Source organism: Panulirus ornatus, chromosome 11, assembly GCF_036320965.1.
Source record: "Panulirus ornatus isolate Po-2019 chromosome 11, ASM3632096v1, whole genome shotgun sequence".
Classification (NCBI taxonomy): domain Eukaryota; kingdom Metazoa; phylum Arthropoda; class Malacostraca; order Decapoda; family Palinuridae; genus Panulirus; species Panulirus ornatus.
The window spans coordinates 51,065,453-51,353,810 of NC_092234.1; the positions used below are offsets into that span (position 1 = coordinate 51,065,453).

The following is a 288,358-nucleotide window of genomic DNA, read 5'->3' on the forward strand; positions in this document are numbered from 1 at the left end:
AGTCAAGCACAGCGTCACATTAGCCACAATACGCTAACGCCATGAACGTGGATGTTGAGGGTAGTGAGACAGTGTGTATGGCGCGGGGGGAATGAGAGAGAGAAAAAAGAATAGGAGATTGTTAGACCCTACGGGTGTTCAAAAAAAAAAAAAAAAAGTGTTCTCTGAACGTATGTACAAACAGATATCACACACACACACACACACACACACACACACACACCTTACCTTACCTTCCTGCACCAGGACGAACCCCCCCCCCTCCCCTCTCCCCGGCTTCCTATGGGCGCTTCCGCGGCGCTCAGAAAGCCGGTCACGTCCACCAGATGGGTCCATAGGTCATGAGGTGACGTCAGAGAGAGAGAGAGAGAGAGAGAGAGAGAGAGAGAGAGAGAGAGAGAGAGAGAGAGAGAGAGAAATAGCGTTGCGCTGGGGGGTCACGCCTGTGTCTGCCGTCTGTAAGGAACTTGCAAGAAAAAAAAAAAAAAAAAGTGGCGGTGGCGGGGATACGTACACTTCAACATCCATGAAACATCTGTGGTGAAGATGCCGACTTGACTGGTGCGTGAGGGCAGGAGTGAGGAGAAGGAGAGGAATGGGGAGGAAGGGAGGAGGGGAGCAGCAGTTACGAGAACACGACCTGATGGATGAGGAAGGGAAGTAACTGTGGTCAGAAATCATCACCTGAAGCTAACTCAAACTTAATGTAGGTTTGGAAGGAAGGACGACAGGGAGAGGCGAGAGTGTAGCCAGGACACACACACACACACACACACACACACACACACACACACACACACACACACACACACACATACACACACACACACACACACACACACACACACACACACACACACACCTGACACTCATTATCACATTAAGGGAACAAACATGCCAGGAATCGACCTCCGCAGGGGCAACGGAAGGTCAGGCGACGCCATAATCATCGCCAGAAAATTGCGAGGAGGGAGGGGAATCGAGCGCATGCGCGCCCACTAGAAATGGGCAAGATGGAGGGGGGGTCATCCACCCCTTCCCCCCCCACCCTTCCCCTTACATTCCATTGATAACTGCTGATATGGCATATTCACGGTCATAGTTAACTTACATAGAACCAAAGTAATTATTTCTAGCGATCACTGAACAAAACTGTAAAAAAAATCATATGTTTCAGCGCGCGTGACGTCATCTTTTATAAATTCCGTTAACTTGACGGGGTGAAAGGTGATCCCCTGCATACATATTCCACCACCCACCCACCCTCCCTCCTCTTGAAACTACCTCAACCCGCGCGCGGGCAACAATGGCTGAGCGTCTGAGCCTCGATTCCAGACTCCTTGCCTGCCCCAGCCTCCTAGATGTCATGGCGGACGGGTAGACTCGCCTTAATTCACTTTCAGGAAAGGTCAGAGCATCGGGACGGCCTGCCCCCCTGATATATTCTGGTGGTGTTCATCCTGTCTCGTATTGCTTCGGTCTCGTGGCCTTTGCCCGTTTTCGTCGTCAGGAGAGAGATTACACGTCAGGCGAACACGAACTGCCGCACGTACATATATCTTCGTCACTATACTCGAAATTTCAATAGGGTTAAGACACCAATCGTGTCATCATCATTGGTCCGTCTTTCACTCAGACCCCAGCCAATGGGATCGGTATGGGTCACTATCACGACATTAATCGATAATCGCTGCCGGCATGATAAGGATGACAAAAAAAAAAAACGTCCTGAATACTCACTACGACCGACTTTCCTTCATGATGCCTCATTTCCGCCATCTTGCTCCTGGAGCCTGTGAAAAACCAGGGCGTGTTCTCATTGGCTAACGGTATGTGACGTCACGCAACTAGAGCTATATAAACCGCCGAGACTCGTATGTTGCATCGACTTCTCAACCAACCTTTATACATTCAACATGAAGATTCTGGTGAGTTGCAGGAATACCTTATCTCTGTTAAACGTTTGATTCTTTTTCTTTTTTTTTTTTTTCCTTTCGTTATATACTAATGGAAAACATATACTTCAATCCAAAGGGTTTGCGCATACTTCTTCCGAGTCGATAGGTAGGATTACCAAACAAACCTTTAAGACCCTCTTTAACGGTCATATTCATTCATAACCCATGACAACAATATCTCCATCTTGGATAACTGGGTCACTGGCAACATCCGAGACTGAAGCCAACCCATTAGTAACCCCAACCTTCGTTGCAGCGATCTCACAGTACGGTAGTTTCGGCGCCTTCTAGGTGTGCTCAGAAAAAATAAACTTTGTCTCCGAAATAATGCAAAACTCTGTAAAATATTTTACGGTATCTCTAAACTGAATGTTCCATCAACGGCGAAAATATCGAACACAGTGTCTCAGATCTGTTTCCCAAATTCCTCAAATTCGTCTCAACTAAAAAAAAAATTGGCATGAAATTATTTATATGGGATATATCTGGGTTCCTAACAAGACAAGCCTCCACTTTTACAGCTATAATTGTATGTCTGAATTATTTTCATGATCCCATTCCAGTGTCTGATAGCAGAGCTTTGATTCTATATATATATAAGTAAAGTAAAGGTTATCTCTTGATCACAATCAAAATATTTCTAATACTAATGGAGAATATCAAATATAGTCGTTGCGAGCTAGAATGCTTGTATCTTTATATATATATATATATATATATATATATATATATATATATATATATATATATATATATATATATATATATATATATCAGCGAACAACAACTGACTCACTTCCCAAGCTCTCTCATCCACAAGAGACTTAATACTTGCCCCTCTTTCCAAAACTCTTGCATTCACCTCCCTAACAACCCCATCCATAAACAAATTAAACAACCATGTAGACATCACACACCCCTGCCGCAAACCTACATTCACTGAGAACCAATCACTTTCCTCTCTTCCTACCCGCCCCACATGAAATGACCACCCCCTCCCCGCGCATGTGCGCGAGGTAGCGCAACGAAAAGACAACAAAGGCCACATTCGTTCACACTCAGTCTCTAGCTGCCACGTATAATGCACCGAAAGCACAGCTATATATATATATATATATATATATATATATATATATATATATATATATATATATATATATATATATATATACACTGACAAATGTGATGAGACCAGGTGATGTTATGTAGTGGAGGTAAGAATGTTGTTAGTGGATGTGATTTCTCGGGGTTAATACTGGCAGTAGTAATATGGCGAGTATGTGGCTTTACGAAGTAGTAATGGTACCTCACCTCTCCTCCTACCCGTAGGTGTTGTTTTGCCTAGCGGCAACCTGCGCTGCCTTCCCTTTCGTTGGTCTCGTCGGTCCATCGGGCTCCATCGGGCCATCCGGCATCGTTGGACCGTCGGGTCCCGTCCAGTTCAACCAGCCGGCCTGGGCGTTCCTCGGTAACGCGGCCCACGAACACCTTGCAGCCATCAACCGTGTCAAACTCGCAAGCACAGCTACCGCCCCACTTCCCGTCACCTACCAGGTTAGTCAAATGAACATCTTTCCTCCTCTGAGTTATCATAATTATTATTATTATTATTATTATTATTATTATTATTATTATTATTATTATTATCATTATTATTATCATTATTATTATTACCATAGGACGAATTCATACGCGTCCTGATGTTGCCCAGGAACTCCTTGTAAAAGCCTACAACCCAAGGCTCGCTTCTTCAAGGAGAAGGGAGATGTAGATTCCCTTGGAGTGAGTTCTTTTACGAGACTGTATTCTCAGGTGATACAGAGTGTGTCTGTATTCTCAGTGATACAGTGTGTGTGTGTGTGTGTGTGTGTGTGTGTGTGTGTGTGTGAAAGGAGAAAGTTGTGAGCAGATGTGATTAAAAACATGTGTTTAGAACAGCAGAGGGACAGATCAGCTGGGGTGTGAGCCTGAATGGGAAAAATTGAAGTAGTTTTAGGTACCTTGGAGTAATAACGGCGGCGAATGGGAACATGGAAGAAGTGAGTCATTAGATAAGTGAAGTGGCAAGGTTCTGGAAGCATTGAGGAATGTGTAGTACGGGAGATCGTTGCCTGGGAGGGCGAAAATGGGTATGTTTGAATATAGAGTAGTCCCAACTATGTGGTAAGGATGTGATGCACTGGCTATAGATGGGGAGGGGGGGGGACGGAGGAGGGTGGATGTGGTGGGAATGAAATGTTTGAGGACGATATATGTTGAGGAGGTTTGATCGAGTAAGGTAATAACAGGGGAAGTGAGAGGTGTGGTAATAAGAAGAGTGTGGTTGAAAGACATGAAAATGGTTTACTGAAAGGATCTAGACATATGGAAAGTATAAGAGATTGACAGGATGTATATGTCAGAAGTGTTTGGAACAAGGAGATAGGGGAGGTCAAATTGTAGATGGGAGGATGAGACAATTGTTTTAAGCGGTTGGGGGTCTGAAAATGCAAAAGAGTGAAAGGTGTGCTCGAGACAGAGTGCAATGGAACACTGTGGTATAGTGGGAGCGACATGCTGTCAGTGGACCGCATCTAGGGCATGTGAAGCGGCATAGTGGTTGGTTCATGACCTCACACGTCCAGGAGAAAGTTGTAAACCTAATCAGAAATAATGATAAATAATGATACTGTCCCTACGAGAATGTACAAGTTGACGACCGACTGACCATTACGACGGTTCATAGCGATAGTGTACCACCCACTCCACACTACCTATGGCGGTAGTGTGCCACCCACTCCACACTACTTATGGCGGTAGTGTGCCACCCACTCCATACTACCTATGGCGGTAGTGTACCACCCAGTCCACACTACCTATGGCGGTAGTGTGCCACCCACTCCACACTACTTATGGCGGTAGTGTGCCACCCACTCCACACTACCTATGGCGGTAGTGTGCCACCCACTCCACACTACTTATGGCGGTAGTGTGCCACCCACTCCACACTACCTATGGCGGTAGTGTGCCACCCACTCCACACTACGTATGGCGGTAGTGTGCCACCCACTCCACACTACCTATGGCGGTAGTGTGCCACCCACTCCACACTACTTATGGCGGTAGTGTGCCACCCACTCCACACTACCCATGACAGTAGTGTACCACTCACTCCACACCACCCATGACATAGTGTACCACCCACGTCAGGAGAGGTACAAGCATTACTTACAGGCGTGTGTTTACCGGCAGGCTGCTCCCGTCGTGCCCACCCAGTACGGTGTGGACGCGAGTGGTTGCGTGAGCGGACCCTCCGGTAAGGTCTGCCCCACCGGCAACATCCAGTACGTCTAAGTCACTTCCACACACGTCCACGGGGAAGGGAGCTGGAGCTTCCCCTCCCTTCCCTCCATCTCTCTCTTCGTTTCCTCTGTGAGCTTGCGGTGGCTGCTGCAGGACCTTCAACCGTTCATCCTTCAGGAGCTGATGGGCGACACCGACTCAAGAATCTCGATGTTCCAACAAACATGGTTCGGATTTTCTGGGGTTTCAAAATAAAAGACGAAATATTCCATATTAGAAATAAATAATCTGTGGGGGATATAATCAGAGTAGTAAGATTCATATAATAGAGACAGGTATGCCTTAAAGAATAACAATTGTCATGCAGAATTATTAATCGATTATAGATTCTGTATTGATGTTTGTTATGGTGTCAACAAACCGAAAACCATCGCTGAGACCCAGATAGCCGGCCATAGTGTCAGTTGCTTTATTTTATGGGCATTTGGACAAAGTTTTCAATCTATATACTCCGGATATTATTCTTATGAGTTATATGAATTACTTCATTTGAATCAGTCTCGAGAAGGTTGTATGTTGAGAGTTGTTCATGAAAAAATAAACCTATAAAATATTATGTTTTATGTTTTTCGAATTTTCCTTAAGACAAACCACCTCCGTAAAAGCTGTCTAGGGAAGATCTTTATCCAGTATATTCTTACAAACCAATGAAAATTAACAGGATTAAGACTTTTACTATCATTGGAATCATATATATAGATGAATTATTCGTATACGCTTTCAGGTATGTCACTGTGAAAGCAAGACTTATCTGAAATACCTCCATCCACAGACCTGCGTCACGACATGTCTGTGTACACACCACCAACACCTACAGACCAGCGTCATCGACATGTCTGTGTACACACCACCAACACCTACAGACCAACGTCATCGACATGTCTGTGTACACACCACCAACACCTACAGACCAGCGTCATCGACATGTCTGTGTACACACCACCAACTCCTACAGACCAGCGTCACCGACATGTCTGTGTACACACCACCAACACCTACAGACCAGCGTCACCGACATGTCTGTGTACACATCACCAACACCTACAGACCAGCGTCATCAACATGTCTGTGTACACACCACCAACACCTACAGACCAGCGTCACCGACATGTCTGTGTACACACCACCAACACCTACAGACCAGCGTCACCGACATGTCTGTGTACACATCACCAACACCTACAGACCAGCGTCATCGACATGTCTGTGTACACACCACCAACACCTACAGACCAGCGTCACCGACATGTCTGTGTACACACCACCAACACCTACAGACCAGCGTCATCGACATGTCTGTGTACACACCACCAACACCTACAGACCAGCGTCACCGACATGTCTGTGTACACACCACCAACACCTACAGACCAGCGTCACCGACATGTCTGTGTACACATCACCAACGTCTACAGACCATCATCATCGTCTTTATACATCACCAACATCTACACATCTATGTACTATAGTTATACTTTCGAGAACATGTAGTATGGATAGTATGAATAAGGAAATAATGTGAAAGACGTGAAGATCAAAGACGAATGAATTGTAGACTTGAATGAAGCGTTCTGTAAAAGGCCTGACCAAATACCACGTATGCAACTTGAGGACGTACAGCAGTAGTAATGCTGAAGATTCAATGAAATAAACGTCAGACTGCGGAGGACATAGAAAGATACCGAGACTGAAATGTTTAAAGGTAGACTCAAGAGTGTCTGGTGAGGTGGTTGTGGGAATCATTGTTGATCATGTCTAGTGGAGGGAATTCTTGTAACTAGTTGTGGGTAGGCTACAAGAACAGGAGGGGTGGGGGGTGTCTTACACTTAAGGGGCCCCCATCTCTTGAACCTTCTCTATAGTTCTACAACTTTTTTTAAATTTTAAATGTAATTTGAGCACAGTACACGTGCTGCTCCAAATCTTTTCTAACTAGTTTATTACGTAAATCCATGGTATATCCACTGGGTCATCTCTCTTTGTATCTTTCGAAGAACTGTTCAATTTTGACATTATCAATAACGGCTTCCAATCTTCAAAGTTGTGATCAGGTCACCCAATTACTCTTTTCTGTTACATGGTGAATATATTCATGGCCTGTAACTTGCTACTGTAACTTAGCACCCTTAATTCTGGTATACCATATTTGGTTGCCCTCCACTGAACCCTCTCCATTTAGTTCTCTTTGTGCCTCTCTAACTACGGTGTTAATGTGACGAGAACCGTACAAAACAGATATATAAGACCTACAGCAAGCAGTGTGGAAACCTTTGTTTTATTGGTGAAAAACCTCTCAGCCAGCACTTTGTCCCCTCAAGCTAAAAGCGAACCGATTTAAAGATAAAAGTTTGAGGCAACAAACAAAGGACGGAGAACACAAAACATATTCTGTATCTGAAAGGGAATTAACAGAAAAGTATGAGTATTATACATACATCCTAAACGTGGAAGCAGGTGTAATTCATGCAGTGGGTGACTTTAGGTCTGAAAGCGCGTCATGCAATGACATCAAGACGCCACTTCAGGATTCCCAGACCGAAGATCGCACGGAAGGACAGATGAAAGCTGCATAATCCTTGTAAGAAGAGCATATGATCATCGGCACTGAAATGGAGCCAACAGGGAGCATGAGGCCACATCGAGGGCCGTAGAGGAAGCATCCATTACATCCATAACACAACCTAGTTATCATTATTCTCCTGTGTTTCGTCTTAATTGGCGACACTCGAGTTGTCTTGTGTATGAGGTAAATGTTTTGAATATTTTCCCCTTGGCACTGACGGGATATCCTCACGCTAATCTGGCCAATTTGTGATGAGTAACTTTGTGGCATTCCGATCATGATATTCTCATTCCTGATTTTAAACAGGATGATGGAGTATCTTATCTAATGCAATATTGTTAATTTCTCGCACTGATGTTATTCTCAAGTTTGGTAAATACAAAAAAAAAGAAATGCAATTTTAACTTCGAGAGACGAAATCAATTGTCAAGTCTTATAAGGTGGATGGTAATAATGACCTCTTGAAATTTATGGGAAAACTAGAAGTTGCAATGACAATTGAAAAAAAAGACAACCTTTGGTTAAATGTAGTTTTACCAAATATGCACACATCAGCATTTCAGTATAAGCTTACCATCTGCGAGAGAAAGGTGCAAGAGGTGAAAAAAAAGGCAAATGAGAGTAGGGGTGAGAGAGTATTATTAAATTTTAGGGAGAGTAAAAAGATGTTCTGGAAGGAGGTAAATAAAGTGCGTAAGACAAGGGAGCAAATGGAAAAATAAGTGGAGGCAAATGGGGAGGTGATAGCAAGTAGGGGTGATGTGAGGAGATGGAGTGAGTATTTTGAAGATTTGTTGAATGTGTTTGATGATAGAATGGTAGATATAGGGTGTTTTGGTCGAGGTGGTGTGCAAAGTGAGAGGGTTAGGGAGAATGATTTGGTAAACAGAGAAGAGGTAGTAAAAGCTTTGCGGAAGATGAAAGCCGTCAAGGCAGCAGGTTTGGATGGTATTGCAGTGGAATCTATTAAAAAAGGGGAGACTGTATTGTTGACTGGTTGGTAAGGTTATTTAATGTATGTATGACTCATGGTGAGGTGCCTGAGAATTGGCGGAATGCATGCATAGTGCCATTGTACAAAGGCAAAGGGGATAAGAGTGAGTGCTCAAATTACAGAGGCATAAGTTTGTTGAGCATTCATGGGAAATTATATGGGAGGGTATTGATTGAGAGGGTGAAGGCATGTACAGAGCATCAGATTGGGGAAGAGCAGTGTGGTTTCAAAAGTGGTAGAGGATATGTGGATCAGGTGTTTACTTTGAAGAATGTATGTAAGAAATACTTAGAAAGCAAATGGATTTGTATGTAGCATTTATGGATCTGGAGAAGGAATATGATAGAGTTGCTCTGTGGAAGGTATTAAGAATATATGGTGTGGGAGGGAAGTTGTCAGAAGCAGTGAAAAGTTTTTATCAAGGATGTAAGGCATGTGTACGTGTAGGAAGAGAGGAAAGTGATTGGTTCTCTGTGAATGTTGGTTTGCGGCAGTGATGCGTGATGTCTCCATGGTTGTTTAATTTGTTTATGGATGGGGCTGTTAGGAAGGTGAATGCAAGAGTTTTGGAGAGAGTGGCAAGTATGCAGTCTGTTGTGAATGAGAGAGCTTAGGAAGTGAGTCAGTTGTTCGCCGATGATACAGCGCTGGGGGCTGATTCACGTGAGAAACTGAAGAAGCTGGTGACTGAGTTTGGTAAAGTGCGTGAAAGAAGAAAGCTGAGAGTAAATGTGAATAAGAGCAAGGTTATTAGGTACAGTAGGGTTGAGGGACAAGTCAAATGGGAGGTAAGTTTGAATGGAGAAAAACTGGAGGAAGTGAAGTGTTTTGGATATCTGGGAGTGGATTTGCAGCAGATGGAACCATGGAAGTGAAAGTGAATCATAGGGTGGGGGAGGGGGCAAAAGTTCTGGGAGCATTGGAAAATGTGTGGAAGTTGAGAACGTTATCTTGGAACGCAAAGATGGGTTTGTTTGAAGGAGTAGTGGCTCCAACAATGTTATATGGTTGCGAGGCGTGGGCTATGGATAAAGTTGTGTGGAGGAGGGTGGATGTGCTGGAAATGAGATGTTTGAGGACAATATGTGGTGTGAGGTGGTTTGATCAAGTAAGTGATGAAAGGGTAAGAGAGATGTGTGGTAAGAAAAAGAGTGTGGTTGAGAGAGAAGAGGGTGTTTTGAAATGGTTTGGTCACTTGGTGAGAATGAGTGAGAAAAGATTGACAAAGAGTATATGTGTGTCAGAGGTGGAGGGACAAGGAGAAGTGGGAGACCAAATTGGAGGTGGAAAGATGAAGTGAAAAAGATTTTGAGTGATTGGGGCCTAAATATGCAGGAGGGTGAAAGGCATGCTAGGAATAGAGTGAATTGAAACGATGTGGTATACTGGGGTCGACGTGCTGTCAGTGGATTGAACCAGGGCATGTTCAGGCCCCGATCAAACAAAATCTTTTTCACTCCATCTTTCCACCTCCAGTTTGGTCTCCCACTTCTCCTCGTTCCCTCCACCTCCGACACATATATCCTCTTGGTCAATCTTTCCTCACTCATTCTCTCCATGTTCCCAAACCATTTCAAAACACCCTCTTCTGCTCTCTCAACCATGCTCTTTTTATTTCCACACATCTCTCTTACCCTTACGTTACTTACTCGATCAAACCACCTCACACCACACATTGTCCTCAAACATCTCATTTCCAGCACATCCATCCTCCTGCACACAACTCTATCCATAGCCCATGCCTCACAACCATACAACATTGTTGGAACCACTATTCCTTCAAACATACCCATTTTTGCTTTCCGAGATAATGTTCTCGACTTCCACACATTCTTCAAGGCTCCCAGGATTTTCGCCCCCTCCCCCACCCTATGATCCACTTCCACTTCCATGGTTCCATCCGCTGCCAGATCCACTCCCAGATATCTAAAACACTTTACTTCCTCCAGTTTTTCTCCATTCAAACTTACCTCCCAATTGACTTGACCCTCAACCCTACTGTACCTAATAACCTTGCTCTTATTCACATTTACTCTTAACTTTCTTCTTTCGCACACTTTACCAAACTCAGTCACCAGCTTCTGCAGTTTCTCACATGAATCAGCCACCAGTGCTGTATCATCAGTGAACAACAACTGACTCACTTCCCAAGCTCTCTCAACCACAACAGACTTCATACTTGCCCCTCTTTCCAAAACTCTTGCATTCACCTCCCTAACAACCCCATCCATAAACAAATTAAACAACCATGGAGACATCACACACCTCTGCCGCAAACCTACATTCACTGAGAACCAATCACTTTCCTCTCTTCCTACACGTACACATGCCTTACATCCTCGATAAAAACTTTTCACTGCTTCTAACAACTTGCCTCCCACACCATATATTCTTAATACCTTCCACAGAGCATCTCTATCAACTCTATCATATGCCTTCTCCAGATCCATAAATGCTACATACAATTCCATTTGCTTTTCTAAGTATTTCTCACATACATTCTTCAAAGCAAACACCTGATCCACACATCCTCTACCACTTCTGAAACCACACTGCTCTTCCCCAATCTGATGCTCTGTACATGCCTTCACCCTCTCAATCAATACCCTCCCATATAATTTACCAGGAATACTCAACAAACTTATACCTCTGTAATTTGAGCACTCACTCTTATCCCCTTTGCCTTTGTACAATGGCACTATGCACGCATTCCGCCAATCCTCAGGCACCTCACCATGAGTCATACCTACATTAAATAACCTTACCAACCAGTCAATAATACAGTCACCCCCTTTTTTAATAAATTCCACTGCAATACCATCCAAACCTGCTGCCTTGCCGGCTTTCATCTTCCGCAAAGCTTTTACTACCTCTTCTCTGTTTACCAAATCATTTTCCCTAACCCTCTCACTTTGCACACAACCTCGACCAAAACACCCTATATCTCCCACTCTATCATCAAACACATTTAACAAACCTTCAAAATACTCACTCCATCTCCTTCTCACATCACCACTACTTGTTATCACCTCCCCATTTGCGCCCTTCACTGAAGTTCCCATTTGCTCCCTTGTCTTACGCACTTTATTTACCTCCTTCCAAAACATCTTTTTATTCTCCCTAAAATTTAATGATACTCTCTCACCCCAACTCTCATTTGCCCTCTTTTTCACCTCTTGCACCTTTCTCTTGACCTCCTGTCTCTTTCCTTTATACATCTCCCATTCAATTGCATTTTTTCCCTGCAAAAATCGTCCAAATGCCTCTCTCTTCTCTTTCACTAATACTCTTACTTCTTCATCCCACCACTCACTACCCTTTCTAATCAACCCACCTCCCACTCTTCTCATGCCACAAGCATCTTTTGCGCAATCCACCACTGATTCCCTAAATACACCCCATTCCTCCCCCACTCCCCTTACTTCCATTGTTCTCACCTTTTTCCATTCTGTACTCAGTCTCTCCTGGTACTTCCTCACACAAGTCTCCTTCCCAAGCTCACTTACTCTCACCACCCTCTTCACCCCAACATTCACTCTTCTTTTCTGAAAACCCATACAAATCTTCACCTTATCCTCCACAAGATAATGGTCAGACATCCCTCCAGTTGCACCTCTCAGCACATTAACATCCAAAAGTCTCTCTTTCGCGCGCCTGTCAATTAACACGTAATCCAATAACGCTCTCTAGCCATCTCTCCTACTTACATACGTATACTTATGTATATCTCGCTTTTTAAACCAGGTATTCCCAATCACCAGTCCTTTTTCAGCACATAAATCTACAAGCTCTGTTTCTAAGAAACTGCATGTCCTGTTTAGATGTCGAAACTTTTCTTAACAGTTGCTCTGTTTATACAAGGAATTGATTCGTACTGCTCTCACAGTTGGAGTGGTTCTAGCTCTATATTCTTACTTGACAGAGTCAAGTCGAAAGCAATCTAACTCATGAACTGTCCCACGTTTACTTCCACACTTGACTCCCTTGCCATTGACCACAAAGTTGGTTCACTTTCCTTCTTCTATAGGCATTACTTTGGTTTTTGCTCCTAAGAGCTGACTGCTTGTGTCCCACCCCAAGCTAGACCACACAGTACTTGGCAAGCTGCTGTGTCACATGATTATTGTGTGGCCATCGGCAACTCAAGGGTGGGCCATTTTGATACCTGCTTCTTTCTCTACATGTTGAAGCTTTGGAACTCTCTACCTTCTCATGTCTTTCCCAATACCTATGACCTGGCACATTTCAAGACAGCTCTTTCCCGTACTTAAAAATTCTTAAATACTTTCCCTTGTCTATTCTTTTTCTGTTCCATAGTTCTCTCTATAATTCGATTAGGGCCCGGCTTTGATGTGGACTTTTGTCTGTGACTGGAGCCTTCAACATAAAAAAAAAATCATAAGGTGAGCACTGTGTCCTAGCCCTGCCTACTGGTAAAACCTCATCATAGGTACTCTCCCCAATCTTGCACACATACATATACACAAATACACACCTTACACAATGTTAAGGTCAATAAAAGTTCTCATGAAGCATTTGCAAGTTTAATTAAAAAAAATCATACTGTGCTATCCCTAAGTTTGGATATCAGCTTCATTTCAACTGGCATGTTTAAATGACAATGTAATCAGTGGCTGAGAAGCTGATTCAATGCCACTGCTTAATGACTCGATTCATAAATGATAACTTTTAAGGAAATGAACCACTCTCATACAAATTTCCTTATAATGATTACTTCATGCTTGATAGATCCATTTTTTCCTAATTAAAGACATGCACCTCTAATACCACTCTGCAAAAACTGGGTTAATTGTCTCCCAGAACTATCTACACCATACTTACATCAAAATGCTGAAGATAAGAAAAAGCATCTATAACTCAATTGAAAAAAAGGGATCTCCAATACTTTGTAAAAATTCAATTAAAACTTCATATCAGTTTTCTTACTTCAAACTTCAATGATAGTATAGTTTAGATCTAAACTTAAGTACTGTATGTGTATACGTACTTTTTCAAATAATTCAATCTGCATTCACAGGCTCGGGTATCATAAGGAACTTGTACAAATTAATATCAAATGAGGATCAGTTTATTTCACATTATGTATTTCCTCTAACAGAAAGTTGCAATTGCACAATATTATGTCATGGTAAGTCTGTTAAACATAAATATCATCAAAAGAAGTTACATTCAATAAATAACTTGCCAAAGTTGTCACAATCATCCCAAAATAGAGATCTAGCAACATTAGTGAAACTGAATTCACTCTTAAATAGCATACATCACTACAGATAGAGTATTTGGACAAGCTTAATGGACGTGACTGTTAACAGTGTTTGAACAGGAAGAGTACTTTATCATATTTCTTAATTAATTTCTTAATTATAAAATCATGTCCCCTTTTAGGGGGCTTCTGCAGCTTTATAGCTGCACTACAATTAGGAAATGATGGACTCTTTGGAAAGAAGTTCCTTTACGAGACTGCAATTCTTTTCATCAAATGATAGTACAACCTCGGTGAAGGTGACTTTTCACTCACAGCTTTAGCAAATGCAAGCAGAGTCTGTTAATGCCTACTTCTGAATTACATAATAGTACTGTAATCTGTAAGTGATGCTGTATAGTTGTTAACCACTTAACTTACTGCAGTTAGAAAAAATATAAGACAATAATAGCACATCAATCTTCCTGTTTACTCTAAAGTAAGATCCCAAGTACAATTACAAGTTCTATTGGTCAAACAAAAATTACAAGATTATGATTACAGAGTAAAACCTTGTAATGAATTTACTCCTTGCCTGTGGATTAGTTTGAAATATTAAATTGAAAGCAAGCCAAAAAGCTTTGTGTGTGAATATGATAATGAAATGGTTGCAGCCTACGGCCTGACACCTATCCCTTGATTATTGACGACTAGGTCACATACATACTTTAACAAAGATGTTATACTTTATACTGAATCACTTACCTATCCAACTTCAACAATCATCTCAATCTATACTCTATTCATCAGAAAAATGGTTCAATCTTAAGATACAAAAATGAAGCGATAAAATGTTTCATTTAACATTAACACAAATAACTTTTTCATGACATACATTACAATAACTTTAGAATGGCCAATTCCTTATAAATCAGAGAACAGAAAAAATAGTATGCCAAAAGAAAACAGACCAAAAGCATATATGAAGAAAATTAAACATGGGGATCCCTCTTCTAAACATAGGGATTTACTGCTGAAGAAGGTAATGGTAAAGACTTTAGTCTGAAATAACAAACATGAACTTAAAACATATATATCATGTCTTAAAAATACTACCAATACTTATGACTTCTTCAGTTCCAAACCTTCATATTCCCATTCTGCTACAGGCAACATCTCCTGGGTAGCAAACAAAAGCAAAAAGAATTCATGTAAAGAAATATATTTCCATACACTGAAACACAATTCTAAGCCAAGTATCACTTCTTAAAATTATAGAGATGCTACTTTCCTGATAAAAAAAGAAAAAATAAGTAAATATTAAGTACTTCTGTAATACTATTGCTAAAATAACAAGATGACTACTGTTTTGGACATTTTGAAAAAAAAAAAAAAGGAAAATGAAGCATACTGTTTCAATAGAGCACGTAAAACTGACCAATATGATCAAAAAACAAAATGACGTTTCTAAACACATGTAGGGTGAAAATGATAAAAAAAGAATGATTAAACATTACATATACTCTAATAAACTTTGTATAATCAAAACTAAACAATCCTGAACACCAAAATGTGCAGTATGTAATGAAGATAAAAAAATTTTCAACAAGCTATGGTACAAATAAATGTTTGATTTTCAGTTTATAAATTGTTAACAATTCCTTCATATATTTTGCTTACTACTTAAGTTCAGATCATGAACAATGGCAATACAAGGCACAATCTTCCAGTTAAAACCCACATTATATGTGACACTATCAACTGTGTTATCAATGCACAACAATCAATTCATTCAAACACACACTAAGCTACATAATGCTCACATCATATCGATGTACTGTTTTAATGACCACAAGATCAGACATCAAAAATACAAAAATACAAGTAAATTCCCAATGCAGTTGAAAACTGGATTCAATTATCTATTCAAGAGGATGCTAATGTTATGAATTCACTCTTAAATAATATAACAAGCTAAGTGGCTGCCAAGGTAGAAGTTACTTCTATTAACTAACTACAACAGGAAAAACATTTACAAATAGAGCAGCATAAAATCAAATCAGTATCTTGAAATAACTTTTTTTCTTTCAACTATACATCATTAATAAATGTAATAAGGTAATGCTTTTATAAGAAAGATATGGCGCATCCCATGAAGAAGGTCCTAAAGCTTCATGAATATCATGTGAGCCATACAGTAGGAGAGGGGAGGCTAGTCCTGGGTGCATTATGGAGCATGAGAGGCCAGTGTCTGTTGAGGCTATGAAGGTTATAGCAGAGAGCATGAGGTAAAATGAATTGAAGCAATAAGGTGTACAAGTCAAGACATGCTGTCAATGGGCCAAACCAGGCAAGTGAATCAATCACGTAAAAAAATAGTTTGTAAAACTTGATTGCACAAAGGAAGCTCCAATCTCTTTGTTTGAGACAGCTTGAGAGTGGGAGCGAACTAGTGAGTCCATTGCTCGCCTGTTCCTGATGTTACCTTGTTCTAGCAGGATATAACAAAATGAATATAATCTTACACATTTTTTCAACCTTGTTCACCATTTTCCGTGTCAAGAAGGTGGAGCTAGAAACAAATGAAAATTGGCCTTGTTTGTTTACATCCACTCTCTAGCTGTTATACATAATGCACTAAAACTAGAGCCCCCCATCAAAAATAAGGTCCCATAGTCTGTTCCACAGTCTCCCCTGACTCTGTCATAAATCGTGGTTCTGCCCAATGATGGTAAGTCAACCCCTGTATACTACATCACTTCAATTTGCACTTATACCAAGCACACCTCACACCTCTTTGAATATTCATTACCTGATGTCTCCAAGCATCTTTCACTACATACTTCCACCTCCTCCTTAGTTTCCCCCATTTGCTTGCTCCCTCCACTTCCAACACATAAACCCTCTTAGTTATTCTCTCCATACATACAAGCTATTTCAGAATACCCTTCTCACCTCTCTCATACATACCCCTCTATCTACCACACCTTTCTCTTACCTAATCATTTCTTATTTGATTACCCTTTACCACACTACATACTGTCCTCAGTCATTCAATTTCCAATATATCTACCCAGTTCTGTACATCTGCGCCCATTTCCTGGCTCTACCTTGCTGATGCAGGAAACAGCAATAAAGTATAATAAATATTCTATCTATTTACTTATTATACTTTGACGCAGTCTCCCACGCCAGTGAGGTAGCGCAAGGAAACAGACGAAAGAATGGTCCAACCCATCCACATACACATGTATATACATAAACGCCCATACACATACCTATACATTTCAACATATATATACATATACACACACAGACATATACATATATACAGATGTACAGGTGTTTGCTTTGAAGAATGTATGTGAGAAATACTTAGAAAAGCGAATGGATTTGTATGTAGCATTTATGGATCTGGAGAAGGCATATGATAGAGTTGATAGAGATGCTCTGTGGAAGGTATTAAGAATATATGGTGTAGGAGGCAAGTTGTTAGAAGCAGTGAAAAGTTTTTATCGAGGATGTAAGGCATGTGTACGTGTAGGAAGAGAGGAAAGTGATTGGTTCTCAGTGAATGTAGGTTTGCGGCAGGGGTGTGTGATGTCTCCATGGTTGTTTAATTTGTTTATGGATGGGGTTGTTAGGGAGGTGAATGCAAGAGTTTTGGAAAGAGGGTCAAGTATGAAGTCTGTTGGGGATGAGAGAGCTTGGGAAGTGAGTCAGTTGTTGTTCGCTGATGATACAGCGCTGGTGGCTGATTCATGTGAGAAACTGCAGAAGCTGGTGACTGAGTTTGGTAAAGTGTGTGAAAGAAGAAAGTTAAGAGTAAATGTAAATAAGAGCAAGGTTATTAGGTACAGTAGGGTTGAGGGTCAAGTCAATTGGGAGGTAAGTTTGAATGGAGAAAAACTGGAGGAAGTAAAGTGTTTTAGATATCTGGGAGTGGATCTGGCATCGGATGGAAGCAGAAGTGGATCATAGGGTGGGGGAGGGGGCGAAAATTCTGGGAGCCTTGAAGAATGTGTGGAAGTCGAGAACATCATCTTGGAAAGCAAAAATGGGTATGTTTGAAGGAATAGTGGTTCCAACAATGTTGTATGGTTGCGAGGCGTGGGCTATGGATAGAGTTGTGCGCAGGAGGATGGATGTGCTTGAAATGAGATGTTTGAGGACAATGTGTGGTGTGAGGTGGTTTGATCGAGTAAGTAACATAAGGGTAAGAGAGATGTGTGGAAATAAAAAGAGCATGGTTGAGAGAGCAGAAGAGGGTGTTTTGAAATGGTTTGGGCACATGGAGAGAATGAGTGAGGAAAGATTGACCAAGAGGATATATGTGTCGGAGGTGGAGGGAACGAGGAGAAGTGGGAGACCAAATTGGAGGTGGAAAGATGGAGTGAAAAAGATTTTGTGTGATCGGGGCCTGAACATGCAGGAGGGTGAAAGGAGGGCAAGGAATAGAGTGAATTGGATCGATGTGGTATACCGGGGTTGACGTGCTGTCAGTGGATTGAATCAGGGCATGTGAAGCGTCTGGGGTAAACCATGGAAAGCTGTGTAGGTATGTATATTTGCGTGTGTGGACGTATGTATATACATGTGTATGGGGGTGGGTTGGGCCATTTCTTTCGTCTCTTTCCTTGCGCTACCTCGCAAACGCAGGAGACAGCGGCACAAAAAAAAAAAAAAAATATTCATGCTGCCTTTATCCATTCCCACCACCACACATAAAATGGCACCCCCTCCTCCCACGTGTACACAAGATAGTGCTAGGAAAAGACAACAAAAGCCACAATCGTTCACACTCAGTCTCTAGCTGTCATGTGTAATAAAGACCTTCAATAATATTCTGATTATAATTCGTGTATTCAATAATAGAAGATTCAATGATATTTCTCGTGGTACTGGAGTTAGAGTTAATAACCGACATGGCATCACTCCAGTCAATACAATGATCATAGTTTTTAACGTGTTTAAACAAGGAATTTGATTTTTGTCCTGTTCTTATACTACATTTATGTTGCTTAAGTGTAACAGAAAGATCCTTACCAGTCTGTCCAACATAAAACTTATCACAATTTCTAAACGGCACTTTATAAATGCACCCGGGAGAATTTTCTGTTGAGTTTCTGATTAAGATATTCTTTATAGTATTATTGTTGCTGAAGGCAACATTTACATTAAAGGATTTCAGCAACATGGGAAGGTAAAATTATTATCAAAAGGGAGAGCTAACAGATTCTTGGTGTAAATGGGAGGTTTGGGCTCAACTCTATAAAATAATTTCTTTGCTAACTTAATTGGATAACTTTATTGTTGATAAAATTTGTAAACAATTCACCTTCTTGTCCACATAAGTCTATGATACGCTTGTTGTCTGTCTTGGAAAATCACATGTTTACCAAATGGCATTCTAGCTACATCTCTTCATTGTACATCAACTGACTTGTGTTTCTTGTATCTCTCTTGACGATGTGATTATTACACGAAAGTGCACTTTGGAACTTATCATGTTTCATTTTCCCCATGGACTTATAGGAACATACTTGAACACACGCAAAATTGTGATCCTTTCCAATATATTTAAATATATATTCCTATGAGTCCACACGGAAAATGAAACACAATAAGTTCCCAAGTGCACTTTCGTGTAATAAAAACATCATCAAGGGAGGTACAAGAAAGAAATACAAGTCAGCTGATATACAATGAAGAGATGTAGCTAGGATGCCATTTGGTAAACATGTGATTGTCCAAGACAATCACTTCGGCTTCCACAGTTCCATCCAATGCTAAGTCCACTCCCAGATATCTAAAACACTTCACTTCCTCCAGTCCTTCTCCATTCAAACTTACCTCCCAATCAACTTGTCCCTCAACCCTACTGAACCTAATAATCTTGCTCTTATTCACATTTACTCTCAACTTTCTTCTTTCGCACACTACTACACTCAGTCACCAACTTCTGCAGTTTCTCACCTGAATCAGCCACTAGCTCTGTATCATCAGCGAACAACTGACTCACTTCCTCATCCACAACAGACTGCATACTTACCCCTCTCTCCAAAACTCTTGCATTCATCTCCCTAACTACCCCATCCATAAACAAATTAAACAACCATGGAGACATCACGTACCCCTGCCACAAATCGACTCTCAATGGGAACAAATCACTTTCCTCTCTTCCCTACTCATACACATGCCTTATATCCCTGGTAAAAACTTTTCACTGCCTCTAGCAAATTGTCTTCCACACCATATACTCTTAAAACCTTCCACAAAGCATCTCTATCAACCCTATCATATACCTTCTCCAGATCCATAAATGCTACATACAAATCTATATGGTTTTCTAAGTATCTCTCACATACATTCTTCAAAGCAGACACCTGATTCACACATCCTCTTCCACTTCTGAAACCACACTGCTCTTCCCCAGTCTGATGCTCTGTACACGCCTTTACCATCTCAATCAATAACCTCCCATATCATTTCCCGGGAATACTCAACAAACTTATGACTCTGTAATTTAAACACTCACCTTCATCCCCATTGCCTTTGTACAATGGCACTATGCATGCATTCTGCCAATCCTCTGGCACTTCTCCATGATCTATACATATACTGAATATCCTTACCAACAAATCAACAACACAGTCACCCCATCTTTTAATAAATTCCTCTGCAATACCATCCAAACCCGTCACCTTGCCAGATTTCATCTTCTGCAAAGCTTTCACTACCTCTTCTCTCTTTACAAGACCATTCTGGAGGGGAGAATTTCCAGCCCCACACTCCTTCCCCTTTTAATCGCCTTTTATGACATGTAGGGAATACATTGGAAGTATTCTTTCTCACCTATCCCCAGGGATATCATCCAGACATATATATATATTTATATCCCTGGGGATGGGGAGAAAGAATATGTTATCCCTCGTCAGAAATATAGCAAAAGGAACAAATGATGAAATGGCCTCATCAACTCATACCCACTCTCTTGCTGTCATATTCAATGCACTGAAACCAAAGATGCTTATCCACACAACTAGGGCCCACAGGCTTTTCCATGGCTTCCCCTGTTTCAGGCTACTGATTGCACAATGCTGCTAAATACTACATCACTCCAATTTAATCCATCCCATGCACACTTTGTACCCTCATGTATGTTAAGGTCCCAAGCATTCACAACCTTTTCAACCCCATTTTTCCATCTCAAATTCAGTCCCCACTCTCCTTGTCCCCTTTGTTTCTGACACATAAACACTCTTTGTCAAACTCTCCTCACTCATCCTCTCCTTCAGCTCTCATATTTGTACTCTTCTTGATACCACATCTCTCTCTTACCCTATCATTTCTTACATGATCATACCTCTCTACACCTCACATTGTCCTCAAACAATTCCTTTCAAACACATTTACCCTCATCCAACTTTCTCATCTTGAGCACACACCTCTCATCCATGCAACATTATTGGGACCACTAGACCATCAAACATGTCTATCTTTGCCCTTATCAATGACCTCTCCTTCCACACATTCCTCAATGAACCCAGGATCTTAGACTCATCACCCATCTCAAAACTCCTTCAGTTTCCAAGGTTCCATTTACTGCCATATTTACTCCAAGGTATCTAAAACACCCCACTTCCTCCTGATTCTCTCCAGAGAAAACACACAAACAACAATGAACACATAAAGTACTCTACCCAGTGGCCACAAACTCACTTCAATCCCAACTCCCCTCATCCATAAGAAAAAATATATTATATATGACAATAGCTGTATTAGGTAATATCACAAACCATCATCATGATGCTTACAGACCTAACTACTAATACCCTATATTACAAAATTAATCCACTTACGGTGTTATATAGTAATGAATCATTAACAATTCCAATTCTGGAGAACTGTATAATCAATGAAGTTAAGGCAAGAACATTCTAAAGTTAAATGAAACACAATGAGGAGATTGACAAACTCAACGTGATAAAATTAATTATGTGTGGTGAAAGAGCAAATCTGATACCATAACTTATATTTGCAACAGCTTCATTTGTTAAGCAGAAAAACAGGGACGGAGAGTTAACAAGCAACATCATATATGTTGACTTGTAAGATGAGATACTGAAAATGACAAAAGACAAGATATAAGCTATATTACAATGTGCATGAGGGAATTGTGCCAGAGCTGGTTTAATAAAGAAGAGATACTGCTCATTCTACAGCAACATCATTCCCAAGTTCCTTATGGTATGCTTGAAGTTTTTTGCAAATCTGAATGACAAACAAATTAACAAATAAATTATTGGAAATAATAGCACTTTGTGCTGGAAATTGTATATCATTTATTCCATGTGATCTTCAAACTTTACATACAAACCTTCTTAGGCTATCTGAAGTATTAACAGTAATTCAATTGATACTGTTATGCTTACACATATACCTAAATCAAATATGCAAACCTGAGATTCAACCCCTTTTTAAATAAGCTCCATATCAAAAATCAATTCCTGTATGGTTAACAGAAAACATAACATGAAAAAGATGAAGGCTTTCTAGTAATTGGCAGGATCAACATACCCTAGAATGTAAATGGGGTTCAACAAGGTATTCCAAACCACAATAAGAAACAGTCACATGAACTACACAAATCATTTCAGATCTGCAGCAAAATCCCCTGCTTCCCCAGCTACCAGTCTCAACACATACTACAGGTTCTGCTCATATGTGACAATACAACATATTGACCAACACAAATGACAACCAAGTTTCATGCTAAGGCACCTAACTTCATACATTCTCTTAAAAGCATAAAGCTGATATCAAAGATAAAAACATTATCATATCACTCTCAAACACAAATGTGATAGTATCAAATGAGAATCAATGATATTGGAAACTCAATAAAAAAGGAAATAATTCTGTGCTTCCTCTTTCTTACAGAAACCTGAGGAGAGAATGTTAAATGCGACAATTATTTAAGTAAACAAGTTTAGCCAATGATATTTGATCGCAGTTTACCGCATTAACGAGGTAGTGCCAGGAAAGAGACAAAGAAAGACACATCCAATCACATACACACACACACATATATATTTGCTGATAACCACAAGGGAAAGAAGCACGATGAGTTCCCAAGTCCACTTTCGTGTAATGATGACATCATCAGTGGAGATACAAGAATGAGATAGAAGACACAGAAGCATAAGTTGATGTACAAGAAAGAGACGTAGCTAAGACGCCAGTGGTAAACAACTGTTACCATTTGGTGGTGTTTGCATTAGTGAGCTAGCATCAATATCAGAGGACTGAGCCTTAAGAGGGAAAATTCTCACTTGGCCCCCTTTTCTGTTCCTTCTCTTGGAAAAGTAAGAAGTGTAGGAGAGGATGTCCAGCTCCTAAACCTTTAAATCGCCTTCTTTGTGTCATATGAGGCAGTTAAAAGGGGTGGGAGCAGGGGGTTGGAAATCTTCCCCTCCAATTTTTACTTTTCCAAAAGAAGAAACAGAGAAGGGGCCAAGTGAGGATTTTCCCTTGAAGGCTTAGTCCTCTGTTCTTGACGCTTGATAGAAACATTAGATTGAAGCAGCCAGTAGGAACATTAAGTAGAAGCCTCAGCAAACACTGCCCTAGAGTCACCCACCATCCAGTGGCCTGTTAAGGGTGTGGCACTAAAGACTAAAAAGCAGCACTGGAGTTAACTTGTTATGGTGACTGTTGCTGTGACCAACCCTTTGAGGGAGTTCCAATTGGAACAGGCATCAGGGATATAGATAGATAAGATGGAAAGATAAATAGTGAGGATTTTTCCTCTGAGGCTCAGTCCTCTGCTCTTAATGCTTCCTCGCTAACACGGGAAACGGCAAATACGCATGAAAAAAAATATATATTTTCTTTCATACATATTCACCATTTCCCACATTAGCAAGATAGCATCAAGGACAGATGACTAAGCCTTAAGAAAAACATAGCAGAAATACAGGAACCTATATTTCATCCTACATCATCACCATTGTGTTTTGACCAAACACCATTGCTCATATGCCTAAAACAAAACAAAAGATATTGAAAATGGCTTAATAATCATAACTATATCAAAGACTATCAATTCTTATCACATATAATAGACATATTCCCTAAGGGAGAAAAATTACTGACTTCAAAATTTTCAGAAAAGCCAAGCACTATAACTAAAAGAGTCTGGCTAAGAAAAGCCATATACAAAAACTGACCACAATAAACAAGCAACTGACAAATCAGACACTACAGAAAAGCCAAACGACAGGAAGCAACTTTGACATTTATCATAAACTATGTGGTGAATGAAATGTACATCACACTCAAAATCAAGTCATGATGAAGTATGTGCACCAGGAAATAGTGTAACATCTTGATAGCAAAAATAAGCAATGTCCACTTGTACTGTTGGCTTACTTAGCATAAATATGGAATGCTCTATCTAAAAGTCTACACAATAAACTCAAGCAAGGAGAAAACCCAAGTAGCCCAAAATTACTATACTAAATTGAATGTGTGCAGTAGAGACAGAGATAAGGGTTTGACACAAATTTCAAATGATCTAAGATGTGTTTCGGTGTTCTGTCTCAATATGGCAGGAACTGCAGTATACATTAACTTCTACACATATCTTAAATACATTTCTTTGGAATGACCTTACTTCTACCAAAGGAAAATCCAAGACCTTCATTCTTGAAACAGAATGACAGCAAAATTTCCTACATCAGAATGCTTTTAATCAAATGCTCATCTGACCAAACATAATGTAAATATGGCATATTGTCTTTAAATAATTCAGACCTTTATACTATACAGAAGCTAAAAACTTCAAGCATCATCCACTCTATACAAGTTCTTGTTTTCAATTTGCAAGAAATTAACATAATAATGGTGCATTAAGCTATGTTTAAATGCCTGAGAGCGGAAAAACCATGCTAGGACTCTAATGTTGTCTTTATAATAAAATTAGGCAAATTATTATTCTCTTTAAGCCATGATCCTATTAAAAATGATCAGGTCATTTTTGCTTCACAGATTCAGCGCCCAGGATCTAGCTATCACTCCCAATTACTGATAATGCACATCACTTGCTCCTAAACAAAATACAAACATTATCCCAAATCTGTTTGCCTGAGGAGCACCTATTTACAATCACAAATATTAATTTTTTGTCTTCCTCCAACATTTGGATACCTGTATATCATGAAGTAAGCAAAAACCAATTAATAGTTGCTATCCAACATTACAACAATCCTGGTAACTTAACCTTAAATAATTACGAAGTATGATAATCATTTCTCTCGGACTATAAATCAATTTGCATAATATTTTACTCCCATCTCATACATAGACTAGTAAGTTAATTAAAGCAAACAAAGATGCATTTCTGTTGTTTGAATCAAGTACACTAACTGCAAAGCTCTTCCTATATCTAAAGACAAGAAATCACATCCTATTTTAAATTCAGTTATTCATTACTGTCAAAATCCTAACGAAGAATACATTGGAGTTAAGAAACCATCCCTTACTTTGTGAACATAAAGTTATACATTATATAAAATATCTTTACTGAAAAAATGAATCCTGAGAATGCACATCTAAATGTAACACAATTTCAATGTAAAAAATGAAAAATGTAGGAAAGAAAATTAAATAAACTGAGCAAAACATAATTCCATGAGATTCTATAAAACCCACAGAATTGGCAATCTTTTTTAAAGACTGCTATGCACTCTCAAAATTATAATGACACACACACACACACACACACACACACATATATATATATATTTTTTCATTCTTTCAAACTATTCGCCATTTCCCGCATTAGCAAGGTAGCGTTAAGAACAGAGGACTGGGCTCTGAGGGAATATCCTCACCTGGCCCCTTTCTCTGTTCCTTCTTTTGGAAAATTAAAAAAAAAAAAAAAAAAAAGATGGGAGGATTTCCAGCCCCCCGCTCCCTCCCCTTTTAGTTGCCTTCTACGACACGCAGGGAATATATGGGAAGTATTCTTTCTCCCCTATCCCCTGGGATAACATATATATATATATATATATCTATTTTATTATTATTTATTTTGCTTTGTCGCTGTCTCCCGCGTTAGCGAGGTAGCGCAAGGAAACAGATGAAAGAAATGGCCCAACCCATCCCCATACACATGTATATACATATACGTCCACACACGCAAATGTACATACCTATACATCTCAATGTACACATATATATACACACGCAGACATATAAATATATACACATGTACATAATTAATACTGTCTGCCTTTATTTATTCCCATCGCCACCTCGCCACACATGGAATAACATCCCCCTCCCCCCCTCATGTGTGCGAGCTAGCGCTAGGAAAAGACAACAAAGGCCCCATTCGTTCACACTTAGTCTCTAGCTGTCGTGTAATAATGCACCGAAACCACAGCTCCCTTTCCACACCCAGGCCCCACAGAACTTTCCATGGTTTACCCCAAACGCTTCACATGCCCTGGTTCAATCCATTGACAGCACGTCGCCCCCGGTATACCACATCGTTCCAATTCACTCTATTCCTTGCACGCCTTTCACCCTCCTGCATGTTCAGGCCCCGATCACTCAAAATCTTTTTCACTCCATCTTTCCACCTCTAATTTGGTCTCCCACTTCTCCTCGTTCCCTCCACCTCTGACACATATATCCTCTTTGTCAATCTTTCCTCACTCATTCTCTCCATGTGATCAAACCATTTCAAAACACTCTTCTGCTCTCTCAACCATACTCTTTTTATTTCCACATATCTCTCTTACCCTTACGTTACTTACTCGATCAAACCACCTCACACCACATATTGTCCTCAATCTCATTTCCAGTACATCCACCCTCCTGCGCACAACTCTATCCATAGCCCACGCCTCGCAACCATACAACATTTTTGGAATCACTATTCCTTCAAACATACCCATTTTTGCTTTCCGAGATAATGTTCTTGACTTCCAAACATTCTTCAAGGCTCCCAGAATTTTCGCCCCCTCCCCCACCCTATGATTCACTTCCGCTTCCATGGTTATATCCGCTGCCAGATCCACTCCCAGATATCTAAAACACTTTACTTCCTCCAGTTTTTCTCCATTCAAACTTACCTCCCAATTGACTTGACCCTCAACCATACTGTACCTAATAACCTTGCTCTTATTCACGTTTATTCTTAACTTTTCACCATTTCCCGTGTTAACGAGGTGTCCTAGCGCTACCTCGTGTGCATGCAGAGGGGGGAGGGGGTTGTCATTTCATGTGTGACGGGGTGGCGATGGGAATGAATAAAGGCAGCAAGTATGAATCACGTACGTGTGTATAAATGTATATGTCTGTGTATATATGTGTATACGTTGAAATGTATATGTGCGTGTGTGAATGTGTATGTATATACAAGTGTATGTGGGTGGGTTGGGCTATTCTTTCATGTTTCCTTGTGCTACCTCGCTAACGCGGGAGACAGCGACAAAGTATAATAATAATGATAATTCCCAGTGGACGGGAGAAAGAATACTTCCCACATATTCCCTGTGTGTCGTAGAAGGCGACTAAAAGGGGAGGGAGTGGGGGCTGGAAATCCTCCCCTCTCGTTCTTAATTTTCCAAAAGAAGGAACAAAGAAGGGGACCAAGTGAGGCTATTCCCTCAAAGGCTCATTCCTTTGTTCTTAACACTATCTCACTAATGTGGGAAATGGCAAATAGTATGAAAAAAATACATATATACACACACACACATATATATATATATATATATATATATATATATATATATATTTTATACTATTCGCCATTTCCCGCGATAGCGAGGTAGCGTTAAGAACAGAGGACTGGGCCTTTGAGGGAACATCCTCACCTGGCCCCCTTCTCTGTTCCTTCTTTTGGAAAATTAAAAAAAAAAACAAGAGGGGAGGATTTCCAGCCCCCCTAACGCTATCTCACTAATGTGGGAAATGGCAAATAGTATGAAAAAAATACATATATATATATATATATATATATATATATATATATATATAGATGGAGAAAAATTTTATTCTTAAAACTTTAAATCAGTCTGTACTATCTAATCTTTGCCTTACCTGCCATGTATTCCATTCAAGAACAGCTGTCATTTCAATCCCCTAAAGGTCAATTTTCATGTTGGCACACCCATATGTTTCTCAAAAGCAAAAACTACAAATGCAACAGTATGCAATATGCTGAATTCTCTTACTAACCAGGGCATCTTCCTTTAGTCACATTCACACTTAAAACACTAAAACCCTTTGCCACAATTTTTAAACATCATACAATTCTATAACATCATTTCCCAATCCCATTTCTTTTCCATTTCTGTACTTCTACTTATTACTTTCACATGTTATGATCATTTCACATCCTGAGGAAACTCTCAATCATGTCAGACAAAAATGCATTTTATACAAAAGTGTGGTCAGACGATAACTGCTTCATTAAACTGACAAAGTGATGGGTAATAAACCATCAAGCAGAAGATGGGTCTGCAGGTGCAGCCATGGTGTCAAATGTGGGAAGCAGCATATAATAATAGAAAAATTTCAGAATTTTTCAATAGAAAAGTGAACTACTGTACTTGTCAATAACATTTTTAGCTATTGCTATAATGCTAATATGGCAGCCAGCACTACACTGGAAGGGCAACAGTTACGATGGACGGTTGACCAATGTTCCCAATATCTTCCCAATTGTACATCCAGAACTGTAGAGTATATCAATATATATATATAGTTTTTATATGTATGAATAGTTAGTTGTATGTATAAATTACTACTGCAAATCTACAAATACATGGTTGTGTATAAATAACTACAGCATAACTACTGAAGTTCAATGCCAAATTATCCATGTCAATCAGCATACTTTGAGAAGTAGGTCTTAATAATACCAATAACAAATTCCACATACTATGACATGTTCTATCTAGCTTTTAGTTAGAAGATAAATAAAAGATATCATTAACTATATATCATCTTTATAACTTGAAAAGGGGTGTCTCTCCTACCATATCACCACATCGATTATGCACCTAGCAAGGATCATATTTCACAAGAATAAATTATATGTGGGCTAGACCCTTAACTTCCCAGCAGTTAAGGCTGGCATTGTGAGGTTTCATCAGCAACATAAAATTGGCAATGAACATCTCTGACTACATCACGTTTTGTATAGCAGTACAAAAAGTTTTCAACATAAAAGTGCTACTTCCAAAACATTCTTTTTCAACTCAAGGCTAATCTTATCTATCTATCTGTGTAAAGATTACAAAAATACTGCCATTGATGAAATATATAAAAAGAAAAACTATCACACACACAAAAAAGACCTATCATACATTAAATGGGCTCCTATCAGCTCAAAGAAAGCAAGCTTTTTGTCTGTCTGAGTGTCAGGGCTGGAAGGATCGAATATCATGAATATTATGTTATAATTAGAACATCTACTCTAAACAAAAATACTCTCAAGTTAAACAGATTGCCATTAAGACATGCAATTTGACAAGATATTGTTATAATTAATCCACCTTGTAGTACTTCAAAATGAACCATAATCTAAATACACTACATTATCTTGGCAGCTCTCTTAACTTCCTTTGGCTATGATATCAAGTCTTCAATTATCCGGAATGTGAGTTACTAAACACAATGCTTCCCTTCGTCTTGTATATCAATATCCCAAGCTGACTCAGCAAGCAGGCTTGGGGTCAAGGTATCTGTGGAGGCCAGTGGAGCAAGGAAACCAGGCACAGCTACCACTCCCCCCTCTATCCAACAACTCAGTGACCAGAATGAGCTGTAAAAAAAAAAAGAAAGAAAATAATCTCATGTTCTAAGCACATATAAGTTGAAGAACAGAGTGAACATGCTCACATAGCAGAGAACATGTGCTAGGAGCTAATGCTAAACTTTCACTACCATACAATCTGAAATTTCTTACTAATACACTAATATAGGAGAAAAGAATAGAAAAGCAGAGACACAAGTCTGGGTGCATAACTATATAAAAAAGTAAACACAAGTAGATTTTCTAGGAAGCTTCAGTAATATCATCTCTGCTTTATGAAAACAGAGAAAACAAAGTAACATCTGAAAGTTCATTCTGTGAAGCTAAAACAATGATGTTATGCTGTAAATCAATACTAATGGCACTACAAACTACATTACCTGTGATAAGGGTGGGTTTACTGACAAGGTACTTGGGTAAAGTTCTAACATTCCTCATGGGGCTTGAGGGGAGTCAGGACAATTCGTGGGTCTTCTTCTAAGATGCGCTCTGTGTCGTCACTGTAGGAGAGTTGGTCATACAGGAAAAGATGGATGGATTATAAACCTGTTGTGATCTATTCATTACAATATATATAATTCACTGTAGGTGCATTGTATTATTTGCTTTCATATCACTGCTAAATATTATCCCTTCATAACAAGAATTTTCATTAAAAGGGTCTCTACTTATCCCTCAAGTATCAAAGGGAAAATTACAAAATGAAGGTGAAACTACTGACTACTACTGATATACTGCTGACTACCACAAAATAAAATAACAAATACTTAATCTTTACATGCCTTGATCTTGGCAAATCTGTAATTCCTCTATACCAGCTATTGACACATATTTTCCATGACATCCATCCAACTCATCTCTCGTGACCCACTATGCACAAACTCTTTCTCATTTCACTTAAAACATTATTTGTCAATACAACAGTGATTCCTATAACTGAAGCCAGTCACACAAAAAACAAAACAAAAGCCTTCACCTCTTAATTCACAGTAATACATATGTGGATGTAACCAAGATGAGAAGAAAGGAGATAAGTAGTATGTATGAGGAAAGGTATATGGATGTTTTGGCTCTGAGTGAAACAAAGCTCAAGGGTAAAGGGGAAGAGTAGTTTGGGAATGTCTTGGGAGTAAAGTCAGGGGTTAGTGTGAGGACAAGAGCAAAGGAAGGAGAAGCACTCCTCCTGAAGCAAGAATTGTGGGAATAAGTGATAAGAGTGTAAGAAAGTAAGCTAGACTGAAATGGGGAAAACTAAACGTGTATGGATCATGGTGAAGTGCCTGAGGATTGGCGGAATACATGCATAGTGCCACTGTACAAAGGCAAAGAGGATAATTACATGTGAGTGTTCAAACTAGAGAGGCATAAGTTTGTTGAGTATTCCAGGGAAATTATATGGAAAAGTATTGATTGAGAGTGTAAAGGTATGTATAGAGCATCATACTGGGGAAGAGCAGTGTGGTTTCAAAAGTGGTAGAGGATGTGTGGACAAGGAGTCTGCTTTGAAGAATGTATGTGAGAAATACTTGGAAAAACGGAAGGATTTGTATGTAGCATTTATGGATTTGGAGAAGGCATATGATAGGGTTGATAGAGATGCTTCGTGGAAGATTTTAAGAGATTATGGCATGGGAAGTAAGTTGCTAGAAGCAGTGAAAAGTTTTTACCAACGATGTAAGGCATGTGTACGATTAGGAAGAGAGGAACATGGTAGTTCCCAGTGAATGTTGGTTTGTGACAGGTGCATGATGTCTCCATGGTTGTTTAATTTGTTTATGGATGGGGTGGTTAGGGAGGTGAATGCAAGAGTTTTGGAGTGAGAGGCAAGTATGCAGTCTGTTGTGGATGAGAGGGCTTGGGAAGTGAGTCAGTTGTTGTTCGCTGATGATAGAGTGCTGGTCGCTGATTCAGGTGAGAAACTGCAGAAGTTGGTGACTGAGTTCAGTAAAGTGTGTGAAAGAAGAAAGTTGAGAGTAAATGTGAATAAGAGCAAGGTTATTAGGTTCAGCAGGGTTGAGGGACAAGTTAAATGGGAGGTAAGTTTCAATGGAGAAAAACTGAAGGAAGTGAAGTGTTTTAGATATCTGGGAGTGGACTTAACAGCAGATGGATCCATGGAAGCAGAAGTGAGTCACAGGGTGGGGGAGGGGGGCCTTTTTTTGTCTTTCCCCAGCAATACCTCGCTGGATGGGGGGATGCTACTTCACGTGTGGCGGGGTGGTGAAGGGATTGGAGGAAGGCAGCAAGTATGAAAATGTATATGTCTATATAAGTACATGTCTGTGTATGTATATGTATGTATACAGTGATATGTATATGTATGTATATGTGCATGTGTGGGCGTTTATGTATATACATGTGTATGTGGGTTGGTTGGGTCATCCCTCGTCTGTTTTCTTGCGCTATCTCACTAACACGGGAGATGGCGATTAAGTATATCAAATAAATAAAACTGAAAGTGGATGGAGAGAGATGGGTGATTATTGGTGCCTATGCACCTGGTAGTGAAAAGAAAGATCATGAGAGGCAAGTGTTTTGGGAGCAGCTGAGTGAGTGTGTTAGCAGCTTTGATGCACAAGACCGGGTTATAATGATGGGTGATTTGAATGCAAAGGTGAGTAATGAGGCAGTTAAGGGTATAATTGGTGTACATGGGGTGTTCAGCATTGTAAAAGGAAATGGTGAAGAGCTTGTGGATTTGTGTGCTAAAAAAGGACTAATGACTGGGAATACCTGGTTTAAAGAGAGAGATATACATAAGTATACGTATGTGAGTAGGAGAGATGGTCAGAAGGCGTTATTGGATTATGTTTTGATTGATAGGCATGTAAAAGAGAGACTTTTGGATGTTAATATGTTGAGAGAGGCAGCAGAGGGATGTCTGATCACTATGTTTTGGATGTGAAGGTGAAGATTTGTAGAGGTTTTCAGAAAATAAGAGAATGTTAGGGTGAAGACAGCAGTGAGAGTTAGTGAGCTTGGAAAGGAGACTTGTGTGAGGAAGTACCAGGAGAGATTGAGAGCAGAATGGCAAAAAGTGAGAGCAAATGATGTAAGGGGAGAGGGAGGAATGGGATGTATTCAGGGAAGCAGTGATGGCTTGTGCAAAAGATGCATGAGAAAGATGGGAGGTAGGCAGAGTAGAAATGGCAACGAATGGTGGGATGAAGAAGTAAGATTGTTAGTGAAAGAGAAGACAGAGGCGTTTGGACGATTTTTGCAGGGAAGTCGTGCAAATGACTGGGAGATGCATAAAAGAAAGAGGCAGGAGGTCAAGAGAAAGGTGCAAGAGTTGAAAAAGAGAGCAAATGAGAGATGGGGTGAGAGTATCATTAAATTTTTGGGAGAAAAAAAGACGTTTTGGAAGGACGTAAGTAACATGTGCAAGACAAGAGAACAAATAGGAACATCAGTGAAGGCGATAAATGGGGAGGTAACAACAGGTAGTGATGAAGTGAGAAGGAGATGGAGTGAGTTTTTTGAAGACTAGTTGATGTGTTTGATGATAGAGTAGCAGAAATAGGGTGTTTTGGTCAGGGTGGTGTGTGAAGTGAGTAGGTAAGGGGAATGGTTTGGTAAACAGAGAAGAGGTAGTGAAAGCTTTGCAGAAGATGAAATCCGGAAAGGTGGCAGGTTGGGATGGTACTGCAGTGGAATTTATTAAAAGAGGGAGTGAATGCATAGTTGAGTGGCTGGCAAGGATATTCAATGTATGTATGGATCATGATGAAGTGCCTGAGGATTGGCAGAATGCATGCATAGCGCCATTGTACAAAACTAAATGGGATAAAGGTGAGTGTTCAAACTACAGAGGCATGAAATCCAGCAAGGTGGCAGGTTTGGATGGTATTGTAGTGGAATGTATCAAAAGAGGGGGTGACTATGTTGATTGGTTGGTAAGGATATTCAGTATATGTATAGATCATGGTAAAGTGCCTGATGATTGGCAGAATGCATGCATAGTGCCATTGCACAAAGGGAAAGGGGATAGAGGTGAGTGTTCAAATTACAAAGGTATAAGTTTGTTGAGTATTCCTGGGAAATTATATGGGGGGGTATTGATTGAGAGGGTAAAGGCATGTACAGAGCATCAGACTGGGGAAGAGCAGTGTGGTTTCAGAGGTGGTAGAGGATGTGTGGACCAAATGTCTGCTTTGAAGAATGTATGTGAGAAATACTTAGAAAAGAGATAGATTTGTATGTAGCATTTATGGATCTGGAGAAGGCATATGACAGGGTTGATAGAGATACTTTGTGGAAGGTTTTAAGAGTATATGATGTGGGAGGTAAGTTGCCAGAAGCAGTGAAAAGTTTTTAGCAAGGATGTAAGGCATGTGTACAAGTAGGAAGAAAGGAGAGTGATTCGTTCACAGTGAATGTTGGCTTCTGGTAGGGGTATGTGATGTCTTGGAGAGAGGAGCAAGTATGCAGTTTGCTGTGGATGAGAGGGCTTGGGAAGTAAGTAAGTTGTTGTTCACCGATGATACAGTGCTAGTGGTTGATTCATGTGAGAAACTGCAGAGGTTAGTGACTGAGTTTGGAAAAGTGTATGAAAGGAGAAAGTTGAGAGTGTATGTGAATAAGAGCAATGTCATTAGGTTCAGTACAGTTGATGGGCAAATTAATTGGGATGTAAGTTTGAATGAAGAAAAATTTGAGAAAGTGAAGTGTTTTAGATATCTGGGAGTGGACTTAGCAGCGGATGGAACCACGGAAGCGAAAGTGAGTCACTGGGTGGGGGAAGGGGCAAAGGTTTTGGAAGCAATGAAGAATAAGTGAAAGGATAGAACATTATCTCAGAAAGCAAAAATAGGTATGTTTGAAGGAATAGTAGTTTCAGCAATATTATATGGTTGCGAGGCATATGCTTTAGATAGTTATTACTTTGATTTTTGTCCCAAAGGGCTGGCTGCTCATGTACCCCCAATATTAGCTAGACCAAGTAATACTCAGATTGCTACTATGTTATATAATTATTGTATGGCCATTACCAACACAAGGATGAGCCACTGTGATAATTTTCTCTTTCACTGCACCTCAAAGTTCTGGAACTGTCTATCCCCTTATGTCTTTTGTAATTACTATAATCTGGGTCTTTCTTAGGATGTGTTTTTTCATTTCCTCTGAAATTCTTAACTACTTTTCCTCTTCTTTTCTTTCTTCTGTCACAAACCAACTTTGTATTTCGATTAAGGCCTGGATTTGATGTGGACTTTGGTCTATGACGGTGTCATTAATAAGATACCCCAGATTTGGGCATCTTGTTGCCCATGCTGTCTCACATACCATTAACAAATATAAATAATAAAATCAGATGGAATTTCCCGGAATATGCAGAAAAAGCTCAAGTTTGAAATGATGATCTCCACAATGATAATATAATATCATGATTGCAATAAAGATAACATAATAAAACAATACAAACTTACCCAATATCTGCTTTTTCTTCCATGAGCCGCTGTTCCTCTGATACATCAGTGTATGGTGGTGGAGGAGTATTGCCAACCGTAGGCTGTGCTGGGGGGCAGTACTGGGCTGAGACAGGTTCCCCTGTGCTCACCATCTGCAAATTTATGCATCAGGAATGTTAAGAGCTTGCACATCTTATGTTTAAACTTAAAATGACAATGATATACATGTAAAAAATGTCTTGTTAACAATTTAGAATCACGAAAAATTAAGTACAAAATATCTAAATATTTGCAAATGTCAGCACATTCCTTAATAACATCCATAATACACACCTACTTTCTCAACCTTTCCTAACACCTAATCTATAATCTTTTCTTAAATCTGTTTCCACTCAAACATCTCTTAACCCTTCCAGTGCATTTTTTTCCCCTCAAAACATCCCCCCCCCACTAGGTACAAAACGAAAGTTTTGAGAGCTGAAAAAAAAATTCTCTGAAGCAGTCTTCAGATACATTCCTTGGGAATATACTGGCTGACTCATCCTTTGTGAACAACTCAGTTGCATTCATTGCTACAGCATGTTCAACATGTTCACTCTCAGCCAATCAGCAACCACCAAGAGGATAATACTACTGACCAACTCTTACAAAACACACAGTTCAAATGTTTTGCAAATTTCTAATGTCATACTAGTGAAGCGACAGAGGGTAAGAGAAATGGTTTTCTAAAAATGGAGTGGAAGGCTAGGAAGGGTGAAGAAATCAGGTGAAACTTTTTGTGGGACAAATTTGGAGAGAAAAAATTTTTCAACTGTAAAAACCTACAATCTTCTTTGTGGTCTGTTACACATAAAGGAGGAGGATTTGAGGAAAAGCCTTCAAATACACCTAACAACAAGACAAAAAACTTATTTTAACAGAAGATCAGAGGGAAACTGAAAACCAGCTGCCCTCTCCTACAGAAGGAATCCACAAAACCACAGGACTGATATCACACTATGTAGGTACAATTACTACAGTTTTGTTAAAACAATGAAACCTAAGTCTCTCTCTCTTGCTTAAAGATAAAAGAAAAAGTTAAGTGATTCAAAATTCCCAACTAAAAACAAGCTGTGAGCTCAACCAATGGGAAGAGAGTACAGAGATCAACATAAAGCTAATCAGGGCCTTAGGCTGCCAGCTTAGCGTACTTTCATGTCTGCCATATTTACCCAATATGGTGGATCTGGTTCTCGTATTTTTGCCCACTTCTGTGTACACAAGAGACCCATAAAGTCATAATGGCATGCAGGTGTTAGCATTGGTAATGTGGGAAAGCACTGAGGAAAGGCAACAGTTTTGATGAGAAAATTCAGTTGATAAGGCGAGAGGAAACTAGTACTCACATGTAACTGTATTTTCAGCAGCATGGTGAGTTTATTTCTTGTATTTCTGCCTACTTTTCTGTATGCAAGAGATCCATAATATCTGGAAAACGGCATGCAGGTGTTAGCGTAGTAATGTGAGAAAGCATTTAAGAAAGGGAAAATTTGTAAGTGAAAGCGCAGGTTACAAAGGCTTACAGACAGTGCCTTATACAAAACAGCCTCTTCTCTCCTCCTTGCTGTACACTCAGCCAATGCAAATATGCTACAGTACAGCGCTGAGCCACATGAGCAAACTGGGCCTCAATTCTATGCCATTTTGGATTTAGTTCTTGTATTTTTGCCAAGTACTGTGAGCACAAGAGACCTAAAATGACTGGAAAATCTTGATAATGAGGGAAGGCATTTACGAAAGGAAAAATTTCTGAAACTTCTGGTTACAGGGCAAGATAAAGATAGTTCCCATGTAATATCATGTTTTCAAGAGCACAAAGGTTACTTTCTCATATTTCTGTGTTCAAGATATCTGTAATGTCTGGAAAATAGCATGAAGGTGTTTCTGTTGGCAGGGTGGGCAAGCATTTAACCCATTCACTGCAACCTGCTGTGGATATGAAAATGCCCCTGCATGCAGAAGGATTTCAATAAAGCAAAGGGCTAAATACATCACACTTTAACCTTGGCTATTAGTATGAACACTTATTTTTTCATTATCTTTATCATACTTTGTCGCTGTCTCCCACATTAGCGAGGTAGCGCAAGGAAACAGACGAAAGAATGGCCCAACCCACCCACACACACACATATACATACCAATACATTTCAACGTATACAAACATGTACATGCACACACATATACATATACACATATTCATACTTGCTGCCTTCATCCATTCCTGTCGCCACCCTGCCACATATACATATACATATACATATATCCCCTGGGGATAGGGGAGAAAGAATACTTCCCACGTATTCCCTGCGTGTCGTAGAAGGCGACTAAAAGGGAGGGGAGCGGGGGTCTGGAAATCCTCCCCTCTCGTTTTTTTTTTTTTTTTTTTTTTTTTTTTTCCAAAAGAAGGAACAGAGAAGAGGTCCAGGTGAGGATATTCCCTCAAAGGCCCAGTCCTCTGTTCTTAACGCTACCTCGCTATCGCGGGAAATAGCGAATAGTATGAAAAAAAAAAAAATATACATATTCATACTTGCTGCCTTCATCCATTCCCATTGCCACCCTGCCACACATGAAATATACATATCAATACATTTCAACATATACATACACAGACATATACATATATACATATTCATACTTGCTGCCTTCATCCATTCCCATCATCACCCCACCACATATACATACACAGACATATACATATATACATATGTACATATTCATACTTACTGCCTTCATCCATTCCTGTCGCCACCCCACCACACGAAATATACATACCTTAACATTTCAAAGTATACAAACATATACACAGACATATAAATATGTACATATTCATACTTGCTGCCTTCATACACTCCCATCGCCACTCCGCCACATATACATATACGTACACAGACATATACATATATACATATTCATACTATGCTGCCTTCATCCATTCCCGTCACCATGCCGCCACACATATGTACATATTCATACTTGCTGCCTTCATACATTCCCGTCGCCACTCTGCCACATATACATATACATACACAGACATATACATATTCATACTTGCTGCCTTCATCCATTCCCGTCGCCACCCCGCCACACATGAAATATACATACCAATAAATTTCAACGTATACAAACATATACATACACAGACATATACATATATACATATTCATACTTGCTGCCTTCATCCATTCCACTGCCACCCCGCCACATATACATATACATACACAGACATATACATATATACATATTCATACTAGCTGCCTTCATCCATTCCCGTCGCCATCCCGCCACACATGAAATTCCATCCTTCCACCTCCAATTTGGTCTCCCACTTCTCTTTGTTCGTGCCACTTCTGACACATATATCCTCTGTGTCAATCTTTCCTCACTCATTCTCTCCATGTGACCAAACCATTTCAATACACCCTCTTCTGCTCTCTCAATCACACTCTTTTTATCACCACACACCTCTCTTACCCTTTCATTACTTACTTGATCAAACCACCTCACATATTGTCCTCAAACATTTCATTTCCAACACATCTACCCTGCTCCGCACAACCCTATCTATGGCCCATGCCTCGCAACCATATAACACTGTTGGAAACACCACTAATCCTGTTTATTTATTGATCTTTTTTACCTTCTTACTGATGGGTCAAGTTAACTTGTGTAGGAGAGGAAATTTCCATTACTGCCTGATGCATGATTATTCTTCTGAGTTTTCCATTTCTACATTGTTTTTTCTTATTTTCATTACACTAATACATTTGGTTCTTCAGTATTTGCACTCCCAATAATTAAGTTTTCTACATATTTGTCTTTTGTGAATACACATTACAATTTATACATATTGGGAAGATGCAGAGATCTCTGGAAAAGTTAATTCAGGCTTTTTTAAGAAGTTATCAATGACGATGAGCCACAGCCTGGCCCTCAGCTAGCCTGAGATGACAACTGAGACAAAAACTGAATCATTGCAGTTACTTAAAGGCCTCAGTAACTGCAAGTGATGATACTAGATGGTCAAATGCTTTCTCTTCAGACTTGCCACCACATGCCCCAACCACTCATATCATATATAATGTATTCATTTTTCATTTATCATACTTAATCGCCATCTCCCGCGTTAGCGAGGTAGCGCAAGGAAACAGACAAAAGAATGGCCCAACCCATGCACATACACGTGCCTATAAATAAACGTCCACACATGCACATACACTTACCTATAAATTTCAACATGTGTATACATATAGACATATACATATATAGACATGTACATATTCATGCTTACTGCCTTCATCAATTCCCATCGCCACCCCGCCACACAGGAAACAGCATGCTAGATGGCATGCCAGATTCATGATTATTCTTCTGAGTTTTTCCCTTTCCACATTCTGTTTTTTCCTACTTTCATTACACTAATACATTTGGTTCTTCAGTATTTGCATTGGCACAAATTAAGTTTTCTGAATATTTGTCTTTTGTGGATACATATTACAATTTATACATATTAGGAAGAGGTAAAGATCTCTCCATCAAAGTTACTTTAGGCTTCTTTACGAGGTTATCAATGAAGATGAGTCACAGCCCAGCCCTCAGCTAGACCATAATGACAACTGAAACTAAAACTGAATCACTGCAGTTACTTAAAGGCCTCAGTAACTACGAGTGATGATACCAAAAGGACAAATGCTTTCTCTTCAGACCTGCCACCACAGCACCCACGAACATACCCCGACCACTCAAACTACATCATACATAATGTATTTCATATTTATTATACTTAATCGCCGTCTCCCATTTTACCGAGGCAGCACAAGAAAACAGATGAAAGAATGGCCCAACCCAGCCACATACAATGCATATACATAAACGCCCACACACGCACAAATTCATACCTATACATTTCAACGTATACATACATATACATATACAGACATACACATATATACACATGTACATATTCATACTTTGCCTTCATCCATTCCTGTTGCCACTTCCGGCACAAAGGAAATAGCATCCCCCAAGCATGCATGCAAGGTAGTGCTAGGAAAATTAAAAAAAAAAGGCCATATTCGTTCGCACTCAAGGCCCTACAAAACTTTCCATGGTTTACCCCAGACGCTTAAAATGCCCTGGTTCAATCCATTGACAGCACGTCCACCCTGGTATACCACATCGTTCCAATTCACTCTATTCCTTGCACGCCTTTCACCCTTCTGTATGTTCAGGCCCTAACTGCTCAAAAAAAAAAATCTTTTTCATTCCATCCTTCCACCTCCAATTTGGCCTCATGCTTTTCCTCATTCCCTCCACCTCTGACACATATATCCTCTTCATCAATCTTTCCTCACTCATTCTCTTCATGTGATCAAACCATTTCAACACACCCTCTTCTGCTCTCTCAATCACACTCTTTTTATTACCACACATCTCTCTTAACCTTTCATTACTTACTCGATCAAACCACCTCACACCATATACTGTCCTCAAACATTTCATTTCCAACACATCCACCCTCTTCCGCACATCCCTATCTATAGCCCATGCCTCACAACCATATAACACTGTTGGAACCACCATTCCTTCAAACATACCCATTTTTGCTCTACGAGATAACTTTCTCGCCCTCCACACATTCTTCAACACTCCCAAAACCTTTGCCCCCTCCCCCACCCTGTGACTCATTTCCGCTTCCTTGGTTCCATCCGCTGCCAAATCCACTCCCAGATATTTAACACTTCACTTCCTCCAATTTTTCTCCAATCAAACTTGCCTCCCAATTAACTTGTCCCTCAACCCTACTGAACCTGATAACCTTGCTCTTATTCATTTACTCTTAGCTTTCTTCTTTCACACACTTTACCAAACTCAGTCACCACCTTCTGCAGTTTCTCACATGAATCAGCCACCAGCACTATACCATCAGCGAACAACAACTGACTCACTTCCCAAGTCCTCTCATCCACAACAGACTGCATCCTTGCCCCTCTCTCCAAAACTCTTGCATTTACCTCCCTAACCACACCATCCATAAACAAATCAAACAACCATGGAGACATCACGCACCCCTGCCGCAAACCAACATTCACTGGGAACCAATCACTTTTCTCTCTTCCTACTCGTACACATGCCATACATCCTTGGTAAAAACTTTTCAATGCTTCAAGCAACTTACCTTCCACACCATGTACTCTTAATACCTTCCATAAAGCATCTCTATCAACCCTATCATATGCCTTATCCAAATCCATAAATGCTACATACAAATCCATCTGTTTTTCTAATTATTTCACACATACATCCTTCAAAGCAAACACCTGATCCACACATTCTCTTCCTTTTCTGAAACCACACTGCTCTTCCCCAATCTGATGCTCTATACATGCCTTTACCCTCTCAATCAATACCCTCCCATATAATTTCCCAGGAATACTCAACAAACTTATACCTCTGTAATTTGAACATTCACCTTTATTCCCTTTGCCTTTGTACAATGGCACTATGCATGCATTCCGCCAATCTTCAGGCACTTCACCATGAACCATACACACAGTGAATATCCTCAACAACCAATCAACAACACAGCCACCCCTTTTTTCATAAATTCCACTGCAATACCATCCAAACCCGCCACCTAGGCAGCTTTCATCTTTCCCAAAGCTTTCATCACCTCTGTTTACCAAACCATTTCCCCTGACCTTCTCACTTTGTATACCACCTCGACCAAAAAACCACATATATCTGCCACTCTATCATCAAACACATTCAACAAACCTTCAAAATATATAATGTATTTTCCTAAATTAGGGATATTCAATTGCTAATGCACACAAAAATTATTGGTCTCAACAACATCATGTGCATCTAATCACATGAACAAAAAGTTTAGGATCTTTTTGCATATAGAAGACAGGCCTATCCAGTAAATAGTATGCTTTCCTAGGCTAAGAATGGTCATTCTAAATTGAAAAGTCCGTCAAAATACTAACTCCATATACTTCTCACTTCATCTCTGCCTGTTATCACATCCCGTTTTACCCCCTTCACCAATGTTCCCACTTGTTCTCTTGTCTTTTACACATTATCAACCTCCTTCCAAAACATCTCATTCTCTCTAAAGCTTACAGATATGCACTCACCCCAACTCCCACTCACCCCCTTTTTCAACCCCAGCACCTCCCTCTTGACTTCCTGTCACTTTCTTATACATCACCCAGTCATTGCACCCCTTCCCTAAAAGTACTGCCCAAATAACTCTTTTCCTCTTTCACTAACACCTTTACTTCTTCATTCTACAACTCACTACCCTTTCTTACCTGCCCACCTCCCACCTTTTGCATGTCACAAGCATCTCCTGCACATGCCATAACTGCTTCCCTGAATACCTACCATTCCTCATTCACTCCCTTTGCTTCATTTACTCTTACCTTTTGCCATTCTTCACTCAATCTCTTCAGGTATTTCTATACACAAGTCTCTTTTCCACGCTCACTTACTCTCACCACTCTCTTCTCCTCAACACTGTTTCCTCTTTTTTGAAAACCTCTACAAATATTCTCCCTCACCTCTATGAGATAGTGATCACACATCCCATCAGCTGCCCCTCTCAACACATCTACATCCAAAAGATTCTCTTTTGCACACCTATCAATAAATATGTAATTCAATAATGCCCACTGACCATCACTCCAACTCACATACAAATACTTACGTATATCACACTTTTTAAACCAAATATATCCAATCACAAGTCTTTTTTTCAGCAAACAACTCTAACAATCTCTTCATGATTTCCATTCTTAACAACGAATACCCCATGAGCCCCTCAACTGCCACATTACTTACCTACACATTAAAATCACACCTAAACTAATATCCAGTTTCTTGCATCAAAACTGCTGCCACAATCACTCAGCTGCTCCAAACAAAACACTTGCCTCTCATGATCTTTCTTCTCATGGCCAGGTGCATAAGCAATAATTATAATCACCCATCTCTCGCCTTCTACTTTCAGTTTTACCCCGTATAAATCTAGAACTTACTTCCTTACACTCTACGACACACTCCTACAACTAATGATTCAGGAGCAAAAATGTGTATATTCAAAGGAATAGTAGTTACAACAATGCTATATGGTTGCGAGGCACAGGCTATAAGGTTGTACAGAGGGTGGATGTGTTGGATATGAAATGTTTTGGATATGAAATGTTTGAGGACACTATGTGGTGTGAGGTGGTTTGATTAAGTAATGAAAGGGTAAGAGAGATGTGCAGAAATAAAAAAAAAAAGAGCAAGGTTGAGAGAGCAGAAGAGGGTGTGTTGAAATGGTTTGGACATATGGAGAGAATGAGAGGAAAGATTGAACAAGAGGATATATGTGTCAGAGGTGGAGGGAACAAGAAGTGGGAGACCAAATTGGAGGTGCAAGAACTGAGTGAAAAAGATTTTGAGCGATCGAGGCTGGACCATACAGGAGTGTGAGAGGCATGCAAGGAATAGAATGAACTGGAACAATGTGGTATACCGGGGTCAATGTGCAGTCAATGGAATGAACCAGGGCATGTGAAACATCTGAGGTAAACCATGGAAAGGTCTGTGAGGCCTGGATGTGAACAGGAAGCTGTTGTTTCAGTGCATTACACATGACGGCTAGAGACAGTGTGAATGAATGTGGCATTTTTTGTCTGTTCTCCTGGTGCTACCTCTCTGAAGCTGGGGGTTGTGATGCTGTTTCCTGTGGGGCTGGGTAGCACCAGGAATGGATGAAGGCAAGCAAGTATGAATATGTACATGTGTATATAAGTATGTGTATGTGTATATGTTGATATGTATATATATATGCATGCATGGGCGGTTATGTATATATATTTGTGTACGAGTGGATAGGCCATTCTTCATCTTCCTGGTGCTACCTCAATGATATGAGAAACAGCGATTAAGCATTATAATAAAGAACTATAGAATGGGGTAACCACACTTCATTCATTCAGATAATTTTCTTCATTCAAACTTTACAATACACAACGTTTCACAGAAGATATCTGCCTCATCAGGAATAAACCATTCACAATGTTTCAAATCCCAATGCAAGCACACAAGTTTGTACACCCTATTACCTCCATGCCAAAGTAGAATCTGTCCTGGCCATTAAAAGGAAAGTGGGGAGTGCCTTGTGGTTAAGTGAGGTTATATGAAGGTGGATGGCTAGGGCAGAGATAAATGTTAAACTGCTCTTCTTATGCTGTCTTATATTTAACCACAGCAAGCCTTTATGAATTTTTATTCTACGCCATCCAAACTAACATTATAAGAGCAATATTCCATTTATTCTAACACAAGAACATTAGTTTTATGCTATTCATTCTAACTTTATCAAAGCTTACTGTAACTATATCGAACTCATTTTCTGGCTCGACAAAACATTCATCAACTCACAGTAAAATCAACTTCCAATTTGAGTGAACAAGTATACCCATATCCCTTGCATACCCATTCTCATTATCTGATGTAGTCCTTCTCTTGAAAGAAAGGACAAAATGATAGTAACATCATATACCTCCAGTACATTCACAGAGTCAATCACTCCACTTGGTATGGATGTGTTCCTATACTTCCTACTTCTATGACAAGTCAATTTACTTTCTCCAAGCAATTTCAAAATTCTAAATGCCATTTCTAACTTACATCTAAAACCTTCCCTACTTCATAAAAAGGTGAAAACATATGGTCAACCAAAACCAAAATTCTATCTTGGTCTTCACCAGCTTGGCATTCAATAATCCTGTTCTGAGTCAATTAATGTTCTCATATATCTTCCTTTCCCAACTTCTAGACTAACTCTGTGATTCTTCTCATACTGTATTTTGCCAACTAAGAAATAAACATTTTACAAAATAACTCCTCTTTACCTGTCCATTGACCATCATTTGGTTTTCATGAATGCGCTTCCTTATACGAGCAATCTTGCCTGGACAGCATGGAATGTAGTAACCCATGTTTCTGAAAAGATCATCTCTATAATATTAGTATCTAATATATATGTTTATTATACTTTGTCACTGTCTCCCAAGTTAGCGAGGTAGCACAAGGAAACAGACGAAAGAATGGCTCAACCCACCCACATACACATGTATGTACATACATGTCCACACACGCACATATACATACCTATACATCTCAACGTCTTAATGTATAGGTATGTATATGTGCGTGTGTGGACGTGTATGTATTTACATGTGTATGTGAGTGGGTTGGGCCATTCTTTTGTCTGTTTCCTTGCGCTACCTCACTAATGCAGTAGAGAGTGACAGAGTAAAATAAATATAAATAAAAATGAAAATCTCAATGTATACATATATATACACAAACAGACTTATACATGTATACATATATATACACAAACAGACTTATACATGTATACACATGTACATAATTCATACTGTCTGCACTTATTCATTCCTGTCGCCACCCTGCCACACATAAAATGATAGCCCCCTCCCCCCTCATGTGCGCGAGGTAGCGCTAAGAAAAGACAACAAAGGCCACATTCGTTCACGCTCAGTCGCTAGTTGTCATGTATAAGGCACCGAAACCACAGTTCCCTTTCCACATCCAGGCCCCACACAACTTTCCATGGTTTACCCCAGATGCTTCACATGCCCTAGTTCAATCCATTGACAGCACGTCGACCCTGGTATACCACATCGTTCCAATTCACTCTATTCCTTGCACGCCTTTCACCCTCCTGCATGTTCAGGCCCCGATCACTCAAAATCTTTTTCACTCCATCTTTCCACCTCCAATTTGGTCTCCCACTTCTCCTTGTTCCCTCTACCTCTGACACATATATCCTCTTGGTCAATCTTTCCTCACTCATTCTCTCCACATGACCAAACCATTTCAAAACACCCTCTTCTGCTCTCTCAACCACACTCTTTTTATTAACAAACATCTCTCTTACCCTTTCATTACTTACTCGATCAAACCACTTAACACCACACATTGTCCTCAAACATCTCATTTCCAGCACATCCACCCTCCTCCACACAACTCTATCTATAGCCCACACCTCACAACCATATAACATTGTTGGAACCACTATTCCTTCAAACATACCCATTTTTGTTTTCCAAGATAACATTCTTGACTTCCACACATTTTCCAATGCTCCCAGAACTTTCGCCCCCTCCCCCACCCTATGATTCACTTCCGCTTCCATGGTATCAAAAAAACACGTACATCCCCCTTTAAACATGAAGAGAAAAAAAAGGATAAACAATGCAAAAGTGATAAATTATGCAAACCACATATCCCCATAAACTTCCATTATACCAATATAGATGAATTCCACACTATACTAAAATAACTAATAAAATTCTTCCATATCTGTTTTGTTATCATACTATGTTGACTAAACATTATTTGAAAAAAATAATCATACCAAAAACACACAAAAATAGGTGGTGTGCATTAGGATGAGAGAAGTGGTGGTAACAAAGAGGAGGACCATATCCAACAAGTTCTTTAGAATATTCTTCCCATCTCTTATAAACTATATCCTTCATTATCAACATCCTCTAGAATCTTACTTCACCTTCATTTCTGTAATCATAGCAAAGCCACTGTCTACAGTCAAGCACACCCTTCCAACATGATCAAATTTTAGCTAACATTTTACTGCCAAAGCTGCTCTTTTGAGCATCTTCCAGGCGAGGGTCAGTCTATGGCAGGGGTGTATGATGTCAGCATGGCTATCTAATATGTTTAAGAATGTGATGGCAAAGGAGGTAAATAAAAGAGTCTTGGGGAGAGGAGCAAGTATGCAGTCTGTAGGGGATGAGAGAGCCTAGAAAGTGAGTTAGTTGTTGTTTCCTGATAATACAGCACTGGTGGCAGAATTGAGTGAACAATTTCAAAAGTTTGTGACTGAGTTTGGAAAAGTGTGTGAAAGGAGGAAGCTGAGAGTAAATGTGAATAAAAGCAAGTTCATTAGGTTCAGCAGAGTTGAGAGTCATTTTAAATAAATGACAGTTGTGGTGTGAATTTGAATAGAGAAAAATTGGAGATAGAGCAGTGTTTTAGATACCTAAGAATGGATATGGTAGCAAATGGAACTAAGGAGGCAATAGTAAGTAAAGGGTTAGTGAAAGGAATGATGATTCTAAAAGCATTGAAAAATGTGTAGGAAAAAAATCAATATCTGGGAGAGCAAATGGGCTACAGATGAGGATGTGCTGTGGAGGATGGATGTGCAGGAAATGAAATGACTAAGAACAGTATGTAATATGCTGTGGTTTGATCATATAAGTAATATAAGGGTAAAAGAGAGGCATGGTAATAGAAAGAATGAGATTGAAAGCTGAAGATGGTGTGCTATAATGGTTTGGTGATATGTAGAGAATGACAAAAGGTTAATAGAGGATGTATATGTCAGAAGTAGAGGGAACAAAAAGAGGAGACTAAATTGGAGATGGAAGTATGGAGTGAAAAATAATTTCAGTGATTGAGGCCTGAATACACAGGTAAAAGAGAGGCATGGTAATAAAAAGAATGAGATTGAAAGCTGAAGATGGTGTGCTGAAATGGTTTGGTGATATGTAGAGAATGACAAAAGGTTAATAGAGTATATGTATGTCAGAAGTAGAGAGAATAAAAAGAGGAGACTAAATTGGAGATGGAAGTATGGAGTGAAAAATAATTTTAGTGATTGAGGCCTGAACACACAGGAGGGTGAAGGGTGTGCAAGGGATTCAGTAAATTGGAATGACGTGCCGTCAATTGACTAAACAAGGGCACTTGAAGTAATCAGGGTAAACCATTGGAAGGTCTGTGGGGCCTGGTTGTGGATAGGGACAGCTAGAGAATGAATGTGCTCAAATGTGGCCTATCTTCGTTTGTTCCTCTCGCTATCTCACAAGTACAAGGAATAGCAGCAATCAGGTATGAAACAAAAAAATAAATTTTGAATGATTCTACATATTAGTCCCCCCCCCACTATACCTATGCCCTCTCCCAAATTCTCCACACATATGTTTTTCTGAGTACTCTCAAATATACTAGTTGACAAAGTGTAAGGGTCAGATGGCATACCTCCTTGTGTCTTAATCATCTCCTTCAGATGGCAGATTATTTCTGCAATATTTGAAATACTAAAAAAAAAGTACTATAAGCTATTCAAAAAATTCCAGCCATTTAAAAACAAAACCAAGTGCACATGTAAGCTTGGCACTATGCTAGACCTTTAAATCTTTGCATACCACTGCCATTTAATCCAAGTGTGTACCCAGCAACTCCAGATGGCATACGTCATTGTATCTTAACCTTAGGACATGACATTTCTAGAAAGTCATCTCCCAAATTATTTTAGCTATGTATAAAATACTAAAAAACAAGTATCATAAACTATTCAAACAACTCCAACCATTTAAACATAGCTAAACAACACATTTAAGCCTCATCACAGCCTTCAAGTTTTCAAAACAGATCAGTGATATAGAAAGTGAACAGTTTGCTAATGGAATTACTGAAGGAAATAGTATGAAATTGTGAGAAACTTCTTAAAGGAGATGTAAAAAAAGTCCTTTTACAGCATGAGAGTGGTGGATGAATGGAATTTAATGACTGAAGACATGCTTACTGCAAAAAGCTTAAATAAATTCAAGTAGTTATATGACAGCAGAGAATCTTCATAAGATGTAATCCTCCCTCTAACTTATCTCTCTCTGCTTGGATACTGAATCTTTCATATATTCAAATTCATTCACCATGATCTACTCATATATGTATATAAGATGGTGGTGGTGGTGAGGGTGGGTATGGTAATGGTGAGGTAGGGTGTGGTAGTCAGGGGGGAAGTGGTGATGGCAAGACAGGGTGTGATGGCCAGTATGGGAAGGCATGGTGGAGACAAAGGAAGGTGTGGTAGCCCTTTGCAAGAATGAGTAGACAAGGAACCATAGGGCCTGAATCTGCTACTACAACTGATTCACCATCAAGTAAAAATATGTATAACAAAACAAAAGTTTTTTTTTTTTTTTTTTTTTGCCGCTGTCTCCCGCGTTTGCGAGGTAGCGCAAGGAAACAGACGAAAGAAATGGCCCAACCCACCCCCCATACACATGTATATACATACGTCCACACACGCAAATATACATACCTACACAGCTTTCCATGGTTTACCCCAGACGCTTCACATGCCCCGATTCAATCCACTGACAGCACGTCAACCCTGGTATACCACATCGCTCCAATTCACTCTATTCCTTGCCCTCCTTTCACCCTCCTGCATGTTCAGGCCCCAATCACACAAAATCTTTTTCACTCCATCTTTCCACCTCCAATTTGGTCTCCCTCTTCTCCTCGTTCCCTCCACCTCCAACACATATATCCTCTTGGTCAATCTTTCCTCACTAATTCTCTCCATGTGCCCAAACCATTTCAAAACACCCTCTTCTGCTCTCTCAACCACGCTCTTTTTATTTCCACACATCTCTCTTACCCTTACGTTACTTACTCGATCAAACCACCTCACACCACACATTGTCCTCAAACATCTCATTTCCAGCACATCCATCCTCCTGGGCACAACTCTATCCATAGCCCACACCTCGCAACCATACAACATTGTTGGAACCACTATTCCTTCAAACATACCCATTTTTGCTTTCCGAGATAATGTTCTCGACTTCCACACATTCTTCAAGGCTCCCAGAATTTTTGCCCCCTACCCCACCCTATGATCCACTTCCGCTTCCATGGTTCCATCCGCTGCCAGATCCACTCCCAGATATCTAAAACACTTCACTTCCTCCAGTTTTTCTCCATTCAAACTCACCTCCCAATTGACTTGACCCTCAACCCTACTGTACCTAATAACCTTGCTCTTATTCACATTTACTCTTAACTTTCTTCTTTCACACACTTTACCAAACTCAGTCACCAGCTTCTGCAGTTTCTCACATGAATCAGCCACCAGCGCTGTATCATCAGCGAACAACAACTGACTCATTTCCCAAGCTCTCTCATCCCCAACAGACTTCATACTTGCCCCTCTTTCCAAAACTCTTGCATTCACCTCCCTAACAACCCATCCATAAACAAGTTAAACAACCATGGAGACATCACACACCCCTGCCGCAAACCTACATTCACTGAGAACCAATCACTTTCCTCTCTTCCTACACGTACACATGCCTTACATCCTCGATAACAACTTTTCACTGCTTCTAACAACTTGCCTCCCACACCATATATTCTTAATACCTTCCACAGAGCATCTCTATCAACTCTATCATATGCCTTCTCCAGATCCATAAATGCTACATACAAATCCATTCGCTTTTCTAAGTATTTCTCACATACATTCTTCAAAGCAAACACCTGATCCACACATCCTCTACCACTTCTGAAACCACACTGCTCTTCCCCAATCTGATGCTCTGTACATGCCTTCACCCTCTCAATCAATACCCTCCCATATAATTTACCAGGAATACTCAACAAACTTATACCTCTGTAATTTGAGCACTCACTCTTATCCCCTTTGCCTTTGTACAATGGAACTATGCACGCATTCCGCCAATCCTCAGGCACCTCACCGTGAGTCATACATACATTAAATAACCTTACCAACCAGTCAACAATACAGTCACCCCCTTTTTTAATAAATTCCACTGCAATACCATCCAAACCCGCTGCCTTGCCGGCTTTCATTTTCCGCAAAGCTTTTACTACCTCTTCTCTGTTTACCAAATCATTTTCCCTAACCCTCTCACCTTGCACACCACCTCGACCAAAACACCCTATATCTGCCACTCTATCATCAAACACATTCAACAAACCTTCAAAATACTCACTCCATCTCCTTCTCACATCACCACTACTTGTTATCACCTCCCCATTTGCGCCCTTCACTGAAGTTCCCATTTGCTCCCTTGTCTTACGCACTTTATTTACCTCCTTCCAGAACATCTTTTTATTCTCCCTAAAATTTAATGATACTCTCTCACCCCAACTCTCATTTGCCCTTTTTTTCACCTCTTGCACCTTTCTCTTGACCTCCTGTCTCTTTCTTTTATACGTCTCCCACTCAACTGCATTTTTTCCCTGCAAAAATATATGTGTTAATATATGTCTGTAAGATGATTCCATAATTCAGAAAATGGACTGAATCAAATGTAAATTCCTCCTGAAATACTTCCTTCCTCTAATATGTAAAATTCACTCTCAGGAATTTCATCAACAAACAAGTATATTTTTTCTATACTTAACTGCCTCTCCCACTTTAATGAAATCACAATTAGGAACAGATAAATGATGGCATCCAGCTCTAGCTGTCCTGTATAATGTACCGAAAACAACATCCAACAACATCTAACTACGTAATGTCCTGTATGCCATATGAGGCAATTAAGAGGGTTGGCATCAGGAAACTGGAAACCCTTCCCTCTTGTAATCTCATTTCCAAAAAACATTAAAAATGAAAAATAAACTGCACTGTTAGGATCAAAATATAAGCAATTACCCTGAAAATAAATTTAGATGTACACTTCACATTCATAAGTCACTACCCTTCAACCCTAATGCACACAAAAGATGCAATAAAATACTGTATATCACACTGTACTTTCAAATACCCTTCAATATTTCATTACTATTTACATTTCTATATTTTCTTAAATTTCAATTTCTAGTTTCCTGCTTAAGGTATCAGATGCATTACATTCATCTTAAACTGTCAAATGCTCAAATAAAGTCTATGAGGTTTGGTTCAACCATTACAACATAGTATTATCCATCTAACTTTATCTTAACAATCATTAACCAATACAATAAAAAGGAGCGCAAACTATTGCATTCTAGTATATGTTTAGATGTTAATACTGTAAAAAGAAATATTAAATTTCAAGGAATCTTACCTCATGTAAAAGATAATGGCTAAGATGGCAGCAAGTTCCAGCAATACTCCCAGACATAGTATAATGATGTATGCTGTGCTGTTGACTTCCTTAACTGATCCTTCCTCAAGGGCTTGATAAGATGTGGCTCCAACAATGATCATCACCTGTTCACATCAATACAATGCACAATATATTCATCCTAAGAAACGTGAAGACATAAATCAAGCATGAAAAGGAAAACACTCCAGAAGTCAAAAAGGGGATGAAAAATTAAGTGATCAGTATGCATATGGCTTTAAAAACAAGATACAAAACTGACAACAGCTCTGAATGGCGAGATGAGACGTTACACAAAGTACACCGTGCATTCTCTTATACATCAGAACAGCTACCATACAACATAATCACTGTTTGACTCAACTATAAATTCCATAACATCTAGACACAACTAATTGCTTAAATCTGAACACTGAATTAGTGAAGTTTCTCTTCATATACAAAGCATATGTATATCCTAAAAGTCCTGGGAGCCTTGAAGAATGTTTGGAAGTCGAGAACGTTAGCTCGGAAAGCAAAAATGGGTATGTTTGAAGGAATAGTGGTTCCAACAATGATGTATGGTTGCGAGGCGTGGGCTATGGATATAATTGTGTGCAGGTGGGTGGATGTGCTGGAAATGAGATGTTTGAGGACAATATGTGGTGTGAGGTGGTTTGATCGAGTAAGTAATGTAAGGGTAAGAGAGATGTGTGGAAATAAAAAGAGCGTGGTTGAGAGAGCAGAAGAGGGTGTTTTGAAATGGTTTGGGTACATGGAGAGAACGAGTGAGGAAAGACTGAACAAGAGGATATATGTCGGAGGTGGAGGGAACGAGGAGAAGTGGGAGACCAAATTGGAGGTGGAAAGATGGAGTGAAAAAGATTTTGAGTGATCGGGGCCTGAACATGCAGGAGGGTGAAAGGCGGGCAAGGAATAGAGTGAATTGGATCAATGTGGTATACCGGGGTCGACGTGCTGTCAATGGATTGAATCAGGGCATGTGAAGCGTCTGGGGTAAACCATGGAAAGTTCTGTGGGGCCTGGATGTGGAAAGGGAGCTGTGGTTTCGGGCATTATTACATGACAGCTAGAGACTGAGTGTGAACGAATGGGGCCTTTGTTGTCTTTTCCTAGCGCTACCTCGCACACATGAGGGGGAGGGGGATGTTATTCCATGTGTGGCGAGGTGGCAATGGGAATAAATAAAGGCAGACAATATGAATTATGTACATGTGTATATATGTACATGTCTGTGTGTGTATATATATGTGTACATTGAGACGTATAGGTATGTATATTTGCGTGTGTGGACGTGTATGTACATACATGAGTATGGGGGTGGGCTGGGCCATTTCTTTCATCTGTTTCCTTGAACTACCTCGCAAACGCGGGAGACAGTGACAAAGCAAAATAAATATAAAAAAAGAAAAAAAGGACAAATAGGAGGCTGGTACAATTCCAAGCCACTTGTTATAAAGATCATTTCCTGGTTGGTGAGATAATTACTATGGGAGTCTCTGACTAGCCAAAGCTAGGTCTGAAAAAAGCAAGCTGCCACTACCATAGGTAGGTGAAGAGGGATGGGTGAGCAAGCCAGTGTTTCCTCACAAGTAAGATGATGGGTTAGATGGCTCTACCTCTATATTATCCAAGAAAATACCTCAAGTTCACAAGACGAACCAAATAGGAAAAAACCTAATCAGTTCATCTCCTCCATACGAGGTACTTAGGTGTAGGGAAAGCTTCCATCAGGTATACAGTCATTGTGCAAACAAGAACATGTCTACAGACAAGCAGATGTAAGGATTATGACACAATGTCACATAAACACTTATGTAGTACAGATACACCACTAATTTTCCAACAACTGATGGTTCTGCACCTCCTTTAGTCCGAATAAGATTACATGAGGGAATTTGAAATTACCGCAGCCACCAGACTAGTTTACTAGGCAGCCACAGATGTCGTTGTGTGATTCGTAGCTTATTTTGCTTAAATTCAAGCCTAGCTATGCTTCTAAGACATATGAGTGTGGTGTCAAATGTAAACACCAGTCCATAAAGTAGAACTGTTGAAAAAAATGGACCATGGTGTTTCGGTGCATAAGCTGTGTGACATCTACCGTATTGGTTCATCAACTGTTTATGATATAAAGAAGCAAAGGGAGAAAATATTGAAATTCTATGCAGACAGCGATTCCAAGAAGCATATGACGATTAGAAAAACTATGAAAGATGGTAAGAGTACTGAGCACGATCAAGTGATGATGGAATGGTTTCGACAGCTTCAGAGTGATGGAGTGGACTTGTCAGGCAGCATGATAATGGACCAGGCTAAGTTGTTCCATAAAGAACTTAATTTACAACATGAGCATGCTATAGAGAAGGATGGCTTCAAAGATTCAAGAAGAACCATAGAGATTCCATGAATAAAGAGTGTGGAGAAAAGCGGTCTGCAAACCAGGATTGAGCTGCCAAGTATGTAGACGAATGTGCAAAACTCGTAGCTGACGAGCACCTCCGTCCTGAGCAGGTGTATAATACATATGAAACTGCATTATTCTGGCGAGCACACCAAGGAAAACACTAACAACAGAAGACGAAGAAGACACCACAGGATTCAAACAGAGGCGTATCTAGGGGAAATAGTGCCTATGGCAATCACTGAAATTCCATCCCTGTCCAAACATATGACACCAATATTTTCTATTTTAATTACCTCCGCCAAAGAGATTATGTTTTTACCGGCATTTGTTTGTTTGTCTGTAAGCAACTTTCAACAAAAGTTATGAACAAATTTTGATGAAATTTTCAGGGATAGTCTGAAATGACACAAGGACTAATTGATTAGATTTTGGGAGTGATACAAATCATTGTCTGGATCCAGGATGCCATTACAGAAATACTAATTTTTGTGAATAACTATTGAACTAATAATGATATCAATGTGATTCCAAATGTCAAAGATATGTTTTCATGGTCACGAAATCTAAATCTTTAAGATCCAAATCATTGTCTCAATCCAGGACGCCATTACACCAAAGGCAGCCCCTTCAAGTGGCGCCCAGGGCACCTGCCCTACCCTAGATATGCCATTGGATTCAAACAATCTAAGAATAGACTTACCATTTTAGGATGCTTAAACATTTATATTTGTTTAATGTAAATTTCTAGCAGTCCATGGTATACTTTAGACACATGGGAGATGTATAATTAGTGGGTAAGAGATGTGTTGATGAATTATCATTACGTGACCACGGTTGGTCTGGCAAAGCAGTTAAGCAGACAAGGCTTTGGAACCAAGAGTGCCAGAAAACCAGTGGTGTACCTGTAGCTGGATATAAAAATAGCAGCCACATGTGAAGTTTTTGTTACAGTTTAGGTAATATTTTCTTCAAAACTACTATTCAGCGAAGTGAGGCCTGTCTTCAATAATGATTTTTGCAATATATAAAAGATGATCTAACAGATAAGGGAAAACTCTACCAACTTTTAAAGAGCACAATTCATTCTTTATTAACAATCTGTACCCAGGACAGTTGTCCTTTAAGATGCTGTGATAAAGATATGCCTTGAAAAATCTGGTATCAAGTAAATAATGACAACACGAGATTTGGTCGTCACAACTTTGCATCATTTTTGAAGTGTAATAAGTCATAAAGTACTAAACATTGTATGTGAAGTTTATGAGCCATAAAATAAGAAACATATCTCAAAAAATCAGTATCACACAAAAATGTGATTAACATGTTTCATTACCTTAACTTTTACAAATTATCTTCAGCAATAATCAACAAGTATAATTATCCCATATACAAATAATCCAACATGAGCTTGTCATAATTCATCCACTTCCTATCTATTCAAAAAAATAAAAACACTAACCAGTCCCATAACTGCAAACATGACTGAGATGATCAGGATAAGAGTACGTGACCATAAGCTCCCTGAGGAGTTTTGTGCTAGAAAGGATGGCATCCATGGTTTGTTACGGTCATAGGTGAGTGTGGTGGTGGTGGGTTGGTAGACTTGATCTGACCGCATTGTACTACCCAAATTACTGGAAAGAGATTAATCATTAATTTTCATGTGCTTCACTTACAAGTTACACTTTCTCATCTGTGCTCTATACACCATCCATCTCGACAATAAAAATACCAAGTCAACAGAGAAAACCCTTCTTGCCCAAAATTCAACTTCCAAACTTAAGTCACAGAACCCTTACTTCTAGACTGTCCTGCACTCACCTCATAAAGACATATACACAATATTATCATTCTATGATCCTGCTCAGTAGACCAGGATAGCTTCCAAAGGTTCTGGAAACGTTGAAGAATGTGTGGAAGGTGAGAACATTATCTCAGAGAGCAAAAATGGGTATATTTGAGGGAATAATGGTTCTGACAATGTTATATGGTTGCAAGGCATGGGCTATAGATAGGGTTGTGCAGAGGAGGGTGGATGTGTTGGAAATGAGATGTTTGAGGACAATATGTGGTGTGAGGTGGTTTGATCGAGTAAGTAATGAAAGGGTAAGAGAGATGTGTGGTAATAAAAAGTATGTGACTGAGAGAGCAGAAGAGGGTGTATTGAAATGGTTTGGTCATACGGAGAGAATGAGTGAGGAAAGATTGATCAAGAGGATACATGTGACAGAGGTGGAGGGAATGAGAAGTGGGAGACCAAATTGGAGGTGGAAGGATGGAATGAAAAAGATTTTGAGTGATCGGGGCCTGAACATACAGGAGGGTGAAAGGCGTGCAAAGAATAGAGCGAATTGGAACGATGTGGTATACTGGGGTCGACATGCTGTCAATAGATTGAACCAAGGCATGTGAAGCATCTGGGGTAAACCATGGAAAGTTTTGTGGGGCCTGGATGTGGAAAGGGAGCTGTGGTTTTGGTGCATTACACATGATAGCTAGAGAGTGAGTGTGAACAAATGTGGCCTTTGTTGTCTTTTCCTAGCACTAACTCACGCATGCACGGAGGGAGGGGAGTGCCATTTTGTGTGTGGTGGGGTGGTGATGGGAATGGATGAAGGCAGCAAGTATGGATATGTTTATGTGCATAAATGTATTTGTCTGTGTATGTATATGTATGTATATGTTGAAATGTTGAGAGAGCACAAGAGGGTGTTTTGAAATGGTTTGGTCACATGGAGAGAATGAGTGAGGAAAGACTGACAAAGAGGATATATGTTTCAGAGGTGGAGGGAATGAGGAGAAGTGGGAGACCAAATTAGAGGTGGAAAGATGGAGTGAAAAAGATTATGAGCGATCGGGGCCTGAACATGCAAGAGGGTGAAAGGCATGCAAGGAATAGAGTGAGTTGGAACAATGTGGTATACCGGGGTCAACGTGCTGTCAATGGATTGAACCAGGGCATGTAAAGCGTCTGGGGTAAACCACGGAAAGTTTTATGGGGCATGGATGTGGAAAGGTAGCTGCGGTTTCGGTGCATTATACATGACAGCTAGAGACAGTGTGAACGAATGTGGCCTTTGTTGTCTTTTCCTAAAGCTAACTCACGTGCATGCGGGAGGAGGGAGTTGTCATTTCATGTGTGGCGGGTTGGCGACGGGAATCAATAAAGGCAGCAACTATGAATTACGTACGTATATGCATGTATACATGTGTGTATGTATATATATGTATACGTTGAAATGTATAGGTATGTATATATGCGTGTGTGGACGTGTATGTATATACATGTGTATGTGGGTGGGTTGGGCCATTCTTTCGTCTGTTTCCTTGCACTACCTCGCTAACACAGGAGACAGCAACAAAGTATAATAAAACATAATAACGTTGAAATGTATAGGTATATATATTTGTGTGTGTGTGTGGGCGTTTATGTATATATATGTGTAGGTGGGCGGGTTGGGCCATTCCTTCGTCTGTTTCCTTGCGCTACCTCGCTAATGCGGGAGACAGATTAAATATAATAAAAAATAAAAATAAAATAAAATATACATATATTCCCTGACAGTACATAAATTTTCATCAACAGCAGTTTGTTGCCCTACTAATTTAGTTCCAAGCTCCTGTGTGCTGATAATCTAATCATGAAACTGTTTGTTTCTCTAGCAAAGGCTCTAAATAACACTTAACTTAAAAATACAATGAAGATATTCCAAACAAGACTAGTATAAATTCAAAAATTCTTGATACATATCCCTGATAAAAGCTTAAGAACATGATTCCTGTTAGCTAAAAAGCAGAAAACTTCATATAGTTTGTGGGTAAAGTTAACCTTTCACAGCTGATTCAGTGGAGCCTGAGGGAAAAAACTTATGTAAAGAGCCAAGATTTGGTTGCTGACTGTTGGAAAGCAAAATAAGAAAATATATTAAAAGGAATAAAATAGAAAAACAATATGCTCTCTGTATGAAGAAGACTTATTCAAAGGTAATTCTTCTATCATATATATCTCCAAAATGCAAGCACAATACAAATACTCTCTGGCAGGGAGTGCCAACTGAAGCCTTACAATCTTAACACCTATAGCATAGCTGAGATACAGGGTACCTCTGACCAGAGAGGAAGCTTTACAAGTAATATTAACCTCCCACCTAACTGTGTTACATATGGAAGATGAAACTAACCAATATTTTAAACAAGACAACTCAACTACACTTATAAAATCATCAAAAGCTTTCAGTAACATTATAAAACTTCTAATTAATTTCTTACCCTATATGGAAACTGATGAATAAAACTCATATAAAAATGCTATGCATGGTGCAACTATGAATAACCTTTTGCTTCAAAATGTCTATTCAATGACTACACAAAACATACTTTAGATGAAAAAAATCAAGAAGCCATAAAAAATCTCATTGGAATGAAAACTGTTTCTCTAAATGGGAAGGAACTGGAGAAAGTTGAATGCTTTGGTATCCTTGGATCAGATATAGCAGTAGATAGAACTTTGTGGGGTTGAAGTGAGTCAAAGAGTGGACAGAGAGACAAATGTCCTAAGCACATTATGGAGTGTGTGAAAAGAAAAGTTAGGTAAGGCCAAAGGTGGATATGTGTAAAGCAAATATTGTCCTAACAGCATTGCATAGACATAAACCTTGGACACTGAATACAATGGATATGAAGAGCATGGATGAGATAATAAAATGCCTCAAGATGATATGCAGCATAAGGCAGACTGACCATATATGAATGACATTGTCAAAGGGAAGTGTGGAGGCAAACACAGTCTAAGGAAGGAGTTGGAAGCAGTGAAAGCAAGGGGAAGGAGTAGACCAGGGAAGAGATGAGAAGATGCAGGGCAAGAGACACAAGTAAGATAAAAAGAATTGGAGTGATGTGGTATATGAGGGGTGACATTCTGTAAATGGACTGAACTAGGAAATATGAAGCAGTTAAGGGACACTGTGGAGTTATTAATGAAGAGTGGCTGTGGATGACAGACACTGGTTTCCATACATTTACCAATAACAGCTTTTAATTGGATGTGGGCATATGAGATCCTACCACATTGAAAGCAATCAGGTATGCGTGTATGTATATATGAATACATTATGCTCAGCACTAAGTTCTATGCAATAACATTATCTCAGCACTCAGTTCTATGCAATAATAGTCATTTTCATCTATACCACTCCATAACCAACCAGCAAACCCCAAATAGTAATGGACAAGTTAACACTGCTTCATACATCAACAACCATATTTAAAGAATTCCACTCCACCAACAAACATAACTCTTGAAAAAGTATATACACAATGAAATGGCCCATGAAGCACTAAACAATGACCCTCTTAACTGAGTCTTAAACACCATCCCATCTAAAATAACCCTAACCGAAACTACACTCCCCAGACAAGTACAAGTTATTGTTCCTCATTGTATTCTGGACACCTCCCACCTACCCAACAAAACAAACATTGATTCAACATATCGTAAGACCCAACATGCTCCAAGTGCAACTTCCACAATGAACCCTTACTCCTCAATTGTCTTCTACTCTACCAACACACACTCATAGCATCATCAAAAATATAATATGACCTGTGGTGCTGCTTGAGAACATGGCCAGGTCCCTGACTTGCCTTCACTCTCTCAGTCATTACTCTCCCATAAAATTAACTAGGTGCACTTATTTTATACTTTATCCCCATTGCCTTTCTACAACTGCACTATACATGGACTCCACCAATCTTCAGGCACCTCACCTAAATAGCCAATCAACGACACCAACACCCCTTCTTAATATATTCAACTGCAATACCATCCACTCCAGCCACCTTGCCACATTTCACCTGCTTTCCCAGTCTCTTCTCTCTTATCTAAACTACTCCCCATGACTCTCTCACTTTGCATACCACTCCAACCCAAACACCCTACATCTGCCATCCTATCATCAAACACATTCAACAGTCCTTCAAAATACTCACGTAAAGCACTTTATGATACTGTTCAGTATGAAAATATGGTATAACATAAGAATTATTAAATACAGTGAACCCTTGAATTAATGGACTATGGGGGGAACGGGTGTCCATTAATGCTGAAATTCTGTTAAATCGAATGTAACATATTTCTGTGCCAAAGTCACTTTCATACACTTTCTTTTAACTCCTCTATCACAATAGGGTTTAGTATGGGGTATGGTAGTTGGGCTGTGGGCATCCAGCAGCATGGGAATGCTCACCAGGCAGTTGGAGGCAGGAGTCAGACTGAGACAGACATAATGCCACCCCTCTCCAGTGAAAGGATGCTTCTTTATAATAAAGTGAGGATGGACTACCTCCTTTCACTGCAACTCTTACATGGCACAGAGTAGGATCTGATGCTACGCAGAAAAATCCCAAGTTATCACAAAGCTGCTCACCTTCTTCAGGAGATGGGGTGCACCCAAGGAAATCACCTCAGAAGGGGGAGCCAATCTAGAGAGTGAGGAGATGGAAACTTACTACAAAAAAAAATTGGAGAATCATGGCCCACATCTCCTGGTCCAATGGATGAGCCGAAACAACAGTAAAGGTAGCCAAACAGGCGTTGAGGAGCAACATGGGTGTTCGAGGTAGCCTGCACAACAGCAAAGCAACTCAGGCTATACTCCAATATCTCAACACCCACCTAAGAGAGGGGAATAAGTTACCCACACAAGTGGCAGCAGGAAGACAGTTGTGAAATGGTGTCCCGGTGCCCCGGCAACATTATCTGATGAACCGGCAATGGAGAATTGCTCTGTGAAACAGGGACTGGGCTACTGCAGAAAGCCAGGCTCTAGGGCAGGGCAGGGCAGCCCAGTAGGTGACACTCCTACGCTGCCTTAGCTGTCCATGGGCACCCTTCTCTGCATGCAGGACATCGCTTCAAAGGTGTAGGACTGGTCAGGCATGTTAATGGAGGTGAAGCCGCATAGATAATACTCAGTGACGCTGGATGGCAATAGTCGCCAGTCTTTGTGAAACTGATGTCACCTATGTCCCCGGGTTTTGCCAATCGCCATGACACCAGTGGGTCAAGAGGAGTACCCATACGTAGCACCTTCTCCCCCAATTGTGGCAACACCCAGCCTCGGGCAGTGGTGCCCTCACCGTGTGAGACATTGTCCTGCAAACTTGCAAGATTGTTTATGGTGGCTCTCGTGAAGAGTGAACATACTAATTCATGACATTTTTGTTCTGCTCGCATGTAAAGGAAGTGTCCTGTTGCCGGGCAGTGATCTGAGTGTATATTTCCCTTATGCCTTGTGGAATTTTAATTCCCTTCTCTTTCTTGTTTATTTTTGTTTTTTGTTTTGTTTTCCTTTTTGTGGTATCAAAATGTCACATTTAGTTACCAAAATCTCATGAGGGAGTGTTAAGTGTGTGGTACGATAGCTAGGTGGTGGGCACCTGGCAGCATAGGAATGCTCGCCAGGCAGTTGGAGGCAGAAGTCAGACAAATAGAAGTAATGATACCCTTCTCTTGCTAAAGGATACTTCTTTATAATTAAGTGACAATGGACTATCTGCTTTCACTGTGCCTCTTCTAATCACTTGATGCCATTTTGAATTACAAGGATTGCAAAATTATTTAATAGATAAAGTCACAATTCTGCAATAAAAGAAACACTCTGTATTCAACCTGATGGCACAATAGCTTGACGAAGACTCAGGACGAAACAAAGCGAGTCTACCCCACACAACCAAAAAACAAGTGCAATACGAAATGCTCATGCTGCAGCTTTTGAGATTTTCTTTTGAATTATTCTCATTTGTTCGTTAAATCCAAAATCTGTTATATCGAGGTCCATTAAATCAAGGGTTTACTGTATGAACCAAAGAATGTTAAACCATACAAAAGTTAAAAAATTAACAAAAGAATCTTTTCCAATCAACAATAGTGATTTTAAAAAATCTAAGCTCATACAACTGATTAAACAAAATTGAGATAATCACGATAGAACTTGCATAACATAAAAACGAAAATGAGGAAATATGAACTAAAGAATTTTTCAATTAAATAAAAGGTAAAAAGAAACTACAGAATAATGTAATAAAGCTGGTTAACAAAAACAAGATATAATCATGAAAGAAACTGAGTAGGATAAAAGAATGCTGTTCAGGGATACGAATTCTACATGCCATGCTGACACACATCCGACTTATGCACATTTCGAGATCCGACCAGTCAGTCAGAACGGAACTCGGACGTGTCTGGGAATGGTCGTATATACTCCCATTTCTATATTGCCTGATCCGCAGGGACAATGGGGAGAGAGCCTTCTCAATGTTCTAACCCCACCTAATTCATTTGGACAAGAAATAGGATAAGGCAGAGTTAATATCAAAAGATACCCTAGACATGGGTTAATGGGCCCTCTGTTGACTGTCTTTCCCATGTTTAGTACTTCATTTTCTGCTCTGCTCTTGTTCTGTCTGACCCTTCACCTTTTTACTTGTTTATCTTTAATCTCTCAGGATTTCTATCATTTCATTAGTTCAGTGACACCTTCCCATCTTACCCTTCAACAATTTTGATCTTTCTACATGTCTTAGAATATCATATTCTTCTCTTTTCTTTCCTTTTGTTGATTTCTCTGTCAACTTTTTCATTTTTTGCACTTCATCTTTTCTTCCTTTTTCTATTCTTTTTCACAACATCCTACTTTTTTCTCCCCTATCTCACTTTTCTCCAAATTTACAACTCATGTATTTTTTTCCTTTTTCCTTTCTAAGACAGCTGTTTTTTTCCTTGATCACTTTTTTCAGTTCACATCCCAGCTCTTCTTTAACCACCTCTTTCTCTACCCATTTTTCCTGTCCTTTTCCTTACTCTCTTTTTTGCACTCCTATCTCATTTTTCCTTTTCCTTAGTCTCCTTTTTTCACTTCACTCGATCTCTTCTTCATATTCCTTACAGTAATCTTTATATTTAACCTTACTCATATATTTTTTCATTGTCCTTGCTCTCCTCTTCTTCCATTCCTAACCAAGCTCCTCTTTTCCCTAGGTCACTTCTGTTTCATGCTCAAACACTTCTTTTTTTACCTTACTCTCTTTTCTCATTCTTTGCTCCACAGTTTCTTCCCTTTCCTAAATCATTTTTTGCTTCACTTTTTACTTCATTTTCTCATACTTCTTTTTCAACCTTTCTCTTCACATTTTCCTTTTCCTTTCCATGTTCTTCAATATATCTTTTCCTTTTCCTCACTCTTTCCTTCTTCAATCTCATCCTTCTGCATCTGCATATTGGGATCCCACAGAAAGCTAAAATTCAAATTCCTTTAACAGTAGATGTTCCATGCTGCCAAATATGCTACTTCTACACAAACAGTTTACCGTAACTATGCTAAAACAAATGCCTTAAAAGTGGGATGGGTGGAATTTAGCAGAATAATTTCCCCCCCCCTAAAAAGGAAGAAATAAAAAAATTACATAAAAACATGATGCAGAGTCTGTTATGGGCTAAGGTCTACAATATTATGCAACATACATCAATGTTATTGCTTTTATTGATTCTATACAGCTATCTTGACAATGGCGTATTCAGAGAGCATTGCTTTGACTGTTTCATCCAAAATTTTGCTTATGAATTATTCACTTTCCTTAATGGATAGATACGACAATCAATGTCCTATGAATACTTACTTCATGAATGACAAATGTACATTTGTACTGTCAGTGCCTAAAAAAAATAGAATTACATGAACATGTAGATGAAAACAAAAAAAAAATCAGGAAGCACTCTTATATCACCACCACAATGATAACACAAAAGGAAATAAAAGAAAAATTTATGTCAACAGTACTCTATAAATCTGAAAATAAGATAAATTTCGACAAAAAAATTACAATACGTTTGATGTCTCATATTCTTTACCAAACCTAACCAAAAAAATCAACCATGTTAAAGCACTTTTCATAACATTAATGATAGATAAATACACTTTTACCAATAACAATGATAATAATACAAGTAGAACAAAAAATCCATGTTTCTGAAACTTTTCCCAAAAACAAGCAGTAAAGCTACTTTTTCTTCACAATACATCAAACTTAATGCGAGTAAAGCTACTGTTTCTTCACAATACATCAAACTTAATTGTCTGAAAGCAGCTGGTTACATTCTGTATTTGAAAATCAATTCTGTATGCACAGGTTGTGATTGAACCCTTCATTTATATCATTAAGGGATTTTGTGATAAGCAGAATCCAGTGGTCTTCATTAGACCACAACTTAATTTTGAAATCTTAAACTGTGTGTGTGCTTCATTTAAATAAAAACTTAGAATTTTGTGGTTATGAAACAGTAACATAGTTGCAAGATAAAGTTAAGCACCCTGGCTACTGGGGAATTTGTGTAACTGTTTCTACTTGCAGCTGCAGGGAATAACATTTATCTACTATGAAGTACTTCAATCTGACACATTTCACCAATTTCAACTTCTAGAAGATCAGGTTTCCTCTCCTACAAAAGGTTAGTTACAGTTACATCTAGCATGTAGTTTGTCAAGCCTGTCTTTCCATCAGGTTAGGTTAGGTTAGACCATTCATAAGAAGCATAAGGTTCTTTTTCACTTTTCATTCCAACTTTTCCCTGTGCTTCATTTTGTTGGGTCTCAGTGAATGATATTCTGTGACCATCTACTCCACCTTAGATTTGGGTAAGATTACTTCTGCTCCACCATCAAAAACAACCTTTGGGAAATGTCTACTTAAGTTATAAGTGCTCTCTACAGTTTGAGATTACAGTGATACCTGAAGAGGACCAATCTATTTAAGCACATTAAGGATACTATGGTGTTAATCGATGTAAAAAGAGGCAACATACTTGTAAAATGCAATAGAACTAATGAACCCCACTCCTAATCATTGCAGTCACGAATCATCTTAACCCATAACTTCAAGTCAAAATATACCTGCCAACAGGTCTCCCTAAATCAGTTAATCATAGTATTCATTGCTAAAAGCAATGTAGCACTATTCAAGACAATTACCTGAAGTATAACTCTTAAAAGAATCAAAAAATTAATCATAAAACGTTTTCCTTATTTCTACTTAATGACATCAAGCGTAAATCATGCCCAATCTTCGCCCCTTCCCCCCCCCCCCCAACTTATTATCATGGAATATGATCACTCAACAGTTACAGATTTAAAATTTGACAACTCTACCTTTCTCTGAGTTTCTGGACACAAATATCATCAAGAATTACCAATGTTATTTACACATACAACCAACAGCTGCTTCACCATTAATTCACCTTAGTTTCTGAGGCTCTAGTTTAGCGTAACAGTAATCATGACTAATTATCAAACAAACTGGCAATTCAAGCATTTGTCATTATAACAAATGTACGAAAGGTATATGATTAACTGAAACACATCGCTTTTGTCATTCAAGAAGTGTGAACAGGAGACGGGTGCCACATAAACACCGTGTTTCATGGGCTCTTCCCCCGTGACACGACAGCGGGAGCTGGGCGTAACGACAATACTTGAGACCACAACATATCCATTTCGTCCACACAGCTGCCACGCCTCTCCATCATATTCTTATAGTTCTCCCTCGCGACCGCCCACATGTCTGCACTTACCGCAACACACTCGCTCACACCAATGCTCACCTGAACAGTAGGACCAGGTGTAAATGTGCACAAAGGTTATGGCAGTGACTCACTGTTTACACTTTCGCTGCGTTGCCGCCCTGCCCTCTGGTGCTCAACACGGGAACCATCCGTTGTTTTTTTTTTTTTTTTTTGATTGTCTTATCAGCAATATCCTTCAAAATACATTATCGTAGAACCTAAAGACCCTTTCTTTTCTTCCGATAATAAGTATTATTACTTTGAAAAAAAGAAAATAGTTTAATGTTACTGATACCGCGACTCCCACGAGTAAAATTGATTGCACGAATGATTTCGTTTTTTAGTTCCCTACATATATATATATATATATATATATATATATATATATATATATATATATATATATATATATATATATATATATATATATATTTTCATATAATTCGCCATTTCATCCCTGGGGATAGGGGAGAAAGAATACTTCCCACGTATTCCCTGCGTGTCGTAGAAGGCGACTAAAAGGGAAGGGAGCGGGTGGCTGGAAATCCTCCCCTCTCGTTTTTTTTTTAATTTTCCAAAAGAAGGAACAGAGAAGGGGGCCAGGTGAGGATATTCCCTCTAAGGCCCAGTCCTCTGTTGATAACGCTACCTCGCTAATGCGGGAAATGGCGAATAGTACGAAAGAAAAAGAAAGATATATACATAATTTTCCAAAAGAAGGAACAGAGAAGGGGGCCAGGTGAGGATATTCCCTCAGAGGCCCAGTCCTCTGTTCTTAACGCTACCTTGTTAATGCGGAAAATGGCGAATAGTTTTGAAAGAATATATATTTTTTTTTTCAAACTATTCGCCATTTCCCGCATTAGCGAGGTAGCGTTAAGAACAGAGGACTGGGCCTTTGAGGGAATACCCTCACCTGGCCCAATTCTCTGTTCCTTCTTTTGGAAAATTGAAAAAAAAAAAAACGAGAGGGAAGGATTTCCAGCCCCCCGCTCCCTCCCCTTTTAGTCGCCTTCTACGACACGCAGGGAATACGTGGGAAGTATTCTTAATCCCCTATACCCAGGGATAATATATATATATATATATGTATATATATATATATATATATATATATATATACATATATATATATCAGCACTGCTTGCCCGCGTTTGCGAGGTAGCGCAAGGAAACAGACGAAAGAAATGGCCCAACCCACCCCCATACACATGTATATACATACGTCCACACACGTAAATATACATACCTACACAGCTTTCCATGGTTTACCCCAGACGCTTCACATGCCCTGATTCAATCAATTGACACACGTCAACCCCGGTATACCACATCGCTCCAATTCACTCTATTCCTTGCCCTCCTTTCACCCTCCTGCATGTTCAGGCCCCGATCACACAAAATCTTTTTCACTCCATCTTTCCACCTCCAATTTGGTCTCCCACTTCTCCTCGTTCCCTCCACCTCCGACACATATATCCTCTTGGTCAATCTTTCCTCACTAATTCTCTCCATGTGCCCAAACCATTTCAAAACACCCTCTTCTGCTCTCTCAACCACGCTCTTTTTATTTCCACACATCTCTCTTACCCTTACGTTACTTACTCGATCAAACCACCTCACACCACACATTGTCCTCAAACATCTCATTTCCAGCACATCCATCCTCCTGCGCACAACTCTATCCATAGAACACGCCTCGCAACCATACAACATTGTTGGAACCACTATTCCTTCAAACATACCCATATATATATATATATATATATATATATATATATATATATATATATATATATATATATATATATATATATATATATATATATATATATATATATATATATATATATATATATATATATATATTTTTTTTTTTTTTTTTTTTTTTTTTTTTTTTACTTTGTCGCTGTCTCCCGCGTTTGCGAGGTAGCGCAAGGAAACAGACGAAAGAAATGGCCCAACCCCCCCCCCCATACACATGTACATACACACGTCCACACACGCAAATATACATACCTACACAGCTTTCCATGGTTTACCCCAGACGCTTCACATGCCTTGATTCAATCCACTGACAGCACGTCAACCCCTGTATACCACATGACTCCAATTCACTCTATTCCTTGCCCTCCTTTCACCCTCCTGCATATATATATGTATATATATTGGAAAGGATCACAATTTTGCGCGTGATCAAGATATTCCTATGAGTTCTATGAGTGTTTCATTTTCCTCGTGGACTCATAGGAATATATATATATTCCTATGAGTCCACGAGGAGTGATCAACTCTGTACATACCATAAAAAGTCATACCTTATCATCCCTGCTTGGCCAGGGATTGAATTTGGGTTGTGAATGTAAATCATTAGATCCCACACCAAGTTGTGTCAAATAATTATTTACCTAGTTGTGTACAAGCTTGATGACATTGGTGTAAGTAGTTTTTTGTTTATGTACTATCCCTGGGGATAGGGGAGAAAGAATACTTCCCATGTATTCCCTGCGTGTCGTAGAAGGCGACTAAAAGGGGAGGGAGCGGGTGGCTGGAAATCCTCCCCTCTCTTTTTTTTCAATTTTCCAAAAGAAGGAACAGAGAAGGGGGCCAGGTGAGGATATTCCCTCAAAGGCCCAGTCCTCTGTTCTAAACGCTACCTCGCTGATGCGGGAAATGGCGAATAGTACGAATATATATATATATATATATATATATATATATATATATATATATATATATATATATATATATATATATTTCGAATTGATCAGATGAAATTTTAAGCTTTGCTTTACTGTCCCACAAAAATTAAAGAAAAGCATAAAAGCATAGAGAAATAACTATTTCTGATTCATTTGCATGAATACAGTTACAAAAACTCTTGTTGGATTAATTATATATTGCGCTCATGAAGTATTTACAGAACAGAATACTATACATAACATCCCTCTGGTTTTCAGTGAGAACTTGAGAGGAAAGAATCCACCCGATGAGATTACTCTTAAAGTATCATGCAATCCAGGCATTCTTTTATGGACACGGATATGAAAAGCACCATGCAACTCAAGTGTTCAGTCCGAAGGGCTGTTTTGAGACCAAAAATAGGTTACAGTTGTTGAAGCTAGCAACTTTTATAGTAATTATACTTCCGATAGTAATTATATTTCCGATTTGCTCTTAAACAACAACCTGAGTTGAGGCCTTAGTTTTGGACAAGAGGGAACAATCCTCGCACTGCGTTGCTTCTTTAGTTTATAAAAGGTTATTGTATTATGAGTCCTACAGTATCGTTTGGTGTCCTTTTTGTTTCCGAACATGGACATCTGGTTATTACTCCACTGTGAATGCTTTCATTAATATTATTTGGTTTCATAACGCGTATATTTGTATACCAGTTGCTTTTGACAATTGAATCAAGCAGTCAATCACCAAAGACCTCAAGGAACTCAGAATAAAAAAAAAAGAAGGAAATCCCTGACCTCAGGGATCTGAACGGAAATTTGAAGAGAAAGACAGTGTGGTTTAAGTTGGAAGAAATTTTACATTAACCTTACGGGTGGTGACCTCTAAGAACAGAAAATCTGACGTTCAGCTCGTGATCGTAATGCACCCTATGGATTCTGGATACAGAGTCGGATTCTCTTTCCACTAAACCTTGTAACGCGTGCGTGCTGCATCTCCCACGCAAGTCTTGGCACGAGTATAACTTCAGGCCATTATTTGCGAAATACGCGTTGCTGTATGCTTTAGAATTGTTTTCGGCTCAAAGATTTGAAGACAAGTGGGTTTTGGGAGAATTCCCAGGTAAGTGCTTGCCTCTCGAAACTTAAAAATTACAGGCCTTTACAGCGATGGTAGACGACCCAGAGGACAGTCTCAATTCAAAAGTCGCCCTTTATCATTTCTGTAGAAAAGATAACCTCCTGTCAGACATTCATCACTTGTAGGTTCATTCATACTCATATATTTCGGCAATTTCACACTCACGTGGTATGATGGATGGACCTTGACAAAATGCTAAGTCCCTATAAAGTGGGCAGGACTTTGAAGAAGTGGGAACGTGTAGGATACAGAGTTTAAGAAATCTAATGGTACTATTATTGTCAAAATCTACCAACCTAAACAGAATGAAATAGAATGCTTATGGCAGTCTGTAAGTAATTTGATTCGTGTGTGACATCTGTTTGTTTAATTACAGGTCCTTTATCAAAAATAACGAAATTCACTGAAATCCTAGAGGTTTCCCAAAGGATTGGTGTAATTTACATGAGTAGTTTATTGCTTCTGTGGATGGGATTTATCTTATGATCCCCATCCTGATGTGATATCTTACTTCCTGTTGTGTAGTAGTATACATCATGCTTAGTGTCCTAGCCTCCACCATAAAATCCACCAAATTTTTAGAGGATTCAGTTGTTTGGGATCCCTTCAGCATTATATGTGTATTTCACTGATCTTACAGCAGCTGTCCTCTTAAAAGTTTTTCATTGTTTAGGATGACATCGAATTTGCCACTAAGATTTAGATATATTGGCCTATCTTTCTCAGTTAAATTGACCTAATTCCACCAGAGTCCAAGAAAACCTACTAATCAACAGGGTCTCCCATGTTACAAGTGTATTTCATTGATCTTTTCTGCAGTCTGCTTGGATTTCGATGATATGGGCAACACTACTTCCCACCAAAATCCACAAATAGTCATCTAGTCTTTTCAACAAATTTGACCAAACTTCCTAGAAATTTAGGAGGATTTTTTTATTTGACAAGGTCTCCTACAGTATTTCTGGTTTATTTCACTTGTCCTGTAGAAAATCTCATGGATTTTGAATATCGTTATTTAGGGAGACCTGATAACTGCATTACTCTTGGATTGTGATGGGTAATGAATTATAGGAATTCATGCAGATTAGCAACAGACTGTTGATATTAGCATTAGTTTCCTTAGTCAGGCAGGTCTCTAACATTATTACTTTGGCCCTGAATTCTCATCGCTGCTTTGCCCCTCCTAACATTTTAGTAACAAATGAAATTTATGAGTGAAATGACTAACTTGTGAACCTTGTGATCTCATCCCCCATCATTGAGAGATAATGAGATAGTTATTAATCATTAATTAATTCAGCTTTGATAGTCAATATGTAATATATAAAATGCACATAAAATTACATGGTAAGTGCTGATATTAGCCCAAACACATTATTGATAAGATTACATTTAGTGATGACAAGATGTGACAAAGCTTTTTCTATGATTCAACTCCAGTAGTCAATACATAAACATAAATAAAGTTGTACGTATGAGTTTTTCCATACTTGATCACTGTTTCTTTCATTAGAAAGTTAGCACCAGGAACAGATGGAAAATGGCTGCGTCCAATCACATCTGTGTTCAAACTGTTATGTGTATTGCATCAAAACCACAGCTCATATATGGTGTGGGAGGTAAGCTGCTAGAAGCAGTGAAAAGTTTTTACCGAGGATGTAAGACGTGTATGAGTAGGAAGAGAGGAAAGTGATTGGTTCCCAGTGAATGTTTGTCTGTGGCAGGGGTTTGTGATGTCCGCATGGTTTTTAATTTCTTTATGGATGGGGTGGTTAGGGAGGTAAATGCAAGAGTTTTGGAGAGAGGGGCAAGTATGTAGTCTGTTGTGGATGAGAGGGCCTATGAAATGAGTCAGTTGTTGTTTGCCAGTGATACAGCTCTAGTGGTTGATTCGTGTGAGAAACTGCAGAGGTTGGTGACTGAGTTTGGAAGTGTGTGAAAGAAGAAAGGTGAAAGTAAATGTGAATAATAGCAAGGTTATTAGGTTCATTAAGTTTGAATTGAGAAAAATTGGAGGAAGTGAAGTGTTATAGATATCTTGGAGTGGACTTAGCAGTGGATGGAACCATGGAAGCAGAAGTGAGTTATAGGATGGGGAGGGGGTGAAGGCTCTTGGAACGATGAAGAATTTGTGGAAGGAGTGAATGTTATCTCGGAGAGCAAAAATGGGTATGTTTGAAGGAATAGTAATTCAAACAATGTTATGTGGTTGTGAGGCATGGGCTATAGGTAGGGTTGTACTGAGTAGGGTGGATGCATTGGAAATGAAATATTTGAGGACAGTCTGTGTTGTGAGGTGGTTTGATAGATTAAGTAATGTAAGAGTAAGAGAGATGTGTGGAAATATAAAGAGTAAGGTAGAGAGAGCAGAAGAGGGTGTGTTAAAATGGTTTGGACATATGGAGAGAATGAGTGATGAAAGATTGACAAAGAGGATATGTGTGTCAGAAGTGGAGGAACAAGGAGAAGTGGGAGTCTAAATTGGAGGTGGAAGGAGGGAGTGAAAAAGATTTTGAGTGATCAGTGCCTTAACAAATAGGAGGGTGAGAGACATGCAAGGAATAGAGTGAATAGGAATGATGCGGTACACTGGGGTCAACGTGCTGTCAGTGAACTCAACCATGTCATGTGAAGCTCCTGGGATAAACCATGGAAAGGTCTGTGGGGCCTGGATGTGGATGGGGAGCTGTGGTTTCAGTGCATTACACATAACAGCTAGAGACTGAGTTTGAACAAATGTGGCCTTTTTGTCTGTATTCCGGGTGCTACCTTGCTGAAGCAGGGGATAGCGATACTGTTTTCGTATGTGGTGGTGTAGCAACGGGAATAGATGAAGGCAAGAATGAGTGTGTACATGTGTATGTATGTAATGTCTGGGGAGAAAGAATACTTCCCACGCATTCCCTGCGTGTCGTACAAGGCGACTAAAGGGGACGGGAGCGAAGGGCTAAAAACCATCCCCTTCTTGTATGTTAAATTTCTGAAGGGGGATACAGAAGAAGGAGTCATGCGGGGAGTGCTCATCCTCCTCAAAGGCTCAGATTGGGGTGTCTAAATGTGTGTGGATGTATCTGAGATGAGAAAAAAGGAGAGATAGGTAGTATGTTTAAGGAAAGGAACCTGGATGTTTTGGCTATGAGTGAAAGCAAGCTCAAGGATAAAGGGGAAGAGTGGTTTGGGAATGTCTTGGCAGTAAAGTCAGGGGTTGGTGAGAGGAAAAGAGGAAAGGAAGGAGTGGCACTACTCCTGAAGCAGGAGTTGCGGGAGTATGTGATAGTGTAAGAAAGTAAACTCTAAATTGATATGGGTAAAACTGAAAGTGGATGGAGAGAGATGGATGATTGTTGGTGCCTATGCACCTGATCATGAGAAGAAAAATCATGAGAGGCAAGTGTTTTGGGAGCAGCTGAGTGAGTGTGTTAGTAGTTTCGATGCACGAGACTGGGTTATAGTGATGGGTGATTTGAATGCAAAAGTGAGTAATGTGGCAGTTAAAGGTATAATTGGTGTACATGGGGTGTTCAGTATTGTAAATGGAAATGGTGAAGAGCTTGTAGATTTGTGTGCTGAAAAAGGACTGGTGATTAGGAATACCTGGTTTAAAAAGAGAGATATACATAAGTATGCATATGTAAGTAGGAGAGATGGCCAGAGAGTGTTATTGTTATTGGATTAAGTGTTGATTGATAGGTGTGTGAAAGAGAGGCTTTTGGATGTTAATGTGCTGAGAGATGCAACTGGAGGGATGTCTGATCATTATCTTGTGGAGGCGAAGGTGAAGATTTGTAGAGGTTTTCAGAAAAGAAGGGAGAATGTTTGAGTGAAGAGAGTGGTGAGAGTAAGTGAGCTTGGAAAGGAGACTTGTGTGAGGAAGTATCAGGAAAGACTGAGTGTAGAATGGAAAATTGTATTTAGAGAAGTTGTGATGGCTTATGCAAAAGATGCCTGTAGCATGAGAAAGGTGGAAGGTGGGCAGATTAGAAAGGGTAGTGAGTGGTGGGATGAAGAAGTAAGATTGTTAGGGAAAGAGAAAAGAGAGACATTTGGACAATTTTTGCAGGGAAATAGTGCAGATGACTGGGAAATGTATGAAAGAAAGAGGCAGGAGGTCAAGAGAAAGGTGCAAGAGTTGAAAAAGAGGGCAAATGAGAGTTGGGGTGAGAATTATAACATTTTAGGGAGAATAAAAAGGTGTTTTGGAAGGAGGTAAATAAAGTGCGTAAGACAAGAGAACAAATGGGAACATTGGTGAAGGAGGCTAATGGGGAGGTAATAACAAGTACTGGTGAAGTGAGATGTTTGTTGAATGTGTTTGATGATAGAGTGGCAGATATAGGGTGTTTTGGTCGAGGTGGTGTGTGAAGTGAGAGGGTCAGGGAGAATGGTTTGGTGAACAGAGAAGTGGTAGTGAAAGCTTTGTGGAAGATGAAAGCTGGCAAGGTGGCAGGTTTGGATGGTATTGCAGTGGAATTTATTAAGAAAGGGGGTGACTGTGTTGTTGACTGGTTGGTGAAGATATTCAATGTATGTATGGTTCATGGTGAAGTGCCTGAGGATTGGCGGAATGCATGCATAGTGCCATTGTACAGAGGCAAAGAGAATAAAGGTGAGTGCTCAAATTACAGAGGTATATAAGTTTGTTTAGTATTCCTGGAAAATTATATGTGAGTGTATTGATTGAGAGGGTGAAGGCATGTACAGAGCATCAGATTGGGGAAGAGCAGTGTGGTAGAGGATGTGTGGAGTAGGTGTTTGCTTTGAAGAATGTATGTGAAAAGTACTTAGAAAAACAGATGGATTTGTATGTAGCATTTATGGATCTGGAGAAGGCATATGATAGAGTTGATAGAGATGCTCTGTGGAAGGTATTAAAAGTATATGGTGTGGGAGGTAAGTTGCTAGAAGCATTGAAAATTTCTATCGAGGATGTAAGGCATGTGTATGGGTAGGAAGAGAGGAAAGTGATTGGTTCCCAGTGAATGTTGGTTTGCAGGGGTGCGTGATGTCTCCATGGTTGTTTAATTTGTTTATGGATGGTGTTGTTAGGGAGGTGAATGCAAGAGTACAGTGTAAGAATTAGTTTAGGAGAAAGAAGAATAACATTTCCCTATCCTCTCTCATTTGATACTGTCAGACACATCAACCGAACCCAATTCTTCCCATCACTTAGCAGTTTGACTAAACTGATACAAGGGTATTTATTATAGCTTCTGAGTATTTTCTACTGCAACAAGGCAATCTATCCGTGCATGAAGGGATTCTTTTTTTTGAGCTTGTGCTTGTGGATTCTGATACTTTTGGTGAAGGTTTGATTGCCATGAAGACAATTATCAGTAGAAGAAAATAAAATCGGTCCACTTGTCATTGGATATATTCTTCAGGATCAAACTGAAGAAGCAAAAAAGCCAGTTGAGTTTACATATCTAGTTTCTCATACAAATTCACCCAGTGTTTCATCTGCTCACTATCCTCCCTCTTCATTTGTTAAACTGCCTCATGCCATTCTTCCTCAACTCGTTTTTATAAGTAGGATTTGCAAACATATCCTATAATTGTTTGTACTTTGCATTAGTCATATTTATCTACATGTACTGTCCTGAATATTAGATTATTTCTAGCCTTATTGCGAGGGTTCCTCTTGGGGAAATGAATTCGTTTAAAGACATTTTGCTTAGAGTTTCATTTTCTGGGAATTCAATACTGGCATTAATTATATCCAGGTGTTAAAAGATATGAAAAATGACATTTTCATGCTGTGTGGCTGTGTGGCTTATAGTATCAGACTCGGAGAACTCTGAAGCACATCTCTTTGAAGTCTTATTTCGCCAAGAGTTGTGTGAGGCACATTTTTTAAAATTGTAGTCAGCAATTATGTACACTAGTGGTGTGAGATTTAAGTGTTACTTACATTATTGTGCCTTGTTAGTTTACTGTATCTTCTGTTGGTACTTTTTAACCTTTTTTCTGCTTGTGCAGTCAGTAAATAACTCATTAGTGGGGAGGGCTATGGAGATTCGGGAAAATATGGGTGTGAGTAATGTAAAGAAAGGTGAAACATATACAAAACATATACATATACATATACAAAAACCTCACCAAACTTTAGGATGTATGTTGTTTTTTTCTCCTAGTGTGGTTTTCCTCATTGGCCTGGCTACAGTGGGTATCACCGTGATTGATAAGGGTGTGACTGTTAAGATCTTATTTGCAGTAGGTAATCATTGTGTCAACAGTATAGTCTTTTCTGTTTTGTTAAATAATTTTACTTTAAGAATGAGAATAGTTTTTCCGGTCTCAAGTGGGTATTTATAAAGTACCTAAGTAAGGATTGATAGATGCCTTCTTATATTCCTTTTATTAATTGCTTGCCATCTTTCAGACTTTTTAGAATTTCTTCAACTTGAGACAAGATATATTTGTGTCCAGCCATAACATTTTTACTGGGAACCTGCTAAATTCATCTTGCAGTTCTTGATGAGGCAGATGGAAGATAAGATGACTAAGGGCAAACTAGATATACTAGCAAAGTGAGTATACCTCCTAATATCTGGTTCAAATCTACACACTCAGACTATTTAATGTGTTTTTCATGATACATGAATAAGCATATTTGTAGATATTTTTTATTATTTTCACAAGCTATGTGCATGTTTAGCCTTTCTCTTTTAACTTTCATCCTCATGTCATGGCCTCTGTTTTAGTGAACATGGGTTTCCTCAGAAATTAAAGCCCTTCATGATAATTGACTGTGCACATTAAGTGATTTTTCAGATGATGCTAACACTTTCATCTTTATCTTTACTGTACCACCATAAGAACTCCATCAGAAATATTCCCCCTGGCATTGCAATATAAAGTACCTCTCTCCTTAACATTTCACTGACTCTTCCTATTTAAATTGCTAAAAGGGGAACAGAAGAAGGTCAAGTGAGGAGTGCTCATCCTCCTTGAAAGCTCAGATTGGGGTGTCTGAATGTGTGCGGATGTAACCAAGATAAGAAGAAAGGAGAGATAGGTAGTATGTTTGAGGAAAGGAAACTGGATGTTTTGACTGAGTGAAATGAAGCTTGAGGGTAAAGGGAAAGAGTGGTTTGGGAATGTCTTGGGAGGAAAGTCTGGGGTTGGTGAGAGGACAAGAGCAAAGGAAGGAGTAGCACTTCTGAAGCAGGAGTTGTGGGAGTATTTGATAGAGTGTAAGAAAGTAGATTTTAGGTTGATGTGAGTGAAAGTGGATGGAGAGAGATGGGTGATTATTGGTGCCTATGTACCTGGTCATGAGAAGAAAGATCATGAGAGGCAAGTGTTTTGGGAGCAGCTGAGTGAGTGTATTAACAGCTTTGATGCATGAGACTGGGTTATAGTGGTGGATGATTTGAATGCGAAGGAGACTAATGGGTGGTTTAGGAATGTCTTGGGAGTAAAGTCAGGGGTTGGTGAGAGGACAAGAGAAAAGGATGGAGTAGCACGTCTGAAGCAGGAGTTGTGGGAGTATGTGATAGAGTGTAAGAAAGTAAATTCTAGGTTGGTGTGGGTGAAAGTGAAAGTGGATGGAGAGAGATGGGTGATTATTGGTGCCTATGCACCTGGTCATGAGAAGAAAAATCATGAGAGGCAAGTGTTTTGGGAGCAGCTGAGTGAGTGTATTAGCAGCTTTGATGCATGAGACCGTGTTATAGTGGTGGATGATTTGAATGCAAAGGAGACTAATGTGGCAGGTGAGGGAATAATTGGTGTACATTGGGTGTTCAGTGTTGTAAATGGAAATGGTGAAGAGCTTGTGGATTTGTGTACTGAAAACGGACTGGTGATTGGGAGTGACTGCTTTAAAAAGAGAGATATACAAAAGTATGCTAATGTGAGTAAGAGAGATGATCAAAGGATGTTATTGGATTACGTGTTAATTGATAGGCGTGGAAAAGAGAGACTTTTGGATGTTGATGTTCTGAAAGGGGGCAGCTGGAGGGATGTCTGGTCAATATCTTGTGGAGGCGATGGTGAAGATTTGTAGAGGTTTTCAAAAAAGAAGAGAGAATGTTGGGGAGAAGATAGTGGTGACAGTAAGTGAGCTTGGAATGGATACTTGTGTGAGGAAGCACTAGGAGAAATTGAGTGTAGAATGGCAAAAGTGAGAGCAGATGATGTGAGGGGAGTGGGTGAGGAATGTGATGTATTTAGGGAAGCAGTAATAGTGCATGCAAAAGATGCATGTGGCATGAGAAAGGTGGAAGGTGGGCAGATTACGAAGTGTAGTGAGTGGTGGGATGAAGAAGTAAGGGTGTTTTAGTGGCAGGAGGTCAAGAGAAAGGTGCAAGAGGTGAAAAAGAGGGCAAATGAGAGTTGGGGTGAGAAAGTATCACTAAATTGTAGGGAGAACAAAAAGATGTTTTGGAAGAAGGTAGCTATCGTGCATAAGACAAGAGAACAAATGGGAACATTGGTGAAGGGGGCAAATAGGGAGGTAATAACAAGTAGTGATGAAGTGAGGAGGAGCTGGAGTGAGCATTTTGAAGGTTTTTTTGAGCATGTTTGATGATAAGAGTGGCAGATACAGGGTGATTTGGTAGGGGTGGCGTGCAAAGTGAGAGGGTCAGGGCGATTGTGGTTTGGTAAAGAGAGAATAGGTAGTGAAAGCTTTGTGGAAGATGAAAGCCAGCAAGGTGTCGGGTTTGGATGCTATTGCAGTGGAATTTATTTAAAAAGGAGGGTGATTGTGATGTTGATTGGTTGGTGACGGTATTCATTGTATGTACATGGTGAAGTGCCTGAGGATTGGCGGAATGCATGCATAGTGCCATTATACAAAGGCAAAGGGGACAAAGGTGAGTGTTCAAATTACAGAGAGAGGCATAAGTTTGTTGAGTACTCCTGGGAAACTATATGGAAGATTATTGATTGAGAGGGTAAAGGCTTGCACAGAGCATCAGATTGGGGAAGAGCAGTGTGGTTTCAGAATTGGTAGAGAATATGTGGATCAGGTGTTTGCTTTGAAGATTTTTTTTTTTTTTATTGCCGCTGTCTCCCGCATTTGCGAGGTAGCACAAGGAAACAGACGAAAGAAATGGCCCAACCCACCCCCATACACATGTATATACATACACGTCCACACACGAAATATACATACCTACACAGCTTTCCATGGTTTACCCCAGACGCTTCACATGCCCTGATTCAATCCACTGACAGCACCTCAACCCCGGTATACCACATCGATCCAATTCACTCTATTCCTTGCCCTCCTTTCACCCTCCTGCATGTTCAGGCCCCGATCACACAAAATCTTTTTCACTCCATCTTTCCACCTCCAATTTGGTCTCCCACTTCTCCTCGTTCCCTCCACCTCCGACACATATATCCTCTTGGTCAATCTTTCCTCACTCATTCTCTCCATGTGCCCAAACCATTTCAAAACACCCTCTTCTGCTCTCTCAACCACACTCTTTTTATTTCCACACATCTCTCTTACCCTTACGTTACTTACTCGATCAAACCACCTCACACCACACATTGTCCTCAAACATCTCATTTCCAGCACATCCACCCTCCTGTGCACAACTCTATCCATAGCCCACGCCTCACAACCATACAACATTGTTGGAACCACTATTCCTTCAAACATACCCATTTTTGCTTTCCGAGATAATGTTCTCGACTTCCACACATTCTTCAAGGCTCCCAGGATTTTCGCCCCCTCCCCCACCCTATGATCCACTTCCGCTTCCATGGTTCCATCTGCTGCCAGATCCACTCCCAGATATCTAAAACACTTTACTTCCTCCAGTTTTTCTCCATTCAAACTTACCTCCCAATTGACTTGACCCTCAACCCTACTGTACCTAATAACCGTGCTCTTATTCACATTTACTCTTAACTTTCTTCTTTCACACACTTTACCAAACTCAGTCACCAGCTTCTGCAGTTTCTCACATGAATCAGCCACCAGCGCTGTATGATCAGCGAACAACAACTGACTCACTTCCCAAGCTCTCTCATCCACAACAGACTTCATACTTGCCCCTCTTTCCAAAACTCTCGCATTCACTTCCCTAACAACCCCATCCATAAACAAATTAAACAACCATGGAGACATCACGCACCCTTGCCGCAAACCGACTTTCACTGGGAACCAATCACTTTCCCCTCTTCCTATTCGTACACATGCCTCACATCCTCAATAAAAAAACTTTTCACTGCCTCTAGCAACTTGCCTCCCACACCATGTACTCTTAATACCTTCCACAGAGCATCTCTATCAACTCTTATCATATGCCTTCTCCAGATCCATAAATGCTACATACAAAGCCATCTGTTTTTCTAAGTATTTCTTACATGCATTCTTCAAAGCAAACACCTGATCCACACATCCTCTACCACTTCTGAAACCACACTGCTCTTCCCCAATCTGATGCTCTGTACATGCTTTCACCCTCTCAATCAATACCCTCCCATATGATTTCCCAGGAATACTCAATAAAAAGATGTTCTTGAAGGAGGTAAATAAAGTGCGTAAGACATGGGAGCAAATGGGGACTTCAGTGAAGGGGGCTAATGGGAGGTGATAACAAATAGTGGTGATATGAGAAGGAGATGGAGTGAATATTTTGAAGGTTTGTTGAATGTGTTTGATGATAGAGTTGCAGATATAGGGTGTTTTGGTCGAGGTGGTGTGCAAAGTGAGAGGGTTAGGGAAAATGATTTGGTAAACAGAGAAGAGGTAGTAAAAGCTTTTGCAGAAGATGAAAGCCGGCAAGGCAGCAGGTTTGGATGGTATTGCAGTGGAATCTATTAAAAAAGGGGGTGACTGTATTGTTGACTGGTTTGTAAGGTTATTTAATGTATGTATGATTCATGGTGAGGTGCCTGAGGATTGGCGGAATGCATGCATAGTGCCATTGTACAAAGGCAAAGGGGATAAGAGTGAGTGCTCAAATTACAGAGGTATAAGTTTGTTGAGTATTCCTGGTAAATTATATGGGAGGGTATTGATTGAGAGGGTGAAGGCATGTACAGAGAGCATCAGATTGGGGAAAAGCAGTGTGGTTTCAGAAGTGGTAGAGGATGTGTGGATCAGGTGTTTGTTTTGAAGAATGTATGTGAGAAATACTTAGAAAAGCAAATGGATTTGTATGTAGCATTTATGGATCTGGAGAAGGCTTATGATAGAGTTGATAGAGGTGCTCTGTGGAAGGTATTAAGAATATATGGGTGTGGGAGGCAAGTTGTTAGAAGCAGTGCAAAGTTTTTATCGAGGATGTAAGGCATGTGTACGTGTAGGAAGAGAGGAAAGTGATTGGTTCTCAGTGAATGTAGGTTTGCGGCAGGGGTGTGTGATGTCTCCATGGTTGTTTAATTTGTTTATGGATGGGGTTGTTAGGGAGGTGAATGCGAGAGTTTTGGAAAGAGGGGCAAGTATGAAGTCTGTTGTGGATGAGAGAGCTTGGGAAGTGAGTCAGTTGTTGTTCGCTGATGATACAGCGCTGGTGGCTGATTCATGTGAGAAACTGCAGAAGCTGGTAACTGAGTTTGGTAAAGTGTGTGAAAGAAGAAAGTTAAGAGTAAATGTGAATAAGAGCAAGGTTATTAGGTACAGTAGGGTTGAGGGTCAAGTCAATTGGGAGGTAAGTTTGAATGGAGAAAAACTGGAGGAAGTAAAGAGTTTTAGATAGCTGGGAGTGGATCTGGCAGCAGATGGAACCATGGAAGTGGAAGTGAATCATAGGGGAGGAGAGGGGGCGAAAGTCCTGGGAGCCTTGAAGAATGTGTGGAAGTCGAGAACATTATCTCGGAAAGCAAAAATGGGTATGTTTGAAGGAATAGTGGTTCCAACATTGTTGTATGGTTGCGAGGCGTGGGCTATGGATAGAGTTGTGCGCAGGAGGGTGTATGTGCTGGAAATGAGATGTTTGAGGACAATGTGTGGTGTGAGGTGGTTTGATCGAGTAAGTAATGTAAGGGTAAGAGAGATGTGTGGAAATAAAAAGAGTGTGGTTGAGAGAGCAGAAGAGGGTGTTTTGAAATGGTTTGGGCACATTGAGAGAATGAGAGAGGAAAGATTGACCAAGAGGATATATGTGTGGGAGGTGGAGGGAACGAGGAGAAGTGGGAGACCAAATTGGAGGTGGAGGGATGGAGTGAAAAAGATTTTGAGTGATTGGGGCCTGAACATGCAGGAGGGTGAAAGGCGGGCAAGGAATAGAGTGAATTGGATCGATGTGGTATACCGGGGTCGACGTGCTGTCAATGGATTGAATCAGGGCATGTGAAGCATCTGGGGTAAACCATGGAAAGTTGTGTGGGGCCTGGATGTGGAAAGGGAGCTGTGGTTTCGGGCATTATCGCATGACAGCTAGAGACTGAGTGTGAACGAATGGGGCCTTTGTTGTCTTTTCCTAGCGCTACCTTGCACACATGAGGGTGGAGGGGGATGTTATTCCATGTGTGGCGAGGTGGCGATGGGAATGAATAAAGGCAGACTGTGAATTGTGTGCATGTGTATTTATGTATGTGTCTGTGTGTGTATATATATATATGTACATTGAGATGTATGGGTATGTATATTTGCGTGTGTGGACGTGTATATATATACATGTGTAGGGGGGTGGGTTGGGCCATTCTTTCGTCTGTTTCCTTGCGCTACCTCGCAAACGCGGGAGACAGCGACAAAGCAAAATAGAGATAAATAAATACTCAACAAACTTATACCGAAGACTTATACTTAAGACATGAAGGGGGTTATTCCTGACTTTCAAAATAGGTTTTATGTCATTGTCCTATTATGTTTATTTTGTAATGATTTATATGTTTTACTGTTCTTCAGAACAATTTTTGCTTGCCTGAGTATTTTATAGATGAGGTGTTAGTTGTTGCCTATCATTTTGCTCTAGTTAAGCATCAAACACCCTTGATTTTCAAATATTGAATTGAATAAATTAGGTGAAAATTGTATCATTTTACTCTTTGTAATTGCTGCCTGTATAAAGAATATTAGTTGTTTGTGATTTCTAAATATTTGCAGTTAGATATTTTTCTTTCATGTCCATAAATATTTTAATAATAATTCACCTTTATTTGCAGGATTCCCGAGAAAGCAGTTGCTAAAAAGAATATTAAGCGTAATAAGAAGAAGAACAAAGCCCTGAAAAATATAGGTAAAAATGTTGGAGCACTTGTGTCTGATGTATCTGTTGTGGCTCCACCCACAACAAGAGGTTCCAATAGTAATGCAGACACTGCTTCAAAGAATGTTCAAAAAGAATCTGAAACAGAGATGAAGGAAGTGAAGAAAGACCCTGAACAAGTGGTAATGGAATCCAGAACAATATGTGTGTCAAATATCTGTGGCGATACACCTTGCTGGCATCTTGCTCATATCTTTCGTAAATATGGCAAGGTAATTGAACTTTTTTCTTGCATGTTAAACTATGTTCGCCAACACACCAGGTAACCTTGTCATATATATTTCACTACACAGGTCTCTTCAGCATGTTCTTAGCTAATGCATGAATTCATAATTATCTACAAATTAGAAGAATATAGGGAATAATAAAGGAAATACATGTTTTTGTTTCTGTAGTGTTTTTTATTTTTTGAAAGTATTTAACATGTGATTGATGAAATCATTTATTTTTTGTTATACTTAATCGCTGTGTCCCGTGTCAGTGAGGTAGCACAAGGAAACAGATGAAGAATGGCCCCACCCACCCACATACACATGTATATACATGAACGTGCACAAACGCACGTATACATACATACACCTTTCAATGTATACATGCATATACACAGACATATACGTATTTACTCATTTACACACCCACACTTGCCGCCTTCATCCATTCCTGTCGCCACCCCGCCCCACATGTGTTACATTCTGCCTCCACCCCTTACACATTAAAGGGTGTACAATCAACCCATAGACCCATTAAAACAAATAACTGAAATAACAGCTGTTAACAGAGAAATTTGGGATAGACACAGATTCCCATACCATCTGCCTAACCTCCTTACAGATGACAGCCGTAACGATATACCTACTTTTCCCTGCATCTCAAGCTGGTCAAATACCAAACACAGATGAAAATCTATAGAAATATATTTATTGTTATAAATTATACTTTGTCGCTGTCTCCCACGTTAGCGAGGTAGCGCAAGGAAACAGACAAAAGAATGGCCCAACCCACCCACATACACGTGTGTACACAAATGTCCACACACATATACATACACACACAAACATATACATATATACACATGTACATAAGTCATACTGTTTGCTCTTATTCCTTCCTGTCGCCACCCTGCCACTCATGAAATGAAAACCTCCTCCCCCCTGCAGGTGCGTGAGGTAGCACTAGGAAAAGACAACAAAGGCCACATTCGTTCACACTTAGTCTCTAGCTGTCATGTATAATGCACCGAATCCACAGCTCCCTTTCCATATCCAGGCCCCACAAAACTTTCCATGGTTTACCCCAGATGCTTCACATGCCCTGGTTCAATCCAATGACAGCACGTTGACCCCGGTATACCACATTGTTCCATTTCACTTTATTTCTTGCACGTCTTTCACCCTCCTGCATGTTCAGGCCCCGATCACACAAAATCTTTTTCACTCCATCCTTCCACCTCCAGTTTGGTCTACTTCTCCTCGTTCCCTCCACCTCTGACACATACATTCTCTTTGTCAATCTTTCCTCACTCATTCTCTCCATGTGACCAAACCATTTCAAAACATCCTCTTCTGCTCTCTCAACCACACACTTTTTATTACCACACATCTCTCTTACCCTTTCATTACTTACTCGGTCAAACCACCTCACACCACATATTGTCCTCAAACATCTCATTTCCTACACATCCACCCTCCTCCGCACAACTCTATCTATAGCCCACGCCTCGCGACCATATAACATTGTTGAAACCACTATTCCTTCAAACATACCCATTTTTGCTTTCCAAGATAACGTTCTCGACTTCCACACATTTTTCAATGCTCCCAGAACTTTCGCCCCCTCCCCCACCCTATGATTCACTTCCGCTTCCAGTCCCATCCACTGCCAAATCCACTCCCAGATATCTAAAACACTCCTTCCTCCACTTTTTCTCCATTCAAACTTACCTCCCATTTGACTTGTCCCTCAACCCTACTGTACCTAATAACCTTGCTCTTAGTCACATTTACTCTCAGCTTTCTTCTTTCACACACTTTACCAAACTCAGTCACCAGCTTCTGCAGTTTCTCACATGAATCAGCCCCCAGCGCTGTATCATCAGTGAACAACAACTGACGCACTTCCCAAGCTCTCTCATCCATGACAGACTGCATACATGCCCCTCTTTCCAAAACTCTTGCATTCATCTCCCTAACAACCCACCCATAAACAAATTAAACAACCATGGAGACATCACGCATCCCTGCCGCAAACCTACATTCACTGAGAACCAATCACTTAACTCTTTTCCTACATGTACATATACTTTACATCCTCAATAAAAACTTTTCACTGCTTCTGACAACTTACCTCCCTCACCATATATTCTTAATACCTTCCACAGAGCATCTCTATCAACTCTATTATATTCCTTCTCCAGATCCATAAATGCTACTTACAAATCCATTTGCTTTTCTACGTATTTCTCACATACATTTTTCGAAACAAACACCTGATCCACACTTCCTCTACCACTTCTGAAATCACACTGCTTTTCCCCAATCTGATGCTCTGTATATGCCTTCACCCTCTCAATCAATACCCTCCCATATAATTTAACAGGAATACTCAACAAACTTATACCTCTGTAATTTGAGCACTCACTCTTATCCCCTTTGCCTTTGTACAATGACACTATGCAAGCATTCCGCCAGTCCTCAGGCATGTCACCATGAGTCATACATACATTAGATAACCTTACCAACCAGTCAACAATACAGTCACCCCCTTTTTTGATAAGTTCCACTGCATTACCATCCAAACCTGCTGCCTTTCTGGCTTTCATCTTCCGCAAAGCTTTTACTACCTCTTCTCTGTTTACCAAATTATTCTCCCTAATCCTCTCACTTTGCACACCAACTCAACCAAAACACCCTATATCTGCCACTCTATCATCAAACACATTCAACAAACCTTCAAAATACTCACTCCATCTCCTTCTCACATCACCACTACTTGTCATCACCTCCCCATTAGCCCCCTTCACTGATGTTTCCATTTGATCCCTTGTCTTACGCACTTTATTTACCTCCTTCCAAAACGTCCTTATATTCTCCCTAAAATTTAATGATACTCTCTCACCCCAACTCTCATTTGCCCTCTTTTTCACCTCTTGCACCTTTCTCTTGACCTCCTGCCTCTTTCTTGTATACATCACCCTGTCATTTGCATTATTTCCCTGCAAAAATCGTCCAAATGCCTCTCTCTTCTCTTTCACTAATAATCTTACTTCTTCATTCCACCACTCTACCCCTTCTAATCTACCCACCTCCCATGCTTCTCATGCCACAAGCATCTTTTGCACAAGCCATCACTGCTTCCCTAAATACATCCCATTCTTCCCCACTCCCCTTACATCCTTTGTTCTCACCTTTTTCCATTCTGTACTCAGTCTCTCCTGGTACTTCCTCACACAATTCTCCTTCCTAAGCTCACTTACTCTCACCACTCTCTTCATCCCAACATTCTCTCTTCTTTTCTGAAAGCCTCTACAAATCTTCACCTTCGCCTCCACAAGATAATGATCAGACATCCCTCCAGTTGCACCTCTCAGCACATTAACAGCCAAAAGTCTCTCTTTCGCATGCTTATCAATTAACACATAATCCAATAACACTCTCTGTCCATCTCTCCTACTTACATACGTATGCTTATGTATATCTCTTTCTAAACCAGGTATTCCCAATCACCAGTCCTTTTTCTGCACATAAATCTACAAGCTCTTCACTATTTCCATTTACAACACTGAGCACCCCATGTATACCAATTATTCCCTCAACTGTCACATTACTCACCTTTGCATTCAAGTCACCCATCACTATAACCCGGTCTCATGCATCAAAACTACTAACACACTCAGCTGCTCCCAAAACACTTGCCTCTCATGATCTTTCTTCTCATGCCCAGGTGCATATGCACCAATAATCACCCATCTCTCTCCATCCACTTTCAGTTTTACCCATATCAATGTAGAGTTTACTTTCTTACACTCTATCACATACTCCATACTCCCACACTCCTGTTTCAGGAGTAGTGCTACTCCTTCCCATGCTCTTGTCCTCTCACTAACCCCTGTCTTTACTCCCAAGGCATTTCCAAACCACTCTTCCCCTTGACCCTTGAGCTTCGTTTCACTCAGAGCCAAAACATCCAGGTTCCTTTCACTACCTATGTCTCCTTTTTTCTCATCTTGGTTACATCCACACACATTTAGACACCCCAATGTGAGTCTACGAGGAGGATGAGCACTCCCTGCGTGACTCCTTCTGTTTCCCCTTTTAGAAAGTTAAAATACAAGGAGGGGAGGGTTTCTAGCCCCCTGCTCCTGTCCCCTTTAGTCGCCTTGTACAACACATGAGGAATGCGTGGGAAGTATTCTTTCTCCCCTATCCCCAGGGATGAAAATATATTTCTTTCTTTCTTTCTTTCAAACTATTCACCAATTCCCGCGTTAGCGAGGTAGCGCCATGAACAGAGGACTGGGCCCCGGAGGGAACATCCTCACCTGGCCCCCTTCTCTGTTCCTTGTTTTGGAAAATTAAAAAAAAAAACGAGAGGGGAAGATTTCCACCCCCCCCCCCCCCCCCAGTTGCCCTCCACGACACGCAGGGAACACGTGGGAAGCATTCCTTCTCCCCTATATATATATATATGCTTTGTCGCTGTCTCCCTCGTTTGCAAGGCAGCGCAAGGAAACAGACGAAAGAATGGCCCAACCCGCCCACATACACACGTATACACATACATGTCCACACACGCAAACATACTCCGAAAATATATTTATATTAGCAAAATAGCATGGCTCTCTCAAAACATAAATATTACAATTTATCTTGATACATAGATCTCTTTATTTTGCGCAACATCACACAGGCAAATTCACTGGCCTCAGTTATATACAGTTTGTCAGACAAAACTGAATAAGACATAATGGGTAACTGTGACATTTATGGGTAAATAGGGAAGATAACTGTAACACATGACATAGCATCTCTCTGTCTCTCTCTCTCTCTCTCTCTCTCTCTCTCTCTCTCTCTCTCTCTCTCTCTCTCTCTCTCTCAGTGAGGTAGCAGCAGGAAAAGACAAAAAAGGCCTCATTCGATCACTCTCAGTCTCTAGCTGTCATGTGTAATGCACCAAAACCACAGCTCCCATTCCACATCCAGGCTCCACAAACCTTTCCATGGTTTACTCTAGATGCTTCCCATGCCTTGGTTCAGTCCATTGACAGCACGTTGACTCCGATGTACCACATCATTCCACATTCTTCTACAACAGACTGCATACTTGTCCCTCTTTCCAAAACTCTTGCATTCACCTCCCTAACAACCCCATCCATAAACAAATTAAACATCCATGGAGACATCACACACCCCTGCCGCAAACCTACATTCACTGAGAACCAATCACTTTCCTCTCTTCCTACACGTACACATGCCTTACATCCTCGATAAAAACTTCACTGCTTCTAACAACTTGCCACCCACACCATATATTCTTAATACCTTCCACAGAGCATCTCTATCAACTCTGTCATATGCCTTCTCCAGATCCGTAAATACTACATACAAATCCATTTGCTTTTCTAAGTATTTCTCACATACATTCCTCAAAGCAAAAACCTGATCCACACATCCTCTACCACTTCTGAAACCACACTGCTCTTCCCCAATCTGATGCTCTGTACATGCCTTCACCCTCTCAATCAATACCCTCCCATATAATTTACCAGGAATACTCAACAAACTTATACCTCTGTAATTTGAGCACTCAATCTTATCCCCTTTGCCTTTGTACAATGGCACTATGCACGCATTCCGCCAATGCTCAGGCACCTCACCATGAATCATACATACATTAAATAACCTTACCAACCAGTCAACAATACAGTCACCCCCTTTTTTAATAAATTCCTCTGCAATACCATCCAAACCTGCTGCCTTGGCAGCTTTCATCTTCCGCAAAGCTTTTACTACCGCTTCTCTGTTTACCAAATCATTTTCCTCAACCCTCTCACTTTGCACACCACCTCGACCAAAACACCCTATATCTGCCACTCTATCATCAAACACATTTAACAAACCTTCAAAATACTCACTCCATCTCCTTCTCACATCACCACTACTTGTTATCACCTCCCCATTAGCCCCCTTCATTGAAGTTCCCATTTGCTCCCTTGTCTTACGCACTTTATTTACCTCCTTCCGGAACATCTTTTTATTCTCCCTAAAATTTAATGATACTCTCTCACCCCAACTCTCATTTGCCCTCTTTTTCACCTCTTGCACCTTTCTCTTGACCTCCTGTCTCTTTCTTTTTTATACATCTCCCACTCAATTGCATTTTTTCCCTGCAAAAATCGTCCAAATGCCTCTCTCTTCTCTTTCACTAATAATCTTACTTCTTAATCCCACCACTCACTACCTTTTCTAATCAACCCACCTCCCACGCTTCTCATGCCACAAGCATCTTTTGCGCAATCCATCACTGATTCCCTAAATACATCCCATTCCTCCCCCACTCCCCTTACTTCCATTGTTCTCACCTTTTTCCATTCTGTACTCAGTCTCTCCTGGTACTTCCTCACACAAGTCTCCTTCCCAAGCTCACTTACTCTCACCACCCTCTTCACCCCAACATTCACTCTTCTTTTCTGAAAACCCATACAACTCTTCACCTTATCCTCCACAAGATAATGATCAGACATCACTCCAGTTGCACCTCTCAGCACATTTACATCCAAAAGTCTCTCTTTCGCGCGCCTGTCAATTAACACGTAATCCAATAACGCTCTCTGGCCATCTCTCCTACTTACATACGTATACTTATGTATATCTCGCTTTTTAAACCAAGTATTCCCAATCACCAGTCCTTTTTCAGCACATAAATCTACAAGCTCTTCACCATTTCCATTTACAACACTGAACACCCCATGTATACCAATTATTCCCTCAACTGCCACATTACTCACCTTTGCATTCAAATCACCCATCACCATAACCCGGTCTCGTGCATCAAAACCACTAACACACTCATTCAGCTGCTCCCAAAACACTTGCCTCTCATGATCTTTCTTCTCATGCCCAGGTGCATATGCACCAATAATCACCCATCTCTCTCCATCAGCTTTCAGTTTTACCCATATTAATCGAGAATTTACTTTCTTACATTCTATCACATACTCCCACAACTCTTGTTTCAGGAGTATTGTTACTCCTTCCCTTGCTCTTGTCCTCTCACTAACCCCTGACTTTACTCCCAAGACATTCCCAAACCACTCTTCCCCTTTACCCTTGAGCTTTGTTTCACTCAGAGCCAAAACATCGAGGTTCCTTTCCTCAAACATACTACCTATCTCTCCTTTTTTCACATCTTGGTTACATCCACACACATTTAGACACCCCAACCTGAGTCTACGAGGAGGATGAGCACTCCCCGTGTGACTCCTTCTGTTTCCCATTTTTTTAGAAAGTTAAAAATACAAGGAGGGGAGGATTTCTGGCCCCCTGCTCCCGTCCCCTCTAGTCGCCTTCTACGACACGTGAGGAATACGTGGGAAGTATTCTTTCACCCCTATCCCCAGGGATAATATATATATATATATATATATATATATATATATATATATATATATATATATATATATATATATATTTATTTATTTATTTATTTATTTATTATACTTTGTCGCTGTCTCCCGCGTTTGCGAGGTAGCGCAAGGAAACAGACGAAAGAAATGGCCCCCCCCCCCCCATACACATGTATATACATACGTCCACACACGCAAATATACATACCTACACAGCTTTCCATGGTTTACCCCATACGCTTCACATGCCTTGATTCAATCCACTGACAGCACGTCAATCCTGGTATACCACATCGCTCCAATTCACTCTATTTCTTGCCCTCCTTTCACCGTCCTGCATGTTCAGGCCCCGATCACACAAAATCTTTTTCACTCCATCTTTCCACCTCCAATTTGGTCTCCCTCTTCTCCTCGTTCCCTCCACCTCCGACACATATATCCTCTTGGTCAATCTTTCCTCACTCATTCTCTCCATGTGCCCAAACCACTTCAAAACACCCTCTTCTGCTCTCTCAACCATGCTCTTTTTATTTCCACACATCTCTCTTACCCTTACGTTACTCACTCGATCAAACCACCTCACACCACACATTGTCCTCATACATCTCATTTCCAGCACATCCATCCTCCTGCGCACAACTCTATCCATAGCCCACGCCTCGCAACCATACAACATTGTTGGAACCACTATTCCTTCAAACATATATATATATATATATATGTAGTTAAGAGTAAATGTGAATAAGAGCAAGGTTATTAGGTACAGTAGGGTTGAGGGTCAAGTCAATTGGGAGGTGAGTTTGAATGGAGAAAAACTGGAGGAAGTGAAGTGTTTTAGATATCTGGGAGTGGGTCTGGCAGCGGATGGAACCATGGAAGCGGAAGTGGATCATAGGATGGGGGAGGAGGCGAAAATTCTGGGAGCCTTGAAGAATGTGTGGAAGTCGAGAACATTATCTCGGAAAGCAAAAATGGGTATGTTTGAAGGAATAGTGGTTCCAACAATGTTGTATGGTTGCGAGGCGTGGACTATGGATAGAGTTGTGCGCAGGAGGATGGATGTGCTGGAAATGAGATGTTTGAGGACAATGTGTGGTGTGAGGTGGTTTGATCGAGTAAGTAACGTAAGGGTAAGAGAGATGTGTGGAAATAAAAAGAGCGTGGTTGAGAGCAGAAGAGGGTGTTTTGAAATGGTTTGGTCACATGGAGAGAATGAGTGAGGAAAGATTGACCAAGAGGATATATGTGTCGGAGGTGAAGGGAACGAGGAGAAGAGGGAGACCAAATTGGAGGTGGAAAGATGGAGTGAAAAAGATTTTGTGTGATCGGGGCCTGAACATGCAGGAGGGTGAAAGGAGGGCAAAGAATAGAGTGAATTGGAGCGATGTGGTATACAGGGGTTGACGTGCTGTCAGTGGATTGAAGCAAGGCATGTGAAGCGTCTGGGGTAAACCATGGAAAGCTGTGTAGGTATGTATATTTGCGTGTGTGGACGTGTGTATGTACATGTGTATGGGGGGGGGGGGGGTTGGGCCATTTCTTTCGTCTGTTTCCTTGCGCTACCTCACAAACGCGGGAGACAGCGACAAAGTATAAAAAAAAAAAAAAAAAAAAAAAAAAAAAAAAAAAATATATATATATATATATATATATATATATATATATATATATATATATATATACACACACATATACACATATATACCTACATATACACACATATACATATGAAAAATGTAAGAAATAATTTAGAAAACTGAAACATATCTTGAAATGAAATTAAAAAAAATGAATGTCACATTATGGTTCAACCTCTGGCTATGGAAAAGGGAAATGTATAATTTATTTACACAAATGTCAATTAGTAGTTTTCATCAATTTAACCACTGTATCATACTGCCTGGACCACTTCTCTTATCATGAAACTGGAATATTGGCTTATGATGTTTCTCAATTGTCTTCATTACACAAAGTACAACCATATCTTGGATACATGAGGGTAGGTAGTTGGTCATCCACCATAATAAAGCCTTGACAGACCAAAAGTTTATCTAGACCTCAACTTTTCCAGTACATTCATGAAAAACACCTTTTTGCTTTCTATCTCTATCACTTTGAAAAGTGCTCCCTTTGTTCACATTTCAATGAAAGAATAAGCTTCAATGTCTCAGCTACATTCTTTTCCAATTTCACTATTTTCTTGTCAGAGCACCATGTATGAAAACTATCAGTCCAGTAACACAACTATAAACATTTACTTTACTTTTTTTTTTCGCTGTCTCCCGCGTTTGCGAGGTAGCGCAAGGAAACAGACGAAAGAAATGGCCCAACCCACCCCCATACACATGTATATATATACATGTCCACACACGCAAATATACATATCTACACAGCTTTCCATGGTTTACCCCAGACGCTTCACATGCCCTAATTCAATCCACTGACAGCACATCAGCCCCGGTATACCACATCGATCCAATTCACTTTATTCCTTGCCCTCCTTTCACCCTCCTGCATGTTCAGGCCCCGATCACACAAAATCTTTTTCACTCCATCTTTCCACCTCCAATTTGGTCTCCCACTTCTCCTCGTTCCCTCCACCTCCGACACATATATCCTCTTGGTCAATCTTTCCTCACTCATTCTCTCCATGTGCCCAAACCATTTCAAAACACCCTCTTCTGCTCTCTCAACCACGCTCTTTTTATTTCCACACATCTCTCTTACCCTTACGTTACTTACTCGATCAAACCACCTCACACCACACATTGTCCTCAAACATCTCATTTCCAGCACATCCATCCTCCTGCGCACAACTCTATCCATAGCCCACGCCTTGCAACCATACAACATTGTTGGAAGCACTATTCCTTCAAACATACCCATTTTTGCTTTCCGAGATAATGTTCTCGACTTCCACACATTCTTCAAGGCTCCCGGAATTTTCGCCCCCTCCCCCACCCTATGATCCACTTCCGCTTCCATGGTTCCATCTGCTGCCAGATCCACTCCCAGATATCTAAAACACTTTACTTCCTCCAGTTTTTCTCCATTCAAACTTACCTCCCAATTGACTTGACCCTCAACCCTACTGTACCTAATAACCTTGCTCTTATTCACATTTACTCTTAACTTTCTTCTTTTACACACTTTACCAAACTCAGTCACCAGCTTCTGCAGTTTCTCACATGAATCAGCCACCAGCGATGTATCATCAGTGTTATATGTGGATTAATATGCTATCATTGGAGAGAACCAGGTGTATGAAGCAGCCGAGAGAAGTTACAGAAAGGCTGTAGAGGCCTTGTTGTTCCTAGGGGGCTGTGGTTTCTGTGCATTATTCATGACAACTAGAGAATGGAATTGATCATATGAGGCCATTTCCTTGTGTTACCTTTCTAATGCGGAAAGTTATGAGCAAGTATGAAAAAGTAGCGTTAATTGAATTTTTATTTTTTTATGAAATGAAAGAACATCATATAAGTGTGACAAAATGATAAAGAATCAAATGGTATAGTCCTCAACTTACCCAGGGTGAAAAAACTTTAGGTGGGTGTGTACTCCCAACACAAGGTTTTTGTTTCCTCCTGGGTAAGGGGAGGACTGTCACTTTTTTTGTTGTTGTTATATTATTATATGTTCTTTCATTTTACAAGAAATAGTTTTATTTTATTATTTTGGTGTTTAATGTGAATTCCATGTTTGAGAGACCAATCTGGTGAGAGCATTAGGGCAAAATTATGTTATTTCTTTAATTGACTATGAATATTTTCTTATTCTCCAACATTGTTTTGATAGCTCATGTGGAGACAAATCAGTCAATTTGGATGGCATGCACTTTCTTATTCTGGTATGTTTTGGTTATTTTTTGGGTTATGACTTACCTAATCCCTTCCGGCATTTGATTCACCCTGCAGTTGTTAAAACCTTTCTTCTTTAATAATTGTTCTTTTCTGCATTAGTGAGGTAATACCAGGGTCTCTGCGTGCTTCACATCCCTTGGTTCAGTCCATTGATAGCATGTCACTCCTGTATATCACGATGCTATAACTTACTTTAACCCATGCAGCCCTTTCACCTTTGAGCATGTTCAGGCTTCGAGCTCTCAAAATCTTTTTCATTCCATCCTCCCATCTCCAAATTGGACTCTACTCCTTGTCCCCTCCAGTCTTGACATACATTTCCTCTTTGTCATCCTATCCTCACACATTTTGCTCGTGTGTCCAAGCCATTTCTGCACACCTTCTGCAGCTCTCACAACTATACTCTTCTCACCACCACACTTCTTAATTACCTATTATTACTCATGCACACCATATATTTTTATCATATATTTCACTTCCAACACATCCATCCTCCTCTGTACATTCTCATCTGTAGCCCACGCCTTGCATCTATACAACATTTTTGGAACTTTTATACCTTCAGACAACCAATTTTCACTCCCAGATATGGATTTCTCTTTCCACATATTCCATAACCCAAGAGCTTTTTCCCCCTCACCCACCCTGTGACTCACCTCCACTTCCATGGTTCCATTCGCTGCCATGACCGCTCCCAGGTATCTAAAACATCCCACTTCCTCCAAGTTTTCTTCATTCAAACTCACACCCCTACTAATGATAGCTTTGGTTTTATTCACATTTACTCAAGTTTCCTTGATTCTGACACCACCTTCTTCAGTTTGTCTTTCGAATGTGCCTCCAGTGGTATTTCATCAGCGAATAACAATCCCATCCCGGGCTGCATACCTGTCCCTTTTTCCATTACCCATGCATTTACCTTTCTCACCATCCCATGCATAAACAAAGTAAATAGTGTACCATGGTGGCTTGACACACCCCTGCCAGAGACCCACCTGCACCTGGAACCACTCTTCCTCCTTTCTTCCAACCTGTGCACATGCCTTACTCTCAATAAAAACTCTACTGCTTCTTACAGCTTTCCTCCCACATTATATATCAGCAACATTTTCCACAAAGCATTCCTGTCAACCTCATCATAGGCTTTCTCTGGATCAAATGCCATATGCAAATCCTTCTGTTTTTTTGTACATATTCTTTATTGCAAAGACCAGGCCCACACATCATCTCCCACCCCTGAAACCACATTGTTCCTCTCCAGTATGATCTCTCTGCATGCCACCAACATCTCAATCACCAGCCTTTCTTATATCTTACCAGGAACACACAAAACCTTTTACCTTTGTATTCTGAATGCTCACCTGTGGAACCCTTGCCTTTATATAGTGGCACTATAAAATGCTATCCTGAGGCACCTCACCTTGATCCATACATACTTTGAAAATCCTGACTAACCAGTCTTCAACACAACCATCCCCTTTTCTTAGGAAATTCATCTGCAGTACCATCCACTCCAGCTACTTAGCCTCATTTCCTCTCCTCTCTTCAAACCATTAGCCATAACTCTCACTTCACAAACCTCCTCTGCCTAAACACCCTTCACCTTCCACCCTATCATAAGACACATTCATCAGTCATTCAGATATCACTTTTGTCTCCTTATCTCATCACTTCTTATCATCAATTCCCTGTCTGCTTGTTTCATTGATGTTCCCATTTGTTCTCTCATTTTTCTCATGCTATTAACATCCTTCTGAAACATCTTATTATCTTTGAAGTGTGCTGGTACTCACTCACCCCAATTTTTGTTTGCCCTCTTTTTAAGGCCCTGCAGCATTCCCCTCTGTAGCTCCCAATTGTTCGTACTTCTTCCTGGTAAGTATTGCCTGTACACCTATCTTTTCTCTTTCTTGAGCAATTTTACTTCATCATCCCATCACTTAATACCATTTCTCGCCAGCCCACCTCCCACATGCCACACACTTCTCTCACACATGCGAGCACTGCTTCCCTAAATACCTCCCATTCCTCACCCACTCCCCTTGCTTTGTTTACTTTACCTTTTGCCATTCTGCCGTCAGTTTCTCAATGTTTGTTTTCCAAGCTCACCAATTTTCACATCACTTATCCACTTGTATCATTTTCTGTTTTCTGAAGATTTCTGTAAGTCTTCAACCTTGCCTCCACTAGATATTGGCCATATGTCCCACCAGCTGCCCCTCTCAGAAGCACATTCACATTCAAGAGTCTCTCTTTTGTACTTTATCAATCAGAATGTAATCCAGTAATATCCTTTGACCATCTTTTATACTCTCCCAAGTACACCTATGGATATTCCTGTTTTAACCAGGTAGTACCAATCACCAATCCTTTTTTAGCACATGTCTACAAAATGTTCACCATTCTTATTCACAGTAGTGGGCACCCTGTTGACTCCCATACCCTTAACTGCCACATTGCTCACTTAAGCATTTAAATCACCCATTAGTATTACCTGATATCTCGGACCACAACTGCTGACACACACCAGCTGCTTCCAAAACACTTGCATCTCCACCATTCCTCTTGAGGCCAGGTGGATCAGCACTGACAATCCCCCATCTCTTGTAATCCACTTTCATTTTTACCCTTAACATTCTGGAGCTCAACTTTCCCTACATTTATTCCATGATACCTGCCTAATCAGTAGTGCTACCTCTTCCTGAGGTTTTGCCCTCTCACTAATCCCTGATTTACCTTTAAGACATTCGTAAACCATTCTACCCCAATACCCTTGAGTTTTGTTTCACTCACAGCCAGAACTTCCACGTTCCTTTCCTCATACATGCTGCTAGTCTCTCCCTTCTTATCATCTTGGTTACATCCACACACGTTCAGACACCCCAACCTGAGCCTATGAGGAGGATGTGCACTCCTTGCTTGGCTCATTCTTGTATTCCATCTCCCCATCCCTTATTTGGTAAATTCTACTTTTCATATAGTTTTTCAACACAGTTCTTTTCAGTATATTCTTATTTAATACATGAATTGATAAACATCTTTTTTTGAAAAATGTAGGAAAAAATAGTTGAAGTAAATGCATTTCTTACCTGGCATTGTTGGTCATTTAATGTGCCTCCCCAGTTAGGCATTCAAATTTGAGCATTTTTCACATGTTTTTTAATTAATGGGGTAAGTGGAAAATAGGAAGATATTGTGACATCAGTGTACTTTGTCTTGATTGTGGAGTCAAAATGTTTAAATCAAGGAGTAGCTGTAAGCAGAATCATGATGATGTGCCAGAATTTAGATCCCTTTGTGATACTTAGAGGATGAAGCATTTGTGGCATGCTGGTTTTAAATTGCTGTGGCTGTTTGAAGTTGACTCAGAATGATCGATTTTATTAACTTTCAATATTGTTGATTTCAAATTTCTATGTGAGATTTTATTTTCTGTCGTCAGAACATAATCTTTAATGCTTTAAGGGTGAGGATGATGCCAAAAGTCCACCATGATGTGTTAAACAGATGAAGTAATAAATTTGCTCAAAAAAGTGACAAAATACTCAGAAAGTCAGGTTTCTGTGGGGAAAGAAAGCCATTCATATATTAAAAGTATTGGTAGACATTTTGTCCAAGGGAATACATTCTATTAGATTCAGGAGAAGCTTAAGAATTATTTTGAAATTCAATTGATTCTAATTGAATGATGTACAGAATTTAGATTTTGCTGAAAATATATTTTTGGTGATATAATAGTTTTTGACTCAGATTTTTCTATGTCAAACAAGTCTTGCTAAGTCTGTGAATTTATGATTAATACCATTTTCTCCTGTAATTTTGACTTTTTCTTTTTATAGGTAGAAGCTGCTCGACTTAGATATCCAGCTATACATGAACCCAAAAAGGGCGTGACTTATCTCCTGTAAGTGGTTTAACTTAGGTAGTTACTACTTGTGCATGTCATAGAGATAAAGAAGTCAGTCAGTCATAATAGTAAACCTAGTTTCCTTTTTATTCCATTGTCCAATGAGATTTTTTTTCTCGTTATACATGCTCATCTGTTCACATTGTTCACACTGGATTTTAGGAATCCAGAAGTTCCTTCATGGTCATTGTAGTCATATACAGGTATGACTCAAATGTATTAATCAGTTTTAGTACAACATTAGGTTACTAAATATCCTCTCTGATTAGACAAGACAGATATCAAGGACAAGAAGGAGGGTTCATAACACTTACAGACCTCAACATCCCATCTACAAATACCACTCAGTGCACAGAAAAGATCACATTCAGTGACAATACACTTAGATTGCCATCCTTGAAAATATAGCTTTACAACACATATTAAAATATAATTCACCACCTGCATAACTTGTCTAACTACTGGTCTTTCCAGATACACTTCTCTCCGTAAGAACCTGACCAACAGATACGTCACTTGCCTCTGTGTAAATTACACCACTGACCATCCACTGTGGTTCAACACTTTCACTTAAGATGCCTCAGGTGAACTTCTCATAAACTACATACATTCTTCAGCATCCTCAGCCTATGCAGCCAGCCAGTGAAACTCTCAGCCCACCACTTCCAGAAGCATTTCTCAACAGACATTAGATTTTACACACCAGTTATGCATACAAGGACCACTGGGAACACACTGCATGAATTCTCCTCTGACCTCTTATTTATGCTGATAGTGCTTCACCAAACACACCCAACACAGACAGCCACCAAAAATCATATGCTGACTATAAAAAGCAGATTGGCCACCATTAACAATGTTATATCCAAGCTTCAAGATTTCATCTTAGATAAGTTCTCATCAAAAGACCTTGCCATCTCAAGTTTCATCAACACTATCAGCCAAATGAGATGAGTAAAAGCACATACCAAGAGGACTTTGAAAGCAGTATAATTAAAACCTTACAAGTTGGAAATCTCGTAAACAAAGAAACGTTCTCATATGAAACCTCTCACCATTGATATAGACAATGGAATTACTAAAAAGCAAACATCAAAATGGCACTCCTTTTTTTAATTGGTGAACCATAAAACCAAGAGCATCTTACTCTGGCAAATGTGAAAGAAAATGTATGCCCTCCAAACCACCCTGGCCCCAACACATAAGCACTTCTGACTTAAACACATCTCCTCTTCCATAGAACAAACATACATTCCCATGAAACACCTCAGAAATTGGCTGCAAACTAACCACACCCTTATAGTGATGAAAAACATGTACAAAATCCACCCAGAAACAATTTATCGCCCACTGTTCACTGCCACTGGCACCAACACTTCAAGCCTTAAAGAGCTCCCCTGTCCAACTGGCCCCGACAGCATATGAAACTCTCAGTTTTAGCGCTTTATCCCAGTTGCAGTTCAAATACTTATTCACATCTTAAATCACTCCTGGTTGCTCATCAAAATCTTGAACATCTAGAAATTTGCTAACATAGTACTCATCCTGAAATGCTCCAAACCAACTAACTTCCCCTTCACTTATTGCTTTACATTACTAATATCAGTATCCAGACTCTTAAGAACTGATTCACAACTAAGTCAGCCAAAATATCCCACAAGATATCCAACTCATCATGGCTTTAAGACCCAATTACAACACAATTACACTGCAAACAAACCTTGCACAACACATCCTAGATGGCTTCAGCCAACCATAATCCCCCTTTCCAGAATAAGACTGGTGGCAATAGACATTAAAAAAGCTTTGAAAACCATTTCCCTAGCACATTCTTACAGAAAAGATGTTTAACACTGTCCTTAAAAATGAGAAAGAATAGTTAGCCAACTTCATATGTGGTCACCAAACCAGTATCATTCACAAGGTTTCACCTAAAAAATCCTCTAACTCTACAGTGAAGTCCTTTAGGAATCAGTACTTTCCATTTCCCTCTCCAGTCTGTTATTATATGACCTCAGTGTGAAAATCCTTTCAAATCCGTGTCTTCATAGTCTCATTACTATATCATGAAACTAGTCATATAGCAGCAAACATAGAACACTTCATGATGCAGTCAGAACACTGTTTCACTTAAAACAATGTCTGCATTTCTTCAGAAATCATCTGTCTCCTCATAACCCATGACAGTTAGAACTCTGGCTCACTCAAAACAGAATGTCTGCATCTCTACAGAAATCATCTCTCTCCTCTTAACCCATGACAGATGTGAATTCACCCTACAACCCTTAACCTTAGATGATAATCACTCCCACTCCACAGAATGCCATCCACATGACATATATCATTTACTCCCCACATCAGCATCACCAAGGAGGGCATAAACAAGCTAAAAGCTTTTAGGGCAGGAAAAAGAATGCTATAGTACAGATAATTAGCACAGTATAGTGTTTCAGATCTCATTGTTTAACTTACATAATGTCTATGAAAAATAGAGTAGATAATATAGACATGAAGTTCCTGTATAATCTCTTTAACCCCTTAATTCCTTATGATTTAAATTTATGGAAGGCAAGAAACTCCTTTCATTGTAAATACAAGCATCTAGTGTCATGCCTCTATTTCAAGGCCGCCATCCAGGTCTGGGTGGTTACCATGTTGGTAGTACACAGTATTTTCTCTTATAGCCACACTAAAGACATTATAATGCATTTTATGGAAGGAAAACTGAACTTGGCTTCAGCTTGATTTAGATGACTAAGCAGAACATGATCCTGAATTAACTGATGATGATCTCTTTGGGTTGTGCGTAGAGTGATTTTGTGGCCTCTGACTCTGCAGCATTGAAAGTTGACCAAGGAGTGTGTCAAGCATAGTTGGTAGTGGTGTTGCTAGTCCAAATATGATCTTGACAGTGCAGCTGGTAATTTTATATACTTTTATGATTTTGCTGTTATGAAAAATATATTAATGAATATATTAATGTTTATTATTATGAAAAAAAATGTATTATATAAAGTAATAGATAGATGGATAGATGGATTTGTATGTAGCATTTATGGATCTGGAGAAGGCATATGATAGGGTTGATAGAGATGCTTTGTGGAAGGTATTAAGGGTATGTGGTGTAGGAAGTAAGTTGCTGTAAGCAGTGAAAAGTTCTTATCGAGGATGTAAGGCATGTGTACGAGTAGGAAGAGAGGAAAGTGATCGGTTTCTAGTGAATGTCGGTTTGCGGCAGGGGTGCATGATGTCTCCATGGTTGTTTAATTTGTTTATGGATGGGGTTGTTAGGGATGTGAATGCAAGAGTTTTGGAGAGAGGGGCAAGTATGCAGTCTGTTTTGGATGAGAGGGCCTGAGAAGTGAGTTGACCCAGATGTGTCTGGCATAGTTGGTAGTGGTGTTGCCAGTCCAAACATGATCTAGACAATACAGTTGGTAATTTTACATACTTTTATGATTTTGCTGTTATGAAAAATTTATTAATTAATGATGTTTATTATTATGAAAAAAATGTGATAGATAGATGGATAGGTGGATTTGTATATAGCATTTATGGATCTGGAAAAGGCATATGATAGGGTTGATAGAGATGCTTTGTGGAAGGTATTAAGAGTATGTGGTTTGGGAGGTAAGTTGCTATGAGCAGAGAGGAAAGTGATTGGTTCCGAGTGAATGTCAGTTTGTGGCAGGGGTGCTTGATGTCTCTATGGTTGTTTAATTTGTTTATGGATAGGGTTGTTAGGGATGTGAAAGCAAGAGTTTTGGAGAGAGGGGCAAGTATGTAGTCTGTTTTGGATGAGAGGACTTGAGAAGTGAGTTGACCAAGATGATGTGTCAAGCATAGTTGGTGGTGGTGTTGCCACTCCAAACATGATCTTGACCATGCAGCTGGTAATTTTGCATTTTTTTATGATTTTGGTGTTACGAAAAATATAATGAATGATGTTTATTATTATGGAAATTTTTTTTTTTCACTTTGTCGCTGTTTCCCGCGTTTGCGAGGTAGCGCAAGGAAACAGACGAAAGAAATGGCCCAACCCACCCCCATACACACGTGTATACATACGTCCACACACGCAAATATACATACCTACACAGCTTTCCATGGTTTACCCCAGTCGCTTCACATACCCTGATTCAATCCACTGACAGCACGTCAACCCCGGTATACCACATCGATCCAATGCACTCTATTCCTTGCCCGCCTTTCACCCTCCTGCATGTTCAGGCCCCGATCACACAAAATCTTTTTCACTCCATCTTTCCACCTCCAATTTGGTCTCCCACTTCTCCTCGTTCCCTCCACCTCTGACACATATATCCTCTTGGTCAATCTTTCGTCACTCATTCTCTCCATGTGCCCAAACCATTTCAAAACACCCTCTTCTGCTCTCTTAACCACGCTCTTTTTATTTCCACACATCTCTCTTACCCTTACGTTACTTACTCGATCAAACCACCTCACACCACACATTGTCCTCAAACATCTCATTTCCAGCACATCCATCCTCCTGCGCACAACTCTATCCATATCCCACGCCTCACAACCATACAACATTGTTGGAACCACTATTCCTTCAAACATACCCATTTTTGCTTTCCGAGATGATGTTCTCGACTTCCACACATTCTTCAAGGCTCCCAGGATTTTCGCCCCCTCCCCCACCCTATGATCCACTTCCGCTTCCATGGTTCCATCTGCTGCCAGATCCACTCCCAGATATCTAAAACACTTTACTTCCTCCAGTTTTTCTCCATTCAAACTTACCTCCCAATTGACTTGACCCTCAACCCTACTGTACCTAATAACCGTGCTCTTATTCACATTTACTCTTAACTTTCTTCTTTCACACACTTTACCAAACTCAGTCACCAGCTTCTGCAGTTTCTCACATGAATCAGCCACCAGCACTGTATCATCAGCGAACAACAACTGACTCGCTTCCCAAGCTCTCTCATCCACAACAGACTTCATACTTGCCCCTCTTTCCAAAACTCTTGCATTCACCTCCCTAACAACCCCATCCATAAACAAATTAAACAACCATGGAGACATCACACACCCCTGCCGCAAACCTTCATTCACTGAGAACCAATCACTTTCCTCTCTTCCTACACGTACACATGCCTAACATCCTCGATAAAAACTTTTCACTGCTTCTAACAACTTTCCTCCCACACCATATATTCTTAATACCTTCCACAGAGCATCTCTATCAACTCTATCATGTATCATGTATTATATAAAGTAATAGATAGATGGATATGTATGTAGCTTTTATGGATCTGGAGAAGGCATATGATAGGGTTGATAGAGATGCTTTGTGGAAGGTATTAAGAGTATGTGGTGTGCGAGGTAAGTTGCTGTAAGCAGTGAAAAGTTCTTATCGAGGATGTAAGGCATGTGTACGAGTAGGAAGAGAGGAAAGTGATTGGTTCCTAGTGAACGTTGGTTTGTGGCAGGGGTGTGTGATGTCTCCGTGGTTGTTTAATTTGTTTATGGATGGGGTTGTTAGGGATGTGAATGCAAGAGTTTTGGAGAGAGGGGCAAGTATGCAGTCTGTTTTGGATGAGAGGGCTTGGTAAATGAGTCATTTGTTGTTGGCTGATGATACAGTGCTGGTAGCTGATTCGGGTAAGAAAATGCAGAAGTTGGTGACTGAGTTTACTAAAGTGTGTGAAAGAAGAAAGCCAAGAGTAAATGTGAATAAGAGCAAGGTTATTAGGTTCAGTAGGGTTTAGGGACAAGTTAATTGGGAGGTAAGTTTGAAGGGAGAAAAGCTGGAGGAAGTGAAGTGATTTAGATACCTGGGAGTGGATTTAGCAGCGGATGGAACCATGGGAGTGGAAGTGAGTCACAGGGTGGGGGAGGAGGCGAAGGTTCTGAGAGCATTGAAGAATCTGTGGAAGGCGAGAACGTTATCTCGGAGAGCAGGGATGGGTATGTTTGAAGGAATAGTGGTGCCAACAATGTTATATGGTTGTGAGGCATAGGCTATAGATAGGGTTGTGCAGAGGAGGGTGGATGTGTTGGAAATGAGATGTTTGAGGACAGATGTGGTGTGAGGTGGTTTTATCAAGTAATGAAAGGATAAGAGAGATGTGTGGTAATAAAAAGAGTGTGGTTGAGAGAGGGTGTATTGAAATGGTTTGGTCACAGAGAGAGAATGAGTGAGGAAAGATTGGCAAAGAGGATATGTGTGTTAGAGGTGGAGGGAACAAGGAGAAATGGGAGACCATATTGGAGGTGGAAGGATGGAGTGAAAAAGATTTTGAGTGATCGGGGTCTGAACATACAGGAGGGTGAAAGGCTTGCAAGGAATAGAGTGAATTCGAACGATTTGGTATACTGGGGTCGACATGCTGTCAATGGATTGAACCAGGGCATGTGAAGCATCTGAGGTAAACCATGGAAAGTTTTGTGGGGCCTGTATGTGGAAAGGGAGCTATGGTTTCATTGCATTACACATGACATCTAGAGACTGAGTGCAAACCAAAGTGGGTTTTGTTGTGTTTTCCTAGCACTACCTCGCGTGCGTGCGGGGGGAGGGGGTGCCATTTCAGGAATGGATAAAGGCAGCATGCTTGAACATGTATGTGTGTATAGATGTCTGTATATGTATGTATGTATACGTTGAATTGTATAGGTATGTATATGTGCGTATGTGGGCATTTATGTATATTCATGTATATGTGGGTGGGTTGGGCCATTCTTTCATCTGTTTCCTTGCGTTACCTTACTGATGTGGGAGACAGTGACAAAGTATAATGATAATAATAAAAAAAAGTATATAGTAATGGTTAGTTATCAATTTTCCTTTGTAGGTAAAGTATATGGTAAAACATGTAGGGGTAACTCGCATGACACTCAGTCCCACCCTTTTTAGTGTGTTTTCCTGACACAGTTACAAAACCTCTACACATTTTTAGACTAATAGTAATGGACCAAACATATTTGAAAAAAAAAAAATTCATTGTGATTTGTCTTTGAAATTGCAAGGTTAGATTTTTTTTATATACAACATGAAAAGCATGCAGGGAAATAATGCAAATGAGTGGGAGATGTATAAAAGAAAGAGACAGGAGGTCAAGAGAAAGGTGGAAGAGGTGAAAAAGAGGGCAAATGAGAGTTTGGTTGAGAGAGTATCATTGAATTTTAGGGAGAATAAAAAGATGTTTTGGAAGGAGGTAAATAAAGTGCTAAAGACAAGGGAACAGATGGGAAAATCAGTAAAGGGGGCTAATGGGGAGGTGATAACAAGTAGTGGTGATGTGAGAAGGAGATGGAGTGAGTATTTTAAAGGTTTGTTGAATGTGTTTGATAATAGAGTAGCAGATATAGGGTGTTTTGGTCGAGATGGTGTGCAAAGTGAGAGGGTTAGGGAGAATGATTTGGTAAACAGAGAAGAGGTAGTAAAAGCTTTGCGAAAGATGAAAGCCAACAAGGCAGCAGGTTTGGATGGTATTGCAGTGGAATTTATTAAAAAAGGGGGTGACTATATTGTTGACTGGTTGGTAGGGTTATTTAATGTATGTATGATTCATGGTGAGGTGCCTGAGGATTAGCGGAATGCTTGCATAGTGCCATTGTACAAAGGCAAAGGGGATAAAAATGAGTGCTCAAATTACAGAGGTTTGGGTTTGTTGAGTATTCCTGGGAAGTTGTGTGGGAGGGTATTGATTGAGAGGGTGAAGGCATGTACAGAGCATCAGACTGGGGAAGAGCAGTGTGGTTTCAGAAGTGGTAGAGGATGTGTGGATCAGGTGTTTGCTTTGAAGAATGTATGTGAGAAATACTTAGAAAAACAGATGGATTTGTATGTAGCATTTATGGATCTGGAGAAGGCATAGAGTTGATAGAGATGCTCTGTGGAAGGTATTAAGAATATATGGTGTGGGAGGCAAGTTGTTAGAAGCAGTGAAAAGTTTTTATCGAGGATGTAAGGCATGTGTACATGTAGGAAGAGAGGAAAGTGATTGGTTCTCAGTGAATTTTGGGTTGCAGCAGGGGTGTGTGATTTCCCCATGGTTGTTTAATTTGTTTATGGATGGGGTTGTTGGGGAGGTGAATGCAAGAGTTTTGGAAAGAGAGGCAAGTAAGCAGTCTGTTGTGGATGATAGAGCTTGGGAAGTGAGTTAGTTGTTGTTCGCTGATGATACAGCGCTGGTGGCTGATTCATGTGAGAAACTGCAGAAGCTGGTGACTGAGTTTGGTAAAGTGTGTGAAAGAAGAAAGCTGTGAGTAAATGTGAATAAGAGCAAGGTTATTAGGTACAGTATTGTTAAGGGACAGGTAAATTGGGAGGTGCATTTGAATGGACAAAAACTGGAGGAAGAGAAGTGTTTTAGATATCTGGGAGTGGATTTGGCAGCGGATGGAACCATGGAAGTGGAAGTGAATCATAGGGTGGGGGAGGGGGCAAAAGTTCTGGGAGCATTGAAAAATGTGTGAAAGTCTAGAACGTTATGTTGGAGAGCAAAAATGGGTATGTTAGAAGGAATAGTGGTTCCAACAATGTTGTATGGTTGCAAGGCGTGGGCTATAGATAGAGTTGTGCGGAGGAGGATGGATGTGCTGGAAATGTGATGCTTGAGGTCAATATGTGGTGTGAGGTGGTTTGATCGAGTAAGTAATGTAAGGGTAAGAGAGATGTGTGGTAATAAAAAGAGTGTGGTTGAGAGAGCAGAAGAGGGTATTTTGAAATGGTTTGGTCACATTGAGAGAATGAGTGAGGAAAGATTGAGAAAGAGGATATATATGTCAGAGGTGGAGGGAACGAGGAGAAGTGGGAGACCAAATTGGAGGTGGAGGGATGGAGTGAAGGAGATTTTGAGTGATCGGGGCCTGAACATGCAGGAGGTAGAGGTGCATGCAAGGAGTGGAGTTAATTAGGGCGATGTGGTATACTGGGGTTGGTGTGCTGTCAATGGACTGAACCAGGGCACGTGAAGCGTCTCGGGTGAGCCATGGAATGTTTTGTGGGGCCTGGATGTAGGGGGGGAGCTGTGGTTTTGGTACATTATACATGACAGCTAGAGACTGAGTGTGAACGAATGTGGCCTTTGTTGTCTTTTCCTAGCGATACCTCGCGCACATGTGGGAGGAGGGGGCTGTCATTTCATTTGTGGCGGGGTGGTGACGGGAATGAATAAGGGTAGACAGTATGAATTATGTACATGTGTATGTACATGTCTGAGTGTGTATATATATATGTATACGTTGAGATGTATAGATATGTATATTTGCGTGTGTGGACATGTATGTATATGCATGTGTATGTAGGTGGGTTGGACCATTCTCTCATATGTTTCTTTGCGCTACCTCGCTAACGCGGGAGACAGCAACAGAATATGATAAGTAAGTAAATGAAAAGCTTGCAGTGCTCAGATTTGGAAAGGAAACCTTATTAAGGTGGTAAGGGGTGACACCCACCACAACCATGAATGGAAAATACTCAAGTGAGTCTTGTGCTTGTGAGAAGAACACGAAAAGCTTTGGCTTGGAAATTTTTTTCATACTTGATTGCTGATTCCAGTATTTGCGAGGTGCCAGGAAATAGACAGACACATCCATGCTCACAGACACACACATATATGCATATACGCTCATAAACGTACATATGCATATATTTTTTTTTTTTTTTTTTTTTTTTTTTTTTGCTTTGTCGCTGTCTCCCGCGTTTGCGAGGTAGCGCAAGGAAACAGACGAAAGAAATGGCCCAACCCACCCCCATACACATGCCTTGATTCAATCCACTGACAGCACGTCAACCCTGGTATACCACATCGCTCCAATTCACTCTATTCTTTGCCCTCCTTTCACCCTCCTGCATGTTCAAGCCCCGATCACACAAAATCTTTTTCACTCCATCTTTCCACCTCCAATTTGGTCTCCCTCTTCTCCTTGTTCCCTCCACCTCTGACACATATATCCTCTTGGTCAATCTTTCCTCACTCATTCTCTCCATGTGCCCAAACCATTTCAAAACACCCTCTTCTGCTCTCTCAACCACGCTCTTTTTATTTCCACACATCTCTCTTACCCTTACGTTACTTACTTGATCAAACCACCTCACACCATACATTGTCCTCAAACATCTCATTTCCAGCACATCCATCCTCCTGCGCACAACTCTATCCATAGTCCACGCCTCGCAACCATACAACATTGTTGGAACCACTATTCCTTCAAACATACCCATTTTTGCTTTCCGAGATAATGTTCTCGACTTCCACACATTCTTCAAGGCTCCCAGAATTTTCGCCCCCTCCCCCACCCTATGATCCACTTCCGCTTCTATGGTTCCATCTGCTGCCAGATCCACTCCCAGATATCTAAAACACTTCACTTCCTCCAGTTTTTCTCCATTCAAACTCACCTCCCAATTGAATTGACCCTCAACCCTACTGTACCTAATAACCTTGCTCTTATTCACATTTACTCTTAACTTTCTTCTTTCACACACTTTACCAAACTCAGTCACCAGCTTCTGCAGTTTCTCACATGAATCAGCCACCAGCGCTGTATCATCAGCGAACAACAACTGACTCACTTCCCAAGCTCTCTCATCCCCAACAGACTTCATACTTGCCCCTCTTTCCAAAACTCTTGCATTCACCTCCCTGACAACCCCATCCATAAACAAATTAAACAACCATGGAGACATCACACACCCCTGCCACAAACCTACATTCACTGAGAACCAATCACTTTCCTCTCTTCCTACATGTACATATGCCTTACATCCTCGATAAAAACTTTTTACTGCTTCTAACAACTTGCCTCCCACACCATATATTCTTAATACCTTCCACAGAGCATCTCTATCATATGCCTTCTCCAGATCCATAAATGCTACATACAAATCCATTTGCTTTTCTAAGTATTTCTCACATACATGCATATATATTTACATATATACATATATATTTACATATATACATATATACATATATACATACATATGGTGTGGGAGGCAAGTTGTTAGAAGCAGTGAAAAGTTTTTATCGAGGATGTAAGGCATGTGTACGTGTAGGAAGAGAGGAAAGTGATTGGTTCTCAGTGAATGTAGGTTTGCGGCAGGGGTGTGTGATGTCTCCATGGTTGTTTAATTTGTTTATGGATGGGGTTGTTAGGGAGGTGAATGCAAGAGTTTTGGAAAGAGGGGCAAGTATGAAGTCTGTTGGGGATGAGAGAGCTTGGGAAGTGAGTCAGTTGTTGTTCGCTGATGATACAGCGCTGGTGGCTGATTCATGTGAGAAACTGCAGAAGCTGGTGACTGAGTTTGGTAAAGTGTGTGAAAGAAGAAAGTTAAGAGTAAATGTGAATAAGAGCAAGGTTATTAGGTACAGTAGGGTTGAGGGTCAATTCAATTGGGAGGTGAGTTTGAATGGAGAAAAACTGGAGGAAGTGAAGTGTTTTAGATATCTGGGAGTGGATCTGGCAGCGGATGGAACCATGGAAGCGGAAGTGGATCATAGGGTGGGGGAGGGGGCAAAAATTCTGGGAGCCTTGAAGAATGTGTGGAAGTCGAGAACATTATCTTGGAAAGCAAAAATGGGTATGTTTGAAGGAATAGTGGTTCCAACAATGTTGTACGGTTGCGAGGCGTGGGCTATGGATAGAGTTGTGCGCAGGAGGATGGATGTGCTGGAAATGAGATGTTTGAGGACAATGTGTGGTGTGAGGTGGTTTGATCGAGTAAGTAACGTAAGGGTAAGAGAGATGTGTGGAAATAAAAAGAGCGTGGTTGAGAGAGCAGAAGAGGGTGTTTTGAAATGGTTTGGTCACATGGAGAGAATGAGTGAGGAAAGATTGACCAAGAGGATATATGTGTCGGAGGTGGAGGGAACAAGGAGAAGAGGGAGACCAAATTGGAGGTGGAAAGATGGAGTGAAAAAGATTTTGTGTGATCGGGGCCTGAACATGCAGGAGGGTGAAAGGAGGGCAAAGAATAGAGTGAATTGGATCGATGTGGTATACCGGGGTTGACGTGCTGTCAGTGGATTGAATCAAGGCATGTGTATGGGGGTGGGTTGGGCCATTTCTTTCGTCTGTTTCCTTGCGCTACCTCGCAAACGCGGGAGACCGACAAAGCAAAAAAAGAAAAAAAAAAAAAACATAAACATACACATACTTGCATACACATTTACATATTCATACTTGCTCACCTTTATCTATTCATTACAACACCCTCTCCCATGGGAAATAGCACAAAGTGCATGAAGGAAAGGAAAAAGATAACGTACATTTTCTCCCAAACACCTGATCGCTACCCCCTGCATCAGCAAGGTAGTGCCAGGAAACAGAAGAAGAAAGGCCACATCTTTTCATACTCATTCTCTAGCTGTCATGTGTAATACACTGAAACCACAGCTCCTTATCTACTTCCAGACCCACAGACCTTTCTATAGTTCACCCCAGACATTTCACATGCCTTAGGTCAATCCATTGACAGCAAATTGACCCAGGTATACCATGCAAGTATTCCATGCAAGCCTTTTACTATCCTGCATGTTCAGACCCCAGTCTCACAAAATCTTTTTCACTCCATCCTTTCATTTCCAATTTGGTCTCCCAGTTCTCTTTGTTCTCTCCACTTCTGACATATATCTCTTTTGCATCCTTTCCTCCTCATTCTCTCCATATGTCCAAACCATTTCAACACAACGCTTCTGCTCTCTCAACCACACTCTTTTTATTCCAACACATCTCTCTTACCCTTTCAGTACTTACTCGATCAAACCACTTTACACTGCATATTGTCTTCAAACATTTCAATCCCATTACATCCACTCTCCTCCACACATCCCTATCTATACAGATGCTCCTCACCTTCCAATGGGGTTACGTTCCGAGAAGCCCATTGTAAGTTGAAAATATTGTTAGTCAAAAATACATTTGATACTGTACATCTAACCTACCAAACATCATAGCTTACCTAACCTACTTTAAATGTTCGTAGAACACTTACATTAGCCTGTAGTTGGGCAAAATCATTTAACACAAAGCCTATTTTATAATAAAGTGTTGAATATCTCACCATTGTAAAGTCAAAAAATCACAAGTCATATCATTGTAGGTTGGGAGTCATCTGTCACCCATGCTTCGCAGTCATATAATATTGTTTGAACTACTGTTCTTTCAAACATCTTTGCTCCCCGAGATAATGTTCGTTCCTTCCGCATTTATTCATTGCATCTAGTACCTTTGCCCCCTTCCCCAATCTATGACTCACTTCCTCTTCCATGGTACTATTTGCTGTCAAGTCCACTCCCAGATATCTGAAGCACTTTACTTCCCCCAATTTTTCTCTATTCAAACTTTTAGTGTGTCCCTCAACCCTGTTAAACTTAATAACCTTGCTTTGATTCACATTCACACTCAACTTTCTCCTTTTACACACACTTCCAAATTTAGTTACCAACTTCTGCAGTTTCTCTTTCAGATCAGCCACTAGAGCTGTATCATCGATGAACAACAACTGACTCACTTCCGTGGCCCTCTCATTTCCAACAGACTGCGTATTCAACCTTCTCTTGAAGACTCTTGCATTTACCTCCCTCACTACCCCATTCATGAACAAATTAAATAACCATGGTCGCATCACACATCCCTGCCACAGACCAACCTTCACTAGGAACCAATCACTCTCCTCTTTTCCTACTCATACACATGCCTTACACCCTTTGATGAAAATTCTCTCTGTTTCTAGCAGCTTATTTCTCACATCATATGTTCTTAATACCTACCGCAAAGCATCTCTAACAACCCAGTCATATGCCTTTTCCAGATCTATAAATGCCACATATAATTCCATCTTTTTTTCTAAGTATTTCTCACACATTCTTCAAAGCAGATACCAGATCCACACATTCTCTACCACTTCTGAAACCACACTGCTCTTCCCCAGTCTGATGCTCTGTACATGGTTTCTACCTCTCATTTGACACTGTCCCTATATTCCTGGTATACTTAACAAACTAATACTTCTGTAGTTTGAACACTCACCTTTATCCCCCTTTGCCTATATACAGAGGCACTATACATGCATTCACCAATCCTTGGGCACTTCACTATGATCCATACATACAGTAAATATCCTTACCAACCACTTAACAACACAGTCACCCCCTTTCTTAATGAATTCATCTGCAGCACCATTCACTTCTCTCGCCTCGCCACATTTCATCTTCTGTAAGGCTTTCACCACCTCTTCTCTCTTCACCAAAACACTGTCCCTGACTCTCACTTCACTAACTACCCTGACCAAAACACCATACATCTGCCACTCTTACCATCAAACACATTTAGCAGTCTTTCAAAATTCTCAGTCCATCTCTTCATCACTAGCTGTTATCACTTCCCTTTTTGCCCCCTTCACTGATGTTCCCACTTGTCTTGTCTTTTGAACATTATTTATCTCCTTCCATAAGATCTTTCTATTCTCCCTAAAGTTTAATGATACTTTCACCCCAACTCTCATTTGCTTTCTTTTTCAACCCCCGTCCCCTGCCACTTTTTCTTATACATCTCCCAATCATTTGCACTTCTTCCTTGTTAGTACCACCCAAATGCTTCTCTTTTCTCTTTCACTAGCATCTTAGTTCTTCAGTCCACCACTCATTACCCTTTCTAATATGCCCACCTTCCATCTTTTGCATGCCATTTGCATCTTTTGCGCAAGCCATCTCTGCTTCCCTAAATACCTCCCATTCCTCACCCACTCCCTTCATTTCATTTGCTCTCACCTTTTGCCATTCTACACTCAATCTTTGCTGGTATTTCTTCACACAAGTCTTTTCCAAGCTCACTCTTACCACTCCCTTCCCCCCTAAATTTTATTCTCATTTTTGAAAACCTCTACAAATCTTCACCCATGCATCTACATTCAGAAGTCTCTTTTACATGCCTAACAATTAATATGTAATCTGGTAATGCTGTTGACCATCTGTCCTACTCACATACATACACTTTTGTATATCTCTTTTAAACAAGGTATTCCCAGTTGCCAGTCTTTTTTCAGCACACAACCCACAAACTCTTCACCATTTCCATTCATAACTGAATATCCCATGCATACCAATATACCCTATGCTACCACATTACTTGCCTTCACATTTGAGTTACCCATCAGTAATACCTGTTGTCTTGCACCAAAACTGCTGACAGAATCACTCAGCTGCTCCTCAAACATAATCTTTCTTCTTGTGGCCTGGTGCATAAGCATCAGTAATCACCCCTCTCTCACCATCCACTTTTGGTTTACCCACATCAGTCTAGGGTTTACTTCCTTACATTCTGTTACACTTCCACAGCTGCTTTATTCGTAAGACATCTCCAAATCATTCTTCCCATTTACCCTTGAGTTTCATTTCACTGAGAGCCAGAACATCCAAGTTTCTTTCCCAAACATACTACCCATCTTTCCTCTCTTCTGAACTTGGTTACATCTTCATACATTCACACACCCCAATCTTATCCTTTGTCAAGGATGAGCACTCCCTGCCTGGGTCCTTCTACTGTTTTCCTCTTGTAGAAATTGAAGTACAGGAAAGTGAGGGCAACCAGCCCCCTGCTCCCACTCCTTTTAGTTGCCTTCTATGACACGTGGGGAATACAGAGGTAGAGTTGTTTTTTCCCTACCTCAGCTTGGAGATAAAGTTACATATGTTTTGAAGGGTTTTCTTGCTGGTCAACCTGGTGTTGATATTGCTAGAGAACTTAGCTTGCCCACTGCATCAGTGACAATACCTGTGCATGCATATTAAATGATAGTTTGTTTCCAGGGTGATGCTTTTAGGTGAATAAAGATCATGCCCGCATGAGATATAGTTCTGTAGAACATGGAATAATTGTTGAGTGCCTGGACTGAAGATAAGAATCAGTGTATGAAGCCTGTGCTTAATATAATGTATTTTTCCTTCAAAGAGTACTATTTTAAAGTGTTTTTCATAATTGAATACTTACATTAATGATGTGCATGTATTTTCTTGGCAGTTTATTCACATGTTGGTGTAGAATTAGGTTAAGATGCTTCTCAGAACCATAACCCCCTCTATCCATTGAATCTTATGGTAAAATGAGTTCCACTGTACAGCTGTTCCACTAAGTTGTATTTTTCATGAAAACATCTCAAGTTTAAAGTGATAGCTATGTATATTTTCCTCAAACAATTCACCCACCAACCTGATCAATGCTTCATATGATTGGTCAATTATCTTGTCAATTACAAATACAACAAAACTAGAAACCACAGAAAATGGAGTGCTCAGAACATTTACTATCTTCCTAGAAACTATAAATTTTCAGTAATCTTCCACTCTACTTCTCCATGTGGTCTTCCCTTCACACCAGCACCTGTAATCATGCTATTGTACAATTGTACACTCTTCTTGTAAACTCCCAATCTTGCATTCTTTCCATGTACCTATGTCACCTCAAAGTATTATGTTTCACCCGCTCTACCACTGTACAATTCATTCCCTTTGCATTCCCTGTCATATCAAATCTTTCTTATACCCCTTCATTATTTTTTTCATTCCATCTAGTCCTACCATGTACTCTCTGATAACTCATTTCCACAATCTGGGTTCTTGACCTCTGTGACTCAATCTGTGTCCGTGTTTCAGCTGCATAGGTCAGGTTTGAGATGACTGCTGTCCCTTAACCTTTCTTCACTACCATACTTACTCCTTTACCCTTCATTATCTAATTAAGTGACCCCAGTGACTCTTCTGCTCTTTACTGCATTCTTCCATATCTCTATCGCTGTATCGCCAAATTTACCCAAGATAGCTCTTCTTTCTTTCTTTCATACTGTTCGCCATTTCCCGCATTAGCGAGGTAGCATTAAGAACAGAGGACTGGGCCTTTGAGGGAATATCCTCACCTGGCCCCCTTCTCTGTTCCCTCTTTTTGGGAAAAAAAAAACAAGAGGGGAAGGATTTCCAGCCACCCGCTCCCTTCCCTTTTAGTCGCCTTCTATGACATGCAGGGAATACGTGGGAAGTATTCTTTTTCCCCTATCCCCTTATTTTGTGATTGAAGTTGTGTAGAATTTTTACTATTTCTGTTGAATTTCTTCAGGCTTTTGCACTGTCTGCCATACTCTTTTGTTGTTGTTCCTGTTTTTAAACTACTGCTGTGTGCATTAATACATTGATACAGAAATGTTCTTTCATATATATTCCAAGCTCTCTTGTCATTTGCCATTGTGACCATTTGATTTCTCAGCATTTTACAAGCATTTTGCCCATCTTTTCCTTTAGCATTTTTATGTATGGATTGCATGCATTAATCCTCTTTTGTTTTACTCTTAAATTATGTTTGCTATGAAATATCATCATCACCCTTTTATATGAAGATCACCCCACATAAGCAGATGTAGATTTTATTAAAAGAATTTATTTACAGAGACTCCATTGATAGCCCCGAAACAACTCGGATTGGATATATTCGATTTAAGACCCAGGATATGGCGAATGCTGCATTGGAAGCCGATGGCATGGTATACAATGGAAATTATTTACGTGTTGAAAAGGCCATTCCTTGTTTAGAGGCCGCACTCAAGAATACAGTATTTTTACGCTACCTCCCACCTAGTAAGTTGAAACTGGTGGGTGGTTTTGGTATGCATAGTTAGTCACTTTTTTTTTTTCTCCACTCTCTTTCTTCCTTGTAAGATCTACCTTTATGGAACATTGTGTAACTGCTTTGTAGCTTTCTTCATTCACATCACTGTAGTATTGTTGATTACATTTATTCATTCCATTCAGTCATTCATTCACTTGGTTTGTCATCTCTTTTACCTTTTGAGTACTGGAGTACTATGTTTCTGCTTCTTTTGTTTGCAGTTGTAATGCTCTGAACATTTGCTTCATTGGGCGAATCATATCTATTACCTAATCATTAACATTTGCATGGAACAGATTCAGCATATACAGGCTGTCAGTCCACTAACATACATTGTTAACTCATGTCTAATAGGCTAATGTAGATATTAGTTGAACCCTTTTCCAACAGACTTTATTGGGGAAAGAGAGGTCTTTTAGAAGCTAAATTCCATTTGGGTAATTGGGGAAGAGTTTTGGAGAGAGGGGCGGTCTGTTGTGGGTGAGAGGGTTTGTGAAGTGAGTCAGTTGTTTGCTGATGATACAGTGCTGGTGGCTGATTTGGGTGAGAAACTGCAGAATAGGCTAATGTAGATATTAGTTGAACCCTTCTCCAGATCCATAAAAGCTACATACAAATCCATTTGCTTTTCTAAGTATTTCTCACATACATTCTTCAAAGCAAACACCTGATCCACACATCCTTTACCACTTCTGCTCTTCCCCAATCTGATGCTCTGTACATGCCTTCACCCTCTCAATCAATACCCTCCCATATAATTTACCAGGAATAAGTTTAACAAACTTATACCTCTGTAATTTGAGCACTTACTCTTATCCCCTTTGCCTTTGTACAATGGCACTATGCACGCATTCCGCCAATCCTCAGGCACCTCACCATGAGTCATACATACATTAAATAACCTTACCAACCAGTCAACAATACAGTCACCCCCTTTTTTAATAGATTCCACTGCAATACCATATAAACCTGCTGCCTTGCCGGCTTTCATCTTCCGCAAAGCTTTTACTACCTCTTCTCTGTTTACCAAATCATTTTCCCTAACCCTCTCACTTTGCACACCACCTCGATCAAAACACCCTATATCTGCCACTTTATCATCAAACACATTCAACAAACCTTCAAAATACTCACTCCATCTCCTTCTCACATCACCACTTCTTGTTATCACCTCCCCATTAGCCCCCTTCACTGAAGTTCCCATTTGCTCCCTTGTCTTACGCACTTTATTTACCTCCTTCCAAAACATCTTTTTATTCTCCCTAAAATTTAATGATACTCTCTCACCCCAACTCTCATTTGCCCTCTTTTTCACCTCTTGCACCTTTCTCTTGACCTCCTGTCTCTTTCTTTTGTACATCTCCCACTCAATTGCATTTTTTCCCTGCAAAAATCGTCCAAATGCCTCTCTCTTCTCTTTCACTAATAATCTTACTTCTTCATCCCACCACTCACAACTCTTTCTAATCAACCCACCTCCCATGCTTGTCATGCCACAAGCATCTTTTACGCACTCCATCACTGATTCCCAAAATACATCCCATTCCTCCCCCACTCCCCTTACTTCCATTGTTCTCACCTTTTTCCATTCTGTACTCAGACTCTCCTGGTACTTCCTCACACAAGTCTCCTTCCCAAGCTCACTTTCACCACCCTCTTCACCCCAACATTCACTCTTCTTTTCTGAAAACCCATACAAATCTTCACCTTACCCTCCACAAGATAATGATCAGACATCCCTCCAGTTGCACCTCTCAGCACATTAACATCCAAAAGTCTCTCTTTCGCACGCCTGTCAATTAACACGTAATCCAATAACGCTCTCTGGCCATCTCTCCTACTTACATACGTATACTTATGTATATCTCGCTTTTTTTTTTTTTTTTTTTTTTTTGCTGCTTTGTCGCTGTCTCCCGCGTTTGCGAGGTAGCGCAAGGAAACAGACGAAAGAAATGGCCCAACCCACCCCATACACATGTATATACATACGTCCACATACGCAAATATACATACCTACACAGGTTTCCATGGTTTACCCCAGACGCTTCACATGCCCTGATTCAATCCACTGACAACTTGTCAACCCCGGTATACCACATCGATCCAATTCACTCTATTCCTTGCTCTCCTTTCACCCTCCTGCATGTTCAGGCCCCGATCACACAAAATCTTTTTCACTCCATCTTTCCACCTCCAATTTGGTCTCCCACTTCTCCTCGTTCCCTCCACCTCCGACACATATATCCTCTTGGTCAATCTTTCCTCACTCATTCTCTCCATGTGTCCAAACCATTTCAAAACACCCTCTTCTGCTCTCTCAACCACGCTCTTTTTATTTCCACACATCTCTCTTACCCTTACGTTACTTACTCGATCAAACCACCTCACACCACACATTGTCCTCAAACATCTCATTTCCAGCACATCCATCCTCCTGCGCACAACTCTATCCATAGCCCACGCCTCGCAACCACACAACATTGTTGGAACCAGTATTCCTTCAAACATACCCATTTTTGCTTTCCGAGATAATGTTCTCAACTTCCACACATTCTTCAAGGCTCCCAGGATTTTCACCCCCTCCCCCACCCTATGATCCACTTCCGCTTCCATGGTTCCATCCGCTGCCAGATCCACTCCCAGATATCTAAAACACTTCACTTCCTCCAGTTGTTAGGGAGGTAAATGCAAGAGTTTTGGAAAGAGGGGCAAGGATGAAGTCTGTTGGGGATGAGAGAGCTTGGGAAGTGAGTCAGTTGTTGTTCGCTGATGATACAGCGCTGGTGGCTGATTCATATGAGAAACTGCAGAAGCTGGTGACTGAGTTTGGAAAAGTGTGTGGAAGAAGAAAGTTAAGAGTAAATGTGAATAAGAGCAAGGTTATTAGGTACAGTAGGGTTGAGGGTCAAGTCAATTGGGAGGAGAGTTTGAATGGAGAAAAACTGGAGGAAGTGAAGTGTTTTAGATATCTGGGAGTTGATCTGGCAGCGGATGGAACCATGGAAGCGGAAGTGGATCATAGGGTGGGGGAGGGGGCGAAAATCCTGGGGGCCTTGAAGAATGTGTGGAAGTCGAGAACATTATCTCGGAAAGCAAAAATGGGTATGTTTGAAGGAATAGTGGTTCCAACAATGTTGTATAGTTGCGAGGCGTGGGCTATGGATGGAGTTGTGCGCAGGAGGATGGATGTGCTGGAAATGAGATGTTTGAGGACAATGTGTGGTGTGAGGTGGTTTGATCGAGTGAGTAACGTAAGGGTAAGAGAGATGTGTGGAAATAAAAAGAGCGTGGTTGAGAGAGCAGAAGAGGGTGTTTTGAAGTGGTTTGGGCACATGGAGAGGATGAGTGAGGAAAGATTGACCAAGAGGATATATGTGTCGGAGGTGGAGGGAACAAGGAGAAGAGGGAGACCAAATTGGAGGTGGAAAGATGGAGTGAAAAAGATTTTGTGTGATCGGGGCCCTGAACATGCAGGAGGGTGAAAGGAGGGCAAGGAATAAAGTGAATTGGAGCGATGTGGTATACCGGGGTTGACGTGCTGTCAGTGGATTGAAGCAGGGCATGTGAAGCGTCTGAGGTAAACCATGGAAGGCTGTGTAGGTATGTATATTTGCGTGTGTGGACGTATGTATATACATGTGTATGGGGGTGGGTTGGGCCATTTCTTTCGTCTGTTTCCTTGCGCTACCTCGCAAACGCGGGAGACAGCGACAAAGTATAATAAATAGATAAATATCCTCCAGTTTTTCTCCATTCAAACTCACCTCCCAATTGACTTGACCCTCAACCCTACTGTACCTAATAACCTTGCTCTTATTCACATTTACTCTTAACTTTCTTCTTTCACACACTTTACCAAACTCAGTCACCGGCTTCTGCAGTTTCTCATATGAATCAGCCACCAGCGCTGTATCATGAGCGAACAACAACTGACTCACTTCCCAAGCTCTCTCATCCCCAACAGACTTCATACTTGCCCCTCTTTCCAAAACTCTTGCATTCACCTCCCTAACAACCCCATCCATAAACAAATTAAACAACCATGGAGACATCACACACCCCTGCCGCAAACCTACAGTCACTGAGAACCAATCACTTTCCTCTCTTCCTACACGTACACATGCCTTACATCCTCGATAAAAACTTTTCACTGCTTCTAACAACTTGCCTCCCACACCATATATTCTTAATACCTTCCACAGAGCATCTCTATCAACTCTATCATATGCCTTCTCCAGATCCATAAATGCTACATACAAATCCATTTGCTTTTCTAAGTATTTCTCACATACATTCTTCAAAGCAAACACCTGATCCACACATCCTCTACCACTTCTGAAACCACACTGCTCTTCCCCAATCTGATGCTCTGTACATGCCTTCATCCTCTCAATCAATACCTTCCCATATAATTTACCAGGAATAAGTTTAACAAACTTATACCTCTGTAATTTGAGCACTTACTCTTATCCCCTGTGCCTTTGTACAATGGCACTATGCACGCATTCCGCCAATCCTCAGGCACCTCACCATGAGTCATACATACATTAGATAACCTTACCAACCAGTCAACAATACAGTCACCCCCTTTTTTAATAGATTCCACTGCAATGCCATCCAAACCTGCTGCCTTGCCGGCTTTCATCTTCCGCAAAGCTTTTACTACCTCTTCTCTGTTTACCAAATCATTTTCCCTAACCCTCTCACTTTGCACACCACCTCGATCAAAACACCCTATATCTGCCACTTTATCATCAAACACATTCAACAAACCTTCAAAATACTCACTCCATCTCCTTCTCACATCACCACTACTTGTTATCACCTCCCCATTAGCCCCCTTCACTGAAGTTCCCATTTGCTCCCTTGTCTTACGCACTTTATTTACCTCCTTCCAAAACATCTTTTTATTCTCCCTAAAATTTAATGATACTCTCTCACCCCAACTCTCATTTGCCCTCTTTTTCACCTCTTGCACCTTTCTCTTGACCTCCTGTCTCTTACTTTTATACATCTCCCACTCAATTGCATTTTTTCCCTGCAAAAATCGTCCAAATGCCTCTCTCTTCTCTTTCACTAATAATCTTACTTCTTCATCCCACCACTCACAACCCTTTCTAATCAACCCACCTCCCATGCTTGTCATGCCACAAGCATCTTTTACGCACTCCATCACTGATTCCCAAAATACATCCCATTCCTCCCCCACTCCCCTTACTTCCATTGTTCTCACCTTTTTCCATTCTGTACTCAGACTCTCCTGGTACTTCCTCACACAAGTCTCCTTCCCAAGCTCACTTACTTTCACCACCCTCTTCACCCCAACATTCACTCTTCTTTTCTGAAAACCCATACAAATCTTCACCTTACCCTCCACAAGATAATGATCAGACATCCCTCCAGTTGCACCTCTCAGCACATTAACATCCAAAAGTCTCTCTTTCGCACGCCTGTCAATTAACACGTAATCCAATAACGCTCTCTGGCCATCTCTCCTACTTACATACGTATACTTATGTATATCTCGCTTTTTTTTTTTTTTTTTTTTTTTTTTTGCTGCTTTGTCGCTGTCTCCCGCGTTTGCGAGGTAGCGCAAGGAAACAGACGAAAGAAATGGCCCAACCCACCCCCATACACATGTATATACATACGTTCACATACGCAAATATACATACCTACACAGCTTTCCATGGTTTACCCCAGACGCTTCACATGCCCTGATTCAATCCACTGACAGCACGTCAACCTCGGTATACCACATCGATCCAATTCACTCTATTCCTTGCTCTCCTTTCACCCTCCTGCATGTTCAGGCCCCGATCACACAAAATCTTTTTCACTCCATCTTTCCACCTCCAATTTGGTCTCCCACTTCTCCTCGTTCCCTCCACCTCCGACACATATATCCTCTTGGTCAATCTTTCCTCACTCATTGTCTCCATGTGCCCAAACCATTTCAAAACACCCTCGACTTCCACACATTCTTCAAGGCTCCCAGGATTTTCGCCCCCTCCCCCACCCTATGATCCACTTCCGCTTCCATGGTTCCATCCGCTGCCAGATCCACTCCCAGATATCTAAAACACTTCACTTCCTCCAGTTTTTCTCCATTCAAACTCACCTCCCAATTGACTTGACCCTCAACCCTACTGTACCTAATAACCTTGCTCTTATTCACATTTACTCTTAACTTTCTTCTTTCACACACTTTACCAAACTCAGTCACCAGCTTCTGCAGTTTCTCACATGAATCAGCCACCAGCGCTGTATCATCAGCGAACAACAACTGACTCACTTCCCAAGCTCTCTCATCCCCAACAGACTTCATACTTGCCCCTCTTTCCAAAACTCTTGCATTCACCTCCCTAACATCCCCATCCATAAACAAATTAAACAACCATGGAGACATCACACACCCCTGCCGCAAACCTACATTCACTGAGAACCAATCACTTTCCTCTCTTCCTACACGTACACATGCCTTACATCCTCGATAACAACTTTTCACTGCTTCTAACAACTTGCCTCCCACACCATTTATTCTTAATACCTTCCACAGAGCATCTCTATCAACTCTATCATATGCCTTCTCCAGATCCATAAATGCTACATACAAATCCATTTGCTTTTCTAAGTATTTCTCACATACATTCTTCAAAGCAAACACCTGATCCACACATCCTCTGCCACTTCTGAAACCACACTGCTCTTCCCCAATCTGATGCTCTGTACATGCCTTCACCCTCTCAATCAATACCCTCCCATATAATTTACCAGGAATAAGTTTAACAAACTTATACCTCTGTAATTTGAGCACTCACTCTTATCCCCTTTGCCTTTGTACAATGGCACTGTGCACGCATTCTGCCAATCCTCAGGCACCTCACCATGAGTCATACATACATTAAATAACCTCACCAACCAGTCAATAATACAGTCACCCCCTTTTTTAATAAATTCCACTGCTCTCGCTTTTTAAACCAGGTATTCCCAATCACCAGTCCTTTTTCAGCACATAAATCTACAAGCTCTTCACCATTTCCATTTACAACACTGAACACCCCATGTATACCAATTATTCCCTCAACTGCCACATTACTCACCTTTGCATTCGAATCACCCATCACCATAACCCGGTCTTCTGCATCAAAACCACTAACACACTCATTCAGCTGCTCCCAAAACACTTGCCTCTCATGATCTTTCTTCTCATGCCCAGGTGCATATGCACCAATAATCACCCATCTCTCTCCATCAACTTTCAGTTTTACCCATATTAATCGAGAATTTACTTTCTTACATTCTATCACATACTCCCACAACTCCTGTTTCAGGAGTACTGCTACTCCTTCCCTTGCTCTTGTCCTCTCACTAACCCCTGACTTTACTCCCAAGACATTCCCAAACCACTCTTCCCCTTTACCCTTGAGCTTCGTTTCACTCAGAGCCAAAACATCCAGGTTCCTTTCCTCAAACATACTACCTATCTCTCCTTTTTTCACATCTTGGTTACATCCACACACATTTAGACACCCCAATCTGAGTCTACGAGGAGGATGAGCACTCCCCGCATGACTCCTTCTGTTTCCCATTTTTAGAAATATATACTGATATACTAAATACTAATATATAGGTATTAAGAATATATTATTTATTTATATTTTATTATACTTTGTCGCTGTCTCCCGCGTTTGCGAGGTAGCGCAAGGAAACAGACGAAAGAAATGGCCCAACCCCCCCCCCATACACATGTATATACATACGTCCACACACACAAATATACATACCTACACAGCTTTCCATGGTTTACCCCAGACGCTTCACATGCCTTGCTTCAATCCACTGACAGCACGTCAACCCCGGTATACCACATCGCTCCAATTCACTCTATTCCTTGCCCTCCTTTCACCCTCCTGCATGTTCAGGCCCCAATCACACAAAATCTTTTTCACTCCATCTTTCCACCTCCAATTTGGTCTCCCTCTTCTCCTTGTTCCCTCCACCTCCAACACATATATCCTCTTGGTCAATCTTTCCTCACTCATCCTCTCCATGTGCCCAAACCACTTCAAAACACCCTCTTCTGCTCTCTCAACCATGCTCTTTTTATTTCCACACATCTCTCTTACCCTTACGTTACTCACTCGATCAAACCACCTCACACCACACATTGTCCTCAAACATCTCATTTATTATATTATTATTATACTTTGTCGCTGTCTCCCGCGTTTGCGAGGTAGCGCAAGGAAACAGACGAAAGAAATGGCCCAACCCCCCCATGCACATTTATATACATACGTCCACACACGCAAATATACATACCTACACAGCTTTCCATGGCTTACCCCAGACGCTTCACATGCCTTGATTCAATCCACTGACAGCAAGTCAACCCCGGTATACCACCTCGCTCCAATTCACTCTATTCCTTGCCCTCCTTTCACCCTCCTGCATGTTCAGGCCCCGATCACACAAAATCTTTTTCACTCCATCTTTCCACCTCCAATTTGGTCTCCCTCTTCTCCTTGTTCCCTCCACCTCCGACACATATATCCTCTTGGTCAATCTTTCCTCACTCATCCTCTCCATGTGCCCAAACCACTTCAAAACACCCTCTTCTGCTCTCTCAACCACGCTCTTTTTATTTCCACACATCTCTCTCACCCTTACGTTACTCACTCGATCAAACCACCTCACACCACACATTGTCCTCAAACATCTCATTTCCAGCACATCCATCCTCCTGCGCACAACTCTATCCATAGCCCACACCTCGCAACCATACAACATTGTTGGAACCACTATTCCTTCAAACATACCCATTTTTGCTTTCCGAGATAATGTTCTCGACTTCCACACATTCTTCAAGGCCCCCAGAATTTTCGCCCCCTCCCCCACCCTATGATCCACTTCCGCTTCCATGGTTCCATCCGCTGCCAGATCCACTCCCAGATATCTAAAACACTTCACTTCCTCCAGTTTTTCTCCATTCAAACTCACCTCCCAGTTGACTTGACCCTCAACCCTACTGTACCTAATAACCTTGCTCTTATTCACATTTACTCTTAACTTTCTTCTTTCACACACTTTACCAAACTCAGTCACCAGCTTCTGCAGTTTCTCACATGAATCAGCCACCAGCGCTGTATCATCAGCGAACAACAACTGACTCACTTCTCAAGCTCTCTCATCCCCAACAGACTTCATACTTGCCCCTCTTTCCAAAACTCTTGCATTTACCTCCCTAACAACCCCATCCATAAACAAATTAAATAACCATGGAGACATCACACACCCCTACCGCAAACCTACATTCACTGAGAACCAATCACTTTCCTCTCTTCCTACACGTACACATGCCTTACATCCTCGATAAAAACTTATATATATATTTATATATATCGAGGATGTAAGGCATGTGTACGTGTAGGAAGAGAGGAAAGTGATTGGTTCTCAGTGAATGTAGGTTTGCGGCAGGGGTGTGTGATGTCTCCATGGTTGTTTAATTCGTTTATGGATGGGGTTGTTAGGGAGGTAAATGCAAGAGTTTTGGAAAGAGGGGCAAGTATGAAGTCTGTTGGGGATGAGAGAGCTTGGGAAGTGAGTCAGTTGTTGTTCGCTGATGATACAGCGCTGGTGGCTGATTCATGTGAGAAACTGCAGAAGCTGGTGACTGAGTTTGGTAAAGTGTGTGGAAGAAGAAAGTTAAGAGTAAATGTGAATAAGAGCAAGGTTATTAGGTACAATAGGGTTGAGGGTCAAGTCAATTGGGAGGTGAGTTTGAATGGAGAAAAACTGGAGGAAGTGAAGTGTTTTAGATATCTGGGAGTGGATCTGGCAGCGGATGGAACCATGGAAGCGGAAGTGGATCATAGGGTGGGGGAGGGGGCGAAAATTCTGGGGGCCTTGAAGAATGTGTGGAAGTCGAGAACATTATCTCGGAAAGCAAAAATGGGTATGTTTGAAGGAATAGTGGTTCCAACAATGTTGTATGGTTGCGAGGCGTGGGCTGTGGATAGAGTTGTGCGCAGGAGGATGGATCTGCTGGAAATGAGATGTTTGAGGACAATGTGTTGTGTGAGGTGGTTTGATCGAGTGAGTAACGTAAGGGTAAGAGAGATGTGTGGAAATAAAAAGAGCGTGGTTGAGAGAGCAGAAGAGGGTGTTTTGAAGTGGTTTGGGTACATGGAGAGGATGAGTGAGGAAAGATTGACCAAGAGGATATATGTGTTGGAGGTGGAGGAAGCAAGGAGAAGAGGGAGACCAAATTGGAGGTGGAAAGATGGAGTGAAAAAGATTTTGTGTGATCGGGGCCTGAACATGCAGGAGGGTGAAAGGAGGGCAAGGAATAGAGTGGATTTGAGCGATGTGGTATACCGTGGTTGACGTGCTGTCAGTGGATTGAATCAAGGCATGTGAAGCGTCTGGGGTAAACCATGGAAAGCTGTGTAGGTATGTATATTTGCGTTTGTGGACGTATGTATATACATGTGTATGGGGGGGGGGGTTGGGCCATTTCTTTCGTCTGTTTCCTCGCGCTACCTCGCAAACGCGGGAGACAGTGACAAAAGTATTAAAAAAAAAAAAAAAAAAAAAAAAAAGAATATATGGTGTGGGAGGCAAGTTGTTAGAAGCAGTGAAAAGTTTTTAACAAGGATGTAAGGCATGTGTATGTGTAGGAAGAGAGGAAAATGATTGGTTCTCAGTGAATGTAGGTTTGCGGCAGGGGTGTGTGATGTCTCCATGGTTGTTTAATTTGTTTATGGATGGGGTTGTTAGGGAGGTGAATGCAAGAGTTTTGGAAAGAGGGGCAAGTATGAAGTCTGTTGGGGATGACAGAGCTTGGGAAGTGAGTCAATTGTTGTTCGCTGATGATACAGCGCTTGTGGCTGATTCATGTGAGAAACTGCAGAAGCTGGTGACTGAGTTTGGTAAAGTGTGTGAAAGAAGAAAGTTAAGAGTAAATGTGAATAAGAGCAAGGTTATTAGGTACAGTAGGGTTGAGGGTCAATTGAATTGGGAGGTGAGTTTGAATGGAGAAAAACTGGAGGAAGTGAAGTGTTTTAGATATCTGGGAGTGGATCTGGCAGCGGATGGAACCATGGAAGCGGAAGTGGATCATAGGGTGGGGGAGGGGGCGAAAATTCTGGGAGCCTTGAAGAATGTGTGGAAGTCGAGAACATTATCTCGGAAAGCAAAGATGGGTATGTTTGAAGGAATAGTGGTTCCAACAATGTTGTATGGTTGCGAGGCGTGGGCTATGGATAGAGTTGTGCGCAGGAGGATGGATGTGCTGGAAATGAGATGTTTGAGGACAATGTGTGGTGTGAGGTGGTTTGATCGAGTAAGTAACGTAAGGGTAAGAGAGATGTGTGGAAATAAAAAGAGCGTGGTTGAGAGAGCAGAAGAGGGTGTTTTGAAATGGTTTAGGCACATGGAGAGAATGAGTGAGGAAAGATTGACCAAGAGGATATATGTGTCGGAGGTGGAGGGAACGAGGAGAAGAGGGAGACCAAATTGGAGGTGGAAAGATGGAGTGAAAAAGATTTTGTGTGATCGGGGCCTGAACATGCAGGAGGGTGAAAGGAGGGCAAGGATTAGAGTGAATTGGAGCGATGTGGTATACTGGGGTTGACGTGCTGTCAGTGGATTGAATCAAGGCATGTGAAGCGTCTGGGGTAAACCATGGAAAGCTGTGTAGGTATGTATATTTGCATGTGGGGACGTATGTATATACATGTGTATGGGGGTGGGTTGGGCCATTTCTTTCGTATGTTTCCTTGCGCTATCTCGCAAACGCGGGAGACAGCGACAATGCAAAAAAAAAAAAAAAAAAAAAAAAAACTTTAATAATACTGGGGAATATATCAAAAATATTTCAGATTAAACTACATGAGACTTGCTCCCCCTTTTGCTTATCTTTTCTGTATGTCTAAACCATTTCAGTATACTCCCTAGTCACCTCAGTCAAACTATATGTATTACCAGTCCTCTTTCTTACAATGTTATGTCATACACCTAAGGTCCCCAAACTATGGCCCATGAGCCAGATCTGGCTTGTCAAAATTTTCACATTATTCGCATGTGGGAGGAAGTAAATTTGGTGAAGCCACTGGTTATTCCTAATTAGTTCTTGCTGTTTATAGCAATTAGATGATATATGAAAGGGGCAATTGTGCATCCTTTTTTCAGTTAAGAATTAGACAAAGCTTTTGTATTGGTGAGAGTTAGATATTTTGGTTGTCTGTTATCCAAGGGTCCTGAAATTATGGCCTTTGAGCCATTTCTATCCTGTGAAAGTTTTGTATTTGGCCTTGTTCATAAAAAGTTTGGGGATGCCTGAAGATGAGAGATGGCTAAAATGCTGTTCCTGGTAAACCCAAGAAAGACAACTTTCTATACAGACATTGTTTTTAGTTGCTGAGAAGACATATTTTTTTTTTAGGTTACTGTAATGGACAAAACTCCACATTAAAACTGGGTCTTAATTGAAATATAGAGAGGTTAGTGATAGGCAAAACAGAGACAAGGGAAAATACCTCTGAATTTTAGAGGGAGTGTTGAAATGTGTCAGGTCATTGGTATTGGGAAAGACATGAGAGGGTGTGAAGTTCTAAAGCTTCAAGGCATTGGGAAAAGAATAATTATCAAAATAGGCTGCTCTTAAGTTGCCAGTGGCTACAAAGTAATCATATGATGCAGTAACTTGCCAAGTATTGTGTGATCAAGCTAGTGGACACTTAACTTGTATGTATATTTTCAGAACCTCATTCAAAGTGTACTTCATTGAGAAAGAAATAGAAAATTTTTCTCCAGCTTGTTATGGCACTTATCCATGATGATTTTTAAGAATTTTTGCTGCATAGTGTAGAAGTAGTAGGCAGGAGCATTAGCTGAGAGCATTAACTAGAAGTAGTAAGATGGAACATTAGGCAGGAATATTAGGTAGACATGTTAAGTAGCAGATGTGGCCTTCCTTCATCTGTTCCTAGCACTACCTCACAAACACAGGAAACATGGATCAAGTATGAAAGAAAAAGAACATTAAGTAGAAATATTTAGTCAGAACATTAGGTAAGAGGCTCTGAAAACACTATGCAAGAGTTGCCATCTGCCAGTGGCCTGTTAAGGATGAAGCACTAAAGGTGAAGAAACGGCAAAAAGGTTCAACAATTATGGAGACTTTTGTCGTGGCTACCTCCTTGAGGGGAGTTCCCAAAGGGAACAGGCATCAGAGTAAAATAGATAGATACATAGGTAGATAGAGTATCTGCCTCCCAGAAATGTTGTTATGCCTTGTTGCAGAGCAAGCATGTATTGCTCATTACATATACCTGTACTGCTGCTTTAGTGATACTTTTATTATCTGCCAACACACACATTGCAAAATTTTCTGGCTTGGGTTTGTCTGAAACTATTTTGGTATTTTGCCTAACCTTCTAAAGTCCTTTTTTTTTTCCCCTTGAATCATTAGAGAGACTCCTTCTTCACAGGGTTCTTATAGAATATTATTTGGTGCCATTCAGATGAGAATGTCAGCAAAATTCAGTTTTCATTTTGTGATGAATGTATGTTTAGAATTAGAACTTGTTTTGTTTTCATGTTTTTTTTCTGCCTGCAGATACTCAAGAAAAGGACGTTCGATCACACTTTGCAAATTGTGGTGAGATAGAGCATGTTCGCATATTGAGAAGCAAGACCTCTGCCAATTGCACAGGGAAAGGTTTTGTGAGTTTTAAGGTATGTTGTCTTTATATTTCATTGACTTTTGCTCATATTTGATAAATTAGTTGGCATCATTTACCCAAAGCTACAGTTTTTGGCTACAGATTGCTATAAGTTGGTTTCCTTCTTTGTTCTTCCTCCCCCAGTGATGTTTTTTTCATAAGACTTTATGATATCATTCTTGAGGAGAACCTGTCTTGTTAGGGTCTAGTCAAAGGCTAGTGATGTAAAGGGTATGTTGAGGGTCAGTTAAGATGCAACTGTTGAGGGTGAAGTGAAGATATATTTATCGGGGTTGAAGTGAATTCAGGTTTGACAAAGGTTTAGTGAATACAGATTTGGTGGTGTCTCCTTCCACAGAAGCATGGTGGTGATACAGTAATATTTTTTTCATACTTGATTGCTGTTTCCCTCATTAGCAAGGTAGTGCCAGGAACAGATGAAGAAGGGCCACATCTGTTTACATTAATTCTCTAGGTGTCATATGTAATGCTAAGAAACCACAGCTCCCTATCCACAACCAGGCCCCACAGACCTTTCCATGATTCACCCTGGATGCATCACATTCCCTGGTTCATTCCATTGACAGCATGTCAACCCCCAGATACCACATCATTCCTCTTCATTCTATACTGTGCCTCCTTTCACCCTCCTGCATGTTCAGGCCCCGATGCCTCAACATCTTTTTCACTCCAGCCTTCTATCTCTAGTTTGGCCTCCCCGTTCTCCTTGTTCCCTCCCCTTCTGGTACATATATCCTCTTTATCAACCTTTCCCTGCTAATATAGAGGGAGAAAAACTGCATTTGCTTGTGATTATTGGCATTTTTATTTTTTTGGACAATTTTTGCAGGGAAAAAATGCAATTGAGTGGGAGATGTATAAAAGAAAGAGACAGGAGGTCAAGAGAAAGGTGCAAGAGGTGAAAAAAAGGGCAAATGAGAGTTGGGGTGAGAGAGTATCATTAAATTTTAGGGAGAATAAAAAGATGTTCTGGAAGGAGGTAAATAAAGTGCGTAAGACAAGGGAGCAAATGGGAACTTCAGTGAAGGGCACAAATGGGGAGGTGATAACAAGTAGTGGTGATGTGAGAAGGAGATGGAGTGAGTATTTTGAAGGTTTGTTGAATGTGTTTGATGATAGAGTGGCAGATATAGGGTGTTTTGGTCGAGGTGGTGTGCAAAGTGAGAGGGTTAGGGAAAATGATTTGGTAAACAGAGAAGAGGTAGTGAAAGCTTTGCAGAAGATGAAAGCCAGCAAGGCAGCAGGTTTGGATGGTATTGCAGTGGAATCTATTAAAAAAGGGGGTGACTGTATTGTTGACTGGTTGGTAAGGTTATTTAATGTATGTATGACTCATGGTGAGGTGCCTGAGGATTGGCGGAATGCGTGCATAGTGCCATTGTACAAAGGCAAAGGGGATAAGAGTGAGTGCTCAAATTACAGAGGTATAAGTTTGTTGAGTATTCCTGGGAAGTTGTGTGGGAGGGTATTGATTGAGAGGGTGAAGGCATGTACAGAGCATCAGATTGGGGAAGAGCAGTGTGGTTTCAGAAGTGGTAGAGGATGTGTGGATCAGGTGTTTGCTTTGAAGAATGTATGTGAGAAATACTTAGAAAAGCAAATGGATTTGTATGTAGCATTTATGGATCTGGAGAAGGCATATGATAGAGTTGATAGAGATGCTCTGTGGAAGGTATTAAGAATATATGGTGTGGGAGGAAAGTTGTTAGAAGCAGTGAAAAGTTTTTATCGAGGATGTAAGGCATGTGTACGTGTAGGAAGAGAGGAAAGTGATTGGTTCTCAGTGAATGTAGGTTTGCGGCAGGGGTGTGTGATGTCTCCATGGTTGTTTAATTTGTTTATGGATGGGGTTGTTAGGGAGGTAAGTGCAAGAGTTTTGGAAAGAGGGTCAAGTATGAAGTCTGTTGGGGATGAGAGAGCTTGGGAAGTGAGTCAGTTGTTGTTCGCTGATGATACAGCGCTGGTGGCTGATTCATGTGAGAAACTGCAGAAGCTGGTGACTGAGTTTGGTAAAGTGTGTGGAAGAAGAAAGTTAAGAGTAAATGTGAATAAGAGCAAGGTTATTAGGTACAGTAGGGTTGAGGGTCAAGTCAATTGGGAGGTAAGTTTGAATGGAGAAAAACTGGAGGAAGTAAAGTGTTTTAGATATCTGGAAGTGGATCTGGCAGCGGATGGAACCATGGAAGCGGAAATGAATCATAGGGTGGGGGAGGGGGCGAAAATCCTGGGAGCCTTGAAGAATGTGTGGAAGTCGAGAACATTATCTCGTAAAGCAAAAATGGGTATGTTTGAAGGAATAGTGGTTCCAACAATGTTGTATGGTTGCGAGGCATGGGCTATGGATAGAGTTGTGCGCAGGAGGGTGGATGTGCTGGAAATGAGATGTTTGAGGACAATGTGTGGTGTGAGGTGGTTTGATTGAGTAAGCAATGTAAGGGTAAGAGAGATGTGTGGCAATAAAAAGAGCATGGTTGAGAGAGCAGAAGAGGGTGTTTTGAAATGGTTTGGGCACATGGAGAGAATGAGTGAGGAAAGATTGACCAAGAGGATATATGTGTCAGAGGTGGAGGGAACGAGGAGAAGTGGGAGACCAAATTGGAGGTGGAAAGATGTAGTGAAAAAGATTTTGTGTGATCGGGGCCTGAACATGCAGGAGGGTGAAAGGAGGGCAAGGAATAGAGTGAATTGGATCGATGTGGTATACCGGGGTTGACGTGCTGTCAGTGGATTGAATCAGGGCATGTGAAGCGTCTGGGGTAAACCATGGAAAGTTGTGTGGGGCCTGGATGTGGAAAGGGAGCTGTGGTTTCGGGCATTATTGCATGACAGCAAGAGACTGAGTGTGAACGAATGGGGCCTTTGTTGTCTTTTCCTAGTGCTACCTCGCACACATGAGGGGGGAGGGGGATGGTATTCCATGTGTGGCGAGGTGGCGATGGGAATGAATAAAGGCAGACAGTGTGAATTGTGTGCATGGGTATATATGTATGTGTCTGTGTGTGTATATATATGTGTACATTGAGATGTATAGGTGTGTATATTTGCGTGTGTGGACTTGTATGTATATACATTGTGTATGGGGGTGGGTTGGGCCATTTCTTTAGTCTGTTTCCTTGCGCTACCTCGCAAACGCGGGAGACAGCGACAAAGCAAAATAAAAAATAAAAAAAATCCCTCTAGTTGCACCTCTCAGCACATTAACATCGAAAAGTCTCTTAGCGTGCATATCAATTAACACATAATCCAATAACGCTCTCTGGCCATCTCTCCTACTTACATATGTATACTTATGTATATCTCTCTTTTTAAACCAGGTATTCCCAATCAACAGTCCTTTTTCAGCACATAAATCTACAAGCTCTTCACCATTACCATTTACAACTCTGAACACCCCATGTACACCAATTATTCCCTCAGCTGCCACATTACTCACCTTTACATTCAAATCACCCATCACCATAACCCGGTCTCGTGCATCAAAACTACTAACACACTCTCTCAGCTGCTCCCAAAACTCTTGCCTCTCATGATCTTCCTTCTCATGCCCAGATGGATATGCACCAATAATCGCCTGTATCTTTCCATCCACTTTCAGTTTTACCCATATCAGTCTAGAGTTTACTTTCTTACGCTCTATCACATACTCCCACCACTCCTGTTTTAGGAGTAGTGCTACTCCTTCCCTTGCTCTTGTCCTCTCACTAACCCCTGACTTTACTCCCAAGACATTCCCAAACCGCTCTTCCCCTTTACCCTTGAGCTTCTTTTCACTCAGAGCCAAAACATCCATGATCCATATATACATTGAATATCCTTACCAATACATTGAATATCCTTACCAACCAATGAACAACACAGTAACCCCTTGTGTTTTTATAAACTTCTCTGCAGTACCATCCAAACCCGCCACCTTGCCGGCGTTCATCTTCCATAAAGCTTTCACTACCTTTTCTCATTTCACCGAACAATCCTTCCAGGCCCTCTCACTTTGCACACCACCCTGACCAAAATACCCTATATCTGCTACTCTATCATCAAACCCATTCAACATACCTTCAAAATATTCAATCCATCTCCTTCTCACTTCATCAGTTCTTGTTATTACCTCCCCATTTGTCAACTTTACTGACGCTCCCATTTGTCTTACGCACTATATTTACCTCCTTCCAAAACATATTTATATTCTCCCCAAAATTTAGTGATATTCTCTTACCCCAACTCTCATTTGCCTCGTTTTTCACCTCTTGCACCTTTCTCTTGAACATCTCCCAGTCATTTGCACTACTTCCTTGCAAAAATCATCCAAACACCCCTATCTTCTCTTTTGCTAACAATCCTACCTTTTCACCCCACCATTCACTATCCTTTCTAATCTACGCACCTCTTCCCTTTCTCATGCCACATGCATCTTTTGCACAAGCCATCACTGCTTCCCTAAACACATCCCATTCCTCCCCCACACCCCTTACATCATTTGCTCTCACCTTTTGCCATTCTGCACTCAATCTCTCTTGGTACTTCCTCGCACAAGTCTCCTTTCTGAGCTCACTTACTCTCAACACTCTCTTCTCCCCAACAATAACGCCCTCTGGCCATATCTCCTACTGACATACGTATACCTATGTATATCCTTTTTTAAACCAGGTATTCCAAATCACCAGTCCTTTTCAGCACACAAATCCACAAGCTCTTCACCATTTCCATTTACAACACTGAACACCCCAGTACTTCAGTTATACCCTCAAGTGCCACATTATACACCTTCGCATTCAAATCACCCATCGCTATAATCTATAATCTGCTTCCAAAACACTTGCCTCTCATGATCTTTCTTCTCATGACCAGGTGCATAGGCATGGATAATCACCCATCTCTATCCATTCATTTTCAGAGTTTTACTTTTGTTACATTCTATTACATATTCCCACAACTCCTGCTTCAGGAGGAGTGCTACCCCTTTGTTTGCTCTTGTGCTATCACTAACCTCAGATTTTACTCCCAAGATATTCCCAAACCACTCTGCCTCTTTACCCTTGAGCTTCATTTCACGCAGAGCCAAAACATCTAGGTTCCTTTCCTCAAATGTACTATTATCTCTCCTTTTTTCTCATCTTGGTTACATCCACACACATTTAGACACCCCAATCTGAGCCTTTAAGGATGATAAGCACTCCTCGCATGACTCCTTCTGTTTCCCCTTTTAGAAATTTAGATGCGTGGAGGGGTGTTTACAGCCCGCCGCTGCCGCCTCTGTTAGTTGCCTTTACGACATGTGGGGAATATGTGGGAAGTATTCTTACATCCTGCCCTGTCTATCTTTATGTGGCTCCTAAAGTGCTCAGGAAGTGTAGATGCTTGTTATTTCCTTTTTTTTTTTTTTTTTTTTTTTTTTTTTTTTTTTTGCCGCTGTCTCCCGCGTTTGCGAGGTAGCGCAAGGAAACAGACGAAAGAAATGGCCCAACCCACCCCATACACATGTATATACATACGTCCACACACGCAAATATACATACCTACACAGCTTTCCATGGTTTACCCCAGACGCTTCACATGCCCCGATTCAATCCACTGACAGCACGTCAACCCCGGTATACCACATCGCTCCAATTCACTCTATTCCTTGCCCTCCTTTCACCCTCCTGCATGTTCAGGCCCCGATCACACAAAATCTTTTTCACTCCATCTTTCCACCTCCAATTTGGTCTCCCTCTTCTCCTCGTTCCCTCCACCTCCGACACATATATCCTCTTGGTCAATCTTTCCTCACTCATTCTCTCCATGTGCCCAAACCATTTCAAAACACCCTCTTCTGCTCTCTCAACCACGCTCTTTTTATTTCCACACATCTCTCTTACCCTTACGTTACTCACTCGATCAAACCACCTCACACCACACATTGTCCTCAAACATCTCATTTCCAGCACATCCATCCTCCTGCGCACAACTCTATCCATAGCCCACGCCTCGCAACCATACAACATTGTTGGAACCACTATTCCTTCAAACATACCCATTTTTGCTTTCCGAGATAATGTTCTCAACTTCCACACATTCTTCAAGGCTCCCAGAATTTTCGCCCCCTCCCCCACCCTATGATCCACTTCCGCTTCCATGGTTCCATCCGCTGCCAGATCCACTCCCAGATATCTAAAACACTTCACTTCCTCCAGTTTTTCTCCATTCAAACTCACCTCCCAATTGACTTGACCCTCAACCCTACTGTACCTAATAACCTTGCTCTTATTCACATTTACTCTTAACTTTCTTCTTTCACACACTTTACCAAACTCAGTCACCAGCTTCTGCAGTTTCTCACATGAATCAGCCACCAGCGCTGTATCATCAGCGAACAACAACTGACTCACTTCCCAAGCTCTCTCATCCCCAACAGACTTCATACTTGCCCCTCTTTCCAAAACTCTTGCATTCACCTCCCTAACAACCCCATCCATAAACAAATTAAACAACCATGGAGACATCACACACCCCTGCCACAAACCTACATTCACTGAGAACCAATCACTTTCCTCTCTTCCTACACGTACACATGCCTTACATCCTTTCTGTTATGATAGTTATATCATATTTTCAAGGTTTGTTGAATGTGTTTGATAATAGGGTGGCAGATATATGGTGTTTTGGTCGAGTTGGTGTGCAAATTGAGAGGGTTAGGGAGAATGATTTGGTAAACAGAGAAGAGGTAGTAAAAGCTTTGCGGAAGATGAAAGCCAGCAAGCAAGCGGGTTGGTATTGCAGTGGAATTTATTAAAAAAGGGGATGACTGTATTGTTGACTGGTTGGTAAGGTTATTTAATGTATGTATGACAGGTGAGGATATTCCCTCTAAGGCCCAGTCCTCTGTTCTTAACGCTACCTCGCTAAAGTGGGAAATGGCGAATAGCATGAAAGAAAGAAAGATATTATTTATTATTATTTTGCTTTGTCGCTGTCTCCCGCGTTTGCGAGGTAGCGCAAGGAAACAGACAAAAGAAATGGCCCAACCCACCCCCATACACAATATATACACACACACACGTCCACACACGAATATACATACCTATACATCTCAATGTACACATATATATACATACACAGACACACATATATACCCATGCACACAATTCACACTGTCTGCCCCCATTCACTCCCATCGCCACCTCGCCACACATGGAATACCATCCCCCTCCCCCTCATGTGTGCGAGGTAGCACTAGAAAAAGACAACAAAGGCCCCATTTGTTCACACTCAGTCTCTAGCTGCCGTGCAATAATGTCCGAAACCACAGCTCCCTTTCCACATCCAGGCCCCACACAACTTTCCATGGTTTACCCCAGACGCTTCACATGCCCTGATTCAATCCACTGACAGCACGTCAACCCCGGTATACCACATCGATCCAATTCACTCTATTCCTTCTTGCCCTCCTTTCACCCTCCTGCATGTTCAGGCCCCGATCACACAAAATCTTTTTCACTCCATCTTTCCACCTCCAATTTGGTCTCCCACTTCTCCTCGTTCCCTCCACCTCCGACACATATATCCTCTTGGTCAATCTTTCCTCACTCATTCTCTCCATGTGCCCAAACCATTTCAAAACACCCTCTTCTGCTCTCTCAACCACGCTCTTTTTATTTCCACACATCTCTCTTACCCTTACATTACTTACTCGATCAAACCACCTCACACCACACATTGTCCTCAAACATCTCATTTCCAGCACATCCACCCTCCTGCGCACAACTCTATCCATAGCCCACGCCTCGCAACCATACAACATTGTTGGAACCACTATTCCTTCAAACATGCCCATTTTTGCTTTCCGAGATAATGTTCTCGACTTCCACACATTCTTCAAGGCTCCCAGGATTTTCGCCCCCTCCCCCACCCTGTGATTCACTTCCGCTTCCATGGTTCCATCTGCTGCCAGATCCACTCCCAGATATCTAAAACACTTTACTTCCTCCAGTTTTTCTCCATTCAAACTTACCTCTCAATTGACTTGACCCTCAACCCTACTGTACCTAATAACCTTGCTCTTATTCACATTTACTCTTAACTTTCTTCTTTCACACATTTTACCAAACTCAGTCACCAGCTTCTGCAGTTTCTCACATGAATCAGCCACCAGCGCTGTATCATCAGCGAACAACAACTGACTCACTTCCCAAGCTCTCTCATCCCCAACAGACTTCCTACTTGCCCCTCTTTCCAAAACTCTTGCATTCACCTCCCTAACAACCCCATCCATAAACAAATTAAACAACCATGGAGACATCACACACCCTTGCCGCAAACCTACATTCATTGAGAACCAATCACTTTCCTCTCTTCCTACACGTACACATGCCTTACATTCTCGATAAAATCTTTTCACTGCTTCTAACAACTTGCCTCCCACACCATATATTCTTAATACCTTCCACAGAGCATCTTTATCAACTCTATCATATGCCTTCTCCAGATCCATAAATGCTACATACAAATCCATTTGCTTTTCTAAGTATTTCTCACATACATTCTTCAAAGCAAACACCTGATCCACACATCCTCTACCACTTTTGAAACCACACTGCTCTTCCCCAATCTGATGCTCTGTACATGCCTTCACCCTCTCAATCAATACCCTCCCATATAATTTACCAGGAATACTCAACAAACTTATACCTCTGTAATTTGAGCACTCACTCTTATCCCCTTTGCCTTTGTACAATGGCACTATGCACGCATTCCGCCAATCCTCAGGCACCTCACCATGAGTCATTTTTTTTTTTTTTTTTATACTTTGTCGCTGTCTCCCGCGTTTGCGAGGTAGCGCAAGGAAACAGACGAAAGAAATGGCCCAACCCCCCCCCCCCCCCATACACATGTACATACACACGTCCACACACGCAAATATACATACCTACACAGCCTTCCGTGGTTTACCCCAGACGCTTCACATGCCTTGCTTCAATCCACTGACAGCACGTCAACCCCTGTATACCACATGACTCCAATTCACTCTATTTCTTGCCCTCCTTTCACCCTCCTGCATGTTCAGGCCCCGATCACACAAAATCCTTTTCACTCCATCTTTCCACCTCCAATTTGGTCTCCCTCTTCTCCTCGTTCCCTCCACCTCCGACACATATATCCTCTTGGTCAATCTCTCCTCACTCATTCTCTCCATGTGCCCAAACCATTTCAAAACACCCTCTTCTGCTCTCTCAACCACGCTCTTTTTATTTCCACACATCTCTCTTACCCTTACGTTACTTACTCGATCAAACCACCTCACACCACACATTGTCCTCAAACATCTCATTTCCAGCACATCCATCCTCCTGCGCACATCTCTATCCATAGCCCACGCCTCGCAACCATACAACATTGTTGGAACCACTATTCCCTCAAACATACCCATTTTTGCTTTCCGAGATAATGTTCTCGACTTCCACACATTTTTCAAGGCTCCCAAAATTTTCGCCCCCTCCCCCACCCTATGATCCACTTCCGCTTCCATGGTTCCATCCGCTGACAGATCCACTCCCAGATATCTAAAACACTTCACTTCCTCCAGTTTTTCTCCATTCAAACTCACCTCCCAATTGACTTGACCCTCACCCCTACTGTACCTAATAACCTTGCTCTTATTCACATTTACTCTCAACTTTCTTCTTCCACACACTTTACCAAACTCAGTCACCAGCTTCTGCAGTTTCTCACATGAATCAGCCACCAGCGCTGTATCATCAGCGAACAACAACTGACTCACTTCCCAAGCTCTCTCATCCCCAACAGACTTCATACTTGCCCCTCTTTCCAGGACTCTTGCATTTACCTCCCTTACAACCCCATCCATAAACAAATTAAACAACCATGGAGACATCACACACCCCTGCCGCAAACCTACATTCACTGAGAACCAATCACTTTCCTCTCTTCCTACACGTACACATGCCTTACATCCTCGATAAAAACTTTTCACTGCTTCTAACAACTTGCCTCCCACACCATATATTCTTAATACCTTCCACAGAGCATCTCTATCAACTCTATCATATGCCTTCTCCAGATCCATAAATGCTACATACAAATCCATTTGCTTTTCTAAGTATTTCTCACATACATTCTTCAAAGCAAACACCTGATCCACACATCCTCTACCACTTCTGAAACCGCACTGCTCTTCCCCAATCTGATGCTCTGTACATGCCTTCACCCTCTCAATCAATACCCTCCCATATAATTTACCAGGAATACTCAACAAACTTATACCTCTGTAATTTGAGCACTCACTCTTATCCCCTTTGCCTTTGTACAATGGCACTACGCACGCATTCCGCCAATCCTCAGGCACCTCACCATGAGTCATACATACATTAAATAACCTTACCAACCAGTCGACAATACAGTCACCCCCTTTCTTAATAAATTCCACTGCAATACCATCCAAACCTGCTGCCTTGCCGGCTTTCATCTTCCGCAAAGCTTTTACTACCTCTTCTCTGTTTACCAAATCATTTTCCCTAACCCTCTCACTTTGCACACCACCTCGACCAAAACACCCTATATCTGCCACTCTGTCATCAGACACATTCAACAAACCTTCAAAATACTCATTCCATCTCCTTCTCACATCACCGCTACTTGTTATCACCTCCCCATTTACGCCCTTCACTGAAGTTCCCATTTGCTCCCTTGTCTTACGCACCCTATTTACCTCCTTCCAGAACATCTTTTTATTCTCCCTAAAATTTACTGATAGTCTCTCACCCCAACTCTCATTTGCCCTTTTTTTCACCTCTTGCACCTTTCTCTTGACCTCCTGTCTCTTTCTTTTATACTTCTCCCACTCAATTGCATTTTTTCCCTGCAAAAATCGTCCAAATGCCTCTCTCTTCTCTTTCACTAATACTCTTACTTCTTCATCCCACCACTCACTACCCTTTCTAAACAGCCCACCTCCCACTCTTCTCATGCCACAAGCATCTTTTGCGCAATCCATCACTGATTCCCTAAATACATCCCATTCCTCCCCCACTCCCCTTACTTCCATTGTTCTCACCTTTTTCCATTCTGTACACAGTCTCTCCTGGTACTTCCCCACACAGGTCTCCTTCCCAAGCTCACTTACTCTCACCACCTTCTTCACCCCAACATTCACTCCTCTTTTCTGAAAACCCATACTAATCTTCACCTTAGCCTCCACAAGATAATGATCAGACATCCCTCCAGTTGCACCTCTCAGCACATTAACATCCAAAAGTCTCTCTTTCGCACGCCTGTCAATTAACACGTAATCCAATAACGCTCTCTGGCCATCTCTCCTACTTACATAAGTATACTTATGTATATCTCGCTTTTTAAACCAGGTATTCCCAATCATCAGTCCTTTTTCAGCACATAAATCTACAAGCTCTTCACCATTTCCATTTACAACACTGAACACCCCATGCATACCAATTATTCCCTCAACTGCCACATTACTCACCTTTGCATTCAAATCACCCATCACTATAACCCGGTCTCGTGCATCAAAACCGCTAACACACTCATTTAGCTGCTCCTAAAACACTTGCCTCTCATGATCTTTCTTCTCATGCCCAGGTGCATATGCACCAATAATCACCCACCTCTCTCCATCAACTTTCAGTTTTACCCATATTAATCGAGAATTTACTTTCTTACATTCTATCACATACTCCCACAACTCCTGTTTCAGGAGTATTGCTACTCCTTCCCTTGCTCTTGTCCTCTCACTAACCCCTGACTTCACTCCCCAGACATTTCCAAACCACTCTTCCCCTTTACCCTTGAGCTTCGTTTCACTCAGAGCCAAAACATCCAGGTTCCTTTCCTCAAACATACTACCTATCTCTCCTTTTTTCACATCTTGGTTACATCCACACACATTTAGGCACCCCACTCTGAGCCTTCGAGGAGGATGATCACTCCCCGCGTGACTCCTTCTTCTGTTTCCCATTTTAGAAAGTTAATACAAGGAGGGGAGGATTCCCGGCCCCCCGCTCCCGTCCCCTCTAGTCGCTTTCTACGACACGCGAGGAATACGTGGGAAGTATTCTTTCACCCCTATCCCCAGGGATAATATACATATATACATACATATACACACACACACACACACACACACACACACATATGCACATACACACACACACACACACATACATATATATACATATGAAAAATGTAAGAAACAATTTAGAAAACAAACTTTTAGCTTGAAATGAATGAAAAAAAATGAATGTCACATAATGGTTCAACCTCTGGCTATGGAAAAGGAAATGTACAATTTATTCACACAATCGTCAATAGCAGTTCTCATCAATTTCACCACTGTGTCAATAAGCTTCAATGTCTAAGCTACATTTTTTTCCAACTTCACTATTTTCTTGTCAAAAACATCATGCATGAAAACTATCACTCCATTAACACAACTATAAACATTTACTTCCCCTTTAAAAGTTCTGGGGAAGTCTGTCTCGATACACTGCGGCGAGGCAACGCGACGCTGACACAATCACTGTCACAATATCACTTCTGCCTCCTCAAGTCAATCTCTCAGCCACAGTGCAGGCCTTCATCATCGAAATCGGTCTTCTGGAGGTTACCGTTGTCGATGGGTGTGACCATGCCCTTGCTGGAGTTGCAGCCCAGTAGTTGAGGATGGGCTGGAGTTGTAGATCCAGCTGGCGTCACCGGACAATATATATATATATATATATATATATATATATATATATATATATATATATGCAATTTTTTTTTCATACTGTTTGCCATTTTCCGCATTAGCGAGGTAGCGCTAACAACAGAGGACAGAGCCTTTGAGGGAATATCCTTACTTGGCCCCCTTCTCTGCTCCCCGGTATTATGCAATGGGGTCGGCTTGTCAGGGTCCGACTACGTAGTTTCATTGATGATGTTTCCCGCGTCATACATACATTAAATAACCTTACCAACCAATCAACAATACAGTCACCCCCTTTTTTAATAAATTACACTGCAATACCATCCAAACCTGCTGCCTTGCCGGCTTTCATCTTCCGCAAAGCTTTTACTACCTCTTCTCTGTTTACCAAATCATTTTCCCTAACCCTCTCACTTTGCACACCACCTCGACCAAAACACCCTACATCTGCCACTCTATCATCAAACACATTCAACAAACCTTCAAAATACTCACTCCATCTCCTCACATCACCACTACTTGTTATCACCTCCCCATATATATATATATATATATATATATATATATATATATATATATATATATATATATATTTTTTTTTTTTTTTTCATACTATTTGCCATTTCCCGCGTTAGCGAGGTAGCATTAAGAACAGAGAACTGGGCCTTAGAGGGAATATCCTAACCTGACCCCCTTCTCTGTTGCTTCTTTTGGAAAATTAAAAAAAAACAAGAAAGGGGAGGATTTCCAGCCACCCGCTCCCTCCCCTTTTAGTCGCCTTCTACGACACGCAGGGAATACGTGGGAAGTATTCTTTCTCCCCTATCCCCAGGGATATATATATATATATATATATATATATATATATATATATATATATATATATATATATATATATATTAAACAACCATGGAGACATCACACACCCCTGCTGCAAACCTACATTCACTGAGAACCAATCACTTTCCTCTCTTCCTACACGTACACATGCCTTACATCCTCGATAAAAACTTTTCACTGCTTCTAACAACTTTCCTCCCACACCATATATTCTTAATACCTTCCACAGAGCATCTCTATCAACTCTATCATATGCCTTCTCCAGATCCATAAATGCTACATACAAATCCATTTGTTTATGGATGGGGTTGTTATGGAGGTAAATGCAAGAGTTTTGGAAAGAGGGGCAAGTATGAAGTCTGTTGGGGATGAGAGAGCTTGGGAAGTGAGTCAGTTGTTGTTCGCTGATGATACAGCGCTGGTGGCTGATTCATGTGAGAAACTGCAGAAGCTGGTGACTGAGTTTGGAAAAGTGTGTGGAAGAAGAAAGTTAAGAGTAAATGTGAATAAGAGGAAGGTTATTAGGTACAGTAGGGTTGAGGGTCAAGTCAATTGGGAGGTGAGTTTGAATGGAGAAAAACTGGAGGAAGTGAAGTGTTTTAGATATCTGGGAGTGGATCTGGCAGCGGATGGAACCATGGAAGCGGAAGTGGATCATAGAGTGGGGGAGGGGGCGAAAATCCTGGGGGCCTTGAAGAATGTGTGGAAGTCGAGAACATTATCTCGGAAAGCAAAAATGGGTATGTTTGAAGGAATAGTGGTTCCAACAATGTTGTATGGTTGCGAGGCGTGGGCTATGGATAGAGATGTGCGCAGGAGGATGGATGTGCTGGAAATGAGATGTTTGAGGACAATGTGTGGTGTGAGGTGGTTTGATCGAGTGAGTAACGTAAGGGTAAGAGAGATGTGTGGAAATAAAAAGAGCGTGGTTGAGAGAGCAGAAGAGGGTGTTTTGAAGTGGTTTGGGCACATGGAGAGAATGAGTGAGGAAAGATTGACCAAGAGGATATATGTGTCGGAGGTGGAGGGAACGAGGAGAAGAGGGAGACCAAATTGGAGGTGGAAAGATGGAGTGAAAAAGATTTTGTGTGATCGGGGCCTGAACATGCAGGAGGGTGAAAGGAGGGCAAGGAATAGAGTGAATTGGAGCGATGTGGTATACCGGGGTTGACGTGCTGTCAGTGGATTGAATCAGGGCATGTGAAGCGTCTGGGGTAAACCATGGAAAGCTGTGTAGGTATGTATATTTGCGTGTGTGGATGTATGTATATACATGTATATGGGGGGGGTTGGGCCATTTCTTTCGTCTGTTTCCTTGCGCTACCTCGCAAAAGCGGGAGACAGCGACAAAGTATAAAAAAAAAAAAATATATATATATATATATATATATATATATATATAGCGATAAAACTATAGTGATAGTGTTCATACATGGTGTTTTGACAAGAAAATAGTGAAATTGGAGAAAAATGTAGCTTAGACATTGAAGCTTATTGATACAGTGGTTAAATTGATGAGAACTGCTATTGACGTTTGTGTAAATAAATTATACATTTCCTTTTTCCATAGCCAGAGGTTGAACCATTATGTGACATTCATTTTTTCATTCATTTCAAGCTAGAAGTTTCAGTTTTCTAAATTGTTTCTCACATTTTTCATATGTATATATATGTATGTGTGTGTGTGTGTGTATATGTGCGTATGTATGTGTATGTGTGTGTATGTGTATATGTATATATATATATATGTATATTATCCCTGGGGATAGGGGTGAAAGAATACTTCCCACGTATTCCTCGCGTGTCGTAGAAAGCGACTAGAGGGGACGGGAGCGGGGGGCCAGAAATCCTCCCCTCCTTGTATTAACTTTCTAAAATGGGAAACAGAAGAAGGAGTCACGCAGGGAGTGCTCATCCTCCTCGAAGGCTCAGAGTGGGGTGCCTAAGTGTGTGTGGATGTAACCAAGATGTAAAAAAAGGAGAGATAGGTAGTATGTTTGAGGAAAGGAACCTGGATGTTTTGGCTCTGAGTGAAACGAAGCTCAAGGGTAAAGGGGAAGAGTGGTTTGGGAATGTCTGGGGAGTAAAGTCAGGGGTTAGTGAGAGGACAAGAGCAAGGGAAGGAGTAGCAATACTCCTGAAACAGGAGTTGTGAGAGTATGTGATAGAATGTAGGAAAGTAAATTCTCGATTAATATGGGTAAAACTGAAAGTTGATGGAGAGAGATGGGTGATTATTGGTGCATATGCACCTGGGCATGAGAAGAAAGATCATGAGAGGCAAGTGTTTTGGGAGCAGCTGAATGAGTGTGTTAGTGGTTTTGATGCACGAGACCGGGTTATAGTGATGGGTGATTTGAATGCAAAGGTGAGTAATGTGGCAGTTGAGGGAATAATTGGTATACATGGGGTGTTCAGTGTTGTAAATGGAAATGGTGAAGAGCTTGTAGATTTATGTGCTGAAAAAGGACTGATGATTGGGAATACATGGTTTAAAAAGCGAGATATACATAAGTATACTTATGTAAGTAGGAGAGATGGCCAGAGAGCGTTATTGGATTACGTGTTAATTGACAGGCGTGCGAAAGAGAGACTTTTGGATGTTAATGTGCTGAGAGGTGCATCTGGAGGGATGTCTGATCATTATCTTGTGGAGGGTAAGGTGAAGATTTGTATGGGTTTTCAGAAAAGAAGAGTTAATGTTGGGGTGAAGAGGGTGGTGAGAGTAAGTGAGCTTGGGAAGGAGACCTGTGTGAGGAAGTACCAGGAGAGACTGAGTACAGAATGGAAAAAGGTGAGAACAATGGAAGTAAGGGGAGTGGGGGAGGAATGGGATGTATTTAGGGAATCAGTGATGGATTGCGCAAAAGATGCTTGTGGCATGAGAAGAGTGGGAGATGGGTTGATTAGAAAGGGTAGTGAGTGGTGGGATGAAGAAGTAAGAGTATTAGTGAAAGAGAAGAGAGAGGCATTTGGACGATCTTTGCAGGGAAAAAATGCAATTGAGTGGGAGATGTATAAAAGAAAGAGACAGGAGGTCAAGAGAAAGGTGCAAGAGGTGAAAAAAAGGGCAAATGAAAGTTGGGGTGAGAGAGTATCATTAAATTTTAGGGAGAATAAAAAGATGTTCTGGAAGGAGGTAAATAAAGTGCGTAAGACAAGGGAACAAATGGGAACTTCAGTGAAGGGCGCAAATGGGGAGGTGAAAACAAGTAGTGGTGATGTGAGAAGGAGATGGAGAGAGTATTTTGAAGGTTTGTTGAATGTGTTTGATGATTGAGTGGCAGATATAGGGTGTTTTGGTCGAGGTGGTGTGCAAAGTGAGAGGGTTAGGGAAAATGATTTGGTAAACAGAGAAGAGGTAGTGAAAGCTTTGCGGAAGATGAAAGCCGGCAAGGCAGCAGGTTTGGATGGTATTGCAGTGTAATTTATTAAAAAAGGGGGTGACTGTATTCTTGACTGGTTGGTAAGGTTATTTAATGTATGTATGACTCATGGTGAGGTGCCTGAGGATTGGCGGAATGCGTGCATAGTGCCATTGTACAAAGGCAAAGGGGATAAGAGTGAGTGCTCAAATTACAGAGGTATAAGTTTGTTGAGTATTCCTGGTAAATTATATGGGAGGGTATTGATTGAGAGGGTGAAGGCATGTACAGAGCATCAGATTGGGGAAGAGCAGTGTGGTTTCAGAAGTGGTAGAGGATGTGTGGATCAGGTGTTTGCTTTGAAGAATGTATGTGAGAAATACTTAGAAAAGCAAATGGATTTGTATGTAGCATTTATGGATCTGGAGAAGGCATATGATAGAGTTGATAGAGATGCTCTGTGGAAGGTATTAAGAATATATGGTGTGGGAGGAAAGTTGTTAGAAGCAGTGAAAAGATTTTATCGAGGATGTAAGGCATGTGTACGTGTAGGAAGAGAGGAAAGTGATTGGTTCTCAGTGAATGTAGGTTTGCGGCAGGGGTGTGTGATGTCTCCATGGTTGTTTAATTTGTTTATGGATGGGATTTTTAGGGAGGTGAATGCAAGAGTTTTGGAAAGAGGGGCAAGTATGAAGTCTGTTGGGGATGAGAGAGCTTGGGAAGTGAGTCAGTTGTTGTTCGCTGATGATACAGCGCTGGTGGCTGATTCATGTGAGAAACTGCAGAAGCTGGTGACTGAGTTTGGTAAAGTGTGTGAAAGAAGAAAGTTAAGAGTAAATGTGAATAAGAGCAAGGTTATTAGGTACAGTAGGGTTGAGGGTCAAGTCAATTGGGAGGTGAGTTTGAATGGAGAAAAACTGGAGGAAGTGAAGTGTTTTAGATATCTGGGAGTGGATCTGGCAGCAGATGGAACCATGGAAGCGGAAGTGGATCATAGGGTGGGGGAGGGGGCGAAAATTCTGGGGGCCTTGAAGAATGTGTGGAAGTCAAGTACATTATCTCGGAAAGCAAAAATGGGTATGTTTGAAGGAATAGTGGTTCCAACAATGTTGTATGGTTGCGAGGCGTGGGCTATGGATAGAGGTGTGCGCAGGAGGATGGATGTGCTGGAAATGAGATGTTTGAGGACAATGTGTGGTGTGAGGTGGTTTTATCGAGTGAGTAACGTAAGGGTAAGAGAGATGTGTGGAAATAAAAAGAGCGTGGTTGAGAGAGCAGAAGAGGGTGTTTTGAAGTGGTTTGGGCACATGGAGAGAATGAGTGAGGAAAGATTGACCAAGAGGATATATGTGTCGGAGGTGGAGGGAACGAGGAGAAGAGGGAGACCAAATTGGAGGTGGAAAGATGGAGTGAAAAAGATTTTGTGTGATCGGGGCCTGAACATGCAGGAGGGTGAAAGGAGGGCAAGGAATAGAGTGAATTGGAGCGATGTTGTATACCGGGGTTGACGTGCTGTCAGTGGATTGAATCAAGGCATGTGAAGCGTCTGGGGTAAACCATGGAAAGCTGTGTAGGTATGTATATTTGCGTGTGTGGACGTATGTATATACATGTGTATGGGGGGGGTTGGGCCATTTCTTTCGTCTGTTTCCTTGCGCTACCTCGCAAACGCGGGAGACAGCGACAAAGTATAATAAAAAAAAATAAAAAATATATATATAAATATTCTCAGTGAATGTAGGTTTGCGGCAGGGGTGTGTGATGTCTCCATGGTTGTTTAATTTGTTTATGGATGGGGTTGTTAGGGAGGTGAATGCAAGAGTTTTGGAAAGAGGGGCAAGTATGAAGTCTGTTGGGGATGAGAGAGCTTGGGAAGTGAGTCAGTTGTTGTTCGCTGATGATACAGCGCTGGTGGCTGATTCATGTGAGAAACTGCAGAAGCTGGTGACTGAGTTTGGTAAAGTGTGTGAAAGAAGAAAGTTAAGAGTAAATGTGAATAAGAGCAAGGTTATTAGGTACAGTAGGGTTGAGGGTCAATTCAATTGGGAGGTGAGTTTGAATGGAGAAAAACTGGAGGAAGTGAAGTGTTTTAGATATCTGGGAGTGGATCTGGCAGCGGATGGAACCATGGAAGCGGAAGTGGATCATAGGGTGGGGGAGGGGGCGAAAATTCTGGGAGCCTTGAAGAATGTGTGGAAGTCGAGAACATTATCTCGGAAAGCAAAAATGAGTATGTTTGAAGGAATAGTGGTTCCAACAATGTTGTATGGTTGCGAGGCGTGGGCTATGGATAGAGTTGTGCGCAGGAGGATGGATGTGCTGGAAATGAGATGTTTGAGGACAATGTGTGGTGTGAGGTGGGTTGATCGAGTAAGTAACGTAAGGGTAAGAGAGATGTGTGGAAATAAAAAGAGCGTGGTTGAGAGAGCAGAAGAGGGTCTTTTGAAATGGTTCGGGCACATGGAGAGAATGAGTGAGTAAAGATTGACCAAGAGAATATATGTGTCTGAGGTGGAGGGAACGAGGAGAAGAGGGAGACCAAATTGGAGGTGGAAAGATGGAGTGAAAAAGATTTTGTGTGATCGGGGCCTGAGCATGCAGGAGGGTGAAAGGAGGGCAAGGAATAGAGTGAATTGGAGCGATGTGGTGTACCGGGGTTGACGTGCTGTCAGTGGATTGAATCAAGGCATGTGAAGCGTCTGGGGTAAACCATGGAAAGCTGTGTAGGTATGTATATTTGCGTGTGTGGACGTATGGATATACATGTGTGTGGTTGTGGGTTGGGCCATTTCTTTCGTCTGTTTCCTTGCGCTACCTCGCAAACGCGGGAGACAGCGACAAAAAAAAATATATATATATATATATATATATATATATATATATTTTTTTTTTTTTTTTTTTTTTTTTTTTTTTTTATACTTTGTCGCTGTCTCCCGCGTTTGCGAGGTAGCGCAAGGAAACAGACGAAAGAAATGGCCCAACCCCCCCCCATACACATGTACATACACACGTCCACACACGCAAATATACATACCTACACAGCTTTCCATGGTTTACCCCAGACGCTTCACATGCCTTGCTTCAATCCACTGACAGCACGTCAACCCCTGTATACCACATGACTCCAATTCACTCTATTTCTTGCCCTCCTTTCACCCTCCTGCATGTTCAGGCCCCGATCACACAAAATCTTTTTCACTCCATCTTTCCACCTCCAATTTGGTCTCCCTCTTCTCCTCGTTCCCTCCACCTCCGACACATATATCCTCTTGGTCAATCTCTCCTCACTCATTCTCTCCATGTGCCCAAACCATTTCAAAACACCCTCTTCTGCTCTCTCGACCACGCTCTTTTTATTTCCACACATCTCTCTTACCCTTACGTTACTTACTCGATCAAACCACCTCACACCACACATTGTCCTCAAACATCTCATTTCCAGCACATCCATCCTCCTGCGCACATCTCTATCCATAGCCCACGCCTCGCAACCATACAGCATTGTTGGAACCACTATTCCCTCAAACATACCCATTTTTGCTTTCCGAGATAATGTTCTCGACTTCCACACATTTTTCAAGGCTCCCAAAATTTTCGCCCCCTCCCCCACCCTATGATCCACTTCCGCTTCCATGGTTCCATATATATATATATATATATATATATATATATATATATATATATGCATATATATGTATATTATCCCTGGGGATAGGGGTGAACGAATACTTCCCACGCATTCCTCGCATGTCGTAGAAGGCGACTAGAGTGGACAGGAGCGGGGGGCCAGAAATCCTCCTTGTATTTTTTTTTAACTTTCTAAAATGGGAAACAGAAGAAGGAGTCATGCGGGGAGTGCTCATCCTCCTCGAAGGCTCAGACTGGGTGTTGATGTAAGCAAGATGTGAAAAAAGGAGAGATAGGTAGTATGTTTGAGGAAAGGAACCTGGATGTTTTGGCTCTGAGTGAAACGAAGCTCAAGGGTAACGGGGAAGAGTGGTTTGGGAATGTCTTGGGAGTAAAGTCAGGGGGTTAGTGAGAGGACAAGAGCAAGGGAAGGAGTAGCATTACTCCTGAAACAGGAGTTGTGAGAGTATGTGATATAATGTAAGAAAGTAAATTCTCGATTAATATGGGTAAAACTGAAAGTTGATGGAGAGAGATGGGTGATTATTGGTGCATATGCACCTGGGCATGAGAAGAAAGATCATGAGAGGCAAGTGTTTTGGGAACAGCTGAATGAGTGTGTTAGTGGTTTTGATGCACGAGACCGGGTTATGGTGATGGGTGATTTGAATGCAAAGGTGAGTAATGTGGCAGTTGAGGGAATAATTGGTATACATGGGGTGTTCAGTGTTGTAAATGGAAATGGTGAAGAGCTTGTAGATTTATGTGCTGAAAAAGGACAGGTGATTGGGAATACCTGGTTTAAAAAGCGAGATATACATAAGTATACGTATGTAAGTAGGAGAGATGGCCAGAGAGCATTATTGGATTACGTGTTAATTGACAGGTGCGCAAAAGAGAGACTTTTGGATGTTAATGTGCTGAGAGGTGCAACTGGAGGGATGTCTGATCATTATCTTGTGGAGGGTAAGGTGAAGATTTGTATGGGTTTTCAGAAAAGAAGAGTTAATGTTGGGGTGAAGAGGATGGTGAGAGTAAGTGAGCTTGGGAAGGAGACTTGTGTGAGGAAGTACCAGGAGAGACTGAGTACAGAATGGATAAAGGTGAGAACAATGGAAGTAAGGGGAGTGGGGGAGGAATGGGATGTATTTAGGGAATCAGTGATGGATTGCGCAAAAGATGCTTGTGGCATGAGAAGAGTGGGAGGTGGGTTGATTAGAAAGGGTAGTGAGTGGTGGGATGAAGAAGTAAGATTATTAGTGAAAGAGAAGAGAGAGGCATTTGGATGATTTTTGCAGGGAAAAAATGCAATTGAGTGGGAGATGTATAAAAGAAAGAGACAGGAGGTCAAGAGAAAGGTGCAAGAGGTGAAAAAGAGGGCAAATGAGTGTTGGGGTGAGAGAGTATCATTAAAGTTTAGGGAGAATAAAGAGATGTTCTGGAAGGAGGTAAATTAAAGTGCGTAAGACAAGGGATCAAATCGGAACTTCAGTGAAGGGGGCTGATGGGGAGGTGATAACAAGTAGTGGTGATGTGAGAAGGAGATGGAGTGAGTATTTTGAAGGTTTGTTGAATGTGTTTGATGATAGAGTGGCAGATATAGGGTGTTTTGGTCGAGGTGGTGTGCAAAGTGAGAGGGCTAGGGAAAATGATTTGGTAAACAGAGAAGAGGTAGTAAAAGCTTTGCGGAAGATGAAAGCTGGCAAGGCAGCAGGTTTGGATGGTATTGCAGTGGAATTTATTAAAAAAGGGGGTGACTGTATTATTGACTGGTTGGTAAGGTTATTTAATGTAGGTATGACTCATGGTGAGGTGCCTGAGGATTGGCGGAATGCGTGCATAGTGCCATTGTACAAAGGCAAAGGGGATAAGAGTGAGTGCGCAAATTTCAGAGGTATAAGTTTGTTGAGTATTCCTGGTAAATTATATGGGAGGGTATTGATTGAGAGGGTGAAGGCTTGTACGGAGCATCAGATTGGGGAAGAGCAGTGTAGTTTCATAAGTGGTAGAGGATGTGTGGATCAGGTGTTTGCTTTGAAGAATGTATGTGAGAAATACTTGGAAAAGCAAATGGATTTGTATGTAGCATTTTTGGATCTGGAGAAGGCATATGATAGAGTTGATAGAGATGCTCTGTGGAAGGTGTTAAGAATATATGGTGTGGGAGGCAAGTTGTTAGAAGCAGTGAAAAGTTTTTTTCGAGGATGTAAGGCATGTGTACGTGTAGGAAGAGAGGAAAGTGATTGGTTCTCAGTGAATGTAGGTTTGCGGCAGGGGTGTGTGATGTCTCCATGGTTGTTTAATTTGTTTATGGATGGGGTTGTTAGGGAGGTGAATGCAAGAGTCTTGGAAAGAGGAGCAAGTATGAAGTCTGTTGTGGATGAGAGAGCTTTTGGGAAGTGAGTCAGTTGTTGTTCGCTGATGATACAGCGTTGGTGGCTGATTCATGTGAGAAACTGCAGAAGCTGGTGACTGAGTTTGGTAAAGTGTGTGAAAGAAGAAATTGAAGAGTAAATGTGAATAAGAGCAAGGTTATTAGGTACAGCAGGGTTGAGGGTCAAGTCAATTGGGAGATAAGTTTGAATGGAGAAAAACTGGAGGAAGTAAAGTGTTTTAGATATCTGGGAGTGGATCTGGCAGTGGATGGAACCATGGAAGCAGAAGTGGATCATAGGGTGGGGGAGGGGGCGAAAATCCTGGGAGCCTTGAAGAATGTTTGGAAGTCGAGAACATTATCTCGGAAAGCAAAAATGGGTATGTTTGAAGGAATAGTGGTTCCAACAATGTTGTATGGTTGCGAGGTGTGGGCTATGGATAGAGTTGTGCGCAGGAGGATGGATGTGCTGGAAATGAGATGTTTGAGGACAATGTGTGGTGTGAGGTGGTTTGATCGAGTAAGTAATGTAAGGGTAAGAGAGATGTGTGGAAATAAAAAGAGCATGGTTGAGAGAGCAGAAGAGGGTGTTTTGAAATGGTTTGGGCACATGGAGAGAATGTGTGAGGAAAGATTGACCAAGAGGATATATGTGTCGGAGGTGGAGGGAACGAGGAGAAGTGGGAGACCAAATTGGAGGTGGAAAGATGGAGTGAAAAAGATTTTGTGTGATCGGGGCCTGAACATGCAGGAGGGTGAAAGGAGGGCAAGGAATAGAGTGAATTGGATCGATGTGGTATACTGGGGTTGACGTGCTGTCAGTGGATTGAATCAGGGTATGTGAAGCGTCTGGGGTTAACCATGGAAAGCTGTGTAGGTATGTATATTTGCATGTGTGGACGTGTATATATATATACATGTGTGTGGGGGTGGGTTGGGTCATTTCTTTCGTCTGCTTCCTTGCGCTATCTCGCAAATGCGGGAGACAACGGCAAAAAAAAATATATATATATATGTGTGTGTATGTATTTTTTTTTTTTTATTATACTTTGTCGCTGTCTCCCGCGTTTGCGAGGTAGCGCAAGGAAACAGACAAAAGAAATGGCCCAACCCCCCCCCCCATACACATGTATATACATACGTCCACACACGCAAATATACATACCTACACAGCTTCCATGGTTTACCCCAGGCGCTTCACATGCCTTGATTCAATCCACTGACAGCATGTCAACCCCGGTATACCACATCGATCCATGTATATATATATGTATGTGTATATATATATATATATATATATATATATATATATATATATATATATATATATATATATATGTGTGTGTGTGTGTGTGTGTGTGTGTGTGTGTGTGTATGTATATATATATATATATTTTTTTTTTTTTTTTTTTTTTGTCGCTGTCTCCCGCGTTTGCGAGGTAGCGCAAGGAAACAGACGAAAGAAATGGCCCAACCCCCCCCATACACATGTATATACATAAGTCCACACACGCAAATATACACACCTACACAGCTTTCCATGGTTTACCCCAGACGCTTCACATGCCTTGATTCAATCCACTGACAGCACGTCAACCCTGGTATACCACATCGCTCCAATTCACTCTATTCCTTGCCCTCCTTTCACCCTCCTGCATGTTCAGGCCCCGATCACACAAGATCTTTTTCACTCCATCTTTCCACCTCCAATTTGGTCTCCCTCTTCTCCTCGTTCCCTCCACCTCCGACACATATATCCTCTTGGTCAATCTTTCCTCACTCATTCTCTCCATGTGCCCAAACCACTTCAAAACACCCTCTTCTGCTCTCTCAACCACGCTCTTTTTATTTCCACACATCTCTCTTACCCTTACGTTACTCACTCGATCAAACCACCTCACACCATACATTGTCCTCAAACATCTCATTTCCAGCACATCCATCCTCCTGCGCACAACTCTATCCATAGCCCACGCCTCGCAACCATACAACATTGTTGGAACCACTATTCCTTCAAACATACCCATTTTTGCTTTCCGAGATAATGTTCTCGACTTCCACACATTCTTCAAGGCCCCCAGAATATATATTTATTTATTTATTATTATAATTTTCCTTTGTCGCAGTTTCCCGCGTTTGCGAGGTAGCGCAAGGAAACAGACGAAAGAAATGGCCCAACCCACCCCCATACACATGTATATACATACACGTCTACACACGCAAATATACCTACCTATACAACTCAGTGTACACATATATATACACACACAGATATATACATATATACCCATGCACACAATTCACACTGTCTGCCGTTGTTCATTCCCATTGCCGCCTCGCCACACATATAATACCATCCCCCTCCTCTCTCATGTGTGCTAGGTAGTGCTAGGAAAAGACAACAAAGGCCCCATTCTTTCACACTCAGTCTCTAGCTGTCATGCAATAATGCCCGAAACCACAACTCCCTTTCCACATCCAGGCCCCACACAACTTTCCGTGGTTTACCCCAGACGCTTCACATGCCCTGATTCAATCCACTAACAGGACGTCAACCCCGGTATACCACATCGATCCAATTCACTCTATTCCTTGCTCGCCTTTCACCCTCCTGCATGTTATATCATGGGCATGAAGGGTCTTGGGACATGTTGAATTGGCACTTCCATATCCAGGCCCCACACAACTTTCCATGGTTTACCCCAGACGCTTCACATGCCCTGATTCAGTCCATTGACAGCACGTCGACCCCGGTATACCACATCGATCCAATTCACTCTATTCCTTGCCCGTCTTTCACCCTCCTGCATGTTATATCATGGGCATCAAAGGTCTTGGGACATGTTGAAATGGCATTTGCGGTGTTGTAGGGATGGGTGATATTTACTGTTAATTATGATTTTTTTATTTCAGTCTCCAGATTCGATTGAGTTTGCTTTGCAAATGAGTCACTGGATGTTCAGGGGTCACTGGCTGGAAATATCTCCTGTTACTGATGTAAGTAACGTGTCTTGTGTTAGTGATGTAAGTAACGCAGTCTCTGTAACCCAGTCTTACTGTTGAGTAGAGCATCTATGGAAGCTTTATGTCTACTGGAAGCCAGTGTGCTGTATTATAATTATTATATATTATGGATGGGATGATAAGGTAAGTAAATGCAAGAGTTTTGGAGAGAGGGGTGAGTATGCAGTTTGTTGGGGATGAGAGGGCCTGGAAAGTGAGTCAGTTGTTTCCCGATGATACAGCTCTAGTGGCTGATTCATGCAAGAAACTGCAGGAGTTGGTGACTGAATTTGGAAAAGTGTGTGAAAGGAAAAAGTTGAGAGTAAATATGAATAATAGTAAGGTTATTAGGTTCAGGAGGGTGGGGGGACAAGTTAATTGGGATTTAAGTTTGAATGGAGAAAAATTTGAGGATGTGAAGTGTTTTAGATATCTGGGCGTGGATTTGTCAGCAGATGGAACCATGGAAGCAGAAAAGAGCCACAGGGTGAGGGAGGGGGGGAAGGTTCTGGGAGCGATGAAGAATGTGTGGAAGGAGAGAACGTTATCTCAGAGAGCAAAAATGGGTATGTTCCAACAATACTATATGGTCGCAAAGCATTGGCTATGTGAGTCAGAGGAGTGCAGCTTGACAACCACTGAAGTGCTGGCACACTGCACAGCTGTCACTAACCCTCCCGATACCCAGGCGGGTAGTACTGGTAATATACCTCCCAAGATGTTTTCTGCCTACCAACTACTGCCTTCAGAAATCAGGAAGGAAAAGTATCGTGTCATTTTTCATACACTAGGAGAGGCTGAAAAAGCCAGTCGTGGACCAAAAGGGTTAAGGGAAGATTAAATAAATTGCTGAAAACTATTCTAGATGAAGCCAAGATAATCTTAAACAGATTCATAATATATGTAGCAACATAGATCAGTAGTACTGTTTTGTGAAACAAGCAGGATATACATTGATTATTACACGTTGGCCCTGCTTTCCAGCTAAATCTTGTTCCAAATACCTTTCTTCCTCCCCCTCTTGAACTTGTGGAGCACATCCCTGAAGTTTATTGAGTGGGTTTAATATAGTAATAGATGCTGATGTATGCCAGTGGGAGAGTACATAAAAAAATGTCCTCCTCCAAAAAGATTTAGGGGACTTTTGTAATTTATTCACTTGCTCTCATGTATAGAATAGTACATGCCAGCTTACATTAAATGTCATATGATTAGGCTGCAGTTATAAGCTTTACAGTTATCTGTATTCTGTGTAGGTTGATATCATGAAAACCGGTGCTATATTTGCTTGCAGGTAGATCATTTTTATGGTTGAGTTCCAAAAGTGGCATTATGGTGTTTGTGGTTCAAATTGACCTATCATTCTTGGATTTGAAATGAATCTTTTTCATGTTGGATTCATGCCTAACTCCACCTACTTTTTAATAGTTTTCATGCACAAATATTATTCATTATTAACTGCAGGAAACCTTTAACCATTTTTTTTAATTTACTGGTATTTGTTGTTTTCCAAGATGTACTCCACATTACTACTAATGTTTGTGTACTTTTTTACATCTAAATTTTCTTCTCTTAAATTTGTTATTGTTTACCATTATTCTCATGGTGCAACTCTATGTATTAATTTTGTTAACCCCTCGGTAGTCCATTTTAGTATTTAGTGCTAGTAATTTAGTGTAGTTTTTCATGGTCTGGGATTTATTGTATGGGGTTAGTAGCAAAATAATTTTATGAGTCTCAGTAGGTGGATTTCAGTTTTATTAACTAAGTGGCATTAATTTTTTTTTTCTTATGTTTGGAACAAAAAGACGCCAATGATGTTTGAAGAACCACAAAGCAAAAGGGAAGTGGACAAAGAATCACCAAAGAAGAGATTGGATATTGTGAAACCAAAGCAGAAAAAGGCCAGGATAGAGAATAGTATACCAGCAGCTGACAGTGATTTCTCTAAAATGGAGATGATTGAAAGAAAGGAATGTGAAAAGGTAAATACGTATGATTTTTTAACATATATAGATCATTGCTTAACTAGTAGTATCATGTTGGTATATTGTGAGCATATTGCATATAGTTCTTACAGATACACATAGAAACTTAAATTTACAGTTTTATGTGATTTAATAGCAAACATTTGTGCCCTAAATGAAACATATACAGACAGAATTATAGCCAAACACCTGCTCATTCTGGCATCCGTAAATAAATATGTGATGTGATTAATTCTCAGATGCACACTTCCACATTTGTTCATGCATCCTCATGCCTGTAGGTGCTGAAAATTAATGAAGGTAATGATATCACAGTTAAGTTTTAAAAATTGGATGACAGACTTTATATTACTGAAGTAAGTTGGCTCTTCAGATTTGGCAATCACTGTTATAGCAGTGCTAAGTTCCTTTGCAAAAAGTATGAAATGAAAGTTAGAAAATGAATCTTCAGTATTTCATTTCAGTACAAACATATCAGAAAGATATTTAAAAGGAATAGTTTCTTCTGGAAACATCTGTTTTGTGCTCTAACATATGGAATTCACCACATTGGTACTTGAAAATGAAAATCTGTTGGGAAAGAAAAAGAAGCAGAAAACCAGTCTCTCTCTCTCTCTCTCTCTCTCTCTCTCTCTCTCTCTCTCTCTCTCTCTCTCTCTCTCTCTCTCTCTCTCTCTCTCTCTCTCTTCTCTCTCTCTCTCTCTCTCTCTCTCTCTCTCTCTCTCTCTCTCTCTCTCTCTCTGGATGACAGACTTTATATTACTGAAGTAAGTTGGCTCTTCAGATTTGGCAATCACTGTTATAGCAGTGCTAAGTTCCTTTGCAAAAAGTATGAAATGAAAGTTAGAAAATGAATCTTCAGTATTTCATTTCAGTACAAACATATCAGAAAGATATTTAAAAGGAATAGTTTCTTCTGGAAACATCTGTTTTGTGCTCTAACATATGGAATTCACCACATTGGTACTTGAAAATGAAAATCTGTTGGGAAAGAAAAAGAAGCAGAAAACCAGTCTCTCTCTCTCTCTCTCTCTCTCTCTCTCTCTCTCTCTCTCTCTCTCTCTCTCTCTCTCTCTGAGGTTGTTGGTTTCACAGACATGTTAAATTACACTTACTAGAAAGTGACTGATATAAAAGTATTTGACAATTGAGTCCGTGTGACCCACTGACCAAGTCGCATGATTGTCTTTTATTATAGTTATTATACTTTGTCGGTCTCCCACGTTAGCAAGGTAGCGCAAAGAAACAGACCAAAGAATGACATAACCCACCCAAATACACAAGTACATACACAAATGCCCACACACGCACATATACAACCAATACATTTCAACGTATACATCAATACACAGACATTTTTTTTTTTTTTGCTTTGTCGCTGTTTCCCGCGTTTGCGAGGTAGCGCAAGGAAACAGACGAAAGAAATGGCCCAACCCACCCCCATACACATGTATATACATACGTCCACACACGCAAATATACATACCTACACAGCTTTCCATGGTTTACCCCAGTCGCTTCACATGCCCTGATTCAATCCACTAACAGCATGTCAACCCCGGTATACCACATCGATCCAATGCACTCTATTCCTTGCCCGCCTTTCACCCTCCTGCATGTTCAGGCCCCGATCACACAAAATCTTTTTCACTCCATCTTTCCACCTCCAATTTGGTCTCCCACTTCTCCTCGTTCCCTCCACCTCTGACACACATATCCTCTTGGTCAATCTTTCCTCACTCATTCTCTCCATGTGCCCAAACCATTTCAAAACACCCTCTTCTGCTCTCTCAACCACGCTCTTTTTATTTCCACACATCTCTCTTACCCTTACGTTACTTACTCGATCAAACCACCTCACACCACACATTGTCCTCAAACATCTCATTTCCAGCACATCCATCCTCCTGCGCACAACTCTATCCATAGCCCACACCTCGCAACCATACAACATTGTTGGAACCACTGTTCCTTCAAACATACCCATTTTTGCTTTCGAAGATAATGTTCTCGACTTCCACACTTTCTTCAAGGCTCCCAGGATTTTCGCCCCCTCCCCCACCCTATGATCCACTTCCGCTTCCATGGTTCCATCCGCTGCCAGATCCACTCCCAGATATCTAAAACACTTTACTTCCTCCAGTTTTTCTCCATTCAAACTTACCTCCCAATTGACTTGACCCTCAACCCTACTGTACCTAATAACCTTGCTCTTATTCACATTTACTCATAACTTTCTTCTTTCACACTCTTTACCAAACTCAGTCACCAGCTTCTGCAGTTTCTCACATGAATCAGCCACCAGCGCTGTATCATCAGCGAACAACAGCTGACTCACTTCCCAAGCTCTCTCATCCACAACAGACTTCATATTTGCCCCTCTTTCCAAAACTCTTGCATTCACCTCCCTAACAACCCCATCCATAAACAAATTAAACAATCATGGAGACATCACACACCCCTGCCGCAAACCTACATTCACTGAGAACCAATCACTTTCCTCTCTTCCTAACGTACACATGCCTTACATCCTCGATAAAAACTTTTCACTGCTTCTAACAACTTGCCTCCCACACCATATATTCTTAATACCTTCCACAGAGCATCTCTATCAACTCTATCATATGCCTTCTTCAGATCCAGAAATGCTACATACAAATCCATTTGCTTTTCTAAGTATTTCTCACATACATTCTTCAAAGCAAACACCTGATCCACACATCCTCTACCACTTCTGAAACCACACTGCTCTTCCCCAATCTGATGCTCTGTACATGCCTTCACCCTCTCAATCAATACCCTCCCATATAATTTACCAGGAATACTCAACAAACTTATACCTCTGTAATTTGAGCACTCACTCTTATCCCCTTTGCCTTTGTACAATGGCACAATGCACGCATTCCGCCAATTCTCAGGCACCTCACCAGGAGTCATACATACATTAAATAACCTTACCAACCAGTCAATAATACAGTCACCCCCTTTTTTTAATAAATTCCTCTGCAATACCATCCAAACCTGCTGCCTTGCCAGCTTTCATCTTCCGCAAAGCTTTTACTACCTCTTCTCTGTTTACCAAATCATTTTCCCTAACCCTCTCACTTTGCATACCACACCACACCACACCACAGACATATACATATATACACATGTACACATCCACACTTGCTGCCTTCGTCCAATCCCGTTTCAACCCCACCACACATGAAATGGCACCCCACTCCCCCTACGCACGCCCAGGGTAGCGCTGAGAAGAGACAAAAAAAGTCATGTTCGTTCACATCCAGGCCCCGCAAAACTTTCCATGGTTTACCCCAGACACTTCACATGCCCTGGTTCAATCCATTGACCCATTGACAGCACGTCCACCCCGGCATATCACATCGTTCCATATCACTCCATTCATTGCAAGCCTTTCACCCTCCTGTATGTTCAGGCCCCAATCGCTCAAAATCTTTTTCACTCCATCCATCCACCTCCAATTTGGTCTCCCACTTCTCCTCGTTCCTTCCACCTCTGACACATATATCCTCTTTGTCAATCTTTCCTCTCTCATTCTCTCCATGTGACCAAACCATTTCAATACACCCTCTTCCGCTCTCTCGACCTCACTCTTTTTATTACCACACATCTCTCTTACCCTTTCATTACTTACTCGATCAAACCATCTCATGCCACGTGTCCTCAAACATTTCATTTCCAACACATCCACCCCCCTCTGCACAACCTTATCTATAGTCCTTGCCTCGCAAATATATACCATTTTTGGAACCACTATTCCTTCAAACATACCCATTTTTGCTCTCCTAGATAACGTTCTTGCCTTCACACATTCTTCAACGCTTCCAGAACCTTCACCTCATCCCCCACCCTGTGACACACTTCTACTTCCATGGTTCCATCTGCTGCTACATCCACTCCCAGATATCTAAAGCACTTCACTTCCTACAGTTTTTCTCCATTCAAACTTACCTCCCAATTAACTTGTCCCTCAACCCTACTGAACCTAATAACCTTGCTCTTATTCACATTTACTCTCAACTTCCTTCTTTCACACACTTTACCAAACTCAGTCACCAGCTTCTGCAGTTTCTCACCCAAATCAGCCACCAGCACTGTATCATCAGCGAACAATAACTGACTCACTTCCCAAGCCCTCTCACCCTTAACTGACTGCATATTTGCCTCTCCAAAACTCTTGCATTCACCTCCCTAACAACCCCATCCATAAAAAAATTAAACAACCATGGAGACATCATGCACCCCTGCCGCAAACCGATATTCTCTGGGAACCAACCACTTTCCTCTCTTCCTACTCGTACACATGCCTTATATCCTTGATAAAAACATTTCACTGCTTCTAGCAACTTGCCTCCCACACCATATACTCTTGATGCCTTCAACAAAGCATCTCTATCAACTCTTATCACATGCCTTCTCCAGATCCATAAATGCTACATACAAATCCATCTTTTTCTAAGTATTTCTCACCTTCATTCTTCAAAGCAAACACCTGATCCACACATCCTCTACCACTTCTGAAACCACACTGCTCTTCCCCAATCTGATGCTTTATACATGCCTTGACCCTCTCTATCAATACTGTCCCATATAACTTCCCAGGAATACTCAATAAACTTGTACCTCAGTAATTTGAGCACTCACCTTTATTCCCTTTGCCTTTATCCTCTGGCACTATGCGTGCATCCTGCCAATCCTCAGGCTCTTCACCATGAACCATACATACATTGAATATCCTTACCAACCAGTCAACAACACAGTCACCCCCTTTTTTAATAAATTCCACTGCAATACTGTCTAAACCCGCTGCCTTGCTGGCTTTCATCTTCCGCAAAGCTTTCACTGCTTTTTCTCTGTTTACCAAGCCATTCCCACTGACCCTGTCACTTTGCACTCCACCTCGACCAAAACACCCTATATCTGCCACTCTGTCATCAAACACATTCAACAAATCTTCAAAATACTCCACCTCCTTCTCACTTTACCTCTACTTGTTATTACCTCCCCATTATCCCCCTTCACCGATATTCCCATTTGTTCTCTTACGCATTTTATTCACCTCCTTCCAAAGCATCTTTTTATTCTCCTTAAAATTTAATGGTACTCTCTCACCCCAACTCGCATTTGCCCTCTTTCTTACCTCTTGCCACTTTCTTTTAAACGTCTCCCAGTCATTCGCACTACTTCCCTGCAAAAATCATCCAAGCGCCTCTCTCTTCTCTTTCACTAACAATCATACTTCTTCATCCCACCACTCACTGCCCTCTCTAATATGCCCACCTCCCGTCATTGAATATTGACTATTGCACAGCACTGTACATGTACACTATTAATGCATGTTCCTTTATGGCCTCTTTGTTAGTCAACATAACATTGTTGGTAGATGAATGAGTTTTTTTAGTGATTATAAAAACAAAGGAATTTGGTCATATCTTTGTAAGAGTATGAAAGTAAACTCTAGATTGATATGGGTAAAACTGAAAGTGGATGGAGAGAGATGGGCTATTATTGGTGCATATGCACCTGGGCATGAGAAGAAAGATCATGAGAGGCAAGTGTTTTGGGAGCAGCTGAGTGAGTGTGTTAGTAGTTTTGATGCACGAGACCGGGTTATAGTGATGGGTGATTTGAATGCAAAGGTGAGTAATGTGGCAGTTGAGGGAATAATTGGTGTACATGGGGTGTTCAGTGTTGTAAATGGAAATGGTGAAGAGCTTGTAGATTTGTGTGCTGAAAAAGGACTGGTGATTGGGAATACCTGGTTTAAAAAGAGAGATATACATAAGTATACATATGTAAGTAGGAGAGGTGACCAGAGAGCATTATTGGATTATGTGTTAATTGATAAGCACGTGAAAGAGAGACTTTTGGATGTTAATGTGCTGAGAGGTGCAACTGGAGGGATGTCTGATCATTATCTTGTGGAGGCGAAGGTGAAAATTTGTAGAGGTTTTCAGAAAAGAAGAGAGGATGTTGGAGTGGAAAGAATGGTGATAGTAAGTGAACTTGGGAAGGAGACTTGTGTGGGGAAGTACCAGGAGAAACAGTGCAGAATGGAAAAAGGTGAGAGCAAAGGACATAAGGGGAGGGGGGGAGGAATTGGATGTATTTAGGGAAGCAGTGATGGCTTGCGCAAAAGATACTTGTTGCATGAGAAGTGTGGGAGGTGGGTATATTAGAAAGGGTAGTGAGTGGTGGGATGAAGAAGTAAGATTATTAGTGAAAGAGAAGAGTGAGGCATTTGCATGAGTTTTGTAGGGAAATAGTGCAAATGACTGGGAGATGTATAAAAGAAAAAGGCGGGAAGTCAAGAGAAAGGTGCAAGAGGTGAAAAAGAGGGCAAATGAGAGTTGGGGTGAGAGAGTATCATTAAATTTTAGGGAGAATTAAAAGATGTTTTGGAAGGAGGTAAATAAAGTGCTTAAGACAAGTGAACAAATGGGAACATCAGTGAAGGGGGCTAATGGGGAAGCGATAACAAGTAGTGGTGATGTGAGAAGGAGATGGAATGAGTCTTTTGAAGGTTTTTTGAATGTGTTAGATGATAGTGTGACAGATGTAGGGTGATTTGGTTGAGGTGATGTGCGAAGTGAGAGGGTTAGGGAGAATAGTTTGGTAAACAGAGAAGAGGTAGTAATTGCTTTGTGGAAGATGAAAGCCGGCAAGGCATCGGGTTTGGATGGTATTGCAGTGGAATTTATTAAAAAAGGGAGTGACTGTATTGTTGACTGGTTGGTAAGGATATTTAATGTATGTATGACTCATGGTGAGGTGCCTGAGGATTGATGGAATGCTTGCATAGTGCCATTTTACAAAGGCAAAGGGGATAAAGGTGAGTGTTCAAATTACAGAGGTATAAGTTTGTTGAGTATTCCTGGTAAATTATATGGGAGGGTATTGATTGAGAGGGTGAAGGCATGTACAGAGCATCAGATTGGGGAAGAGCAGTGTGGTTTCAGAAGTGGTAGAGTATGTGTGGATCAGGTGTTTGCTTTGAAGAATGTGTATGAGAAATACTTAGAAAAGCAAATGGAATTGTATGTAGCATTTATGGATCTGGAGAAGGCATATGATAGAGTTGATAGAGATGCTCTGTGAAAAAGCAAATGGAATTGTGTGTAGCATTTATGGATCTGGAGAAGGCATATGATAAGAGTTAATGGAGATGCTCTGTGGAAGGCATTAAGAACATATGGTGTGGGAGGCAAGTTGTTAGAAGCAGTGAAAAGTTTTTATTAAGGATGTAAGGTATGTGTACGAGTAGGAAGAGAGGAAAGTGATTGGTTCTCAGTGAATGTCGATTTGCGGCAGGGGTGTGTGATGTCTCCGTGGTTGTTTAATTTTTTTATGGATGGGGTTGTTGGAGAGAGGGGCAAGTATGCAGTCTGTTGTAGATGAGAGAGCTTGGAAAGTGAGTCAGTTGTTGTTTGCTGATGATACAGCGCTGGTGGCTGATTCGGGTGAGAAACTGCTGAAGCTGGTGACTGAGTTTGGTACAGTGTGTGAAAGAAGAAAGGTGAGAGTAAATGTGAATAAGAGCAAGGGTATTAGGTACAGTAGGGTTGAGGGACAGGTCAGTTGGGAGGTAAGTTTGAATGGAGAATAACTGGAGGAAGTGAAGTGTTTTAGATATCTTGGAGTGGATTTAGCATCGGTTGGAACCATGGAAGCGGAAGTGAGTCACTGGGTGGGGGAGGGGGCAAAAGTTTTGGGAGCGTTGAGAAATGTGTGGAAGGTGAGAACATTATCTCAGAAAGCAAAAATGGGTATGTTTGAAGGAATAGTGGTTCCAACAATGGTATATGGTTGTGAGGCGTTGGCTGTAGATAGAGTTTTGCGGAGGAGGGTGGATGTGTTGGAAATGAGATGTTTGAGGTCAGTATGTGGTATGAGGTGGTTTGATCGAGTAAATAATGAAAAGGTAAGAGAGATGTGTGGTAATAAAAAGAGTGTGGTTGAGAGAGCAGAAGAAGTTGTTTTGAAATGGTTTGGTTATATGGAGAGAATGAGTGAGGAAAGTTGACCAAGAGGATATATATGTCAGAAGTGGAGGGAGACCAAATTGGAGGTGGAAAGATGGAGCGAAAAAGATTTTGAGTGATCAGGGCCTGAACATGCAGGAAGGTGAAAGGCATACAAGGAATAGAGTGAATTGTAACGATATGGTATACTGGGGTCGATGTGCTGTCAATGGATTGAACCAGGGCATGTGAAGCGTCTGGGGTAAACTATAGAAAGTTTTGTGGGGCCTGGATGTGGAAAGGGTTTTGGTGCATTATACGTGACAGCTAGAGACCGAGTGTGAATGAATGTGACCTTTGTTGTCTTTTCCTAGCGCTACCTCGCATGCATGCGGGGGAAGGGGGGTTGTCATTTCATGTGTGGCAAGGTGGCGACGGGAATGAATGAAGGCAGCAAGTACGAATTATGTACATGTGTATATATGTATATGTTTGTATATGTATACGTTGAGATGTATAGGTATGTACATGTGCGTGTGTGGACATGTATGTATATACATGTGTATGTGGGTGGGTTGGGCCATTCTTTTGTCTGTTTCCTTGCTCTACCTCACTAACATGGGAGACAGCAACAAAGTATAATAATAATAATAATAATAATATCCCTCGGGATAGGGGAGAAAGAATGCTTCCCACGCATTCCTCACGTGTCGTAGAAGGCGACTAAAGGGGACGGGAGTGGGGGCCAGAAACCCTCCTCTCCTTGTATTTTGACTTTCTAAAAGGGGAAACAGAAGGAGTCACGCGGGGAGTGCTCATCCTCGTCGAAGGCTCAGATTAGGGTGTCTAAATGTGTGTGGATGTAACCAAGATGAGAAAAAAGGAGAGATAGGTAGTATGTTTGAGGAAAGGAACCTGGATGTTTTGGCTCTGAGTGAAACGAAGCTCAAGGGTAAAGGGGAAGAGTGGTTTGGGAATGTCTTGGGAGTAAAGTCAGGGGTTAGTGAGAGGACAAGAGCAAGGGAAGGAGTAGCACTACACCTGAAACAGGAGTTTTGGGAGTATGTGATAGAGTGTAAGAAAGTAAACTCTAGATTGATGTGAGTGAAACTGAAAGTTGATGGAGAGAGATGGGTGATTATTGGTGCATATACACTTGGGCATGAGACGAAAGATCATGTGAGGCAAGTGTTTTGGGAGCAGCTGAATGCGTGTGTTAGTGGTTTTGATGCACAAGATTGGGTTATAGCAATGGGTGATTTGAATGCAAAAGTGAGTAATGTGGCAGTTGAGGGAATAATTGGTATACATGGGGTGTTCAATGTTGTAAATGGAAATGGTGAAGAGCTTGTAGATTTATGTGCTGAAAAAGGACTGGTGATTGGGAATACCTGGTTTAAAAAGCGAGACATACATAAGTATACGTATGTAAGTAGGAGATGGCCAGAGAGCGTTATTCGATTACGTGTTAATTGATAGGCGCGCGAAAGAGAGACTTTTGGATGTTAATGTGCTGAGAGGTGCAACTGGAGGGATGTCTGATCATTATCTTGTGGAGGCAAAGGTGAAGATTTGTAGGGGTTTTCAGAAAAAAGAGAGAATGTTAGAGTGAAGAGAGTGGTGAGAGTAAGTGAGCTTGGGAAGGAGACTGGTGTGAGGAAGTACCAGGAGAGGCTGAGTACAGAATGGAAAAAGGTGAGAACAAAGGAGGTAAGGGGAGTGGGGGAGGAATGGGATGTATTTAGGGAAGCAGTGATTGCTTGCGCAAAAGATGCTGGTGGCATGAGAAGCGTGGGAGTAGGATTGATTAGAAAGGGTAGTGAGTGGTGGGATGAAGAAGTAAGAATATTAGTGAAAGAGAAGAGAGAGGCATTTGGACAATTTTTGCAGGGAAAAAATACAAATGAGTGGGAGATGTATTAAAGAAAGAGGCAGGAGGTCAAGAGAAAGGTGCAAGAGGTGAAAAAGAGGGCAAATGAGAGTTGGGGTGAGAGAGTATCATTAAATTTTAGGGAGAATAAAAAGATGTTTTGGAAGGAGGTAAATAAAGTGCGTAAGACAAGGGAGCAAATGGGAACTTCAGTGAAGGGGGCTGATGGGGAGGTGATAAAAAGTAGTGGTGATGTAAGAAGGAGATGGAATGAGTATTTTGAAGGTTTGTTGAATGTGTTTGATGATAGAGTGGCAGATATAGGGTGTTTTGGTCGAGGTGGTGTGCAAAGTGAGAGGGTTAGGGAAAATGATTTGGTAAACAGAGAAGAGGTAGTAAAAGCTTTGCAGAAGATGAAAGCCGGCAAGGCAGCAGGTTTGGATGGTATTGCAGTGGAATCTATTAAAAAAGGGGGTGACTGTATTGTTGACTGGTTGGTAAGGTTATTTAATGTATGTATGACTCATGGTGAGGTGCCTGAGGATTGGCAGAATGCATGCATAGTGCCATTGTACAAAGGCAAATGGGATAAGAGTGTGCTCAAATTACTGAGGTATAAGTTTGTTGAGTATTCCTGGTAAATTATATGGGAGGGTATTGATTGAGAGGGTGAAGGCATGTACAGAGCATCAGATTGGGGAAGAGCAGTGTGGTTTCAGAAGTGGTAGAGGATGTGTGGATCAGGTGTTTGTTTGAAGAATGTATGTGAGAAATACATAGAAAAGCAAATGGATTTGTATGTAGCATGTATGGATCTGGAGAAGGCATATGATAGAGCTGATAGAGATGCTCTGTGGAAGGTATTAAGAATATATGGTGTGGGAGGCAAGTTGTTAGAAGCAGTGAAAAGTTTTTATCGAGGATGTAAGGCATGTGTGCGTGTAGGAAGAGAGGAAAGTGATTGGTTCTCAGTGAATGTAGGTTTGCGGCAGGAGTGTGTGATGTCTCCATGGTTGTTTAATTTGTTTATGGATGGGGTTGTTAGGGAGGTGAATGCAAGAGTTTTGGTAAGAGGGGCAAGTATGAAGTCTGTTGTGGATGAGAGAGCTTGGGAAGTGAGTCAGCTGTTGTTCGCTGATGATACAGCGCTGGTGGTTGATTCATGTGAGAAACTGCAGAAGCTGGTGACTGAGTTTGGTAAAGTGTGTGAAAGAAGAAAGTTAAGAGTAAATGTGAATAAGAGCAAGGTTATTAGGTGCAGTAGGGTTGAGGGTCAAGTCAATTGGGAGGTAAGTTTGAATGGAGAAAAACTGGAGGAAGTAAAGTGTTTTAGATACCTGGGAGTGGATCTGGCAGCGGATGGAACCATGGAAGCAGAGGTGAATCATAGGGTGGGGGAGGGGGCTAAAATTCTGGGAGCCTTGAAGAATGTTTGGAAGTCGAGAATATTGTTACTGGAAAGCAAAAATGGGTATGTTTAAAGGAATAGTGGTTCCAACAATGTTGTATGGTTGCGAGGCGTGGGCTATGGATAAAGTTGTGCGCAGGAGGGTGGATGTGCTGGAAATGAGATGTTTGAGGACAATATGTGGTGTGAGGTGGTTTGATCAAGTAAGTAATGTAAGGGTAAGAGAGATGTGTGGAAGTAAAAAGAGTGTGGTTGAGAGAGCAGAAGAGGGTGTTTTGAAATGGTTTGGTCACATGGAGAGAATGAGTGAGGAAAGATTGACCAAGAGGATGTATGTGTCAGAGGTGAAGGGAACGAGGAGAAGTGGAAGACCAAATTGGAGGTGGAAGGATGGAGTGAAAAAGATTTTGAGTGATCGGGGCCTGAACATGCAGGAGGGTGAAAGGCGTGCAAGGAATAGGGTGAATTGGAACGATGTGGTATACCGGGGTCGACATGCTGTCAGTGGATTGAACTAGGGCATGTGAAGCATCTGGGGTAAACCATGGAAAGTTCTGTGGGGCCTGGATGTGGAAAGGGAGTTGTGGTTTCGGTGCATTATTACATGACAGCTAGAGACTGAATGTGAACGAATTGGGCCTTTGTTGTCTTTTCCATGAGTTACCTCGCACACATGAGGGGGAGGGGGATGTTATTCCATGTGTAGCGAGGTGGCGATGGGAATAAATAAGGGCAGACTATGAATTATATACATGTGTATATATGTACATGTCTGTGTGTTTATATATATGTATACATTGAGGTGTATAGGTATGTATATTTGCGTGTGTGGACGTGTATGTATATACATGTGTATGTGGGTGGGTTGGGCCATTCTTTCATCTGTTTCCTTGCGCTACCTCGCTAACGCGGGAGACAGCAACAAAGCAAAATAAATGAATAAAATAACTTTGTATATTACAAACTAATCATTTGTTGTTTATCCTCACACAACCAATACTAGACACCACCCTCCACAATAGTAATAAGATATAGGTGGCCAATTTATAGATGGCTGCTATGGCAGAGTCATTCACAGTGGCCTCACCTCTACACTTAGGCTTTACATTGGTATACCTGAATATTGTTCTTTCTACAACCCTGTTGAATCTATTCCTACATGACCTCCCATTACCTCAAGCAAACCACATGAAGATCCTTTGATATATAGATTACCTATCCAGAAAAGAATATTTCATTTCCAAAGAAATCTTCCATCACTCTTTTAACCTTAGACAGACAGAAATCTAACTTCAGCTTTCCAGTTACCTTGAGTGAGTAATCACTCCCAGTGATAAAACACCTCCCTTTCTAGACATTACATATAACGCACACATGACATTCACTACCCACACCAATTACAGTAACACAAAACAAGCAAACAAAATGAATGACCACAGAATACTAACTGGTATGAGATTTTGACAAGAAAAATAATCCTTTAACACTCTCTGTAAATAGTTCACATGTTGCACTTTAAATTATGCCTCACCTGCATGATCTTCCACTCTTTCAAAAGAATGCAACAAAACTGTAAAGCCCACAGAGTGGTGCGCTCAGAAAAAACAGTGGCTCCCTAGCACTTACACACACTCACCCATACAGTGACTCGCTGATCCTCCCAGTACAATTCCATTTCAACATGATCACCAGTCATATGCTTTCTCCAGGCCCAAAAGTTCACATAGAAATCCCTCTGTTTCTTTAAGTCTTTTTCATGCACATTTTTTAAAGGAATCCCTGATCCACACATCTTCTACCACATCTGAAACCACATTGTTCCCCCCAAATCTGATGTTGTGTATATGCCTTCACCCTATCAGTGACCACTATTCCATACAACTTAGCAGATACACTCAACACTCGCATTTGTGTTCCTTGCCTTTATGCAGTGGTGCTATCCATGCACTCCTTTAATTGCAATATACATTCATTGTAAGTCATAACTAACAGATCAACAACACAGTCATTCCCTTTCTTTAAGAAATTCATCTGCATTACCATCTGCTGTAGCTGCCTTGCTGCATTTCATCTTGCTCAAAGCTGTTAACACCTCTTCTCTCTTCACCAAACCACTTTCGATGACTCTCTTACTTCACAATTGTGCCTTCTTGATCGAAACTCCTTACATCTCCCTCATTAAATAGTCCTTCAAGAATGAGTTTTATGAGTTCAGTGTTGTCAAGTGCTGTGATGCAGCAAGGAGAGATTGTATGCTTGTGGGCAGAATGCCAACAGTCCATGTTTGGGTGAAGTAGAAAAAAAATACAGCTACCTGGGTTAAAGGAATACATACTTAACAACTACTGTAGTGCTTGCTCACCCAGTACCCAAGTGGGTAGTCCCTATAACATACCTCCTTGCTGGCTCACAATACATTTGTCACTAATCCTCCCGATACCCAGGCAGGTAGTGCTGGTAATATACCTCCCAAGTAGTTGTCTGCCTACCAACTACTGCCTTCAGAAATCAGAAAGGAAAAGTATGATGTTATTTTTTGTACACTAGGGGAGGCTGAAAAAAAAACATTTGTGCACCAAAAGGGTTAAGGGAATATTTAACAAATGGCTGAAAACTATTCTAGATGAATCCAAGATAAACAGCTTCGTAATATGTGTGGCAGAATAGGTCAGTAGTACTGTTTTGTGAAACAAGCAGGATTTGCAGTGATTACTATACATTGGCCCTGTTTTGCGGCAAAATCTTGTTATGAATACATATATTCCTCCTTCTCTTGAACTTGTTGTGGAGAACATCCCTGAAGTTTATTGAATGGCTTTGATATAGTAGTAGATGCTGATGTATGCCTGTTGAAGTTTACTTAAAAAAATGGCCCCCTACAAAAAAAGGTATAGGGAACTTCTTGTAATTTATTCAGTTGCTCTCATGTATAGAATAGTACATCCCAGCTTACATTAAATATCATTTGATTAGGCTGCAGTCATAAGCTTTGCAGATATCTGTATTTTGTGTCGGGTAATATCATGAAAACTGATGCTATGTTTTTTTACAGGTAGATATTTGTTATGGTTGACTCCCAAAAGTGGCAGTATGGTGCTTGTGGTGCAAATTGACCTATCATTCTTGGATTTGGAATTGATCTTTTTCATGCTGGATTTATGCCTGATGCCACCTACTTTTTAATAGTTTTCATTCACAATTATTATTCATAATTAACCACAGGAAACCTTTGACCTTCATTTTTTTATTTACTGGTATTTGTTGTGGTTGGGAAGTGAGTCAGTTGTTGTTCGCTGATGACACTGCGCTGGTGGCTGATTCATGTGAGAAACTGCAGAAGCTGGTGACTGAGTTTGGTAAAGTGTGTGAAAGAAGAAAGTTAAGAGTAAATGTGAATAAGAGCAAGGTTATTAGGTACAGTAGGGTTGAGGGTCAAGTCAATTGGGAGGTAAGTTTGAATGGAGAAAAACTAAGAGGAAGTGAAGTGTTTTAGATATCTGGGAGTGGATCTGGCAGCAGATGGAACCATGGAAGCGGAAGTGGATCATAGGGTGGGGGAGGGGGCGAAAATTCTGGGAGCCTTGAAGAATGTGTGGAAGTCGAGAACATTATCTCGGAAAGCAAAAATGGGTATGTTTGAAGGAATAGTGGTTCCAACAATGTTGTATGGTTGCGAGGCGTGGGCTATGGATAGAGTTGTGCGCAGGAGGATGGATGTGCTGGAAATGAGATGTTTGAGGACAATGTGTGGTGTGAGGTGGTTTGATCGAGTAAGAAACGTAAGGGTAAGAGAGATGTGTGGAAATAAAAAGAGCGTGGTTGAGAGAGCAGAAGAGGGTGTTTTGAAATGGTTTGGGCACATGGAGAGAATGAGTGAGGAAAGATTGACCAAGAGAATATATGTGTCGGAGGTGGAGGGAACGAGGAGAAGAGGGAGACCAAATTGGAGGTGGAAAGATGGAGTGAAAAAGATTTTGTGTGATCGGGGCCTGAACATGCAGGAGGGTGAAAGGAGGGCAAGGAATAGAGTGAATTGGAGCGATGTGGTATACCGGGGTTGACGTGCTGTCAGTGGATTGAATCAAGGCATGTGAAGTGTCTGGGGTAAACCATGGAAAGCTGTGTAGGTATGTATATTTGCGTGTGTGGACGTATGTATATACATGTGTATGGGGATGGGTTGGGCCATTTCTTTCGTCTGTTTCCTTGCGCTACCTCGCAAACGCGGGAGACCGAAAAAAAAAAAAAAAATTATAAAGGAAAACCTGATCAACATATCTGAAACCAGAATGCTCCCCCCAGATCTGATGCTGTGTATGTTCCTTCCCCCTCTCAATGACCACTATCCCATACAACTTACCAGATATACTAAACAAAATTATTACCTCTGTAGTTCAAACACTCACCTTTGTTTTCCTTACTTGCACTTCTACATTTACAATATACATTCATTGTAAGTCATAACTAACAGATCAACAACACAGTCATTCCCTTTCTTTAAGAAATTCAAATGCATTACCATCTGCTGTAGCTGCCTTGCTGCATTTCATCTTACACAAGGCTTTGAGCACCTCTTCTCTCTTCACCAAACCACTTTCAGTGACTCTCTTACTTCACAAACCTCCTTGATTGAACCACCTTATTTCTACCACATTAAACAGTCCTTCAAGATTTTCCTGCAGTAAGTGCTATGCACTTAATGCAGGAAAATCAAGTTACCAAGAAAGAGTTTTATGAGTTAAGTGTTGTCAAGTGCTATGTGAAACAACGAGAGATTGTATGTCTGTGAGCAGAATTCAAACAGTCCATGTTAGGATGAAGCAGAAAGGAAAGACAGCTACCTGGGGTCAAAGAAGTGCAACTTGACAACTACTGCAGTGCTTTCTCACCCAGTGCCTAAGTGGATAGTACTTGTAGTATACCTCCTTGCTGGCTCACTACACAGCTGTCTCTAACCCTTCCAATACTCAGGCAGGTAGTACTGGTAGTTTACCTCCCATGTTGTGAGCCTACCAACTATTGCCTCAAAAATCAGGAAGGAAAAGTGTTGTTATTTTTCATACAATAGGGGAGGCTGAAAAAACCAGTTGTGCGCCAAAGGGGATAAGGGAAGATTAAACAAATGGCTGAAAACTATTCTAGGTGAACCCAAGACAATCAGCTTCGTAATATGTGTGGCAGCATATATCAGTAGTACTGTTTTGGGAAACAAGCAGGATATGCATTGATTACTGTACATTGGCTCTGCTTTGCAGCAAATTCTTGTTACAGATACATTTCTTCCTCCTCCTCTTGAACTTGTTGTGGAGCATATCCCTGAAGATTATTGAATAGGTTTGATATAGTAATAGATGCTGATGTATGCTGGTGGAAGAGTACGTAAAAAAGAATGTCTTCCAAAAAAGGTATAGGGGACCTCTTGTAATTTATTCAATTGCTCTCATGTATAGAATAGTACATCCCAGCTTACATTAAATTTCATATGATTAGGCTGCAATCGTAAGCTTTACAGTTATCTGTATTCCGTGTAGGGTATCTGTATTCTGTATAGGGTGATATCATGAAAACTGATGCTATGTTTGTTTACAGATAGATATATTTTATGGTTGAGTCTCAAAATTGGCAGTATGGTGTTTGTGGTGCAAATTGACCTATCATTCTTGGATTTGGAATAAATAATTTTCATGCTGGATTCTTGCACAATCATTATTCATTATTAACTGCAGGAAACCTTTACCCTACATTTTTTTATTTACTGGTATTTGTTGTTTTCCAATATGTCCTCCACATTACTAATTTTCTTCGTGTAACTTTTTACATCCAAATTTTATTCTCTTACAACTTATTATTTTCTATTGTTCTCATGGTGCCTATCTTATGTATTAATTTTGTTAATCCCCGGTAGTCCATTTTAGTGTTTAATGTTTAATGCAAGTGATTTAGTGTAGTTTTTCATGGTCTGTGATTTATTATATGGGGTTATCATGAGTCTGATAAGTTGGATTAACAGAGGCATTATTTTTTATTCTACACATTCAGGATGAAAAGAAGACAGTGAACTTGAAAAAATCACAAAGCAAGAAGGGAATGGGCAAGAAATCACTAAAGAAGGGAATAGACATTGTGAATCCTAAGAAGAAGAAGAAGGCCAGTATGAAGAATAGTAAACCAGCAGCTGACAGTGATTTCTCTGGGATGAAGATGATTGAAACAAAGAAATTTAAAAAGGTAAATATGTACGATTATCCCTGGGGATAGGGGAGAGAGAATACTTACCACATATTCCCTGCATGTTATAGGTGACTAAAAGGGGAGGGAGCAGGGAGCTAGAAATCCTCCCCAGTTGTTTTTAATTTTCCAAAAGATGAAACAGAGAAGTGGGCCACGTGAGGATATACCCTCTAAAGCTCAGTTCTCTGTTCTTGACACTACCTCACTAATGCGGGAAATGGCAAATATGTATGAAAAAAAAAAAAGGATTTTTAAAATATATAGATCATTGCTTAATTAGTTGTATCATGTAGGTATATTGTGAGCATATTGCTAATAGTTATTGCAAATCCACACAGAAACTTTCATTTACAGTTTTATGTGAAGTAATAGCAAACATTTGTGCCCAAGGTGAAACATATTTTTATTTATTTATTATACTTTGTCACTGTCTCCTGCATTAGCGAGGTAGTGCAAGGAAACAGACAAAAGAATGGCCCAACCTACCCACATACACATGTATATACATACACGACCACACACACATATAAATATGTATACATCTCAACGTATACATATATATACACACACAGACATATACATATATACACATGTACACAATTCATACTGTCTACTCTTATTCATTCCCGTCGCCACCCCACCACACATGAAATAACAATCCCCTCCCCCCACATGTGCGCGAAGTAGTGCTAGGAAAAGACAACAAAGGCCACATTCGTTCAAACTCAGTCTCTAGCTGTCATGTATAATGCACCAAAACCACTGCTCCCTTTCCACATCCAGGCCCCACAAAACTTTCTATGGTTTACCCCAGACGCTTCACATGCCCTGGGTCAATCAATTGATAGCACATCGACCCCGGTATACCACATCGTTCCAATTCACTCTATTCCTTGCACGCCTTTCACCCTCCTGCATGTTCAGGCCCTAATCACTCAGAATCTTTTTCACTCCATCTTTCCACCTCCAATTTGGTCTCCCACTTCTCGTTCCCTCCACCTCAGACACATATATCCTCTTTGTCAATCTTTCCTCACTCATTCTCTCCATGTGACCAAACCATTTCAAAACACCCTCTTCTGCTCTCTCAGCCACACTCTTTTTACTACCACACATCTCTCTTACCCTTTCATTACTTACTCGATCAAACCACCTCACCACATATTGTCCTGAAACATCTCATTTCTTCTGTTCCATCATTTGGAAATAGAAGTACATGAAGGGCAGGATCTAACACCCCATACATGCACCTACATATACATATCAGCATATACACATATACATACACATACACATTTATACACATGTACATATTCATACTTGCTTGCCTTCATCTATTTCTGGTGCTACCTCGCCCCATAGGAAACAGCATCGATACCCCCAGCTTCAGCGAGGTAGCACCAGGAAAACAGACTTAAAAGGCCATGTTTGTTCACACTCAGTCTCTAGCTGTCATACGCAATGCACCAAAGCCACAGCTCCCTAATCACATCCGGGCCCCACTTTTCACATGCCCTGGTTCAGTCCAGCACGTCGACCCCAGTATACCACATCGTTTCATTTCACGCTATTCCTTGCACACCTCTCACTCTTCTGTATGTTTAGACCCCAATCACTCAAAATCTTTTTCACTCCATCCTTCCACCTCCAATTTGGTCTCCTGCTTCTTATTCCCTCCCCATGACACATTTATCCTCTTTGTCAAGTCTTTCCTCACTCATTCTCTCCGTATGTCCAGGCAATTTCAACACGCCTTCTTCTGCTCTCTCAACCACACTCTTTTAATTTCCACACATCTCTCTTATCCATTCATTACTTACTTGATCAAACCACCTCACTCCACATATTGTCCTCATTTCCAACACATCCACCCTCCTCAATACAACCCTATCAATAGCACATTCCTTGCAACCATATAACATTGTTGAAAATACTATTCCTTCAAACAAACCCATTTGCTCTCTGGGATAATGTTCTCTCCTTCCACACATTCTTAATCACTCCCAGAATCTTTGCCCCCTCCCTCCCCCACCCTGTGACTCAGTTCCACTTCCATGGTTCCATTCACTGCTAAGTCCACTCCCAGATATCAGAAACACTTCTTTTCCTCCAATTTATCTCCATTCAAACTTACATCCCAGTTAGCTTGTCCCTCAACCCTGCTGAATCTAATAACCTTGATCTTATCCACATTTACTCTCAACTCTCTCCTTTCCCACACTTTTCCAAACTCAGCCCATCCACTCAAATACGCATATATATACATGCACATATACATACATGTACATATCAACATATACAAAGGTGAGTAATGTGGCAGTTGAGGGAATAATTGGTATACATGGGGTGTTCAGTGTTGTAAATGGAAATGGTGAAGAGCTTGTAGATTTATGTGCTGAAAAAGGACTGGTGATTGGGAATACCTGGTTTAAAAAGCAAGATATACATAAGTACACGTATGTAAGTAGGAGAGATGGCCAGAGAGCATTATTGGATTACGTGTTAATTGACAGGCGCGCGAAAGAGAGACTTTTGGATGTTAATGTGCTGAGAGGTGCAACTGGAGGGATGTCTGATCATTATCTTGTAGAGACTAAGGTGAAGATTTGTATGGGTTTTCAGAAAAGAAGAGTGAATGTTGGGGTGAAGAGGGTGGTGAGAGTAAGTGAGCTTGGGAAGCAGACTTGTGTGAGGAAGTACCAGGAGAGACTGAGTACAGAATGGAAAAAGGTAAGAACAATGGAAGTAAGGGGAGTGGGGGAGGAATGGGATGTATTTAGGGAATCAGTGATGGATTGCACAAAAGATGCTTGTGGCATGAGAAGAGTGGGAGGTGGGTTGATTAGAAAGGGTAGTGAGTGGTGGGATGAAGAAGTAAGATTATCAGTGAAAGAGAAGAGAGAGGCATTTGGACGATTTTTGCAGGGAAAAATGCAATTGAGTGGGAGATGTATAAAAGAAAGAGACAGGAGGTCAAGAGAAAGGTGCAAGAGGTGAAAAAGAGGGCAAATGAGAGTTGGGGTGAGAGAGTATCATTAAATTTTAGGGAAAATAAAAAGATGTTCTGGAAGGAGGTAAATAAAGTGTGTAAGACAAGGGAGCAAATGGGAACTTCAGTGAAGGGTGCAAATGGGGAGGTGATAACAAGTAGTGGTGATGTGAGAAAGAGATGGAGTGAGTATTTTGAAGGTTTGTTGAATGTGTTTGACGATAGAGTGGCAGATATAGGGTGTTTTGGTCGAGGTGGTGTGCAAAGTGAGAGGGTTGGGGAATATGATTTGGTAAACAGAGAAGAGGTGGTAAAAGCTTTGCGGAAGATGAAAGCCGGCAAGGCAGCAGGTTTGGATGGTATTGCAGTGGAATTTATCAAAAAAGGGGGTGACTGTATTATTGACTGGTTGGTAAGGTTATTTAATGTATGCATGACTCATGGTGAGGTGCCTGAGGATTGGCGGAATGCGTGCATAGTGCCATTGTACAAAGGCAAAGGGGATAAGAGTAAGTGCTCAAATTTCAGAGGTATAAGTTTGTTGAGTATTGCTGGTAAATTATATGGGAGGGTATTGATTGAGAGGGTGAAGGCATGTACAGAGCATCAGATTGGGGAAGAGCAGTGTGGTTTCAGAAGTGGTAGAGGATGTGTGGATCAGGTGTTTGCTTTGAAGAATGTATGTGAGAAATACATAGAAAAGCAAATGGATTTGTATGTAGTATTTATGGATCTGGAGAAGGCATATGATAGAGTTGATAGAGATGCTCTGTGGAAGGTATTAAGAATATATGGTGTGGGAGGCAAGTTGTTAGAAGCAGTGAAAAGTTTTTATCGAGGATGTAAGGCATGTGTATGTGTAGGAAGAGAGGAAAGTGATTGGTTCTCAGTGAATGTAGGTTTGCGGCAGGGGTGTGTGATGTCTCCATGGTTGTTTAATTTGTTTATGGATGGGGTTGTTAGGGAGGTAAATGCAAGAGTTTTGGAAAGAGGGGCAAGTATGAAGTATGTTGTGGATGAGAGAGTTTGGGAAGTGAGTCAGTTGTTGTTCGCTGATGATACAGCGCTGGTGGCTGATTCATGTGAGAAACTGCAGAAGCTGGTGACTGAGTTTGGTAAAGTGTGTGAAAGAAGAAAGGTAAGAGTAAATGTGAATAAGAGCAAGGTTATTAGGTACAGTAGGGTTGAGGGTCAAGTCAATTGGGAGGTTAGTTTGAATGGAGAAAAATTAGAGGAAGTAAAGTGTTTTAGATATCTGGGAGTGGATCTGGCAGCAGATGGAACCATGGAAGCGGAAGTGAATCATAGGGTGGGGGAGGGGGCGAAAATCCTGGGAGCCTTGAAGAATGTGTGGAAGTCGAGAACATTATCTCGGAAAGCAAAAATGGGTATGTTTGAAGGAATAGTGGTTCCATCAATGTTGTATGGTTGCGAGGCGTGGACTATGAATAGAGTTGTGCGCAGGAGGATGGATGTGCTGGAAATGAGATGTTTGAGGACATTGTGTGGTGTGAGGTGGTTTGATCGAGTAAGTAACATAAGGGTAAGAGAGATGTGTGGAAATAAAAAGAGCGTGGTTGAGAGGGCAGAAGAGGGTGTTTTGAAATGGTTTGGGCACATGGAGAGAATGAGTGAGGAAAGGTTGACCAAGAGGATATATGTGTCGGAGGTGGAGGGAACGAGGAGAAGAGGGAGACCAAATTGGAGGTGGAAAGATGGAGTGAAAAAGATTTTGTGTGATCGGGGCCTGAACATGCAGGAGGGTGAAAGGAGGGCAAGGAATAGAGTGAATTGGAGCGATGTGGTATACCGGGGTTGACGTGCTGTCAGTGGATTGAATCAGGGCATGTGAAGCGTTTGGGGTAAACCATGGAAAGCTGTGTAGGTATGTATATTTGCGTGTGTGGACGTATGTATATACATGTGTATGGGGGTGGTTTGGGCCATTTCTTTCGTCTTTTTCCTTGCGCTACCTCACAAACGCGGGAGACAGCGACAAAAAAAAAAAAAAAATCAACATATACACATGTACAGGCATATACATATATATATACACATGTACATATTAATACTTGCTTGACCTCATCCATTCCTGGCACTACCCCACCCCACAGGAAACACCATCGCTACTCCCTGCTTCAGCAAGGTAGCGCCAGGAAAACTTACAAAAAAAGGCCACATTTGTTCACACTCAGTCTCTAGCTGTCATGTGTAATGCACTGAAACCACAGTTTCCTATCTACATCCAGGCCCCACAGACCTTTCCATCGTTTACCCCAGATGTTTCACATTCCTTGGTTCAGTCCATTGACGGCATGTCAACCCCAGTATACCACATCATTCCAATTCACTCTCTTCCCTGCACGCCTCTCACCCTCCTGTATGTTCAGGCCCTGAGCCCTCTAAATCTTTTCCACTCCATCCTTCCACCTTCAATTTGGTCTCCTGCTTCTTGTTCCCTCCTCCTCTGACACATATATCTTCTGTCACTCCTGCCTCTCATTCTTTCCATGTGTCTAAACCATTTCAACACCCCATCTTCTGCTCTCTTAACCACATTCTTTTTATTTATTTATTTTTTTTTTTTTTTTTTTTTTTTTATACTTTGTCGCTGTCTCCCGCGTTTGCGAGGTAGCGCAAGGAAACAGACGAAAGAAATGGCCCAACCCCCCCCCCCCCCCCCCATACACATGTACATACACACGTCCACACACGCAAATATACATACCTACACAGCTTTCCATGGTTTACCCCAGACGCTTCACATGCCTTGCTTCAATCCACTGACAGCACGTCAACCCCGGTATACCACATGACTCCAATTCACTCTATTTCTTGCCCTCCTTTCACCCTCCTGCATGTTCAGGCCCCGATCACACAAAATCTTTTTCACTCCATCTTTCCACCTCCAATTTGGTCTCCCTCTTCTCCTCGTTCCCTCCACCTCCGACACATATATCCTCTTGGTCAATCTCTCCTCACTCATTCTCTCCATGTGCCCAAACCATTTCAAAACACCCTCTTCTGCTCTCTCAACCACGCTCTTTTTATTTCCACACATCTCTCTTACCCTTACGTTACTTACTCGATCAAACCACCTCACACCACACATTGTCCTCAAACATCTCATTTCCAGCACATCCATCCTCCTGCGCACATCTCTATCCATAGCCCACGCCTCGCAACCATACAACATTGTTGGAACCACTATTCCCTCAAACATACCCATTTTTGCTTTCCGAGATAATGTTCTCGACTTCCACACATTTTTCAAGGCTCCCAAAATTTTCGCCCCCTCCCCCACCCTATGATCCACTTCCGCTTCCATGGTTCCATCCGCTGACAGATCCACTCCCAGATATCTAAAACACTTCACTTCCTCCAGTTTTTCTCCATTCAAACTCACCTCCCAATTGACTTGACCCTCACCCCTACTGTACCTAGTAACCTTGCTCTTATTCACATTTACTCTCAACTTTCTTCTTCCACACACTTTACCAAACTCAGTCACCAGCTTCTGCAGTTTCTCACATGAATCAGCCACCAGCGCTGTATCATCAGCGAACAACAACTGACTCACTTCCCAAGCTCTCTCATCCCCAACAGACTTCATACTTGCCCCTCTTTCCAGGACTCTTGCATTTACCTCCCTTACAACCCCATCCATAAACAAATTAAACAACCATGGAGACATCACACATCCCTGCCGCAAACCTACATTCACTGACAACCAATCACTTTCCTCTCTTCCTACACGTACACATGCCTTACATCCTCGATAAAAACTTTTCACTGCTTCTAACAACTTGCCTCCCACACCATATATTCTTAATACCTTCCACAGAGCATCTCTATCAACTCTATCATATGCCTTCTCCAGATCCATAAATGCTACATACAAATCCATTTGCTTTTCTAAGTATTTCTCACATACATTCTTCAAAGCAAACACCTGATCCACACATCCTCTACCACTTCTGAAACCGCACTGCTCTTCCCCAATCTGATGCTCTGTACATGCCTTCACCCTCTCAATCAATACCCTCCCATATAATTTACCAGGAATACTCAACAAACTTATACCTCTGTAATTTGAGCACTCACTCTTATCCCCTTTGCCTTTGTACAATGGCACTATGCACGCATTCCGCCAATCCTCAGGCACCTCACCATGAGTCATACATACATTAAATAACCTTACCAACCAGTCAACGATACAGTCACCCCCTTTTTTAATAAATTCCACTGCAATACCATCCAAACCTGCTGCCTTGCCGGCTTTCATCTTCCGCAAAGCTTTTACTACCTCTTCTCTGTTTACCAAATCATTTTCCCTAACCCTCTCACTTTGCACACCACCTCGACCAAAACACCCTATATCTGCCACTCTGTCATCAGACACATTCAACAAACCTTCAAAATACTCATTCCATCTCCTTCTCACATCACCGCTACTTGTTATCACCTCCCCATTTACGCCCTTCACTGAAGTTCCCATTTGCTCCCTTGTCTTACGCACCCTATTTACCTCCTCCCAGAACATCTTTTTATTCTCCCTAAAATTTACTGATAGTCTCTCACCCCAACTCTCATTTGCCCTTTTTTTCACCTCTTGCACCTTTCTCTTGACCTCCTGTCTCTTTCTTTTATACTTCTCCCACTCAATTGCATTTTTTCCCTGCAAAAATCGTCCAAATGCCTCTCTCTTCTCTTTCACTAATACTCTTACTTCTTCATCCCACCACTCACTACCCTTTCTAAACAGCCCACCTCCCACTCTTCTCATGCCACAAGCATCTTTTGCGCAATCCATCACTGATTCCCTAAATACATCCCATTCCTCCCCCACTCCCCTTACTTCCATTGTTCTCACCTTTTTCCATTCTGTACACAGTCTCTCCTGGTACTTCCCCACACAGGTCTCCTTCCCAAGCTCACTTACTCTCACCACCTTCTTCACCCCAACATTCACTCCTCTTTTCTGAAAACCCATACTAATCTTCACCTTAGCCTCCACAAGATAATGATCAGACATCCCTCCAGTAGCACCTCTCAGCACATTAACATCCAAAAGTCTCTCTTTCGCACGCCTGTCAATTAACACGTAATCCAATAACGCTCTCTGGCCATCTCTCCTACTTACATAAGTATACTTATGTATATCTCGCTTTTTAAACCAGGTATTCCCAATCATCAGTCCTTTTTCAGCACATAAATCTACAAGCTCTTCACCATTTCCATTTACAACACTGAACACCCCATGCATACCAATTATTCCCTCAACTGCCACATTACTCACCTTTGCATTCAAATCATTTATTTATTTATTATTTATTTTGCTTTGTCGCTGTCTCCCGCCTTTGCGGGTAGTGCAAGGAAACAGATGAAAGAAATGGCCCAACCCACCCCCATACACAATGTATATACATACACGTCCACACATGCAAATATACATACCTATACATCTCAATGTACACATATATATACACACACAGACACATACATATATACCCATGCACACAATTCACAGTGTCTGCCTTTATTCATTCCCATCGCCACCTCGCCACACATGGAATACCATCCCCCTCCCCCCTCATGTGTGCGAGGTAGCACTAGGAAAAGACAACAAAGGCCCAATTTGTTCACACTCAGTCTCTAGCTGTCATGCAATAATGCCCGAAACCACAGCTCCCTTTCCACATCCAGGCCCCACACAACTTTCCATGGTTTACCCCAGACACTTCACATGCCCTGATTCAATCCACTGACAGCACGTCAACCCCGGTATACCACATCGATCCAATTCACTCTATTCCTTGCCCTCCTTTCACCCTCCTGCATGTTCAGGCCCCGATCACACAAAATCTTTTTCACTCCATCTTTCCACCTCCAATTTGGTCTCTCACTTCTCCTCGTTCCCTCCACCTCCGACACATATATCCTCTTGGTCAATCTTTCCTCACTCATTCTCTCCATGTGCCCAAACCATTTCAAAACACCCTCTTCTGCTCTCTCAACCACGCTCTTTTTATTTCCACACATCTCTCTTACCCTTACATTACTTACTCGATCAAACCACCTCACACCACACATTGTCCTCAAACATCTCATTTCCAGCACATCCATCCTCCTGCGCACAACTCTATCCATAGCCCACGTCTCGCAACCATACAACATTGTTGGAACCACTATTCCTTCAAACATACCCATTTTAGCTTTCCGAGATAATGTTCTCGACTTCCACACATTCTTCAAGGCTCCCAGGATTTTCGCCCCCTCCCCCACCCTATGATTCACTTCCGCTTCCATGGTTCCATCCGCTGCCAGATCCACTCCCAGATATCTAAAACACTTTACTTCCTCCAGTTTTTCTCCATTCAAAGTCACCTCCCAATTGACTTGACCCTCAACCCTACTGTACCTAATAACCTTGCTTTTATTCACATTTGCTCTGAACTTTCTTCTATCTCACACTTTACCAAACTCAGTCACCAGCTTCTGCAGTTTCTCACATGAATCAGCCACCAGCACTGTATCATCAGCGAACAACAACTGACTCACTTCCCAAGCTCTCTCATCCACAACAGACTTCCTACTTGCCCCTCTTTCCAAAACTCTTGCATTTACCTCCCTAACAACCCCATCCATAAACAAATTAAACAACCATGGACACATCACACACCCCTGCCGCAAACCTACATTCACTGAGAACCAATCACTTTCCTCTCTTCCTACACGTACACATGCCTTACATCCTCGATAAAAGCTTTTCACTGCTTCTAACAACTTGCCTTCCACACCATATATTCTTAATACCCTCCACAGAGCATCTCTATCAACTCTATCATATGCCTTCTCCAGATCCATAAATGCTACATACAAATCCATTTGCTTTTCTAAGTATTTCTCACATACATTCTTCAAAGCAAACACCTGATCCACACATCCTCTACCACTTCTGAAACCACACTGCTCTTCCTCAGTCTGATTCTCTGTACATGCCTTCACTCTCTCAATCAATACCCTCCCATATAATTTACCAGGAATACTCAACAAACTTATACCTCTGTAATTTGAGCACTCACTCTTATCCCCTTTGCCTTTGTACAATGGCACTATGCACGCATTCCGCCAATCCTCGGGCACCTCACCATGAGTCATACATACATTAAATAACCTTACCAACCAGTCAAGAATACAGTCACCCCCTTTTTTGATAAATTCCACTGCAATACCATCCAAACCTGCTGCCTTGCCGGCTTTCATCTTCCGCATTTTATTTCCACATTTCCACAGAGAAGAGGTAGTAAAAGCTTTGCGGAAGATGAAAGCCGGCAAGGCAGCAGGTTTGGATGGTATTGCAGTGGAATTTATTGAAAAAGGGGGTGACTGTATTGTTGACTGGTTGGTAAGGTTATTTAATGTATGTATGACTCATGGTGAGGTGCCTGAGGATTGGCGGAATGCGTGCATAGTGCCATTGTACAAAGGCAAAGGGGATAAGAGTGAGTGCTCAAATTACAGAGGTATAAGTTTGTTGAGTATTCCTGGTAAATTATATGGGAGGGTATTGATTGAGAGGGTGAAGGCATGTACAGAGCATCAGACTGGGGAAGAGCAGTGTGGTTTCAGAAGTGGTAGAGGATGTGTGGATCAGGTGTTTGCTTTGAAGAATGTATGTGAGAAATACTTAGAAAAGCAAATGGATTTGTATGTAGCATTTATGGATCTGGAGAAGGCATATGATAGAGTTGATAGAGATGCTCTGTGGAAGGTATTAAGAATATATGGTGTGGGAGGCAAGTTGTTAGAAGCAGTGAAAAGTTTTTATCGAGGATGTAAGGCATGTGTACGTGTAGGAAGAGAGGAAAGTGATTGGTTCTCAGTGAATGTAGGTTTGCGGCAGGGGTGTGTGATGTCTCCATGGTTGTTTAATTTGTTTATGGATGGGGTTGTTAGGGAGGTGAATGCAAGAGTTTTGGAAAGAGGGGCAAGTATGAAGTCTGTTGGGGATGAGAGAGCTTGGGAAGTGAGTCAGTTGTTGTTCGCTGATGATACAGCGCTGGTGGCTGATTCATGTGAGAAACTGCAGAAGCTGGTGACTGAGTTTGGTAAAGTGTGTGAAAGAAGAAAGTTAAGAGTAAATGTGAATAAAAGCAAGGTTATTAGGTACAGTAGGGTTGAGGGTCAAGTCAATTGGGAGGTGAGTTTGAATGGAGAAAAACTGGAGAAAGTGAAGTGTTTTAGATATCTGGGAGTGGATCTGGCAGCGGATGGAACCATGGAAGCGGAAGTGGATCATAGGGTGGGGGAGGGGGCGAAAATTCTGGGAGCCTTGAAGAATGTGTGGAAGTTGAGAACATTATCTCATAAAGCAAAAATGGGTATGTTTGAAGGAATAGTGGTTCCAACAATGTTGTTTGGTTGCTAGGCCTGGGCTATGGATAGAGTGGTGTGCAGGAGGATGGATGTGCTGGAAATGAGATGTTTGAGGACAATGTGTGGTGTGAGGTGGTTTGATCGAGTAAGTAACGTAAGGGTAAGAGAGATGTGTGGAAATAAAAAGAGCGTGGTTGAGAGAGCAGAAGAGGGTGTTATGAAATGGTTTGGGCACATGGAGAGAATGAGTGAGGAAAGATTGACCAAGAGGATATATGTGTCGGAGGTGGAGGGATCGAGGAGAAGAGGGAGACCAAATTGGAGGTGGAAAGATGGAGTGAAGAAGATTTTGTGTGATCGGGGCCTGAACATGCAGGAGGGTGAAAGGAGGGCAAGGAATAGAGTGAATTGGATCGATGTGGTATACCGGGGTTGACGTGCTGTCAGTGGATTGAATCAGGGCATGTGAAGCGTCTGGGGTAAACCATGGAAAGCTGTGTAGGTATGTATATTTGCGTGTGTGGACGTATGTATATACATGTGTATGGGGGTGGGTTGGGCCATTTCTTTCGTCTGTTTCCTTGCGCTACCTCGCAAACGCGGGAGACAGCGACAAAGCAAAAAAAAAAAAAAAAAAAAAAATATCTTTCTTACCCTTTCATTACGTACTTGTTTGATGCACCTCAAACATTTCATTTCCAACACATCCACCCTCCTCTGTAAAACTCTAATGTTAGCCCATGCATTGCAACCATATTGTTGGAACAACTTTTCCTTCAAATATACCTATTTTTGCTCCCTGAGATAACATTCTCTCCTTCCACATATTCATCATCGCTCCCAGAACCTTTGCCCCCTCCCCCACCTTGTGACTCACTTCCTCCAATTTTTCTCCATTCAAACTTACATCCCATTTAACTTGTCCCTCAACCTTACTGAACTTTGCCCTTATTCACATTCAACTTTCTCCTTTCACACACTTTTCCAAACTCAGTCACCAACTTCTGCAGTTTCTCGCTTGAATGAGCCACCAGAGCTGTATCATTGGTAAACAACAACTGAATCACTTCCCAGGCCCTCTCATCCACAACAAACTGCATACTTGCCCTTCTCTCCAAAACTCTTGCATTTACCTCATTAACCATCCCATCCATAAACAAATTAAACATCCATGGGTACATCATACACCCCTGCCGCAGACCAACATTTACTGGGAACCAGTCACTTTCCTCTCTTCCTACTCTTACACATGGTTTACATCCTTGGTAAAGAATTTTTACTGCTTCTAGCAGCTTATGTCCCATACTATATACCCTTAAGACCTTTCACAAAGCATCTCTATCAACCCTATCATATGCCATTCTACATTCAGTATTTCTTTACACAGGTTTTTTTCCCAAGCTCACTTACACTGCCCTCTTCTCACCAATATGATTTTCTTTCTTCTAAAAACCTCCACGAATCTTCACCCTTGCCTCCACCATGTAATGCCCTTCTCAGCACATTCACATCTAAGAGTCTCTCTTTTGCATGCCTATCAATCATATGTAATCCAGTAATGCCTTCCTACCATCTTTTCCTCATTCATATGTATAATTATGTATGTCCTTTTTAAACCCGGGTATTCCCAATCACCTGTCCTTTTTCAGCATGCAACTCTATGAGCAGTTCATCATCCTTGTTCACAGTATTGGGTATCCTGTACCCCTCCACTTAATCCCTCATTTGCCATATTAATTTCTTACTTTTGCATATAAATCCCCCTTCACTAGTAACCAGTCTCTTCCATAATGGCTGGCACACCACTCAGCTATTCCTAAAACAGTCGCCTCTATATATTATCCATCTGGAGGTCAGGTGTGTATGAACTAATAAACACTCACTTGTAATCTACTTTCATTTTTACCCGCATCAATTTGGAGCTCACTTTCATGCATTCCCACAACTCATGCTTTAGTATTACCGTTACCCCTTCCTAAGCTTTTGCCCTCTCACCATCCCCTGACTTTACTACTAAGACATTCCCAAGCCATTCTCCCTTACCATTGAGTTTTGTTTCACTTAGAGCCTGAACATCCAGGCTCCTTTCTTCAAACTTAATATTAATCTCTCCTATCTTCTCATTTTAGTTACATCCACACACATTTAGACATCCCGACATGAGCCTTCAGGGAGAATGAGCAATCCTCACTTGATTCCTTGGTCTGTTCCATCATGCCTAAAGATCATCTTTTTTGTGGCTCCCAGAGCTCTCAGGAAGCTGATGGGACCATATGTCAGAAAGTGTGAGGATGTGCATTTAGTATGTATGTGTGAAATGAGTGCAGGACACTTGAGGAATAAGTCTTTGGTGTCTTTGGTACAGAAGTAGCATCTTCAGCATGAGTGGTCTTTTTATATGAGGAATCAGTGTTAGTAATTTTAGAGAAATCAGTTGTGTCCAAGAATGCAAGCATAATATAAAAATGTGTGATGATTAATTTTTTCCCCAAAACTATGGTGATGTATATATTTGTGAAGTGAGTGTAGGACCATTGAAGAGTAAGTGTTCTGTCTTCAGTGTGGGAGTAACATTTTGGGTATTAAGGGTTTCTTGAAATGCTGAGTGAGAGTTTGTAATGGAGAGATGGTTATTACTCAAAATGCAGACTGTGTATATACAAATATGATTTTTTTTTTCAGTTGAAGAAAGCAAAAGGAAAATTCAGCAAGGAAGATAAAAAGAAACTGGCTATCTCCCAAAAGCTAACTGGAAGCAAAAGGAAATTGGCTGACTCCTAAAAGCTAAATGGAAGCAAACCTTTAATCAAGAAAACATCCTAAAAGTTGTCAATATGAAGTGACATGAACATGTTTGGAATATTTTTTTTAAGATAAGAAAAAATTAGGTTAAAGGTAATACAGTCTTTCTGATTTCTTTATCAGAACCTTTCAGTTGTTTGTTTGTTTTCTTTGGTTTTTCTTTCAACAGGGATAGTCAGACTGTGGCTAATGAGTCTTATACAGCTCATAAGAGTCTTACTAATAAAGTGGGGAGGCTGGAGAAGAGAGTGAGCCAGCTGGTAATGGATCTGTTTAACACAACCATAGGCCCCAGTTATCACTGTGTTAGGAAGTAATACTGGTTATCATTGTATAAGGTTGCTGCCCCATTTTTTTTCTGCAAAAGGAGTTTTGGATATATGGAATCATACTGAACTTGGATCCAAAAACATTAGCTTATCTTAAGTGGTTTCCTGGCCTTTCCATTAGCTGCTAGGATTATGAGAGTATATGTCTTACGTGAAGGGCACAAATGGGGAGGTGATAACAAGTAGTGGTGATGTGAGAAAGAGATGGAGTGAGTATTTTGAAGGTTTGTTGAATGTTTGATGATAGAGTGGCAGATATAGGGTGTTTTGGTCGAAGTGGTGTGCAAAGTGAGAGGGTTAGGGAAAATGATTTGGTAAACAGAGAAGAGGTAGTAAAAGCTTTGCGGAAGATGAAAGCCGGCAAGGCAGCAGGTTTGGATGGTATTGCAGTGGAATTTATTAAAAAAAGGGGGTGACTGTATTATTGACTGGTTGGTAAGGTTATTTAATGTATGTATGACTCATGGTGAGGTGCCTGAGGATTGGCGGAATGCGTGTATAGTGCCATTGTACAGAGGCAAAGGGGATAAGAGTGAGTGCTCAAATTTCAGAGGTATAAGTTTGTTGAGTATTCCTGGTAAATTATATGGGAGGGTATTGATTGAGAGGGTGAAGGCATGTACAGAGCATCAGATTGGGGAAGAGCAGTGTGGTTTCATAAGTGGTAGAGGATGTGTGGATCAGGTGTTTGCTTTGAAGAACGTATGTGAGAAATACTTAGAAAAGCAAATGGATTTGTATGTAGCATTTATGGATCTGGAGAAGGCATATGATAGAGTTGATAGAGATGCTCTGTGGAAGGTATTAAGAATATATGGTGTGGGAGGCAAGTTGTTAGAAGCAGTGAAAAGTTTTTATCGAGGATGTAAGGCATGTGTACGTGTAGGAAGAGAGGAAAGTGATTGGTTCTCAGTGAATGTAGGTTTGCAGCAGGGGTGTGTGATGTCTCCATTGTTGTTTAATTTGTTTATGGATGGGGTTGTTAGGGAGGTGAATGCAAGAGTTTTGGAAAGAGGGGCAAGTATGAAGTCTGTTGTGGATGAGAGAGCTTGGGAAGTGAGTCAGTTGTTGTTTGCTGATGATACAGCGTTGGTGGCTGATTCATGTGAGAAACTGCAGAAGCTGAGTTTGGTAAAGTGTGTGAAAGAAGAAAGTTAAGAGTAAATGTGAATAAGAGCAAGGTTATTAGGTACAGTAGGGTTGAGGGTCAAGTCAATTGGGAGGTAAGTTTGAATGGAGAAAAACTGGAGGAAGTAAAGTGTTTTAGATATCTGGGAGTGGATCTGGCAGCGGATGGAACCATGGAAGCGGAAGTGGATCATAGGGTGGGGGAGGGGGCGAAAATCCTGGGAGCCTTGAAGAATGTGTGGAAGTTGAGAACATTATCTCGGAAAGCAAAAATGGGTATGTTTGAAGGAATAGTGGTTCCAACAATGTTGTATGGTTGCTAGGCCTGGGCTATGGATAGAGTTGTGCGCAGGAGGATGGATGTGCTGGAAATGAGATGTTTGAGGACATTGTGTGGTGTGAGGTGGTTTGATCGAGTAAGTAACGTAAGGGTAAGAGAGATGTGTGGAAATAAAAAGAGCGTGGTTGAGAGAGCAGAAGAGGGTATTTTGAAATGGTTTGGGCACATGGAGAGAATGTGTGAGGAAAGATTGACCAAAAGGATATATGTGTCGGAGGTGGAGGGAACGAGGAGAAGTGGGAGACCAAATTGGAGGTGGAAAGATGGAGTGAAAAATATTTTGTGTGATCGGGGCCTGAACATGCAGGAGGGTGAAAGGCGGGCAAGGAGTAGAGTGAATTGGATCGATGTGGTATACCGGGGTTGACGTGCTGTCAGTGGATTGAATCAGGGCATGTGAAGCGTCTGGGGTAAACCATGGAAAGCTGTGTAGGTATGTATATTTGCGTGTGTGGACGTATGTATATAAATGTGTATGGGGGTGGTTTGGGCCATTTCTTTCGTCTGTTTCCTTGCGCTACCTCGCAAACGCGGGAGACAGCGGAAAAAAAAATGTCTTACGTCATTTAAAGAGGGAAGTCTAGAAGAGTGACTTAGGGTTACAGATAATACCATGATATTGAAAACATAGGGTTTGAAGACTACATATTCACCCTCCCTGTTGATCTACCTGTAAACTATAAAATTATTTTGTACCTGTGTATGGCATGTAGGTTAGGTAGTTTGGTGACTTTTGCTTAGTGTATGGGAAGTGGCATTATTGTCTTCATGATCATCAGTGTTGATGAATATTTGTGTTACACTGAAGGATATGTTCTTCCTTGATTTGAGAAGAGAAAAAAATATTTGAGTACTGTAAATTCTGAGACAAACTTACAAAGTGTTTCAGTGAGTCCTCGTAAATTTTGAGACAAATTCACAAAGTTTTTCTTTGAGTCCTTATTCCATGAATTACAGGTAAGAGAATTGCCAGTATGAATTTATATCTCTTAGGCCACATTCATTCAGCTTTGAAAAAAATAGGAAGAGGAAATAATTTACAGCATTTACTATTGGAAATGTCACTGATCCATAGTTAATCACGACAATCATACACCAGTCTCTGCATTATAGGGGTACGAAATATCCAGACCAGAGAAACAACCTGCACATCTGAGTAGGCTTTTTTGTTTTTGTACTTGTTCACTGTTTTTAGTCTTAGCAAGGTAACACCAGGATCAGACAGATAACAGCCTCATTTGCTCACATCCACTCTAACTGTTGTATGCCATGTACCAAACCAGAGGGTTTTTATAAAAAAAAAATCAAAGTGGCAGAATATTAACAAAACTTGGTGAAGTGAGTTGAGTATGTAAGAAATGTTTTGAGGATTTAGTTTAAGAGATGTTAGTTAACAAAAGTAATAACAGTTGATTAGTATTGATTTAGTAAAACAGATTGACTTAAGTTTGGGAAGAGCACTGGTAAGATCAAGCTAGTCATAAAGAAAAATCAGGAAAAATGACTGGCAAGAGAACTGGGTACAAGCAATAAAAAAGATGACACTACAGAAAAGATGTAATGATGGGATGTGAAACCACAGGGATCTTACTAGAATTAGGAAATATGAAAGGTTGGAAGTGACACGGTAGAAAAATCAAACTTTACATAACTAGATTATATTTACAATAGCATGTGTCTGTGGACCAGAACTGTACTGAAAATTTTAGGTGCAGATATGTTTGATAAAGGACCTGGTGAAATTTTTAAAAAAATATGTCAAGTCAAGGCAGCAGGTTTGGATGGTATTGCAGTGGAATCTATTAAAAAAAGGGGGTGACTGTATTGTTGACTGGTTGGTAAGGTTATTTAATGTATGCATGACTCATGGTGAGGTGCCTGAGGATTGGCAGAATGCGTGTATAGTGCCATTGTACAAAGGCAAAGGGGATAAGAGTGAGTGCTCAGATTACAGAGGTATAAGTTTGTTGAGTATTCCTGGTAAATTATATGGGAGGATATTGATTGAGAGGGTGAAGGCATGTACAGAGCATCAGATTGGGGAAGAGCAGTGTGGTTTCAGAAGTGGTAGAGGATGTGTGGATCAGGTGTTTGCTTTGAAGACTGTATGTGAGAAATACTTAGAAAAGCAAATGGATTTGTATGTAGCATTTATGGATCTGGAGAAGGCATATGATAGAGTTGATAGAGATGCTCTGTGGAAGGTATTAAGAATATATGGTGTGGGAGGCAAGTTGTTAGAAGCAGTGAAAAGTTTTTATCGAGGATGTAAGGCATGTGTACATGTAGGAAGAGAGGAAAGTGATTGATTCTCAGTGAATGTAGGTTTGCAGCAGGGGTGTGTGATGTCTCCATGGTTGTTTAATTTGTTTATGGATGGGGTTGTCAGGGAGGTGAATGCAAGAGTTTTGGAAAGAGGGGCAAGTATGAAGTCTGTTGTGGATGAGAGAGCTTGGGAAGTGAGTCAGTTGTTGTTCACTGATGATACAGCGCTGGTGGTTGATTCATGTGAGAAACTGCAGAAGCTGGTGACTGAGTTTGGTAAAGTGTGTGAAAGAAGAAAGTTAAGAGTAAATGTGAATAAGAGCAAGGTTATTAGGTACAGTAGGGTTGAGGGTCAAGTCAATTGGGAGGTAAGTTTGAATGGAGAAAAACTGGAGGAAGTAAAGTGTTTTAGATATCTGGGAGTGGATCTGGCAGCAGATGGAACCATGGAAGCGGAAGTGAATCATAGGGTGGGGGAAGGGGCGAAAATCCTGGGAGCCTTGAAGAATGTTTGGAAGTCGAGAACATTATCTTGGAAAGCAAAAATGGGTATGTTTGAAGGAATAGTGGTTCCAACAATGTTGTATGGTTGCGAGGCGTGAGCTATGGATAGAGTTGTGCGCAGGAGGGTGGATGTGCTGGAAATGAGATGTTTGAGGACAATGTGTGGTGTGAGGTGGTTTGATCGAGTAAATAATGTAAGGGTAAGAGAGATGTGTGGAAATAAAAAGAGTGTGGTTGAGAGAGCAGAAGAGGGTGTTTTGAAATGGTTTGGGCACATGGAGAGAATGAGTGAGGAAAGATTGACCAAGAGGATATATGTGTCGGAGGTGGAGGGAACGAGGAGAAGTGGGAGACCAAATTGGATGTGGAAAGATGGAGTGAAAAAGATTTTGAGTGATCGGGGCCTGAACATGCAGGAGGGTGAAAGGCGGGCAAGGAATAGAGTGAATTGGATCGATGTGGTATACCGGGGTTGACGTGCTGTCAGTGGATTGAATCAGGGCATGTGAAGCATCTGGGGTAATCCATGGAAAGTTGTGTGGGGCCTGGATGTGGAAAGGGAGCTGTGGTTTCGGGCATTATTGCATGACAGCTAGAGACTGAGTGTGAACGAATGGGGCCGTTGTTGTCTTTTCCCAGCGCTACCTCGCACACATGAGGGTGGAGGGGGATGGTATTCCATGTGTGGCGAGGTGGCGATGGGAATGAATAAAGGCAGACAGTGTGAATTGTGTGCATGGGTATATATGTATGTGTCTGTGTGTGTATATATATATGTGTACATTGAGATGTATAGGTATGTATATTGGCGTGTATGGACGTGTATGTATATACATGTGTATGGGGGTGGGTTGGGCCATTTCTTTCGTCTGTTTCCTTGCGCTACCTCGCAAACGCGGGAGACAGCGACAAAGCAAAAAAAAAAAAAAAATGTCTTTGATACCTTTCTGCCATTCACTTTTCCCGCCAATAGCTGGGCCATATATGAAAAATGGTTACATTACTCCTCCTTCCTGTCTGTTAAAATATGATAATACTGGATGGGAGGAATTCCAGCTTCCCCATGCTCCCACCCTTCTTAGTCACCTTTGACAGCATGCAGGAGATGTGGGTAGTAGTCCCTCTCCTCCATAGAAGGATTCATGCATATGTATGGCAGAATGCACTGATAGTGCTAATATAAAAGTAAGGGAAGCAGGAATACTCATATTACTGAAATTATCATTATTAGTATTATTTTTTTTTTATTTTCCTATACTTAATCGCCATCACCCGTGTTAGCGAGGTAGCGCAAGGAAATAGATGAAAGAATAACCCAACCCACCCACATACACATGTATATACATAAATGCACATGCACATATACATACATATATGTGTTGAAATGTATATGTTTGTATATGTGCATGTGTGGGCATTTAAGTATGTACATGTGTAAGCGGGTGGGTTGAGCCATTGCTCATCTGTTTCATTTCCTTCCACTACCTCGCTAACATGGGAGACAGCAATAAAGTATAATAAATAAAATAGATACATATTATTATTCAAGGCATGTACAGCACATCAGATTGGGGAAGAGCAGTGTGGTTTCAGATGTGGTAGAGGATGTGTGGATCAGGTGTTTGCTTTGAGGAATGTATGTGAGAAATACTTAGAAAAACAGATGTATTTAGCATTTATGGATCTGGGGAAGGCATATGATAAGAGTTGATAGAGATGCTCTGTAGAAGGTGTTTAGAGTACATGGTGTGGGAGGTAAGTTGCTACAAGCAGTGAAAAGTTTTTATCAAGGATGTAAGGCATGTTTACGAGTAGGAAGAGAGGAAAGTGATTGGATCCCAGTGAATGTTGCTTTGCAGCAGGGGTGCGTGAGGTAGTGCTAGGAAAAGACAACAAAGGTCACATTCGTTCACACTCAGTCTCTAGCTGTCCTGTATTATGCACCTAAACCATAGCTGCCTTTCCACATCCAGGCCCCACAAAACTTTCCATGGTTTACCCCAGACGCTTCACGTGCCCTGGCTCAATCCATTGAAAGCTAGTCGACCCCAGTATACCACATCGTTCCAATTCACTCTGTTCCTTGCATGGCTTTCACCCTTCCGCATGTTCGGGCCCCTATCTTTCATAATCATTTTCACTCCATCCTTCCACCTCCAATTTGGTCTCCCACTTCTCATTCCCTCCACCTCTGACACATATATCCTCTTTGTCAATCTTTCCTCCCTCATTCTCTCCATGTGACCAAACCATTTCAAAACACCCTCTTCTGCTCTCTCAACCACACTCTTTTTATGTCCACACATTTCTCTTACCCTTTCATTACTTACTCAATCAAACCACCTCACACACCACATATTGTCCTGAATCATCTCATTTGCAACACATCCACCCTCCTCCGCACAACCATATCTAGAAACCCATGTTTCGCAGCCATATAACATTGTTGGAACCACTATTCCTTTTTTTTGCTTTTGGAGATAATGTTCTCTCCTTCCACACATTTTTCAATGCTCCCAGAACTTTTGCCCCCTCCCCCACCCTGCGACTCGCTACCGCTTCCATGGTTCCCTCCGCTGCCAAATCCACTCCCAGATATCTAAAACACTTCACTTCCTCCAGTTTTTCTCCATTCAAGCTTATGTCCCAATTGACTTGTTCCTCAACCCTACTGTACCTAATAACCTTGTTCTTATTCACATTTACTCTCAGCTTTCTTCTTTCACACACTTTACTAAACTCAGTCACCAGCTTCTGCAGTTTCTCACCTGAATCAGCCACCAGAGCTGTATCATCAGCGAATAACAACTGACTCACTTACCAAGCCCTCTCTCCAAAACTCCTGCATTCACCACCTCCCTATCCCTAACAACCCCATCCATAAAAAATTAAAACAGCCACGGAGACATCACGCACCCCTGCCACAAATCGACATTCAATGAGAACCAATCACTTTCCTCTCTTTCTACTCATACACATGCCTTACATCCTCGATAAAAACTTCACTGCTTCCAGCAACTTGCCTCCCACACCATATATTCTTAATACCTTCCACAGAGCATCTCTATCAACTCCATCATATGCTTTCTCCAGATCCATAAATGCTACATACAAACCCATTTGTTTTTCTAAATATTTCTCATACATTCTTCAAAGCAACACCTGATCCACACATCCTCTAGCACTTATGAAACCACACTGCTCTTCCCAGTCTGATGCTTTGTACATGCCTTCACCCTCTTAATCAAATCAATGCCATCCCATATAATTTACCAGGAATACTTAACAAACATATACCTGTAATTTGAACACTCACCTTTATCCCCTTTGCCTTTGTACAATGGCACTATGCATGCATTCTGCCAATCCTCAGGCACTTCACCATGAACCATACATTCATTGAATATCCTCACTAACCAGTCAACATCACAATCACCCCCTTTTAATAAATTCCACTGTAATACCATCCAAACCTGCCACATTGCCGGCTTTCATCTTCCTCTTTTCTGTTTACCAAACCATTCTCCCTGACCCTCTCACTTCACACACCACCTTGACCAAAACACCCTATATCTGTCACTCTTATCATCAGACACATTCTTTAACAAACTTTCAAAATACTCACTACATCTCCTCCTCACTTCACCACTACTTATTACCCCCCTTCACCGATATTCCCATTTGTTCTCTTGTCATATGCACTTTATTTACTTCCTTCCAAAACATCTTGTTATTCTCCCTAATAGTTAGATACTCTCTCACCCCAACTCTTGTTTGCCCTTTTTTACTCCTCTTGCACCTTTCTCTTGACCTCCTGCCTCTTTTATACATCTCCCAGTCATTTGCACTTTTCCCTGCAAAAATCCTCCAAATGCCTCTCCCTTCTCTTCACTAACAATCTTACTTCATCCTACTACTCTACCCTTTCTAATCTGCCCACCTCCCACCTTTCTCATGCCAAAGGCATCTTTTGCACAAGCCATCACTGCTTCCCTAAATACATCCCATTCCTCCCCAACTCCCGTTTCATCATTTGCTCTCACCTTTTACCATTCTGCACTCAAAATCTCCTGGTACTTCCTTACACAAGTCTCCTTTTCAAGCTCACTTACTCTCACCACTCTCTTCACCCCAACATTCTCTCTTCTTTTCTTTCAAGTCTTCACCTTCGCATCCACCAGATAATGATCAGACAGTTCCCCCACTCAGCACATTGACATCCAAAAGTCTCTTCTTTCACGCACCTATCAATTAACACGTAATCCAATAACACTCTCTGGCCATTTCTCCTACTTACATACGTATACTTATGTATATCTTTCTTTTCAAACCATGTTCATCAGTGTTATTAACAGTTTCAAAAGGATAATGATATACATAGTACTAAAGCAGATAGGGCAAACACAATTGTGATTATGGACAAAGTTAAGTATATATATCAAAAATGAATGATCTTTAATGTGATGACACAACATACTTTAAACTCGGTAGAAATATAAATAGTGGCTCCAACAATGTTATATGGTTGTGAGGCGTGGGCTATAGATAGAGTTGTGCGGAGGAGGGTGGATGTGCCGGAAATGAGATGTTGGAAGACAATATGTGGTGTGAGGTGGTTAGATCGAGTAAGTAATGAAAGGGTAAGAGAGATGTGTGGTAATAAAAAGAGTGTGGTGAGATCAGAAGAGGGTGTTTTGAAATGGTTTTGTCACATGGAGAGAATGAGTGAGGAAAGATTATAAGTCAGAGGTGGAGGGAATGAGGAGAAGTGGGAGACCAAATGGAGGTGGAAAGATGGAGTGAAAAAGATTTTGAGTGATCGGGACCTGAACATGCAGGAGGGTGAAAGGCGTGCAAGGAATAGAGTGAATTGGAACGATGTGGTATACCGGGGTGGATGTGCTGTCATTGGATTGAACCAGGGCATGTGAAGCGTCTGGGGTAAACCATGGAAAGTTCTGTGGGGCCTGGATGTGGAAAGGGAGCTGTGGTTTTGGTGCATTATACATGACAGCTAGAGACTGAGTGTGAACGAATGTGGCCTTTGCTGTCTTTTCCATGCGCTACCTCACGCACATGCGGGGGGAGGGAGTTGTCATTTCATGTGTGGCGGGTTGGCGACAGGAATGAATAAGGGCAGACAGTATGAATTATGTACATATGTATATGTCTGTGTGTGTATATGTGTGTATACGTTGAGATGTATAGGTATGTATATGTGCGTGTGTGGATGTGTATATGTATACATGTGTATGTGGGTGGGTTGGGCCATTCTTTCGTCTATTTCCGTGCGCTACCTTGCTAACGTGGGAGACAGCGACAAAGTATGATAAGTAGATATAAATATATTTTGAACCAGGGCATGTGATGCTTCTGGGGTAAACTATGGAAAGGTCTCTGTGGCCTAGATGTGGAAATGGATCTGTGGTTTTGCTGCATTGCACATGACAGCTAGAGACGTGAGTGTGAACAAATGTGTCCTTTTTGACTTTTTCTGGTGCTACCTCGGAGGGGGGAGGGGGCAACCGGAATGGATGAAGGCAGCAAGTATGAATATGTTTATGTGTATATATTTATATGGCTCTATATGTACATGTATGTATACATGCGTGTACGGGCATCTTCACATACATATATGTGTATACAAGTGGTTGGGCCATTCTTCATCTGTTTCCTTGCTCTACTTCATTGACTTGGGAAACAGCTATTAAGTAGAATAAATAATAAAGTGTAAATAGTAACCATAAGGAGCTAAGTGTTATGTAGTGAATGTGGGACACAAGGCTCACCCTCCTCCTTTCCCTCTAACTCTTTTGGGGGAAATTATGCATCTCACAACCATATAAGCTATTGTCGCTATGTGTTTCTACATGAACTCAATGTTTACATGCATTTCTTTCATAATGATAAGGACCAATAATGAATTTTGCATCTAGGGATTCCCTTGTGCTTCACACCATCTGACTGCCCCTCACTAGAGCTCCATATGTTAATTTAAATTGTATAATATGGCCATAGAAGGCCTGATAGCTCACTTTTTTGTGCATAGCATTTACACATATATCTTTCATTTTGTGAGGAAAAAAAAATAAAGATTCTGTGTTTTTGTCCAAATCTTGAGCAACTTTCATCCTTTCTGCCACCATTTCCTTTTAAATAAGAATATAGTCACGATAAAAAAAAAAAAAAAAAAAAAAAAAAAAAAAAAAAACAGGATTGTACTCTGATTAATTTACCTAAAGTATAGATAATGAAACTCATCTGAAAAGTAAGTTTTTATTGACAAAAAGACAGGTGTTTTTCAGAAATTCATGAAAGGGAAGTTATACTTCAAGAAAGGGCCAGAATCAAGAACTAATAAAAAAAATTAACCAGAAAGAAAAAAGGGAAATCTTATTTACAGATGTGTGTAGTCTCTAAGCTTACTTTTATAGAATAATAATCATTTACACTGGTATCATACATAACATGGCAGTGAGCAGATATTGTGACTTAAAGACTAATAAACTCCTGACTTAGATTAGACACTTCTTTCATGTACACTGTTACACAGCACCAGTCTGGAAAAAAAGAGATGCATGCAGATATGTACTCTTGAACATGAGGAGGCAATATGTTAACAAATGAAGCACTGAAAGGAGGGTATTATAAATAGAATTTTGAAATGCTTAAGATCAGAATGATGTCATTCAAACTAAAGTACACAGCTTATTTGCCTAAGATGATTAATTTTTTTTTTAAGTTATTGGTAAAAAATATTCAACCATTTTTATGATTTACAAAATATATACTGTAACATCAAATTTAACCACCATAGTAGTATACACCATCACTACGGCCATCATCAAAAGATGGAGAGTAGTCTCTAAATTCTGGGGGAGGAGTAGGAATTGTAGGGAAACCACCACCACCTATTCCACCTCCACTACCTCCAGTCCCACCAATTCTTTTCCTCATACAAGTATTACAGCGACTGACACGAGATTTAAGATCCCCAGCTTTCAATGTTTGTTGCTGAGGTTTCCGGAACTGATCTTCGAGTTCAATTGTGGCCATCCAGTACGAGAAGGCAGAGGGGAATAAATTACAGCGACCTTGACCTGTACACTCAATAAATGGACTTGCACGGAAGTCTTCCAGACATGAACCAGGTGAGATGAGTGACTGGCCCGAACCCTCTGCTCCAGAGTCTGTATGCTGCAATGGAAACAATGTACAAGATGGGTCAAATTATGAAGATTTTAATGTCCACTGATGAGCTGAATATATTTAATGATTCTGAAGAGTATTTGCATATTATTACATTTATCAATATATTTTTTTTTTATTTTATTATACTTTGTCGCTGTCTCCCGCGTTTGCGAGGTAGCGCAAGGAAACAGACAAAAGAAATGGCCCAACCCCCCCCCCATACACATGTATATACACACGTCCACACACGCAAATATACATACCTACATAGCTTTCCGTGGTTTACCCCAGACGCTTCACATGCCTTGATTCAATCCACTGACAGCACGTCAACCCCGGTATACCACATCGCTCCAATTCACTCTATTCCTTGCCCTCCTTTCACCCTCCTGCATGTTCAGGCCCCGATCACACAAAATCTTTTTCACTGCATCTTTCCACCTCCAATTTGGTCTCCCTCTTCTCCTCGTTCCCTCCACCTCCGACACATATATCCTCTTGGTCAATCTTTCCTCACTCATTCTCTCCATGTGCCCAAACCACTTCAAAACACCCTCTTCTGCTCTCTCAACCACGCTCTTTTTATTTCCACACATCTCTCTTACCCTTACGTTACTCACTCGATCAAACCACCTCACACCACACATTGTCCTCAAACATCTCATTTCCAGCACATCCATCCTCCTGCGCACAACTCTATCCATAGCCCATGCCTCGCAACCATACAACATTGTTGGAACCACTATTCCTTCAAACATACCCATTTTTGCTTTCCGAGATAATGTTCTCGACTTCCACACATTCTTCAAGGCCCCCAGAATTTTCGCCCCCTCCCCCACCCTATGATCCACTTCCGCTTCCATGGTTCCATCCGCTGCCAGATCCACTCCCAGATATCTAAAACACTTCACTTCCTCCAGTTTTTCTCCATTCAAACTCACCTCCCAATTGACTTGACCCTCAACCCTACTGTACCTAATAACCTTGCTCTTATTCACATTTACTCTTAACTTTCTTCTTCCACACACTTTACCAAACTCAGTCACCAGCTTCTGCAGTTTCTCACATGAATCAGCCACCAGCGCTGTATCATCAGCGAACAACAACTGACTGACTTCCCAAGCTCTCTCCTCCCCAACAGACTTCATACTTGCCCCTCTTTCCAAAACTCTTGCATTTACCTCCCTAACAACCCCATCCATAAACAAATTAAACAACCATGGAGACATCACACACCCCTGCCGCAAACCTACATTCACTGAGAACCAATTACTTTCCTCTCTTCCTACACGTACACATGCCTTACATCCTCGATAAAAACTTTTCACTGCTTCTAACAACTTGCCTCCCACACCATATATTCTTAATACCTTCCACAGAGCATCTCTATCAACTCTATCATATGCCTTCTCCAGATCCATAAATGCTACATACAAATCCATTTGCTTTTCTAAGTATTTCTCACATACATTCTTCAAAGCAAACACTTTTTGTATTTATCCCTGGGGATAGGGGATAGGGGAGAAAGAATACTTCCCACGTGTTCCCTGCGTGTCGTAGAAGGCAACTATAAGGGAAGGGAGCGGGGGGCTGGAAATCCTCCCCTCTCATTTTTTTTTTTCCCCCCCCCAAAGAAGGAACAGAGAAGGGGGCCAGGTGAGGATATTTCCTCAAAGGCCCAGTCCTCTGTTCTTAATGCTACCTCGCTAATGCGGGAAATGGCGAACAGTATGAAAGAAAAGAAAGCTATTATTTTTTGTATTTTTGTATGAGTTATGGAGTGTAATTACTCTCCATTTTTATTACCCCAGGATTAATACATATAAAAGAGTTATGGAGTCACCATGGATTTATTTCCAGACACTCCTGCAGCCCAAGGCTGCATTAGTACATACACAAGAGTTATGGAGTCACCAGGATTTCTTTTCAAACACTCCTGCAGCCCAAGGTTTCACTAGTTCCAGCAGCAGGGAGAAGTAAACTACTTGAAGTAAGAGTTCTTTGATGAGCCTTTGCACTCATGATACAACCTTCCCAAAGGTGACTTCATTTGCAGTGAAACCTTGAGCAGTTTTGTAATTTGAAAACTACAGTAAATTAATGAAGTGAACATATGTAAAGGTGTAGTGTAAGCAAGTTTGTCAAAAACAGTAGTTCCATATTGTCCAAAAAGGTTCAGTGTTATCAGCAGTTTCAAAAGGATAATGATATACTTTGTACAAAGGCAAAGGGGATAAAAGTGAGTGCTCAGATTACAGAGGTATAAGTTTGTTGAGTATCCCTGGGAAATTATGTGGGAGGGTATTGATTGAGAGAGTGAAGGCATGTACAGAGCATCAGATTGGGGAAGAGCAGCGTGGTTTCAGAAGTGGTAGAGAATGTGTGGATCAGGTGTTTGCTTTGAAGAATGTATGTGAGAAATACTTAGAAAAGCAAATGGATTTGTATGTAGCATTTATGGATCTGGAGAAGGCATATGAGAGTTGATAGAGATGCTCTGTAGAAGGTATTAATAATACATGGTGTGGGAGGCAAGTTGTTAGAAGCAGTGAAAAGTTTTTATCGAGGATGTAAGGCATGTGTACGTGTAGGAAGAGAGGAAAGTGATTGATTCTCAGTGAATGTAGGTTTGCGGCAGGGGTGTGTGATGTCTCCATGGTTGTTTTAATTTGTTTATGGATGGGGTTGTTAGGGAGGTGAATGCTAGAGTTTTGAAAAGAGGGGCAAGCATGCAGGCTGTTATGGATGAGAGAGCTTGGGAAGTGAGTCAGTTGTTGTTTGCTGATGATGCAGCGCTGGTGGCTGATTCGTGTGAGAAACTGCACAAGCTGGTGACTGAGTTTGGTAAAGTGTGTGAAAGAAGAAAGCCGAGAGTAAATGTGAATAAGAGCAAGGTTATTAGGTACAGTAGGGTTGAGGGACAAGTCAATTGGGAGGTAAGTTTGAATGGAGAAAACTGGAGGAAGTAAAGTGTTTTAGATATCTGGGAGTGGATTTGGCAGTGGATAGAACCATGGAAGCGGAAGTAAACCATAGGGTGGGGGAGGGGGCGTTGAAAAATGTGTGGAAGTCGAGAGCATTATCTCGGAAAGCAAAAATGGGTATGTTTGAAGGAATAGTGGTTCCAACAATGTTATATGGTTGTGAGGCGTGGGCTATAGATAAAGTTGTGTGGAGTTGGGTGGATGTGCTGGAAATGAGATGTTTGAGGACAATATGTGGTGTGAGGTGGTTTGATCGAGTAAGGGTAAGAGAGATGTGTGGTAATAAAAAGAGTGTGGTTGAGAGAGCAGAAGAGGGTGTTTTGAAATGGTTTGGTCTCATGGAGAGAATGGATGAGGAAAGATTGACAAAGAGGATATATGTGTCAGAGGTGGAGGGAATGAGAAATGGGAGACCAAATTGGAGGTGGAAAGATGGAGTGAAAAAGATTTTGAGTGATCGGGGCCTGAACATGCAGGAGGGTGAAAGGCATGCAAGGAATAGAGTGAATTGGAACGATGTGGTATACCAGGGTCGACGTGCTGTCAGTGGATTGAACCAGGGCATGTGAAGTGTCTGGGGTAAACCATGGAAAGTTCTGTGGGGCCTGGATGTGGAAAGGGAGCTGTGGTTTCAGTGCATTATACATGACAGCTAGAGACTGAGTGTGAACGAATGTGGCCTTTGTTGTCTTTTCCTAGCACTACCTCGCACACATGCGGGGGGAGTGGATTGTCATTTCATGTGTGGCGGGGTGGCTACAGGAATGAATAAGGGCAGACTATGAATTATGTACATGCATATGTCTGTGTGTGTGTATATGTGTATACGTTGAGATGTATAGGTATGTATGTGTGTGTGTGGACGTGTATGTATATACATGTGTATGTGGGAGGGTTGGGCCATTCTTTTGTCTGTTTCCTTGCGCTACCTCGCTAACACGGGAGACAGCGACAAAGTATAATAAAAAAATAATAATAATATGTCTGTGTATGTATATTTATGTATATGTCAAAATGCATAGTTATGTATATGTGCATGTGTGGGCATGTATTTATATACATGGGTATGTGAGTGGGTTGGGCTATTCTTTTATTTGTTTCCTTGTGCTACCTCGCTAACATGGGAGACAGCGACAAAGTATAATAAATATGAAATAATAAATAGTGTATATATGTTGACGTGCTGTCAGTGGATTGAATCAAGGCATGTGAAGCGTATGGGGTAAACCATGGAAAGCTGTGTAGGTATGTATATTTGCGTGTGTGGACGTATGTATATACATGTGTATGGGGGGGGGTTGGGCCATTTCTTTCGTCTGTTTCCTTGCGCTACCTCGCAAACGCGGGAGACAGCGACAAAGTATAAAAAAAAAAAAAAATATGTATATGTCTGTGTATGTATGTGTATGGGGTAGTGATGCTGTTTCCTGTGGGGCAGAGGAGCACTAGGATTGATGAAGGGAAGAAAGTATGAATATGTACATGTGTATATATGTATATGCCTGTGTAAGTGTATGTATATGTATTTTTTTTTTTTTTTTTTTTGTTGCTGTCTCCCGTGTTTGCGAGGTAGCGCAAGGAAACAGACAAAAGAAATGGCCCAACCCACCCCCATACACATGTATATACATACGTCCACACACGCAAAATATACATACCTACACAGCTTTCCATGGTTTACCCCAGACGCTTCACATGCCCCGATTCAATCCACTGACAGCACGTCAACCCCGGTATACCACATCGCTCCAATTCACTCTATTCCTTGCCCTCCTTTCACCCTCCTGCATGTTCAGGCCCCGATCACACAAAATCTTTTTCACTCCATCTTTCCACCTCCAATTTGGTCTCCCTCTTCTCCTCGTTCCCTCCACCTCCGACACATATATCCTCTTGGTCAATCTTTCCTCACTCATTCTCTCCATGTGCCCAAACCATTTCAGAACACCCTCTTCTGCTCTCTCAACCACGCTCTTTTTATTTCCACACATCTCTCTTACCCTTACGTTACTTACTCGATCAAACCACCTCACACCACACATTGTCCTCAAACATCTCATTTCCAGCACATCCATCCTCCTGCACACAACTCTATCCATAGCCCACGCCTCGCAACCATACAACATTGTTGGAACCACTATTCCTTCAAACATACTCATTTTTGCTTTCCGAGATAATGTTCTCGACTTCCACACATTCTTCAAGGCTCCCAGAATTTTCGCCCCCTCCCCCACCCTATGATCCACTTCCGCTTTCATGGTTCCATCCGCTGCCAGATCCACTCCCAGATATCTAAAACACTTCACTTCCTCCAGTTTTTTTCCATTCAAACTCACCTCCCAATTGACTTGACCCTCAACCCTACTGTACTCTTATTCACATTTACTCTTAACTTTCTTCTTTCACACACTTTACCAAACTCAGTCACCAGCTTCTGCAGTTTCTCACATGAATCAGCCACCAGCGCTGTATCATCAGCGAACAACAACTGACTCACTTCCCAAGCTCTCTCATCCCCAACAGACTTCATACTTGCCCCTCTCTCCAAAACTCTTGCATTCACCTCCCTAACAACCCCATCCATAAACAAATTAAACAACCATGGAGACATCACACACCCCTGCCGCAAACCTACATTCACTGAGAACCAATCACTTTCCTCTCTTCCTACACGTACACATGCCTTACATCCTCGATAAAAACTTTTCACTGCTTCTAACAACTTGCCTCCCACACCATATATTCTTAATACCTTCCACAGAGCATCTCTATCAACTCTATCATATGCCTTCTCCAGATCCATAAATGCTACATACAAATCCATTTGCTTTTCTAAGTATTTCTCACATACATTCTTCAAAGCAAACACCTGATCCACACATCCTCTACCACTTCTGAAACCACACACCATGTATGTATATGTTGATATGTTTATGTATGTATATGTGCATGTATGGGCATTTATGAATATCTATGTGTATATGAGTGGATGGGCCATTTTTTGTTTGTTTCCTGGTGCTACCTCACTGATGCAGGAAACAGCGATTATTTATGATAAATAAAATAATTAATAAGTATATGTATGTATAATTGGTATACATGGGGTGTTCAGTGTTGTAAATGGAAATGGTGAAGAGCTTGTAGATTTATGTGCTGAAAAAGGACTGATGATTGGGAATACCTGGTTTAAAAAGCGAGATATACATAAGTATACGTATGTAAGTAGGAGAGATGGCCAGAGAGCGTTATTGGATTACGTGTTAATTGACAGGCGTGCGAAAGAGAGACTTTTGGATGTTAATGTGCTGAGAGGTGCAACTGGAGGGATGTCTGATCATTATCTTGTGGAGGCTAAGGTGAAGATTTGTATGGGTTTTCAGAAAAGAAGAGTGAATGTTGGGGTGAAGAGGGTGGTGAGAGTAAGTGAGCTTGAGAAGGAGACCTGTGTGAGGAAGTACCAGGAGAGACTGAGTACAGAATGGAAAAAGGTGAGAACAATGGAAGCAAGGGGAGTGGGGGAGGAATGGGATGTATTTAGGGAATCAGTGATGGATTGCGCAAAAGATGCTTGTGGCATGAGAAGAGTGGGAGGTGGGTTGATTAGAAAGGGTAGTGAGTGGTGGGATGAAGAAGTAAGAGTATTAGTGAAAGAGAAGAAAGAGGCATTTGGACGATTTTTGCAGGGAAAAAATGCAATTGAGTGGGAGATGTATAAAAGAAAGAGATAGGAGGTCAAGAGAAAGGTGCAAGAGGTGAAAAAAAGGGCAAATGAGAGTTGGGGTGAGAGAGTATCATTAAATTTTAGGGAGAATAAAAAGATGTTCTGGAAGGAGGTAAATAAAGTGCGTAAGACAAGGGAGCAAATGGGAACTTCAGTGAAGGGCGCAAATGGGGAGGTGATAACAAGTAGTGGTGATGTGAGAAGGAGATGGAGTGAGTATTTTGAAGGTTTGTTGAATGTGTTTGATGATAGAGTGGCAGGTATAGGGTGTTTTGGTCGAGGTGGTGTGCAAAGTGAGAGGGTTAGGGAAAATGATTTGGTTAACAGAGAAGAGGTAGTGAAAGCTTTGCGGAAGATGAAAGCCGGCAAGGCAGCAGGTTTGGATGGTATTGCAGTGGAATCTATTAAAAAAGGGGGTGATGTATTGTTGACTGGTTGGTAAGGTTATTTAATGTATGTATGACTCATGGTGAGGTGCCTGAGGATTGGCGAAGTGCGTGCATAGTGCCATTGTACAAAGGCAAAGGGGATAAGAGTGAGTGCTCAAATTACAGAGGTATAAGTTTGTTGAGTATTCCTGGTAAATTATATGGGAGGGTATTGATTGAGAGGGTGAAGGCATGTACAGAGCATCAGATTGGGGAAGAGCAGTGTGGTTTCAGAAGTGGTAGAGGATGTGTGGATCAGGTGTTTGCTCTGAAGAATGTATGTGAGAAATACTTAGAAAAGCAAATGGATTTGTATGTAGCATTTATGGATCTGGAGAAGGCATATGATAGAGTTGATAGAGATGCTCTGTGGAAGGTATTAAGAATATATGGTGTGGGAGGAAAGTTGTTAGAAGCAGTGAAAAGTTTTTATCGAGGATGTAAGGCATGTGTACGTGTAGGAAGAGAGGAAAGTGATTGGTTCTCAGTGAATGTAGGTTTGCGGCAGGGGTGTGTGATGTCTCCATGGTTGTTTAATTTGTTTATGGATGGGGTTGTTAGGGAGGTAAATGCAAGAGTTTTGGAAAGAGGGGCAAGTATGAAGTCTGTTGGGGATGAGAGAGCTTGGGAAGTGAGTCAGTTGTTGTTCGCTGATGATACAGCGCTGGTGGCTGATTCATGTGAGAAACTGCAGAAGCTGGTGACTGTGTTTGGTAAAGTGTGTGGAAGAAGAAAGTTAAGAGTAAATGTGAATAAGAGCAAGGTTATTAGGTACAGTAGGGTTGAGGGTCAAGTCAATTGGGAGGTGAGTTTGAATGGAGAAAAACTGGAGGAAGTGAAGTGTTTTAGATATCTGGGAGTGGATCTGGCAGCGGATGGAACCATGGAAGCGGAAGTGGATCATAGGGTGGGGGAGGGGGCGAAAATTCTGGGGGCCTTGAAGAATGTGTGGAAGTCGAGAACATTATCTCGGAAAGCAAAAATGGGTATGTTTGAAGGAATAGTGGTTCCAACAATGTTGTATGGTTGCGAGGCGTGGGCTATGGATAGAGTTGTGCGCAGGAGGATGGATGTGCTGGAAATGAGATGTTTGAGGACAATGTGTGGTGTGAGGTGGTTTGATCGAGTGAGTAACGTAAGAGTAAGAGAGATGTGTGGAAATAAAAAGAGCGTGGTTGAGAGAGCAGAAGAGGGTGTTTTGAAGTGGTTTACGCACATGGAGAGGATGAGTGAGGAAAGATTGACCAAGAGGATATATGTGTCGGAGGTGGAGGGAGCAAGGAGAAGAGGGAGACCAAATTGGAGGTGGAAAGATGGAGTGAAAAAGATTTTGTGTGATCGGGGCCTGAACATGCAGGTGAATCAAGGCATGTGAAGCGTCTGGGGTAAACCATGGAAAGCTGTGTAGGTATGTATATTTGCGTAAATGGACGTATGTATATACATGTGTATGGGGGGGGTTGAGCCATTTCTTTCGTCTGTTTCCTTGCGCTACCTCGCAAACGCGGGAGACAGCGACAAAGTATAAAAAAGAGAAAAAAAAAAAAAAAGATACATATGTGCATATATTTATATATTTGTATTTGTGTATGTGAGCAAATGTGTCATTCTTCATCAGTTTCCTGGCACTACCTTACTAATGCGGGAAACTGCGATCAATTGTGAAAAAAAATATTCATTTTTATTTATTCATTATCATTAAATTTTAGGGAGAATAAAAAGATGTTCTGGAAGGAGGTAAATAAAGTGTGTAAGACAAGGGAGCAAATGGGAACTTCAGTGAAGGGCGCAAATGGGGAGGTGATAACAAGTAGTGGTGATGTGAGAAGGAGATGGAGTGAGTATTTTGAAGGTTTGTTGAATGTGTTTGATGATAGAATGGCAGATATAGGGTGTTTTGGTCGAGGTGGTGTGCAAAGTGAGAGGGTTAGGGAAAATGATTTGGTAAACAGAGAAGAGGTAGTAAAAGCTTTGCGGAAGATGAAAGCCAGCAAGGCAGCAGGTTTGGATGGTATTGCAGTGGAATTTATTAAAAAAGGGGGTGACTGTATTATTGACTGGTTGGTAAGGTTATTTAATGTATGTATGACATGGTGAGGTGCCTGAGGATTGGCGGAATGCGTGCATAGTGCCATTGTACAAAGGCAAAGGGGGTAAGAGAGTGCTCAAATTACAGAGGTATAAGTTTGTTGAGTATTCCTGGTAAATTATATGGGAGGGTATTGATTGAGAGGGTGAAGGCATGTACAGAGCATCAGATTGGGGAAGAGCAGTGTGGTTTCAGAAGTGGTAGAGGATGTGTGGATCAGGTGTTTGCTTTGAAGAGTGTATGTGAGAAATACTTAGAAAAGCAAATGGATTTGTATGTAGCATTTATGGATCTGGAGAAGGCATATGATAGAGTTGATAGAGATGCTCTGTGGAAGGTATTAAGAATTTATGGTGTGGGAGGCAAGTTGTTAGAAGCAGTAAAAAGTTTTTATCGAGGATGTAAGGCATGTGTACGTGTAGGAAGAGAGGAAAGTGATTGGTTCTCAGTGAATGTAGGTTTGCGGCAGGGGTGTGTGATGTCTCCATGGTTGTTTAATTTGTTTATGGATGGGGTTGTTAGGGAGGTGAATGCAAGAGTTTTGGAAAGAGGGGCAAGTATGAAGTCTGTTGGGGATGAGAGAGCTTGGGAAGTGAGTCAGTTGTTGTTCGCTGATGATACAGCGCTAGTGGCTGATTCATGTGAGAAACTGCAGAAGCTGGTGACTGAGTTTGGTAAAGTGTGTGAAAGAAGAAAGTTAAGAGTGAATGTGAATAAGAGCAAGGTTATTAGGTACAGTAGGGTTGAGGGTCAAGTCAATTGGGAGGTAAGTTTGAATGGAGAAAAACTGGAGGAAGTAAAGTGTTTTAGATAACTGGGAGTGGATCTGGCAGCGGATGGAACCATGGAAGCGGAAGTGGATCATAGGGTGGGGGAGGGGGCAAAAATCCTGGGAGCCTTGAAGAATGTGTGTAAGTCGAGAACATTATTTCGGAAAGCAAAAATGGGTATGTTTGAAGGAATAGTGGTTCCAACAATGTTGTATGGTTGCGAGGCGTGGGCTATGGATAGAGTTGTGCGCAGGAGGATGGATGTGCTGGAAATGAGATGTTTGAGGACAATGTGTGGTGTGAGGTGGGTTGATCGAGTAAGTAACGTAAGGGTAAGAGAGATGTGTGGAAATAAAAAGAGCGTGGTTGAGAGAGCAGAAGAGGATGTTCTGAAATGGTTTGGGCACATGGAGAGAATGAGTGAGGAAAGATTGACCAAGAGGATATATGTGTCAGAGGTGGAGGGAACGAGGAGAAGTGGGAGACCAAATTGGAGGTGGAAAGATGGAGTGAAAAAGATTTTGTGTGATCGGGGCCTGAACATGCAGGAGGGTGAAAGGAGGGCAAGGAATAGAGTGAATTGGATCGATGTGGTATACCGGGGTTGACGTGCTGTCAGTGGATTGAATCAGGGCATGTGAAGCGTCTGGGGTAAACCATGGAAAGCTGTGTAGGTATGTATATTTGCGTGTGTGGAGGTATGTATATACATGTGTATGGGGGTGGTTTGGGCCATTTCTTTCATCTGTTTCCCTGCACTACCTCGCAAATGCGGGAGACAGCGACAAAGCAAAAAAAAAAAAAAAAAAAAAAAATTATGTATTATACTTTGTCGATGTCTCCCGTGTTAGCGAGGTAGCGCAAGGAAACAGACGAAAGAATGGCCCAACCCTCCCACATACACGTGTATATACATAAACGCCCACACATGCACAAATACATACCTATACATTTCAACATATACATACATATACATATTATATTTTTTGCTTTGTCGCTGTCTCCCGCGTTTGCGAGGTAGCGCAAGGAAACATGAAAGAAATGGCCCAACCCACCCCCATACACATGTATATACATACACGCAAATATACATACGCAAATAGACATACCTACACATCTCAATGTACACATATATATACACACACAGACATATACATATATACACATGTACATAAGTCATACTGTCTGCCTTTACTTATTCCCACTGCCACCTCGCCACACATGGAATAACATCCCCCTTCCCTCTTCATGTGTGCGAGGTAGTGCTAGGAAAGGACAACAAAGGCCCCATTCGTTCACACTCAGTCTCTAGCTGTCATGTAATAATGCCCGAAACCACAGCTCCCTTTCCACATCCAGGCCCCACAGAACTTTCCATGGTTTACCCTAGATGCTTCACATGCCCTGATTCAATCCATTAACAGCACATTGACCCCGGTACAACACATCGATCCAATTCACTCTATTCCTTGCCTGCCTTTCACCCTCCTGCATGTTCAGGCCCCGATCACTCAAAATCTTTTTCACTCCATCTTTCCACCTCCAATTTGGTGTCCCAACTTCTCCTCGTTCCCTCCACCTCCGACACATATATCCTCTTGGTCAATCTTTCCTCACTCATTTTCTCCATGTGCCCAAACCATTTCAAAACACCTTCTTCTGCTCTCTCAACCACGCTCTTTTTATTTCCACACATCTCTCTTACCCTTACATTACTTACATATATAATCATATTCATACTTGCTGCCTTCATCCATATATGTATATAGCAAAAGAGAGTTGGAGTGTTCAAGACTCAGCAAGCTTTAGAGAGAAAAAGAAAATATTTTGGAAGAAGTTCAATAGTGTGAGGAAAACAAGGGAATAAGTGGGAGCATTGGTGAATGGAGTGAATGGGGAAATGGTAAATGGTGAAGATGAGGTGAATGGGGTGCACTCTATCCCTGTAGATATTGCCCATACACCTATCTCTTCTTGTTTACTATGAACTTAACTCCCTTATTACACCATTCAACATCATTTCTACTTTTATTAAGATATAAGTAGCTTGTTATTCTTTTTTTTTGTGTGTGTGTGTGTGTGCTGTAGCATCTGTTTGCTTTACCCAGTTACACTTAACAAAACAGGGCACTGGATGACTAACCTAGATAGTTCTGCCTTAATGTGACACTATTGTACCTTCAAACATAACCATACTTTTCCTAACAGGCACATGCTCCTCTGTACACCTGTTCCATCCTATGACCCACTTCAACCACTATGATTCCATCTTCTGGTATGTCCAGTTCCACATAACCAAAGCAAATGACTTCTTCCTGATCCTCCCTTTTCAAACTTACTCTTAAACCATTTTATGTCCGCCCCTTGCTGCACCACATTATCCTGCTTTTGTTTACATTTACTCTCAATTTGCTCCTTTCACACACTCTTTGAGAGTCTGTAACCAAGTTCTGGAACTTCTGTCAAGAATCAAACACCAATTTGGATATGATGATACATCAAGCATTTATAGTTTGATATTCTAAGTATAAGTTTTTCCTTGAAATGTGCCACTCTCTGAAAAAAAATATTACTGGTACTGACAAAGGTTTCAGTTTGACAACACACAAACTGGCATTGTGGAATAATAAGTCTCCCTGTCTCCAACAAATTTCTTAAATGGCTATATGTAATGAGCTACATAATTTTCATGTTAGAGGAAATTTCCCCACTATCAAGATCTAAAACTACAAAATGTTATTGGTAAATTAACAGAACTTACCATGATGAATGAGTACCCAATCCAAAGTGATTCCCATCCAAAAGGACAGTCTGGAATTTCCAGTGTCTGACTGTGAACAGCAATTACCATTGATGGTGCCTCACACACAACACACCTGGCAAAGAATACATTTCAGCAGATTATGAATGAGACATTAAAATTTTATGTACTGCACTACTTTGCCTAGATGTTAGAACAATTTGGTTCTTTTGGAAGGAATGTTTACTGTGTTCTTATTATATGCATTAAAGGAAAGTTATGCTGTACAAACCTTTTTATGTAGATCTCTCATGCCTCAAGATAGAATTAAAGAAAAAACATTCACATTTTATTGAAATTGAATAAAACTGAATTATTATTAACCATTAATGCAGAGACAATGTCTTCCACCATTTTATGTCACTAATATACCCATCTGCTGTTTCCTAACTTAGTGCAGTAGCATCAAAAACAGACAAATGAGCCTTAAAGGAAAAAATCTTCCTTTAGATTCTTGCATTTTTTCTTTTGTAAAGTAGTAGTGAATTAGGGGAATCTTGCGCCTCACTCCCACCCATCTTTATCACCCTCCTTATGACATGCAGGAGATACATAGGTAGCATTCTCTCACCAATAACTCCTAAAATTTGCCAAATAATTTTCATTATATCTACCATTAGTAGTTCTTCCATATCCCTAATACTGGTGCTATAACCATTATCACCCACTACTAATATTATCACTAACATCAATAATACTGCTGTTTTACTGACTGCTCGTCATCTGTTTCATTTGACATAGTATGTTAATTGAAAGAAGAAGCCCTTGCATAAATATGGAAGTTCATATTTCATTTGAGCATCAAGAGTGAAATCTTTAAATGGAATTCTTTGAAATGAAATTACTAATGGATATCTTACCCTCTAAGGCAATTTGGTTTATGTATGTAGATGATGTTCTTTGTGCTGAGCCAACAAAAGAAAATTTACAAACATTTCTCCCTTTACTTAACAATTTATTACCTTTTATCAACTTTACTGTAGGAATGGAAAATAACTGTTACCATTTCTAGACTGCATGATCCACAGAAAGAGAAACTTGTGTAAGTTTAGCTTATACAGCAAACCCACCAATGTTTGTTCATATATTCATTATTACTCAGCTCAACATGACAGAGTTAAATTATCATCATTCCAGTCGATGTTTCATAGGGCATTATGTACATGCAGTCTAGAGTTTAATGATGAGTTTGAGAAGATATAGTCCATTGGATCCAAGTTAAAGTACCCTAGATTTTTCATTGATAAATTCTGTAAGTTGGCAAAGAAGTCATTTTTATAGAGTTAAACCCAAACCTCACCTTGATGCCAAGAATCTTTTAGTTCTCCCTTTTATTGATAATTAACATTACTTTCCAGGTTGCTTAAATCCTTTTATGTAAATGTAGCCTTCAGCAATAACAATGCTATAAAGACTATCAATAAAAAACTCAAAAGAAAATTCTGCAGGCTGTGTATAATTATAGAATACCTTGTAAAAATTGTAATGTTTTATGTTTGGCAGACTGGTAAGGATCTTTGTTAGACTTACGCGACATAAATACAGTGTAAGAACAGAACAAGAATCAAATGCTTTATTTATTCATGTTAAAAATTATGACCACTGTATTGACTAGAGTAATGCCAAGAAAGAGTGTGCCTCTGAACTTGCACCTGTGATTGCTTGTCTTCCCTTTTTGTTTAATAACCACAACTTTTCCTTCTTTTTGGAAGCATGCATTGATACATCCCATCCCTAAGAATAGTGGCCATTTTGACCCCTCCATCATCCTATTCCCTTTACATCTGCCATTTTCAGAGTCCTTGAATCCCTCCTGTTGCACCAACCATATCCATAAACACCTCAAAATCCATAGTCTTCTCTCTGACCACCAGTATGGCTTCCATAAGGTAAGATCCACTGGTGATATTCTTTCCCATCTTCCTATGTTTGGTCACCATCCCTGAAAGACTTTGGGGAGTCATGTGTAGTTGCCCTTGACATATCTAAGGCTTTTGATGGTGTGGCATTAGGGTCTCACCTCTAAGCTCCCCTCTTTTGGCTTTCCTCCCTCACTTTGCTCCTTCATATCTAGCTTCCTCTCTGGCTGATCTAACTCTGTGGTTGTTGATGGGTCAGCAACTCGCTTTTTTCCATCAACAGCAGTGTCCCTCAAGGTTCTGTCCTGTGCCTTACAGTTTTTCTCCTTTTTTTTTTTAATGATTTCCTCTCCATGAATCTAAGATACCAGTTTTCTGGCAATTGTAGGAATTCCGGCTTTTTGATCAATTGGAGTCAAATTTCCGGTTTCCCATTTCTCTCTCCATCTGTCTCTTGTCTTTCTAATGATGACAGCCGGAAAATGAACAAGTAGACTCTTGACGGATGTTTTCATATTATATTGATCGTGGATTTTGTATATATACTGTATGTAATGAAAAATACGAATATTGCAAAACAACTGGATCGCTCATTTTTTTTTTTTTTCGATCTTGCCAATTAGTAGTGGTGCGATGGGGAAGATCTGTCTACTGTGCAAAGGTGATGGTTCGTCGGCTAACACTACGTATTGAAAGTGAAAGAAGTTGTTAATAGGAAAACTGTATGGATACTATAAGAGGAAGATTGTAGATCGGAATGCTGATAGCAAAGTTCGAGATAAGTTCGAGGTGGCAGTTAGAGGATGTTTCGGACTCTGTTGGGCCCGTTTCGACTTAGGTTGCCGACTTCGGCACAGCGACCTTCCAGCACCGCTCACCTTCCGGTGCGGCCGTCGCGCGGGAGCAATGGGCAACCCTGCCTAGGCGTCCACCATCCCGCCCAACAACCCGCCCTCAGGAACTGGTACCTGCCTGTGGGGGCCACGGGAGAACAGCCTAATCCCGCACACCCCAAGCCGACAAGGGGGAGATGACCTTTCGCCTGCTCGGTGGGCCGACACCAGATGTTTGAGGCAGGCTCCGACTACTAACCTGTGCTCTTGGACCACATCCTGTGAAGGGAATGCGTCCAGGTTAGGGCTTTGACGCTGCACACCTCTAGGTCCCGGTACATCAGCCCTAACCCCCTGAGAGCACTCACGCTTTCTTGACACCATGCACCTCGCCAACTCAGGGTAGCTGAGGTAACATGCACGGTGTCTTTACCTGTGTATTCCCGTACGCCTTGTAAGACTTCCGGGGTACCATAGTAGCTGCACTTGTAGGCATGTGCAGCCGAAAGCGGGTAGTGAACCCCGGAGACCTGGGTGTCTATTATGTAGGTCTCCGTGCCTTTAGAAGCTACGATGTCCGGCTTTCTAAAGGACCCCACAATCGGAATGCGGGGCTCGCAGGACACCTGAAAACCCCTTTGCCTCAGACGTCCAGCCAAAAACACAGATGTCGTGTCTCTTGACCTGACCCCCGTGTGTACGTGGGCACATCTGAGCGATGTGACCCAGCGTACCCGGTTTCTGACATGTGTCACAGAGGCTGTTTATTTCGGGCCGGCCTCTGGACGCCCTGGCAGGGGTGGGCAAGGCGCCTATCCGCACTTGAATGGCCTTCACATAATCAGCACTGGACAAGAAACGGTTCCCACTATTCACCCATCTACTCACTTGAGGCACAGTGGTAGATGGAGCGAGAGCCACACCGTCAACAGTGCTGATTAGATTGGCACGCCATACGTGCTGACGTTCGGTCTTACTTCCCGCCTGGCGACCGGCAATGCATGCGGGTCCGGACCAGCACTGCAGTTTGCTCAAGACAGCAGGCTCCCGAACAGCCGCCTGAATTACTGGGTCGGACGAGGTGAGAAGTTTTTCGAACCGCGCTTGTTTGTTAAGCCGGACGGTTGAGACAAAGTCTGGTATGCCCAGCCCACCATCTCCAGATGTCGAGTGGAAGAATGCGCAGGGCACGTCATGGGCTAGGCGAAGCCAGCGGCGAACCGCCACTTGCACCTGCCTGTCCATGCGTGCTAACTGTGTCTTATATACTTCCCCCAACACAAGTCGATGCATGAGCTTGGGGATCAGATGCTCAACCAGCAGCGCAATCCGTTGTTGGGGTTTTAGAGGGGCCCTGGTGATGTTTCTTAGCCCCTCTTCTAGCAAGGCCCCATAAGACTTTCGGCGACCCCCGGCCCCAACGAGAATTCCGAGGTACTTATAATCGTCCTCAGCACTCATGGAGCCGACGGCGCTGCCCAAGACTTGATACGTCCTATTTTTATCGACGTACCAAGTCTTTCGCTTGCCGTCAACCTCCATGCTGAGGGTACGACATTTCCCTGGGTTCACTTGAAGCCCACCCCCCGCGAGGGTCTCAGCCATGACGTCCATTGCCTTTTGCAAGCCAGTGGGCGTCTGCGCTACTAGAACCAAGTCATCAGCAAAAGCCAGCGCTGATACGGTCTTGTCACCTAACTTTACCCCTACGCCGGTCTCCTTTACCCTAGTGATTCCCTCGTCAATCACCAGGTTAAAGAGCATCGGCGATAATGGGTCGCCCTGCTTGACCCCACGAGTCATATATATTTTCTCCGACATCCCATCGCTGCCTTCGATTTTTGTGAAGGCTCGGTCGTACATCGACATAATATATGACCTGACTAGGGCTGGGATCCCCTTCCGCGACATGGCACGTTCGATAGTGCTATGGTTAACACTATCGAACGCTTTTGCCATGTCTAAGAATGCCAGGTGCACACCGTGGGCGTGTGCTCGCGCACGACCGACGATCGCATCCAAGATCGTCAAGTTCTCAAGGCATCCGTCAACTGGGACAAATGCCTTTTGAGCCTCGTCGATCCTGATGAGGCTAGAGATGCGGCTGCTTAGTATCTTGTGAAGCAGTCGGACTACCGCGCATGAGATCGTAATTGGGCGGTAGTCCTTGGGCTCGGTAGGGTTAGGGACTTTTGGCATCAGCACCGTTCTATTTGCCTTGAATGGCTCTGGCAGTGCAGACGTAGCAAGCCAAAGGTTGAACATCTTAGCCAGTACCCTCGGAGGAATGGACTTCAGTAACCTCGTCGTCATTCCATCAGGTCCAGGGGCAGATGTTCGCGTCGCCTTGAGGTGATGTGCTACCTCGTCTATGGTTATGACTTGCCATTTGCTCACTGTATAAGTCGTAGTCGGTGATGACACGCTCGTCCGGCTCAGACGGTCGAGAGAAGAGAGCCCCCCAAAAGGGAATGAGGCGGTCCGGCCCAACCGAAGTTGGCGGTACCTCCCAATCACCTTTGAGGATCTGTCCAGCAGCCAAAGACCTATTTTCTCGATAGAGTCTCTGTGATTTGCGGTATTGCTCCCTTCTAAGCCGATTCCCGCGCAAAGGTGTCTCCTCCGCTTGGCGTGCACGGCCCTGGTTCGCTGACTGCCTTGAACCACCTTCACCACGATCCGGGCGGTCTTGGGGCGGGCTGCAAGAACTTAGCATCTCCGATGCGTGTTTTGCAGCGGCCCTGGCGGCGGCGAGGCTGTCACCCTGACGCAAGTGGTCCAGGGCAACATTTAGGGCGTCCTCGCCCCACGATGTCCTTGTGGGGTCGAGTAATAACAAGTCGAAGTAGGCAACAGTCTCCGCCATAAAGGAAGTAATCATTTGTTGGGGTTGGGGGATCCGCGGAATGGCTGGGACGGATAAAACCGCGGGAGGAATGGTCATCTCACCGCCGGGTTCCGCACACGCGTACATCCCTGTACGTGGTGCTTCCCCCTCTGTGTCATCCGTGTTACTTCTCGTTATGGCTGGGACACGCCGCCTAATCGGCGAGCCACCCAGCACCTCACCTTCACCAGTTTCCTGGATCAGGTTTAAGTTCAAGGTCAGTTCCTGAACCCTGGACTTATATGACGCCTTGCGTCGGAGCCCTTTGATCGCTTCGACCGTCCTAGAAGGGACAATCTCCCGCAACCGCTGGTTCAGGCCCTGCCCGGCAACTAGTGAGGGACCAGCTGCCATCCCGGCCTCAGCCCTGGCGAGGAGCTCCACCTCCTCATCAGACCATCGAACCTTGGACAGAACGTGTCTTGTCGCCAGCTCCTGATGAAAGGAGCCGGCAGGCGCCTGCCTCTCGTGGACCCTACGACCCCGAAAGCTGGCGAAGGTCTTCCCACAATGTGGGCAAGTGGGTGAACGGTCGTCGGCCGCTCCCACGTGGTTGTTGCTGGCACCCAACATACCAACAGAGGCTGGTTCGCTATTCAACTAAGAATGGGTTAAGCGTGACGGGTGTCAACGAAGCGAAAACCCGTGACAAAGGTAGACGCTTCGGTTTTGGTCGCACAGTCTGCCGCCGGAAGGTAGCAGAGGAGTGCAGTCAGACGATCGCCTCTGCCGCTGTGCTTCAGCCCACGGGATTTCCCTTTAGTAGTTGCCCTGCTATACCAGTAAACGTAGCTGGACAACCTCCGACTCTCAGCTGTTGGTTGGAATGTACTGGATAACCAACCAACGGAGCTTGGGCTTGGGGTACGCAATCACTCAAATTACTCGGCCTTTGGAGCTTTATAAGTGCGAGCGATAATCCAGCGCGACCCAGCGAGATTAAGCTTCTCTCCCGCTCTTGCTTTTTGCATGCTTTGCTAATGGTTTGCTAATAGTTTGTACATGTGCGCGATGCGACAGCAGATGCATGTATACCTAGCGCAACGAGTGGCCACGCGGCCGGTCGGCTAAGCAACTGGTAGCATGTCTGCAGCCAAGCGCTATGTTTGAAACGGTACGGCGTGTGTACATCGGGGACTTTAATCAGTGATTTTTGGACGAAGGCTTGTTTCAAATTAATAAGTGTGTTGGACCATCAATCTTTTGTTTGTGTGTGTGTGTCCATGGATATTTAATCAGATCTTTACCTTTGGAATTGCATGGAATGCCGGAAACGAGCTCAAGATGTGCCGTCGATGTCTACAGTTTCTACCAACCCTGGCGCGGTAAGTTACAGTGTGTGTTGGTTGTGTAATACACTCTACAGTATGTTTAGACTTGAATGTGATAACGCGTGCATAATCTGTACTGGAGCCACATCACGGATAATTCTAATTGATTCGTAATGGAGGGTGAAAGAGACGCTAACGTGAAATTGATTGATGTTGGAATCAAGAAGTTTAACTGGCGCTGGCTTGAGGCCAAAGATAATACTGGATCTTTCCTGTCGGATTACATTGGTAAACTTCATGTGGCAGGGAAAGCATTGTGCCACCAAACCATTTCATATGGCAGTGCAGGAATGAAGGCACTTGTGAAACATGGCAACTGATGCACATAAGAGAGCAAAGAAGATACAGGGCACCAACCAAACACTACCTGCAGCAGTCTTTAAAGCTGCTAATGCAGTAGAGACAGGGAAGGCTGGCAAAGGAGCTATACTAGTATCTGGAGATAAGGACAGACCCTGCACTTTACCAATCGGCTACATGTTCTGGTGACAGAGATGTCCCTTTACCAAATGTTTCTTACGCAGACAGGAAAGCAAATGTAGAAGCCATGGTTGTATCCTTCATTGTTGAAAATAACTTGCCATTTACAATGACGTCAAAGTTACTAGACACTGCAAAGGAGCTTGCAAGAGATAAAGTTTTGCAAGGCATGTCACTAGACAGGACTTCATGTACATATAAACTTAAAGATGGACTTGCAGCGGTGTATCATAAACATCTAGTTTTAGACCGAAGAGCAAATTTTCCATTAATATTGATGAATGTACAGCAAAAAATAACAAGTGGGTGTTAAGCGTACTTGTTTCATATTTTGCTGAGAACCTTGGAATGTGTATTGTTCAACACTACATGTCAGTAAAGATGACACCTTTATATAAAGCCATAACCAAGGCATTCAAGGAAGATGACATTCCTTTGGAGAATGTGGTATCGTCACTGAGTGACTCAGCAGCATACATGTGAGGCAAAAACTCTGGATTTGAGAAGAGAATGCGTGAAGTAGCACCAAATATGCTAGACATAGACGGGGACTTGTGCCATCACATCCACAACGGTGTCAAGAAGTTCTGCGAACATTTCGATATGCTTGCTGAAAGGCTATCAGATGACCTCTTTCATGACTTTCACTACGGTCCTGAGTGAAAGTCCTGATTTACAAGAACATTTGAATGACATATGTGAATTGCTGGGTATATCTTGTAAAATTCGAACGGAAAGGATTACGCATCGATGGCTACCATCTTACGATGTAACAACTAGTTGGAAGCCACAGCCCTCAGGCCCACATATACGTCATAGTCTGGCTGGTCTGATACACACTGTAGGCACTTGTCCAATGCACTCTTGAATTTCTCTACCATCCATCCCATGCTGTTTCTGAAGGTACATGGCAAGATATTAGAGGGTCTTGGGTCCTGATGTTTTAGGTGTTCTCTCTTTTTGTGCATATTACACCTTTGAATTTTACAGTCTATCATGCCTGTCGTGCTAGTAAGATGTTATTTCCTAATGTCAGTTGGGAACCATACCTATTATTCCATCTATATCTCTGAAGCCTATTTCCTCTAGGAACTCCCATCAAGGGGGTGGCCATGGCAAAAGGGTCTCCACTTATCCCGTTGTTACATGCCTCCCTTACGTACACCATTCCACAAATTCTTCCACACCTTTAACTGTACTATCATACACGCTTCATGTAAACTCCCTATCTTACATTCTTTCCATATACCCAAATCACTTCAAAGTATTGTGTTTCATCCACTTTACCACTCCACAATTCATTCTCTTTGCATTCCCTGCCATGCCAAATCTCATACACCCCCTCATTTCTTTCTTCATTTGAAATAGTCATACCACATGCTCCTCTCAAATACCTCATTTCCACAGCCCAGATTCCTGACCTCTGTGACTCATTCCATGTCCATATTTTGCTGCATAGGTCTGGGGCAAGAGGACTATGCCATCCCTTAATCCTTTCTTCACCTCCATACTTACACCTCTACCCTTCATTATTCTATTAGCTTGTACTGCTCTTTCCCCTAACTATCCTTACATCTCACCAAACTTACCCAAGATAGCTCCTAAATACTTAAATTACATTCTTTTACCTCTTCCAGTCTTTCTTCCCCAATATCAATATCATAGTCTAGTACACTTTCTTCTTTCACTCTATTTGCTTTTGCAAAATCTATACTTTCACTCTCTTTCCTTCCAAACACCATTAATTTACTTTTATTTGCATTTACCTTCAATTGCCTACACTTATAAACACCATAAAACACTATACAACCTTCTGCAACTCCTCTTCAATCTCAGCAAACAACACAGTATCATCCACAGTCTTGTCACTACCAACACACCTTACTGCTACATTCCATCTCAGCAGCCCCCTTTCCCTAATTTTCCTTTCACCTCTCATATCACTCCATCCATACCTTCAAGGATACAGATGAAGATATACCTCTCATGTCTGTGGTCATTCATGGTAACTTAGTTCCTATACTACATTGATATGGGCTGTAAAAGACCTCTGGATACTTTCTAAAATCTGCAATTTTGCCCAACTTGTAGGGTGAGATTAGATTGCAAGAATATTCAATTCGAGGGAGAATAAGTACCTTGATTAACACCATCAATGGTTTTCATTCCCTTATCTTGAATTTCTACAGGATCCAGCCTGCCCTCCTTCAGCATGAAGCAACCATTGTAATGTTACATTCGATGACCATTATTACTCCAAGATCTTTCACATTATTCATTTGGTTTATGATAGCATATGTTTCTATCTGGTATCCTGTGTTGTTTCTGATTTTGGCATTTTCACCATGCTGGAGGAGATTAAATCTATTTCCAATGAAAAGCATGTTGTACTTAGTTGTCCAGTTAAAGACTGTTTACATCACTTTGTAGTCAATTGGCATCATGTACTGATGTAATCTTCATATTTATTCTTGTATCATCTGCAAAGGATGATATGGAACTGTGGTTCATGTTTGCATCAGTATCAGATATAGGAATGAGGAACAGGAGGGGTGCATGTACAGTTCTTTGTGGGACTGAGCTTTTTCTTGTAGAGGTTTTGGAGGTGGCATGGTTTATGAGTTGTGATCTGTTAGTTTAAAAGTTGTATATCCAACTGTCAGCATTTATGGTTATTCCCATCATTTGGATGTTATGTGCTATGACATCATAGTCACATGTCAAATACTTTTGCAGTCTGTGTAAATCACATCCATATTTTTTTCTGCTTTCCAGAACTTTGATAATCCTAACACAATGGTCAAGCAACTGAGAGAGGCACAATCTCTTGCCCTGATGCTATGCTGTCTTGGGTTATCCAGTTTATTCACTCCCATAAATTCTTTCAGTTTGCCTCTCGGGACTCTTGAAGATTTTAATGATGTGTGATACTAATGATATTGATTGAAAGTTTTGTGGAGTAAGGCTATGTAGGTCAGTTTCAGACTGGAATTATGCCAGGATCTATACTTTTTCTCCAGAGGAAATTTAGTGCACCTGGTAGAGATGTCTTGCATTTCTTCATAAAGACTGAATTCCATGAGTCTGGGCCTAGGGCTGAGTGCATGGGCATGCTATCAATGGCCCTCTTGAAATCTTGTATCAAGAAAGTGATACCTACTATGTGTATGCTTAGGAAATTACTGTTTAGGAAGAAGTCTGTTGGATCATTAGTGATTTTTTGGCTCACTGAATACCGATTCATACTACTTTCTGTTTTAAGTGGGCAAATGTAGTTTGTGGTTCTGGATTTACATTTTGCACATGATTAACAGTATTTTGGGTTATTTCTTATTTCATTTATGGCTTTTTCTTTTTTTGTGTGTGTTTTATATGACATTTTTTATAATTCACTTGACAGGCTTTCTTTCCTTTGCCATGTGAACTGCAGCTCCTTTAGAAGACTTGCAGTTCTTTATCACCTCCTGTAAAGTGCTCATCTTTCTCATTGTAAGTTAGATCTTTTGTATCTTCTTGTATCTGATACATGTTTGAAGTGCTAAAGTGGTCATTTATACATACATTCCTCCTCTGTTTTGGTACTCAGCATGACATTCCTCCTCTGTTTTGGTACTCAGCATGGTTTTCCATTGTGTTCACAGACATCTCATTGATTACATCCTCCCAGTTTATCAATTTACTAATAAAACTGAAATTACTGAAAATACCTCCAGTGTTTCATGTGTTCTGACTAGTTGCTTTAGTATCAAAGTGTTTTCACTTCAATCAGGGTGTGATCAATGTATCGGGAGTTTGAGATAGTAAAATCACACACAAGATCCATATCGTTTGTGAAGAAGTTCTGAATGTTATTTCCTCTGGATGTTTTTGTTATTTGTTAGGTGAGGGAGAATTTTTCATGTTATTTGAATAACTTTTTTTTGCAGCTGTTCATCCAAGCTGCTTCCAGTATCAGAATTTTCTGCTGTGATGTTACTTCCTGTCTGTCTCCATTCAAAGGGTGGTAGGTTGAAGTCCCTTCAGCAAGTATATTTGGCACTGGGTTTCTGAGAAGGTCGATACATGATTCTGTGTGTTTCTTATTTGTTCCGTAAATTCATGACGCTTTGCATCATGTGGTCTATGGATACTTGCAGTGATCAGGTTTGGGTTTTTAATCTTGACAAGTGCCTCTACCATGTCATTTGGGGAGTTGAGGAGTTCATTTGTTAGAAGTGTATCTACTATATAAAGTGCAACTCCGACATATGATCTTCTAGTCCTGTTGCACCTGTACAGTTTGTAATTTGGGGTACACACCTGACTATTCATATGGTCTTTTGTGTGTGTTTCAGTGAAGGATGCCAATACTGCACTTGACTCATTTAGCATTTGTTCTATGTGATTTCAATGCCTGTATGGTGGTATATATGAATAAAATCATATGGTTTATCTCTACTGTTTTTTCTGGGTTAATATGCTCTGTTCTGCTGAATTTTTCTCTGAGGAGGAAAGCCAGCGTCTTCCTCCTCTAGTAATTCTTCCCTACCTCTTGTTTGGGCCTTTGTCACTAAAGAAGAATATGTATTTTGATGTGCACAATAGGTATGTCTCATTGTCCCTGACATGTGATGGTTTTCACAGTACTCATTCAAGCAGCTCTTAATCTCTACTGATTGTTTAAACTATTCTGGATGATAGAACCTGCATTCTTCCCCTTGCAGGCAAATTACCTTTCTTCAGCCAATTCAAACATTTTGTAGGGGTTTGAATTTACATTTTCCCATAGTGATAAGTCAATCTTGCAATACATGCAATTTCCCTTTGTGTGGTATCTAAAGACTGTCCATTCCTAGATTTGCTGTTCACTTATTGCATGTCTGTTGCCAGGCCTGAGATAGTTCCCTGGCTTCTGCTTTCTTTCTACGATAATCCTTCCATTCCAGAGTCAGCATCAAGTCCCTTTCTGTGCTCATATCTGTGCCAAAAGTTTCATGGCCTCTACTCTCTCCCTCTCCTTCCATACCTGAGTCAGTGTCCCTTTCTTTATCATAAATATGTCTATGCTTGCTGTTTCCTGGCTTCCACTTACTCCTTCTTCTACACCTATATCAGCATCTCTGTCACTTTCTCTTCTCATGTCTGTGGTTAAAGTTTCCTGCCCTATGCTGTCCAAGTGAAATCCCACAGTGGACTTTCCCTTTGTGGCTGTGACAGAGTCTACTAGGTTTACCTGACCACTCCACTACAGCATTTCCCATTTCTGAGTTTCCATCTAGTCCTATGATGGGATAGATGTGTGAAGGAGAAATGTTCACAAAATTAGAGTTTTCTCAGGCATACAGACAAACTGTTGATTTAAAGAGGCATAAAAAGATTCTGAATACAAATACCCATTTAGGGCTGTACCAGTATAAGAAACTGCTATTTGACATTTTAAACGTTCCAGCCACTTTTCAATCTTTAATGGATTAAGTATTACAAGATAAAGTAAGACATTGTTTAGATGATTCAATTAGGTTGAAACAACAGAAAGCACTATACAGTTTGTTATCGGTTCTGACTTTGGATTTAGGTTCAAAAGATCAAAATGGATAATGAGGCAACACAAGCTGAAAGGGAAATGCTTTGGCTTAGAAACCAAGCCCTCTAAATATGTAATGCCTCTGTAATTTGAACACTCACCTTTATCCCTTTTACCTTTGTACAATGGCACTATTCATGCATTCTGCCCATTATCAGGCACTTAACCATGATCCATACATACATTGAATATCCTTACCTACCAATCAACAACACAGTCACCCCCTTTTTATAATAAAGTCCACTGTAATACCATCCAAACCTGCTGCCTTGCCAGCTTTCATCTTCCACAAAGCTTTCACTACCTCTTCTCTGTTTACCAAACCATTCTCCCTGACCCTCTTACTTTGCATATCACCACAACCAAAACACCCAATATCTGCCACTCTATCATCAAACACATTCAACAAACCTTCAAAATACTCATTCCATCTCCTACTCACTTCATCACTATTGCCCCCTTCACCGATGTTCCCATTTGTTCTCTTGTCTTACGCACGTTATATACCTCCTTCCAAAATATCTTTTTATTCTCCTTGAAATTTAATGATACTCTCTCACTCCCACTCTCATTTGCCCTCTTCTTCACCTCTTGCACCTTTCTCTTGACCTGCTGCTTTCTTTTATACATCTCCCAGTCATTTGCACTACTTTCCTGCAAGAATCGTTCAAGCGCTTCTCTCTTCTCTTTCACTAACAACCTTACTTCTTCATCCAACCACTCACTGCTCTTTCTAATCTGCCCACCTCCCACCTTTCTCATGTCACATGCATCTTTTGCACAAGCCATCAGTGCTTCCCAAAATACATCCCATTCCTCCCCTCACATCATTTGCTCTCACCTTTTGCCATTCTGCACTCAATCTCTCCTGATACTTCCTTGCACAATTCTCTGTTCCAAGCTCACTTCCTCTCACCACTCTCTTTTCCCCAACATACATTACCACTTATCTGGTTTGGGGAGAATATTATTGCTTAATAAGAGGAAATTACAGCATAAAAAGATTTTGTTCATATTCATAAGTAATGTTCATTACTTGATGTATCTGAAAGACTGTCATCTACTCTCTTAAAAGTTTACATGTCAGTTATGAAAGAGGGTAGAGTGTTTGATACTTTCATTTAGTGGATACTGAAAACTTACATATATCTCAAAATACATATTTTAGTACCTTTACATACTTTTTTAGAGAGTCCTGTATTGCTGAGTATCTTTTAGTAGTTAAGTCTGCCACCAAGCCAAATAAAACGGGATGATTTGTGTTATTGTATTACTCAATTATCAGGTGCATTAGAAATAAAAACTGGACTTTACATCTATATAACGGCTCCTTACTTTTTCGCATTATATACTAGGATGATTCCTCAATTGTGACTATCTTCATTCATTTCATCTCCAAACACAAAATAGTTTCACATCTAATCACCCATCATTCCTACAACAACTAAATCTGAAGTTTCCCTACTCTAAGAAAAATTTCTCAGGTTATCTATACACCTCTTCCACAGTTTACCAATCCTCTTTGTACCTTCTACTGTTCTGCTATATGTTTTCATGACCCACCTTTGATCTTCCATATGCACTGCATAGCCATGACATCCTAAGATTCTAATATCCATGTATCTTTCAGATAATTTCCCCACACCACATAACTTTCTCTCTTCATTACATTTATCCTTAGAGAACATAACCAGTAACAAACTTAAGTTTGGCCCTTTGCACCACAAAGTTTAACATATCTTTCAATAAATCCAAATACACAGTAAAGATTTAATTGTAATCATTTATCAATGATTACTCGTGTAATTCATAGAAATTCATTCATATTTACTTACTTTGAAATATATTTTTCTATTTCTGGTCCTTCAATTGGTGTCATCATCATTGGCAATGGCTGTGTAGTTGACAGCCAGTAAGAGTAATCATTCCTTTGAGAGTAGTCACATACATTGTTGAGATTACAGAAGAGGTATGGCATAGTGCTGAATCTCTTCAGGCAGCTACCTGGAGCACCTAGTGTAAAGGAAAGATCATTTATTCAGTTCCTGAGTTTAAGCAAAGCCCATTCAATTCAAATTCAGAATCATGAACCTCATCAGATGCAAGCCCATTCAATTTCAGATATGAATTATGAACATTTATCAGATGCAAATATCACACAGAATCTTTTTCAACACTTAGCCATTAACAAAGCACCTATCAAGATACCATTCCAGGTAAATGCCTTTTTTTCTACTTAAACTATTATTCATGTAAACCCTGTGAAATGGTTCTCAGAAATGGGGTGATGAAATTTTCTAATTAGTCAAAATTTTGAAAAAGAACTTCCAACATTTTCATAAATTTTTACTTTTCATGATTTTGACCAATCCTGAGCCCTTTTTAGTTGAGGGTAATACTTTAATGATATGAAATTATACTATACATGCTAGATTTATTTTTGATTTTATGGTTTACTGTTACACATACTTTGTTTCATCTATCTATATCTCTGATGCCTGTTCCATTTGGAATCCCCCTCAAAGGGGTGCCCATGGCAACAGTCTCCATAACTAAAGAACTCCAGTGCTGCTTCTAAGCCTTAAGTGCCTCACCCCTAACAGGCCACTGGCAGAGGGAAAGTCTAGTGCAGTATTTACAGAGGCTCCTAACTAATGTTCCTAATGACTACTTTTATCTAATGGTCCAACCTACTACTTTTACAAATGTTTCTACATAATAATCCTTCCTAAATGTTCCTACCTACTGTGTCTACCTACTGCTCGTACCATTTTGTCAAAAGGAAGGACTAGTGCATATTGCTCACCACAGGAAAATCTAGAGTTTATGAAGGATGAGCTGTGTGAGTTAAGTGTTGTCAAGTATTACATATGACAAGGAGAGATTGTATGTTTGTGGACACAACGCCAGTAGTCCACATGTTAGTGAAGCATAAAGAAAAGACTATTACTTGGGTCAGAGGAGTGCAACTTGACAACCACTAAAATGCTGGCTCCAAAAGCAGATGTCACTAACCTCCTGATAACCAAACGGGTTGTACTGGTAATATGCTTCCCTGGCCACTTCCTGCCTACCAACTACTGCCTACATCAACTTATGTCTAGCAAGCTACAATAAAGTCTACCACAATATTACTGCACTTCTTAATTGCTCAGTGTGCACACTATCTGTAAACTCACACTGTAGCGGTGGATTTCCAGGAGGGACTTGAATCCTGTAGTATTTTAATGATATACTACTGTAGAACTTTGTAACTGTATATTAGAATCATTACCTGATATCACCATCATATTCTTTTTAACAGTGCAATTTCATGATAACATCATCCAAAAGTTAGAAAACAAATTCATAGAACACTCTGTTTTCATGTTTTCACAAAAGGCACAGGTGTAAGTAAATGCATATTCTTACATCATTTTCAATTAATAATGAAATGTTTAATTACATTTCATGATGTTTTAGTTATAATGTCTTTCATAATGACATAAGAGCAAAATAACACAAGCTTCTTATCACATTCCAGCCTCTGATGTTCACTCTACTAGAAAGACCAAGTTTTCATAGTCTCACTGTACCAAATAAAAGAAAACCACCAAACCTGAAACCTACAATGGGTAATATAATAAAAAACAATGCTCTGAACCTGAAAGCAACCAGACCAGGATGATCCAAAACCATAAAGTCAACAATAATTTCTGAAACATACCAAAAATGCATAAGACAAAGATGCATGAATGCCCAGCAAGGAAGTTGGAATGATTATTTGAGTGGCTTCAGACACATTCAGAAGATTAGAATCATGGTTGAGAACTTTACCAGATGAACCTAGAATAGATAACTTTCACTGAGGAATAGCTGCTAATAAGAATAGCATTATACATTAAGCAAGACAAGTGAGGGGACAAGGCAAGGCAGTAGAGAGAAATGTCATTTATCAACATACAAGTCAAGTGCTAAGCGCAACATGTTAGCCCTGCCACCATGGCTAAATCCTATCATAGGTACTCATAGATAAAGCTACCTCAATCCATCATCACCAGCATTCTAAGTAAGAATCATTAAATATCACCTAATTTACCAGTGAAATGGCAAAACAAGCTGAACCAGAGTCTAATTTCATGACAGAGTGGGTTACATCGATGATAAGCTATTTCAGGTATATTTCATACATGAGAAATGGTGGATTGGGAAAGTTCTTGGTCTAGAACATAACCCTCTTATAATATTTATTTTATTTATTTTATTTTGCTTTGTCACTGTCTCCCGCGTTAGCGAGGTAGCGCAAGGAAACAGACGAAAGAATGGCCCAACCCACCCACATACACATGTATATACATACACATCCACACACGCAAATATACATACCTATACATCTCAACGTATACATATATATACACACACAGACATATACATATATACACATGTACATAATTCATACTGTCTGCCTTTATTCATTCCCATCGCCACCCCATCACACATGAAAATAACCACCCCCTTCCCCCAAATGTGTGCAAGGTAGCACTAGGAAAAGACAACAAAGGCCACATTTGTTCACATTCAGTCTCTAGCTGTCATGTAATAATGCACCAAAACCACAGCTCCCTTTCCACATCCAGGCCCCACAGAACTTTCCATGGTTTACCCCAGATGCTTCACATGCCCTGGTTCAATCCACTGACAGCACATCGACCCCGGTATACCACATCGTTCCAATTCACTCTACTCCTTGCACGCCTTTCACCCTCCTGCATGTTCAGGCCCCGATCACTCAAAATCTTTTTCACTCCATCTTTCCACCTCCAATTTGGTCTCCCACCTCTCCTTGTTCCCTCCACCTCTGACACATATGTTCTCTTGGTCAATCTTTCCTCACTCATTCTCTCCATGTGACCAAACCATTTCAACACACCCTCTTCTGCTCTGTCAACCACACTCTTTTTATTACCACACCTCTCTCTTCCCCTATTATTACTTACTCGATCAAACCACCTCACACCACATATTGTCCTCAAACATCTCATTTCCAGCACATCCACCCTCCTCCGCACAACTCTATCCATAGCCCACGCCTTGCAACCATATAACATTATTGGAACCACGATTCCTTCAAACATACCCATTTTTGCTTTCCGAGATAATGTTCTTGACTTCCACACATTCTTCAACGCTCCCAGAACTTTCGCCCCCTCCCCCACCCTATGATTCACTTCCGCTTTCATGGTTCCATCCGCTGCCAAATCCACTCCAAAATATCTAAAGCACTTCACTTCCTCCAGTTTTTCTCCATTCAAACTTACCTCCCAATTGACTTGTCCCTCAACCCTACTGTACCTAATAACCTTGCTCATATTCACATTTACTCTCAGCTTTCTTCTTTTATACACTTTACCAAACTCAGTCACCAGCTTCTGCAGTTTCTCACCCGAATCAACCACCAGTGCTGTATCATCAGCGAACAACTACTGACTCACTTCCCAAGCTCTCATCCACAACAGACTGCATACTTGCCCCCCTTTCTAAAACTCTTGCATTCACCTCCCAACAACCCCATCCATAAACAAATTAAACAACCATGGAGACATCACACACCCTTGCCGCAAACCTACATTCACTGAGAACCAATCACTTTCCTCTCTTCCTACACGTACACATGCCTTACATCCTCGATAGAAACTTTTCACTGCTTCTAACAACTTGCCTCCCACACCATATATTCTTAATACCTTCCACAGAGCATCTCTATCAACTCTTATCATATGCCTTCTCCAGATCCATTAATGCTACATACAAATCCATTTGCTTTTCTAAGTATTTTTCACTTGAAATTACTCATACAACAACATTCTGCTAAAACAACAGATCCCCAGGGATATAATCCTGTCATTCTGGAAACCTCACATTACAGGAACAGCTAAGTCTGCCTCTAAGAAACTGGGTGTCCAGTTTAGATGTCATAACTTCTCTCTTGAGCAATTGCTCTGTCTATATAAGGGATAGATTCATCCATGTATGGAGTACTGCTTTTACATTTGGGGTAGTTCTAGCTCTGTATCCTTACTTGACAGAGTTGAGTCAAAAGTGGTATGACTTATAAACTGTCCCAGGCTAACTTCTAAACTTGCCCCTTGCCTACCACACAATGTTGGTTCACTTTCCCTCTTCTGTAGGGATTACTATGGTTTTTGCTCCTAAGACTGACTGCTTGTGTAACCCCACTACTAGATAGACCATGCATTACTAGGCAAGCTGCTGTGTCACATGATTATTGTGTGGCTATCGGAGACTCATGGGTGGGCCGTTTTAATACCTGCTTCTTTCCCTACACATCGAAGCTTTGGAACTCTCTACCTTCTCATGTGTTTTCCAATAACTATAGCCTGGCACATTTCAAAAGACAGGTCTTTCACTTTCTTAAAAATTCATAAATACTTTCCCTTGTCTTTTCTTTTTCCATTTCATAATTCTCTCTATATTTCAATTCAGACCTGGCTTTGATGTGGACTTTTTTTATATAACTGGAGCTTTGAGCATAAAAAAATATATATCTAAGATACAAGAATACATATGAAAATACACCTTTATTTGCCTCATTAATATATCTGATATATTTGAGTCATATGTTCCAGCAGAACAAGCATGCATATACAAATATCATTGCATTGTTTTGGTTCCCTTCTGTGTTCTTGTCCCTACTCATATACTCACTTAAGTAAATAGATCATTCTCTTCACTCATTCTAAACCTTTCCGCTATAGTTTATCTATTATATTGTTGTGGACCCCAACTTCTGTTCAATGACTAGTTACTGTAAATATCTAATTTACCCTTAGTATGGCAATTCTTAACATTATCAAAGAACTTTTGATTTTTTGTCATCACTCAAAAGAGCTTTCTCATAGAAATCATATAAACATCAGTAGAGTAATACATTCATTACTTAGATGCATTGTAAGATTGTAAAATGAATAAATGTTCAGGCTGTAATCCTGCCACATGTGTGATGCGTCCTCCCATTACATCTGAACATATACACACCTCTATGCAATCATGTTAAAATTCCCAAAAATATGTGCTACATCATTTATATGAATATAATTACCCTAAGATCAATTTTTACAAAAAAGTTATGGATTTATCCTTTTCCTCTTTCTAGAGGCTCCCAAGGCCTATTCACATCTACTCTCAACTTCCTTCTTTCAAACACCCTTCCAAACTCAGTCATCAACTTCTGCAGTTTCACACTTGAATCTGCTACCAGTGCTGTATCATCAATAAACAGCAACTGACACACTTTGCAGGGCCTCGCACCCACTAAAGACCGCCTACTGGCCCTTCTCTCCAAAACTTTCCATTCATCTCACTCACCACCCCTTCCAAAAACAAATTAAACAACCATGGTAACATAACCCACCCCTGCTTCATTTAAAGCTATTCACTCTCCTTTCCTCCAACTCATACATATGGCTACATATGCCCTACACTGATAAAAACTTCTCACTGCTTCTAAAAGCTTTCCTCCAATGATTTATAATCTTGAGACATTCCAGAGTATCTCTATCAACCCAATCATGTGCTTTCTTAAGATCGATAAATACCAAATACATATCCATCTGTTCCTCTACATATTACTCACATATATTCTTCAAAGAAAACACCTAATCCATACATTCTCTACCACTTCTGAATCCACATTGTTCTTTCCTAGTCTAATGCTCTGTGCATGTCTTCATTCTCTTGATCATTACCCTCCCATACAATTTACCAGGTACAATCAACAAACTTATACCTCCATAGTTTGAACACTCATCTTTATTCCCCTTGCCTTTATACAATGGCACTATACATGCATTCTGCCAATCCTCAGGCACCTCACCATGATCCATACATACAGTGAAAATCCTAACTAACCAATCAACAACACAGTCACCCCATTTTTTTAATTTTTCAACAGCAATACCATCCACTCTAGCTATCTTGCCACATTTCATCTTATGTAAGGCTTTCACCACCTCTTTTCTCTCCACCAAATCACTTTCCATGACTCCCTTACTCTGCATACCACCCCTACCCAAACACCATACATGTAACACCCTATCATCAAACTCATTAAACAGTCCCTCAAAATACTCACTCCATCACTACCTGTTAGCACTTCCCCTTCTGCCCCTTCATTGATGTTCTTATTTGTTTTCTTGTTTTTCACACATTATTAACTTCCTTCCAAAGAATCTTACTCTCCCAGAAGTTTAGTGATACTCGCTCTCCCCAACTCTTATCTGCCCTCTTTTTCAATCCCTGCACCTTCCTCTTGACATTTTGCCACTTTCCCTTATACATACCTCAATCATTTGTGCTCCTTCCCTGTGAGTACTGCCCAAAGTCCTCCCTTTTCTCTTTCACTAGCAATTTGACTTCTTTATCCCACCACACAGTACCCTTTTTAATCTGCCCACCTCCAACCTTTCACTTGCCACATGCACCTCTAGCACATGCCAGCACTGCTTCCCTCAATACCTCCCACTACTCATCCATTCCCATTGCTTAAATTACTCTCACATTTTACCATTTTATCCTTAATCTCTAAATGTATTTCTTCACACACGTCTTTCTTCCAAGCTCACGTACTTTCACCACTCTCTTCTCACTAATATTGTTTCCTCTTTTCGTAAGACTTCTACAAATCTTCATCTTTGCCTCCTTAAGTTAGTTATCAGACATACCACCAGCTGCCCCTCTGAGCACATTTACATTCATTAGTCTCTTTTACATGCCTATCAATTAATATGTAATCCAACAATGCACACTGACTATCTTTCCTACACACATACATATACTTGTGTATGTCCCTCTTTTTTAACAGATATTACCAATCACCAGTCCTTTTTTTCAGCACACACCACCATAAGCTGGTCACCTTTTCCATTCATAATACTGAATACCTCATGCCCCCATTTATACCTTCAACTGCCACACCACTCGCCTTCACATTCAAGTCACCCATTACTAATACCTGGTCTCTTGCCTTAAAACTTCTCACACACTCATCTTCTGTTGACAGTTACAATGTAAAGATAAGAACATATAACAGTGATACAATATAAATAAAGTGAATTTGTGTTTACTAAGATATATATTGTATATTTTTTATTACTATATTTTGTTGCTGTCTCCTGTGTTAGTGAGGTAGCACAAAGAAGCAGACAAAAGAATGACCCAACCCACCCACATACACATGTATATACATACACGCCCACACACACACATATACATGGGAGGGTATTGATTGAGAGGGTGAAGGCATGTACAGAGCATCAGATTGGGGAAGAGCAGTGTGGTTTCAGAAGTGGTAGAGGATGTGTGGATCAGGTGTTTGCTTTGAAGAATGTATGTGAGAAATACTTAGAAAAGCAAATGGATTTGTATGTAGCATTTATGGATCTGGAGAAGGCATATGATAAGAGTTGATAGAGATGCTCTGTGGAAGGTATTAAGAATATATGGTGTGGGAGGCAAGTTGTTAGAAGCAGTGAAAAGTTTTTATCGAGGAAGTAAGGCATGTGTACGTGTAGGAAGAGAGGAAAGTGATTGGTTCTCAGTGAATGTAGGTTTGCGGCAGGGGTGTGTGATGTCTCCATGGTTGTTTAATTTGTTTATGGATGGGGTTGTTAGGGAGGTGAATGCAAGAGTTTTGGAAAGAGGGGCAAGTATGAAGTCTGTTGGGGATGAGAGAGCTTGGGAAGTGAGTCAGTTGTTGTTCGCTGATGATACAGCGCTGGTGGCTGATTCATGTGAGAAACTGCAGAAGCTGGTGACTGAGTTTGGTAAAGTGTGTGAAAGAAGAAAGTTAAGAGTAAATGTGAATAAGAGCAAGGTTATTAGGTACAGTAGGGTTGAGGGTCAGTTCAATTGGGAGGTGAGTTTGAATGGAGAAAAACTGGAGGAAGTGAAGTGTTTTAGATATCTGGGAGTGGATCTGGCAGCGGATGGAACCATGGAAGCGGAAGTGGATCATAGGGTGGGGGAGGGGGCGAAAATTCTGGGAGCCTTGAAGAATGTGTGGAAGTCGAGAACATTATCTCGGAAAGCAAAAATGGGTATGTTTGAAGGAATAGTGGTTCCAACAATGTTGTATGTTTGCGAGGCGTGGACTATGGATAGAGTTGTGCGCAGGAGGATGGATGTGCTGGAAATGAGATGTTTGAGGACAATGTGTGGTGTGAGGTGGTTTGATCGAGTAAGTAACGTAAGGGTAAGAGAGATGTGTGGAAATAAAAAGAGCGTGGTTGAGAGAGCAGAAGAGGGTGTTTTGAAATGGTTTGGTCACATGGAGAGAATGAGTGAGGAAAGATTGACCAAGAGGATATATGTGTCGGAGGTGGAGGGAACGAGGAGAAGAGGGAGACCAAATATATATATATATATATATATATATATATATATATATATATATATATATATATATATTCTTTTCTTTTTCTTTCAAACTATTCGCCATTTCCCGCATTAGCGAGGTAGCTTTAAGAACAGAGGACTGGGCCTTTGAGGGAATACCCTCACCTGGCCCAATTCTCTGTTCCTTCTTTTGGAAAAAAAAAAAAAAAAAAAAAAAAAAAAAAAAACGAGAGGGGAGGATTTCCAGCCCCCCGCTCCCTCCCCTTTTAGTTGCCTTCTACGACACGCAGGGAATACGTGGGAAGTATTCTTAATCCCCTATCCCCCTATACACAGACATATACATATATACACATGTACATATTCATACTTGATGCCTTCATCCATTCCTGTCAACACCCTGCCACACATAAAATGGCATCCCCTACCCACACGTGTGAGGTAGCGCTAGGAAAAGATAACAAAGGCCACATTTGTTCACACTCAGTCTCTAGCTGTCATGTACAATGCACCAAAACCACAGCTCCCTTTCCACATCCAGGCTCAACAAAATTTTCCATGGTTTACCCCAGCCGCTTCACATGCCCTGGTTCATCCACTGACAGCAAAGCGACCCTGGTATACCACATCATTCCAATTCACTCTATTCCTTGCATGCCTTTCACCCTCCTGTATGTTCAGGCCCAGATTGCTCAAAATCTTTTTCACTCCATCCTTCCACCTCCAGTTTGGTCTTCCACTTCTCCCTGTTCCCTCCACCTCTGACACAAATATCCTCTTTGTCAATCTTTCCTCACTCATTCTCTCCATGTGACCAAACCATTTCAATATGTCCTCTTCTAGTCTCTCAACCACACTCTTTTTATTACCCTACATCTCTCTTACTCTTTCATTACTTACTGGATCAAACCAACTCACAGCGCATATTGTCCTCAAACATTTCATTTCCAACACATCCACCCTCCTCCGCACAACCCTATCTATAGCCCATGCCTCGCAACCATATAACATTGTTGGAACCACCATTCCTTGAAACATACCCATTTTCGCTCTCCGAAATAACGTTCTCGCCTTCCACACATTCTTCATCACCCCCAGAACATTTGCCCCCTCCCCCACCCTGTGATTCACTTCCACTTCCATGGTTTCATCTACTGCTAAACCCACTCCCAGATATCTAAAACACTTCACTTCCACCAGTTTTTCTCTGCTCAAACTAACCTCCCAATTGACTTGTCCCTCAACCCTGATGAATCTAATAACCTTGCTCTTATTCACATTTACTCTCAGCTCTCTTTTTTCACACCTTTTACCAAACTCAGTCACCAACTTCTGCAGTTTCTCACTCAAATCAGCCACCAGAGCTGCATCATCAGAGAACATCAACTGAGCCAGGTACCCATTTTATTGACCAATCCCTAGGGGTGGATGAACAGCTAGTGTTGGGTGTGGACTGTGGAGTGTTGTGCAAAATCTATAAAGAAGTGGCACTCCAAAAATCTTTGAAAATTACCCATGGAAATCTTCTTCCCAGCTATTATGACATGCTGTCAGGACTCTCTTTCAAATCACTCATGTAAAATGGTAACTGACTCTTCTGAGTTATTTCTTTTACCTGAAAGGCTTTTTTCCATACTCATAAGAAAAATGTTTTAACTTATTTTGAACTTGTGAATTCAAATACTTTTTTTTCACACTTAAGATTATCCAATCTAGTAAATATTGTTCATTTTCTTAAACTGGGTATGCTTAATGCTTAATGTTAAGGGAAAATAATAATGGTTTTGATATGCTTGGCACACCCAATCATAAATATAAAAATGTTACACTGTTTCATGCACATTGGCAGGGGGACTCTAAAGATAAGTAGCACATCATTAGGGCTTATGAAACAAAAGTCATTTGATTCCACTATGGCTAACAGAGAAGCAGAGAAAGAACCCTCCACATATGTGAGCTGTACTTGATATTAAGGCAAATAAAACTCCTGTAGATATGAAATAGTTGCTAACAAGAACGATGATTACAGTACCTAAACACCACCCTTAACTTTTGAGAAGCAGACTTTTCTATGTTAATTATATACGATTTCCAAAAATGACTGGAGGATACAGTTATACCTAACAGATTTATGTAACTGCAAGGTTGATCTGTAGTATTGAAATAAACACGGGGAATGAGTTGAAATTAGAAAGACATAAGGGTAGAAATCTAATTTTAACACCACTAAATTCAACCAAGCTACCACTATCATATTCCAGGTGCCACACAATGCCAAATTAAGAGAGAAAATATGAGGTACTCCATGCAAATGCTAGATAAGTGACAAATCAGCCAGAAATATAATTAAATTATTACTGACCCTTGGCTATACATGCCAGTACACTGGCCCAATGCAGACTGTCACTAGACTGGCAATGATTTTGGTGGGAATGTTCTAAATTCCCAGCTGATGAATGATTCCATATTACATTTACAGATGTCTCTAAAAACTTATCAAAATAGCTCAAAAAAGTATCACACATCACAGTTACCTATATACCATCTAAGAGAGTATAATAGCATCATCAGGATAGGAAGCCAGATTTATACACCCACTACAAAAGTCAGTTCCATAATAAAATAAACACTTTTTCTTTAGGAGGGTATTGACTGAGAGGGTGAAGGAAAGTGCAGAGCATCAGATTGGAGAGGAGCAGTGTGGTTTCTGGTTTCAGAAGTGGTAGAGGATGTGTGGATCAGGTGTTTGCTTTGAAGAATGTGTGTGAGAAATACTTAGAAAAACAGATGGATTTGTATGTAGCATTCATGGATCTGGAGAAGGCATATGATTAGGTTGATAGGTTTTAAGAGTATATAGTATTAGGAATAAGCTGTTAGAAGCAGTGAAAAGTTTCTATCAAGGATATAAGGTATGTGTACGAGAAGAAAAAGTGATTAATTCCCAGTGAAGGTTGGTCTGCAGCAGAGGTGTGTGATGTCCCCATGGCTGTTTAATCTGTTATTGGATGGGGTAGCTAGGGAAGTAAATGCAAGAGTTTTGGATAGAAGGGTGAGTAAGCAGTTTGCTGGGATGAGATGCCCGGAAAGTAAGTCAGTTGTTCGCCGATGATACTGCACTGGTGGCCAATTCAAGTGAGAAACTGCAGAAGTTGGTGACTACATTCGGAAAAGTGTGTGAAAGGAGAGAGTTGAGAGTAAATATGAATAAGAGCAAGGTTTTTATATTCAGCAGGGTTGAGGGACAAGTTAGTTGCGATGTAAGTTCGAATGGAAAAATATTGGAGGAAATGAAGTTCAGATATCTGGGAGTGGACTTAGCAGCAAATGAAACCATGGAAGCAGAAGTGAGTGACAGGTTGGGGAGGGGGCAAAGGTTCTGGGAGTGAAGAAAAATGTGTTAAAAAAAACGTGATCTTAGAAAGCAAAAATGGTGTTTGAAGGAATAGTAGTTCTAACAATATTACATGGCTGCAAGGCATGAGCTATAGATAGGGTTGTATGGAGGAGGGTGGATGCATTGGAAACGAAATATCTGAGGACAATATGTGGTGTGAGGTGGTTTGATCGAGTAAGTAATGAAAGGGTAAGAGAGATGTGTGGAAATAAAAAGAGTGTGGTTAGGAGAGCAGAAGAGGGTGTGTTGAAATGGTTTGGACATATGGAGAGAATGAGTGAGGAAAAGTTGACAAAGAGGATATATGTTTCAGAAGTGGAGAGAAGGAGAAGCCGGAGACCAAATTGGAGGTGGAAGGATCAAGTGAAAAAGATTTTGAGTGATCAGGGCTTAAACATACAGGAGGGCGAGAGGTGTGCAAGGAATGGAGTTAATTGGAATGATGTGGTATGCTGGAGTCAACGCGCCGTCAATGGATTGAACCAGGGCATGTGAAATGTCTGGGGTAATGTGGATAAGGAGCTATGGTTTCAGTGCATTACACATGACGGCTAAAGACTGAATGTGAACAAATGAGGCCGTTTTTGTCTGTTTTCTTGGTGCTACCTTGCCGAAGCAGTGGGTAGTAATGCTGTTTCCTGTGGGCGGGATAGTGCCAGGAATGGATAAAGGCAAGCAAGTATGAACATGTACATGTGTATATATTTATATGTTTGTGTATGTGTATGTATATGTGTATATGTTGATATGTATATGTACATGTATGGGCATTTGTGTGTGTATATGTGCATACAAGTGGATGGGCCATTCTTCATCTGTTTCCTATTGCAACTTCGCCGAGGCAGGAAATGGCGATCAAGTATAACAAATAGAATATAAATATACTTTTTCTTGTATTTGTATTCACATTTTTATGAAATTATTTTTTCATTTATTCAAGTAAATAATGATCTGTGTGTAAATGATGTGTTAATACAAAATAAGGAACAAACAAACATACATTTGAGCATGCGGGGAGTGCTCATCCTCCTCGAAGGCTCAGATTGGGGTGTCTAAATGTGTGTGGATGTAACGAAGATGAGAAAAAAGGAGAGATAGGTAGTATGTTTGAGGAAAGGAACCTGGATGTTTTGGCTCTGAGTGAAACGAAGCTCAAGGGTGAAGGGGAAGAGTGGTTTGGGAATGTCTTGGGAGTAAAGTCAGAGGTTAGTGAGAAGACAAGAGCAAGGGAAGGAGTAGCACTACTCCTGAAACAGGAGTGGTGGGAGTATGTGATAGAGTGTAAGAAAGTAAACTCTTGATTGATGTGGGTAAAACTGAGAGTTGATGAAGAGAGATGGGTGATTATTAGTGCATATGCACCTGAGCATGAGAAGAAAGATCATGAGAGGCAAGTGTTTTGGGAGCAGCTGAGTGAGTGGGTTAGTAGTTTTGATGCACGAGACCGGGTTATAGTGATGGGTGATTTGAATGCAAAGGTGAGTAATGTGGCAGTTAAGGGAATAATCGGTGGACATGGGGTGTTCACTGTTATAAATGGAAATGATCAAGAGCTTGAGGATCTATGTGCTGAAAAAGGACTGGTGATTGGGAATACCTGGTTTAAAAAGAGAGATATACATAAGTATACGTATGTAAGTAGGAGAGATGGACAGAGAGCATTATTGGATTACGTGTTAATTGAAAGGAGCGCGAAAGAGAGACTTTTGGATGTTAATGTGCTGAGAGGTGCAACTGGAGGGATGTCTGATCATTATCTTGTGGAGGCGAAGGTGAAGATTTGTAGAGGTTTTCAGAAAAGAAGAGAGAATGTTGGGATGAAAAGAGTGGTGAGAGTAAGTGAGCTTGGGAAAGAGACTTGTGTGAGGAAGTACCAGGAGAGACTGAGTACAGAATGGAAAAAGGTGAGAACTAAGGACGTAAGGGGAGTGGGGGAGGAATGGGATGTATTTAGGGAAGCAGTGAGTGGTGGGATGAAGAAGTAGGATTAGTAGTGAAAGAGAAGAAAGAGGCATTTGGACGATTTTGGCAGGGAAATAATGCAAATGAGTGGGAGATATATAAAAGAAAGAGGCAGGAGGTCAAGAGAAAGGTGCAAGAGGTGAAAAAGAGGGCAAATGAGAGTTGGGGTGAGAGAGTATCATTAAATTTTAGGGAGAATAAAAACATGTTTTGGAAGGAGGTAAATAAAGTGTGTAAGACAAGGGAATTAATGGGAAGTTCAGTGAAGGGGGCTAATGGGGAGGTGATAACAAGTAGTGGTGATTTGAGAAGGAGATGGAGTGAGTATTTTGAAGGTTTGTTGAATGTGTTTGATGATAGAGTGGCAGATATAGGGTGTTTTGGTCAAGGTGGTGTGCAAAGTAAGAGGGTTAGGGAAAATGATATGGTAAACAGAGAAGAGGTAGTAAAAGCTTTGCGGAAGATGAAAGCTGGAAAGGCAGCGGGTTTAAATGGTATTGCAGTGGAATTTATTAAAAAAAGGGGGTGACTGTATTGTTGACTGGTTGGTAAGGTTATTTAATGTGTGTATGTATGTATGTCTCTTGATGAGGTGCCTGAGGATTGGCGGAATGCTTGCATAGTGCCATTGTACAAAGGCAAAGGGGATAAAAGTGAGTGCTTAAATTACAGGGAATAAGTTTGTTGAGTATTCCTGGGAAATTATATGGGAGGGTATTGATTGAGAGGGAGAAGGCATGTACAGAGCATCAGATTGGGGAAGAGCAGTGTGGTTTCAGAAGTGGTAGAGCATGTGTGGATCAGGTGTTTGCTTTGAAAAATTTGTGAGAAATACTTAGAAAGGCAAATGGATTTGTATGTAGCATTTATGGATCTGAAGAACGCATATGATAGAGTTGATAGAGATGCTCTGTAGAAGGTATTAAGAATATACGGTGTGGGAGGCAAGTTGTTAGAAACAGTGAAAAGTTTTTATCGAGGATGTAAGGAATGTGTATGTGTAGGAAGAGAGGAAAATTATTGGTTCTCAGTGAATGTCAGTTTGCGGCAGGGGTGTTTGATGTCTCCATGGTTGTTTAATTTGTTTATGGAGGGGTTGTTAGGGAGGTGAATGCAAGAGTTTTGGAAAGAGGGGCAAGTATGCAGTCTGTTGTGGATGAGAGAGCTTGGGAAGTGAGTCAGTTGTTGTTCGCTGATGATACAGCGCTGGTGGCTGATTCACGTGAGAAACTGCAGAAGCTGATGACTGAGTTTGGTAAAGTGTGTAAAAGAAGAAAGCTGAGAGTAAATGTGAATAAGAGCAAGGTTATTAGGTACAGTAGGGTTGAGGGACAAGTCAATTGGGAGGTAAGTTTGAATGGAGAAAAACTGGAGGAAGTGGTTTTAGACATCTGGGAGTGGATTTGGCAGCGGATAGAACCATGGAAGCGGAAGTGAATCATAGGGTGGGGGAGGGGCGAAAGTTCTGGGAGCGTTGAAGAATGTGTGGAAGTCAAGAACATTATTTCGGAAAGCAAAAATGGGTATGTTTGAAAGAATAGTGGTTCCAACAATGTTATATGGTTGCAAGGTGTGGGCTATGGATAGAGCTATGTGGAGGAGGGTGGATGTGCTGGAAATGAGATGTTTGAGGACAATATGTGGTGTGAGATGGTTTGATCGAGTAAGTAATAATAGGGTAAGAGAGATGTGTGGTAATAAAATGAGTGTGGTTGAGAGAGCAGAAGAGGGTGTTTTGAAATGGTTTGGACACATGGAGGGAATGAGTGAGGAAAGATTGACAGAGGATATATGTGTCAGAGGTGGAGGGAACGAGGAGAAGTGGGAGACCAGATTGGAAGTGGAAAAATGGAGTGAAAAAGATTTTGAGTGATCGGGGCCTGAACATGCAGGACGGTGAAAGGAGTGCAAGGAATAGAGTGAATTGGAACGATGTGGTATACCGGGGTTGACGTGCTGTCAATGGATTGAACCAGGGCAGGTGAAGCGTTTGGGGTAAACCATGTAAAGTTATGTGGGGCCTGGATGTGGAAAGGGAGCTGTGGTTTCAGTACATTATTACATGACAGCTAGAGACTGAGTGTGAACGAATGTGGCCTTTGTTGTCTTTTCCTAGCGCTACCTCACACACATGAGGGGGAGGGGGTTGTTATTTCATGTGTGGTGAGGTGGCGATGGGAATAAATAAAGGCAGACAGTATGAATTATGTACATGTGTGTATATGTATATGTCTGTGTGAGTATATATATGTATACATTGAGATGTATAGGTATGTATATTTGCCTGTGTGGACGTGTATGTATATACATGTGTATGTGGGTGGGTTGGGCCATTTCTTTTGCCTGTTTCCTTGTGCTACCTCGCTAACATGGGAGACAGCAACAAAGCAAAATAATAATAATTTTCCAAAAGAAGGAACAGAGAAGAGGGCCAGGTGAGGATATTTCCTCAAAGGCCCAGTCCTCTGTTCTTAACGCTACCTCGCTGTCGCGGGAAATGGCAGATAGTATGAAAAAAAAAAAAAAATAATAAAAACATGTTCAAAATGATATGTAAATGACACATATGGGATATGCTAAAGCAATGATGGAAAGACAGCCATAACAGTTTCATGATAAAAGAAATACTTTTTCTTGTATTAGTATTCACATTTTGATGAATTTTTTCTTCATTTATTCAAGTGAATAATGTTCTGTGTGTGTAAATGATGTGTTAATATAAAGATAAGAAATATACAAACGTACATATGTTTAGAATACGTAAATGACACACATGGGATGTGTAAAAGCACTGATGGAAAGAAAGCCATAAAGTGTGTAAAGTGTTAGTGTATGTACAGAGAAAGAAATCAAACCTAGAATAAAACCATAATCGTCAAGTTTTATATAACAAGAATCCATGCTGCCAGCAAGGGCCTTCCCTCATCAAGTCAGTACCCTCTTACACTGATAAAGAGAAATTTGTACTACTTTCTTTTTGATATTTTCTTTACTATATAAGACATATATTCTATATATGAATATTTTTCCACACTGAGTGATTCATTTTAGATGTATGGTGAAGTTTAAAGTTTGAAATTTTCAAAATGATCAAAGTTTGGTATTCTCATCATATAATGCACAGATTTCTGGCTGCTTTGCTGCTTATCTAGTTTACCCAGAGTGCCTCATATGTTAGCATGAGGAAGCGTAGGCAAGTGAGCTAGAGTATGAAATGAGGAATCATCATTAATATAAGGGAATGGAGTCAGAAGTTCAGGAGAGAAGATCATTTATGGAATGAAGAAAGAGATTAGGAATTAGGAGAGAATCTTAAGGCATACCACTGTTGAGAAGATATGAGAGGAAGTCACATCATCAATGACTACTGCAATGGAATGACTAGCAAGGAAGCTATATATTAATGAATGTATAAGAGCAGGAAAGCCAAAGGAAAGAAGGAAGTTTATAAAGTAAAGAATTATGCACTACCCTACCAAATACTTTAGAGATGTTTACTGTATAAGAACAAATATATGCAAACACAAACAGTGAAAAGAGCTATCACAAACATTATTGTATTGATGCATTAGATACAAAAAAAATATACAACAACAGACTTAAATGGCTGGCAGCTCTGAGTGGCTGACATCAAGCCCACCTAAACAAAGTTACTGTGGCCATTAGCTTCACCTGTAGTGATTCAGTACTTATTCATTTCTACATTACTTTACTGTGAGCCTTCATCATCAATGCAATATACTGGTAACATAATACCTACAACATACACCAAGCTGATGAATTTTGTCACTGAGGAGGTGGAGGGGAGAGATAGGAGTGAGTCAGTAAGGAAGAAAGTGAGTGAGCATTCTCAAAAAGTATAGTTAAAAGAAGCTAGATGTGTAGTATATTCACTTGGAAATAAAATTTTGAACTCAATTTCATTTAGTTTTTGCTGTTACTAACTATCTTATTTTCATCTGCCATCAATTATCTGAGGCAATGAAGATTCAACATTTTCAAAAGTCACTCCATTTTCTATAATACAACAATAGTTCTATACTGTTTTTGTCTTCCAGCAAGATGATACCATTTATGTACTTGATACCAGCACAATTATCAACCTTGTTTACCTTATCAACAGACTTTGCCCACATTGTCCTGGTGGCTGTAGACCTCTGCCATGCCTTTTTAATTTTATAATTTTATATATTTTACACTTGATGTTCCTTAGATGCTGGAATCCCACTATTCCCCCCCCTTCCTGACCTCCCCTGCCACTGCTGTGCTTTACCATGATTTAACCTTTCCACACATTTATTGTTTTTAAACACTCCCTTTCGTATCTTAATTTTGCATATCATTATTAACCCTCTGCACTACTAACCAAAGTTACTGTGGCCATTAGCTTCACCTGTAGTGATTCAGTACTTATTCATTTCTACATTATTTTACTGTGAGCCTTCATCATCAATGCAATATACTGGTAACATAATACCTACAACATACACCAAGCTGATGAATTTTGTCACTGAGGAGGTGGAGGGGAGAGATAGGAGTGAGTCAGTAAGGAAGAAAGTGAGTGAGCATTCTCAAAAAGTATAGTTAAAAGAAGCTAGATGTGTAGTATATTCACTTGGAAATAAAATTCTTGCAATTACTAGGAAACACTGCTGGCAAGAGATTTATCATCTCGATCCCAGCGACCTTTGAATTTCTCCCATGCTCATTACCGGGTAATATTTTCTGTAGGAAATCAGAATTAAGGTAGCATCAACATGTCATGCATTATCATTTTCACACTCTTCATAAATCACTTCACAGGAGGAATTTTGAAAACATGTAGCTCCTTAGTTTTGTAATATATATATATATATATATATCATCCTGTTTCATGATCAGTGTAGATTTCATCAAAGCATACCTCTTTCTTTGTTGCACAGAACAGTGAGCAAAGTATCCGTAATTTCTTTTTAAAAGTTGAGATCCCACAGAACAAACTGAGTACCCCTAATCTAGCCATTCATAAACACTATATATGATCAGGGGGTTTCCTACCTGTGAATGTCTGACCTATGAACAAGCTTGAAAAAGATACATAATTCCTAATCCAACATAAAGGCAATTTCTCCTACTTACAAACTGCAGAATTGCATCTCTTTTCATTAAAAGTTGCTTTATATGATGTTCTATTAACTATAATGGCTTTGGAATACAATACTTCATACTTTATCACAAGTCAGGTAAAGGTGTCTGTTCTTCTGCATTGCTTTATATTCTCTGACTTAAGAACAGATCGATTTATGAACAAGGTCCAGGAATCTAACCCATTTTTAACTCAGGGACCCTGTACATATATTACGAAAGCAGATGACTGTTTTGTTGATTGGATGATTAGGATATTCAATGTACGTATGGATCATGGGGAAGTGCCTGAGGATTGGCGGAATGTGTACATAGTGCTATTGTACAAAGGCAAAGGGGATAAAGGAGAATATTCAAATTACAGAGGTATAAGTTTGTTGAGTATTCCTGGGAAATTATATGGGAGGGTATTGATTGAGAGGGTGAAGGCATGTTTTTTTTTTTTTTGCTTTGTCACTGTCTCCCGCGTTTGCGAGGTAGCGCAAGAAAACAGACAAAAGAATGTTCCAACCCACCCACATACATATGTATATACATAAGCTCCCACACATGCACATGTACATACCTATACATTTTCAATGTATACATTCATATACATTTTTTTTTTTTTTTTGCTTTGTCACTGTCTCCCGCGTTTGCGAGGTAGCGCAAGAAAACAGACAAAAGAATGTTCCAACCCACCCACATACATATGTATATACATAAGCTCCCACACATGCACATGTACATACCTATACATTTTCAATGTATACATTCATATACATTTTTTTTTTTTTTTGCTTTGTCACTGTCTCCCGCGTTTGCGAGGTAGCGCAAGGAAACAGATGAAAGAAATGGCCCAACCCCCCCCCATACACATGTATATACATACGTCCACACACGCAAATATACATACCTACACAGCTTTCTATGGTCTACCCCAGACACTTCACATGCCCTGGTTCAATCCATTGAAGGCACGTTGACCCCAATATACCACATCGTTCCAATTCACTCTATTCCTTGCAAGCCTTTCACCCTCCTGTACGTACAGGCCCCAGTTGCTCAATATCTTTTTCACTCGATCCTTCCACCTCCAATTTGGTCTCCCACTTCTCATCCCCTCCACCTCTGACACATATATCCTCTTTGTCAATCTTTCCTCACTCATTCTCTCCATGTGCCCAAACCATTTCAATACACCCTCTTCTGCTCTCTCAACCACACTCTTTTTATTACCACACATCTCTCTTTCCTCTTATTACTTACTTGATCAAACCACCTCACACCATGTATCGTCTTCAAACATCTCATTTCCAACACATCCGTCCTCCTCTGCACAATCCTATCTATAGCCCACGCCTCACAACCATATAACATTGTTGGAACCACTATTCCTTCAGACATACCTATTTTTGCTCTCCGAGATAATGTTCTCGCTTTCCACACATGCCTCAACGCTCCCAGAACCTTCACCCCCAAACCCACCCTGTGACTCACTTCCACTTCCATGGTTTCATCCGCTGCTGAATCCACTTACAGATATCTAAAACACTTCACTTCCTCCAGTTTTTCTCCATTCAAACTTACCTCCCAATTGACTTGTCCTTCAAGACTACTGAACCTAATAACCATGCTCTTACTCACACTTACTCTCACTTTTCTTCTTTCACACACTTTACCAAACTCAGTCACCAGCTTCTGCAATTTCTCACCCGAATCAGCCACCAGCGCTGTATCATCAGCGAACAACAACTGACTCACTTCCCAAACCCTCTCATCCACAACAGACTGCATAATTGCCCCTCTCTCCAAACTCTTGCATTCACCTCTCCAACAACCCCGTCCATAAACAAATTAAACAACCATGGAGATATCACGCATCCCTGCCACAAACCGACATTCACTGAGAACCAGTCACTTTCCTCTCTTTCTACTCGTACACATGCCTTACATACTCGATAAAAACTTTTCACTGCTTCTAGCAACTTACCTCCCACACCATATACTCTTAATACCTTCCACAGAGCATCTCCAGATAAGTGCTACATACAAATCCATCTGTTTTTCTAAGTATATGATTGGGAGATGTATAAAAGAAAGAGGCAGGAGGTCAAGAGAAAGGTGCAAGAGGTGAAAAAGAGGGCAAATAAGAGTTGGGGTGAGAGAGTATCATTAAATTTTAGGGAGAATAAAAAGATGTTTTGGAAGGAGGTAAATAAAGTGTGTAAGACAAGAGAACAAATGGGAACATCGGTGAAGGGGGCAAATGGGGAGGTAATAACAAGTAGTGGTGATGTGAGAAGATGAAGTGAGTATTTTGAAGGTTTGTAGAATGTGTTAGATGATAGAGTGGCAGATATAGGGTGTTTTGGTCGAGGTGGTGTGCGAAGTGAGAGGGTCAGGGAGAATGATTTGGTAAACAGAAATGAGGTAGTGAAAGCTTTGTGGAAGATGAAAGCTGGCAAGGAGGTGGGTTTGGATGGTATTGCAGGAATTTATTAGAAGAGGAGGTGACTGTTGTTGACTGATGGTAAGTATATCTAATGTATGCATGGCTCATGGTGAGGTGCCTGAGGATTGGCGGAATGTGTACATAGTGCTATTGTACAAAGGCAAAGGGGATAAAGGAGAATATTCAAATTACAGAGGTATAAGTTTGTTGAGTATTCCTGGGAAATTATATGGGAGGGTATTGATTGAGAGGGTGAAGGCATGTAAAGAGCATCAGATTGGGGAAGAGCAATGTGGTTTCAGAAGTGGTAGAGCATGTGTGGATCAGGTGTTTGCTTTGAAGAATGCATGTGAGAAATACTTAGAAAAGCAAATGGATTTGTATGTAGCATTTATGGATCTGGAGAAGGCATATGATAGAGTTGATAGAGATGCTCTATGGAAGGTATTAAGAATATTTGGTGTGCGAGGCAAGTTGCTAGAAGCAGTGAAAAGTTTTTATTAAGAATGTAAGGCATGTGTACGAGTAGGCAGAGAGGAAAGTGATTGGTACTCAGTGAATGTCGGTTTGTGGCAGGGGTGCATGATGTCTCCATGGTTATTTAATTTGTTTATGGATGAGGTCGTTAGGGAGGTGAACGTAAGAGATTTGGAGAAAGGGGCAAGTATGCAGTCTGTTCTGGATGAGAGGGCTTGGGAAGTGAGTCAGTTGTTGTTCGCTGATGATACAGCGCTGGTGGCTGATTCAGGTGAGAAACTGCAGAAACTGGTGACTGAATTTATTAAAGTGTGTGAAAGAAGAAAGCTGAGAGTAAATGTGAATAAGAGCAAGGTTATCAGATAGGGTTATTAGTAGGGTTGAGGGACAAGTCAATAAGAAGGTAAGTCTGAATGGAGAAAAACTGGAGGAGTGAAGTGTTTTAGATATCTGGGAGTGGATTTGGCAGCGGATGGAACCATGGAAGCGGAAGTGAGTCACAGGGTGGGGGAGGGGATGAAGGTTCTGGGAGCTTTGACAAATGGGTGGAAGGCAAGAACATTATCTTGGAAAGCAGAAATGGGTATGTTTGAAGGAATAGTGGTTCCAACAATGTTATATGGTTGCAAGGTGTGGGCTATAGATAGGGTTGTGCAGAGGAGGGTGGATGTGTTGGAAATGAGATGTTTGAGGACAATATGTGGTGTGAAGTGGTTTGATTGCATAAGCATTGAAAGGATAAGAGACACGTGTGGTAATAAAAAGAGTGTGGTTGAGAGAGTAGAAAAGGGTGTTTTGAAATGGTTTGGTCACATGGAGAGAATGAGTTAGGAAAGATTGACAAAGTGGATATATGTGTCACAGGTGGAGGGAATGAGGTGAAGTGGGAGACCAAATTGGAGGTGGAAGGATGGAGTGAAAAAGATTTTGAGCGATCGGGGCCTGAACATGCAGGAGGGTGAAAGGAGTGCAAGGAATAGAGTGAATTGGAACAATGTGGTATACCGGGGTTGACATGCTGTCAATGGATTGAACCAGGGCATGCAAAGCATCTGCGGTAAACCATGGAAAGTTTTGTGGGGCCTGGATGGGAAATGGAGCTATGATTTCGGCGCATTGTACATGACAGCTAGAGACTGAGTGCGAATGAATGTGGCCATTGTTGTCTTTTCCTAGCGCTACCTTGCGCGTGTGCTGGGGTTGTCATTTCATGTGTGGCGGGGTGGCGACAGGAATGAATAAGGTCAGCAAGTATGAATTATGTACATGTGTATTTATGTATATGTCTGTGTATGTATATATATGTATATGTTGAAATGTATAGGTATGTATATGTGCATGCGTTGACGTGTATGAATATACATTTGTATGTGGGGGGTTGGGCCATTCTTTCGTCTGTTTCCTTGCGCTACCTCACTAACGTGGGAGACAGCGACAAAGTATGATATATAAAATAAAATATACATAAAGTATGGGAAGGTATCAACTGAGAGGGTTAAGGCATTCAAAAAATATCAGACTGGGGAGGAGCAGTGTGGTTTCACAAGTGTTAGAGGATGTGTGGATCAAGTGTTTGCTTTCAAGAATGTGTGAGAAAAATGTAGAAAAACAGATGGATTTGTATGTGGCATTTATGGATCTGGAAAGAGCATATGGTAGGGCTGATAGAGATGCCTTTGGAAAGTCTTAAGAATATATGGTGTGGGGGGAAAGCTACTACCAGCACTGAGAAGCTATTACCAAAGGTGTAAGGCTTGTGTACAAGCAGGAAGAGAGGGGAGTGATGGTTCTAAGAAATGGTTGGTCTGTGGCGTGATGTCACCATAGTTTGGTCAATTTGTTTATGGATGGGGTGGTGAGGGTGGTAATGCATGAGTCTTGGAGGGGGGGTAAGTATGCAGTCTGTGGGAATAAGAGGGCTTGAGAAGTACCAGCTGTTGTTTACTGATTATAGAGCACTTGTGGCAGATTCGTGTGAGAAACAGCAGAAGTTGGTGACTGAGTTTGGAAGAGTTTGTGAAAGGAGAAAGTTGGGAGTGAAAGTTAATAAAGTGAGTCTGAATGGAGAAAAATTGGAGGAAGGGAAGTGTTTTAGATATCTGGGAGTGGACTTGTTAGTGAATGGAAGTGAGTCATAGGATGGGGGAGAGGGCAAAGGTTCTGGGAGTGCTAAGGAATGTGTGAAAAAGAGAACATTATTTGGGAGGGCAAAAATGAGTGTTTGAAGGAATAGTAGTCCTAACAATACATGAATGCAAAGAAAGAGCTATAGATAAGGCTGTGCGGAGGAGGTTGGATATATTGGAAATGAAATGTTTTAGGACAATATGTTGTGTGAGGTGGTTTGATCAGGTAAGAAGATGTGTGGTAATAAAAAGAGTGCGGTTAAGAAATATTCTTAAAAATATCATGAATCATTCATAACACTTCTTTCATCAAAATACAATGAATTACATGTTAAATGCATTACTGTACATTTGTCTATACTCAATTCAATTTGCTACTAGTTTCTGTTCAGTTCTACCATGGTTCAGATGTATCCCAAAATCATCTAATATAACTTTCGTCTCACACAGGTGCCACTTGTTAAAAACATGAGAAAACCCACAATGACTTTACTGAGCCCTGACACAATTCCACATATATTCCAAACCACTCATTCATCCTAACACTTTATGAAAACTTGAGATGAGATGAGTGGCACTTGATTCATACTGTATATAACTGAATAAACTTGAATATACAAGACAGAGAAAACTGAAATATCAGAAGCAATACAAACCTGGTCGTCCTTGTAATCCAGGCGGACCATCAGAACCCTGGTTGCCCCTAAAACCCCTTGCACCAGGCTGCCCAGATGAACCAGGTCGGCCAGATTCACCAATCATGCCCTTTCGACCCTTTTGCCCATCTCGACCAGGTTTGCCCATGAAGCCATTTGGGCCAAGACCACCTGTAAAAGGATGATAGGTATGAATAGGAAAGAAAACATACAAGTAAGGTATCTACATGAAAGAGTATTTCGAGGTAAGCAAATGTATAAACAAAAAGCACTGTAGGTACAAGAAAGAAAATATACATGTAAGGTCCTTACATGAAAGAATATTCAGAGGTAAGCAAATGCATAAACAAAAAGCACTGTAGGTAAGACATGAAGTCTACACCATAAGGGAGCGAGACAACACTTATAGACTATGAGCTCATAAATGTGAATCTCATAAATGTCAAGAATTGAAATCTAAAGGTTTATTATATCACTAAAACAAATAAAATAAAATCTAGTGCCTTTACAACCTCTGAATCACCTACAATCTTTCAATAGTCATTTAAGTAATTTTTCTATGGGGCATGAGCCACCTTATCTTTTGATGGTGATCATAAATATTCTTGGCTTTACTTAACACCTTTACTAGAACTTAAAAGATAATCTGAAATACTTGCATTATCAATCTACATCCAATTCAGTTAAAAAGAAAACAAAGATAAACCTGCAAATGGGCATTTTTGTAACTCCTCATCCTTATGTACCGTGTAGGCGGGTTCATTAAGTTTTTGTTCTATCACAGAACTATCTCATTTTCATCTACCTTTAATACTTTGACACAATAAAGATCATGTAGTCATTCACTACCAGAATCCTTCCCTTTTAATCTTATGAATCAATCCTTTCAATGTCTAGCTTGCTAGATGCAAAACAAATTTTGAATCAATCCTTTCAATGTCTAGCTTGCTAGATGCAAAACAAATTTTTATAAAGTAAAAGGTTTAATGACATAACAATCACATAAACTTAAACAAAATAGAAAATTCTAAAGCCAATAAAAAACATCCAGTTTTAAAGAACTGAAGATAAACTAAAAAAATGATAAAATCATGCTATAAGCAAGAATTTTGAACACTTAAAGTAGCAGAAACCTACTGAGTCAACTGAGTATATATCACTTCAGAGTTATTCCCATTCGTGATGATTAGATTTACCCCATGGCTTCAGACAAACTTTTCTCTCAACTAAAACAATTTGAACAACATCCTTGAGAGCCCATTAAACTTTCGTGCACTGCCACCTCTGCGTAACTCTTTCAGTGCTAGTATACAGATGCCCAGCTGAGTGACTTCATGGGAAGTTATTTTCTAACTCCATATTTCAGGGGTGATTTTACTGATTTACAAGTGAATGTTTTTTTTTTTTTTTTTTTTTGCTTTGTCACTGTCTCCCGCGTTTGCGAGGTAGCGCAAGGAAACAGATGAAAGAAATGGCCCAACCCACCCCCATACACATGCATATACATACACGTCCACACAACGCAAATATACATACCTACACAGCTTTCCATGGTTTACCCCAGACGCTTCACATGCCCTGATTCAATCCACTGACAGCACGTCAACCCCGGTATACCACATCGATCCAATTCACTCTATTCCTTGCCCTCCTTTCACCCTCCTGCATGTTCAGGCCCCGATCACACAAAATCTTTTTTACTCCATCTTTCCACCTCCAATTTGGTCTCCCACTTCTCCTCGTTCCCTCCACCTCCGACACATATATCCTCTTGGTCAATCTTTCCTCACTCATGCTCTCCATGTGCCCAAACCATTTCAAAACACCCTCTTCTGCTCTCTCAACCACGCTCTTTTTATTTCCACACATCTCTCTTACCCTTACGTTACTTACTTGATCAAACCACCTCACACCACACATTGTCCTCAAACATCTCATTTCCAGCACATCCACCCTCCTGCGCACAACTCTATCCATAGCCCACGCCTCGCAACCATACAAAATTGTTGGAACCACTATTCCTCCAAACATACCCATTTTTGCTTTCCGAGATAATGTTCTCGACTTCCACACATTCTTCAAGGCTCCCAGGATTTTCGCCCCCTCCCCCACCCTATGATCCACTTCCGCTTCCATGGTTCCATCCGCTGCCAGATCCACTCCCAGATATCTAAAACACTTTACTTCCTCCAGTTTTTCTCCATTCAAACTTACCTCCCAATTGACTTGACCCTCAACCCTACTGTACCTAATAACCTTGCTCTTATTCACATTTACTCTTAACTTTCTTCTTTCACACACTTTACCAAACTCAGTCACCAGCTTCTGCAGTTTCTCACATGAATCAGCCACCAGCGCTGTATCATCAGCGAACAACAACTGACTCACTTCCCAAGCTCTCTCATCCACAACAGACTTCATACTTGCCCCTCTTTCCAAAACTCTTGCATTCACCTCCCTAACAACCCCATCCATAAACAAATTAAACAACCTTGGAGACACCACACACCCCTGCCGCAAACCTACATTCACTGAGAACCAATCACTTTCCTCTCTTCCTACACATACACATGCCTTACATCCTCGATAAAAACTTTTCACTGCTTCTAACAACTTGCCTCCCACACCATATATTCTTAATACCTTCCACAGAGCATCTCTATCAACTCTATCATATGCCTTCTCCAGATCCATAAATGCTACATACAAATCCATTTGCTTTTCTAAGTATTTCTCATATACATTCTTCAAAGCAAACACCTGATCCACACATCCTCTACCACTTCTGAAACCACACTGCTCTTCCCCAATCTGATGCTCTGTACATGCCTTCACCCTCTCAATCAATACCCTCCCATATAATTTACCAGGAATACTCAACAAACTTATACCTCTGAAATTTGAGCACTCACTCTTATCCCCTTTGCCTTTGTACAATGGCACTATGCACGCATTCCGCCAATCTTCAGGCACCTCACCATGAGTCATACATATATTAAACAACCTTACCAACCAGTCAGTAATACAGTCACCCCCTTTTTTAATAAATTCCACTGCAATACCATCCAAACCTGCTGCCTTGCCGGCTTTCATCTTCCGCAAAGCTTTTACTACCTCTTCTCTGTTTACCAAATCATTTTCCCTAACCCTCTCACTTTGCACACCACCTCGACCAAAACACCCTATATCTGCCACTCTATCATCAAACACATTCAACAAACCTTCAAAATACTCACTCCATCTCTTTCTCACATCACCACTACTTGTTATCACCTCCCCATTTGCGCCCTTCACTGAAGTTCCCATTTGCTCCCTTGTCTTACGCACTTTATTTACCTCCTTCCAGAACATCTTTTTATTCTCCCTAAAATTTAATGATACTCTCTCACCCCAACTCTCATTTGCCCTCTTTTTCACCTCTTGCACCTTTCTCTTGACCTCCTGTCTCTTTCTTTTATACATCTCCCACTCAATTGCATTTTTTCCCTGCAAAAATCGTCCAAATGCTTCTCTCCTCTCTTTCACTAATAATCTTACTTCTTCATCCCACCACTCACTACCCTTTCTAATCAACCCACCTCCCACTCTTTTCATGCCACAAGCATCTTTTGTGCAATCCATCACCGATTCCATAAATACATCCCATTCCTCCCCCACTCCCCTTACTTCCATTGTTCTCACCTTTTTCCATTCTGTACTCAGTCTCTCCTGGTACTTCCTCACACAAGTCTCCTTCCCAAGCTCGCTCACTCTCACCACCCTCTTCACCCCAACATTCACTCTTCTTTTCTGAAAACCCATACAAATCTTCACCTTAGCCTCCACAAGATAATGATCAGACATCCCTCCAGTTGCACCTCTCAGCACATTAACATCCAAAAGTCTCTCTTTCGCGTGCCTGTCAATTAACACGTAATCCAATAACGCTCTCTGGCCATCTCTCCTACTTACATACGTATACTTATGTATATCTCGCTTTTTAAACCAGGTAATGGAAAAGGTGAAGAGCCTGTAGATTTATGTGCTGAAAAAGGACTGGTGATTGGGAATATGTTATATCTTAGAAATATATTCAGTATGAAAGTATCTATCCTCTGATATACTACCATATGCCAGAGGTTTATGTTGCAAGCAGCTTTTTGTAAAATGATTATTGTTTGTACTTCAAGTTTTTGTGCTCAAGTTTCTTCATTCAAAGTCCACGTGTATGATGTATGATTCTGGATTTTTATTTGTTGGTGAGTGACAGATGTCATGTCACCTTGCAATATTCATAAGCATGTTTTATATCCTCTTATGAGTATTACAGGTCAGAATCATTCAAGGGTTACCTTCTGTAACATGTGCAGCATCTAGGGTGTGTTTATAACTAATCAACTAATTATGCAGTGAGTGAGTAGCCATTCAACTGGAGTCATTCAAATTTTGACTTTGATTATGATAATGTTTTATTTGTCAACTATCTATTAACTATTATGTAAAAAGTATGCTTTAATTTCATGCTGATATAGGCCAGAGGGTACAAAATAAGCTGCTAAACAAAAATATCATGTTTAAGGCTTTGATCACCAAAATGTCTTTTTTCCATAACAATTATGGAAAGCAAGGGGAAGAGGGTTGTAACTGATACAGATGCTTAAGTCATTTTTACTGTCTGAAAATGAGAGAGTATGAGGATAGCAATGAATTCTGATTATGGTGCCTCATACACTGACAATCCAAAGTTCCTCCCTACTCATATCCAGCTACAACAGTGCTGTCTGGTGGTAAGGTTCAGAAATACATCGGTTGCTGCCTGTTCACCATCTGGAAATAAAATTTTGAACTCAATTTCATTTAGTTTTTGCTGTTACTAACCTATCTTATTTTCATCTGCCATCAATTATCTGAGGCAATGAAGATTCAACATTTTCAAAAGTCACTCCATTTTCTATAATACAACAATAGTTCTATACTGTTTTTGTCTTCCAGCAAGATGATACCATTTATGTACTTGATACCAGCACAATTATCAACCTTGTTTACCTTATCAACAGACTTTGCCCACATTGTCCTGGTGGCTGTAGACCTCTGCCATGCCTTTTTAATTTTATAATTTTATATATTTTACACTTGATGTTCCTTAGATGCTGGAATCCCCCTCTATTCCCCCCCCTTCCTGACCTCCCCTGCCACTGCTTGTGCTTTACCATGATTTAACCTTTCCCACACATTTATTGTTTTTAAACACTCCCTTTTCGTATCTTAATTTTGCATATCATTATTAACCCTCTGCACTACTAACAAAGTTACTGTGGCCATTAGCTTCACCTGTAGTGATTCAGTACTTATTCATTTCTACATTACTTTACTGTGAGCCTTCATCATCAATGCAATATACTGGTAACATAATACCTACAACATACACATGCTGATGAATTTTGTCACTGAGGAGGTGGAGGGGAGAGATAGTGAGTGAGTCAGTAAGGAAGAAAGTGAGTGAGCATTCTCAAAAAGTATAGTTAAAAGAAGCTAGATGTGTAGTATATTCACTTGGAAATAAAATTCTTGCAATTACTAGGAAACACTGCTGGCAAGAGATTTATCATCTCGATCCCAGCGACCTTTGAATTTCTCCCATGCTCATTACCGGGTAATATTTTCTGTAGGAAATCAGAATTATGGTAGCATAAACAAGTCATGCATTATCATTTTCACACTCTTCATAAATCACTTCACAGGAGGAATTTTGAAAACATGTAGCTCCTTAGTTTTGTAATATATATATATATATATCACTCCTGTTTCATGATCAGTGTAGATTTCATCAAAGCATACCTCTTTCTTTGTTGCACAGAACAGTGAGCAAAGTATCCGTAATTTCTTTTTAAAGTTGAGATCCCACAGACAACTGAGTACCCTAATCAAAGCCATTTCATAAACACTATATATGATCAGGGGGTTTCCTACCTGTGAATGTCTGACCTATGAACAAGCTTGAAAAAGATACATAATTCCTAATCCAACATAAAGGCAATTTCTCCTACTTACAAACTGCAGAATTGCATCTCTTTTCATTAAAAGTTGCTTTATATGATGTTCTATTAACTATAATGGCTTTGGAATACAATACTTCATACTTTATCACAGTCAGGTAAAGGTGTCTGTTCTTCTGCATTGCTTTATATTCTCTGACTTAAGAACAGATCGATTTATGAACAAGGTCCAGGAATCTAACCCATTTTTAACTCAGGGACCCCTGTACATATATTACGAAAGCAGATGACTGTTTTGTTGATTGGATGATTAGGATGTTCAATGTACGTATGGATCATGGGGAAGTGCCTGAGGATTGGTGGAATGCATGCATAGTGCCACTGTACAAAGGCAAAGGGGATAAAGGTGAGTTTTCAAACTACAGAGGCATAAGTTTGTTGAGTATTCTTGGAAACTTCTATGGAAGGGTATTGATTGAGAGGGTGAAGGCATGTTTTTTTTTTTTTTTTTTTTTTTTTTTTTTTTTTTTTTTATACTTTGTCGCTGTCTCCCGCGTTTGCGAGGTAGCGCAAGGAAACAGACGAAAGAAATGGCCCCCCCCCCCATACACATGTACATACACACGTCCACACACGCAAATATACATACCTACACAGCTTTCCATGGTTTACCCCAGACGCTTCACATGCCTTGCTTCAATCCACTGACAGCACGTCAACCCCTGTATACCACATGACTCCAATTCACTCTATTTCTTGCCCTCCTTTCACCCTCCTGCATGTTCAGGCCCCGATCACACAAAATCTTTTTCACTCCATCTTTCCACCTCCAATTTGGTCTCCCTCTTCTCCTCGTTCCCTCCACCTCCGACACATATATCCTCTTGGTCAATCTCTCCTCACTCATTCTCTCCATGTGCCCAAACCATTTCAAAACACCCTCTTCTGCTCTCTCAACCACGCTCTTTTTATTTCCACACATCTCTCTTACCCTTACGTTACTTACTCGATCAAACCACCTCACACCACACATTGTCCTCAAACATCTCATTTCCAGCACATCCATCCTCCTGCGCACATCTCTATCCATAGCCCACGCCTCGCAACCATACAGCATTGTTGGAACCACTATTCCCTCAAACATACCCATTTTTGCTTTCCGAGATAATGTTCTCGACTTCCACACATTTTTCAAGGCTCCCAAAATTTTCGCCCCCTCCCCCACCCTATGATCCACTTCCGCTTCCATGGTTCCATCCGCTGACAGATCCACTCCCAGATATCTAAAACACTTCACTTCCTCCAGTTTTTCTCCATTCAAACTCACCTCCCAATTGACTTGACCCTCACCCCTACTGTACCTAATAACCTTGCTCTTATTCACATTTACTCTCAACTTTCTTCTTCCACACACTTTACCAAACTCAGTCACCAGCTTCTGCAGTTTCTCACATGAATCAGCCACCAGCGCTGTATCATCAGCGAACAACAATTGACTCACTTCCCAAGCTCTCTCATCCCCAACAGACTTCATACTTGCCCCTCTTTCCAGGACTCTTGCATTTACCTCCCTTACAACCCCATCCATAAACAAATTAAACAACCATGGAGACATCACACACCCCTGCCGCAAACCTACATATCATAAGATTGGGGAGTAGTGTGGTTTCAGAAGTGGTAGAGGATGTGTGGATCAGGAGTTTGCTTTGAAGAATGTGTGTGAAAAATACTTAGAAAAACAGATGGATTTATATGTAACATTCATGGATCTGGAAAAGGAATATGACAAGGCTGAAAGGGATGCTTTGTGGAAGGTCTTCAGTGAAAAAAGTGTGGGAAGAAACCTGCTAGAAGCAGTGAGAAGCTTTTATCAAGGATACAGCACTGGAGGCTGATTTGAGTAAGAAACTGCAGAAGTTGGTGACTGAGTTTGGAAGTGTGTGAAAGGAGAAAGTTGAGAGTAAATGTTAATAAGAGCAAGGATATCAGGTTCAACAAGGTTGAGGGACAAGTTAGCTGGGATGTAAGTTTGAATGGATAAAAATTGGAGGAAGTGAAGTGTTTCAGATACATGGGTGTGGACTTAGCAGCGAATGGAACCATGGAAGTGGAAGTGAGTCATAGGGTGGAGGGAAGAGATGGAGGGTCTGGGAGCCATGAAGAATGTGTGGAAAGAGAGAATGCTATCTCGGAGAGCAAAATGGGGATGTTTGAAGGAATAGTGGTTCCAACAATATTTCGTGGTTGTGAGGCACGGGCTATGGATAGGGTTGTACGGAGGAGGGTGGATGTGTTGGAAACGAAATGTTTGAGGACAATATATGGTGTGAGGAGGTTTGACTGAGTAAGTAATGAAGGGGTAAGAGAGATGTGTGGTAATAAAAAGAGTGTGGCTGAGAGAGCAGAAGAGCGTGTGTTGAAATGGTTTGGACATATTGAGAGAATGAGTGATGAAAGATTGTCTGAGGTGGAGAAAACAAGAAGTGCCATATATATATTTACACATGTACATATTCATACTTGCATGCCTTCATCCATTCCCAGTGCTACCCGTCCCACAGGAAACAGCATCGTTACCCCCTGCTTCAGCATGGCAGCTCTAGGAAAACAGATAAAAAAGGCCCCATTCATTCACACTCAGTCTAAAGCTATAATGTGTAATGCACCGAAACCACAGCTCCATATCCACATCCAGACCCTACAGACCTTTCCATGGTTTATCTTAGACATTTCACATGCCCTGGTTCAGTCCACTGACAGTATGTCAACCCCAGTATACCACATCATTCCATTTCACTCAATTCCTTGCATGCTTATATATATCCTAACTTCACCCAGGTGCCCTATTTATGGACCAGCCCTGAAGGGAGGATGAACAGCTGGATTAATTGTAGGCCGACTGCTAAGAACAGGATTCCATTGCATGTGGGCTTGACCCCAGGTAGCCCATGAATATGTCTTGGTCAATACGCTATCAGATACATCGAAGAGTTTTACAACTGTGGTTATATGCTTATGTAATTATGCTCATGTAATCATACTTATTTCTACAGGCTATTATAATACATTTATAGGACACACAAAACATTGAAACAATCTAGGTCATGACACTTTATTTCAAATTAATTAATAGGATGTCCAAGCCCCACCAGCATCAATCATAGTTTTTACCCTACTGGGAACTGATTTTACCAGGTTTGTACACACTTCTTGGCAATGGTGAATCACCTCCCACACACCCTGTACTGTTTGTACAATTGTCTGTTTGCCTATATGATCTGCTTTCCATTCCCTGTACATAACAACCCAAAGATATTTACTAAGATTCTGATCACATCTTTTTGTCAACCACTCTAGCACATTAGTAGTTACATGGGCACAAAATCAATCCTTAACAAGTTTGCTGGTGTGAATATGGCATCTGCCCTCAACCAAAATGATTGTTTTCAGGCACAGGGATGGTCTGGGTAGGATTATAAACGACTGTACACTCATTAACAAGCCATCTGTTTCTACCAGCTCTCCTGGCCTGTGTGCTCATATCCTCCTCCATAATGGCATACTGACTTGTCCACTGCTTGTTGTTGGATGTGTTTATTTTTACACTTTGCATTGTTTGGCCTTCAACAGTTTTGCTCCTTCTTCTACAGTTGAAAAGGTCTTTTCATATGTGAAAATAATTTCTTTCCAGAAATTGAGGTTAGCAGCACTGTCTTCCAAAGCAAATCCCAAGTGGCCTTTCTTGTGGGTCTCTTTTAGCATGTTCCTTTTGACCAGGACAAAGCACTATATGTTATTCTTGTGTTGGCACATTCATTGTGTTATGTAAGGGTAGCAGGTCAGGTGAAAATCTTGTTAGTTCAACCGCACAACCCATAGGATGATCCCCGGCTGCCTTAAAGATGTGCCCATCCTCCTTGTGCATCATGCTATATGGTCAGCCATTCCTTGTTCTGCTAAAGGTCAATTAATTTCTTTACAGTCCTCTACATAAATCCAACAGGATTAGATTTCCAGGTAATAACACTTTATTTACAATATATTAGCACCTCTCGATTTACGTGATGATTATGTTCTCCAAAATGGTTGGGTAAATACAAAATGTGTAATGCAAGCAATGTAAGAAGTGGATATTATGCAGTTTTGTTATCAACACGACAGTACTGACTAGTATACTAAAGACAAACTACAGCTTATACACACAAGGAAATGTGAAATACTAAAATACACATACTGTACAATGAATTTTAGTAAATGAAAGCAGAAAATAAATCTAATTACAACTCTTATGTTTACTGCTCTTCCTGAATTGCTTGTTGGTGCTAATGGAAAGGGATGAGGTGAGTGTAGGAGTTACTGAGGAAGCAGGTCATCTGGGTCAGCTGATGCAGATGGTGGTGGTGGTGTTGGGTGAGTGAGTTCAGCTATTATGTTGCTAAATGATGAAGGCTGGTCCTCCTTATTAGTGTGCCTTTTCTTTAAAAGGAAATCTAGTGTTGTCTATTCAGCCTTCATTGTCATTTCATGGTGGATTTCTTTATAGCACTTCCTGTCAGCTAAGGACATTTCAGATCACCTATGAACTGCATTCTCTGTTTAGGTCATCCTTATCAAATATAGCAACAGCAAGAGCAATGTAGTAAAAATGCTCCACCTAACCTCATTACATCCTGCTTGTGAAAAAATACACTTACTTGACCTCCCCTTCTTATGCTACCACCTCCTACTGGTGTTCCTTCCTATCACCTTTGGCATTATCCCCCACAAGCAGTGTGAGGCAATCCTTAGTACCTTTGAATCCTGGTACAGTCTTCTCTTCACAGGAAATGTGTGTTCTTAAAGGCATTCTCTTCCAAAATAATCCAGTCTCTTTCCATATGACAAATCTGCTTAGGAGAATAACTGCCTTCCTCAATAATGGCTTGAGGGTTCCAGGGAAATTATTGGCAGCAACAACACCAGAAGAAGCAGCCTCACCATTTATCTTAATGTGGTAACTGTAGTGTTTTCTGAAATTCATGAACCAACCAGAGCTCGCTCAAAATGTCTTCACAGCTCCTTCTTCCTCTGCCAAGTCATATACTTTGGGCGAATGCATATTTGATTTATGCCATTATTAGAATAACGCACATGGTCCATTTACACCTTTTTTTTTTTAAGTGGGCTTAGGTTTGGAAAAACATGAACATTACTGGGCAGGCAGTGTGGTGGTGTGGGGATGTTAAGGCTGTGTGAAGAGCACACATATGCATGGAGTGGATAAAATTTATAGTCATAAAGTGCTACATGATTTTGTGCTGCAGTATCCTGTATGTTGCTCATGTTTTTCCCTTGTATCATCTCTTGGTATCAGTGGTACTGTGAAGCATAAGGTTAAGATGCATGTGCTTAACCATTACAAGAGATGTGAGCGAAAAGCAGATATCAAGCATGCCCTTGGACTTAGTGACTTTACAGACTGTTCATGATACTGCAGAGAAAATCATGAAGAGTGCAAAGAATGGAGCATTAATCAGTACATCTATGACCATGTGTTCCTCATGATCGAGTATGGTGAGGATGAATTGTGAGCACATGGATCAAACATCAAACGTGAAAATGTATATTTTCAAAGCTGATACACAAGCATATGAGGCTCTCAAATTGAACTATCATACATCTGGTCCCTGAGACTAGTTTCTAATAGTGTAAGCACCAGCAACTTGACTCAGAGTGCCTCAAGCGATCTTTATGAAAGGATGTTCTTTCTTTTCTGCTCCTGGCTGCCAATTTATTTTGGAAATGTCACTTCTGGGTGCTGTATGTCTTCCATCTGTGCTTCAAGATGGTTGGTTCTTACCTCTCTAAGGAGGATAAATGCCTGAATTCTTGCCTGGAAACAAGAAAATGCAGGCATATGCAAGATTTCTCAGCAAACAATCTGGCAGCCAATTGCTCGTACTTGTGGCCTCCTTGACAATGTTATCCCACCACCAAAACCTATCCCCCAAGAAAGACTTCTAGATCTACAAATAACCTTCTAAGACGAGAAGTATGGAAGCAATCCCGCATTTCAGCTATAAACTCAAGAAAAGCCATCAAAATTTTAGGAAATGTCTCTCAAAGAATCATGCAACATCGCTTGTAAAACAATCTTCACATTCCCTTCCAAAAGCCAACTGCCTAACCCCTGCTTAGAAAGGAAATTAAATGCAAATGACTCATATTTGCAAAAAGATACAAAGACTGCAGTAAACAGCAGTGGAGTAAGGTGATGTTATCTGATGAAAGTTCCTTCAAGCGGGTGCAGTCAAGGAAGGGGAGGGTGCTAGCCAGTATGATAATGCCTCCTGCATATAACTATTAGAGTAATGAACTGGTTATTAGAAAAAAAAATTGACTGCTAGGGTGACTTGGGAACTCTTCACACCTTAACCTAATTGAGAACGACTATAACTAGATGAAAATTCAGCTTGCTTCCTGCAACACCTCATTCTTGGACCCAAAAAAATGGACACAAAATACTTTGGGAACCTTGCCACTTCCACACCCAGACATTTGCAGATGGTTATCAAGGCCAAAGGAGATATGAAAACATACTAAAATATTTGCGTAATGTTGCCTTTGAAAATATGTTGGGGCAAACAAGGATTTTTTGGGAGACACTGCATGAAGTGTCATAAGGTCTACAACTACTATGATATCACAGATATATCATTACATCTTTTTACACTACTTACCTTATTTCTTTTGTATTATACTTCGTCGCTGTCTCCCGCATTAGCGAGGTAGTGCAAAGATGCAGATGAAAGAATAGCCCAACCCACCCACATACACATGTATATACATACACGTCCACACACGCACATATACATACCTAGACATCTCAATGTATACATATATATACACACGCAGACATATACACATGTACGTAATTCATACTGTTTGCCCTTATTCATTCCCATCGCCACCCCGCCACACATGAAATGACAACCCCCTCCCCCGGCATTTGCACAAGGTAGAGCCAGGAAAAAACAACAAATGCCACATTCGTTCACACTCAGTCTCTAGCTGTCATATATAATGCACCAAAACCACAGCTCCCTTTCCACATCCAGGCCCCACAAAACTTTCCTTGGTTTACCACAGATGCTTCACATGCCCTGGTTCAATCCAATGACAGCACGTCTACCCCGGTATACAACATCGTTCCAATTCACTCTATTCCCTGCACGCCTTTCACCCTCCTGCATGTTCAGGCCCCGATCACTCAAAATCTTTTTCACTTCATCTTTCCACCTCCAATTCGGTCTCCCACTTCTCCTTGTTCCTTCCATCTCTGACACATATACCCTCTTTGTCAATCTTTCCTCACTCATTCTCTCCATGTGACCAAACCATTTCAAAAACCCTCTTCTGCTCTCTCAACCACACTCTTTTTATTACCACACATCTCTCTTACCCATTCATTACTTACTTGATCAAACCACCTCACACCACATATTGTCCTCAAACATCTCATTTCCAGCACATCCACCCTCCTCCGCACAACTCTATCCATAGCCCACTTCTCGTAACCATATAACATTGTTGGAACCAATATTCCTTCAAACATACCCATTTTTGCTTTCCAAGATAACGTTCTCGCCCTCCACACATTTTTCAACACTCCCGGAACTTTCACCCCCCTCCCCCACCCTATGACTCACTTCCACTTCCACTGCCAAATACACTCCCAGATATCTAAAGCACTTCATTTCCTCCAGCTTTTCTCCATTCAAACTTACCTCCCAATTGACTTGTCCCTCAACCCTACTGTACCTAATAGCCTTGCACTTATTCACATTTACTCTCAGCTTTCTTCTTTCACACACTTTACCAAACTCAGTCTCACCAGCTTCTGCAGTTTCTCACACGAATCATAAACCAGTGCTGTATCATCAGCGAACAACATCTGACTCACTTCCTAAGCTCTCTCATCCACATCAGACTGCATACTTGCCCCTCTCTCCAAAACTCTTGCATTCACCTCCCTAACAACCCCATCCATAAACAAATTAAATAACCATGGAGACATCATGCACCCCTGCCACAAACCGACATTCACTGAGAACTAATCACTTTCCTCTCTTCCTATATGTACACATGCCTTACATCCTTGATAAAAACTTTTCACTGCTTCTAACAACTTGCCTCCCACACCATATATTCTTAATACTTTCCACAGAGCATCTCTATCAACTCTATCATATGCCTTCTCCAGATCCATTAATGCTACATACAAATCCATTTGCTTTTCTAAGTATTTCTCACATACATTCTTCAAAGCAAACACCTGATCCACACATCCTCACCACTTTTGAAAGCACACTGCTCTTTCCCAATCTGATGCTCTGTACATGCCTTCACCCTCTCAATCAATACCCTCCCATATAATTTCCCAGGAATACTCAACAAACTTATACCTCTGTAATTTGGGCACTCACTTTTATCCCCTTTGCCTTTGTACAATGGCTCTATGCACGCATTCCACCAATCCTCAGGCACCTCACCATGAGACATACATACATACAATGAATAACCTTACCAACCAGTCAACAACACAGTCACCCCCCTTTTTAATAAATTCCACTGCAGTACCATCCAAACCCGCTGCCTTGCCGGCTTTCATCTTCTGCAAAGCTTTTACTACCTCTCCTCTGTTGACCAAATCATTCTCCCTAACCCTCTCACTTTGCACACTACCTCGACCAAAACACCCTACATCTGCCACTCTGTCATCAAACACATTCAACAAACCTTCAAAATACCCACTCCATCTCCTTCTCACATCACCATTACTTGTTATCACCCCCCATTTGCCCCCTTCACTGATGTTCCCATTTGTTCCCTTGTCTTACGCACTTTATTTACCTCCTTCCAAAATATCTTTTTATTCTCCCTAAAATTTAATGATACTCTCTCACCCCAACTCTCATTTGCCCTCTTTTTCACCTCTTGCACCTTTCTCTTGACCTCCTGCCTCTTTCTTTTATACATCTCCCAGTCATTTGCATTATTTCCCCACAAAAATCGTCCAAATGCCTCTCTCTTGTCTTTCACTAATAATCTTACTTCATCCCACCACTCATTACCCTTTCTAATCTGGACACCTCCCATGCTTCTCATGCCCCAAGCATCTTTTCCGCAAGTCATCACTGCTTCCCTAACTACATCCCATTCCTCCCACTCCCCTTACGTCCTTTTTTCTCACCTTTTTCCATTCTGTACTCAGTTTCTCCTGGCACTTCCTCACACAAGTCTTCTTCCCAAGCTCACTTACTCTCACCACTCTCTTCACCCCAACATTCTCTCTTCTTTTCTGAAAACCTCTACAAATCTTCACCTTTGCCTCCACAAGATAATGATCAGACATCCCTCCAGCTGCACCTCTCAGCACATTAATTTCCAAAAGTCTCTCTTTCGCACACCTATCAAAACATGTAATCCAGTAACGCTCTCTGGCCATCTCTCCTACTTACATACATATACTTCTGTATATCTCTCTTTTTAAACCAGGTATTCCCAATCAACAGTCCTTTTTCAGCGCACAAATCTACAAGCTCTTCACTGTTTCCATTTACAACACTGAACACCCCATGTACACCAATTATTCCCTCAACTAACACATTACTCACCTTTGCATTCAAATCACCCATCGCTATAACCCGGTCTCATGCATCAAAACTACTAACACACTCACTCAGCTGCTCCCAAAACACTTGCCTTTCCAAAACACTTGCCTCTCATGATCTTTCTTCTCATAACCAGGTGCATAAGCACCAATAATCACCCATCTCTCTCCATCCACTTTCAGTTTTACCCATATCAATCTAGAGTTTACTTTCTTACACTCTATCACATACTCCCACCACTCCTTTTTCAGGAATAGTGCTACTCCTTCCCTTGCTCTTGTCCTCTCACCAACCCCTGACTTTACTCCCAAAACATTCCCAAACCACTCTTCCCCTTTACCCTTGAGCTCCGTTTCACTCAGAGCCAAAACATCCAGGTTCCTTTCCTCAAACATACTGCCTATCTCTCCTTTTTTCTCATCTTGGTTACATCCACACACATTTTGACACCCCAATCTGAGCCTTCGAGGAGGACAAGCACTCCCCGCATGACTCCTTCTGTTTCCCCTTTTAGAAAGTTAAAATACAAGGAGGGGAGGGTTTCTAGCTCCCGTCCCCTTTAGTCGCCTTCTACTTACCTATGTTGCCAATTTCACCTCTTGCACCTTGTCTTCCTGGTAAACCTGGCAGCCCTTCATTTCCTGCATCTCCCCGAATACCCTGGAAGTTGATGAAGATATATTTCAGTAATGTATATTTACAGTCTGAACTAACAATAATGTTTATCAATAACACTAGCATCTAGTATTTTCTAATTGATCACCAGCTAACCAGTTCTAAATAGGCATTTTTCTGTACTTCAATTGAAAGTCTTTCTATCTAATCTAACATGATTATGCCTGTGTTGAGGCAAACATCTATGTATCATTTATCAGGCATTACTGTGGATAAATTGATTAACTTTTACTCGTGCTATTGTGAATTACACTCTGTCAGCCTAGTCAGGCCACAAAATCAAACCAAATTTTCATGGCTTGTCAATGTGGTGCTGCTCTTGTGCCATGCTTCTATTACCTAACTCATTACTAATAATGGTCACAAAAAACACGATGACAGACAAAAATATTAAATGACATGAATATTGTAATCAAGAAATGTAACAAAATACAAAGAATTATCACAAAGCCCTACATTAAATGAAAAAGCTAATTATCAACTGACTATATGAAACATGCAATGAATATGGCAGAAAATGCTTTTCAATAATATCACCTTCAGTCCATTAACACCAGACAGGCCAGGCAAGCCAGGACTTCCGGTGGTCCCTGGGCTTCCAACTACGCCAGGTAATCCTGGAAAACCCTGGAAGCCGGGCTCTCCAACTGCACCTTTCTCACCAGGAGGTTGGGTAAGGCCTCGACGACCTGGGTCACCTAGTTGGCCTTTTGGACTTTTGGGAAAAATATGTAAATGTTATCAGATCTATCACAGCAGTCTAGTTACAAATATGATGAAATATTACCTTATCCTAAAACCAGAATCAACATGATACAGGTAAACTCCTTCAAATGTTTAAAAAAAAAGAATTTTAAGAAGGCCTTCAATGCATTCTCAAAGGAGACTAATGTAAGAGACAGATAGATTTCCAAGCCAATGTCAGGAGGATACTTAAATGGACAGAAAGAGGAGAAAATATTAGGCTTGCCTTTTCAAGCTGGGAAAGTGTATTAAAAGGAGTCCCTAATGGCTCACTGTTGGTACTGATACTTTTTATAATCTCTGGAAATTACTTTTCAGATGAAATATCATTATACTTAAGCATTTTGCTGATGCAGAAATTAAGGAGATATGGACCAATGGAAGGCACTATACTGCAAACAGTCTGCACAACATGCAGTAGTGCCCAAATAAACAGCTAATGAAATCTAATTCTGGAAAATTTAGAGTAAAAACAGAAAAGGCTATAAACAGACCAAATGCAACTATGGGAATTACAAGTTACAAGAATCAATCTCTGAAAGGAACCAAGGATATGATATTTCACTAAACCTATTACTGGATAATTATGTGCGAAGGATTGTGAGAGAAGGAAATTATATTTAGTTCAATATCTAATCCTCAAAATCAGTATGAAACAAGTGAATTATCATACATTTATGACAAAGTTTTACATTGGTCTTTACAGAAGAATAATCGAGAAGCAAAGTTCCTAACCTGACATGAGAGGGGGATGACATCTACCTATATCTGTAGCTACGAGAGAAAAGAGAAAATGTCAGGCTAATCTTTTCAGGCTAGGTGAGGAAAATAAATGGAGTAAGTACTTTTAGGTTCAGTGCTGTGATCAATAACCATTTCTGATCTAAGGCATTAACTTCCCAAATGAAATTACATCATACTTAAAATACTTGCTGATGATGCTTAAGTAATCAGTGAGGTGCACTGTAACAGGGAGTGAAATATAGTGAAGGCACTACAACACAAAATTTAAATGTGATCAGATAAATGGCTAATACAATTCAGTCCTGAAAAATCTGAAGAAATGAATATAGGAAAGGGTATGAATAGACCTTGCTGCAACTACCACATGTAGGGAAACAGGATATAAGGATCATATCTGGAAAGGATTCATTAATAGTGCTTATTACTGAAACATGATGTTAGAATGATCATAAGATAAGCAAATTATTTTTTTCTCATATCAAAACTAATGTCTGATACATTAATTCCCCACTAAGCACCACCATCTACAGTGCAGTAGTTCTTGCTTGCATCTTGGAGCTCTAATTTCACCAGAAAAAAAATTGTGAAAATCTATAAAAGAAGTCAAAAGCCACGAGTCTGAACACTCACAACATATCAAGCGCAGTTCTCTTTTTTTTTTTTGTTTAAACTCCCTTAGCCAAATTGTTACTACAGATCAAATTTTGCTGCGCTTACCCTGTGCATATATTCTTGCTGACTCACCAATTCTTTTATATTACTGTGACCATTCTTTAGTCATGATGTCTAGAAGATGACCTGCAAGTTCTAATGCTATTAGTAAATCTAATAATGCAAGTGTTCAGGCAATTGGAAGCTGGTGCGCATCAGGTCGATGATGGTGATGCTTTCATATTACTACGTTGATGGTTAGAACCATTATCAAAAATCCAGAATAGACATAAACTTCTTTCATGAGATAAACAAAGCTAACATTAATGAAAAAGACTCGTTCAAGGAGCAGTTTGTTAAAAAATTGAAAGGTAGGCTAAGCAAAGTAGCAAGTGTGGTGGTGAGTTGACCATCAGCTCTTGTGAGGAGTGCTTAGTAATACATCCAGTCTGTGTTTCCACACCTTTCTGCTTTCTCACTCCATATTTCAGAATGTTAAGTAATGTATGTTGAAGGGATACACTGTTGCTTATTTATACTTACACTCAATTGTGTGGGTACACATTAGCTGTTCAGTAACATCTGGCAATGCTGTGGCCAGTGTTACCAAAGAAACTGAAGATGCATCACCACCTCACCACCCACAATGTCCCTCACCACCACCACCACAACCACCACCAACATCACTGCCTTCATCATTACCATTACCTCTATTACTTCCACCTATATCATAATCTAAGTAATGCAGAGATGGTTTAGCTCCGACAAGACCAGAGCCATACTATATTTCCAGCCTGCCGCCTCCCTCCCACCCACTGAAACTTGCCAACATGCTGCCTCTCTCGCTTGTTTGATGAATAGTGATGATTGTAGTGGAACAACTGTCATTCATAACACACTATTGTACATTGTTTATATGTAATTCATTAATTAGGAAAGATATGTTACTGCAATACTTTGGGTTTATTGATACCTGTAACCCTCATACACAATACTCATATGGAAAAAATAACATCATCAGAATGCATCTCCATATATGCACTGGTAAAATGACCTGGTAGAGAGCTGTCTTGGTTAGCGCTCATTTTTTCAGGAAGGTATCCTGAGTACTAATCAGGGTATTAAAGTGCAAAGACTATAAAAGCAAGATATTCAGGAAGATATATGAAATGAACACAATGAAATACTAAAGGAACCATAAAAAGTAGCATCAAGAACTCTGACAGGACAAAATATGATGACATTCCCAGGGGTTCATGACTTGATAGTGACAACATACTTGTTCTCTGAAATCATGAGGGATTCCAAAAGATGACATAAAAGGTAGCTAAGTAAGGAAGTAATGAATATATGTTTTTCAAAACATAGTTGTGGACATATGGAACTCGCTTAACAAAAATCAAATTAGGAAATGTGGATAGCACTGAAAAATTGATAACTGCACTTCAGGAACGTAAAATTAAAAGACTGACCGCTAAGGGTATCATCTCTTTCCAAAAACAAAATGTAAGTTTTGAAATTTGAAAGCTTTTTCCCTGAACTGGTGTCCTACAAGCATGAGAGATTCTCTAGGATATTCTTTCTGATGGAGAAACTCCAACTTCTCCAACTGTTGCCATCCTCCCAACTGGGTAGCAGCAGCTGTCATTTCAGGCCTGTCTTCAGTCAATCAAAGACTGCAACAGAGATGACAGAACCATTCATACTGGCTTCCTTGCAACCCAGAATTCACAGATCACAGACGTCAACCTAAAAGCAGCTACAGTTTGTACAAAAGAAGTAAAAAGAAAAAATGGAGCGGGGAAAGGTAAAGCAAAGGATCCAGGGAAAAATACTCAAGGGATACTGCCTCAGATGAAAAAATGCAATTCTTGAAATGTAAGAGAATACATTTTTCTCCTCCATTTGTCTACTGACAAAATGAAGGAACTTGTGGACTAAAATGAGAAGAAAAAAAAAAATGTGAAACTTGTTTAAAAGGCAAAAAAGCAAGCAAAGCAAACACAGTGAAGAATTCATATCAGGAGATACTTACTTATTTTCTTCCCTAAAAGTCCTTTCTATCTTTATGAGGCTCCTGTAGCACTCGAATGGAAGACCGGGAAGGTGAAGTGTAGTTTAAAGTGGAGTGGATGAATTGTTATAGAGCATGTTAAGAGATTCTTTTTTCTGTCAAAATCTGGTGCACGTTGTGTTCTGAGGGCCTTTCGTTGTGTGTAACTTTTGTGTTGATGTTATTGGTATGAGGAGACAATGTCACAATTATGTTGTAAGTGATGCCTACAATGGTTATACACCTGAATACAAATGAATTCAAACAGCAACAGACTACTAGGTCCTAATGAGGCTATTTCTGATAGCAGAAAAGAAATGAAACACATGCATTAATGTGGTAGGAAGGGAAAGAAACAAAAATCTTTCAGAGGGGATTATGTGTAAACTTATCATATAGAAAAGGAGGGGCAAATAATGTCAGGTACGGAACTGATTCAAAACCTTACCAAGTCTATGCTTAAACATATCTATGGTACTGCTTTTAACTACTCTAATCAGCAAATCATTCCATACATTGGTGTTTCATTCAGTGGGATTGACTGTCCATTTAAGGTGGCTGGAGGATGTGAGCTGGATTCATGTCTGTCTGGAGTTAAAAGAATGACAGAAAACTTCTGTGGAGATGCAGACATTTTGTTATTGGTGAGCCAATGTTCCAATTGCATAGTAAAGTGCTGAATTACTGTTGTTGTTACGATGGTGCTAGGCTGTTGTTATGTGACTATGAAGTTGTTAGCATATGAATGACAAAACTTGTTGATGGTCCAAATGCAGTAAAATAAAGTTCAGGCAGGGCACTGATTAGCTATTCTGCAAAGAGAGGGAAAGAATTTTTTTTATACTGTACTATAACTTACCCACGTAAACCAGGAGAGCCGGGAGTCCCCTGTGGTCCCCGCAAAAGACCTTTATCCCCTGCTGAGCCATCACGACCTGGTAGCCCTGGTAATCCATTCCTTCCAGGAGCGCCAGGGAACCCTATGCATTTTATTCTTAAATTAATTGATGCTTTTTGTTTACAAATGATGCTATAACATAACGAAACATAAAACCAAGGACTATTACATTCTGTTCTTTATTGTATTACTGAAGTATTACTGAATACTTCAGTAACACAATAAAGAATAGAATGTAATACCATAAGATACTAGCAAAAATCATAATTTTCTTATATCTTGTATCTATGTTTTGCAAATGACTTTTGGGTGATTGTATTTCAATATCATCAATAAGCTATTAACTCCTTGTGTAAAAGTATCACTGCAGAATGATCATGTCCTATTAGTTACAGAATTCACTCATAAAGCAGACAATCCTAAATACAACAATCCAAAAACTGGAATGTTTCAGAAATTAGTTATCCTGGTAAGTACTCTAACAGCTTAGAGAAATTCCTGATACCAAGTCTTTTTCTGGATAATGATGCCCATTTCTGTCTTCAAATTACAGTAAATGGCATCAAAAATTACCATAAAAATATGCAATTGGAAAAAAGTATGTGAAAATTCATCTTAGGCTCCAAATTATTCATCGACAAGGCTGCCTTATTTGAGGCTTGCACATTCAGGCGAGTGAGAGGTAGTGTATGCATTAGAACAATTTGATATGATATGATGTGATATAGAGAAAATAACTTTTTATCAATAAACTTAACTAGGGTATATGAAGTACTTATGATAAACCAAGGAATAGTTTATGGGGTTTGGCTGTGGATAATTGGCTCTGGTGTCAGTATATTATAAATGACACCCTGAGGAAAGACGACTCATCCTAAAGCCCTTACTTATAAGTAGAGGAAACATGATAATTTGGTAACTAAATGTCTGATTTTGGGAATGCATTTCAAACCTTATCTAAAGTAGCCATATATGCCATTATAAATGACCCAAAAACCAAAATATTCCAAAACCCAACATGGCTATGGTTCCAAGCTTTCCAGATTTGAGAGCAAATAGAGTTCTACTTTTGAAAATTCTTAAATCATATCATAAATCACAATATCATAAAGTTTTTTCTTCACATAATTGCCTATTCTATGTCAGCAAGGTATTGCCAGGAGCAGTTGAAGCAAAGGCCTCACATTCACTCTCTAGGTACCATGTATAGAGCACAGAAACCAGAGCCCCCTGTCCACAACCACGATCCACAGACCTGCCCATAGTATTCTCTGACTGCTTCATATCATCGAGTATAAGAATACCCCTATGCTTCATATCATCGAGTATAAGAATACCCCTATGTACTACTATTGAAAAATCCTTATTCACAATGTCATTAACTTTTTTCTTTACGTGTTTGCCATCTCTCAAGTCAGCAAGGTAGTTCCAGGAACAGCTGTACAAATGGCTCATTCACTCTCTAGCTATCACATATAACCTAAAGAAACCAGATCCCCCTATCCACAACCAGCCCTTACAGACCTGTCCATGGTATTCCCTGACTGTTTCATATAATTAAGTACAAGAATAGTTTTATATTTATTTATTTATTTTGCTTTGTCGCTGTTTCCCGCGTTTGCGAGGTAGCGCAAGGAAACAGACGAAAGAAATGGCCCAACCCACCCCCATACACATGTATATACATACACGTCCCCACACGCAAATATACATACCCATACATCTCAATGTACACATATATATACACACACAGACATATACATATATACACATGCACACAGTTCACACTGTCTGCCTTTATTCATTCCCATCGCCACCTCGCCACACAAGGAATAACATCCCCCTCCCCCCTCGTGTGCGAGGTGGCGCTAGGAAAAGACAACAAAGGCCCCATTCGTTCACACTCAGTCTCTAGCTGTCATGCAATAATGCCCTAAACCACAGCTCCCTTTCCACATCCAGGCCCCACAAAACTTTCCATGGTTTACCCCAGACGCTTCACATGCCCTGATTCAATCCATTGATAGCACCACATCAATATACCACATCGATCCAATTCACTCTATTCTTTGCCTGCCTTTCACCCTCCTGCATGCTCAGGCCCCGATCACTCAAAATCTTTTTCACTCCATCTTTCCACCTCCAGTTTGGTCTCCCACTTCTCCTCGTTCCCTCCACCTCTGACACATATATCCTCTTGGTCTGTCTTTCCTCACTCATTCTCTCCGTGTGCCCAACCATTTCAAAACACCCTCTTCTGCTCTCTCAACCACGCTCTTCTTATTTCCACACATCTCTCTTACCCTTACATTACTTACTCGATCAAACCACCTCACACCACATATTGTCCCCAAACATCTCATTTCCAGCACATCCACCCTCCTGCGCATTACTCTATCCATAGCCCATGCCTTGCAACCATACAACATTGTTGGAACCACTATTCCTTCAAACATAGCCATTTTTGCTTTCCGAGATAATGTTCTCGACTTCCACACATTCTTCAAGGCTCCCAGGATTTTCGCCCCCTCCCCCACCCTATGATTCACTTCCGCTTCCATGGTTCCATCCGCTGCCAGATCCACTCCCAGATATCTAAAACACTTTACTTCCTCCAGTTTTTCTCCATTCAAACTTACCTCCCAACTGACTTGACCCTCAACCCTACTGTACCTAATAACCTTGCTCTTATTCACATTTACTCTTAACTTTCTTCTTTCACACACTTTACCAAACTCAGTCACCAGCTTCTGCAGTTTCTCACATGAATCAGCCACCAGCGCTGTATCATCAGCAAACAACAACTGACTCCCTTCCCAAGCTCTCTCATCCACAAAAGACTGCATACTTGCCCCTCTTTCCAAAAGTCTTGCATTCACCTCCCTAACAACCCCATCCATAAACAAATTAAACAACCATGGAGATATCACACACCCCTGCCACAAACCTACATTCACTGAGACCCATCACTTTCCTCTCTTCCTACACGTACACATACCTTACATCCTCGATAAAAACTTTTCACTGCTTCTAACAACTTGCCTCCCACACCATATATTCTTAGTACCTTCCACAGAGCATCTCTATCAACTCTATCATATGCCTTCTCCAGATCCATAAATGCTACATACAAATCCATTTGCTTTTCTAAGTATTTCTCACATACATTCTTCACAGCAAACACCTGATCCACACATCCTCTACCACTTCTAAAACCACACTGCTCTTCCCCAATCTGATGCTCTGTACATGCCTTCACCCTCTCAATCAATACCCTCCCATATAAGTTACCAGGAATACTCCACAAACTTATACCTCTGTAATTTGAGCACTCACTCTTATCCCCTTTGCCTTTGTACAATGGCACTATGCACGCATTCCGCCAATCCTCAGGCACCTCACCATGAGTCATACATACATTATATAACCTTACCAACCAGTCAACAATACAGTCACCCCCTTTTTTAATAGATTCCACTGCAATACCATCCAAACCTGCTGCCTTGCCGGCTTTCATCTTCCGCAAAGCTTTTACTACCTCTTCTCTGTTTACCAAATCATTTTCCCTAACCCTCTCACTTTGCACACCACCTCGAGCAAAACACCCTATATCTGCCACTCTATCATCAAACACATTTAACAAACCTTCAAAATACTCACTCCATCATCTTCTCACATCACCACTACTTGTTATCACCTCCCCATTAGCCCCCTTCACTGAAGTTCCCATTTGCTCCCTTGTCTTACGCACTTTATTTACCTCTTTCCAGAACATATTTTTATTCTCCCTAAAATTTAATGATACTCTCTCACCCCAACACTCATTTGCCCTCTTTTTCACCTCTTGCACCTTTCACTTGACCTCCTGTCAGTTTCTTTTATACATCTCCCACTCATTTGCGTTTTTTCCCTGCAAAAATCATCCAAATGCCTCTCTCTTCTCTTTCACTAGTAATCTTACTTCTTCATCCCACCACTTACTACCCTTTCTAATCAACCCACCTCCCACGTTTCTCATGCCACCAGCATCTTTTGCGCAAGCCATCACTGATTCCCTAAATATATCCCATTCCTCCCCCACTCCCCTTACCTCCTTTGTTCTCACCTTTTTCCATTCTGTACTCAGTCTCTCCTGGTACTTCCTCACACAAGACTCCTTCCCAAGCTCACTTACTCTCATCACCCTCTTCCTCCCAAAATTCTCTCTTCTTTTCTGAAAACCCATACAAATCTTTACCTTCAACTCCACAAGATAATGATCGGACATCCCTCCAGTTAGAATTAAAACATCATCATAACTCAATGAAATTCCATGTGCCAATTCTGAGACTTTAGGCCAAGATCACTTCTTGCATTACTAAAAAAAAAAGAAAGAAAGTTGTAAAGGCCTCATTTATTACAACTCAAAACTTTGTTACCTATTCCCCAAATATACCCTTTGATAGTCTGATAATCATATCTTTTGTTTTCATGCACTTGTTGGGAAGGCAATTATCAAAATTTCTCTAAAATGGTCCATAAGTTCATGAAACAGTATACACTCATAGAAATTTGTGGCATGCTCCTAGAAAAAAAATAGGTAATATCATGTAAGCTTTCATGTTGGGAATTATTTGGAAAAGAAAATGAAAATCCCCGTGCAACATTTTCAAATTGAATCATAATTCAGTTAATGCATTCTTTTTATACCCAGCTATCACTCATATCTTAGCAAGGTAGCATTTGGAACAAATGAACAATTATCTAATTTGCACACAACCACTCACTAACTGTTGTGTTTATGAAGATGTTTACTTAACCGTTCTAATGGAGAAATCCATAAGCACAATAAAACTGAATCAGTGATTAGATGGGATGAGTATCTCTCCTGGTTAGTTACCTGGTCACTATTCTCACATGGTTACCTAATATATGAGTGTCCCTGCCTCCTTTCATCACAACACTGCAAAATTTACATGACTGTGTTAGGTAGATTATTACATAAAATATAATATTGTTCAAATGTACTAGTAAAGACAGTAATAAGCAAGAAGGCCTGTAGGTAATGCAATCCTTTATATTCTGTATTGAAAAAAAAATAAACTTTTGATACTGCATTCTTCTGGTAATGTCAGCATCAAAGTTTATGAGTGTTTCCTTTCTAAATTTCTGAATCATTAATTGGTCATTATCCTCATCCAGTTATTCCATATGCAGTCATCCTTAGCCCCCATCCATTGCAATGTAGTCTACTGTCCTAATTATACCTAATCACCCAATCCAATTTCAGACTATTCATAAAAGAAATGACCAATATATACATAAAAAGAATTTCTATTCCCCCTTTTAGAAATTTTAGTTACCAAGAAAGGAAACAGAAGGAGTCAAGCAGGGAGTGCTCATCTTCCTCAAAGGCTCAGACTGAGGTGTCTGAATGTCTGTAGATGTAACCAAGATGAGAAGAAAGGAGAGATAGGGAGTATGTTTGAGGAAAGAAACCTGGATGTTCTGGCTCTGAGTGAAAAGAAGCTCAAAGGGAAATGGGAAGAATGTTTTGGAAACGTCAGGGGTTGGTGAGAGGACAAGAGTAGCACTACTCCTGAAGCATGAGTTTTGGGTGTGTGAGATAGAGTGTAAGAAAGTAAATTCTAGACTGATGTGGGTAAAACTGAAAGTGGATGCAGAGAGACGGGTGATAATTGGTGCTTATGCATCTGGTCATGAGAAGAAAGATCCTGAGAGGCAAGTGTTTTGGGAGCAGCTGAGTGAGGGTGGTAGCAGCCTTGATGCATGAGACTGGGTTTTAGTGATGGGTGATTGAAATACGAAGGTGAGTAATGTAGGAATTGAAGGTATAACTGGTGTACATGGGGCGTTCAGTGTTGTGAATGGAAATGGGAAAGAGCTAGTAGATTTGTGTGCTGAAAAAGACTGGTGAATGTGAATACCTAATTCAAAAAGAGAGTTATACTTAAGTATATGTATGTGAGTAAGAGAGATGATCAAAGGGGCATTATTACATTACGTGGTAATTGACAGGCATATAAAAGAGAGATTTTTGGGTTTTAATGTGCTGAGAAGGGCAGCTGGTGGGATGTCTCATCACTATCTTCTGGAGGCAAAGGTGAAGTTTTGTAGAGATTCTCAAAAAGAAGAGAGAATGTTGGGGATAGAGAGTTAGTGAGCGTGGAAAGGAGACTTGTATGAGGAAGCACCATGAGAGACTGAGCGTAGAATGGCAAAAGGTGAGAGCTAATGATGTAAGGAGAGTGGGTGAGGAATGGGATGAATTTAGGGAAGAAGTAATGGCATATGCAAAAGACACATGTGGCATGAGAAAAGTGGAGTTGGGCAGATTAGAGAGGGTAGTGAGTGATGGGATGAAGAAGCAAAGTTGTTAGTGAAAGAAAAAAGAGAGGCGTTTGGATGATACCTACAAGGAAGAAATGCAAATGACTAGAAGAAAAGCAGCAGGAGGTCAAGAGAAAGGTGCATGAGTTGAAAAAGAGGGCGAATGAGAGGTGAGGTGAGAGTATCATTAAACTTTAGTGAGAATAAATGTTTTAGAAGGAGGTAAATAATGTGCATAAGACAAGAGAACAAATGGTTACATCGGTGAAGGGGAAAGGGGGAAGTGATAATGGGTAGTGATAAAGTGAGGAGGTGAGGTGAGTATTTTGAAGGTTTGTTGAATGTGTTTGATGATAGAGTGGTAGATGTAGGGTGTTTTGGTCGGGGTGGTGTGCAAAATGAGAGGGGTCAGGGAGAATGGTTTGGTTAAGAGAGAAGTGGTGGTGACAGCCTAGTGGAAGATCAAATCTGGCAAGGTGGCAAGTTTGGATGGTATTGCAGTCGACTTTATTAAGCTAGTGGGTGACTGTGTTGTTGATTGGTTGGTAACCACATTCATGTAAGTATGGGTCATGCTGAAGTGCCTGAGCATTGGCAGAATACATGTATAGTGCCCCAGTACAAAGGCAAAGGAGATAAAGGTGACTGTTCACACTACAAAGTAAAAAGTTCACTGAGTTTGAAAAGCACAAGTTTATTGAGTATTCCTGGAAAATTGTATGGGAGGGCATTGATTGAGAGGGTGAAGGCATACTTGCTGCCTTTATCCATTACTGGTGCTACCCTGCACCACAGGAAACAGCATCGCTACCCCCTGCATCAGTGAGGTAGTGCTAGGGAAGATGCAGGAGGTAGTGCTAGGGAAAGAGACAAAAAAGGCCACATTCATTCACACTCAGTCTCTAGCTGTTGTGTAATGCACCGAAACCACAGCTCCCTATCCACATCTAAGCCCTACAGACCTTTCCATGGTTCACCCTAGATGCTTCATATGCCCTGGTTCAGTCCACTGACAGCACGTCAACTCCAGTATACCACATCTTTCCAATTCAATCTATTCCTTGCACGCCTCTCACCCTCTTGCATGTTCAGGCCCCAATTGCTCAAAATCTTTTTCACTCCATCCTTCCACCTCTAATTTGGTCTCCCACTTCTCCTTGGTTCCTCCACCCCTGACACATATATCCTTTTTTGTCAATCTTTCCTCACTCATTCTCTCCATATGTCCAACCATTTCAATACACCCTCTTCTCTTTCAACCATACTCTTTTAATTTCCACACATGTCACTTACCCTTTCATTACTTAATCAAACCTCCTTACAATGCATATCATCCTCAAACATTTCATTTCCAATACATCCACCCTCCTCCGTACGACCCTATCCCTAGCCCATGCCTCACGAGCATATAATATTGTTGGCACTACTATTCCTTCAAACATACCCACTTTTGCTCTCTGAGATAATGTTATCTCTTGCCACACATTCTTCTTTGCTCATAGAACCACTGCCCCCTCCCCCACCCTATGACTTACTTCCACTTTCATGGTTCAATTTGCTGCTAAGTCCACTCCCAGATATCTAAAACACTTCACTTCCTCTAGTTTTTCTTCATTCAAACTCACATACCAATCAACTTGTCCCTCAACCCTACTGAACCTAATAAACTTACTCTTATTCACATTTACTCTCAACTTTCTTCTTTCACACACTTTCCCAAACTCAGTCACCAGCTTCTGTAGATTCTCACACGAATCAGCCACTAGAGCTGCATCATCACCGAACAACAACTGGCTCACTTCCCAAGCCCTCTCATCCACAACAGACTGCATACTCTCCCCTCTCTCCAAAACTCTTGCATTTATCTCCCTAACCACCCCATCCATAAAAAAATTAAACAACCATGGGGACATTAAAAGCTGCCACAGACTGACCTTCACTGGGAACCAATAACTCTCCTTTTCTCCAACTTGCACACATGCCTTACATTCTTGGTAAAAACATTTCACTGCTTCTAACTACTTACCTCCCACACCATATATGCCTAAAACCTTCCAAAAAGCATTTCTATCAACCCTATCATAAGCCTTCTCCAGATCCATAAATGCTACATACAAATCTATCTGTTTTTCTAAGTATTTCTCACATACATTCTTCAAAGCAAATATCTGATCCACACATCCTCTACCATTTGGAAACCACACTGCTCTTCCCCAGTCTGATGTTCTGTACATGCCTTCACCCTCTTAATCAATACCCTCCCATATTTATTTCCCAGGAATACTCAACAAATTTATGCCTATGTAGTTTGAACACTCAACTTTATCCCCTTTGCCTTTGTACAGTGGCACTATGCATGCATTCTGCCAATCCTTAGAGACTTCAACATGGTCCATACATACACTGAATATCCTTACCAATAAATCAACAACACAGTCACCTCCTTTTTCAATAAATTCCACTGTAATACCAAGTAAACTCATTGCCTTGCCAGATTTCATCTTCCACAAAGCTTTCACTATCTCTTCTCTCTTTACCAAACCATTCACACTGATCCTCTCACTTCGCACACCACCCCAACCAAAACACCCAATATCTGTCACTCTATCATCAAGCACATTCAACGATCCTTCAAAATACTCACTCCATCTCCTCCCTTCATCACTAACTGTTATCACTTCCTGCTTGCCCCCTTTACCGATGTTCCCACTTGTCTTCTTGTATTACACATATTATCTACCTCCTACCAAAACATCTTTTTATTCTCCCTAAAGCTTAATGATACTCTCTCACCCCAATTCTCATTTGCCCTTTTTTTCATCTTTTGTACCTTTCTCTTGACCTCCTGCCAGTCATTTGCACTACTTCCATGCAAGTATTGTCCAAACGCCTCTCTTTACTCTTTAACTAACAACCTGAATTCTTCATCCCACTACTCACCACCCTTTCAAATCTGCCCACCTCCCACCTTTCTCATGGTCTTCTTCTTTGTACCTTGCTCTTGACCTCCTGCCAGTCATTTGCACTACTTCCATGCAAGTATTGTCCAAACGCCTCTCTTTACTCTTTAAACTAACACCTGAATTCTTCATCCACTACTCACCACCCTTTCAAATCTGCCCACCTCCCACCTTTCTCATGGTACACACATCTTTTGCACAAGACATTACTGCTACCCTAAATACATCCCATTCCTCCCCTACTTCCCTAATGTCATTAGCTCTCACCTTTTCCCATCCGACACTTAATCTCTCCAGGTACTTCTCACATAAGTCCCCTTTCCAAGCTTACTTACTCTCACCACACTCTTCACCCCAACATTATCTCTTTGTTTTTGAAAACCTCTACAAATCTTCACCTTCGCCTCTACAAGATAGTGATAAGACATTCCTCCAGCTGCCCCTCTTAACACATTAACTTCCAAAAGTTTCTCTTTTACATGCCAGACAGTGAGGTAGCGCAAGGAAACAGATGAAAGAATGGCCCAACCCACCCACATACACATGTATATACATACACGTCCACACACGCACATATACATACCTATACATTTCAACGTATACAAATATATACATACAAAGACATAGACATATATACACATGTAAATAATTCATACTTGCTGCCTTTATCCATTACTGGTGCTACCCTTCACCACAGAAACAGCATCGCTACCCCCTGCATCAGTGAGGTAGTGCTAGGGAAGATGCAGGAGGTAGTGCTAGGGAAGATGCAGGAGGTAGTGCTAGGGAAGATGCAGGAGGTAGTGCTAGGGAAGATGCAGGAGGTAGTGCTAGGGAAGATGCAGGAGGTAGTGCTAGGGAAGATGCAGGAGGTAGTGCTAGGGAAGATGCAGGAGGTAGTGCTAGGGAAGATGCAGGAGGTAGTGCTAGGGAAGATGCAGGAGGTAGTGCTAGGGAAGATGCAGGAGGTAGTGCTAGGGAAGATGCAGGAGGTAGTGCTAGGGAAGATGCAGGAGGTAGTGCTAGGGAAGATGCAGGAGGTAGTGCTAGGGAAGATGCAGGAGGTAGTGCTAGGGAAGATGCAGGAGGTAGTGCTAGGGAAGATGCAGGAGGTAGTGCTAGGGAAGATGCAGGAGGTAGTGCTAGGGAAGATGCAGGAGGTAGTGCTAGGGAAGATGCAGGAGGTAGTGCTAGGGAAGATGCAGGAGGTAGTGCTAGGGAAGATGCAGGAGGTAGTGCTAGGGAAGATGCAGGAGGTAGTGCTAGGGAAGATGCAGGAGGTAGTGCTAGGGAAGATGCAGGAGGTAGTGCTAGGGAAGATGCAGGAGGTAGTGCTAGGGAAGATGCAGGAGGTAGTGCTAGGGAAGATGCAGGAGGTAGTGCTAGGGAAGATGCAGGAGGTAGTGCTAGGGAAGATGCAGGAGGTAGTGCTAGGGAAGATGCAGGAGGTAGTGCTAGGGAAGATGCAGGAGGTAGTGCTAGGGAAGATGCAGGAGGTAGTGCTAGGGAAGATGCAGGAGGTAGTGCTAGGGAAGATGCAGGAGGTAGTGCTAGGGAAGATGCAGGAGGTAGTGCTAGGGAAGATGCAGGAGGTAGTGCTAGGGAAGATGCAGGAGGTAGTGCTAGGGAAGATGCAGGAGGTAGTGCTAGGGAAGATGCAGGAGGTAGTGCTAGGGAAGATGCAGGAGGTAGTGCTAGGGAAAGAGACAAAAAAGGCCACATTCATTCACACTCAGTCCTCTAGCTGCCATGTATAATGCACCGAAACCACAGCTCCCTATCCACATCTAAGCCCTACAGACCTTTCCATGGTTCACCCTAGATGCTTCATATGCCCTGGTTCAGTCCACTGACAGCACGTCAACTCCAGTATACCACATCTTTCCAATTCAATCTATTCCTTGCACGCCTCTCACCCTCTTGCATGTTCAGGCCCCAATTGCTCAAAATCTTTTTCACTCCATCCTTCCACCTCTAATTTGGTCTCCCACTTCTCCTTGGTTCCTCCACCCCTGACACATATATCCTTTTTTGTCAATCTTTCCTCACTCATTCTCTCCATATGTCCAACCATTTCAATACACCCTCTTCTCTTTCAACCATACTCTTTTAATTTCCACACATGTCACTTACCCTTTCATTACTTAATCAAACCTCCTTACAATGCATATCATCCTCAAACATTTCATTTCCAATACATCCACCCTCCTCCGTACGACCCTATCCCTAGCCCATGCCTCACGAGCATATAATATTGTTGGCACTACTATTCCTTCAAACATACCCACTTTTGCTCTCTGAGATAATGTTATCTCTTGCCACACATTCTTCTTTGCTCATAGAACCACTGCCCCCTCCCCCACCCTATGACTTACTTCCACTTTCATGGTTCAATTTGCTGCTAAGTCCACTCCCAGATATCTAAAACACTTCACTTCCTCTAGTTTTTCTTCATTCAAACTCACATACCAATCAACTTGTCCCTCAACCCTACTGAACCTAATAAACTTACTCTTATTCACATTTACTCTCAACTTTCTTCTTTCACACACTTTCCCAAACTCAGTCACCAGCTTCTGTAGATTCTCACACGAATCAGCCACTAGAGCTGCATCATCACCGAACAACAACTGGCTCACTTCCCAAGCCCTCTCATCCACAACAGACTGCATACTCTCCCCTCTCTCCAAAACTCTTGCATTTATCTCCCTAACCACCCCATCCATAAAAAAATTAAACAACCATGGGGACATTAAAAGCTGCCACAGACTGACCTTCACTGGGAACCAATAACTCTCCTTTTCTCCAACTTGCACACATGCCTTACATTCTTGGTAAAAACATTTCACTGCTTCTAACTACTTACCTCCCACACCATATATGCCTAAAACCTTCCAAAAAGCATTTCTATCAACCCTATCATAAGCCTTCTCCAGATCCATAAATGCTACATACAAATCTATCTGTTTTTCTAAGTATTTCTCACATACATTCTTCAAAGCAAATATCTGATCCACACATCCTCTACCATTTGGAAACCACACTGCTCTTCCCCAGTCTGATGTTCTGTACATGCCTTCACCCTCTTAATCAATACCCTCCCATATTTATTTCCCAGGAATACTCAACAAATTTATGCCTATGTAGTTTGAACACTCAACTTTATCCCCTTTGCCTTTGTACAGTGGCACTATGCATGCATTCTGCCAATCCTTAGAGACTTCAACATGGTCCATACATACACTGAATATCCTTACCAATAAATCAACAACACAGTCACCTCCTTTTTCAATAAATTCCACTGTAATACCAAGTAAACTCATTGCCTTGCCAGATTTCATCTTCCACAAAGCTTTCACTATCTCTTCTCTCTTTACCAAACCATTCACACTGATCCTCTCACTTCGCACACCACCCCAACCAAAACACCCAATATCTGTCACTCTATCATCAAGCACATTCAACGATCCTTCAAAATACTCACTCCATCTCCTCCCTTCATCACTAACTGTTATCACTTCCTGCTTGCCCCCTTTACCGATGTTCCCACTTGTCTTCTTGTATTACACATATTATCTACCTCCTACCAAAACATCTTTTTATTCTCCCTAAAGCTTAATGATACTCTCTCACCCCAATTCTCATTTGCCCTTTTTTTCATCTTTTGTACCTTTCTCTTGACCTCCTGCCAGTCATTTGCACTACTTCCATGCAAGTATTGTCCAAACGCCTCTCTTTACTCTTTAACTAACAACCTGAATTCTTCATCCCACTACTCACCACCCTTTCAAATCTGCCCACCTCCCACCTTTCTCATGGTACACACATCTTTTGCACAAGACATTACTGCTACCCTAAATACATCCCATTCCTCCCCTACTTCCCTAATGTCATTAGCTCTCACCTTTTCCCATCCGACACTTAATCTCTCCAGGTACTTCTCACATAAG

The 288,358-nt window shown here is 41.0% G+C and overlaps 5 protein-coding genes across 8 annotated transcripts in view; 2 read left to right on the forward strand and 3 right to left on the reverse strand.

Annotated features, from left to right (window-relative positions):
- Window positions 1-1,779: 1,779 nt before the first annotated feature.
- On the forward strand, window positions 1,780-5,856 carry LOC139751517 (uncharacterized). Its single transcript, XM_071667014.1, has 3 exons — window positions 1,780-1,928; window positions 3,288-3,512; window positions 5,190-5,856. Exons 1-3 carry the CDS (start codon window positions 1,917-1,919, stop codon window positions 5,289-5,291), a joined length of 339 nt encoding a protein of 112 aa, XP_071523115.1. The 5' UTR covers window positions 1,780-1,916; the 3' UTR covers window positions 5,292-5,856.
- A 22,312-nt stretch (window positions 5,857-28,168) lies between these two features.
- Window positions 28,169-66,470, reverse strand: LOC139751518 (uncharacterized). Of its 3 annotated transcripts, none has more exons than XM_071667017.1 (7): window positions 66,367-66,458; window positions 56,173-56,347; window positions 52,268-52,413; window positions 45,260-45,350; window positions 35,328-35,461; window positions 30,279-30,398; window positions 28,169-29,907 (listed from the first exon to the last, which is right to left on the reverse strand). In XM_071667017.1, the coding sequence occupies exons 2-6, from the start codon at window positions 56,329-56,331 to the stop codon at window positions 30,323-30,325; spliced, it is 606 nt and encodes a 201-aa protein (XP_071523118.1). In that variant the 5' UTR covers window positions 56,332-56,347; window positions 66,367-66,458; the 3' UTR covers window positions 28,169-29,907; window positions 30,279-30,322. The 3 variants fall into 3 exon arrangements, with proteins under 3 accessions (XP_071523118.1, XP_071523117.1, XP_071523116.1); XM_071667016.1 differs by having other exon boundaries at window positions 29,077-29,907; window positions 66,420-66,470; XM_071667015.1 differs by lacking the exon at window positions 66,367-66,458 and adding an exon at window positions 66,004-66,185 and having other exon boundaries at window positions 29,772-29,907.
- A 3,511-nt stretch (window positions 66,471-69,981) lies between these two features.
- Window positions 69,982-192,375, forward strand: LOC139751520 (uncharacterized). 2 transcript variants are annotated; one of them, XM_071667019.1, is made up of 10 exons: window positions 69,982-70,131; window positions 76,529-76,676; window positions 83,221-83,536; window positions 98,648-98,712; window positions 116,134-116,321; window positions 129,974-130,092; window positions 155,914-155,997; window positions 157,812-157,988; window positions 175,294-175,482; window positions 189,536-192,375. In XM_071667019.1, the coding sequence occupies exons 2-10, from the start codon at window positions 76,624-76,626 to the stop codon at window positions 189,632-189,634; spliced, it is 1,290 nt and encodes a 429-aa protein (XP_071523120.1). In that variant the 5' UTR covers window positions 69,982-70,131; window positions 76,529-76,623; the 3' UTR covers window positions 189,635-192,375. The 2 variants fall into 2 exon arrangements, with proteins under 2 accessions (XP_071523120.1, XP_071523121.1); XM_071667020.1 differs by having other exon boundaries at window positions 69,984-70,131; window positions 76,618-76,676.
- An 8,108-nt stretch (window positions 192,376-200,483) lies between these two features.
- Window positions 200,484-229,135, reverse strand: LOC139751523 (collagen alpha-3(IV) chain-like). Its single transcript, XM_071667021.1, has 3 exons — window positions 228,993-229,135; window positions 214,166-214,280; window positions 200,484-201,418 (listed from the first exon to the last, which is right to left on the reverse strand). Exons 1-3 carry the CDS (start codon window positions 229,133-229,135, stop codon window positions 201,026-201,028), a joined length of 651 nt encoding a protein of 216 aa, XP_071523122.1. The 3' UTR covers window positions 200,484-201,025.
- LOC139751519 (uncharacterized) overlaps window positions 228,995-288,358 on the reverse strand; it is a 302,420-nt gene continuing 243,056 nt past the window's right edge. The window contains exons 24-28 of the mRNA XM_071667018.1: window positions 275,080-275,200; window positions 270,566-270,743; window positions 269,932-270,013; window positions 253,552-253,896; window positions 228,995-229,170 (exon numbers count right to left, since the gene is read on the reverse strand). Of these exons, the coding sequence (XP_071523119.1) occupies window positions 253,709-253,896; window positions 269,932-270,013; window positions 270,566-270,743; window positions 275,080-275,200 (569 nt within the window). The 3' untranslated portion in view covers window positions 228,995-229,170; window positions 253,552-253,708. The remainder of the gene's footprint in view (window positions 229,171-253,551; window positions 253,897-269,931; window positions 270,014-270,565; window positions 270,744-275,079; window positions 275,201-288,358) is intronic.

Bases quoted from the DNA above. Each gene is read 5' to 3' on its own strand.
- LOC139751523 (XM_071667021.1), bottom strand. From the start codon at position 229,135: ATGCCATACCTCTTCTGTAATCTCAACAATGTATGTGACTACTCTCAA. The intron at 214,281-228,992 runs GTAAGTAAATAT...ATTCTTTGCCAG, and splicing joins ATAGAAAAATATATTTCAAA to GTGTGTTGTGTGTGAGGCAC. The intron at 201,419-214,165 runs GTAAGTTCTGTT...TTTCCATTGCAG, and splicing joins TTGGGTACTCATTCATCATG to CATACAGACTCTGGAGCAGA.
- LOC139751518 (XM_071667015.1), bottom strand. From the start codon at position 66,077: ATGCTTGAATTGCCAGTTTGTTTGATAATTAGTCATGATTACTGTTAC. The intron at 45,351-52,267 runs GTAAGATTCCTT...TGATCTTTTCAG, and splicing joins GCCATTATCTTTTACATGAG to AAACATGGGTTACTACATTC. The intron at 30,399-35,327 runs GTAAGTTTGTAT...ACTCTCCTACAG, and splicing joins GAAGAAAAAGCAGATATTGG to TGACGACACAGAGCGCATCT.
- LOC139751517 (XM_071667014.1), top strand. The intron at 3,513-5,189 runs GTTAGTCAAATG...GTTTACCGGCAG, and splicing joins CACTTCCCGTCACCTACCAG to GCTGCTCCCGTCGTGCCCAC.
- LOC139751520 (XM_071667019.1), top strand. From the start codon at position 76,624: ATGAGGCAGATGGAAGATAAGATGACTAAGGGCAAACTAGATATACTA. The intron at 76,677-83,220 runs GTGAGTATACCT...CTTTATTTGCAG, and splicing joins AAACTAGATATACTAGCAAA to GATTCCCGAGAAAGCAGTTG. The intron at 98,713-116,133 runs GTAAGTGGTTTA...ATTTATTTACAG, and splicing joins AAGGGCGTGACTTATCTCCT to AGACTCCATTGATAGCCCCG.